The 250,273-nt window shown below is 34.6% G+C and overlaps 5 protein-coding genes across 15 annotated transcripts; 4 read left to right on the top strand and 1 right to left on the bottom strand.

The window, feature by feature from the left end:
• The first annotated feature begins 8,563 nt into the window (after positions 1–8,563).
• LOC143256190 (uncharacterized) lies at positions 8,564–9,631 on the top strand. The gene is made up of 3 exons (XM_076513100.1): positions 8,564–8,610; positions 8,821–8,861; positions 9,132–9,631. The coding sequence occupies exons 1-3, from the start codon at positions 8,589–8,591 to the stop codon at positions 9,465–9,467; spliced, it is 399 nt and encodes a 132-aa protein (XP_076369215.1). The 5' UTR covers positions 8,564–8,588; the 3' UTR covers positions 9,468–9,631.
• A 9,218-nt stretch (positions 9,632–18,849) lies between these two features.
• Positions 18,850–73,390, top strand: LOC143228881 (uncharacterized). 6 transcript variants are annotated; one of them, XM_076460318.1, is made up of 14 exons: positions 18,850–18,963; positions 37,339–37,518; positions 38,742–39,000; positions 39,462–39,701; positions 45,848–45,922; positions 50,009–50,207; positions 55,625–55,758; positions 56,975–57,138; positions 58,117–58,238; positions 59,793–61,979; positions 63,285–63,478; positions 64,026–64,072; positions 64,676–64,799; positions 65,219–73,390. In XM_076460318.1, exons 2-14 carry the CDS (start codon positions 37,399–37,401, stop codon positions 66,241–66,243), a joined length of 4,890 nt encoding a protein of 1,629 aa, XP_076316433.1. In that variant the 5' UTR covers positions 18,850–18,963; positions 37,339–37,398; the 3' UTR covers positions 66,244–73,390. The 6 variants fall into 6 exon arrangements, with proteins under 6 accessions (XP_076316433.1, XP_076316441.1, XP_076316424.1 ...); XM_076460326.1 differs by lacking the exon at positions 18,850–18,963 and adding an exon at positions 19,107–19,670 and having other exon boundaries at positions 63,288–63,478; XM_076460309.1 differs by lacking the exon at positions 18,850–18,963 and adding an exon at positions 19,107–19,670.
• Positions 73,391–73,949: 559 nt separating this feature from the next.
• On the bottom strand, positions 73,950–87,203 carry LOC143228912 (barrier-to-autointegration factor-like). Of its 5 annotated transcripts, none has more exons than XM_076460363.1 (4): positions 87,068–87,203; positions 86,218–86,288; positions 82,578–82,760; positions 73,950–74,944 (listed from the first exon to the last, which is right to left on the bottom strand). In XM_076460363.1, the coding sequence occupies exons 1-4, from the start codon at positions 87,186–87,188 to the stop codon at positions 74,798–74,800; spliced, it is 522 nt and encodes a 173-aa protein (XP_076316478.1). In that variant the 5' UTR covers positions 87,189–87,203; the 3' UTR covers positions 73,950–74,797. The 5 variants fall into 5 exon arrangements, with proteins under 5 accessions (XP_076316478.1, XP_076316487.1, XP_076316496.1 ...); XM_076460372.1 differs by having other exon boundaries at positions 82,578–82,785; positions 86,249–86,288; XM_076460381.1 differs by having other exon boundaries at positions 82,578–82,771; positions 86,250–86,288.
• A 3,560-nt stretch (positions 87,204–90,763) lies between these two features.
• Brms1 (breast cancer metastasis-suppressor 1-like protein) lies at positions 90,764–115,145 on the top strand. Its single transcript, XM_076460298.1, has 10 exons — positions 90,764–91,027; positions 95,848–95,938; positions 97,123–97,250; positions 104,302–104,381; positions 105,469–105,565; positions 105,987–106,079; positions 107,371–107,435; positions 108,435–108,465; positions 111,786–111,912; positions 112,955–115,145. The coding sequence occupies exons 1-10, from the start codon at positions 90,892–90,894 to the stop codon at positions 113,076–113,078; spliced, it is 972 nt and encodes a 323-aa protein (XP_076316413.1). The 5' UTR covers positions 90,764–90,891; the 3' UTR covers positions 113,079–115,145.
• Positions 115,146–126,587: 11,442 nt separating this feature from the next.
• Positions 126,588–221,311, top strand: LOC143228866 (uncharacterized). 2 transcript variants are annotated; one of them, XM_076460284.1, is made up of 12 exons: positions 126,588–126,951; positions 157,248–157,348; positions 198,754–198,799; positions 202,014–202,114; positions 202,394–202,513; positions 203,664–203,814; positions 203,986–204,131; positions 204,631–204,762; positions 205,409–205,550; positions 206,050–206,216; positions 208,194–209,463; positions 209,768–221,311. In XM_076460284.1, exons 1-12 carry the CDS (start codon positions 126,744–126,746, stop codon positions 209,797–209,799), a joined length of 2,616 nt encoding a protein of 871 aa, XP_076316399.1. In that variant the 5' UTR covers positions 126,588–126,743; the 3' UTR covers positions 209,800–221,311. The 2 variants fall into 2 exon arrangements, with proteins under 2 accessions (XP_076316399.1, XP_076316389.1); XM_076460274.1 differs by having other exon boundaries at positions 126,588–126,963.
• Positions 221,312–250,273: the final 28,962 nt, after the last annotated feature.

Raw genomic sequence — 250,273 nt, 5'->3', positions numbered from 1 at the left:
ACAGTGTAATACTAGAGGGAAGGCAGCTAGTCATCACCACCCACCGCCAGCTCTTTCGGCTGCTATTTTATTAACGAATAATGGGATTGATCGTGACATATAACTCCCCACGGCTAAAAGGGCGAGCATGTTTGGTGTGACAGAGATTCGAACCCGTGACCCTCAGATTACGAGTCGAACGACTTAACCCACTTGGCCATGCCGGGCCCCACTGCATAGTTTAATTGAGAGATAAAACGTTTTTTTTTGTGTGTGTTTCAGTTATTTCCAGCTATGTGTGAAGTTGAAAGGTTGTGGTTTGCATCCTGTTGGTGCCAAAACTTTTCCCACACCGTGAGGTCGTATATATATATAGTGTAGAAGTGACTGTCGTATCCCACTACTTGATCATAAAATATTAGGTCTAAGCTTTGGCGGTGGGTCCTTTTCATAAACAGCCTTCACTCTGATATATTTGTTGCAACGTTCCGAATTGTAACTCTTTGCATACGAAAAATCAGCAACAGACAAACATATCTGGATAAAATTATTTGTCCCTGGCTGGTTTTGAAACAAGGAAGAAGTTTAAACAAAGAGATTTTTTTGTTTGTTTTGAAATTTGCAAAAAAGCTACTCAAGAATTATCTGTGCAAGCCGTCCCTAATTTAGCAGTATAAAACTAGAGGGAAGGCAGCTAATCATCACCCTCCACCGCCAACTGTTGAGCTACTCTTTTACTAACGAATAGTGGGATTGATCGCACACTATAATTTCCTTACGGCTGAAAGGGCGAACGTGTCTGCTGCAACGGGGATTCGAACCCGCACCCGTCAAATTACGAGTCGAGCGCCTTAACATACTTGGCCATGCCGAGCCTTAAACAAAGAGAAAAGTAACCTCTGCTAAATACTCAAATTCGATTAACAGTAAACGAATGCATCTAGCGATTTAACAGCAATTTTGGGGAGGTAGAAAAAGATAAAAAATATTGTTTCTTTTAGAATTCTATAAAACTGTCATTATTGTCTCAGAGAGAGCTACGACAATGTTTGCTATTGCGAAAGTGAAATCCGAAAACACGTAACCTAAACATGTCACCTGACTCACGAATGGAAAATATCTCTGTGTAATTTTATATAGCTATTCTGCTATTAAGCAGTCTTTCCCACGATAAGTCCAATGCACGTGACATCTAAGAATGAACCAGACCAACATGTAATTAGATATAACCTATTGTTTAAACCACCCACGCAGCAGTAAACATATGAAAATCAAACTTTCATCTCACTAAACTGAAAAGAGTAGGAACTACTCAGTATACTTTACATATCGCAAGCTGTTTATAATGTCCGGGAGCCGAGATCCAGTTACAGATAGAAAGACATCATAAGCCTGCAAAGAAGTAATTTGATGATATAATGAAAAATGAACTTTAATGTTCGTGATTTATTCAAACAAAGTCTACTGTATTCCTTTTGTTCACTTTCTTAAGCAACTCTGAGAAGTCGTGATTACTGGATTTTATATTTAACTTAATTTAAGCATTAACCGAAGATTATAAAGTGACCATTTTTTTGGTCCATTGTCACGCTTTCAGAGTAACCTTTTCAGAACGTAGCTTGTGACTAATATGAAAATTCCTGTATGTATTGCATGGAATTGTAACAACACACCAAGAGTTGGAGCATTATCGTTTAACTTAATGTTATTTTTATCCCTTAGTTAATAATTAATATAAACCGATCACATTGTTGGATAGAAAATACTTAAGCCTAACGTCTAGAACGTTATTCAGTCAAACATTGACTGTTGAGCACTTTTAAGTTGAAGTTTGTTGACATTAAGTTATTGTCGATTCAACTCATTCCACGTATTTTCAAACTCTCCCATCTATCCATTGAGACAACGCAAACTGTGAAACATTGAATCTTTAGACATGTACTAAACAATGAAAGCTGAACATTTAGAAAAACAACGATTTTACAGAACAAGTTCAAAACGTTCTTTTGAGATGCAATACTTTATCCGTTGTATTTTGAATTTTGAACTCCTACAAAAGTTACATTTTAATTATTTTAGTTTGTTTTGTTATTAACCACAAAGCTTCACAAAAGTCTATTCATGTCAGGCACACCACGAATACTGAAATTCAGTTTTTGCGTTGTAAGCCTTCAGGCGCACCGCTGAGTCACTGATCGGTTTACGAGTATGAATTATAAATATTTTGTTTTAATGATTTAAACTGATTTTAGTGAATTGAAAAATAGGTTGAGTTTATATATTTGAGAAACCTCTCTTAATGTTCAGCTGCTTAGATTTTTAACTTGTTATTATACAAAGTGTTGAAATCTGTCTCTATGGGTAGTTTAGTATAAGAAAACTTGCTCGCAAATAAAAACTAAAAGATGTTACACATAGGCCTACAGTATTTTCTAGAAACTAGTCAATAAAATATTGATAGTATATTGCAAATATCTACGCATAATAAGTTATTGTGTATTTGTCTGAGAATGTAATATTTCTATGGAATCAGTAAGAATATACTTACGAATTTACGAAGCAGTTATGATACCATTTAATATTTTAAAGAATATTCATTTCTGTGTGTAAGCCTAAACAATTGTGTTCTTTGCTACACCTGTCAAGAATCTCTCTAGGGGAAAACGTCAGACAGTAAATAATATCTATATTTTTTAATAAGATATGAATACTACAATTGCTAACCAATTATTATACATTTATGAATATTTCATTGTTACTTTTAATTATGTCTGTTTAACGTTCTTTTTTAATCAACTTTCATAACCCATTTTTACTTCACTTCATCAAGATTGAACTTAGTCTCTCTTGACTTTTAATCTTTTTTATAAAACAATACATCTCTCTAATTTCGATGACGTCAATAAAAATTCACTTTATCTTACGCTGTGCTTTCTTTAGTCATAGCTAGTTTGTCCTTGAAAAAGAAAGTCCATCTTTCGAAAGCACCGGTTATAAGGAATCATATTCTTGTTATTTGGACTTCCTAACTGAAGCTGTTACATCATCTCGGAGGTTTCGACAAAGTATTTTGCCAAGAATTAATTAAGTGTTTAAGAATACAATAGGTGGTTATTTGAATAAAGCCATATTGGTTTGTACTTTGACATGATGTTGATGTTGTGGGAAGAAGCCGAATAGCTGAACATCAAGGAAAGATTCTATTTGAGAAAATTCACTATTGTGCACTCTTAAAATGTTTGTAGTTTGATTAACATATATGTTCATGCTTTATTTCAAGCTATATAAATTATTTTCACTCTATGTTCATTTATGCTACCGATCTATACAAATAAACTACATAATTTATGTTACTATTATTTCTAATAAAGTATAATTTCTGTTTACAATATATACTCTAATTTTTAATTGCAACTCTAGAGTAAAAATAAATTTTGATAACGAATAGTTATTTTTCTTTCTATTTAGAAGAAAGATAATTACTTGATTAATGACATGACTGTTAAAATGAGTTGAACTCATTGAAATAAGTACCAAAATACTTTTCTAATTACAAATAGCCATCATGTATCCAACGAATATGAAAGAAATGTTCAATAATTTACTTCAGTTTTAAAATATTAAACTCATTAAATAGTGTTCTATATTCTTCTATATAAATACTTCACAGTTAAAACGCCACATATTATATACAACCGATTGATGGCTCTTAAGAAAAATAGAAAGGATATGTAGAAAGCTGTTAATCGCGGTTTAACCAATTAAAGAATCCTTTTCAGTGAAGACACGTGTAAATTTTCATTTCTATTCTGATAAAGCTTCATAGCATCTGCTCATTTACACAATTAATGAAAACTATAAACAAAAATCTATATTGAATAAACATATTAATTTTATGAATGGGCTATGAACGAGGAGGATAATTCCATTAAAGCCAAAGAGTTTACCATGTTAAACGTGTATAAGATACCCTTGAAATTATTTCCAAAACCATTAGAAATAAAGATTAAACAAATTAATATTATATAGAAAACTAAATATTAGTGAGAAAATATCTCAAATTTATATTTAACCTTTAAAATTATGCTGATGACACCTTTTAATTATTTTCCCAGTTCTTTTTGTTTTATTTTCACTATAAATTGTTATTTCTTGTTTCCACTTCCAATTTCTGTTGTTTCACGACAAAATTAGCATTCACTATTAAACGCTGTTTTGTTATGTAAAAGGTGTTTAATTTTACTCTCAAGTGTCACTTATTTATCATTAAAGGTTTATATTTTCACTATCAGTTGCTATTTATGGAAAAAAAGGTTTTGCCATTCTTATCAATATTTATTCCTTATGAGAAACGTATTTTATTTGCCAGCAGAATTGCTGTTTATTTATGTAAAAAAAAAAAATCTATTTTCAATGCAAGCCACTATTTATAAAGAAAATTGTTTTTGTTATCACAAACAATGGCAGTTTCTTTATAAGAAAAGTATTCTACTTTTAATTGTCAGTTCCTATTTTTTTTATGAAAAACGTTTGTTTTCAACGGAAAGCGACTATGGTTGGTCATTCGGTTTTGGAAAAGGCAGAAAGACAGTCTCAGAACTCTTCCACAAAACAAAAATAAACAAAATAATATTTATCTTGTGAAGAACATCGTATATTTGCGTGAATTGTTTGTTGTGGTCGTAAAATGAGAATTTCAGTGTTTTAATTTTCGATGCATAACCAACTGGACAAAATATCTAGATATAGATATGTCTTTTTCATTATCTATAAATAATGCACCTCTATTCCATTAAAAATGATAACATTTCTTAAATTGACTATAAAAATTGTTTCATTTGTTTGTAAAGCTTCAAACGTTATATATCCTCTGAAATTAGAATGAATTTCAACATCTACAATATCTCTGTTACCTGTTTACTGTGCAGTTTTACAACGTCGTTTGTAACTCGTTTTTGTGCGTTTGTGCGACCTCTTTATTTTCATAATTCTTTTTTTCCTTATGAACACTTCTAAAATTAATAACTATGTACATTCTTCTTTCTCACGTACACTTCTCAATTAATAACTACGTACATTCCTCTTTCTTACGTACAATTCTCAATTAATAACTACGTACAATTCTCTTTCTTAAGTACACTTGTCAATTAATAACTATGTACATTTCTCTTTCTTAAGTGCACTTCTCAATTAATAACTACGTACATTCCTCTTTCTTAAGTACACTTCTCAATGAATAACTATGAACATTCCTCTTTCTTATGTACACTTCTCAATTAATAACTATGTACATTCCTCTTTCTTATGTACACTTCTCAATTAATAACTACGTACATACCTCTTTCTTAAGTACACTTCTCAATTAATAACTATGTACATTCCTCTTTCTTATGTACACTTCTCAATGAATAACTACGTACATTTCTCTTTTTTAAGTACACTTCTCAATTAATAACTACGTGCATTCCTTTTTCTTACGTACACTTCTTAATTAATAACTACGTATATTCCTCTTAATTATGTACACTTCTCAATTAATAACTGAGTACATTGCTCTTTCTTATGAGCACTTATCAATGAATAACTATGTACATTCCTCTTTCTAATGAACACTTCTCAGTTAATAACTATGTACATTCCTCTTTCTAATGTACACTTCTCAATTAATAACTGTGTACATTCTTCTTTCTAATGTACACTTCTCAATGAATAACTGTGTACATTCCTCTTTCTAATGAACACTTCTCAGTTAATAACTACGTACATTCCTCTTTCTTATGTACACTTCTCAATTAATAACTACGTACATTCCTCTTTCTTAAGTACACTTCTCAATTAATAACTACGTACATTCCTCTTTCTTAAGTACACTTCTCAAATAAAAACTATGTACATTCCTCTTTCTTATGTACACTTCTCAATGAATAACTACGTACATTTCTCTTTCTTAAGTACACTTCTCAATTAATAACTACGCACATTTCTCTTTCTTACGTACACTTCTTAATTAATAACTACGTATATTCCTCTTTCTTATGTTCACTTCTTAATTAATAAATACGTATATTCCTCTTAATTATGTACACTTCTCAGTTAATAAGTATGCACATTCCTCTTTCTTACGTTCGCTTCTCAATTAATAACTGAGTACATTGCTCTTTCTTATGAACACTTCTCAATGAATAACTAGGTACATTCCTCTTTCTAATGAACACTTCTCAGTTAATAACTATGTACATTCCTCTTTCTAATGTACACTTCTCAATTAATAACTGTGTACATTCTTCTTTCTTATGTACACTTCTCAATTAATAACTATGTACATTCTTCTTTCTAATGTACACTTCTCAATTAATAACTGTGTACATTCTTCTTTCTAATGTACACTTCTCAATTAATAACTATGTACATTCTTCTTTCTAATGTACTCTTCTCAATTAATAACTATGTACATTCTTCTTTCTAATGAACACTTCTCAGTTAATAACTATGTACATTCCTCTTTCTAATGTACACTTCTCAATTAATAACTGTGTACATTCTTCTTTCTAATGTACACTTCTCAATTAATAACTATGTACATTCCTCTATCTTACGTACACTTCTCAATTAATAACTACGTACATTCCTCTTTCTTAAATACACTTCTCAATTAATAACTATGTACATTTCTCTTTCCTAAGTGCACTTCTCAATTAATAACTTCGTACATTTCTCTTTTTTAAGTACACTTCTCAATTAATAACTAGGTACATTCCTCTTTCTTATGAACACTTCTCAATTAATAACTATATACATTCCTCTTTCTTAAGTACACTTCTCAATTAATAACTAAGTACATTTCTCTTTCTTACGTACACTTCTCAATTAATAACTACGTTCATTCCTTTTTCTTGAGTACACTACTCAATTAATAACTATGTACATTCCTGGTCTTTTATAATTTTGGATATTTTTTTCTATTTGTAACTCTGCACACTTTTAACTTTTATAACTTTTTTTACCTTTCATATTTATTAAGCATCGTTATGGCCAGATGATTAAGTCACTTCACTTGTAATTCGAAATTGGCGGATTCAAATATTCTTTACACGAAACTTCTTCGCCCTTTCAGCTGTGGGAGCGTTATAATGTTTCAGTCAATCCCACTGTTCGTTGGTAAAACAGTATCCCAAGTGTTGGCGGTGGGTAGTGATGATTAGTTGTCTTACACTACTAAATTATGGACGGCTAACTTAGATGTCCTTTGAATAGCTTTGCGTAAAATTTAAAAAACGAAATCATTTCTATACGATATTATATAAAATTGCATAGATGTATATTTTTAATATATCACAAAATTTAATTTTTGTGCTATTCTAATCTCTGTGGTAAGATTTTATTATATCAAGCTACACAAAGGAAAGAGCCCGGTACGACCAAGTGTGTTAAGGCGTTCGATTCGTAATCCGAGGGTCGCGGGTTCGAATCCCGGACGCACCAAAGATGCTCGCTTTTTCAGCCGTGGGGGTGATATAACGAAAAGGTCAATCCCACTATTTACTAGTAAAAGAGTAGCCCAAGAGTTGGCGGTACAGTGGTAAATTAGAGACGGCTAGCGCAGATAGCCCTCGAGCAGCTTTGCACTTAATTCAAAAGAAACACACAGAGGAAAGAGGAACAAGTAAAACTTTCAGATTTCACTTTAAATCTGTATAAACTACCAACGTTTTAAAAATATTGTAATTAATGTTTAAAATTATAATTACTTAGTGTTATTGATATGTTATCATGTTTCGAATATTAAATGTTTTCTGCAGAACTAAAACACACGATATTATTCGTACAGTGTTAATACGTATTTTCGTAAAGGTACTGTGGAGTAATATACGTAACATTTTCTACTTGTGCCTAAACGTAGTTTCTATTATTCTAATTAACAGTTCTATATTACTAATTGCATATCTTTTTCGTACGGTGTATATTTCACTAATATGACCCACTTTATTCATTGAAGACAGTCTTAACAAACCATCCAATGAGAAGAGGCTATTCTGATACAAAGAACAATAATGAAACATGAATAATATTTAATTACATACTGCCCCTAGCATGCTATGAAGGTCAAGGAATCTCGCGTCGAAACACTATAAAAGTTGAGCACCTTGCATCAGTTATTCAATATCTACAAAGTGTGATTCGAGTTTAGAGACTTGTCATTGAAGGTAGGAACATTTTCCTAAGTTCTGTCTTCTATGAACTAAGTTTGTTGAATTGAAATGTGAGTGCTTGAGAAAAACTTACAGTTTGATTAGAAACATTTAGTGCAACATTTTAATTGTACATTTATTCATTTTAACATAAACATTAATAATCATCTACATAAATTAAAAACCTTTAGAAATATTATATATCCCGCTGTACTTTGTTGTTAAAATGACTAATTCAAAAACTGACTTATGTACAAGTTATTACTAAAGCTACGTTTGTTAATACTGTTGTATGTTTTATGCCTTTATCTAAAACAGTTTGAGGGGATGGCCTGATCATTTAGCCTTTCATTTATAAGACGAAGACAACTCGTCAGATTAGCTTACACTTTTCCTGGTTCAAAGAAATTTTCAGCCACTATGAAGTTTCTTATTTTTAACGGTAGGTGACAATTTATAATTTGAATGTTGTGCTTATTTGTTTCTTCACTTGTATTTGCTGTATGAGTATAGTTATAAGACGGAGATACTAAACTTTTCACCAAACTACTCTACGTATTCCTTCTTCTTGATGATAGAACATTTTTATTTTCTATTATTACTTAGATATATTCTAATTTTGTGCAGGTTAAAACTTTTATTTCTTTTCCAGCTATCTTCTGCGTTGCTGCTGCTTTATACGACTTACGTAAGGTATGTTGATATTCTGAGATTTATGAGTAAATAGACGGTATTAAGTTTACCATTTCCTTTAGGTATTACAAAATAACTTCAATACACATTTCACTATAACCTTAACTTTTTCAATGCGTTTAGCTCATAATATTTGCTTAAATTTTTATTTCCTTTAGCTGTGAAAGAAATATTCGTCCATTACGTATAACATGTAAGTTCCACAGTGGCATTTATCTAAAGTATTCTGCTTTATAGTAATAAATACAAAAATATCGTTTTTTTCAACAGAATACACTATCGGGTTTTAGGATTCCTGATGGAGCTGTGTTTATTGACGGAGACGCTGGATCCTCTGACCTTTGTGATAAGTTTCACTCAGGCTGTTACGTTGATTACAGATACAATTGTAAAGTTTTCCACATTTGCCAGACGGATTTTCTCGACGATGGATCCGTGGATGTCAGAGGCTGGAGTTTCTTGTGTGGTAATCAGAATGTTTTCAGTCAGGACCTCTTAAAATGCGTTCCTGAAGACGAAGCCACACCATGTGTTAACTCTGTCTTAAGTCGGAGCATCACAAGAGTGGTACCTCATGAAATTACGGAACCTACCTTACTTACTTGACGAGGTCTACGCTAAGATGTTGATGGAAGCATAACCAAAATATTAGAAGGATGACGCTTCAAAAAAATAACGACTATTAATCATTCAGTTAGATACATAGTATATATAAGGATTTCTTTACTGTACTTTTCATTTAATTACTGTTGAACAATAAAGTAATTTTACTAAGCAGAATTTCCCTTTCATTTAACTTTTGGTGTTCAGTCTATCTAATGATGTTCGTATCCAGTTTAATATCTCATTGAACAAATTGAGGCATGAAGAATTGTTCACATCTAATAAAACAATTTTAATACTTGGTTCTGATATATTCCATCTGCTCACAAAAAATATATTTTTTATTTTTACAAACTGCCAGAACGAGCAGATAATTTCTTGGAACGTTTCAATCACTTTGTAGTGTTCCATACTACTCGTCATACAAAAACGTGTCTTGTTTGTTTGTTTGTTTCAAAATTTCGCGCAAAGCTACACGAGGACTATTTGCGCTAGCCGTCTCTAATTTAGCAGTGTGAGACTAGAGGGAAGGAAGCTAGTCATTCTCACCCACTGCCAACTCTTGGGCTACTCTTTTACCAACGGCTGAAAGAATGAGCATGTTTGGTGCGACCGGGATTCGAACTCGCGACCCTCCAGTTACGAGTCGAACACCTTAACCCAGCTGGCCATGCCGGGCCCAAACATGTCTTGGTCTGTTTACTGAGGTGGATGAGGAACGGTTGTCCATTAATCCTTCTATTTAAATTAACGGACGTGTACAAGGGTAGACAAAAAAATGATTCTGTTCCCATTGAAAATGTTAATTTGTTTAGTAGATAACATAATATATGTAAAACCATGTGTCTTTAGAACGCACTGGAATAGGTCTGTTCGAATAGAAACCTAATATTAAAATTGTCTTTTGTTAATACCTGAACTAGTCATGAATTTAGTTCGATTTTCTCGTAATAAAAGGCCCGGCATGGCCAGCTGGTTAAGACACTCGACTCGTAATCTGAGGGTCGCGGGTTCGAATCTTCGTCACAACAAACATGCTTGCCCTTTCAGCTGTGGGGCCTTATAATGTTACGGTCAATCCCACTATTCGTTGGTAAAAGAGTAGCACAAGAGTTGGCGGTGGGTGGTGATGAATAGCTGCCTTCCCTCTAGACTTACACTGCTAAATTATGGACGGCTAGCACAGATAGCTCTCATGTAGTTTTGTGCGAAATTCAAAAACAAACAAACAAACCAATCTTTTTCCTTCACATTTAGCTGCTATTCTAAAGTGGTATTAAAGCATCATGGGAAACCAGAGTTGGCACAAGAAACATTATATGTATTATAACAAATGACAAGAAAAGGAAAAGACAGAATTAGTAAAATGTTTGTTATTTAATGCTCCATTAAGTGGCCACAAGAAAACATGTATAGTGGGATTGAATGATATGTGTTGGTGCAGATAGGTAAGACTGCCACAAGACCAGTTTCGCAAGCGATACATCAGTGTTTATAGCTGTTATTGTGAATACAACTGGAAGACGCGTCTTGAATAATTATCTTTTAGTAACTTGACAGGACAAGAACTGGTAAACATTGTGAAAATACGTGCGCAGCAAGTGTCAGATGCTCATATTACAAGAGAGTCACTCAACCGTCATGGTCTAGGCTGCAAAATTTATGCTATATTTAATATATTCTATAAGTTAAAGTCCATTCGAAATATTTTTACTCCTGTGAAAATTATAGAAGCATGAAAGCTTACACGTAGAAAATAAATTACGACCAATTCGTATTTAATGACGTAATTTAAAGAAATTTAAAAATAATACGTATAGATATTGTAATGTACCTTAACGTACATTGGTATTACACATAGTTTATTAGTCTACTTGTATAGGTATATTATATTGTAGTCAGAATACTATTGTCATGGTGTATTGCTGAACAATCAGCTCCAACACTCAATGGTTTTGTTTCGTTTGTTTATTAATACTTGTATTGTGCTTATACTGTTTGTTTAATTTTGAATTTCGCGCAAAGCTACGTGAGGGCTATCTGCGCTAGCCGTCCTTAATTTAGCAGTGTCAGACTAGAGGGAAGGCAGCATGTCATCACCACCCACCGCCAACTCTTGGGCTATATTTTTACTAACGAATAATGGGATTGACCGTCACATTATATTCCCCCACGGCTGAAAGGGCGAGCATGTTTGATGTGACGTGAATTCGAACCCGCGAACCTGTTTATAGTGTACTTTCTATCATGGTGTATTGCTAAACAATCAACTGCAACACTTAATAGTTTGTTCCGTTTTATTATTAATACTTGTATTGTGTTTATATCATAGTTTATATTTTACCATACATTTGTTTATAAGCTTCTATCAAACTTTGCCACTTTCTTCCTAAAAATATAATAAAATCAATCCAGACCAACACAATAGCACCAGTTATTTCTTTACTTTATTGTAAGAATGTAAATTTCAATTTTGCAATTTATTTTCCATGTTTATTTTTTATAAGAACCAAAAACGTTAATACATAAATTCGCTGTTAAATCATCACATGGATGTACTTAACATTAGCGTGATTAACACTCGCCATTAAGGGACCAAAAGTATAGCTACCATTTGAAGACAAACGTAAGTACAGTAAAACTATTGCAGACCAATTCAATATAGAAATAAGTGATTGTGACTTGGGGAAACTATTGTCTGTGTGTATATATATATATAAACCTACACCTATCTACACAATAGAGACGGCTGATATGGGTATTAAAAACTTTAATTTAAAACACAAAAAAGTAATACCGTTTCGACCTGAAGATGATCTAAAGAGGTTGAAACGTTGTCATTTGTTTTGTGTTTGAAACAAAAGTTTTTAATACCCATATCAGCCGTCTCTAATATATATGTTTACTTCGAAATGGGTCTTCGTCGTCAAGAAGTTATAGTTTACTATAAAAGAAGTCGCGAATGAAATGAAAGTACCCACTTTATGGGAAAAGAATGCGTTTGTAATTGTAATATATTGTCATTGAAAAGTTTGATAATGCTAACTTAGACTTGACTTGAAAAAGGTCAGATGAAATTGTTTTTTTAAGATACTTGTACAAGCATATTAGTTTCTAGTGTTGAAAGCCCGCAGCTACCAGCTATAAATAAATTAAAATGAAGTGGAAAGAAATATCGCTAATGTTGAAAGCACCGAAACTAAAACGTTAAACCCTCACATGGGTGTACTTAACATTAAGGCCCCGGCAAGGCCAGGTGGGTTAAGGCGTGCGACTCGTAATCTGAGGGTCGCGGGTTCGCATCCTCGTCGTACCAAACATGCTCGCCCTTTCAGCCGTGGGTGCGTTATAACGTTTCGGTCAGTTCCACTATTTCTTGGTAAAAGAACAGCCCAAGAGTTGTGGCAGTAGGTGGCGATGACTAGCTGCCGTCTCTCCAGTCTCACACTGCTTAATTAGGGACAACTAACGCAGGTAACCCTCGCGTAGCTTTGCGTAAAAATTTAAAAACAAACACAAACAAAGAAATCTCTATCTTCATTACTTGCTTGAAAAAATTGTGTGCTGTCATGTTTTCCATAAGTACTTAAAGAAATTTAAGTAAAAAACCTTTACTTTTTTCAAATAATTATTTTTAAAGATTTTTAGAGAAATATTGCTTACGGTATTGAAATACTCTGCTTACATATATTTAAAAGCGCCATCTTGTATCATAAAATGTGGTTAATAAAGTATTTGTTTGTTTGTTTTGGACTTTCGCACAAAGCTACTCGAGGGCTATCTGTGCTAGCCGTCCCTAATTTAGCAGTGTAAGACTAGAGGGAAGGCAGCTAGTCATCACCACCCACCGCCAACTCTTGGGCTACTCTTTTACCAACGAACAGTGGGATTGACCATCACATTATAACGCCCCACGACTGGGAGGGCGAGCATGTTTGGCGCGACTGTTTTATCACATAGTGGCAGTCCTTGTTATATAAGATAAATGACGTGAAATAAATGTTACATTTAAGAACTCGTCTAAGCTAGTGAAACTAAACAGGAAATTGTTTATGGATTAGCATCACAACAGAGAATTCTGAAGCAAAAAAATAATAATAAAAAGATATAGTGACGTCGATTTCAGATAACGACATTCATGTTGTTGTTAATCTCATAAATACAGTTTTAAATACTACATTTTTCTGTCAACATTTAAGCGTTTTCATTCTGTTCATGGTGCTTTAGTTTTAAATTTTCGTTAACGATCTTTAGAAAGAAGATGAAAAAATGTTAGTATTAATTTTGAATACTAGATGGCAATAAATTACCTACTTTTCAACGTGCAAACTGAAGTACATTATCAGACATAAATTTCACAAGAGAAACAACTTTGAACTTTATAGAGATGAAAATTGTTTTTATTTTTGTCATTAAGTATTTCCAAGATTTTATTTACCTCTTATTGGTCTTGATTTATTTTATGGAGAAAATTTATATCTTTTTCTTTTGCATGCTGTGTGTTTTGAATTTCGCGCAAAGCTACACGAGGGCTATCTGCGCTAGCCGTCCCTAATTTAGCAGTGTAAAACTAGAGGGAAAGCAGCTAGTCATCACCACCCACCGCCAACTCTTGGGCTACTCTTTTACCAACGAATAGTGGGATTGACCGTCACATTATAAGGTCCTTATGGCTAAAAGAGCGAGCGTGTTTGATATGACGGGAATTCGAACCCGAGACCCTCAGTGCCTTAACCACCTGGCCATGCCGGGATCTTTTTGTTCTTTTAATTTACTCAATGGATGAATTTAAAGGAAAATTCGCATTACGGTTTTGATGGGGTGTTAACATCCTAACGATAACAACCGTAGACTGAAAACAACTAGATAGTAACTCTTTCAAAAAATAGAAATTGGTATAGAAACAGAGGAAAGAATATGTAAATTATTTTTATATATCTCATTTTTGTTTTCTCCCAAGTTATTATAAATAGAATTTAACGTCATAAACCTGAAACGACATTTCTTACCTAACGTACAATTCTAAAAGTGTTGTTTGTGAAGTTTAATTATTGTCTTTTTCACTCGCTACTTTATAATGTCTTATGTTGTAATTTAGAAATTTAAATTCACAAAATTAGCACGTGAATTTAAGTTTGGAATTTTTTTTGAAATTTTAGAACAGTTTGAGCCAGATTTTAATCTAATTGTTTATAAAACTATCACTCGACCACAACCACCTTATTAATCTCATTGTATATAAAACCCTCTATCGTCCACAACCAACGTATTAATCTGATTTGCTATATAATCATCTTGATCAGAACTCTATGCTCACACAAGTGTATATACTGGTACATACGCGTGCAAGTCCGTATAATCGAACAGTACTATACAAAAGTATTACGAGAAGACAAAATCAAATTTCAGGATATTTTCAAAGAACAATGGAAGGTAAATCACAAGTGAAACATCGATATGTTATTGACCTTAATATTCAGTACAACAGAAATTCAGTGGAAATTCTTGAGTTCAGCAAACAGTTAATATTTTGCTGTAATAACTACAGACAGTCTTTCGTGTATTATCGCTAAATATTTAATCAAAATACCCTTTGGGATTTTACTCCAAGTGTTTCTAATACACTCCCATAAAGTTTGTTTGGCAGTAACGTTTGGATTTGTCAGGCATTTTATCTATCAGTTCCTAAATCTGCTCAATTGGGTTGAGAGTTGGTCTCTGTAGAAGCTCTTAGCATCACTTCAATGACTCCAGCAGCTTCTTTCTTCCCTAAGTACTTTCTGCTTAGGTTAGATGAGTGTTTGTGGTAATTATCTTCTTGCTAGTAGAATTCTTTACCAATACTACGTAAACCATTGGCTATACCATCATTGATCAATATTTAATGGTACTTGTGATGGTCCATTTTTCCATCTATTTGGCAAATATTTTCTGAAATGCCAGCAGTTAAACACCCCCAAACCATCATACTGTCTCTTCCATACTTCATGATAGGTATGCATTGAGGTAAGTATCTTTCATCTTGGAACCAATTATTTCTTACTCGGACTCATCGATTAATAACACCATTTAAAATCATCAGCAGTCATGGTTTTAACTTTTTAGCAAATTTCAATCTTTTAACAATATTTGAAGATCAAAGTAAAGATTTTTTAAAAACTGATACGCGATCAGATATTCAATTTTCTTGATACTGTAGATCTGGACACTTTACTGTCAGTTGGTACATGGTCGTTTATGCCCTGCCTGAGATCAGTAGCAGTCTTCCTTCTGTCCAGAAGGCTGTATAAACAAAGATACTTAACATCAGTGTAAGTAAGTTTAGGTGTTCTGTCTCTTCCTTTCCTAGTTTCAAATTTACCTGTCTTTATCTCAACATGTAGGATGTACCTGACAGTGTTTCGTGAGCATTTCAAGTCTGCATCAGTTTATCGGACAGTACAGCCAGCATCATGTAAAGCTTTTATACGAACTCTCTGTACTAATGACAATTCTCTAAGCTTTTTTAGCAGGACAACAAAACTTAATGTTTAGTGTTAAACACTGTTGTTATCAGGGATTATGTGTGGCTTTCTATTAACTTGATTTTTTTAGCATATACTAATACCATATACAAGCACCTTGCTAACTTCTTCCTTTAAAACATAGACACTGCATGAGGTACCACAACAAGTATTTCAGACCCTCAGACTGATCATTATGTTCATTCAAGCAGATCCCTTATGACATGCCCTTGGTACAAGTACGTGAGAAGTTTGCAGAATGACAAGTATTCTCATCCTGGTTCATTCACTCATCAACAAAGATCAGTAAAACATTACCATAGTGCTGAAATTTACATTCTGTAATGGCATGGAAGAATTAGCCACATACAACAGAAAGAATGACAAAATGTTCTATTGTCCTAACATTCTTGCCCCCCGCTAGTACAGCGGTATGTCTCCGGATTTACAAAGCTAAAATCAGGGGTTCGATTCCACTCGGTAGGCTCAGCAGATAGTCCGATGTAGCTTTCCTATAAGAAAACACAAACACGCCTAACATTCTTACGCAGTATAATACATGCACGAGCACGTGTACGTATTTATACATACGCACGCAGGTGCGGATATAATGGTACATGCGCACACAGGAGCGTTTATCAGTGGATGCATGCACATGTGTGTACATTGGTACACGTGCCAGCAGGTGCGAATAATGGTACATGCGCGCATAAACTACGAATTTGGGTTCATTTACGCTCACTTGCGTTTATTGGTATATGTACAAGCAGGTGCCTATAACGATACATGCGCGTTCAGGTGCGTATATATATATATATATATATATATGTATATGTATAATAATAAAACGTCAAAAGCAAATGTTTCTACATGTGATCCTAAATTTGGAAACTTTGATCAGTATTATTATCCTTATAAGACTGTCTTTTGTTGGGCTGGATAATCGTTTGGATTATTCATTGTGTGTGTGTATGTTTTTCTTTCAGCAAAGCCACATCCAGCTATCTGCTGAGTCCACCGAGGGGAATCGAGATTTTTCAGTGAAGAAAAGATTGACGCAAAAGTCAGTCCATTTAATTAAAATATGGTTTATATCTTTGACTACTAGTTCAGTACTAGTTTCGAAGTTTCACGTAACTAATAACGTGTACTAATTTACAGATAAACATTTACTGGATAATCGTCCCTCTTTTGTAATTCGTTGAAAATACAGTCTCAAAATATTAACTGAGTGAAAGCAAAAATTACACAGCCTAGATCATATACTGTTTGTATCTTTTTGCAATTCGCGCAAAGCTACACGAAGGCTATCTGCGCCAGCCAGTGCTTAGTTTATTAGCGAAACATTACAGGGAAGGCAGCTAGTTATCGACCACCATCACCAGTTTTCGGCTGCTCTTTTCCCAGCTAATAGTGGGATTGATTGTGACAATATTATTCCCCTACGGCAGAAAAGGCGAGCATATTTGGTGGGGCGTGTGTTCAAACCCCCGACCTTCAGATTGCCCTAAACCCCTTGGCCAGGCCGGGCCTTCATGTACCGATTCCTCTTTAATTGCCCAAAGAAACATTTGCTAACTTTAGCCTAACTTGCCCTTAATAAAATTCTTGTGGTAAAGCTGGGAAAGGTTGTTTTATTTTCAGTAATGTTCATAAAGTGGTTGTAGTCGAGCACGCCTTAATGCGCTTGGCTATGCCGGGACATTAATGGTACATCCTCATGCACGTGAATGTATTGGTACATGCACTGGCACCTGCGTATATTGGCACATGCGTGCTCGACTACAACCACATTCCCGTCGCGCCAAACATGCTCGCCCTTTCAGCCGTGGGGGCGTTATAATGTGACGGTCAATCCCACTATTCGTTGGTAAAAGAGTAGCCCAAGAGTTGGTGGTGGGTGGTGATGACTAGCTGCCTTCCCTCTAGTCTTACACTGCTAAATTAAGGACGGCTAGTACAGATAGCCCTCGAGTAGCTTTGTGCGAAATTCAAAAACAAACAAACAAAAACAAATGTACCATTAAAAGCGCCTTCGTAATCACGAACCAATATACACAACTGTGCTAGTACGTGCAAATGCATGCACTTGCGTGCGTATGTACCAAGATATGCACTTGTGTGAGCACATGGCTCTAGTCAAATGATTATATAGCTAATCAGATTAACAAGGTATTCATCACTTGTCTCGTGACACTGGTACAAACTACAAAGAAATAAAAGGACTGTTCTGGAAAAACTGAGACGTCTAATCACCCATACATGGCTGAATTATGAATCCAAGGATCCATAGCTCGCGACCTATTTCCGTAAAACGGCATTCAGATTTTGACTCAAGAGTGTTTGTTTGTTTGTTTGTACAAAACGGATGGCATTAAACCCACCCTCTTTTGATGGTGGAAGTATAGAGATATTCCACTGTGCTGTTGGGCGAGTCAATAAAAGTTACAGTTAAATCGTACTAACCCGTCAAAAGTTTAACATGAAATATTGTTCATGTTGCTGTTGCTTTCTTGTTGTATATATATATACAATACAATTATACAATATTTACGAGTTTTAGAAGAAATCAATCGTTAACTTTCTGTTACGTAAATGAAGCTATGGCCCAAATCGCAATACACCGTTCCATCTTGACTTTACCACATCTGTCGAATGTCAACACCAATATTTGTGATAGCATTTTAGGATTTTTACTGCCATTCTTTTACAATCTATCATCTAAAACTTACACAACAAAACTTAAGAAGACAATGATACGTCTCTTAAAAGTATTAAAATTATCTTCCATAATCTCGACGCTAGTAAACAGACGGATTTGTGGTCGTTATGGTAACCACACAACACTTAGCAGCGTAACGCTGCGCCTCTGGAAAAAAGTACCTAATAGAACCATACGGGCAAGTGTGTTGAAACATGTTTTGAGGGGGGGGTAAAGACCAGTTTATGTCACAGAAATTTTGTTGACAGCTCGTAATCTTCACTTTTCTGACAAGGTAAAGTGCCGTTTTCTTTTAAATCAAAATTACGTTATGCTAAATGTGTAGTACTATCACCGGCGTAGCACAAACTGTCGTAAAAAAATTCATACGATTCATGTTAGGTGATGTTTAACGTGCGTCGCTCAGCACGTGCGTTAAATGGCGATTCTGTTTCTGATACTGTGTAATTCTGTGCTTGAGGGAACTTGGTCCTGTAACTCACATTTCTATGTTCTCGACGTCTATAAAATATCATTCGTGGTTAAGTTATAACTTACAACATCGCGTGAACGGTCGTATCATTTTGACAACTTATTTATCGTTTGGTACTTTATTTTATTACAATTTTAATGGTAAAGTGGGCGTAAAAAATAGTGCAACCTATTTATAGATATATACGCACCATTATATTATGTTTGTATAAATTTCAGAAATTTGTATCTTTTGATGTTCGCAGACTTCTGCTATGAAACTTTTTGTTAAAAGCACCTTTGTTATATATATATATGTGAATGCTAAAGGTTTCTTTTATTTTTCATTGGAAGTGAAATTGAGAAGGGAAAATGTAACGTAGTGGTTCAATGTATTGGTTGACTGACTGTACTATTTACTGTGGACTCTTCCCAAATTAATTTAGAATACTTATACTGAAGACCCTATAGATAAAAAAGGCTTTGTCTCTCTCTAAGAATATAATGTCAGTTCGTCAGTGGGGAACGAAGGTAAGTGAAGGTTATTGATATTTCAAAGTTAACTAAGTCGACACTTTGAGTTAAAATACTTTCAGTGTATATTGTATCAATATCGTGTTTTGTGTAATATCTGCTGAATCAGTCGTCTTGTCGTGATAACTGATAAATCATTAGTGTCTTGTGTAATGCCTGCTAAATCAGTCGTCTTGTGTGATAACTGTTAAACCACTAGTGTGTTGTAATGACTGCTTATCCAGTCGTCTTATGTAATGACTGTTAAACCAGTTAATATATTCTATACATTTTTTCCATCGATAATTTATAAAATGTTTTAACTCTAAGATTTTTTAACTTAATATCCTTAACCAATAGTTAATCAAATATGATGACATTTTTTAAAGTATCATTGGCTTTGTTATCTCAGTCGTAAAAACGTTAGTTTTATTGGAAGACTGATTCTCGAGCAGATTTCTAAGCAAGTTTGCCAAAAGAACCAAATAATAGGGATAAACGCCCTGATTTTTGGACGTGTTTACTCATCACAACACAGTTAAGTTAAGCCACATGTCACTCTTTCAAGTGTTTAAATTCTTACCAACGCAGTACACATGTTGATGTCCTGCAGGTAAGTTAAGCAGTTCTGGAATGTGTTTGGGCAACTTCTTAACAGCATAACAATGTTTTGCTTGTAAACAATGCGATTCCACAATCGCAGGACAACACAATAAGTCCTACCAGTGAACAATGATTCTTAGATCTGTGTTGTACAGCATTTTAAAAGCACGATGTTACTTGCACAGCATTTGAACAACAAAATAGTTTCGAAAAAAAATATGGCAGGGTCTAAATGCTGTGCGTGTTTATTATATTCCGCTTTTTAAGAAAAAATACTGTACGTTTACCATCAGAGACGATACTTTAATACTGACCATGTGGATGTTGTTTTCAATGTATCGTTTCTCCAGCTGTTTGCTTGCTTTAAAGGTGTGTTAGGACTACCACACATAGAAAGTTACTGATTCTAGTTCCTTCTTGAAATCGCAAGAGCTCTTTCGTTTAATTCACAGGAATGAACAGTTGTTAACATAGTACCCTTATATTCATCGTTCACTTCCCAGTCGGCATGACTCGTCAAATGGTTAATTCACAGGAATGAACAGTTGTTAACTTAGTACTTTATTACTTTCTCGAACATGGCGTGTGAAACCGGCAAATATTCCTTCACAAGATCGATTAATTGCTGATTATTTGTTTTTCAGGAGCAAAACCTAAACAGAAACCTACATTTGATGAAACAGGCTGTTCATTTCATTTCATTTACTATATATATTAGGACTAGAAAATATTGTTCTCTTATAAATTAACAACCTGGCATGTGACTTGCTGGGTAGTGTTTGTAATGTAGTTTTTCTTAAGTGTATGGATTTACATCACGTGTCCAGTTAAGAACTTCATTTGAACACAATAACTAAAACTTAAAAGTGTCAGAAAGACAAGATAACTTTTTCAAGATGTCAAAGCGAACCACAGCAAGCAGTAATACAACTTTTCTTTTAGGCACTTGCAGCATTACCGTGTTTGTAAAACGAACTTCTGACCAAATCAATTAAAGAGAGAGTTTCATACTTTAATCATGAAAAATTAAAGTGTTTTCAGTTCCTCTATTAGTATCATGAAATGTTAGTGGCTTGCTCCAGTTCTTCTATTAGTATCATGAAATGTTAGTGGCTTGCTTCAGTTCTTCTATTAGTATCATGAAATGTTAGTGGCTTGCTCCAGTTCTTCTATTAGTATCATGAAATGTTAGTGGCTTGCTCCAGTTCTTCTATTAGTATCATGAAATGTTAGTGGCTTGCTCCAGTTCTTCTATTAGTATCATGAAATGTTAGTGGCTTGCTCCAGTTCTTCTATTAGTATCATGAAATGTTAGTGGTTTTGCTCCAGTTCTTCTATTAGTATCATGAAATGTTAGTGGTTTGCTCCAGTTCTTCTATTAGTATCATGAAATGTTAGTGGTTGTTGCTTCAGTTCTTCTATTAGTATCATGAAATGTTAGTGGCTTTGTTCCAGTTCTTCTATTAGTATCATGAAATGTTAGTGGTTGTTGCTTCCAGTTCTTCTATTAGTATCATGAAATGTTAGTGGCTTGCTCCAGTTCTTCTATTAGTATCATGAAATGTTAGTGGCTTGCTCCAGTTTTTCTATCAGTGTCATCAAATGTCAGACAGTTGTTGGATTCCCGTTTTTCTATCGGTGTCATCAAATGTCAGACAGTTGTTGGATTCCCGTTTTTCTATCGGTGTCATCAAATGTCAGACAGTTGTTGGATTCCCGTTTTTCTATCGGTGTCATCAAATGTCAGACAGTTGTTGGGTTCCCGTTTTTGCTCTCTCCTTCGCTGTAACCCAGCAATAAGTCTTGGGACTTATAACCCTATAAATCTTATCTAGATTCTCAGGGCGGGCACAGAACAGATAACTTATCTTTGTGCGTAATAGTGAACAAACAAAAATTATAACTTTTGTTTTGGTGTCATGAGATATTAGATAGGTATCGCATTACGTAGGCAATATGGATCAGTGAGTTTGTAATTTGAACTCGTTAATTTCGCGTTCAAATTAGGTTCGCGTTGTGCTTATCTGTCCTTACGTAACACGCTTGTTATTTCAGTCTATTCAGGTGTATGATGGGTACCAGCATTTTACTGGAGTTAATTGGAGATGGACCGGCACCTTTTTAAGTAGAACACAAAGCCCTCATGAGCTGAGTTTAATAACAGATGTCATGTTGCCATGTCAACATGGGAAACCTTTATTAACGGCTTTTCAGATTTGTTATTAGGCATCACAGTGGAGATTTTTACTGACGTCATGGCATCTCGAACAGCTATAGCATTATAACCTTTCTATGGATATCATGACATATCTAATAGTTGCTGCAAGATATTTTTTTACAGTTGGTACCATGAGATGTAGAAGAGTTGTCATATTTTATTTTGATCTTACGATATATACAATTTAGACAGAAAGTGTTCGTACCACTGCGTCCCGAGTGGTTTTTTGCTCATAAATTAAAAATTATCACGAGTAGTCGTGTTTTCTTATAGCAAAGCCACATCGGCTGTCTGCTGAGCCCACCGAGGGGAATCGAACCCCTGATCTTAGCATTGTAAATCCGAAGACATACCGCTGCACAAGTAGGAGGCGCGAGTAGTCAAATAGAAGTAAACTATATTATAAATATTGTACTAACACATCTAAATAAATTTTTATGTAAATTAAACGACCAATAAACTGTTTATAAACATATAACCAAATATAGGAGCAGAAAGTGTTCGTACATTTCAGAACGTGTGAAAAAAACTGATATTCCTGTAAAATTTTGTTTAGTTTGGTGAATAAACTACATTATACCATTCCAGAACGAGACACTGGGTTCATAATTATTGGTATTTAGCCAGCAAAAAATGTACTTCCGGCAATTTAGCGCCGTTTATTTTATTATATGCTTGGTCATCATGGCGAACAGGAAACAACTGTCCATTGATTTAAAAACCCGAATTATTGTAAAATACAAGTCTCGTGTGTCTCTTTCCGGTATTGCAACACAACTTAATGTGCCGATATCTACTGTTCAAAGCATAATTGCCAAGTTTAAGCTTAGAGAATAAACTGCTAACCTCCCTCGTTCCGGACGCCCTACCAAAATTCCAGAGAGAACCAAGAGGAAGGTTCTCGGAGAAGTTAGTAGGAACCCTCGTTTAACACGTAATGACGTACAGAAACTAGTAAGGGAAACTGGGGTTGAAGTAAGCACCTTTACATTTTTGAACATGTTACGCTTTTTTGGGTTCAAAGCATTCTGTTCTCGTATAACTCCATATTTAAAGCCTGTTCATTTAGAAGCACGATTGAGGTATGCAAGAAAGCATGTAGATAAACCCTTTACCTGTTGGAAGAGTATTCTTTGGTCAGACGAGAATAAAATCGAACTTTTCGGCCACAATGATGTTTGCTATATTTTCCATAAGAAGGGGAACAAAATCTTCCAAAGAACATCGTCCTTACAGTTAAACACGGAGGTGGTTCGATCATGCTTTGTGGTTCCTTCAGCTCTTCTGGTGTAGGCAGCCTTCACCGCATCAACGGAATCATGAAAAAAGTAGAGTGTGTTGATATAATAGGCACTTATATCAAGAATGATGCTCAGAACTTGTGGCTTGGGCGTCGTTGGATTTACCAACACGACAGTGACCCTAAGCACACATCGAAATATGTGCAATCCTGGTTGCAGATGAACCATATAAGCGTTTTGGAGTGGCCATTGCAGTCACCCGATCTTAACCCAATTGAAAACGTTTGGCATGAGTTGAAGACCAGGGTTCATCAGCGTCATCTGAAAAACTTGCAAGAGTTGGAGGCCTTCTGTAAAGAAGAATGGAAGAAAATACCAGTCTAGTACTGTCAAACGATCATGGAGGGCTATGAGGAGAGATTGCGCCAAGTAATTCACCTGAAAGGCTAGCTACACAACTGACCATTAAAGTAGACGCACGAACACTTTCTGCCCCTCTTATGTTTGGTTATTTGTTTAGAAACAGTTTATTTGTCGTTCGATTTACATAAAACTGTATATAGATGTGTGTTAGTATAATATTTATAATATACTGTACTTTCAATATTCTAATCGTGATACTTTTTAAGTTATGAGGAAGAAACTACTCACGACGCAGGAGTACGAACACTTTCTGTCGTAACTGTAAAATAGTTACTGCATTACACCTTGTTCATGCCATGACATATTTAATGGCTGATATATTCGTTACAGCTTTTACAGTAAGACAGATTATCTTTTTAGAAGAGATAAGACGCTTCGATCACTGAAGCAATCATTCTTAAGCATTGTTCAGACTTGTGTACTTGGGAATGATCGCATTTGTGATCGAAACGTTGTACCGGTTTTACCAACGAATAGTGAGATTGGCCGACACTTTAAGAGCGAGCATGTTTGGTGTGACGCGGATTCGAATCTACGACCCTCAGATTACGAGCCGAGTGCCTTAACCACGTGGCCATACCGGACCCATCTAAACTGTAGCCACACGTATGGAACAGACAAATGAATTGAAACTTTGTATTTGTTTACGACAAATTAATGTTTTTATTTGAACTATAATTAGTATTACGTATACGCTAATAAATAACAGAACTTTGTTGTTTAAACGTTATTATTACATAATATTATTAATCCTACTTTAAAATATATGATGAAAGCTAAAGACAGGAGGAGTCTATAGACATATTACGAAACCTAAATTAGATTTAACAAGTAAATATATTTTACAGCATACGTGCATATATATATAACCATAACCGTACACGTGGACTCGATCTCTGGGAACATAGTGTGAATGACCTACACGTACATTCGCTACGTAAAAATAACATTAAAGTACGCAGACGAAAGCTAACAAACTTCAGGTTTCAGACCCCAGAACTTCTTAATAGGCACGTAATAAATTACCGTGGAAACAGAATATAAACAAAGTTTCCCGCGTTGAAAGTTGTAACATATATATATACACACACGTATGTGATGAAACAAAATGGCTGTAAACTGTGAACATTTTTGGTATAACAACATTCAAAAATCAATACAAAAAAGACAATATTGTTTAATACCTAAAATGTGTATTTTATGCCAATGTTAGTTATTATCATAAACGTTGTTGATAGCATTGAGGAACAAAGCTATTAACAATTGAAGCGTTTTCCAGATATATGCTTCACGCCATATTGGTACGGTAGCGGTAAATTTCCAACTATCAAAGATTTGTTTGTTTTTTAGTTTCGCGCAAAGCTCCACATGCCCGGCATGGCCAGGTGGGTTAGGTGTTCGACTCGTAATCCGAGAGTCGCGGGTTCGAATCCCTGTCGCACCAAACATACTCGCACTTTTAGCAGTGAGGGCGTTATAATGTGACGGTCAATCCCACTATTCGTTGGCAAAACAGTAGCCCAAGAGTTCGCGGTGGGTGGTGATGACTAGCTGCCTTCCCTCTAGTGTTACACTGCTAAATTAGGGATGGCTAGCGCAGATAGCCCTCGTGTAGCTATGCGCGAAATTGAAAACCAAACTAAGATGAAATGCCAAACTAGTAGATTTTATTCATATAATAAAATTTAATCGCCAAGAAACGCTTATAGCTTTTACAATATTAATTTCCCGTGAATGGCTATCACGTTAAATAATATATAAATAATAATAATATCCAAAGATTGTTATCTATAACGGTATGCCATTATAAATATTAAACCAGTTTACCGTGTTATTGAAAGTTAGCCTATTCTCTCTAATCTCGAAGTTTCTAGTTCTTGGGTATTGTTTTTTAACCAAAATTAATTTTGAAATGTCACGCTTTAAAAGACGCGTTGTTCCAGCAAAGTGTACTTTCACTACGGTATTTTGTTGTTAAACTCATTTCCAGTAGATTGTAATGGGGGAATCTGCAGGATAACCAAATATCGATCCAATGAACTGAAGGCCCGGCATGGCCAGATGGTTAAGCGCTGGACACGTAATCTGAGGATCGTAGGTTCGAATCCTTTTCGCACCAAACATTCTCGCCCTTTCAGCCGTGGGGGCGTTATAATGTTACCGTCAATCCCACTGTTAGTTGGTAAAAGAGTAGCCCAAGAGTTGACGGTAGGTGATGTGATGACTAGCTGCCTTTCCTCTAGTTTTACAGTACTAAATTAGGGACTGCTAGCGCAGATAGCCCTCGTATAGCTTCGCGTGAAATTCAAAAACAAGCCAATGAACTGAGTCCGTATTGAATAATAAATATTATCTATAATTCTAAACAGAAGGCGGCAAGCTTTTAGTATAATGTTTTATTCTGTTCTACAAAAACACTTACAGATGGTTAAAAGTATTTACACCCAAAAGAAGTTTGTGAGCTGTTGACGTCAGTCTGATTCAGACTCTGTCAAGTCAGAATACAAGGTGATCTTCCTGTGAATAATATAAATACATTTGTCCATCTTATATATAATCTGCATATTATGTTTGTATAACTAATAGAACTTCGACTTCCAAAATACACTCTTAAGAGTTTATTTCAGTATCCTTGTATATTGTATCTGGTATTTACTGTATTTTCTTTCCTCTAACATAAACTGTTGCTAAATCAACAACGTATGGGAAAAATGAATAGCTGAAACCTCTTACATCAAATGCGTAACACCGTATTGAATGGCACCCTGTAGAAAGTTGTGACCTTTGCTCACGTGACCTTCATCCATGCATATGGAGTTACAGAAAAGTAGACAGAATTTACAGCACTCACTCAGAGTCAAAAAGAGGTTCGATTCCCTCTCACCTTAATCCCAGTAATATATAATTCAGTACAGCCATTGTTTACAGGTGGTTCATTTAAAACACTCAGCCAGAGTCAACGATGGTTCTCTTGGTGCTGTCTGCTTTAGCTTGCAACAAATACACCCTTTTATCAAGTTACAACAAAGGTGTTGCTTTATACTGCAGTTTATCCACCTCTCTATTATAGACAGTCGAAGCACCAGTCCAGTCAACATCCATTTCTTAGCAGTGTTATTTTTGCGCTGGCATCTGCTCTAGCATGAGGGGGTTAACACCTCAGATGATTTTTAAGGTTCTCCAGTATATTTTCAAATTTCGAAACATTATCATACTTGAAATGTCAGTTTTTCACAGATTGCTTTAGCAAAAGGAAAAGTTTCATGTGTAAAACGTTTCTGCGTTGTTAGGACCTGGCTAGATCTGATGGTTAGGGAACTCAATCCGTAACCTGTGTATTACGAATTCGAATCCTGTTACCAAACATTCTCACCATTTCCACCAGTAGAGGGCGCTATATCATGACAGTCAATCCAACTTTTCGTTGGTAAAAAAAGTAGCTCAAGAGTTGGTGATGGGCGGTGTTGACAAGCTGCCATCCGTGTTGTCTGTTCCTCCTAATTTAGAGACAACTAGAGTATATAGCTTAAGAGTAGATTTGTGTGAAATTCAAAAACAAAGAAACAATCTCTTAGGTAGTTCTTATTTTCATTTTTTATCTCATAGTATAATTATTGCAGTGCAATGATATTTGGATAATGTAGCGAGTTAAAACTATCAACATATAAGTATATTTTTGTACAATTTGAGCACACACATAGTCACAAACAATAATTAATTGCAACTAAACTTGTCAGTTCTTTTTTCGATATCAGAATACCCTATTAAAGAAGCTATAAAAGAAGGGAATAGTATTTTGTAATTACTTTAATACCGTCATACGTTTAGGATTGTATGATAGCGAAAAATGTCTTTAATTACCTTTATTTCTCCTCAGATTAGGCCCGGCACGGCCAGGTGGGTTGAGGCGTGCGACTCCTAATCTGAGGGTCGCGGGTTTGCATCCCCGTCGCGCTAAACATGCTTGCCTTTTCAGCCGTAGGGGCGTTATAATATGACGGTCAATCCTACTATTCGTTGGTAAAAGAGTAGCCCAATAGTTGGCGGTGGGTGGTGATGACTAGCTGCCTTGTCTCTAGTCTTACACTGCAAAATTATGGACGGCTAGCGCAGATAGCCCTCGAGTAGCTTTGCGCGAATTTCCAAAAAAAAAAAATTCTCCTCAGAATTTGACTAAGTTGTTATGTTACTGTTTGGTCCTCTCAGTTTTCACACAAGTCCAAATATCTTTAATACTCTTTATGTCGAGACTTTGCAAGGTCCAGACCATGGTTCCAGCTATTTCATGTCTCGTTTTACTTCCATGGCATTCCCTGCAAACTTGAAATTGACATATTGCTGGGAGACGAAATCCCTCCCAACAGATTTTGTGCTTGAGGGAATGGTAGGATAGATACAAATTTACAGGCTGTTGTAAGCAGTCAAGACGTCATCAGTTTTGTGTAGATTTCCAAAACTACTGGCTGAGATGTATCCTTACACTTGTACTGGACCTCCAACATCCTTTCATTGTAGATGTTGGACAATGTCTGTGGTACTGGTTTCTTTACTGCCATCAAAATCTATCACTGATTAATTCCAATGCCCATTTTAGACTTTCGGGTTGATTATCTTTCCTAATAATTCATATCAATGTGCGTCTTATTGTTTTGAAGGTGACATTTACACTTGTTCTTACAACTACGTCAACTACGACCCTTATTGGATTGTTCTGTAACATATTAAGAGCAATCCCAAAATTGTTTTTGAAGAGTTTTCTGCCTCGACCACTTCCATTATCAACAGTTCAAGCTCCATGCATCCGCTTCAGAGCTTCCACACATCAGTAACTGAAACACTTCAGACAATCGTATGGACTATCTTTCAACAGCCGAAACTTTGACTCAGACATTTTTATTCTACTACTAGTCATTAGTGCATTACAACACTACTACTGGGAATAGTATGACGGAATTTACTTTTATAGTCATTATGGTAATGTAGTATTATCTGATAAATAATTAACAATAAGTTATATGTATATGGTGCAGTGGGCTAACAACCTACTCACTTAAATACTTGTTGAAGAATCCGCAAGCGATTGCGGATCTATGTTCCTAGATGGAATCCAATGGTGATAACTAAACTAACTAACTATATGTATATGACTGCACTCTATTGTAGTTTATTGTCATACAATAGTAGCGGAGCATTTCCATCCATAATATTTGCATTTTATATCCATTTCATTCGCTGTTAAAAATAAATATTTACCGGACTGTTTACATAATGTTAATGTGACATGTGTTAGTACATAAACGTTAAATACAAGAAAATACATGATATTACGTATGATTATGAAATTCGCTTTGGAATTTCTATTACCTCATTATATGATAATTATTACTTTAGATTGTGCACGTGCATAAGTTTAAATATATGTATACACGCACACGTATTCTCTCGTACATGTATTTTATTTCTTTCGAAACACCTTGCGTATAAAAACATATTTAAATCAACTAAATTCGTCGCATGGCTAAATAACTGACTGATGTAATTTCATTGGAGTTCGTATTTTAAAAACGCGCCTCTTACTTTCGTGTACTTCTTACATATGTAATTTACTCGGGGACCTCGAACAAGCAACCATAAACAGTTATCATAATAATTATTTGACCAAAAGCGTTTAAAATAATTTCCTGATATTTTTCTAAACTATAGTTCGCTGAATTTAATAAAAGAGGAAACTGAACAAGACTAAACTTGTACAAGTTAATAGATAGTAAATCAATAGGTCTATTTGCCTAAACACGCCCCCACGTGGCAGAGCAGTATATCTGCGGACTTACAACGCTAGAAATCGAGTAGGGATTCTATATGATAGATGTAATATCCTCATCGTATTTGTGAGTTATTAACGTAAGTATTATCCGATACGACTTTATGATGACAACAAGGACTGATAATGGATTATTACTAAAATCTCCTTAATAGTTATTTTATATTAAGTTTATTATTGTTTAATAATGCTGATTTTAAATACATATTAAAAGTTATTAATTAATAGTGTTGAAGCTGTTTACTTTATTATAATTAATCGTGAAATTAATCCTCAACGATGTTTATTATGTTTGTCTCTAAAAATCATTTGATTGTTTATTATAAGTTAATTTTTAAGCAAGAAAAGCAAAGCAAAAAATGATTAGGGATACTAACATATGACGTTGAAATCCAAATCTCAGAGTACAATAGAGACAAAATAATTACGTTATACAACCACGTATCAGATAGTTGAGTTTAATAGAATTGAATATTTGTATAATTCACATAAACTACACGGTATGTTCTAATAATTATTCCCATAATTTCAAATGTTTAATGTAAAATTTTCAAATCGGTTTGACAAAAATATTAAATGTCCAAAGATTCTGTGTTCGTCTAAGGAAGGTATCCATGAGTGATCATACTAAGAACCTGTCGGTCAGTTCTTCTAACCCACATATACAAAACAACATATATAAATAAGTATTACTTACAATGAAAGATGTCTTTTGGCCATTATCAGCAACCTCAAAATGTCAGATGGGAAGTTTCAAACGCTTTTGTTGAAACAAACTATTATTTTATAATATTCATTTAAGACATCAATTGTCCATTTATGTATACAATAAGTAATATAATAATTAAATATATATATGTATCACACAGGAAAAACTTTAAAAAATTATAAATGCGGAATTTTAACAAAATTTTGAATCCTAACAACCGTCGACGTTCTTGAATATATGATCATTTATTTTGTTTTTAAAAGTTCGAATTTAGCATTTTATCTACACTACATATATTCTAATATAATCTGGGATTTCAGTCTATAAATGAAGTTACATATCATTGTCTCTTTGTTTCAAGCTGTATGATATGATATGTTTTCTTATTTTTTGCATCGTTTACCAATAACTGTTTATGAAACTTTTGTCTAAGATAAAAGTGAAATTACATATCTCAATTAATTTGAAATTATCTTTCTCAGACGAGAATAAGTGCGAATACTCAGATTTACTATTATATGACAGTTGTAACCTATTATTATATTGTTATATGGACACAATTTATTTTCAAACACACTTGTTCGCTTTAACCATGACAGGGAAAATAGAGCATCACACATAAGTTACTAACTGTATACGATCCATGTTTTTCCCGGTCAGACTTCTGCATGCTATTTTTTTATACGATTTTTGATAACTTATGATATTAGTCACTAAAAACGATATCTTGTCTTATTTCTATGAAAATACTGTATGTCATCCTCTTTCGTTACTGGCTCTGCCCACCACGGTTATCGAAACACACATTTTAGTGTTGTAAGTCCACAGATATACCGCGGAGCCACTGGGGGACGATTCCAGCGAATTAATGTTATATTTAAATTGTGTAGTGAGTACAGTCACTAGTTGTCTCAAATGCTTTCCATTTTTTCTGTTTTTTAAGTTTGGTGGCAAGGTTAACTTAATATTATTTCTTTGCTTGTCTACGATTCTAATGCTCTTATCACGTTGTTTATGAGCAATGACAAATAACAAAGCATATTTCGTGTATTAAGTAAAAAGGCCCGGCATGGCCAGGTGGGTTAAGGCGTTTGACTCGAAATATGAGGGTCACGGGTTCGGATCCCCGTCACACCAAACATGCTCGCCCTTTCAGCCATGGGAGCGTTATAATTTAACGGTCAATTCCATTATTCGTTGGTAAAAGAGTAGCCCAAGAGTTTGGTGGTGGGTGTGATGACTAGCTGCCTTTCCTCTAGTCTTACACTGCTAAATTAGGAACGGCTATCGCACATAGCCCTCGAGTAGCTTTGTGCGAAATTCCAAAAAAAAAACAATCAAGAAAGAATATCATTTAGTCTTTGGTGCAAAAACCGGATTCGAATTCCATTTGCACCAAACATGCTTGCCCTTTCAGATGTCAGGGCGTTATAATTCGACGAGCAATCCCATTATTCGTTGGTAAAAGAGTAGCCTAAGAGATTGCGGTGGGTAGTGATGACCACCTTACTTCCATCTAGTCTTTAAATAAAATAAAAAGGTAATCTTACACTGAAAATAGAGTAAAATAAAATGGATTATCTTAAACTAAAATACAGCAAAATGAAATGGAAAGGGAATATAACATTTAAAACTGATTTCTGATCATATTTGTTCAAGCCGAAAGCTTTATGACAGACCATTTGAACCGTGCCCAACACAAGGATCAAACAACGAACATTGGCGTTATAAGCCCTCGAAGTTACCGCTGAGCCATCGGATTGCCTCTAGAGCAGTTAATGCTGAGGTCAGATTAATATAATAAAGTAGATGATGTGTGCTTTAAAATCAAATAATAATTTTATTTCAGATTCGACATTACTTTCCTGACATCAGATGTAAAGCATGTATTTGAAATTAGAAATTATTGTGTTTTATGGTCTGTAAGAATGCATTAGGCAAGAATCAACGAACCGAGCTTAAGTAATTTGTTTTTAAAATCTATAGGAAACATATTGTTTAAAAATACCCAAAACTGAGTTTTGGTCTATGAAAATTCGATCAGTAAGTTGTGCAAACTAAAGCCTCTAAATTACTAATTTATATAGAGTTTTTCAGATGGTTTATACGCTCGCATACTTACTTCGCTGCGTAAGTTTTTATGTTCAGTGAAGATCGTACAATAACGTAAAAGCTGCGTACAACTCGTTAAAAACGTATTTTTTTATTGACAAAATATCTAATCGTATTTATTTCAAAACTTACCACTTTATGTTAGAATTATTTTTATTGTTAATACTTCTGTAAAATAGTCTCAAATATGCTTTCATGACGCTACAGTGTTCGTTAAGTCTTTCTTCCTATTACATTACGGTTACTAAACTAGAACCCCCATGTGGATTTTGCGTTCGCTCTAAATCAATACCAGCAATACGAAGCACACATAATGACTACTATAGATCACCAAATTTATAGCTGTGTTACCATTGATAACTACCTATGTCATTTCATCCTTATACGTGGTTGACATGGTAACGTACTTACTGCAATTATTTAGTCCATTACCTTTGACATTTTTGCAAGATTTATAACCGGCCTTTTATGGCTATTTCTCATCCAGACTTTCTTATTCTGTAACTGTGAACACAGAGCTGTTTCGCAATCAGAAACTACGTTCGCTTCACGTGTAATACATTGTCATCATTTATATCTAGCACTTAGAAAACTGTCTGTTACGTGACACAATCTGTCAAATTAAACTATGATCAATACATAAAGCAGCATGTTGTGTAGCCAATAAATAAATAAAGAAATTGTAGAACACATTGTGTGTTGTTAACAGAGGTGAATAATTTAGCGTTTTTCCACTTTCTGTAGCTTGGACTGTGAGAATGCAAACTAATATATATTTTCAATGCATGTGCTCCACTCGACCCTTATCTCACACACCAAACTTCAAGGCAATCCATCAAGAAATATTTTATCCATAATCTCTAATTTTGATTGAGTTTCTTCCTATATTTTACCCTCGCGCCAAAAGTACAAAAACTTCATTTGATAGAAAAACAAATACACTTTTTGGATTTTGTTTCCAAAGTTGGTCCACTAATAGATCTTTGTAACCTGGAATCAGGAGTCTAATTTCGTATAAGCCACATGAGCAAAGTCATTCAACATAAACATCTCAAACTGTGACTCAAGCTTGTGCGCACGCATGCGCAAAAAAGTAATGCACCTTCACCCAAGTGTAAAAGTGGACCCTTATAGATTTTATTGTTGTTATTCGGATTAAAGACTATTGATTTAGTGCAGCAAAATCGAAAGTTGAAAGGACGTGCAAATACATAAGTATTGGCCAGGTCAAGCCAACTAAATTAGAAGTATCTAGCTTAAGTTTTCAAAAGAAATCATAAGAGTTGACGGTTATTATTCATTATTTTTTGCCAAATTTTAAATCGAAATTTACTAAATTTTATGAAATGATCATAATTAAAGAGTTGAGCATCACATGTTATCAACTTAAGCAAGTAACATAAATAATAATACTTGATAAGGCTTGGGTAATGACAAGAAACTGTTAGTCTACATTCCATGGCGTTACTATAAAGGAATCTATTAACATTGGTTTAAAAAGGAAACTTCCACAATATAGTTTAAAGGATTTGATTTGTTCCGAATAATAGGGTTGCAATCCTAAATATGTGTTTACTACAGTGTAACACTTTCTTATTTGCTCTGATTTGTTGGTATGTAGTGACAAAACGTCGTGATAGCTAATCACAAATAACCTTATTGTGAAAAAAAATTGCGGTCATAAAAGATTCAAAGTAAATATTAAAGGAATGAAATCAAAGTTAGCGAACAAACTTGTAGCTACACTTATAACATTGATAATATTTTTACAGCAAAATATTTATTCATTAATTACTTTGACCACGTTATCTATTCAGCTTTGGGCATGATGGTGGGAAGAAACAATAATAAATAAGGTTCCAGCTGAGAAGGCAACAGTAGAAAAGACATTGTGTTTTTTTTCCTTCAAACTCTCTAAATTTTAAGATAAAATCACGCAAGCAATAATGTTTTGTCTTTTTACGATTCTGTTAATTTGTCTGTTTCTGACTCACAATCACAGGAATATGAAACTAGCATTTCAGTAATTTTGATGTTTCTCAGTTGGCCCGGCATAGCCAAGCGTGTTAAGGCGTGCGACTCGTAATCTGAGGGTCGCGGGTTCGCATCCCGGTCGCGCCAAACATGCTCGTCCTCCCAGCCGTGGGAGCGTTATAATGTGACGGTTAATCCCACTATTCGTTGGTAAAAGAGTAGCCCAAGAGTTGGCGGTGTGTGGTGATGACTAGCTGCCTTCGCTCTAGTCTTACACTGCTAAATTAGGGACGGCTAGCACAGATAGCTCTCGAGTAGCTTTGTGCGAAATTCCAAAACAAACAAACAAAAACAGTTTCTCAGTTACAGCTTTGAGAATTTTTTTTTTTTTTAGTTTATGGCTTTGTTTCATTTGAAATGTTTCTACCTGTGTATTTAAGATAAATTAAATAATTGTTACATCAGAGACTTTTTGTCTAATACGAGAAGGGTCCACTGAGGGGTCATTCAGTCCCATATTAACATAAAACTATATACCTAATACCTTTTCACAGTTCTGTTATTATCTTAACTTGAGTTCGATATTAATAATATAAGAAGATAACAGCCACTTAAAAGTTTGACGATATTTAACTATCAGTTAACTTTAGATCAGTTCCACCAATAAGAAATAAGCAGCATTTTTAGTAAATTATAGTAATGTTCAACAGCACGTTGTACATGAAATAATCTAAAATATGAGAGAAATTGGCACTGACTTGGAGAACAATTAGATTTGTTTTTTTTACAACAGAAAATAATTCGACTGATATTATTAACTCACTCAAAGTGATCAGACAGATCTTACTAAATAGTAAAGCGTTAATTATCCAATTTATAACTGACTTCCCATTTGATTTTATATAAGCACTTCGTGTTCCATTAGTATCATAGAAACACGTATTATGAAGAAAATGATAATTTGGGTTGTCACAAGAGTGGTTGAGAAAACTATCACAATATTCTTAAAACGTCATTTGCAACTCAACGAGCTATTACCTTTTGTTTTCTTAAGTTTTGAATATTCTTATTTTACAAGCTTTATTTAGGTTCGTGTAAATTACTTAAATTATCCGTGTAGAAATAAAGGTTTCGTTTGTTTTCAATTTCGCGCAAAGCTACACGAGGGCTGTCTGCGCTAGCCGTCCCTAATTTAACAGTGTAAGACTAGAGGGAAGGCAGCTAGTCATCACCACCCACCGTCAACTCTTGGGCTACTCTTTTACCGACGAATAGTGGGATTGACCGTCACATTATAACGCTCTCACGGCTGAAAGGTCAAGTATGTTTGGTGTGACGGGGATTCGAACCAGTGACCCTCAGTTTACGAGTCGACTGCCTTAACCACCTGGCCATGCGGGGTCATAAGTAAAGGTCGTCACATTTTTTTGGATTCCCCATCCTTCCGTGTTGTTGGGTGCCCCACTAATATAGTGTATTGACGAGATGTTTTTGGTTAGGGAGAATCCAGTAATTTTTATGTTGAATAATCATTATCATTTAATATAACTTTGGAATATCTAGTTTATACCGTTTTATGTAAAGGAACTTGACTGTTGTTGACGTTATAATGGTTGACGTTTATATACAGTGGTCCTTTTTGAAGATCACGTGTCAATATCACTAAAGTAGCTGTTATTAATGTTCCTTTTTTTATGCAGACGTTCGAACGCAAAATAAACATATCTCTGTATTCTAAACACATTTAGATTTCACATTGTCTCTCAAAAAACATTTAACAAAACGAGTAACATTTCATTCATTTGTTTCTGTTTAAGCGAAAAAACAAAGGAGCTATTACATATAGAGCTTTCGGACTACAACTGGACATAGCTCGTACTATATTGTGTCGATTGCAAGACATATTTACTTGATATCTTCTTGTTTTCAAAAAGTATATATCTGATATATTTGTGGGTCCTTTTTTTCTACCACCTTTATTTACAAAGGAATTTTTAAACTATTTTAATTTCGTGTTCTTACATAGAATTTTAGCACGAGCACGTGGCCCATAAAATGACTGAAACTGTATCGTTCTAGTTGCCTTTATGTCTTTATTGTTCTTGATAGTAGATAGTATCTATTCTGCCCGTAGGGATGTTGCAGCAAATTGAAAGAAAAAAAAACAAAACTTCCTGCATTATCATGAAGCTTCAGAACTTTCGAAGTTCGCAATCATCGTGACTGGTTCTACAAAGATCCATCTCGATAAAGGAAAAGCTGATGATCCACTTAAAGATCCAGTAGAGGCAATTATCTAAGTGTCTACGTGGATTTACACATTTTGGCATGACTTATGTTTATTTACAGTTTTTCCACTATATGATATATGATTACATGTTGTTCTCAACCCGAGATACCACGAACGCTTACATGATACACACAGTTGTTATTGTTCGAAACGAGAACTCCTTGCTATCTATTGCTGTCTATTAAGTTTCGGTTTTGTTAACTTTTGCTATTGATCATTTTTCAGTGTTATAATCTAAGATCTATTAATAATTATTTCTCATTAACAAGTTTCTCTTTCTCTGAACTAATATTAGAACAGAAACTCTTACAATAAGATCGGAGGCAAAGTCTGAATCTGGACAAGTGTCGTTGTCATGGAGACCACAAGTCAGGAGCGTCAAGGCAAACAGTCAAATAAATCTGGCCTTTCAGCTCTGATGGCTGCCTGTCAACTGGGTGACGAGGCTGCAGTTAAACTAATTTTACAGAAAAAGGTGCGTTGTAGGCTTGTTATGTTATGAACTTCAGGGTTCTGTTCTATTTCTATAAGCAGTAATTAAACTGTATTATTTCTGTAACTTTCTTTGTCGATCAAACTGGAAATGGAGGATTTTATTCGGACTGTTTAACAGGACTGTCATCAGATTTCGTATTCGTTTCTCATAATATCAGTTCATTATTCATGAAATAATAAGACATTTTCGTCAAAAATGAAAGTCGTCACTCATAAATAATCGGAGTCAATTTACAGAAAAGCGTAATTTAATTTACGTTTTACAAATGGGAAAACTACCATTGAAAAAATGTTAGAAAATAATGATGCGTTACAATTATTAGGTATCAAGCGTGTTTAACCTGAATGACCCCCAAACTAAACGGCGAGGTCAGAGACTTACCAAACTTGGCTGTAGCTGTTCCAAATTCAAAACCGTTAACTAAATAGATGGTTAGCTATTAGTAGCACTTGCCACCTACACGGTTATTATTAACTGAATAGCAGGATTCTGTGAGTGTTATAAAACGTTTAGAGGCGAAATGTGAACCATTGCCATTTCTAACCTTGCATCTCCATCTGCAGCGCCCTCCAGTATTCTTACCTCGTTGATTAGAGCGACTTCACTGTCACTCTCATTGGCACAGCAGTATGTCTGCGGCCTTAAAACGCTAAAATCGGGGTTTCGATACTTGTAGTTGGCAGAGTACAGATAGTCCATTGGGTAACTTTGTGCTTTACTTCAAACACATCATCCGCAGCTTGGCACGTTATCTGCTAGATCAAACCCTGCCTTTCAGTTATCTGTGCTATATAGTTATATATTGATTTGTGAAGAATCATTTTTATGTAAAGGTAAAAGATTTATTTTATTGAGTTAAATTCCAAGTAATGCCAAAACTGTTTTATACTTTACTATAAATTATTTCTACTCTGATTGAATACCAAACTTGTATTAAATGAAATTATATGAAAATGTTTATTTAAAACAAAAGTTTAAAAAAGAGCCATCATCCACAAAGTTGAAGTTGACCAGATATATCTTAGTATTCTCGCTTTCTAACATTTTATGGCACGCGGCATGTCTAAGGACTTACAACGGGTTTCGAAGCCCGTGGTAGGTAGAGCACAGATAGCTCATTGTGTAGCTTTATCCTTAATTCTAAATAAACAAACAATCTAATATTTTAAATAACAGTCAATCCTCAACTTTTATTTTGGTAGCGACATCTGGTGAAAACTCGAGATAAAAGTGGAAAAACAGCTCTTCATTATTGCGCAGGAAACAAAAACATAACTTGCGCTGATTTCATCTTAAAGACAGAACAGAGTCTGATAAATGAACATGACGATGAAGGCTACACAGCTCTTCACCTAGCGGTGATTAGTGGTAATATACTGATGACAAAGTATCTCATTGACAAAGGTGCTGACGTCAATAGTGTAGACAACGAACTGCACTCATGCATTCATTGGGCAACAGGTAGGCTCATACTATAATTTGTAATTTGCTATTTCCAAACGACTAAAGCAGTATAAAAAATAAAAATGTGTTAATAAACCCTTCAAGAAAAATTATTTTAAGAAGTTTTATTCAGATACTGCTACTACGTTAAACTATCAAATGCCCTGCACTCCATCTCTGAAATTTGGGAGCGATATATTTTTTCACACATGTTACATTTTAAAATCACATTCGTGGTAAATTATAGACTTATTTTTGTTTTTATAAGTTTCGCTGATTCTCCAGTTTCTAATATTTAACTATCTATGCTCTAGCACTAAATATTTTAATGTAAATAAATAGTTCATAGTCTGTTAGATCATTTCTTTAATCTGCAATGTTGTAAAAATATTTAAAAGCAGCTATTTTGTATTTCTTGTTTGTTATATGAAATATTTCTCATTCTTTTAGTCACCTCTGTTTTCTCCCTTTTCAATTAGTATGTGGTGAGCTCGATTGTTTAGACATCTTAATAGATGCAGGAGGTAACGCTAATACACCCGACGTCCACGGAGCTTATCCGATCCACTACGCTTCCCAAATGTGTGGGCCTGACAGTGACATGGGTACTAATGCGACACTAGGCCTTTCTGCCCTGCACAAGCTTTTGGACAGAGGTGTGACCGTTGATGTGCGAGACAAAGATGGCCGTCAGCCATTATTGTGGGCAGCAAGTGCAGGTTGAAGATAAAAAAAAGTAGAAACAATAAGAAAATGAAAAAAAAGTTTTTCTTCTAATCTAATAAATAACACAATTTAAAAATACTGTCAATCCAGTCTTAAGTTAACTTTATTGTTAACTTTGTAGTTAGAAACTGAAAAATTCTTGAAAGAAAATAGATTTGTCTTTTCAGTAGTACTTAATAAGTTGTAATTAATACAAAAAATGTGTTTTTTAAACATAATTTAATTATTTACTTTTAAATGCGGATAACCATCATGCTCAATAATGGCTCAGCGCTGTGAGAACTTTAACACTAAAATTAGGTGGCCCCGCATGGCCAGGTTGTTAAGTCGCTCGACTCCTAATCTGAGAGTCGCGGGTTCGAATCCCTGTCGCACCAAACATGATCGCCCTTAGAACCATGGAGGGGAGGGTTATAATGTTACGACCAATTCTACTATTCGTTGGTAAAAGAGTATCCCAGGAGTTGGTGGTGGGTTGTTGATGACTAGCTGTTTTCCCTCTGGTCTTACACTTCTAAATTAGGGACGGCTAGTGCAAATAGCCCTCTTGTAGTTTTGAGTGAAATTCAAAACAAACTAAATAAAATGAATACTGTAACAAAGAGCATATTTTACCTCATACTCTGGCTTTTAAATATTTCTCGACAACAAAATTCAAAACCTTTGCTGCAAGGGTATAATTGGGTAATGTCGGCATGGATCAAAGTTTTTTTAGTCTTACTGGAATTATCAACATGACTGACTCACGCGGTTTATAGAACCCGCGATAACACAAGGACAGCATTAAATATTTCTGTTTTATTGGTATCATTGCAACTTTTTAAAATATTAAGTTCAATGTTATTTTATCAGGTTGATTGCTTCCCAAACGCCATTAGGTAAACCTATATTTTCTAATTTCGTGCGAAACTTTACAGGGGCTATTTGCTCTCATTCGCCCCTTAGTTTGAAATAATAAGCTGGACAAAAGGCAGCTAGTCAGTGCATCTACCGCCATCTCTTGAGCCACTTTTGTCTGGCCTAGTAGTTGGATAGAACGTTCACTCTTTTGGCCTTTCCACAAAACCAAATAATAGAGAATGTTTTACTAGCAATGGATCCACAGACCTGGCGCTCTAATTACCTGGTCACTCCCGATCCAAGGAAATGGCTTAAATGCAGTTTTATGTTCCTACTTAAGAATTTTATTTCACCTAAATCAACATTTTGAAAAATAGTCAAGCATCGTTAAAAGGAAATAAGGAAAAATTGGTTTGAATTTTGCCCAAAGCTACAGGAGGGCTATTTGCGCTAATCGTCCCTAGTTTAGCAGTATAATACAAGAGAGAAGGCAGCTAGTCATTACCACCCACTACCAACACTTAGGCTACTCTTTCATCAACGATTAGTGGGATTGACCGTAACTTTGTAACGCCACCACGGCTGAAAGAGCGAATATGTTTGGTCTGACGGGGATTTGAACCTGCGAACCCCGGATTACGAGTCGAACGCCTTAACCACCTTAAGAAGTAAAACAACACAAGTTAATACTTACTTCTGATCGGGCCTGGCATGGCCAAGCGCGTAAGGCGTGCGACTCGTAATCCGCGGGTTCGCGCCCGCGTCGCGCTAAACATGCTCGCCCTCCCAGCCGTGGGGGTGTATAATGTGACGGTCAATCCCACTATTCGTTGGTATAAGAGTAGCCCAAGAGTTGGCGGTGGGTGGTGATAACTAGCTGCCTTCCCTCTAGTCTTACACTGCTAAATTAGGGACGGCTAGCACAGATAGCTCTCGAGTAGCTTTGTGCGAAATTCCAAAACAAACAAACAAACTTCTGATCTATGTATAGCAAGCTTACTTTTAATGAGGATTAATTAATAACCGTATCAGATTTTTATTTACCTCTTATGTTGTATTCAGAATATCAATGCGAAAATATCCAATCATTATTATGAAAATATTACTACCAATACACTCAAATCAATAGATCTACTAGAATACTCTATTATGGAAGCAAACAACGTTTGTTTTAACAAAAAAGGTGTACAATAGGTCACTTGAACTATATTCGTCACGGGGAAAAACCGTTATAAGTTCGTATGTTTTTTGAATTTCGCGCAAAGCTACTCGAGGGCTATCTTCGCTAGCCGTCCCTAATTTTGCAGTGTAAGATTAGAGGGAAAGCAGTTAGTCATTACCACCCACCGCCAAGTCTTGGGCTACACTTTTACCAACGAATAGTGGGATTGACCGTCACATTATAACGCCTCCACGGCATGCTTGGCGCGACGGGGATGCGAACCCGCGACCCTCGGATTACCACTCGAGTGCCTTAAACTACCTAGCCATGCCGGGCCAACTATAGTTTAGATAATAAAATAAATATTTCCCTGACATTGTACTTTTCTGTTAGAGTTATACGTACATTACTGACCTTGTAAAGCACTACTACTACTATCTAGTTTTAAGACCCGCTATTATATGGTCTCAATTACAATTGCATTTGTTTCTTGTCAAGGTGTACTTCTGTTGAGCTACTAGGGAACTCCATGCATGCTAAAGAATCAAATTACGTTGCATGCTTGCGCTGTCCCTAGAGTTAGTACAACTGCTTGCGCTGTCCCTAGAGTTAGTACAACTGCTTGCGCTGTCCCTAGAGTTAGTACAACTGCTTGCGCTGTCCCTAGAGTTAATACAGCTACTTGCGCTGTCCCTAGAGTTAATACAGCTACTTGCGCTGTCCCTAGAGTTTTTGCAAGCCTGTTATAAACTTTAATAATTTAGCTACAAAAATGTTTTTGATAATAACACTACGTAACAAAATGTTTAATTTTTCTTGTCCCTGGGCAGAAAGTGTTATTTCCCAATTGCTTATGCCTAAAGTAAATGGAAAAGACCTATATTTCTCTTCAAACTTTGCTTTTGTAGCCAGCATAATGAAATTTTCAAATTTACCCATTATCCAGAATATTCCAGGTAGATTCCGTGATGAGTAGCTGATAGAGGATTTTCTCGAACTTGCAAGAAATTTCTAGAATGTTGTAGAACTTACGAGAATTTTCAATAACCTTCTAGAATTTTCTGGAACTTTCCATAGTAATATATATATATATAGGTGCTCACCACTTCAGTTTAGTTCTAGCCGCTTAAGTGAACACGTAGACCTATCTTATTTTATCAGAAATGCCATCAAGAAGCTGCAAGCATTCTCCAGGCGCATTTTGGTATGTATGTGGCCAATTTATCAAAACAAGAGTGAAAACGGACTCTGTGACAGCATCTGCTAAAATGTGTGAAGCCTACAAGGCATATTTCGGCACGCCTTTCGCGGATCTAGACAAACCCTGGGCACCTCGTTTTACCTGCGAGCATTGCAAATAAAACCTCTAAAAGATATGAAGGACAATTTTTGCTTGCTTGAATTGTAAGATTTTATATTATACATATTTTAGACCTTTTAAAATTTAAATATCTTTCAATAACCTCAAAAAGAAATACAACAGCGTCAAGACCTTGCTAGAACCTTTGAAGTATGATGATTACGGCTGGGAGATTATCGGAGACTTCAAAATGGTGACATTCCTGATGGGTCTCCAAGGAGGCTTTACCAACTTTCTTTATTATCTTTGCCTTTGGAACAACGTAGTCACCGCAGTGCACTACAACAGGAAGCACTGGCCACAACGTACCGAGTTCTCTGTGGGGAGGCACAATGTCAAGTGTGAGCCACTAGTGGATTTCCAGAAAGTGTTTTTCCCACTACTGCACATAAAACTGGGTCTTATGAAACAATTTGTCGCAGCTTTTGATAAGTGTCTGCAATCTTCAAGTACCTTCGAGACTTCTTTCCTACGATGTCTGAGGCAAAGATCAAAGTTGGTTTCTTCGTCAGACCACAAATAAAGAAGATCCTGGAGTGCACAGAATTCTCCAAGAAGCTTAGAAGGAAGGAAAAAAAGTTTGGGGTAGCTTTGTCGCAGTGGCTCGGGGCTTCTTGGTCAATCACAAGGCTGAAAATTTTGTGGAACTGGTTGAGGCTCTGGTGAAGAACTACGGCAAAATGGGCTGCAGGATGTCCCTGAAAGTCCATATCCTTGACGCTCATCTTGATAAATTCAAGGAGAACATGGGAGCATACTCAGAGGAGCAAGGCGAGTGCTTCCACCAAGATATACTGGACTTTGAACGCTGTTACCAAGGAGCGTATGATGGAAAACATGATGGGTTGATACGTGAAAGTGATTTACATAACAGTCGCAAATCTCGAAAAACTACTAACTTCTAAACATTTGTATACCTTTAGCACAAATACATGTAAATCTTGATTCATATGCTGTTTTATTCAGACCTTATGTAAATGAAAATGTGCAAATTTGCCCAATTTTATATAGAAAATAGGTTAATTTATTAATTTTATTATCCAGGTCACAAAAGCAAAGTTTGAAGGGATTAATGGCCATTTTCTGTACTTTTACAACATAAGCAATTAAAAATAACACATACTATCCAGGAACAAAATTTGTATTACATAGTGTAATTTAACATTCCGTTCACGATGTGCTTTAAAAGAGTGTTTTAATTATGCTAACGTTTTAATAAATACCGAGCGTTTGTCTGCTCTCTCTCGGTATTTGGACTCGTAATCCGAGGGTCGCGGGTTCGAATCCCGGTCGCACCAAACATGCTCGCCCTCCCAGTCATGGGAACGTTATAATGTGACGGTCAATCCCACTATTCGTTGGTAAAAGAGTAGCCCAAGAGTTGGCGGTGAGTGGTGATGACTAGCTGCCCTCCCTCTAGTCGTATACTGCTAAATTAGGGACGGCTATCGCACATAGCCCTCGAGTAGCTTTGCGCGAAATTACAAAAAAAAACAATCAATTAATCTTTTAAGAATATTTGTTTGTTTGTTTGTTTAGAATTAAGCAAAAACTACACAATGGCTATCTGCGCTTCGACGAGTATCCATTTGCACCGCAGACATACCTCCCTTTGGAGATGTCGGGGCGTTATAAATCGACGATCAATCCCATTATTCGTTGGTAAATAGAAAAGCCACATAGCTCTCTGAGCCCACCGAGGTGAATCGCGGTGATTTTAGCGTTGTAAATCCGTACCACCTGTACTTCCATCTAATCTAAATGATACAGTACACACTTTCTGGGTTTGTCATAAAGTCAAGAAGTCGTGTTACACAGCGGTATTTGGCGATATAGCTTCTTTGAAATCGTACACAAATCACAGAAGTAACAGATTTTACGAGATAGATTAGGTTTTATCTTCAGTACAAGATCGCTGAATACGAACGTTTCGGTGGCAGGTTGAGGCCTAACTGGCATTCCAAAAGGCGGGTTTATTGGTTGATTATATACAGATGCTAAGTTGTGACGACATAAACCCTTATGCACTAGTGCAGTTCATAGATCTGACCATTGTAGAAAAATGTTTGGATAGCGTACTGTTATAAGTCAAAATAAAACATAGAAGCTAGTGACTTAACTATTCGGAAGACAGTCCTAATGAAGTCTTCATTGAATTATAAGTAATTAATGAGTACAACTTTACACATATATTCCCTAAATTAATTTCCTCCTTGTTTGTTTGTTTCTTGAATTTCGCGCAAAGCTACACCAGGGCTATCTGCTCTAGCAATCCCTAATTTAACAGTATCAGACTAGAGGGAAGGCAGCTGGTCTTTACCGGTTGCCGCCTCTTAGGTTGCTATTTTACCAGCAAATTTTACCGTCACATTATAATACCCTCACGGATGAAATGGTGAGCATGTTTGGAGGGACGGAGAATCGAACCCGCGACCTTCAAATTGCGAGTCGAGCGCCCTAACCACCTGGCCATTACAAGTGCACTATTTTATTAGAATCGGAATGATTGATTATAATATTCGTAGTTGTTTGTGTATGTCAGGCTGGACTGCAACTAAAGACATATTTTCAATCAAACTGATTCATGAACCATAGTCGTTAACGTTCTGTTCTTGCTTCCATGGTTAAACATTAAACATTCTCTAATCTTTCTTCCAGGAATGGAATGAATGTGTCACTGGCAAGATTACGTTCTTGACTGTTAAATATTGTCGTTGTTGTTGGGTTTTTTTAAATAAAAAATAGACAGAACCTAATAAAAACGAATTTTTCCTCAGGAAGCAGTGACGCCATTGTTGCCTTAGTGAATGCTGAAGCTTCCGTTATGGCTGAGGACAAAGACGGCTTGACAGGTAATAAACGGAAAGATAGTATTTTAATTTATTTAAAGAGAGTAAAATATGCCAAAACACTTTAATTTATGAATAAGACCTTTTGAGTAAAAGCAAAGTATGGTGTGTATTAATTTATCAACCACACCGCATTTGCTCTGTCCGGTGCCGAAAAGTCATTTCGCTCGGTACAAAAGCCCTCAGCTTGGCATGACCAGGTGATTAAAGCACTCGACTCGTCATCTGAAGGTCGCAGATTCGAATCCCCGTTACTTCAAACATGTCCGCCCTTTCAGCCGTGGAAGCGTTATAATGCGGAAGTCAATTCCACGATTCGTTGATAAAAGAGTAGACCAAGAGTTGGCGGTGGATGGTGATGACTAGCTGGTATCCCCTCTAGTATTACACTGTTAAATTATGGACGGCCAGTGCAGATAGCCCTCGTGTAGCTTTGCGCGAAATTCAAAACCAAAACCAAACAAAAGCCCTCTAGTCCGGATGTAATATAACTGATATAATAGTAGTTGTGAACCTATTTATATTAGTAAATCGCTTGACAACTAACAACTCTCGTGGTGTTAACTCAGTGAAGTGTAATTCTTAATCTGTTTTATAATAGACAATAATCAAAGTAAGAATTTACAAACACTATATTATTTATTTATGTTCATAACACTTGATATTAATTATTTATTCATTCACCATTAGATTCCATCAAGGAACATAGGGTCGCAATCGCTTGCGGATTCTTCAACAGGTATTTAAGTGAGTAGGTTGTTAGCCCACTGCACCGAGCCGTCCCTAATTTAGCAGTGTAAGACTAGAGGGAAGACGGCTAGTCATCACCACCCACCGCCAACTCTTGGGCTACTCTTTTACCAACGAATAGTGGGATTGACCGTCACACGGCTGGGAGGGCGAGCGTGTTTTGGCGCGACGCGGGCGCGAACCTCGGATTACGAGTCGCACGCCTTACGCGCTTGGCCATGCCGGCCCGATATTAAATATTTTCTCGTTATTCAAAAGAGCCTTGAATGTAGAAAATATATTATTGCATAATTGGTTATTTAAAACTGCAGATTCCAGCTGTCAAATTATCAATTTTGTTGTTACTTAACGTGTTTTCATTATTTTGTTTTCATATTACAATTCACTCAAATGGTTAGGAGTTAGGGTAAAAATAGTTAATACTTTTCTCTATGGGGGAAGATAAAACAATATATTAGAGTGTATAAGAACTTGTACATACATGAATTACGCAAATCGTTTGCCCTACCAATACATTCTAAATTTTTGTTTGACATCCTTTATCACTGACCAATCTGAAATTGTTCTCAGTGCAGACACATATTTTCTTACTACAAATCACAATACCGAAAATTAATAAAACCACTTTGCTAAGCTTTAATAATGAAAGGTTTGTTTGTTGTTGTTGTTTTTTAAATTTCGCGCAAAGCTACACGAGAGCGTTCTGCGCTAGCCGTCCCTAATTTTGCAGTGTAAGACTAGAGGGAAGGCAGCTAGTCATCACCACCCACCGCCAACTCTTGGGCTATTTTTACCAATGAATAGTTGAACTGACTGTCACATTTATAAAGCCCTCACGCCTGAAAGGGCGAGCATGTTTGGTGTGACGTGGATTCGAACCCGCGGCCGTCAGATTACGAGTCAAGCGCCCTAATCGTATGGCCATGCTGGGTCAGTAATAAATGGTCGTGAAGCTGGTATGCACACACAAGACCATGCTAAGGACTTAGGAACTCGAGGAAAGTTTTGTTCGGAACTGAATTTGTTAAATAAATAAAATACAGTTCAACACCACTCTTAGTTCACTTGTTCTTTAAGAAAATGAAACAGAATCTAGTAAAAACAAATTATTTCTCAGGAAGCAATGACGCCATTGTTGCCATGTTGAACACTGAAGCTTCCGTGTAAGGTGGCACGTGAAATTTCAAAATCGGTTTTCATTTAAAATTGTCACTGTTCCGACAGTACGGATTTAAACTTTAAACTCTGATATGTATTATAAATACAATCTAACGACAACAAAGTTTTATAATAAATTTAATGTAGTGCCACGTGGATCTTTTTATTTTTGTTTTTTATTGAATGGTAGAATAAATATTTCTGAGACAACAAACTGTAAGAATTTCTTAATAAAAAAATTACAAAGTAGTAGGTTCATATGAAACGACTAAAATCACGGTTTTCATGGTTACACAGTTGCCAACGTATTTTTTGCATTTAGACAACCGATTTGTTTTAACAATGTTTGTTTCTCTCTTATCACGCAGTAGATTAATGGTCAGTCTGAAGGGTTAAGATGCTAAAAAATCAGATTTCGACACCAGTGGCAAGCACAGAAAAATAGCTCATTTGCGTAGCTTTGTGGGTAACAAAAATAATTTTTTCTCTTATGTACAAGGCCTTATCCATCAGGCAGGCCTAAGAAAATCGCATTTTTTAACCTACCTACCCCCCCCCCCACAATTCCAGATCTGTGAAATATACCTTATATTAGAAGATAAAAGAAACAGAGTATCCTGTTATTTTTACATTGTTTTGTTGTTATGCGAAAAAGAAAGCTTAACAGGGAGTAATTATGTTCATTAATTTCTGAATAAACCCAAAGTATGATTAATATCCTTCACTATATTACATTCTGTGTAAACGCTTTACTTTTTTGTGACCTAATTAACCCGTGCATGTTCTTGTAATAACGTTCACTTGAAGAACGAAAACCAAACTGCATAGAAGCATTCATTAAAGCAAGAGATTATAATATGAAATTTTGACATTCATAGGCACACGTATATAATATATAATATATACACATGTATGTTTGTGTGTCGTAGAGAATTGTGAACGAGATACTCACAAAATTAGTGCGTGTTCCATCAACTCTCGTAAGCAGATTAAGTACTTTGTGGTGAATAAATATTTTATAAACATAACACATTGTCAGTAATATAAATTGATCGGTTGAAACTGCTGTTGTGTTTTTTTATTTTATGCATGTGATATGGTGTGTTGTTTTTTTTTCCTTCACATAGAAGTACTGAACGTTGCTCTTCGGTATAGCTGGATAAAGTGAACGTGTCTATTTGTTTTTGTTTTTGAATTTCGCGCAAAACTCCATGAGGGCTATCTGCGTTAACCGTCTCTACTTTTCAGCAGTGTAAGACTAGATGGAAGGTAACTAGTCATCACCACCTATTGCCAACTCTTGTGTTACTCGTTTATTAACGAATAGTGAGATTGACTGTCACATTATAACGCCCTCACGGCTGAAAGGGCGAGCATGTTTGGTGTGACGGGTATTCGAACCCGGGACCCTCAGATTACGAGTCTAGGTATAGAAAGCGTTATGTGATTTAGGCTAATTCTTAATAAAAACATTGGAACCTACTCCACCTAGGAAGCAGAAACTTTAAGCGTAATTCATATAGCAGTATCTGTTATATTCACTAAGTATATGAAATAGTTCTGTTTCAGTTAGTCACTCAAGCTTTAACACTCCTACGAAAAGTGGGGCCTAATAGGCCCCAGAGCAACTTGAAAGGTTATTAATATTAGGCTAATAATTTTGTATTTAAATGAAATTGCCATTTAAATTCATTAATGAATGGATTAACGAGATTCCCACTGTCCCTATCTACTATCTAGCGAAACCACAGCCAGGGGAACGGGCTTGAAGAAATCAGGACTAGAAACGTCTTTTCGTAGGAGTGTTAAACATTTGTGGTTTCACCAAATGAAATAGTTAATCGTTTGAAAAGGAAAATCTATATGAGCATACATAAAACCATGTAAAAAAGCCTAACGTATGTTTATTTTTATTTTTACACGGTTTAATGTATGCTCATATAGACTTTCCTTTTTAAACGATTAACTATTTCATTTGCTGAAACAAGAAAAAAAAACATTGTATTAAAACATGCACCATTTTCTGGCGTTTGGAAAAATACTTAATATTTTCTGTAGGCTGACATCAACTTTCCAAATTAAAAAATAGCAGACACACGTAAGTGTATAACTTGAGTTATAAAACAAGATACAAAAATGAGATAACTTAAAAAAACTTAACTCTCTTTCCCCACCCACCAGCTCTACACTGTGCAGCCAGCCGGGGTCACGTGGATTGTGTGGAAACCTTGATTAACTTTTGTGGTGCCAAGGTCGACACCATAGACAATAATGGGTGTACAGCTCTGTTCTACTCCGTCACGTTAGGTCATGCCGACTGTACACAGTTATTGTTACAATACGGCGCAGAACCTAATTTACAAGACCGAAAAGGAAGAACGTAAGTAATTCCACTGAATATTGTGGTCCGTTTTTGATACCACCTTGTTCAAACTTCCTATGCTTGCTTTTCGCTATCACTTCAGTAAAATTAAGGTTATACTCATTTCAATCAAGAATTGACTGGTGTGAATTTAAATATACGCTGTTGTTTTTTATTATAATCAATAAATACATACTTTTGAAACTGTGTTTTGGTTTTACTAGCAGCAGTTATTTCGTCCTTCGCCTCTCTCTCGGTTTATTATTTCGTCCTTCGCCTCTCTCTCGGTTTATTCCCTCTCTCACACACGCACACTCCCAGTTCCTTCCTCTACGTTACATTTCAAAAACAACGCCGAACACGATCTCTCTGACCTTTTAAACCCGTTTTGATTACAACGTTTCATAATCATAGGGAACTCTGTTGTCTCCATATCGCTGAAGAAGAAAAATGGCTACTTCCTCCAATCATTTCATAACGATAGAGGGTGCTGTAATCCCATAATTCCTTAGGGATTATTAAAAAAAAAATGGGTCTCTTTCTCACGTCTTTCAACTCCAAACAATGTGCCCTATATCCAATTTCATAACGTCTCTCTCCCCCTCCACTTTCCTACCCCCCCTGCTAGTACAGAGGTAAGTATACGGATTTACAACGCTAAAATCAGGGGTTCGATTCCCCTCGGTGGGCTCAGCAGATGGCCCAATGTGGTTTTGCTATAAGAAAACACACAAACACACACTTTTCCTAAATGCATTCAATAACAGTGATTGTAATCAGACTCGACTGAATTTCTGTCTACCCTCGACGTTAGCTCAAGATTCAAAGTTTTTGTTTAATCACTCATAAACATACCTATAAAACTGATAATTTCGCCATCTTTACATAAATCACATTACAGTTCACAATTTTAATCAGGAAACAACCTTTGTCTCCTCCATTCTACTTTAGTGTTCGAAGTTTGAACCAGGAAGTTCACAAATTCATATTTTTTATTCATTGATATAACCAGGTATTCACATCCACCACCATTTTTATTCCCAGCTGGATGGATATTAAGTCTTGTATCTATATATAATATATTAGGCTTAATCAGAGTGAAGTCACACGTTGATCTCAATAGCTCAAGTGGGAAACGCCATCTGCATTTCAATGACCACTTGTTAATCTATAACGTACTGTAAAATTAAAGTATTCTTGTAACATACTTCATTGAAACAGCTTTGTGTGATTTCATTATTCATTCTGTAAAAGTAGATTATATGGTTGTGGTTCGTTTCCATAAATATATATATCCATCCGATTAAATATAGGGAAAGGAACTATCCATCTTGCCGCAAATTTGTTAGTGGATAGTGGGTTTAATATCTCAAATAGGTGATTCGCCTTATGTTCCCGCTCTCTAGCATAGTTATCCTAGTGAAACTTGTGTTTATTTTTACTCTTCTGAGTAGCTTTAGCCACCAACATTTGCCCTTCTTCTAACCTTTACCTTAATCTGTTCACGTATGCTAGTACGTTTCCTGACTCGACTTTGTCCGTGTTCTATCTTATTTTCAATAGGTCTAATGAACTCTTAGCATCTCTTCCGTTAATTAACCTCAAAGGGTAAATGTTATGTTGTAGCTCCGAAGACTTTTTGATATGCACGAAGTATGAACGGTAATATTATAACCCATTCAATAGATTGTCGTGTACCCTTAGCATAGCGTCAACTGCCCCATTTGTTCTCTCACACACCCCACTTGTTTGGGAGTCTATACAAATTCGTGTGTTCTATTTTTACTCCTGTCACCTTCAATAATTCTTGCAATATTTTTTATTGAGAATTACTACGTAAATTTCATAAAAAATTCTTTATAAAACCAGACCTATGAGCATACCACTACCAGCTCTTTATTCTGCTTCTGTAGATCTAGCGTTACTGCCACTACATATGTAATGGAAGAACCAACCATTATCAGAATATATTAATTCCCTTACTTTATTACTGGAAGTAGTTCGATAATATAGGCACTAACAAAACTAAATGGTTCACTAATGGTTAACTTACAAATTAACCATTAGATTTCTTATTTTCATGTCCTTCTTAACAGCTAGTTGAAACGATGAACTTAACTCACTATATTTCCAAAAATGCCCGACCGGCCATGCTAACGCCTTTCCATGCAATGCAGGAAGTAACCTCGTCACCACATCATGTGGCTACCGATCTTCTACTCTCATTGGTTGTTTTTTTTTCAAATGCACAAAACACATTTAAATCGCTTTCGTACAATTAAGCCAACTACAAAGAGGCGCTACTTTCATACAAGCTATTCCTGTCACCAAAATCACCCTGCCTTCCACTCAACACCACATCATATCATTTCTGCTTATTTTCCTCAGCTTCTATTTCCAATCGTTCATTCTTAGTTTCCAAGCATTTATTTTCTAGCTGCATCTTAACAAGTCATAACTCGTTACAATGGTAACTTTCATGAACTCCACTCGCAACTTTCTTATTTTAACGAAACTTAACGTTAGAAAAAATCATCTACCATGACGCCTGTCTCAGGTGAAACCTCATGCATTTCATCTTGTTTCTTTCAGTTACTACCGTATGCTATACCCAGTTCTCTTACTCTATTTAACAACTGATTCTTCGCCAGTGGTTTCCAGTTTCCATCCATGCTAGTGTAAATTCTCTACTCTAAAACAAAGAAATACACATCTTATAACCAGTAATAATTAACTGAACCACCATCAAAAACAAAATAGGCAAGATATAATCAAGAAACAAACTGATTATTTTTCTTCTTTCACATCTTTCTCAGTTTATTCAGTCTCTCTCGCATCTCCTGATCCTTTCATCTCTCCCTCTTCTGTTAAAATATTGTACTTTTTCTCCTCAAAAGCCACGTCAAACACAGTCTCTTTCTTTCTGACCTTGCACACCTGTTTTGATTACAATGTTTCATCACTACAAGAGGTCCTGTTGTCGTCATACTTAGATCTTTCTTTCTGACCTTGCACACCTGTTTTGATTACAATGTTTCATCACTACAAGAGGTCCTGTTGTCGTCATACTTAGATCTTTCTTTCTGACCTTGCACACCTGTTTTGATTACAATGTTTCATCACTACAAGAGGTCTTGTTGTCGTCATACTTAGATCTTTCTTTCTAACCTTGCACACCTGTTTTGATTACAACGTTTCATCACTACAAGAGGTCCTGTTGTCGTCATACTTAGATCTTTCTTTCTGACCTTGCACACCTGTTTTGATTACAACGTTTCATCACTACAACAGGTCCTGTTGTCGTCATACTTAGATCTTTCTTTCTGACCTTGCACACCTGTTTTGATTACAACGTTTCATCACTACAAGAGTTCCTGTTGTCGTCATACTTAGCTCTTTACAATCTCCTAATATCTTCGGGGCTCACAAAAAACAGGTCACCTTCTCACTTCTCTCAACCACAACCGATGTTCCCTACACCCAACTTCACAACACTGAGTCAAGCTAGTGATTCATTTTCCGAAGTGCTAGCGTCCAAATAGTTTTACTCCAGTGATTTTTGTCCTATTACAAAATACATGCATACACATTTACACTAATTGAATAACAATCATCTCGGTAACACGGACTTGTTATTTTGCACTGCTGCTTTGCATGATGGTTTACGCCTAAACTATTGCTCTGATCTGGTAAGGCGTAAATGATATTGAATTTGAAAATACCTTTAATTGTATGAGCACTTAGGCGTGATGAGCTCACGCAAGCTGTGTAAATCACAAACTCTCTGTGTTGACTGTCAGAAATTACCACTTTAGCTTACTAGATTTTTAATTTTGTTAATGACATGAAAACCGAATTAAAAACTCCTTTAAGTTACAGTGTTATAGAAATAATTTCCAAAGCGATATTTTTAAGTTCTAATTTTTTATCGATGAAATTCCATGAAAACAATTTTGATTTTTATGGATAATTCACTACTTGAACCGAAGTAACTTTGTAAACAAAGAGAGACAAAACCGTGGCATTGGGAAGCTTTTTTGTAAATTAGTTTAAAAGAATAGAAAAGATCAGGACAGTAAAACGTGCTGAAACCTAATGGAAGTCTGTTTACTTACGTGATAATGACAGAATGAAATAGACAGAGATTTGAGTTTCCACGAGGTTTTAGTAAACTTTCAAAGAGACGATTCCAGAAGAACACGTCTGACAGGAACTAGGAGTGAAGAATAGAACGGGAACAGATATTTGATAGAAGACTTTCGAAACGTCGTCCTCCACAATTGTGTCTCCACAACAGACAGTTGCCGTCCATTCTACAAAGTTTCAGCGGAATCAAAAGTAGCTCAGAAAATTCAATCATGAACTGATCATTTTGAAAGTCCTTAATTTAGGTAACAAAGAACTTTCTGATTCAGAAACCATACTTCTAACAAGACTTCCAAAATACTAACAATTTTGAATTTCCGAAACCCTTAAACGGGTTTGCGAGAATATTGAAATTATGACTTTAAAGGGAATAATGGAATTGGGTCTGACTGTTACCCAGAGCTGAAAGCGGAAAGCATGTTCATCACATCTCGACCTCTAGACTTTGTGACATGCTCACATATAAGCAAACAAACTGAGAAGTGATGATGTTTAAAAATTTATTAAGAAAGTGAGAAAAATTATATATTATTTATATTATACGCCTTATTTTTATACTAAAGAATCGAATTTTTAGAAAATAATAAATATGTTTGTTTGCTTCTTTTGAATTTCGCGCAAAGCTACACGACGGCTAATTTGCGCTAGCCGTCCCTAAATTACCAATGTACGACTAAAGGGAAGGCAACTAGTCATCACCACCAACCGCCAACTCTTGAACTACACTTTTACCAATGAATAATGGGATTAACTGTCATATTATAACGTCCCCACGGCTGAAAGAGCAAGCATGTTTAGTGTGACGTGGATTTGAACCCGTAACCCTCAGATTACGGGTCGAGTGCCTTAACCACCTGGCCATGCCGGGCCCCATAGATACGTGGGTTATTTCTATCTAAACTACATGAGAGTAAAGATACATTTTGAACAAACATCTCACCTCACAATCGTGATTCAAGAAATCCCTGATTTTTTATTCACCACAAAGCCACACAATGGGTCATCTGTGTTCAGCCCATCACGGGTATCGAAACTGGCATTTTAGTGTAGTGAAGATGGAGACATACCGCGATATTAGTGGGGACAAATTGTAGGAGATTCTGGTAATATTATTGAACCTTTAAGTAAGGCTTTAGATATTTTAAATTTACTTAAAATTATGTTTCGGTATTGTTTAAAATAGATTACTGGCATTTTTATTTATAAAGGCAAATTAATGATCGAATTGTGTCATAAACCATTACTTGTAAAACGTTGAAGAATAATAAGAAATAATTTCCTGTCCTAAGAGCTGCTCACTGTGGAGCTGCGAAGGGACAGTTGGAAACTTTAAAGATCCTGGGAGCCAAAGGTGGAAACCTATGGATGACCAACGTGCGTGGGGATATACCGCTACATGAAGCTGTCCAGTCAGGCAGGAAAGGTCGGCCGCACTCATTTATTGAGCGTTTATACTATGAACAAAATTTTAATAGCTAAACTTAATTAGGAATACATTTAGTTTTAATTCGTTAGAGTCCTCATCCTGGCGGCAACTATATGTACTTACGTGAGTATTATGTACATATCTTATCTCTAAATATATATATATATATATATATTCATTAGTATGAAGAGTCCACAAAGTGTTTTACCTGATATCGACATTCTGTAATAGTGTCTGCAAGAGTTGGTAGAAAAATACACAGACATGCGTGTGCGTGTAGAAAAGATAAAAAATGGATATCTAGAGATGAAGGATAATTATTTGTATCATGAACAAAAGGCGTAGGTTTGGTTTGTTTTGAATTTCGAGCAAAGCTACACGAGGGCTATCTGTGCTAGTCGTTCCTAATTTAGTAGTGTAAGACTAGAGGGAAGGCAGTTGGTCATCACCACCCACCGCCAACTTTTGGACTACTCTTTTACCAACGAATAGTGGGATTGACCATCACATTATAACGCCCAAACGACTGAAAAACGAGCATGTTTGGTGTGACGGGGATTCGACTCTGCGACCCTTGGATTACGACGAGTCGAGTGCCTTAACCATCTGGCTAGCGCAGATAGCCTTTGAGTAGCTTTGCGCGAAATTCAAAAATCAAACAATCATCTAATAGTATATTTATTTAAAATCAGATAATGGTTTATTTTTTAACGTTCATCTAATAGTATATTTATTTAAAATCATCTAATGATTTATTTATTAAGAATCATGTAATGAATTATTTATTTAAAATCTTCTACTGATTTATTTATTAAGAATCATGTAATGAATTATTTATTTAAAATCTTCTACTGATTTATTTATTAAGAATCATGTAATGAATTATTTATTTAAAATCTTCTACTGATTTATTTATTAAGAATCATGTAATGAATTATTTATTTAAAATCTTCTACTGATTTATTTATTAAGAATCATGTAATGGTTTATTTATTTAAAATCACCTAATGATTTATTTGTTAAGAATCATGTAATGGATTATTTATTTAAAATCTTCTTCTGACTTATTTATTAAAAATCATCTAATGGTTTATTCGTGAAAAATAATGTAGCGGTTTATTCGTTTAGAACCATGAAGTGATTTATTTATTAAAAATAACCTAGTGTTTTTTTTAAATTTAAGAATAACCTCGTGGTGTATTTCTACTGACAGATCTTGTACTGTGGTTGCTTTCCTTGAAACCCCGCTCCGTCAACGCTCAAAACCATAATGGCCGAACAGCTCTTCATATAGCGGTCATCGGTGACAACATAGAAATCTGCAACATTCTTTTGGACTACAAAGCCAACATCAACGCCGTCTTGCGGACAAACAATGTAATATTATTTGCTTGAATATCATTTGATGCATATAGACATTTTTTAGTTTTATTGGTCTAACCTAATTATACTAAGAAATTACTAAAATAAATTCAGATGAATCACTAAACCTGATAACCTTGACCGATTGATTTTTTTTTTAAATGCTTGTATTATAAAGTTCCTTGGTTTTGGAACTGACATTAGGATTCTGTGCCGTTCAACTGAGAAACAAAACTGAGGAAATAAACTTACTAAAAGATGCTCAAGTGAGACGTAGTTGGCGTTCGATTTTGTGAAACAAACGTAAAACACCAAATTTTAATAAAATTAAATCGGTGTATTAATGTTGCACATATAGATAGATATTGGTCATCAATTTCTGTTATAGAAATATTTAACCTTATATTTGCAAGATAATAGTAAATTACTCAAATAGTATTAAAAGAAACTTAAATTAAAAAACTTCTTTATAGAAAAGGTAGTTTATTCTCATATCGTTTAAATAAAGAATTACGCTGAAAAAAATGAAATTTAAACGTCAACTTAAACTTCCAATTTTAGAAGGTTTAAATTTAAAAAAACGTCTTATCAAGAGAGCAAAATTAAACTTACATTAGTTGAAACTAAGATACAATAATTCCTCGAATCTTTTAGAGTCTTGGTTTGGTTTGAATTTCGCGCAAAGCTACACGAGGGCTATCTGCACTAGCCGTCCCTAATTTAGCAGTGAAAGACTAAAGGGAAGGCAGCTAGTCATCAATACCCACCGCCAACTCTTGGGCTACTCTTTTACCAACGAATAGTGGGATTAACTGTCACATTATAACATCCCCACGACTGAAAGGGCGAGCATGTTTGGTGGAACGGGGATTCGAACCCGCGACCCATAGAGTGCCAGTCCCTCACTTTAGAGTCTTTAACAGTTAAGAATAATATGGATTATGTTTGTTTGTTTTTCTTTAGTTATATTAACTAGTACATTCGCCATTATAGGGTCAGCTGATGACTCCGCTAGACGCAGCCTTGCGAAGAGGTAATAAAAGTTGTGCAAAATATCTCCAACTAAATGGAGCATTACCAGCTAGACGACTGCTAGAGAACAAGGATGTTACTAGGTAAACTTCAATATATATATATATATATACATATGCTTGAGATTTCTAAACTACTATTAAGTGAGGTAAAATTTATTCATAAAACCGAACTCAAGTCAAAATACTTGACTTGGGCATCTTTAGCTAAAAGCATACTAGTCTCCTAGAAAGTTTGTAGGTAAAGTAGGGCATCTCTAGCTGGTAAGATACTGCTGTCTTGGAATATTTGAAGGTAATTTAGGATATCTTTAGCTGGTAAGATACTGCTGTCTTGGAATATTTGAAGGTAATTTAGGATATCTCTAGCTGGTAAGATACTGCTGTCTTGGAATATTTGAAGATAATTTAGGATAACTCTAGTTGGTAAGATACTATATTCATATAAATGTTATACACAATCTGAAGCATCTACATCTGAAAATATACTACCTTTCTAAAGCAGTTAGAACATCTCCAGATAGTAAACTACAATTCTGATAACAACTTCTGCAGTTAAATTAGAACATTTCTAGTTTGTTATACAGTACTTTCCTTAAAACTTTGTAGATGAGATGAAACCCTCTAGTACCGTGGATGTACTGTTCTAAATCTTTTATAGGTAAGTTAGAAAATCTCGAGTTAGTTTTTTTTTTTTTTAATTTCACGCAAAGCTACACGAAGGCTATCTGCACTGGCCGTCCCAAATTTAGCAGTGAAAGACTAGAGGGAAGACAGATAGTCATCACCACCTACCGCCATCTCTTGGGCTACTCTTTTACCAATGAATAATGTGATTGACCGTAACGTTATAACGTCCCCACGGCTGAAAGGACGATCACATTGGTGTGACGAGGATTCGAACCCACGATCCTCAAATTATGAGTGGAGCGCCCTAGCCACCTTGCTATGATGGGCTGTCAAGGTTGTAAGAAACCATTTTGATAGAAACCTTTGCAGACATTTTTCACCACTTATAGTTATTAAAGTGCTTCCTTTCGCAAAACTTTTTAAATTCAAAACAGTCCCAACTAACAAAATATGACATGTGAGTTACTACTGAGCTGGAACATAGAGTTCCAGAAGGAGACTCCTACTGAATTAAATCTAGGTAGATAGATATAGACTAGACCATCTCTAACTAGCGGGCTAATGTTGAACTAACACTAAGTGGTAAGTTAGAACAGTTCATACTTATAGATTGCCAGGAGAGTAAGAGGTTTTAAACAAGTGAAACGGTTCTAACTAGTACGTTGCGAGGAAACTTTGAAGTAGTAGCTAATTTAGAAAGTCTGATTGGTTTTGATTCAAACAAGAATATTATCATTGTTTTATGACACATACAGCTTACGTTTCATTACTGAAGGAAAACTTATAATGTGACGTAGAACATCTTAAGCTAAGAGGTGAGTTTAAAATGTACAAAATATTTTATAATTATAAGAGTGATGTGTATTATCGATTGTTTGAATCTGTAAACTATGTATAGTCTTTGATATGTGAAAACTAAACTAGTTGGGAATTTTACCCGATTTACAATCATCACACTCCAATCGTAACCTTATCTGTAATTTTCACATTTGTTGATTTTTTAGTCAGGTCGATCATTGACCGCTCAGAAGAAGCTCCGAATCATCGTCTTACAACAGTTAAAGGAAACTTGTCATCAGTTGCTGACAAGAACCACATCAGCACGGAATCGAGTGTTGATGCGAGAAGGACACGATCAGAGTTCGTACAGACTGACATGAGGAAAGATGCAAATGTTCAAGTCCAAATACCCACACCGGAACTCCAAACAGAAGTGAGTGTAGCTACTATGAAAGAAAGAGAACAACAGTATTATCTTAAAGAGACTGTGGAGAGCACTTCCACCAACATTATGAACAACAACGATGGAGTAGATCAGAAAAGAATGAGACCAGCTATTATCACCAATGTGTACGTCACTGCTTCTGGTGATAACAAAAAGAAAAAAAAAGGGAAACAGAAAGATGACAATGGAAAGGCAGAGACTTCAGATGAAGATAGTGTAGACAGTTTTAACACAAGAATAACAGAAAGTCGAAGGCCCAGGATAAAGGCGTCATACAGAGACGAAAGTGGTTCTATCGTTTTAAAAGATCAAGAGAACAATGAAAGTACTGTTCGGGATACATTGAAAAATTCAATAATAACAAAAAGAACGTACAATAAAATAAATGAATACAAAAATAAGGGAGATAGAGAACAAAACGATAAACATTTGGGTAGCAGTGCAGCAAGACAAAATGATGAGAATTTTCAACAAGAAATTAAAGACAGAAAGGATGGCGATGTAGAAAGTGGAACAGAAGAAAGATACAGTAAAAGAGAAAGAAGATGTCATAAGGAACTACTTGAAGGGTATCACGAAAGAAAAGCTTCTATTGAGAAAGATTCCTATGATGAAGAAAAACAAAGAAAATCAGATGGCATAGAAGTAAACAAGTATGAAAGCAACAACAAAATAATTAGAAAATCACAAAGTAAAAATAAAACGCCATCAGCTCTTAGCGAACCTGTAAACGTTGGTTCTGAAAACGATAAGGAAGAAGATGATTGTAAGAGGGAACAGGAAGCTCATATTGTTAAGGAAAATAGCATGCGAGCCAATCACCAAAACAAGATAGCTAGTAACGTGGAAGAAAATAGTGGGCGATTTGAAGACAATACCAAAGACTCGCTAAAACAAAGTAGTCAAGATAAAAACAAATTAGATGAAACTGGTACCAATGAAAATAGTTTAGATGAAATAAAAGAGACTAAAATTCCAAAAAATAGTAAACCTATTCCAAATAAAATACTAGATGGAGAGGAAGTTCCCAATTTGCAGATGAAACCACAAGAGAGCGGCAAGGATAAGAAAAACAATCTAAAAGAAATTATGACAGTTAAAGAAACAGAAGTATCGTCGAGAATTACCAAAACGTATAAGCAGGAGAGAAATGACAGTAAACAGGGGCTAGAAAAGATTCAACTGTTTACAAAAGGAATTATTTCACCAACAACTCCTACTGCAATAGAATGTGAAAGTTGTGGTATTTCAACAACCCAAAAATCCAACAAACGTGATGAACACCAACAATCCTCTGAGCACACGTTTATCACAGACAATGAGAGTGATAAAGTGAAATTAATAGCCGAGAAATCGAAGAAGTTTACACAGCACACAGAAGAAATTGTTGACGATGATGAATCACTGGAAGACAAAGAAGATTCAGTTGGTGCAGAAAAAAATCGAATATCAAAACAGATAATAAGCACTTTGAAATCACAAAAGAGAAACAGTTTGTCGCTTACCGATGAGGCGCTTGAACTTGCTCAGTCTTTCAGGGACCAATCTTCTGAAGAAAAAATGAACGAACTTCGACAATCAACAGCATTCAGTAATTGTGATCTACCTTCTTTAAAACAAAATGTTTACTCGACTGATAAGGAGAGCGAAGGAGAAAAACTTGGGAAAATGAATCACAAGTGTCAAGTGAAGAAAACACTAGTTAGTTTTATAGCTCCAGGAATTGGAAAATTGGACGGCAAAACGCCTTCTCTTAGCACATATAAAATAGACAAAGCTCAACTGTTTGAAAGGTTTAATGATCGGAAATCGAATGTTACCGATGTCAGATCGAAACTAAACATCGGGGCAGTGCCTAGTCTTCCTTTTATAGAGCTATCGAAACCACAAGCTGGCAAACGACCTGGTATGCATAATAATACTCTAAAAGACAATGTTGCTGAAGAAATCTTGCTGAAAAGCTTGAAAAAGTAAGTCATATATATTCTTTTATTGAGTTTACACCAGTTGAAACTAAAGCTCAAGTAATAATACAATAAAAGCCATAAAGTGAATAATTAAGTTTTTTAAAGAGAATTTTAAATGGTTGTTTATTTCTTTAAACTAAGCAAGTAATAAAATTTCTTTTGACAAGAACCTTAGAAATTCTATTAATATATATTCAGTAAAACATGATTAGATAAAATAAACATATTTTCTTAATTATGTCTCGAATTATTTTGGAAACATTTATATCAAATTTTAATTGTATTTATTGATTGCATAGTTTTCCAAAATTCTATGTCCATTCAATAATTGTAAAATGTTTATTTAGTTAAACAGTGACTGCAGTTAAACAAGCTAGTCTGCTAATATGACTTTTATAAACATTGCTCGTTGAAGTTAAAATAAACATTAATATGACATGTATATAATTTCAAGTGTAAACTTTTCCTTATCAGGGACTTTTTTCCAGTTCCGTCACATCGGTGAAACGTCACACCTAGAGTTACAGAAAGAATGAGCGTATTATTATTAGTGTAGAGAAATTAAGCGAATAAGTAACGACGACATTATTACAGTTCGACTTTATACGTGAACTTTATTGGAGGAATGTTTGCTTTCTAAAGTTACAGTTTTCCTCTGCATGTGGTTACATGAACAGATATTTTTGAAAGTAGCATGCAGCAAGCCTAGTCCAAGTTGAATTTGTTTCATTACTTCATCTTTGTAATCAGGATTGCAGTTGGTTTTTTTATAAATTTCCTTCTTGAATGCCTTAAACCGGTCTGATCCTCTTAAAATTGGTTAAAACGTTTTTCAAAAACATACAGTTTCATTTTACAGGTAGAAATAGATCGCTTTCATTCCACGTTCAGGTGATATTAGTTGCTACTGTGACTATTATTTCTCCAGGAACTAGTCTCTCATGCGATTAGACAATGTACACAAGTATTTTCAAAATGCCATAAATGTCCATCTCCTAAATCCGCATCAAGTTGCAGGCGTTGAAGAAGTCGACGCTATAATGGCTCTTGTAGGCAGACGAATACAGAGATAGAAAATTTCTCAGAATAAAATGCCAGAAACTAGGTGTTATTCATTTGAAATCATACCAAGAAATGTCTAATCTTTATTTTATAGACATCATGAGAAGACATAACAAAGGTGTCACATAAACCTTCATCTAAAGGCTTCCACTACTCCTTTTTTTTTCTCTTTTTTTTACCAAAAGAAATATTTTATTCTTGGTTATATTTATTTGTGATTAAATAATTTAACGGATCATTTCTCAGTAGAAGCGACTTACAGAGAAGACTGTTAGAAGATCTGGATGAATTGAGGAATGAACAACGGCGAAGTGGACAAAAAAGCGAAACTGGCTTTGTCCGAAAATTAGCCAACAAATTACAAAGGGACATGAGAGGGGCAGTTGTCCAGCAATTTCAGGGACCTTACAGCTACAAAACATACGAAAAATATGTATCAGGTAAATGTTTTGTTTTAATTGAAATTAGTATAATCTTACTTTTATATATCTGAATAAAAATGTGAAGACAATTACAAAGAAATAGAACCTTTAAAGTAAAGATGAGTCTTCATTGCAACCATAAAATGGATGTTTGATATATTCGAGAAAAGTGCAGGACGACAACGAATAGTTAGGGGTTTGATTAAGGTTTCATTAACCTTGCAGGGTTTTTAATTAACAGTTTCCACTTCTGAGAAGAAGACTCGATGAATGGTCATGCTGTCGATTATTTTCACCACATTAATCAATTATTATCATTTATATAATTTATTTAATGCATATTGGAGTACAAAATACATATTAACTCTAGTAATAAATGACCACATAACACTAAATTCTGTTATCATTAATTTTTAATAATAGGCATCCTACTTTTCACTTCACTATTTCATCAGGATTTTCCACTAAAACACACACAAAAATAACGATAATTTGATGTTATAATGTCATTTACTTCTAGAATTAATAATAATTCTAATTTCATTGTTTTGTGTTTTAACCACAGATCACGTAAAACTATTGTCTAATCAAGAAAAGACATCAAAAATTGAGGTAAGTTAAATACGATTTTTTGTTCATGTAAATTCAGGAAATGTATTGCGGGAAATCCGAACTCTGCCCAATTATCATAAACTAATACGAATCATTAAAAATCTATTATTTTGAACGTTGAATATTTCTACTTAAAAGAGTGACAACAAATTCCAGTTCTTCTTGTGTGTATCGAGAAACATACATAAACAAGGTTAAGTTAAAGTATTTTACCCAGGTTAGGAAGTTTGTAACAACAAAAAAAAATGAACCTGAGAGTGCTCTTAAACATATACATAAAAGATGAATATGCAAACGTTGTTTGATATCAAATAAAATCTGTATTAAGTAGTTCTACCACCAACTTGGAACACAGAAGCACTGCTAATCTGTTGCGTGATTTGGCGAAGATTTTGTGTTATTGTGTCCCACATAACATGACGTTTGTACCCCATTAATTTCAACCCACATCAGATATCTGAGCTACGCCCTTCTAAGTCAAGTGCAAGACTTTATGACCATTCCTTGAATTATACGTTAGGAATTTCAACATATTTTGATAAGTAAATGATAAATTCTTCGATATATATATTTTTAAAATATACATGTACTTTGTACAATCAGAAAAACAGGGAAACGTCATTGACAGAGAGACCAGTATTTGAAACGGAACATGTAAGCCCAGCCGCGTGTACGTGTAGTACGTACAGTTGTAATCATGCAAGGGAAACCTATGGACTTCGATCAGGTTTGTTGAAGTTTTTAGATGTATGAACTATGTGACATGTCAAAGAAACACATAAAAAAAAAGTTTTTAACATAATTCTTGTAACCAAGGTTTAACTGTGTATAAAAATATGCTTAAGAGTGTTATTTAACTTACGCAAAAATCCTTCACTACGTATTTACCTGTTTACTTGTGAAATAAAATGAGGACTATAACTATAAATTACTTGATTTTATGTGTACTAATATATATTTCCTCACTAATATTTTACAAAATTATATAGGGTTTTATACAGTTATCATTTATTTTGATACTAAACGTTTTAAGCAGGATCCTGCACTTTAAAATAAGTCAATTTAAACTTACGCAGTATCTTGTTTTAATGTTGTAAGTTATTTAAAATAAGCAAAATCGTTCAGTGGAATTTTTTGACATTTCAGTAAAACCGCCATTTCCTAAAGCCAGCGTTCCTGTTCTGAAAGCCGTTTCTCGAACACCTAGCAGTAACACGCCCTCCAGGAGGTCCAAACTCAACGTTAAATTATCCTCTAAAAACTGTACCGGTAACAAATATAATTCTTTAACGAAAACCAGTACAACTTCAAAAAAGCTCCAGAAGGTAAGGTCTACAAAGATATTCCCTACTTTAACGGCGATTTCTGGGATTAAGAGACGAGAAAAGACGAGAAATACTGATGCAGATTCTAAACCAAATATCAAAGGCCTAACGAATAAGATTACTTGTAATACTAAAATTCTCAGTAAACCAGTCCTCAAGAAAGACAATTCTAACAATTTTCAAAATTCTAAGAGTCCAAATAAAAAAGGAATTTCTATCAAAACTCAAAGAACAACTATTATCCATAATGAGAAACCAGAAGGCAACAATAAAAATAATAATTATCAAAATACAGTTAGTTTAAGCCACATCGAAGAAATGGAAAATAGATATAAAGTAAAAACAGGTTTAGTTTCAGACTGCAAAAAGCAAGGAAGAAGTGAAAATAAGACTAATGCTATAAGTGAAGGATTTCAGCACCCCAACAATAATGACAGAAAACAAAAAAATATTGTATTAAATAAAAAAGAAATTATCGGTAATACAAAAACGATAGGTGACTCTGTGCACCAAGCAATTAGCGCTAGCCTCCACAACGGCGCTCGTCCTTCTGATACTGTTCTAGTAGAAGTTAAATCCGAAGATTTCAGTAGAAAATGTATTCACACGACCACAGTGGAAGATCTTCTTCGAGCATCTGCTCATACGAAAGACCACTCGGAAGAAAAACAACCTCTGAAATTATGGAATATACTTGATCTGGACTACAATGGACCACTAACGTTTGAAATCAGCCATGGTCGAGAGAAAGATGTTTTTAAGCTTCCAGCAGACAAGATAAAAGATAACAAGAAATGGCAGGTGACGTTTACAATCGGCAAAGAAGACATAAGCCATGGAAACTAAAGTTATGTTGTAAATATCAATTAGCCCCCAGTGGCACAGTGGTATGTCTGCGGACTTACACACTAAAAACCGGATTTCGATACCCGTGGTGGGCAAAGCACAGATAGCCCATTGTGTAGCTTTGTGCTTAATTGTAAAACAATCAAACAACTATCAAGTAAACTTCCTTGAATTGTCTACTGCTTAACTTTCCGTGATTAACGATTTAGAAAAAAAAAACAGTTCCAGTGCAATATTAAAAAAAATAATTTATTTTACAGTTTTATTTTTTTTATAAAACTCTAAACAAAAGTGGATATGATGTCCAAACACCAAAGGATAACGGGCTTTTTTCCGTACTAACGTAAAAAAAAAAAAGACATCAAAAATGTCTCGCTACCGCAAGACAACCCTGTAGACACCATCCTTCCATGTATTTTTATCAATTAGTCTCATGAGTGGCTTGGTGTGGGTGAATCTTTAAGTAAAAGATGGCATTATCTTTTGCATTTCCAGTTAAGTCACCAGACAATAACATGTAGGTAAAGGTATTTTCTACTATTGAATTCCTACCTAGAAAAGCTGTATAAGAATTAACTTAAAAGTAGGTTTATGAAGCAAGGCAAAGAATGTTATGCGTGACATGACAGTGAGACTCATCTACTAGTGAGATATGACAAAATATGGAAGAAGACACGGTACAATAACCCCCAGTGGTACAGTGACATGTCTACAGACTTACAACGCTAGAAACCGGGTTTCTTTAGCCCTGGTGGGCAGAGCACAGAAGCCCATTGTGTAGCTTTATGCTTAACTTCAAACCAAATAAACAAGTATAGTGCAAAAATTCAAATTATCGAACGATGCGATACAGCATACATACTCCAGTTATCATAAGATGCGATATAGTTTGTATACTTAGGTTATGAAAAGATATGACAGATACAGGGATTACAAGGATCACAGAATGAGACAATAGAAATTGAATACACCATGTTACGTCACAAGATTAAGTAAGTAAAGTGACGGTAAAACCTTAGACGTTTAGAAATGATTGTAATACGTAACATGGTGACCATAGGACGTGGCAGCTTTCAGGAATTCAAGTGGTCATATTCTGAAATTAGGCCTTTGGAGAAAGGTCAGACTCACGAGAATTCGAACAACAGTGGACACTTTACAAGATACTTAGCTGGTGTTTTATAACCGATCCATCATATAATATGATTGCTTCTTTGTTCTCCATGCATGTACACCAGTGGTACACAAACTTTTTGAGTCAGGGGCTACTAACAGACTTCTCGTAACTGTTGGGGGCCACACAAAAGTGAAGATTAAAATCGTCCCACAGTTGTTTCACACAAGATGGACATCACATTTAAAAACACACAAATAACGATTACATCAAAGAGTTTGCACATTATTCTAAGAAATGTTATGATACGTCAACTGTCACAAAGTCAGTGCGATGGATGGTGCTCCATGTCATCTACGAGCTTAGAAGTATCCAGCTTGATGTTTGACGTTGAAAGACGCAAGACTGCTTCCAGATGATCATCAGTCAGCTGATTGCGAGTATTGTTTTTGTTCAGTTTCATATGCGAGAAAGCCTGTTCGCAGCAGTACGTGCTACCAAACATGCTGGTGTGGAAAAGTGCGTTCTCTTTCAGATTAGCAAATGTATCAGGCAACGTTTTGTAGAAGTCAAGCAAACTGTTTTCTCGGTAAATAGCATGCAGTTCATCAGATACCTGGAGATCAGTAAGTTCGAGTTGATATTCTGCTGACAAGTCATCCACTGACACACTAAACGGGTCAGCAAAAAGTTTCATCAACAATCTGCATTGGTCAAAGTCATGAAACCGTGAGTTGAAGGATTGAATCAAGGTATCCAGCTTCCCAACATAAACTTGTGTGTCAATATCCTGATTCTTCTGTAGCTGTGACTGAAAAGTGGGAAAGTGCACGAAGTTGTCTGATGCTGCTTGCTGCCAGAACAACTGCAACTTTGTCCTGAAAGCTGAGACGTGATTTGCAAGCTGACAGACAAGCTGATTTTTGCCTTGCAACTTCCAATTCAGATCATTCAAGTGTTGTGTCATGTCGACCAGAAAGGTCAAATCAACTTGCCATGCTGGATCAGTCATGAAAATCACTTCTATGTCTTTGTTCTTGCTTCTGAGGAATTCTATCACCTCATCAATTAACTCCCAGAATCTTCTGAGCATCTTCCCTCGACTCAGCCAGCGTACTTCACAGTGATACCGAAGGTCACCATAGTCTGAATCAATTTCTTCAAGAAGACTTCGAAACTGACGGTGATTGAGCCCTCGTGATTTGATGAAATTAATGGTTTTCGTCACTAATGTCATCAGTGCCTGAAAACCAAGTTCTTTACTGCACAGGTTCTGTTGGTGAATAATACAGTGCAACTTCACCAACTGTCTGTTCTGCTTTCCTGGATGCTTCATCAACAGTGCTACCAGCCCGCTACTTTCTCCGGTCACGGCTGATGCCCCATCAGTTGTCACACTTACCAGTTTTGTGAAATCCAATGAAACACTACTACACAGTCGTACTGTCTCCTCGAATAGAGCAGACCCAGTTGTCTGACCCTTCATGGAACCCATGCCGATTTGTTTCTCTGTGATATCAAACGATGACGACACACCACGAACAAAAACTAGTAGCTGTGTTGTTGAACTCATGTCAGTCGACTCCTCTGCTGCCAAAGAGAAGTAGACAAAGTTTGCTGGTTTATTTGTAAGCTGCCTTGTCACGTCTGCTGAGAGGTGTGAAATTCTTCATTGAACTGTGATACGATTCAAAGCCACCGTCTGTAGCTTGCGAACTGCTTCCCGACACAACTTTTCTGATGCAGTAATCATACATTGCTTGACAAAATCACTATCAGTGAACGGTCGGCCAGATTTCGCTATCATCAACGAAATATCGTAAATGACCACACATGCTGACTGCTTTGAGAAAACGTTCTGCTGTTGATTCAGCGATCGCCGCAGAGATTCAATTTGAACTGTACGTTCATCACCGACAACGTTGTGGAAATCTTTATACTTCGACTCATAATGACGCTTTATATTGGATACCTTCGCCACTGCTACTGTCGAATGACACAGCAGACAAATCACGTTCTTCTGTTGTTGAACAAAACAGTATTGCGCAGTCCAATCTCATGAAACTGCCGGTTTTCGTTGTTAACTTTTCTTTTGCGATTAGCTGCCATTTTTGTTACGAAATAATATCAAAATAGGGCTCGTAAATAAATCTCGAAGAACAATTGGAACGCGTGAAATTTCGTAATTACAGAAATATTACGTCATTGCGCCAATGATTAAATGCCTATGCATTAACAAGATTTGCTTATTAAATTTTCTTTATTGCTCAACACAAATATGGAACCATCCAGTATCTAATCTAATGCATATTCTTCTATAGCACTTAATCTTCGCGCAGACGTGAACTCTCTATGTTTGACTTTCCCGCTGGACATCGCGGGTCGGACATTGTGCACCACTGATGGACACCATTTTTGCGAGTGTTCTACGAGTACACTGTTATTCTAAAGTCCAGTTTTCTTTATTGATGCGAATTTCAAACTGTTATGATAATTTTATCATATCTTCACAAGTAAAGTACTTTCAATTAACATTACATGTTTCATTTAGAGTACGAAATATCTGTCGAAAGCTATGTCTTGTCTCAACAATATTAACAAAAGTATCATTTTTTCGACCAAAGAATAAGTTATTTTAGTAAAATCTGAACATTTAAGAAGTGATACATTCTTTTTCTGTCTGTTCAAATATCAAGTAATAACGACCTAAGAAAATAGTAGTTTAACTGGAAGGCACTTCCCTACATTTTCATTGATTACAAGTTAAACTTTAGCTATAAACTCGTGTTTTTGTTATTTACAGTGAGTTATAGCAACTTTTCCTCAGATGTGAAACTGAAATATTGATAAACGTGACTGAAATGGTAAGAAATATTGTTGTTTGAAATTTCCCCCTGATCTGCATATAGCTACTTACTGGTAAGCTAGAGAAAGAAATTAGTTAGTCAACAACACCTGCCGCCAACTCTTATTTTACCGAAGAGTAAGGTTTGGCTGTCACTCTAACAAGGTACCTCAGATCTCAGAGTTCAAGGCAAGTTTTTGCTACAAGAGGACACGCTCCACAAATCTTTGAATTCACAGTTTTGTTACAGTTAAAACGCGCTCTGCACTCTACGAGGCCCGGCATGGCCAAGTGTGTTAAGGCGTTCGACTCGTAATCTGAGGGTCGCGGCTTCGAATCCCGGTCGCACCAAACATGCTCGCCCTTTCAGCCGTGGGAGCGTTATAATGGTACGGTCAATCGTTGGTAAAAGAGTAACCCAGGAGTTGGCGGTGGGTGGGTGGTGATGACTAGCTGTCTTCCCTCTTGTCTTACTGATAAATTAGGAACGGCTAGCGCAGATAGCCCTCGAGTAGTTTTGCGCGAAATTCAAAATACCTAAATAACTGCTCTCTACGACAGTAGGCATGCTAAATTAGTGGTGGTCAAATCACACTTAGATCAGACACGAGTTTTCTAAAGGTAGTCCTTGTATAGCTGTGCACAATTCTAATCTGGGATGGGAAACGCTGGTTCTGACAATAAATGTGTAAAATCGCTTAATAGTATAGATTCGTCTTCCACGTTTTTATAGTGCTCCCAAATTTAATTTAATTTAATATGTTACTTTGTATATTCAGTAAAGGACCAGCTTCGTTTAATGAAAACAACAGCTTGTTTAGAGTGGGAAAATATTTTATTACAAGTCAAGTTTGACTTGTAATAAAATATTTTAAAACTCTAAAGAAGATGGAAATATCTTCGTTCATTTACCTCAAGATGAAATAAAAAAAATATTTATTTACTTGCAATAGCGTATAAATTCATTAGAACATTTTAACATAGAGTAATTTTACATTTATTCAGAAAGATGCTCATTGGTTTGCTATAGACATTAACATGTAATTATTGGAAAAATATTACACAAATAACGTCTTCGGATTCCTCTGATGCTAACATTTAGAGTTAACTCTGTATTTTCAGTCTCTGACGTAAGTTGATTACAATTTTCTTAAATCTATATCCAAGGGAATTATTTACTGTAGTTATTAACTTAGCCAAGCATGAAGTTGAAGCAATTCTCTGATGTTTTTATGGAGTTATGGTCTAGACTCTGTGTCGGCCATTCCTAAACTCTGTTTGTTTGCCACAGGCTTAACATTTATTGGAAATGTGTTTCGGGTCATTAACTTATTTTCAAACGGTATAACTGGAGGATCCAGTATTCTGCAGAGAGCAATACTTAAATATATATGTACATTTTTTTTTTTTCGTAACGGGACACGAACACTTTTCCAAAACCTTACAGACTATCCACAGTGTCATGCTCATCTTTATCAAGAGAGAATTGTTAGTATAAATATAAATGTCAAAAATGTTTTCAAGCTTCAATAATTAGCACAAACTCAATACTGTCCCTAGCCTGTTTTTAAGTAATTAGATGTTCGACAGGGAATTTACCTAAAAGAAAACAAAGATTCGAATGTACTGATTTTTTTTTTCTGGGTAACGTACTTTCGTTATAATGACATTTTCTCATTTGTGCCCAAACATTCGAGTACTGAGAAATGGAACACTGTTCAGTGCATAATTATACGTTCGTATCTGTAGAAAACTTTTGTAAGTTCAAAGCCGTCTCTACCCAGCGTCGTATCATAAAATAATATTTTTTTTTAATATAACAATGACTACGTGATAACTAAATAGTTACAACTGTGGAAAAATATTTACCTTTTAATGATTTTTTTACCCTTTTATCGGCAGAATCAGTAGCGGATTTAAGGTTGTGTGGTCCCAACATCCCACGGAATTTTTACATAGAATAAAATTATTAATGGGTCCCCATTAAGGCAATTGGCTCTTGGGCTGAGCCCGATCTAGCCCCTACCTAAATACACCACTGGGCAGAATCGAGTTTGGGGTTTAAACCCCTTTTCAGAATATTGTATTTTATGAGCAACAGTTAGAACTGTAAGAGATTTGTTTTAGAATTTTCACACAAAAATAGACATCCCCGTTTTGAACTAGTAGGCTAAATGTAAGTCAGCTTATTATCAACTATTATTTAATCTAAAAGTAAAATTTCATAGCTATTTTTAGTGTTACTCATGTATCAAAGTGCAGAGTGAGTTTGTACAACAAAGACGCGTGATTACAAGTCCTCAAAAAACATGCCCAGCTCTTTGGGACCATGGGTGCACTATAACCCAATATTACGGCAGACAGAAGTGGTCAAACAGTTAATGTCAATTGCTGTTCCTTGTATGCCTTCCCTTTTGTCCACTTAGTTTGAACTTAGTGGTAGCTATATGAAGATTGCCTCTGTTTAGCTTGACATAAAAATACCACAAATTAAAACAAACTCTCAGACCAGAAACATCGGTTTTGACATTAAATGCGTAAAATCGATTTTGCAACTGTCTTCCATATTTTCGAATTCTCTAATTTGTTTATTTATATATATGGTGCTATTTTGTATGGCTTATGAAATCAAAGTAATTTGTATGGAACAGCTTCACTTTAATTTAAGAAGTTTGTAAATTAACAATAGCAGTTTGTGGTAGAGAAAACACTATAAGACAGTTCTGTCTCCAGTGGAGGATATTTCTCATTATAAATATAACTTATAATCAGTGTTTCATTTCAAAATACAAGATAAAATGCACCATAATACAGAAATTAATTTATTTGAATATTTTTTTCTTCAAATATATTTATTGTTCTTGGCGAGTTTAAAAACCTTTATATTTATGCAAATTCAGAAAATTAACAGAACTGCAAAGTTTCCATTTCATTATTCAAGAGTCCCTGAACCACAACGGTCCCATAAGAATTGCTGAGGTTTTACCAAATATAATTATATATAAACATTCTCTAGTTTATTTCAAGGTGCAATGTAGGAATAAATAACACATAAGGCAGTTCAGTCCTGTTAATATTAAGAAAGATAATCTGAACATTATGGTGGTACTGAGATGAAAGCTTTTATCATTAAGCCTAACCTGTATAATTATGTAAGTAATTTATTACTCATTTATTTTTTATTTAATTCTACATAGTATTTTACCCCTTGTCTGAGATTATTCATTACCTAAATGTAATATTTGTCTGAGGTTATTCATTACCAAAATGTAATATCAGTTGAAATGCAAAATTTTCCAATGCATCTGGCCAAAATTTTATTAAAAAACAATTCTCCGAATATTGTTGGTTTCCTGGTTTCTCATTTGCCATGTTTGTTACTTCTGTCATGACATGAAGAATTTGTTTCCTATGTAATGGAATTACTGTATTCATAAACACAAGTTTGACAGAACAGTATAAAAATCAATTGGCAAAAGCTGTTATCCAGAAACAATCTTTTCAATTTACATTTTCAGTACCATGGCTTATCAAAATATCCTGTTTTAATTCTACACATTAGTACTGTATTTTGTTGTGAAAGTTGACATAGTAGTACACATCAGCAGCATATAATAGAATATATTACAGTAGCCTATTTATAACCCCACAATTCCAATTTATCACTTGGTTCTTTAAACAACCCTGTACATATGATAAGGCTTATGATGTACAAAACACTTGAATACATGACATCATGAGCTGTTGTAACTATGAATTTTGTATCCTTTTATTAATAAATTCATATCTTTATACAAGAATTATTTTATAAGAAGTGTAACTTATACATACATATAGTTTAATAAACTCGTGAGAAACTTATAAAATTCAGATTTGTATAAATTACAAGGTTTGGTAAGGTACCCAAATGTCTATTACTTTATTGGAAGGTTTCACAAACATAAAACTGAGACTTTATAAAAGAATATTTTTCTTGGTTGTATACACCTATTTTGTTTGATGAATAATTACATCTATAACAGGCTTTTGCATAAATACAAAGATCCCCTTTTCTGAAAACTGACTACAAACATACAAAACTTGAATCTGGTCTACAGCCAAGTGCCTAAAGCATAATCAGTATTCTAATTTGTAATTAACCATAAATAATTTTACTCAAGCTAACACAGTTGTGTACAAATCACCATAACAAACACTTATAAGGTACTCTACACTACAGTTTTTTAATTTGTTTATTAGTAAGTTATTCTGATGTTATAACTGTTCAAGTACTCACACATTATGTATAGTAAGTAACTCAAAATGTTAAAAACAAACTCAGTGTCTGCCAGCAAGCAAATAATTAAAGTTGTGTCAAATTACCTGTTCATTAACATTGAATACACACATAAACAAAGTACAAAAAGAAAAAAAACTTCAGATGAGATAATAATATAACGTGTTGAAACAGAATGGTAGATTTCTCACAGCTAATTAATAAAACAGTATGTACAATTCAACTCAGGTTAAGCTGAAATTTCAGTAGTGTAGTCACCACAAATAAGTTAATTTACAGGAGACAACCAGTTACCACTGGTGAAATTTGGTCTATTGGTTTACAAAAACTCCTCACACCAGTCACGTAGACACTGGTAACAGTCTGATGCTTGTTTGCTATTTGCACCTGCTGCATCTTTCAACCAATCAATAAAAAGTTCTTTATTTTTCTTCAATACAAGAAACTGTCCAAGTACCACGTACGCCTGCATTAGAAAACAGTAAAATACACCTGTGTATTACAGAATAAATGAATAACTATTTTGATATTTTTTCTCAAGAGATCCTGAAAAACAAAACATATCTAGTTTTAGTTTTATTTCACTTAGGTATCAAAGTGCTTAACACTGCACATTTATTAAAAGACTTAAGTATACAACTGTAAATCCCTTTCTATAGTTCTCTGACCACATTTTAAAATCTTTTAATCATTTTGAAATGTACTTGAAAATGTAGGTAGATAAATGTAATCATTATAGAAACTTCAAATGAAAGCAACAATATACATAAGATCTATATGAGGATTCTTTGTTCATTTGAAATGTTTATCTACTCTAGTCTTCAATTTTCATAACTGATGTCTCATTTCCTGAAGGTAAAGGAACAGAAAAAAAAATATGTAAGAACTTTCACTAAAAAAACTTTCATTTACAGGAGCAAACCCGATACAGAATCAATTCAAAATTAGTAAAAGTGTTTAACAACTATGGGTAAATGATAAAAAAAAGATTAACTTTCACACTCAAATATGTAATAAACATCAGTGGCTAGATGATATTTATAGCTGTCAATTCTCAGACTATGAGCACTAATAAATCTACAACTTTGGTTGCATAGGTTTAGGGAGAAAAAAGCTACATAGTTCTGAGTATGCTCTAGATTCTGTGATGCAAACACAGAATGCTTTGTTGTCAAAATAGTTTTAAAAAAAAAGGATATCTGATAACAAATGTATTGTTTTTTTTACATACAACTTAATTCTTTCAGCATGTTTTTCTACACAAACCTACAATAGTTGTTTATTATGGTGCAACAAAATGATTTTTAATCATTTAGTAATACCAAACCAAAACTTATTCACTGGAAAATTAGTTGAAGGTGGTCAAAGGAGACCACTCAGTCCAAAACATAATTGTTTTACAAACTTTATGAAAAACACTGTGTATGTTTATAGAGATATAAAAACAAAATAAAATTGAAGCTTACATGTAACATCATACAACTGTAGCAGTATTGAACAGGCCTATTTCTGCCACATGCATAAAGTCCATATATTTACATTCATTCATTTGCTTATTAATACAACTTTCAAGACACCTCCATCACATAAGTTAATCATAAGTAGAGATATGCAGTAGGCTTACGAAGATGTTACTCTGCAGTTCATATCACTTGAAAGAAATTTTTATAACTAAAAAAAAATTAAACTTTTTCATGTGGCTCTGTTGTTTCTCTTAACATTATTTGTGATTCGTGGTTATTACAGTTTAGTTTACATAATTATAACACAAATATGAAATTTCATAACATGATTTTGGAAGTTTAAGTGACTTAAAGCATCCATCAAATCACAGATGTGTGTGTATACATATATAATGAAACAACTGTTTTGTTACTGCCTATGCAGTACTTTACATACATGCAAAATTATTTAGAAGTGTTTACAAGTTGCAGTTTAAACATTATAGCTAATTTACTCATTAAGTGCACAAAAAAAGACATGGACTCCCAGGATGGGTGAAATATGGGAGTGAGATCCCACTCTAACACACCTCTGTCACAATCTAACAGTATGACAGTTACAAGCAGTCCCCATGCATGTAGACTGTATTGGAGGGACGAGGTTGGTGATATCAGATGTTAAAGGCCCCAGTATTACTATCTGGGGAGGGAGGCTATAAAGTTACAAGCCAGGTTTGGTGACAACTGATCCAGCATTTCACACTTTATAAGTGGATAAACACAGGTTTTTCTTAACTAATGGTTTAGGTTTAACTAATCGTTTAGGTTATGCCTTTTTTGAATGAATTTATTGATAAAAACCTTTTTATCCTGTCACCCTTTTTTGCCAATAAAAAGTTTTCACATGTCTGCACATGCACCTAATGTCAGGTGCCCAATTGGTGCTACTTGAAATGCTGCTCTTATGCAGGTACATTGGACATGGAGGTAACAGAATGGATGGGGAAATATTGATTCAAAGGTAATGATTTGTATCCTCTTTTTAGTTTAAAATAATGGATTTAAAACTAATATTACACTACTGAACAAGCAGCACTTGTAATACCATCATTGAAGAGGATAAAATTTCTGAGCTGAGAAGGCATTATCATTCTGAATAACAAAAAGGATGGTCAAAAAGTATGTACAGATATTTGCAACACTCATATTTTGGACTTGCATTACAAAAAAAAAAAAAAGTATCTTGAATTATTTCATAGTCTACTGAGTGGGGAGAAGACAGGTAAAATGGAATCCATAAAAGACACACAATAAACTTCTGAATACCTTTTAGATATGAAGGACCAAAGCACACACTAAAGCCAACTGAAGAAAGAGATAGAATAATGAACAGTAGGGTGTATCTACAAATTTATCAATAACTTCTGACTGATAAAGAATTTAATAATGCGTGGCAAATAACAAATTATATCAGTAAAATTACTTATTTTATGAAATTTACTTAACACAATTTTTGACTTGCATTTAAGCAAAATATTTCTTCTTGTATAATATAATTTGACTGAAGTAAGACATTCTTTTTTAAATTTGTGATAGTAAGATTTTGACTGAACAATATGTGTTAAATTTCAATATTATAAAAAAAAAATAATTCTTTATAAAATCCATAAATTCTGTATTGTAATACATTACAAGATTTTTTTGGATTAATGGAAAAAATATGTTATGAGACTGCAAATTATTTCAGAACTGTAAAGTTAATACATTTGTAACATGTTTTCAATTATATAAAAAAGTCCTTAATTATTAAAAATAATTTTGAAAATTTGGTTCTATATCTGCTTCTCTCCCCTACCTTCCTTCAGTCTGTCTCTATCTCTCCAACTTAACTCACTTTGTAAGATTTCACATAAAAATGCTGTCCAGTGAAAGAAAAATGTTTATGGAATTTTTAAGGAAATTGTCAAAAAGGTGCATGACAAAAGTTTTAAAGCCTACTTCTATGCTGTTCCTTTTCAATTATCTGCTATTGTATCTTGTGAAGTTTATGCAGCTTCAAATGATCCAGATTGCATTGACTAAAAGCTGTTTTACAATTGGTTGGTATGTCAATGAGCCAGTTATTGATTTTGGTTTAAAGTTAAGATCAAAGCAGACAAGACAATTTCAGATCAAGCCTACTAGTACCCATTAGTATACTGTCTCCAGCCTTGGCACCCCAAAAAAAACAACAACAACAAACAAACAAAACTGAACAAATAGTAGCCAATTCTCATCACCGTTAGATATTACACAAGAAGTTTTTCCACCAAATTGTATTTGTCAGAATAAGGCCAATTCAAAACTGGTAAACATATAACATAAGAGATGAAGTAACATATATACTTATTCTCATTCCATGAATTCAAAATAAAGTCCAAAAAAACTACAATACAAACTCAGAAGGCATTCGAAACTCAAAAACAAAATGGAAGTCAAGAGAGAAGGTGGACATCCTCACATCTCTCTCTTTACCATATCCTTCAATGGCTACTAAGCAATAGGATTTAGAAACCTAACTAGATGACACACAAGAAAGGGCCAAAGAAATCACATCTGAAACACTGACTGACAATATTGGGAAAATATTAAAAATAATATTAAGCTAAAACATGTGGCTTCAAGAAAATATTTTACTTCTATTAGGATCATGACAAAAAACACCCTCAGAAATGGTCAGTAAATCTTTTAATATCAAGAAAATACTAAAGGTATCTCATTTATTCACCACTTGTCACAGAGTTACACAAGTTTCAGATATTCTATCTCTTATCAAAGTCTCAGTACAAGAGTAAGTCAAATAAACAAGACTAGACTTCTAATGTTAGAAGACTGTTTATTAAGTGCTTTCAGTTGTCTTCTACTCACAACAGTGAATGTATGTTTATATAGGATTTAAAAAACATTGATGGTACTAATTCATTTTTATACATTACTCAAAGGACAAATCATTTAAAATATTAGAAATCAATAATGAAGGCAAACCAATCATTTGCGTCACTGCTTGACACGACGTTACACCAGTATCACAACATAACCCAACAACAAATAGCAAACTGAATGATAAATTGAACTTTATTTTATAAACCTTAAACAGCTTATCTGTGGAATGACAGTGAACAATAATAGCTACATATTTTCAAATATCCAATATAAATACAGGTTCATTGTGTTGAGTGAAAAATACCTAAAACACAGGGTTTAAAATTTTCTATTTAAAGCCGGGCATGTCTGTTAAAAAATCAAGTTTGACCGGCACTTTCCCATCTATCACCGGTCATTGTGACCAGTGGTCATATTCCTAACATATCGGACACAAATACATCATCCCCTCAAAAAAAAATAAGTGAGGTAAAAGCTGTGTATGCACAACCCAAAGATTTTGTTTAAAAGTATATTCTATAATGAGTGGAAAATAATTTGCAAAATTTAAGATTTAATTTAAGACAAAAAAAAAAGAAGCAAATTTTAAAAAACGGTCATGAACTCACACAAAATGCACTTTTAAGGGCGCCTTATCCATGCTGTCCCGGATAGTCATGTGACCGCCAAACATTCACGACGATCTAACCATGGCATCTGATAGTAAAATAACGGGAAAGTCTCATGATCTATTTCAGTTTGGCTTCACGAGCAAGACTAATGAATCAAAAGATAATACTTTGGAACCCCGAGTGAAAAAACCCAAGCATGTTGACCCAAGCCCAAGTGTTAAAGCAAAAACTGTCACTGCCAGTACTGGCGCTAAGCCTACTCGTTGTTTCCAGGATGAATGGAATAGAAGCCGACCATGGCTGGAGTATAATAACGCTACCGGACTGATGTTTTGCTCAATTTGTCAGGAATATGACCAAAGTAGCGGAAGGAAGAAGAACACTTTCATAACAGGATCTTCCAACCTGAGAGCAAGTTCTGTTAAGGAGCATGAAAACAGTCACACCCACAGTCTAAGTTGTCAAGCTAATACAGCAAAAGAAGCACCTGATTTAACTCCCATGATGAAAGAATTGAGCAAACTTAACCAGACTGAGAAAGATCGTTTGCTTGTGCTGTTCAGGACTGCCCTTTATATGGCTTTGAATACCAAACCAATCAGCAATTTTCAAGAGCTTCTGTTGCTGCAGGAGCACAACTTTGGTATGAACTTAACAGAACATTATGCCAATGACAAACAAGCAGTTATCTTTACAAAGTATATTGCAGAAACAATTAGAATTAATGTCAGATCTCATCTGCACACCTCATTATTCTTTGGCATTATGACTGACGGCACAAAAGACACTGCCAACATTGAGCAGGAGATAGTCTATGTAAGATACTTGGACAGTGACTGTTACCCAGTTACCCACTTCCTGTGTCTGCAGTCAGTTGAGAAGGCTGATTCTGAACACTTGCTACAGGCACTTAGTTCAGGTAAAGGTTTATTAATTACCTGGGATGAGAATTTTTTGGATTTATCCTGAATTCCTAATTAAGAAAAATTAAAATGGACAATATTTCATGTACATTTGTGTTTTAATTCAGGTTTACATAGTCATTCCATTATTAATATACATCAGTATACATTTATCAAGTAAAGCTGCATAACAAAGGGGAACGTGGACAGAAAGCTGCAGGATTATACAGTACTTTGACAAGCCTTAAATTCATCCTGTACATGGACATACTCTTGGCAGTTCTACCTGTTTTAACACCTCTTAGTCTCAAAATGCAAGACAATTCTGCTACTGTGAACATTGTTTCTGACAAACTCAGTTTGCAAAGAGAAGCTTGGCAATCTGAATCATGTTGAGAGATCCCAGAAAATTGTTAAAGAGCTCACAACATGTGAACAAACTGGTAAGTGGTTACATAGAGGAAAGGTGATTGCTATTAGTGGTCAGACAAGGGCTAGAGGCTCAAAAAGTGCCACAAAAGAGACAGTTGCTCAATCCGTAGCTGAAGAAACTGCCATCTTTATAGGTAAAATTGTCACATATCTGAATAAGAGATTTGAAGAATTCAACAAGGATTTTATTGGTGTCTTTCAAATTTTTAACCAAGCAACTGGCCTAAAAGCAAGGAAGCATTGTCATCTCATGGCCATAATGAACTCCAGACACTACTGGACCACTTTGGTGCTCTGCTAGAAGCTAAGGGTTTCAACATTGCAGCTGATATTTGTCAAGCTGACTTACATGACACACTGCTCAAAGCCACAAGATTTGCCAAATCAGATGAGTCCTGGCTAGTAGTGCAAGTAGATTGTGGGCCCACATGTTAAGTCAAATTACTGTTGATGACGGTAAACCTTTCCCTGGATCAACAGTGTTGGCCTTTGTAAGCCTCATGCAGGTAATTTCCATGTCATCTGCTGAACCAAAATGTGGATTTTCCCAGATGGTAGTTATTAAGGATGACTGGCAGTCCAAACTAATAAATGATTCTCTTAATGACTTGATGATGATAAAATTAGGTAAGAATAAGACTTGTGATCTTGCAAGCACAGAATTACTGTGCAAGTCTGTAGAACCCTGGTGGAAGGACAGTAAACAAAAACAGACAACTTGCGAGTCCACATGGAACTCACACATGTAGAGACAATAGAGATACTGAGTCGACATCAGCTGATGTCTTAGTGCTGGATGACTAAATTTAATTGATGTGTCTGTCATTTTTAATGGATACAAGGCTTGTTGCCATTTGCTTTGAAATAATGTTTCAGTGCCATAAATAAAATGATTCTGTTTTATATAATTGTCTCTACTTGATTTCTTGTTTTTGGTAATGTCAGGTCACAATTTTGAGCTGTCCTGCTAAAATTTCAAATGTCCAGTAGGACATGTGCCCTGCTGAAAATTTAGAATATTTCTACCCCTGAAACATACCATGCATATAACAAAAAGAACAAACAACATACACAAAAATAGAGACAACCTGGGTCAAAGCAGCAATAAAATACCATATCTGACAGAAAAAAAGTTACTTTTCTCTGACACTTACACTCCCATGGCATCCATGTATGACTGATGTGGTTTTACGGTAATAGACCATATCTCTCACAAATAAGCAATGCACAATATGTTCTTAAATCCATGTCATCCAAATGTGATTCACAGTACATTAAATTTGTAAAGGGCTATACAAGTCAGGTGCATAAGGCTTTTGTCATGATTTTAAGATTATGTTTAGACAGAAAAATACTTCTATGCACATGTATTATATCACCATAGAAAATATGAATATATATTACAAAACAAACATTTGAATTGTAAATCATTATTGAAAATGCTTTGTTTTTTTATTTCTCAGGTTATTAATTACCAAAATAAAGCATACCTCTTGTTCGAACAAAAATGATGAGTGACATAGTCCTGGAAGTAAACGGACTTCAACAGAGGTCTGTGTTACTCACTTCTTGAAATTATAAAACCACATTTATACCTAATAACCATAAATCTGGCAAAAAATTACCATTTGGTATAAAAAATTAAGTTTTGCCAAAGCAAAATTCCACAAACATGGAATTCAAAACAAGTGTGTTAAATATAACAACTTTATGTTTAATTAGTTGTATAAATAAATTTTAAAATGACTACAACATTATTTATAGATGAAAATAAAAGTACACAAAATTACTTTATCATAGCCTTTGCTTCCAAGCCTCTTCCCTAATACTTCTCCAATTCCTGCCAAATCTGTTACTGCCTTATCTCCCATAGGCTCAGAAACAAAGTTTGTGTGTTTCTGAGATGTTGATGACATCTTTGATTTAGGAACTTCTTTAAACAGCAAAAGATGGTTTTGGTTGAACTTTTTCTCCTCCAATGACCAAGAAAAAAAAAAACTACTTGCAACTTAAACACAGATCAAAGAGTCAACACAAATACTGTGACTTTGTTTTTTTTAACAATCCAAGCACATGAGGAAAAAACACAAACAATATATTGCATACTCAAACATACAAGTCCATTTACTTCAATAGGTCTAAAAGCAATTTCTCAGCAAACATCACATACTGGATAAGTACATGTGAGGATATAATATATAATGGAAAAATTTCCGTACTCTACATTATAGCTGGATGTACAATACATTTAGCTTAAAAGTCTCACATCTTAAATTTGCACTCATCTGATACATTATTATAATTAAAATGATTTCAAAATGCTTATAATAACTGTCTTTGGTTTACTCAGTTTTCCATGCAAATCTAATTTTTATTATACATAGTGTACAATATAACAGACTCTGTTCTCTGTTACTTTTTAGCAGTATCTAATAAATTTATATTTTAATTAAAACTAATTTCTCTATTTTTCCTTTACCAACTCTTGAAAACCTAATTTCTGTTTTCATATTTTTTTCAGTCATGCATATTAGTAATTACATTACTGGTACCAAACTCAGCATTGAAAATTACCTCATCAAACTCACAACTGTTTAGGATCAATTTTAATAAAAATCTTACAAGAAAATATTCTCTTGAAATAAATTTTCTTGTGTACAATACATTATTAAAAAAACAAAAATAGATATACCATATAAATAAACTTCAAATAACACTTTCAAAATTTACTAATCTGAACAACATTCAATGATGCTAAGTTCATGACAATCTAGAAAACTAAAACCTTTTTTCTTAACGTACATAAAATTGCTTAATCTTACCTTTTATTATAATAATGTGAAAATAAATAATATCTTTTATCATGTTTTTTAAATTAATATTTAGAAAGTTAGGTAAATTTTAAGGAAAAATAACAAAAGAATCAATGTGAAAAGTTTAAGTTACCTATTGTTAGCAGTTTGTTTTGAAGAATGTTTTCTAATATTATTTAAATGACAATCTACTTTTGGTTAATATAAAGAGTAAAAATATGGTATATGACTACCCCAAACAAAGAGGTAAGCTTGTTCTAGTCTTTGCTTATTAACAAAAAGTTAAAGAACAAAACCCATTAAGATTTCCTAAATAACAGAGAAAGAGGAACAATTATATTATTTCACATTTATCTCTTTTTATCTTAACTCCAACTTTGTCAACTGGCATCACCCCATTTTTCACATATTAGTTATGGTTTGAATTCTGAAATGACACGTTCCGGTATTGAATGGAATGCATGTTGGGGCAGAGTGGCCTTTGGAATACAAAATATGCAAGACACTGTTCTGTACACCTCATATGTGAAATCAAAAATTTGTAAATTAAGGTAGGTGCAACAGAAACAACTGAAATACAGATGACATTTAATCGTGTGTGTGTGTGTGTGTGTGTGTGTGTATTTTTTTACCAACACTTCCTGTAAGTACAAGAAATGCAGGTTTAATATATTTGTAATCAACATTTAAGGAAAGAAAAAAAAAAGACAAATTTTTTAAACTAATAATGTGTGTGTTAATAAATGTTTATTTGATCTTGTAAGCTATCAAACACTGTTAAAGGAATTCTTGAAAGTGTGAAATCTACAGGGTTGCCCGTAAGTCCCTACCCATCCATATGTTATTATAAACAACGTTATAATGCTAATGATGAGTTGAAGGCAGCTGTTACCGCGACATTTGGAACAATAACCCCTGCTATGTTGAGGAAAATGTCTCACAGAATGTGGTGTCGCATAATATTATGCAGTGAGAATGAGGGACAGCACACAGATACACTGGATACACAAGATATATGGATGGGTAGGGACTTATGGGCCACCCTGTATAATGCTACTGAGAGAAGATTCTATGAAAGAAAGGGGTGAATCCAGAAGAATACAACTATGCATACCTCATCTACTGGAAGCAAAAATTATGTACAACAATAACAGTACAAAAAACATCATGCAGAGAATATTACTAAATGTTATACAAGTATAAAAGCACACACATAATATTGTCATAACATCTAGTTATGCAAATGTTGAATACAAATTACAATCATAATCTTGTTAAACAAGTGGTAAACTTCAGCCTGGTTCTCAATACTGGTTGTACTTCTGACCCTCTTACAAAAAACAGATGGGATATAGAGAGGTCAGCAACATTTCATGAAGTGAGTGTTTTCAGTTGACCTAACAATACAACTAAACAAAAAACATGTAATGACATTGTTTTTTAATAAACAGATACACATCACAGATCAACCTTACATTAGGATGGGGATTAGGGTAAGAGTAGATATCACCCTAGCAAACAACCCTTAATATCAATCATGTCAAATAAACTAAGTTTTGAATATATTGAAATAACTGTGTACTGTCGATTATCTAAGCATCAGTTTGGTAGGTAAATGGCTCTATAAAGCATGCATATATTCTTTGTATGTTCAGGTAATTAGTAAAATATATATTTAATATAAAAATTTACATGCAGGAAAGTTTGTTTGTTTTAATTTCACACAAAGCCACACGAGGGATATCTGTGCTAGCCGTCCTTAATTTAGCATGTAAGACAAGAGAGAAGACAGCTAGTCATCACTACCCACCACCAACTCTTGGGATACTCTTTTGCCAATGAATAGTAGGATTGACAGTCACATTATCATGCCCCCACGGTTGAAAGGGGAAGCATAAGAACATCCTTTAAATTTAGGAAGTAATTAAGAAATAAAGCAAGGCCACTAAAAAAAACAATTATTGATTTTTGAAATCAATCAAATAATTAATGGTAATACATTGGTATTTATAGGATTTATTTTTACACTCAAGATCAAATTAAAGGTTTGAAATGTAAATTTTCAAAACCCATTCATAAAAACAGTAACAATGTTATTAAATATACAGTAAACTGTCCCAATTAGAAATTAAGTTATTCTGTAACATTATATATTTACTAATTTAATTATTTTATTCTTTTTTGCTGTAAAACTATGACTTATGCAGTTATATATAATTACATAAAATTTTCATTGATTTAATTTCAAACTCAAAAGAAATTAATTTTCAAGTTCCTTATTTTAAATATCATACAACTGTGTTGGTGAGATCAGAATGAAAGGGTGGGTTGACTGACTAAGGGTGAGGCACCCTGTTTGGAAAATAAATATTTGTAGATTTCATTAATGTACTGTTTCAAATTCAAAAATAAATGTTTGTTTTAATATTCTAGGAAGTTCTTAATACATTTTAACTGAACTTTTGAAAGTCTTTCACACAGATTAATTCAACAAAAATCAGCCTTCAGTTATGCATATCTATCACTTACACATGTGACTGTATTTAGAATAGTTTGAGGTAAAAAAAAAAAAAAAGACACGTTGCGTGGAAAATTAGTAAAACTTGATACCACATACAAATTTTTCCCTATTTATGTTACTTTGATACCTTGTTAACTTCTTTACTGTCTTCACGCCTCGCAAAAAATCTGAAATAATAATTTCCATAACATTATAAACATTGCTAGCCTGAATATTATTAATACTAACACTTAATTCTGCACTTTACTATTACTAACATTATACGACTACAGGTATATATATATATATGTCTACTCTTAAAACTAAACTTTAAAGTTTTATATTATTCTTGTGGTTGTAAAGTAACAAAAACTATAGTTTATATTGAAAAGTTAGTTAATACATACTTTATAATACCTAAAAAAATTAAATTGGCTTATCTCTTTGTATTAACCACTAATTCTTTACAACGATACACAGAATTATATAAGCTAGAACACAGATACTATCGTCACGATGAGGTTAGGCCTATTTTAGTATTTATAAGAAAAATAAGTCAGAGAAAATGTCAAAACATAATATTGATTGTAAATCTTTATAGGTGAGATCATTAAAAGTTTGAAATAAAATACAACTAACCTGAAAATTTACAATTTGTTTCATTTATATTATTTTATAAACTATTTGAACTTTGTTATGTTGTTTCACTATCAACCACATATCTTTCAACCATTTCTGTGACAAACGAACTCAAGTTGTTCATTTACCTCATTGATGAACTGTTAGTGCTAAGAAGTGTGAATATACATTTTAAAATCATAAAAAAACACCACTACATCAAATTGTTATAAAAAGGAGGTTGACTCCTTTCCAGACAATATTTTGGTAAATATTAAACACTTCCCCACAATTATTCTTAGATATGCTAATAATGAAGACTAATTAGCGGAAAAATATCATAACTTACGTATTTCATTATTATATTTATCATGTACTTGTGACAGTTTAAGTGCTTCGTACCCTAAAAATGACGTTATAACCTTACTTGTTGTTTTCTTTACAAATGAAACTGAAATAAATGTATACATTTTATTGAACGTGTCGGTTGTTTGAATTTTGCATTAAGATACATGAGTACTAATTGCGCTAGCCGTCCCTAATTTCTTAGGGTAAGACTAAAAGGAAGGTAGTTCGTTATCACCACCCAAGGCTTAGACTACTCTTTTACAAACAAACAGTGGGATTTAACGGAACATTACAACATCCTCACAGCTGAAATGGCAAACATATTTGGTGCAACGTGGATTCGAACCTACGACCCTCAGATTGATTCGCATATTCAAAATCGATTTAGTATAATTTGCTAAGCCTTTCGTAGAAAAAATGTTTCAAAACGTATAGATATGTTTATCAACAGAAACTTATAATAACAACGTTTTCGTTATTCACCAAATTCCGACGTCTCATAACTTTTGCATATATTGTCACTTTTGCTTCAAAGTATTTTTTCCTTCTTCTTAAAGTGTTTTTTTTTTGCTTTGTTTATTCTTATAATATTTTAATTTTTTATTTGATTTTAAATAATTGCCTAAAATGAATCACATATAATCTAAATAATTCTAGTCGGACAATAACTTGTAGGCCCGACATGGCCAGGTGGGTTAAGGCACTCGACTCGTAATCTGAGGGTCTAATTCTCGTCACACCAAATATGCTCGCCCTTTCAAGCCGTGGGGGTGTTATAATGTAACGGTCAATCCCACTATTCGTTGGTAAAAGAGTACCCCAAGAGTTGTCAGTGGGTGGTGATGACTAGCTGCCTTCCCTCTAGTGTTACACTGCTAAATTAGGGATGGCTAGCGCAGATAGCCCTTGAGTAGCTTTGCGCGAAATTTACAAAACAAAACAAACAAAAACAAAACCAGTGACTTATATTATATTAATAATAAATAGTACCCTCATTCCCGTTGTGTCAGCAGCAACTTTACGAAATTACAACGCTTAAATCCAATGTTCAGTTCTTCACGGTAGACACACCACATAACTTATCGTATCGCACTGCCTTAAAATAACAAGACAAATGCAGAAAAATAAAAAAATTAAATATGTTTTACAGAAAGATATCTAGACTTTGCCCACAATGAGTATTTAATTAATTCTACTATCATAATATCTCACACTTATGTGTGAGCAACCGGAATCTATTTGTTTTGTATCTATGACAAAGCTATTAAAGGTATCTGCCAATACCGTAATTTTGAACTCCTGACCAAGGAAAGGTAACCAGTCAGTAGTGTCCTACCTCCCATTATACATGCCAAGGGATTGACTGTCACTCTTATAACTCTTCCACAACTTAAAGCAGGCAAAACATTTTGTGATATTGCATGAAATTAAATTTGGCTCATTAACCCCAAAATCCGAAACTCTACTACAGAGACAACCCATGCCAAATTTATATATATATTGGTTAATAACTTTCAACAAACAACCTTTTTAATATAGTGTAGCATTACTAAGTTTTATATTTCTATTATACGAGTTGCTCAACGGCTAACCAGAAGGCTTAAACGCAAAAAATTGGGGGTCGATCCCTCTTGTTGAAACATAGCAGGTAATCCATTGTTTAGTTTTACTTTTAAAACAAAAAATAACGTATACATTACTAGACTTAATAAAGTTTCATTGATCACTTACACTCAGAAATTTCTTATGTATTGAAAAGTGTCACTTGTATTTGTGCGTGGTTGTTTCTTAAGTTTCTGTACATAAATAACCTGTTTTTAAATTTTTGATTTTAAGATCAGTTCATACGTACAATCTATACTTCCTTTGCCAGTTTAGTTTTTGTTGACAGACTTCAACTACAATTTTAATAAAGAACTAGAAAACATGATAGAATTTGGTACAGATGGGAAGGAGGTAAAGTATCTGAGGCAATTCGTGTTATTGACTTTTTCTGCCTTGTAAAGTTTTTTCTTCTTCGAAGATTATTTCGGGATCTATGTTAGGTGTATTGACAAAAACAAATTTGAACTACAGAATAGTTATAGCAATGAGTGCAAAATGTTGTGTTTTAGATATGTATATAAGATATGTATATACAAATCGAATTGAGGCACGGCATGGCCAAGCGTGTTAAGGCGTGCGACTTATAATCTAAGGGTCGCGGATTCGCATCCCCGTCGCGCCAAACATGCTCGCCCTCTCAGCCGTGGGGGCGTTATAATGTTACGATCAATACCACTATTCGTTGGTAAAAGAGTAGCCCAAGAGTTGGCGGTGGGTGGTGATGACTAGTTGCCTTCTCTCTAGTCTTACACTACTAAATTAGGGACGGCTAGCACAGATAGCTTTGTGCGAAATTCTAAAACAAACAAATCGAATTACAACAACTTGTTTAAACAAATATTAGAAATATTAGGATGGTTCAGAAATATAGATAAGACAGTATAAAAATCATTGTTTGTCATACAACTAAAACTGTGTTATAAAATTGATAAATGAAGGACTATTTGTAAAGTTTTGCACAATATGCGTATCCCAAATTTTAGTTGTTGTTTAGTATGTTTAATTTACGGTCGCAGTAATCAGATAGCTAGGGCCAAATGTGATCTAGCGTTGCTGTTATTATACAGCAAGACGTTTCACTCCAGTTGCTTTTGTGTACCCAACTGAACAAATGGCACCAGTAGGTAGTTTAGGGTTTCCTCTGCGATAGAGTGACATCTCGTTCGGATAAATATGTTACTATCCTCACTGGGTTGTGCTAATGAGTTGTGGTTCAGCACCACTCCTATGTGCCATCTGGGCATCGTATTTGTTTTACTTAAACAAGATGACTACCTCCAAACTTTATCTATTTTTTGTTTCAGTTGTTGTACAAAGCATTTATATTTACCAATAACATGTGGAAATTTATATATTATTTACTATTTAAATAAATCTTCTAAACAAACAACAGAAGAAAACCTTATACTGCACACTGTAGCGTCATTTAGTTAAATAAATTATATTTGTTCGGAATTTCGTTTCACTCTTGTGTGTGTGTTTTCTTACAGCAAAGTCACATTGGGCTATCTACAGAGTCCACTGAGGGGAAATAAAACCCTGATTTTATGTTTCACTCTTGCAAACTGTAGTATAATAATATGTATCTCTCTTTTTCCCCACGGTGGACTCAGCAGATAACTCGACGTGGATTTGCACTAAGAAACAACACACACACACACACACACTATATATAAATATATATAATTTAATGTAATGTAATGTATCTTTTCAGAAATGTCATTTAAAATTAATTTTACTTAAATCTTAAAACAGATGGAATTACAAATTATTATTGTATGTCCTTTTTACTTAAATCTTCCTGCAGCTATTTTAATGTTTTGAGCATTTTATTTGATTTAGAAAAGGAAGGATAAATATTTGTGCTTATTACAATATGTTCTTATTAAATCTATAATAAAGAAACAATACTATAAAGTATTGTGTTAATATATAATAACACTGGATCTGTGTCGTTATAGAGCAACTTCCTAAATCATAAAAAAAAAAAAAATTGCCTTAATTTGATAAGGATATTTTACTGCAAACGTTGTGTTGTTTTTGAAATTAGTGAAACTTTAACAGTAATATATATAAACCAGTAATTTTCAATAGATGGCGGTAATTGTAGTGTAAAATTGAAGTTTCACTTGGCGGTTATAAAGTGAAGCTAAACACAAACTATTAATATTGTTTTGTTTTTTTTTTTAAAGTGAAGATTTTAATAAGTTATTAATTATTATGGCTTCAACTAAAGATGATCCCAACGAAAGCGAAGAGATGGATCAAGACAGTGCAGAAAGTGACAACAACAGCAATGCAAACGAAGAATCTGATTCCAGCTCGGGTTCAGGCTCTGAAGATGAGGGAAGTTCAGGTTAGGCTTTTTTTTTTTTGTCAGTTTAAAGCTTGGATTCACAAGTTAAGAGTAATAGTGTTTTACCTTCATTTTTGTAATATGAAACTTTTTGAGTTACATGCAAGTTAAATTTTGCTTTCCCTTAACTACGAAAAAATTGGCCTAATTTCATTTCATTATTAGAGAAAAACAGTAGCCCATTTAACACGTCTATATTGTCCAATTTTAGTTTTCTGTCACTCTCTGTTTGCTTCATTTATGCAGTGTTGATTATTAAAATGCTTATCCATACTCTTTTGATAAGGAAAAATGACATCTTCCAGATAGATATAAAATATTTTTATTTAAACCAGTGTTTCACCTTTGTGGTTAATTCAGGGCTAATATATTGTAACAGTAATGCATATTAAACAACTAAGAGTGGAAAACACTTGAATTTTTAGTCATGTAATAATTGTCAACTGAAACTATCCCATCTTTTTTTTTTTTTTTTAAAGGCCCAACTCTCATTCTGATATTCATTTCTCTCTAATATACTCAATATTTTCTCCCAAGTATTTGTAATATGCCATTTATCATTTCCTAATATCTTTTTAAACAACTTTTAAACTTTTTATAGGCATTTAAATGAATCTTGCATTTTGACACTATGATTCAACTTTCTAAATTTGTAATGCTTTATCTTAATTTACCACTTGACTTTCTTTGTAAGCCATTTAGGCTTCATTCTAGCATTTGTCCTTTGTTTCAACTTGATCCTACTTGTTTTTATTTGTAATAATTTGTCACTAAAGTTTTGCTGTATCAGACAAACCTTTCTAGCCAACTTATCCAAAATTATGTAATAGTTAAACTTAAATGTATGATAATTTTATGACCTAAATTTACTATTGTTATAAAGTATTTAAATTTATTGTTTTTCTGGGCTAGGCCCAATAGTTGAACTGTGAAAGCTTTATGACAACATGTGGAAAGATGTTTGAACTATACATGAACTTGGTTTAATAAATTGCTTGAAACTTGTTCTTCTGTAGCTTTACTGACTCTGTGCAAGAGTATATGACATGTTCTTTCCCACTTGTATGTGTAATAATAAATGTATTACTAATGAACTATTTAAATGGAATGAAGCCTGAAACATGTAGGAATGATGGTGAGAAAATGTACAATTGATCAATGAATATAGTGATAATCAGTGAGATAAACATGCTCTGTTTAAAGGTGTAATAGTTATTGAAACAATATGACAATATTATAGTAAGAGAATATGACACAGTAAGAGAATATGGTTTACATTCATACATTGTGAACAGAATAGTTAGATGTTAGATTTTAAGTAGGGTATCAGACTTGAAAATGCATTCTTAAAAGTTCAAGGTAAGGTTTCGCAGTCTAATTGTTAGAGAAATGTAGATTAATTGTATCATAAAAATGAACAAGATGATAGCATGCTCTTTACCTCATTCATGTAAACTCTTATCTGTTATACATTAAGTTAATATAACTTATATTTATCCAACACGACTTTAAAATGCATACACTCACTATAATTAAAGATGCAATATGTACGTGCGTGTTTAAATCCACGTCGTATCAGGTATGCCATTAAGTCTACTTATATGATAGTCTATTAGTCTGACTAAGAAGCCTTATCTCTATTATTCACACAGTTTCTTCTATCTTGGACTAAATATTCCCTTACAGTTACCAAGTTGACAAGAACTGTTTGATTTAGCTGTTTTAGGTCTTGTCTCCACCCACGTTCATAAAATCATCTCTTATGTTTTGTGATTTATTTTTGGTGGTACATTTTTTTTTTCTCAAAGTATTTCCCTCATAGTAGCAGTCCTTGTGATATTGAAATTTAGTGTTAAAGATGTTACTTGTTTATAAGTGTTTTTATCACAGAGAAAATTAAAAACCAAAAGTTAAAAATTAGAAAGAATTAGTTCTGTATTTTATCACTTTTTATTAAAATTGGAAACATTCTAACATGTATTAGAAATGTTTTATAATTAGATGAGTTTTTAGTTAGTCACGAAACTTCAAAACTATTAACTTTTGCTTATATGTAGAATAAATAAATGAATTGAATATTACTGAATAAATTATATAAATAAGTTTAAGATAAAACAATAGTATTGAAATAATAAATGCATTCTACATTTCCTTAAGTTTCACTGGTCAAATTAGGATAATAATAAAAATAATAATAATACATTTAAAATACTACAGTTTTAAATGTAAAACCTTTAAAATAAAATACTCAAAATAATTATAAATTTTGTAGAAGAATGATAATGAAAACAAAATACACAAAGTGTACGTGTGTGTTCTTATAGTAAAGACACATCAGGCTATCTATTGTGTTCACTGAGGGGAATTGAACTCTTGATTTTAGTATTGTAAATCTGAAGGCTAACCTCTGTTCCACTGGGAGAGCACAAAGTATAAAGAATGGAATTTCTTTTGGGGTAACTTACAAATTATGCACCTGTGAAGCTGGTAACATATTCTGCATCATTATTTATGAAAATGAAAAGGTTAAATGGTTGTCCAACAAAACAAAACAAAAGTACTTGTTGCTCCAATATCATATATTTTTAGCATTTAACAGTTTATTCTTTTTAATATCATATACTCTTTGTTTTCTCTGTGTTAAAAATGAATCAAAGTTATTACCAAATAAATTAATTTAGAAAATTCCCAAGTTTTTTGCTTCCAAGTCAAAGTGCAATAACATTAGTGATGTTTGTTCAGATATAACACTATTGGATTATCTGTAACTGATATAAAAATGCTTTGTTATTGAATTCTTGGTAAGGCTAATTCATTTTGACAATAGTTTTTTGATTATTTGTTCTGCAGCATCATTGTTGCTGCCTCTGAGTTCACCTCAATCAGCTAATGAAATTATTTTTAACTCACTTATAGCTTAGTTAGAAAGCCAGTTAAAGTATAATAGTTTAAGGACATTGTATTTTTCTCTGTGTTAATATTTTGTGTTCTCGGTTGCATGTTTCAAATTAATAAACAATTACGTAGTCTACCAAAAGTAGGGTTAGCTTTAGTTAAAAATTTGAGAATGATAACTTAAAGTACAAGACCAATATGTAAATAGGTACTTTTATTTTTATTTTTTATTCTTACATAAAATAACAAATGTAAAAGTTAGTAAGTTATTAGGTTAGCTATTAAAAATTCCTTTTAATAGCATTTGCATATCAAAAGGGGGATTGTGCAAGTCATGTCTGTATTGACTTTATGTTCTGATAACTAACCCTTTGTTTACACAAAAAGCTGTCCCATTGTGCTAAGTTCCCTTCCTTACTTTTAAGTGCAGCCATAAAGCAATAAATCTAAATATTCCAATATTTGAGAAGTACAAGTTTTGACTGTACGAATAACTGGTGTGTAATTGTCTATTACAATATACACTCATATGTGAAAGGGAAAAGATAAATTTAGATTTATATCTTTTCTTTTTAAAACTTTTCATTTTACCACATAATGCTGATTTCACTGTAATTAGTATCAAGGTAGTGTAATGTAAGTTTTAACTTTAGAAAACACAACAACCTGATATTCATTTAGGAGGTTCCAGAGTTATGCAAATGAAATATAAAATTGTAAAATGAAAAAAAGTATTGCTTTATCTTAACATGAAAATCACCTTGCTCTTAAATTAGTTGGAGACAGACACAGTGGATTCAGACAAGTCTTTAACAGAAATAGTTCATTAAAAGTTCTCAATTTTTTGTGTACAAGATACTTGTAGTATTTAGTAAAAAAAACTTTAATGTTGCTAACTAATACTTAATTCAGAAATGTAGTGAGCATTAATTCTTTAGTTTGGGTATAGTACCATGAACCAACCTTGTGTATTCAGAGCTAGTGTTGTGCAAACAGGTGCAGAACATAAGAAGAGGGATATCTAGAGGTTCTGGATCCCTCATTTTTTTTCCAGGAATATGTTTTTGTTTTTTTTGTTTTTTGAATTTTGCACAAAGCTACTTCCAGGAATAAATAACTGTTCTTTGTTGTGTATATAGGCATGGACCTAGGGGGAAGGTTCCAAATGGACAAACCTTTTTAACTACTTTTTCAGAAAATGATAACTATAGGGTTGAATTCCACTTAATTTTTTTTTCAAAAGTAATGAAAAACCAGACAGACTTCTTTACATTTTCATTACTATATGGTATTAAAAACAACAAAAAACATTTGATGTCAGATTGTTATTTGGTTTAAGTATTAACTACCATAAATGTTTTTGAGATTTAAAATTCATCATATCTGGGGACTACAGCAATCGTGGTATGGATTCTGATCCTTCTAAGCTAATATACAAATGTGAACATCAAATGAGTGTTACCATCATGCATCCTATCTACCAATTCTATTATTAATTTTCTAAATATGATTACAAATAACTATAACTATTTAATTTTGAAATATGTAATGTTCATTTTTAACTTTTCATTTGCATATCAAGCACCTTTCTAGGAATAAAGATGCAAGATTTGAAATTACTGGCTAATGGCCTCTAACTTTGTTTTAAAATTCTAATGATAATTTCAGGTTCCTAGTAAAATAAGTACTAATTTAAATAGTTTGAATTTAGCTGTTTAATTGATTTGTTAATTAAAATTATAAAGAAAAAAGAGAGATAAATAGAAACTAGCTTAATTTATTCAGTCAGAATATAGTTTTGTTAAAACTGTGTGAGGTATTAACCTTTAAATCTATGATCATGTAAGTTAGTGGTAGTAGTACATCTCAAGTTTAATACACATACATATATACATATATGTATAATAATTTTTACAATGTTTTAGAGATGGATGAAGAGGACTGTGAAAGAAGACGAACAGAATGTTTATTTGATATGGCTGATCTGGAAAGACAGTTTATGGATCTTAAAAAACAGTAAGTTTTCTTTAAGTAATAACATCTACTGATTAGTTTTGTACCATGACAAAAATGTCCAAATTAGCATGTTTTTTGTACTAATTATCATTATATATGCTTTGCAGAGGAAAAACAATGATATTCTGATCTGCATATTTCACTGTTCTAAGTGCAGTATTAAGATAGATGTATAAAAATTCCTCTTTTTATGGCATTTAACTACTGAATATTTAGTTTCATGTCTACTGGTTATATTATATCTTTTGCTTTCCTTAAGTTTCCTTTTTATTTGTAATTGATTTAAATGTAACTGAAAATATTTTATGTTTTGTAACATCACATTTAATTAAGCAATACTTATAAATGTTAAATTTTTAGTTTTTTTATTGCCAAGGGTTGATGCATATTTGACATAATGGTTATAACATTTTTGGTTTACTAGTTATTTTGTTAAAATATTTTAATTTTCACATATGAATTTACTATTCAAGAACTGAAATTTTTAACAAGTTTTTATATTACTGAATATTTGATCAGTAATTTGCAAAATTATGTCAAGTTAATTAAACCTGATTTTAAACATTTTTATTTTTTTGGAAATGTTCTGTATCAGTTATTTGAATACAAGGTTTATGTATTTTAGTGTATCATGTAAAGGGTTATGTGAATATACTTGCACATTAATGCCAAAAGCTGGCAAGCTATTACAAATGAGTAGGCTAAAAATCACTTATAAAAATCATGTTAACTGCAGCTGTTTATTTTTCCACATTTCTCTTATGTTTGTTATGTCTATTATGGCTCAAAACTAAGTGTGTAAAAATAGCATTTTCAGATCTATTTTTTGTCTCTAACAAGTCACAATTTAAGAAGCTTTTTTGTTCAATATTAAAACTCACGAAGAGAGACAAAGTAATATGAAACGTTATACACACACAGACAGACAGAGTAAAAAACATTAAAAATTATGGTTTAAATGCCAAAAACTGACAAACTTTTGCAAACCAATAAACTATAAAATTATTATAAAAATAGAATCAACTGCAAATGTTTTTTTCTTAATTTTTTTTCCTTGCAGCTCAGTATCAGAGGTTTGTAAAAATAACATTTCAGGTCTATCTATCTGTCGATTATTTGAATGTAATATAAGTTTTATGTATTTAAAGTGTCATCTAAAAATTAAATTATTTGATAAATTACAGGTTATATAAAGAGCGTTCGAAGCAGATTACTACCAAGCTAGAAAAGGTCAAACTAGGTTGTGCTCCAGAATATCTTCATCCACTTGAGGAACTCCAGGAAAGTATGAGAATTAGAACAGAAGTTGCAGGTAAACTTGGGTTTTGTTTCTGATTTGGTACGGTTTTTAATGCCATGCTTTACTTTTTGATACAAACTTTATAAGCAGTATTGTAGAAGTTGCAGTTTATTATTTGTTTTGATTAACCCTTTCACGACGGGTCAGGGTTGACATGCATTCATAATTTTGTCAGTGAGTGTGGAATCAAATTGTAAATTGTAACTTAAACTTTAATATTATATGTGAATTAATTTCTTATTTAAGAGTAAATATCAAAACACGTTTAAATATAGATTTTAGTTAGTTGTGGTATGTTGAATGCAGCATTGTTTAAAATTAAATGTGAAAATACTAAGTCTATAATTTTTTACAAACTAGAAACTTGGATGACTATTTTTGACAAATTAAATAACAAATAAGAACCTCATATCTTTTTATTTTGCTGAGATATGGCTTATGTACTGATTCAAACATGGTAGCTCCATTCAAATTTTCCCCTTTTTTTTTATTAAACGACCCCTTCTATTACTACAGTATATGACATGTGAATAGCCAATTGAGAGCTTAGAATGTTTCCTGAGTGTTTTTTTCCATACTGTTTTTATCTTTGAAAAGGTTTCTACATTCTTTTGATACAAGTTTTCAAAGAAGTAGGTTGTGTATTTAGTCTACTCAGTTTTATTTTTATAAAATCTGAAAAAAACCTCAGTTACAAAGCTTAATAAATTACAGTGCAATCCTATGGTATCACTATACTAATATTTGTGATTTTTTGGTTAGTCAACTCTATATGTGTATACATACTTTTAATAAAATTTTGTTTGATATCCTCCACATACAAAATCCCACTTATGGTGGATTTCTATATGTAGTGAGGGGACCTCTCAGAGTAGGTTCTGTAATTTCAGTTTATCTCCTGGGATCTGAATATCCACCCAAGTGCTTTCCATGCATGGTGATCTGTGAAGGGGAGGAGAGAATCCTGGTGATTGAGGGGTCCAACCCTAACATGCCATTTTGGCCTGATGCTGGTGTTTGGGTATAGTGCTCATGAAATCCTGAGATTGCTACAGTTCTCTTGTTTGGCATTGCAGTGCATCCCTTCATATGGCTCCATGGTTGGTTTGGAAGTGGGCACTGAAATGCTCTTATTTTATTATGGGTACCTTCATTCATGAACAGAAAAAAATAAAAATAAAAACACAGAAGGAAAACGGATTATTGGAAAATGATCATGTATAGATGTCTGTATAAAACAGTTACCATCAAAGATAGACTCAAGACTGTTTTCTCATTCAGTATTCATTGTTTGAGAAATCTTTAGGGTAGATGTCTCCCTTTTTCATTCAAAAAAGATTAGAGGGGCTTGCTGGCTCCCTTAAGTCAGTAAGGAAGCTCTGCTCAAAAGACATCTTAGCAGAAACATTTTCATCACAACACATCAGATTTCTCTTGAATTCGAAGAGCATTGGGAATATGCCCATTGAGGTTACTCTCCATGCTACCCTGAATTCCTCAAGAGGAGGTATTGTTGAGAGGGTCTTGAAGAACATTCCTGAATCGTAGATTATTACATTTCCCAGCCAAGGCATTTCTATAGTGTGCCGAATCTCCACTCACAAAGATGGAATTATGATGCCTACTAATGTTTTGATTTTGACATTTACATCACCATGTCCACCTACAACAGTAAAAGCAAGTTATCTGAACCATAAGGTATGGCCATACATTTACAACCCTCTCAGGTGTCTCCAGTGTCAGCAGTTCAGTCACTCAAAGACATTATGCTGTGGTTCATTGACACGTGCTCATTGTGGTGGCAAAACCATGATGCCTATGAGTGCAAACTGGAACAACAGTGTTAACTATAGTGGTTTCCACCCCTCTTACTCTAGTTCTTGCCCTAAGTGGATGGAGGAGAAAGAGGTGCAATGCTTGAAGACTGTGAACAATATTTGCAACCCAGAGGCTTCGAAGTTTTTATCTCCCACTCCATCTCAGATGTATGCTGATACACTTCATTCCACTGCTACAGTAGGAGTGGAGACAGACTTTTCTGTGCCTCCAGCACAGTTGTTTGCAAAACATTGAAGAGTCTTTTGCCTTCCATGGTTAAAAGAGTTGAAAAATGTATCTTATCTGTCTCTACCACTCCTGGTGACTGCCCGAGTCCACTTCCTTTGGCTTTGGGATTCAGGTGTTACCTCAGGTCCACTTTCTTGAACCCCAAGAGGCAAAACAATTATTCATTCAGTCCCTCAGTGACTGGAAGTTTTGTCCACAGACCCAGGGCAGGATCCATGGAGGTTGATAGACCTCCATCTAATAAAGATAAAAAAATGTGGGCAAAAACATAGGGGCTCTTCATCCCACTTTCCTCCTCATAACTAAAATGGCCACTTTGATATGGTGGAACTGTCAGAATTTTTGTTTGAATACATTAAAGAGTTGATTGACTGTTGTCATTCTGTGTTTCTCTCCTTACAGGAAACATTTCTGAAATCTGCTGAAGTAGTCATCCTTTGTCAGTTTTCTTTGTACATAAATGACAGGTCATCATATGATGAGTGAGTGTATGGAGAGGTGGTACTGCTGGTTGATTAGCAAGTGCTTGCCATGTCTTTGCCACTTGATGCACACTTGGAGGCCGTATCCATCTGTGTTTTCTTGGGCCGTACCATCACTGTTTGTTCTCTCTGCCTGTCTCCTGAAGAGACCTGTGATCAGTCATACCTTGATGCTCTCATTGAACAGTTACTGTTTCCCTTTTTAATCTTTGGGAACTTTAATGGACATAATTCCCTCTGGAGTGGTGGTGCTAATATTGATTAGAGGGGTTGTTCCATAGACCATATGCTCTAAGAACACAACCTTTCTTTGTTAAATACAGGTTATTATACTTATTTTTATGCGCGCCTGGTCAGTCTTTTACTGTTGTTAATCTCTCTGTCTGCTCCTCTTCACTTTTTGGAGGGGTGACAGTAACCCACAGGGCAGTGATCATTTTCCTGTCATTTTGAGAGAGACTGGCCATGGTCAGTGCCACCTGATCTGTATGTCTTGATGGAAGTTGAATCAGGCCAACTGGACCTCTTTCACTGCTCTCTTGGAACTTGATCCTGCTGTCGTCTGTAAGCCATCAATAGACAATTGTGTGGTGGCAGTGACTGATGTATTGTTCTGACAACTGCTTGGTGTATTCATAAAATCTTGACATGTGTCTTCATGGTATCCTTATCTGTGGTGTAGTTCTGTCTGCCACATAATATGGAAGGCTCAAAAACAGGCCTGGGATATCTTTCATAGGCATTTCACACTCTCAAACTGCATCGCTTTCCAACAGGCCTGTGTACATGCTTGGTGGGTAAGATGTCAAAGCCAGAAGGAATCTTGGATTAAGTATGCAACTAGCATCTCTTCTACCACCATTTCCAGTTATGTCAGACAAGATTCATAAATTCAGTGGGCTGTATACTTCATCCCCTTTTTAGTTTTGCTCTCTGAATGGCCAGGAAGTTTCTGATGCCCAGAGCATCCTTGATACTCTTGTCAAAAACTTTTCTCATACATCTAACACTTGCTTCATCCCTCACCTTCTTAGCCGTCAAGACTCAGGCTGAGTACTCACTTCTTTCCTTTCAAGCTGATCCTCTGTAGCCATAATTGTCCTTTAACACTGATGGAACTCAAGCTTGCTTTTCATCAGTTTGGCAGATTTGATGATATTCACTCTGAGATCCTGTGCTATCTCTCTCCTGTTTCTCTTACTACTCTTCTGGTTGTTTTTAACCAGATCTGGCAGGAGAATGCTTTTCCTGATGCTAGGCACTGGGCTATTGTGTTCCGTTTTTCCAAGCTTTGGAAGGATCCCAAGATCCCTTCAAACTACCATCCAATTGCTTTGAGCTATCTCTGTAAGATCTTAGAGAGGATGATTAATGCTTGTTTTGTTTGGCTCCTAGAATCAAACAATCTCCTCTCACCCACCCAGTGTAGGTTTTGACAACAGCTTTCCACCATGGACCACTTGATTCGACTTAACACCAGCCAGGAAAGCCTTTCTCAACTTATACTACATGGAGGTATGGCATTTTGCAAGACTTCCACTCATATAAGTTGAATGGCCATTTGCCTATTTTTATCAAAAATTGTGTAATGGATTGTGTAGGTTCAACAATTTCCCATTCTTTCCCACAGGAGCTTGGAGTCTTTTATAGCTGTGTCTTTTCATTTTAAACATTAACATGATTACTGGACAACTTCTCCCTACAGTTGTAAACAGACTCTATGTCAATGACTTCCACATCTCATCAGACCACAACAATGAGTTTACCTTTTCTCTCCTTCTGCATACACTTTTTTTCCATGAACAGGGTATTCACCCCAATCCCTAACTTCTTTTTTTATGAAGTTGTGTTTCATGTGATCCCCAAGGCAAAGTCCTTGGAGTTTATATTTGACTGTAACCTGACTTTCATTCCACACTTCAAGTGTACAAGGGCACCGAATATCCTCCAAGTCCTCTTTTTTACCTCTTAAGGAGTGGATCGATGTTCTATACACAAGATCTATAGTGCCCTCATTGAATCTAAACTGGATTATTGGTCTCTAAAATTGTTGGACATCCCTCACCATTTAGGGCTTTAGCTCTGCATGGGGGCTTTCTGCACTTCTTCAGCATAGAATGTGTTGACTGAGTCTCATGAACATCCTTTAAACTCCCATAATTTGCAACTGTCTTAACTGTATGCTTCAAAACTTTTTTTTTATCCTTACCACAGTGCTCCACCTGGGATTTTGTTTTCCTCCCTCAGTGGGCCATGCTTTTTCAGAATAGACTGTGTGCCATTGTTCCTTTTAGCTCTCGTATGCGGGTGCATTTAGCCGAATTGGGTCTGTCCGTGGAAGACATTGCCATCTCCCTAAGTCATCCCATCCTACTAGGGCTTATCATCATCTTCAGATGTGACCTTTCTTTGAATCATCTGAAGAAAGTGAATATTCCCAATGTGAAGTACCTTCTTTTATTTGCCAAACATCTTTTGACCATTCTTCCATTTCCATTTATACGGATGATTTGAAATAAGGTGACTCTCTGGGCTCTGTCATGGTTAGTTGTAATTCACTAGTTGAACACAGGATCCCCTTTTACAGTTTCTGGGCTCACTGCTGAAATGTATGCCATTACTCTTGCCCTGGATCACACAGAAGCTATGCAGTACATGGACTGTACTATTTATATCGACATGCTTAGCTCTCCACTGGCTCTGAAATCAAATTAGTTCTCACCCTATTCTTGTCGATATTAAAAATTGACTGACCCATTTCTCTTTATCATCTACTTCTATCCGATTTTTCTGGATACGAGGCCACATTGGTAGCTCTTGGAAACGAGCTCACTGACATTGCAGCTAAGTCTGTCTCCTCTGGTGCTACGTATTCCATACATGGATTATGGCCCTGTATTCTGAGCTTAGCTCTGTGCCAGTTAGCAGTCGACTTGGAGCGAGTGATGCAATAACAAACGTTTCCAGAAAAAACTTCTCTTTGACTTTGGCCATTTTATTTCCTTAAGGATTGGAAGGAGGAAATTATCCTAACCAGGTTACACATTGATTACAATTTGTAAACTCATTGTTTTCTTTTTTATGTGGGACTGTACACTAATGTGTGACTCTCAAGTCACAATAGCCCACATTTTACTGTCATGTCATTATTACAACTGTGAGCAACGGCACCATTTTAGACATATTTTTACCACAAGTTTTCCCCATTGACACGTTGGACTGTTGGCATTTTTAATTCTGTTTCAGTTTTTATCCTACATGGGGCCACTGTTTTTGTTTTAACTTAATTTCCCTTTACACTTTATAATACTTTCACTGTTATTTTTTTCACTGATTGTTTGGCATAGATAGCCTAGTTGGTTTGTTTCATAAAATGCCAAATAGAAACAACATCAAGGCAAGTTAAATTTTAAAAGGCTTGGCAATCTATGTCCAGCAACAATTGAGTACAAAGGTCGTCACGAGAAGAGCTAATTGTTTGCTTTACTTCTTAATTTGTTTTGCATTTTAAGAAAAAGCAAGTTTAATATTTTATTTCTAAATATAAATAAATTATGTACATATATATAATGTATAATAATTGAACTCTGACCATATATTACAAAATACTAGTCCACTAAAACACAGCCAAAACAGGGAAAACCAAAGGTCAATTTAATGTTACTCAATATGTGACCTGAGTGCAGGCTATGTAATGTTAGTTAGGCATGACTGGAAGGTCAATATAATAAATCTATATTTTTATATATAGAGTTATGAGACTTAAGCTACTTAGAATAAATATTTGTATTTTCATGTTATAATATGTAGTCATACTAGCATGAAAAATGCATAATTTAAATTTCCTGATTTTTTATGTTGGTTATGAGTGACAAACCCCTCATAATTAGAGTATAGAAATTAACATAAAATATCATTTTACTAAAACCAAACATTTGAAATGTATTTAGAAGGATTTATTGATTACAAAAATAATATTTGAGATTTTTGGGATGAAGTATAGTTTCTTTAATCATAACATGAAATGACCTTGCACCCAGACTAGTAATGAAACAGTTTTTATTTTACAAACAAAACTTAAGTAAAAAATATTTCATTGAAAATCAAATTTTGTGAAGATGCACATGCTGTATCAAAAGTTATAGTGCAAATATTTAATGTGCAGTTGTGCAGATAAACTCCTGTATATTATACCAAGCCCATTGCAAAAGTGTTAATGTGACTCCTAGAGATTTATTATAATTTTAATATATCTAAAGTTCTTTGTGAGGATAATTCTCAAAGGGTTTGAACTGAAAATATGTTTTTGTGTTAATAAAGATTTGTGAATCTGCAATACAAATGAAAGAGTTAGGTTTAATGTTTTTGTATTTGTAAAAACAAACAATCAGTTGTCTTTATGTAAAGATAAATTATTTGTGGAGTTCTCAGATTTGATGAAAATTTAAGAGATTTTAATGTATGTGTACTTATACTAAGAGGAGTGATTTTCTTCCTTTTTCTTTTCCTGTCAGGAATTCTCAGGGAGTTAAAACTAGCTAACATAAAAAATAAATATGAAGCAGATAAGTTGGCTGCACTTCAGAACTTTGAGGTGAGTTAAAAAAGAAAGATTCATTTGATAGTAACTGATTAGAAACATCTATAGTTCCACAGCTGTCAAACAACAAAAAAAAATGAAATGTGCTCAGTTTTTATTTGTATTGTTTCAATTTTTAAAAGTAAGCAATTTTAAATTGCTGGTTTTTGAATAGTTTTCTTCAGAGAAATCTAAGCTAAAGCAATCATACCCATTGTCTGGTTTCCTGACATAACAAGAGGAACTCGGATATTTCCTCCAAAATATTAAATATTTCCTATTTAAGATTAAATTTAAATGAATAAGCCAAACAAGTAATTCATAATATTTCACTATCCTTATAAAGTTAAAGTAATGCTATATTAGGTAGGAGTACATTTGTTAATATAAAAATGATTCATAAGAGTAGAGTTTTCCATAAGTATTATTATTGTCTTAAAGTTAAGCAATTAAAAACAAACCTGAAAATGGGGGAAAAAAAAAAAAAAAAACTTGTTGAAACAAAATATTATTTGGAGTCTCATCTCTTAGACTTTAAACTTTATTGTAAAATGAATAAATTTGTTTTATTTTTAAAACTTTTAAATCACTTGAAGCAAGAAGTTACTTTCCATAATATTGAGTATAATTTGAGCTTGTAATATTAAATGTACAGGATAATGAAGTTATAATAATTAAATTTGGTATTATAGTACTGGTTGTATGTCTGTCTGTCTAACTGTGCATTTCAGTCTGTTAATTTTCAGTATTTCTATGTGTTTCTCTTTATGTACATGTACACCCATATTTATAGAAATAATTAAGGAAATGCACAGATGATACAAGTAGAGGAATCACAATTAATGATTAATTATAAGAAAATGATCAGTGTCATTTAATGTAATGTTTGCATGGGTGTCTTTGTTGATTGCTCTAAGCAGACATTGATGAATGTTACACTTGCAATCAGTCATACTGTCTCCCTGAAGCCAGTGAAATAAATGCTGCATGAGGTACACTTGGGAGTATATATATTTCACATTTTATTTTAGTTTTGTGCTATTCTTTGTTTTTATTTTTATTTAATACACAAGAATAATAAATATATCTGGTGTTATAACAGAGTGAAAAAGCATTATTATGGGATTCCATCAAAAATGATCTGCAAGAAAAAATCCGAAGGCTTGAGGAAGACAGAAACAATATCGATATTACTTCAGGTGAGTGAGATGTGCTCTAATATTAATGATTTTGATTACTTGTAGTTAAAAAATATTCACAAATAATTATGGATAGAAATTGTTTCAAGTAAACAGATGAATCAAGTATCTTGATGTACTCAAAGGTTTTGTTGTGCTGGAACAAACCTGAACTTTAATTTTTATCTTAATGAGCTGTGGTGGTGTCTATACACTATGCTGCCATACAACTGTACTACAAGATTTTCTTATTGTACCCATTAGGAAAACAAAACTTTTAATGTGAATATGTTTGAAACTTATTTTTTGTTTTGAAGAAGTTCACATGTCATGATATTTGTTATATTTTCTATGCTGCGAACTATATTAAAAACAGGTTGTAGTATTGTTTTTCAGAATAACTGCAAACTTGTTTGTATGTGTTGTGTTTTTTTTGTTACAGATCTATGGCATGAACAGGTAAATCATAAAAAGAATAAGAAAAAAACAGACCCGTTGAATCCTGATAGGAGAAGAAAGCCAGTTACTGTGTCAGATATCCTTTCATTGTTATGTTGATTCGTATTAGTGCTTCTAAATTTCTTTTATAGTCCTGAGAAACCTTTGTTTTGTAAAACTGATTAGTAAAATATGCCTGTTAATGTGATTGTTAATAAGCAGATATAAGCAGTAGTGTGTAGATTGTATGGAAGGAAGGGCCTTGTGTGTAGATGAGGTCCAGAAGCATGTTTCTCAGAACATTTGTCTCTCATTGGTTCAGCAGTAAGTTAGCAGGCTTATGATGTTAAAAATTAGATTTTGATGACAGTGATGGACAAAGCACAAGTACCCCATTGTGTGGCTGTGTGCTTAATCACAAATATATTGGGCATTTTAGCTATTTCTTACATTTTCTGTAATAAATATTTATACCTATTTCCCAGATATGTCTTGCATTTTTTTGTTCAAAATGAATAAATAAATGTTTTTAGTATTGTGCTGTAGAATGAAGGCCAATTTTGCAGAGAAATGTTGAAAGGAATGTGAAATACTTAATATAAGAATATAAGTCATTTCTTTAGACAGAAATGCTATTTCCCTTGTGCATCTGCTTACAAGACTTGCATGCTGCTACACTTGAGCTAACCCCCATCTAAATTAATGTGTTTAATGTGGACAGTGCTGGTACCTAACGAAATCATAATGTGACAATAGCCCTCTACCACACAAATCTAATGCACAGTAATGTTTCTTATGCACTTGCAATAATTTCATTTTTTTCCTTCAGCATTACATTGAACAGATGTGTTTAAATTTCTTGTCTAAGCTGAATGGTTTGCATGTGTAAGTGATACATTGATTTTTCTTTCTAAAGCATTTATTATTATCTTTACTTCTCAAGTAACAGTGACGTACCTAGTCCTGTGTGAGAGATTGTGTGATAGGTGTGAAAACGACGCATCATTTTTCAGTTGTACGCAGCATGTGTTATAAATACAGGTGTCATTGCTAATTCATTTCAAAGTAATATGTTTCAGAAAAATAGTAACGAAAAGGTTTCATGTTTTTATCAATAAACTGATACATATTTTAATGATGTATTTGTAATTCTTGAATTTTGAATGGAATCAAGAAATACTTAAAGTACTTTGAGACCAAATACACACATTATTTAATATATATATTAAATATAACGTTTTAATATGTATATTAAATAATGTGTGTATTGAAATATCTCCTAAAACATGTAAAAGATTGACCCAATGATTCATTTGAAGAAAGTTTGTTAAAGAAATTAGAAATAATAAAATAATTTGTATTTATCTGAAATTCCTTAACAGTGTAACGCCCATATATTATATACATGTTGCACGAGAATGAAATTTTAGAAGATTGGACAACAATAAGAAAGGTATATTTTGGTATTTGTTTTAACCATTATTTTGTAGTAGTAGTAAATAAGTTTTATTATATTTGATCGACAGATGAATTTTTAAAGTGCTACATAAGACCATTCAGAACACCAATGTTACTTACCTACTTATCATTTAGATATCTACTTAACAGAATTTTAAGAGCATGAAAAATCTAGAGTAAGTCTGTGTCTGGACTTCCCATGTTTAAACCTTTTTTTTTTGATATTCAATATCTTGTTTTCTACCATTCAATTTTACCACTCGGATAAACCTCCAAACTTACCAAACTCCTAACTCTCTTAAACATCTGATTATTTTCAATTACTTGCTCCAAAGAAGAGTTTCTTAAACCAAGCATCATTCTAGCATCTCATCCTTACATTACTTCAAGTGTAGTTCTGTTCTTGTAATATTCCAAACAAAGCCCCATTATGTCTTTACAAGAAATCCTTATCTATTTGTATAATAATAATAGTTCTTTTTTTACCCCACAAAAATAGAGTATGTAATTTTTTTCAGAGTGCATAAGATAGAACATGTCCAAGCTTGTTGATTTGAATATTAATACCTTTTCTATGATTTGTTTTTGTTGTCATCTGTGTTTCTGATAGTGATTTTATTTGAAGTTTAGACCTTAGGTCATCTCTAGGTCGATTGTCTGTTATGATGATCGTTAATCTCAAATCTCTTAACTTTTATATTTATGGCTAGTTATTGTACATAGCAAGTGCTTAATTTAAAACAATAATGACCTATTTAGTATCCAGCATTCTAAGGACTTGCGAGGGTTATGTATTTGTTGAATATTTTATAAACAAATGATTTGGAAGAGTATAAAATTGATTTTTGACACTTCATATAAAAACAAGAATGTTAAAAATGATTATTCTGTACTTAAGTATATTAGTAAAGGAATTAGCTCTTAAAGTAAAAGGTATATGATTAAAATTATTGCTTATTAGATACTTATCAAATGTATATAAACTTGTTTTTAGGCATTGAAAACAGCAAAACAGAAAAGTGAACGTGAGTACAGTATATTAAGTTGTGCTTATTTAACTTTCAAAGGATTAATAATGTATCTGTAATATATGTATGAATTTTTCTGTGATCTGTTAAATGAGGATTTTAGAGAATTATCCCAATGTTTCAGTATTACAAAGTATGTTTTATATATTCTGTTAATCAATAAATGAGTATGTTAATTATTTATGCTATGGTAGTCTTGTTCAAAATTGTTTCATGTGTCAATAATAAATTACCTAATTACTATTTGTAGCTACCAGTGTTTATCATCCTATGTGAAAAAAAATGTTTGTTTGTTATCACTGCGTGATAAGCACTGCTATTGTCTTGTAAATGAATATTCATAAGTTTCTCAGAGTCATAGATTATTAACATCAGGGTCCTGTTTTGTGTTAAGGATTAATAGATATGGCAAAGTCATACACTTTCACATTCATACATGTCCATTTGAACCAATAGTCCACCTGGTGGTCCTGATGATATTTATCTAGGATAGCCAGAAGGACATTAGAAGCCCTTTTCCATTTCATAATAGGCTATGATGCTTATCGAACCAGTTTAGAATGAGTGCACAAGACTTATTTTCTAAGAGTTGGAAAGACTGATGACCTAGTTTTTACTGACTTCAAGTGGCACAAGTATGTCATATAGCTTCAGCTATTCATCAGCATTGTGTTCTTCCATGCAGGGCTAAAACTCTTTCTGTGAAAGTCAGAGAAGACCTTCATAAATGATCTTGTGGAAAATTCTGCAATCACCCCAGCTTCTGCTGCAAGATCAGAGAAACCTTCATCCCTGAATTGCTTCATGATGATAGAAAGAAGATTGCAAACTGTGTGGAAGACATCAAACACACAAATTATTTCTGGAAGTTCTAGACCATTTATGAGTTACTTTGTTTGGTACAGTGTTTGATGAACAGTTGACAACTGAATTGCTGAAGCACTGATAGTAGACAGAAAAATGACTGTCTTTTAGGGCTGACTCTTAATCATTAGTTTGTTAAAGCTGGTCCATGAGCTGACTTTCTGGTTAGCTGTGTTGCATTTATGTATCAAAGACCAGGCAATGTTTTTATGTTTAACACTAGTTGCTTTTTATTTCTGTGCTTTAGCAGATTGAAATGGTATAATGACACGAGAACTTCTGCTATCGCCACACTTGTAGTGTGGCAGTACAAAGGACATGGGAGGAAGAGATTCTCTCTTGTTCTTTTGCATCCTTGCTCAGTGTGAAGGTAATTGAGCCACAGGAAAAAAACATATATGGTTGTAAAATGATACTGTTCACTTGAAATGATGTTTTCAATACACAGAGCTTCTACCTTTCATATGGTAACATGGTTGGAGCTCCATAATATGATGTTTTGAGGGCTGCACAACAGTATTTGCAGAAATAAAACTGTGTCTGTTTCCTCCAGTTTATAATATCTCATGCCCTAAACAGTTCTGTATGTTGGTGATGTCAGCATTTCCAGTTATTATCTGTACTACCCAAAGCTCTAAACTATACTTCAATGTCTTTATCTTGCTGTTACTCTTTATTTGAGGTCTTGGACAAGTGACCACATTATGTTCTGTACACAAGTGATAGCTTTGTTTTTGTCAGTCAGTATAGTTTCTAGACGTGCTCTGAGGAGTTTAGTGTGTCCATCTATTTTACATCTGGTTCACTTGAACAAGGTACTGAAGACTCCTTAAGGCGTGCTTCCTGCATTTTATTCTGCAAGTGTAATGTTGCTTTTAAAAACAATTGTTTTATTTTCATATCATTTCTGATATACCCACCTAGCTTTTCCATTTTCATATAATTGTCTTCTGTTTTCTCTTTGGACAGATTGTTGGACATTATTAGAAGCCTAACTTTTGCTACTGAAGGGTATTTGAAGGCTTGAGCCAAACTTAGCCTCTAACAAATGACATGTACTTCCTTTTGTGTGACTTGATTTTAGTTAAACTTAGAACATGTGTATCAGATGCCAATTTTACAGAGCTTGTCATCATTACAACATGTGGTCTTCCTGTGAGGTTTCTGACGTTTTTGTAGGCTGATTACTCTGATACTTTATATGCTTTTCCTCAGTACATTAGTCATGTCCTCTGCATAATATAATCCCTATTGCATGATCTATGGTAGTACACTTCAGCAGCCACTGTATCATTTCAAGTTAGTTTCAAAATATTTTTTTTATCCATCTATGTCTCCTCCTTGGTCTATTCATTTGTTATCATTCTCAGTGCTGCATCTTAAACAGTATTGTGTATGTAAATTCACATAATTGCTGCACCTGTTGCAAAATATACATGTGGTTGAATAAACGGTTAACTTGATACTGTCATCTTGCCTTTGCATGAATCAGGAATTTTGCACTGGAGACAGAAGGTTCTGCACAAACACTTTATATCTTGCAGTCTTTCTAAGAACTTCTTGTCCATGAAGCCATTTAAGCTCGTACAATATATCGGGTGTCTCCACAGTAATCAATCCACGTTGAAGAATTGGAACAAAATCTCATGTTTTCGCAGCTTCCAAGAGCATATGCTGTGGCATTCCTGGGCTTTGGCAGATGGCTTGTTGCCACTTGGTGACTGTATATGATACTTATTTCAGGATCAGTTTTTGGTCTTTAGGGTGGTTTTGATGGCTTGGATTTATAATCACTATTCCCTGATTCCATGGTTGACTGAAGTTGCTCAGTCACAAGCCTGGAACATGAAAAGATAAAATTATGCACACACATTTGGACCCTCAAATTGTAATACATATACAAGAAAACATAAAACACTTTTAAATTGATAAAGCTACTTATTTAGAATATGTGGATGCATTTGAAGCATTGGTTTACTGTCTGTGTTCACTAGTATGAAGGTCATTTGATGCCACTTACCACAGTGTTAGAGGCTATAAACAAACCTTTGTTAACTCACCTTTCATTAATTGTAATAATCTAGATCTTACTTTAACATATTTGATAATTGAAGGAAATATTAATTGACTGGCTTCATTCTAACACTCAAATTGCTACAAATTTATTTTTATTAAAATTATTTATGTATTAAAAATGAGTTATAATACGTATATCTCGGTGATAGTTTATAGATTGAATATAGCTGATTGCATGCAGTTTGGTAAAACAAATGCATCATTTTCACATATGATTTCCAGATGAATTTTGAAGAGCACTTGTAATTAACAGTGTGGTAAGAGAAATACACCATTATTCCATGTTATTCCCAGAACAGCAATTCTAATTAACAAGGTAACTTTGATTATTGAACAGTGTGATAATAGAAATACACCACTTTCCATATGATTTCCAGATGAATTTGCTCCTGTGGAGCAGCAGTTCCATGCCCGTTTTGCAGATGGGAAATTACAGTATCAGGATGAGTTGTTCCGAAAAGGAGATAGAGTAATATATGAAAATAAAACAGATTCTCCTTTATTGTAAGTGTAAACAGCAGCTAAATTGTGTTGTGTATTGAAGTTTTAATGTACTGCAGTTTTGCAGGTAAAAGGTGGTTGGTCAATTAATAATTATAACATGAGCTTATGACTTGTACATATATAACTGATTGCTAATAATGTGAGCTATTACAAATAATCTTTTGGTGTGTTAGAGTTTATCACTTGTTTTTGGTTGATATCTTTTGTTATTCATTTGCTGTCAGTTTAATTCATTTGTAACTAATAAGTGTCTTATTTAACCTATAACATTTCTAAAGTACACAAAAAGGCTACTGACCGTTTAATGAGCAGAAAACTGATTCACTAGAAGAATCTTAAACACATAGAAAAAATTACTTGCATTGAATAACTTGGTAATTATGGACTATTTTAGTTATATATAATTATCAAAGTTTTTCTTTCTATTGAATGTTCATGTATACAGGATGTTTGCTTTTTCTTGCATAAGTGTGGAGAAAAGAAGTTTTATTTATTGAAACTTGTGAGTTTTGTGACATTTTGAGTAAGTACCCTGTACCTACACATGTGGTAATATAAGCAAATAAATAATCACCTTAAAGCAACTATTATTACTTGAAATAATTTTCCTTTACAGTTAGAATGCAATGAAATGTTTAAAAAGGTAAAACTTGAATATCAAAAATAATGCGTTTAAGTTTGTACATGAATGTTTTCAAAATTTACCTGTTCAGCTTATGTCTCCATGTAATGTAAATCTTATTTTTTTTTAATCTATTCGTTTAACTTTAAGAAAAACTGACCATGTGATGGTGTGTGTGCACGTGTGTTTTCTGTGCTGTGTATTTTAATGTTTAGCAGTTGCATCTATACTAACGTTTGTGATTTGCTGTTTACTCTTGCTTTTACACATTTGGTGTTAAATATTACATGTACCTTGGGGTTTATTTTTTATGTGCCCATATTTCCAAGTGAAAAAGCTTTTCAAAAATAAATTTCATTTTAATTAAGAATGCTGAAATGTTTCTCATAAAGCCTTTTCTTATTCAAATCTCCTTTTCAGAGCAAACATTATCGCCGTAAACACGAGTGAGATTCTTCTTCGGCGGAGGGATGGAAATCGATTGAAACTTTATATTAGTGACCTACAAGTCGGCAAATTTACAATCAAACATTCTCCTGTGTGACTTTTATAAGACAAAATGCTCAGAGATAATTTCTAGCTTATTTTTAAAAGTCACATGGGTGCCACAAACCAAGTTCCTTGGAGGAAGTAGCTCAATCTTTTATTACTAGAGGTCACTACCAAACATTGTATTTCTTCAGACTAGTGAAGCTGCCTTGAAGAACTATTCCAGTGTATATGGGATTGAAATATACAGACAAACAGTGGGCTGCTACAAGAGGAACATGTACAGTGCTCGTATTTTAATTCTTGTAACCACACTCGTGGTTTCTGTGAGGTTGGTAAAAATTAAAACAGCCTTGCATATATTTATGCCAAAATCATTGTATATAGGTAGCATGTCTACAAAAACACAAAATGATGTTTTTGGAGTATATCTTAACACAAGAAATTTTCCTTAAGGTATTATTTTTTCAAATAAAATACATTACTTGAATTTGGTTTTACTTGTTAGTCATTTGATATGGTGGATCTACGTCTGTAAGATTTCAAAACTGTGAACCTGTGTCTCTTGTACATATTTGTTGTGAAATAAAACATGTTGTGTAAGTTTGTTTTTGTCAATGTTAAATTTCAGATTTCGAACACCAAATCGATAAAACGCCTATATGTGTTTATATATACAGTTATTGTAATTTTCTTTTGGGGTTTACAAGGTTCATGGCATTTTAATGCAAAGGTTAAGTATTTGTGTTGTGTGAATCACGTTTTCTCTTAACTTGATTTTTTATGAATTGTAAATGTTTCATCTTTGCTGTTTTAAGGTTAAAGACATTTTATAGAGTGTATTTGACCTTATGTTAATGACTTAAGTTTTAGTTTTTAAATGATCAATATCTTTGTGCTGTTACTTAAAACTTCTGAGTTTTGTTCTTCAAAAGCTGTACAATTGTATATAAATGTAGCTACATCTAACATTTCATTGTATTTTTACAGTTAATATCAAAAATGCTACTTTTCTAGTTGAAAATATAATAATTTATCCTTAGAATGTGGAAAGTCAGTGTATTTGTGATCATAACTATATAGTAATATTTTAATAATGGAACATAATTGTTTTCATGAAATATTTGCTTCGTTCCTTTAAAAACAATGTTTTAATATTTTATACCAAACCGTACACAATCTGAATAAAATATGCTGCCATTTTTAACAATTTGTGCAAAATGCCTTGTATTAGTTAAAATGTTAGGATCTGGTGGATAATTACAATTGTAAATACATTTGATAACATGATATTAAAGTTCATATTTAATGAAATAAATTTAAAAATGTTAAAAAAAACTACTTGTAATTTTTAAGAATAATAAAATCTATGAAACTTTCCACACTGTGAAAATATTTATTCAGGAAAGGTTTGTTTTTCCAGATTGTTTGCATTTTCAGTTAGAAAACTTGAAATAATATTTTTCTCGGGATATCTGTATGTTTTCTTTTAGATTAAAATGAACAGAAATAGAATTTGCTTGTTATAAAGGTAGTATCAATTGTATGTGATGATTGATTTATGTAACATAGCTGTTGAAAGATTTTTAAATTTGTAATTGTTTCTTTGAATATTGAACTGAAACACAAATTATCATTTATTCAGTATAATTTTTAATTTTCTGTTAATAAGGTATCAATTGCATTTTTAAGAGGTTATTTAGAATTTCATGTTTGTGTGTTGTATATAATTTTTTTTTTTTTGAGAATGTAAAGACCTTGTGAAAATATTTCTGTGCTAATAGATAATTGCATGTATATTATTACTACTTATGAAATTTGCAAAAAATTGATCTTGTATTAATTTCTAAGTGTGTGAAACTCAACTGCATAAAATATGTTAGTTGAAAACAATCCTTCCAATTGCTTCACTTAATTTGAGTGGTGTTGAAGATGAGATACCTAATGCAATCAAATCTAAAGTTACTGTATTAGACATAGGTAAATATTACTTGAATTTTTTTTTATTCCTATGTTTTGCATCTCAAATAATTCAATGTTATTTCATGAGAGTTCAAGACAATCAATAGATGGAATTTTATGATGGCAATAACGAGATACTGAGATAAAAAATAACTTGTCATTGGTTTGTTTGTTTTTTTTGCAAACCTACATCAGTGCTAGTCATCCATAATTTAATAGTGTAAGACTAAAGGGAAGGCAGCTAGTCATCATTACCCACTGCTATTTATTGGGATACTCCTTTTACCAATGAATAGTGGGATTGACCATCACATCATACTGTTTCCATGGCTGAAAGGACATGCATGTTTGGTGTGACGGGGCTTCGAACCTGCACCCCTCAAATTACTAATTGAGCATCTTTAACCACTTGGCCATGCCTGGCCAAAAAATAAAAAGATAGTCATAATGGTGAAGAATTCGATTTTGAAGAGTGAAGTTCGAGTGAAAATCACGTTTACAGGCAGGGTGCTAAAAATACATCTCCGTAAAGTGGAATTTCTACAGGCTTTATATGTTTTCATATCCTATACCATTCATATAAGATGTATCCTAGTATCTGTGAATTTTTTTTATTTTCTCATACTTCGTTGGATCTTTGTTGGCTGTAGCTGTGCTGCCTTTTCTGATTTCTTTCAGGCAACAGCCAACATGGCAGCTACATTATCTTCTCTATCATCTGACTATCACTAGGCTGGAACCTGGGTCTAGTTTCAAAGAAAGTAGGTTGAAGCTGTAGATCTGGTTTCCACACACATGAGCTGACTCAGGTAAGGCAATATCAACTTTTCCCTTAACTACCATCTTCCACTAGTTCTTCCACTATATGACCTTGACTGCTTTTTCTCCGTTACCTTCATCCGACCGGACACCTCCATCCACACCCGTCTGCAACAGTTACAACCTTAAATATCAATAAAGTAACACAAAAACAAGCCAGTCTGAAAATCAAATCCATATTCTCGATAATCACAATAAAATTCTAACACGAGCGGGGCTAAGGGGAATATCAGTATCCCTGAACACCCCAGTTGGGAAAGTTTACCTTCTTATGAAATTAAATAATTGCCACGGAATTTTTTTTTTCTTCCACTATACGTTAAATATTTGATGTGAAACTTGAATGATTATTCGACACATGCCCCCCTCGGTGTGGATTCCTGTACGTGGTGAGGGGACCTCCCAGGGAAGGTTCCGTTCTATCTGGTTACCTTCTCTGGGATCTAAACATCCACCCAGGTGTTTGCCGTGCGTGGCGACCCGTGAAGGGGAGGAGAGGATCCTGGTGGTTGAGGGGTCCAACCCTAACACACCACTTTGGCCTCGAATTACTGTAGACGGGCGGCCTTTGGGTGGCCCCCCTTGGGTCAATCGGCTGGTCCACTTGGGCTAGAGTCAACCAAGTACCAGTGTTGGAAGTTCTCAACGGGTGTTGTGGACATTGTGCCTGATGCTGGTGTTTGGGTATAGTGCTCACGAAACCCTGGCGTTGCTGCATTGTCCTTGCGTGACTTTGTAGTGCGTCCCCTTGTAGGGCTCCATGGTGGGTGGGGTCAGTGGGTACCGAAATTTTTCTTTTTCCTATGAATCCCCTAAAAAAAATTAAATAAAATTGCAAAAAAGCAGTCAATGAGTAAGCGACCACGTCTTGAATACTCAGAACAGCAATCTTCAACATCAGTAACACACGTACCTCATTTTCTTATATTACATTCTCTTTCGGAAAAACCTTTAGGGCAAATGTCCCCTTTTTTTATTCAAAAGGGACTAGAGGGACTTGCTGGCTCTCCAAAATCAGTAAAGAAACTTCGATCTGGTGACATGTTGGTTGAAACATCCACATCCCAACACAGTGAACTCCTCTTGAATTCAAAGGCAATTGGGGATATACCTATTGAGGTTACACCCCATGCTACCTTGAATTCTTCACGAGGAGTTATTGTTAAAAGGGATTTGAAGGACGTTTCCGAGTCAGAGATTCTCGCTGGTCTCTCCACTCAAGGAGTTTCTGCAGTGAGGCGCATCTCCACTCGCAAAGATGGAGTTACACTGCCAACAAATACCCTCGTTTTAACATTTACTTCACCACGTGCACCTGCCACCATCAAGGCAGGTTATCTCATTTGCAGGGTCGGCCATACATACCAAACCCTCTTCGATGTTTCCAATGTCAGAGATTCGGCCACTCAAAGACATCTTGTCGTGGTTCCCTGACATGTGCTCGTTGTGGAGGCAAGGACCACGATGCCTATGACTGTGACATGAACCCACATTGTGTAAACTGCAATGGTTCCCACCCCTCTTACTTTCATTCTTGCCCAAAATGGTTGGAGGAAAAAGAGGTGCAGCATTTGAAAACGACACGTAACATTAGTTATCCTGAGGCTCGGAAATTGCTGTCCACAACTCCATCTCGGACATATGCTACTGCACTTCATTCCACAACTACAGTGGGAGTGCAGACAGATCTCTCTGTGCCTCCAAGAGAATCGTTTTCAAAACAGATGAAAAGCCTTTTGACCTCCGTGGTTAAAAAGGTTGATGAATCGACTTTCACACCCATCTCTGTTCCTCCCATACCTTCCAACAAACCTCAAGATCCACGTCCTTCAGTTTCAAATACAGGCATTTCTTCTGATACATCTTTTTCTCCCACCACAAGAGACAAAACATTTATTCGTTCGCATCCTCAGTCACTGGATTCCCCTTCCAATAACAAAAACCTGCCCACCCGACCCAGAGCAGGATCCATGGAGGTTGATATACCTCCTCCAACTAAAGACAGTAAAGAAAAAAGACGTGGTCGTAAACCGAAGGGTTCTCCAGCCACTTCACCTACCCGTTCTTAAAAATGGCCACCTTAATACAATGGAACTGTTGAGGTTTACGTTCTAATCTGGATGATATCAAAACACTGATTACTTCCTACCACCCTGTTTGTCTTTCTTTACAAGAAACATTTCTCAAAACTGCTGATACTGTCTCCATTCGGCAGTTTTCTCTGTACAGAAATGACAGGTTGTGTGATGGTCGAGTACATGGAGGGGTGGCACTGTTGGTTGATCAACACGTGCCCACCCTGTCTTTGTCACTCAACACACCCTTGGAAGCTGTAGCCATCCGTGTATCCTTGGGTCATACCATCACTGTTTGTTCTCTGTACCTGTCCCCTGGAGAGACATATGATCAATCAGATCTTGATGCTCTCTTTGAACAATTGCCATCTCCATTTCTAATCCGAGGGGGATTTTAATGGACATCATCCACTTTGGGGAAGTGCTATTATTGATGGGAGGGGCCGATCTGTAGAGCGGATGCTCTCTGATCACAATCTTTCTCTTTTCAATACTGGTTCTTCCACTTACTTTCATGCACCTAATCAGTCCTTTACCGCTATTGATCTCTCAGTTTGCTCCCCTTCATTATTCTCCCATTTTTCATGGAGGGTTGACAGTAATCCACTAGGCAGTGATCATTTTCCGATCCTTTTGAGAGAGACTGGCCGTGGTCGATGCCACCCTACCCACGTGCCCCAGTGGAAGCTGGATCAGGCAGACTGGTCCACTTTCACTGCTCTCGCAGAACTTGATCCTGCCATCGTAAATCAGCCATCAATAGACGACTGTGTAGCAGCGGTAACTGACTGTATTACACATGCAGCTGCTCAGTGTATTCTTAAAACCTCGACACGTTTTCCACGATATCCTCGTCTGTCGTGAAATCCTGCTTGACACTTAGCACGGAAGGCTCAAAAGCGGGTCTGGGATACTTTTTGTAGATATACCACACTTTCAAACCGGGTTGCTTTCCAACGGGCCCGTGCACATACTAGGTGGGTAAGACGTCAAAGCCAGAAGGAATCTTGGATTAAGTTCACAACCAGCATATCTTTTACCACCAGTTCCAAGATCATATGGGACAGGATTCGAAAGGTTAATGGACACTACAATTCTATCCCCCTCTCGATCTTACTCTCTGATGGTCGGGAGGTGACTGATGTTCGGAACATCGCTATCACTCTAGGTGAAAGCTTTTGCCGGGTATCTAGCACTTCTGCTTGTTCCTCCACCTTCCTGGCCATCAAGACTCAGGCAGAGCGATCACCTCTTTCCTTTCGAACTGACTGTTTCTTTGACTATAATTGTCCCTTTACTCTGGTGGAACTAAAAATGGTTCTTCATCGGTTTGCCAGTACGTCTGTTGGACCTGATGATATTCATTATGACATGCTGCATCATCTATCTCCTGCTTCTCTTGATGTCCTTCTGATTGTTTTCAACCGGATCTGGCAGGAGAATGTTTTTCCTGATGCCTGGCGCCAGGCTATTATTTTACCTTTCTCTAAGCCAGGGAAAGATCCCAAGATTCCTTCAAACTACCGTCCAATTGCTTTGACGAGCTGTCTCTGTAAGACATTAGAAAGAATGGTTAATGCTCGTCTTGTTTGGTTCCTTGAATCAAACAACCTCCTCTCGCCCACCCAGTGTGGGTTCCGTCGACAGCACTCCACCATAGACCACCTAATTCGTCATGAAACATCTATCAGAGAAGCCTTTCTCAACCGCCAACATCTTGTATCAATATTCTTTAACATAGAGAAGGCTTACGACACAACATGGAGGTGTGGCGTTTTGCGAGACCTCCATACATATGAGTTACGTGGCCATCTACCCATGATTATTAAAAAAGTTTTAATGGACAGGAGATTCCAAGTTTGTGTGGGTTCGACACTTTCCCGTTCTTTTGTACAGGAACTTGGAGTCCCTCAAGGCTGTGTATTGAGTGTTACACTCTTCAGTATAAAGATAAATGCCATCACTGAACAACTCCCTCTCACTGTTGCGAATGGGCTGTATGTCGACGACTTTCACATCTCATGTCAGTCGTCAAACATGAGATATATTGAGCGGCAACTACAAACCGCCCTCAATTGTGTACGGAAGTGGACTCTGGCGAACGGCTTTAATTTCTCTCTCTCCAAAACTGTATGCATGCACTTTTGCCGTCGACGGGGTAATCACCCTGATCCTGAACTTCATATCGGTGAAGTTTTGCTGCCAGTGGTCCCGGAGACCAAGTTCTTGGGGCTTATCTTTGATCGTAAACTGACCTTTATACCACACTTAAAGCAGCTTCGGGTCAAATGCACAAGAGCACTGAACATCCTCCGTGTTCTCTCTTCTACCAGTTGGGGGCAGATCGCTGTTCAATGTTAAAGGTATATCGTGCTCTTATTAGATCGAAACTCGATTATGGATCAATGGTCTATGGCTCTGCCAGACCCTCAGCCTTAAAGATGCTGGACCCCATTCATCACCAAGGACTTCGACTCGCACTGGGGCTTTCCGTACCTCTCCAGTTCAAAATATATACATTAAATCTCATGAACCTTCTCTACACCTTCGCCGTTTGCAACTGTCTTTACAATATACTTCGAAACTTCGTTCCTTACCAAAACATCCCACCTGGAAATGTGTTTTCCTTCCTCGGTGGGCAGTACTTTTTTCAGAACAGACGATCTGTCATTGCTCCGTTTGGCCTTCGCATCCAGGCGCAATTGGATGAATTGGGTCTGTCCTTGGATAACATTGCAGATTCCACAGGTTGGCCCAGCCCACCATGGCTTATTACAGCCCCCAAATGTGACCTTTCTTTCAGTCACCTAAAAAAAAGGCAGATACTCCAGATTGGAAGTACCGTCTTTTATTCAATGAATATCTTTCAAACAATCATTCAGTTTCCATTTATACAGATGGTTCCAAATCAGGTAATTCAGTGGGCTCTGCTATGGGTCAGTAGTTGCGCGCAGAATCCCTTCTACAGCTTCTGTGTTCACTGCTGAACTGTATGCCATATCTCTTGCCCTGGATCATATTGCAGCTGAGCAGTACTCCAACTGCACTATTTATACTGATTCGCTTAGTTCTATACTTGCCTTGGAATCGCTACACGTTAGCTCACATCCTATTCTCGCTGACATTTGAAACCGACTGGCCCATTTCTCATTAGCAGCTACTTCAATCCAGTTTTTCTGGATACCAGGCCATGTTGGTATTCGCGGAAACGAGCTTGCAGACATGGCAGCTAAATATGTCTGCTTCAGCACCATCACTCATATGCCTATTCCGTACATGGATTATGGTGTTGTCTTCAAGGCTCGGCTCCGTGCCAGCTGGCAGTCCACTTGGAGTGAGCAACGTGACAACAAACTTTTTTCAAATCAAACCCAAAATTGGACTTTGGCCATCTAGCTTCCGTAAAGTTCGGAAGGAGGAAGTTGTTCTCACTAGGCTACGCATTGGTCACAGTTTTTTAACTCATCATTTTCTTTTATCTGGAACTGATGCACCAATGTGTAGTTTGTGTAACACTCAAATCACTATCAGCCACGTTTTACTTTCTTGCCATCGTTACAATTCTCAACGACGGCAATATTTTAAACATATTTTTTCCCAGGGTCAGTCTGTAACATTGGACAGAGTTATTGGTGATGGTGACTCTGTCCACCTTGATAATGTTTTTAATTTTTTAATGGCCATTAATCTTTTTAATCTCATTTAAGTGTTGCATATTTATTCATTACACCTTTTTAATTGTGGTTCCTTTTTTACAGTTTTAATCTCTCTCCTTCAATTTGACATTGGACAATGGCCAGAACATTAAATAACTCGACACCAGGACTGGAAAGGCCAACTTCAGGTGACTAACGCTACTGTTTGAACTATCCGTTTGAACTACTCGTTAGTCGTCCTGGCGAGTTGTTATTATGCTTTTGCTGCATATCATTTCACACTTTTACTACTTAACTTTTTAGTACTGGCCATATTGACTCATAACCCGGAACCAGGACTGGAAAAACCAACTTCAGGTGACTGACGGTGGTTTTTATACTTACCTGTTAGTCTTCCTGGCGGGTTATGATCATTACCATTCTGCTACAGGTAGTTCTTTACAACTTTGTTGACTGGATGTCAACATTGGTTTTTACGCCATTTTCTGTTTTAATTGCCGTTTTGCTTTTATCTTCAATTACTTTTACAAATTTTACTCCATTTACTTGACTTTTATCTTTTTACTGGATATTTGGCTACTCATTATAACGATTTTGCGGAGTGTCTTTTAAAACTTTTATTCTTTTACATTTTGATAATAGCTGCTATGACACATAACCCGGAACCAGGACTGGAAAGGCCAACTTCAGGTGATTGACGGTGGTTCTTGAACTTACCTGTTAGTCTTCCTGGCGGGTTATGATCATTACCATTTTGCTAGAGTAAATATTTTACAACTTCTTATACTCTGCCTTCTATCTTAACATTGTAGACTAGGTGTCAACATTGGTTTTATACTTTTTTGTTTTACCTTCATTTCCATTTATGTTTATTACTACATTTATTTATTTATTTATTTTTTACATTTTTACCGAATGTCTGGCGCAGATAGCCTCGCTGCTTTGTGCCATAAAACACTAAATCAATCAATCAATCAATCGACACATGTCGTGTGTAAGATCATACACATTTATGTATCATTACAGGTTTACACACTTTACTAATTTATAGCAGATTGCTTACAGTTCTTATACAAACCATTTTGGCATCCGTCTTGGGTGACTTTCCAAACTCACGACCCATTAGCTGTGGTCCCCTGATATGTTAATATCTTTGAAACATTAATCGCGTAATTTGTTTTTTTTACAGACGTAAAAAATAACTGAGTGAGTTTATCCAAATTAAGACTTTTCAATTAAATTCTCTTAAATCAAAATCAATACTCGTGGTACTACAGTAAATAAATATACACTAAGATGAAATATAACTTTCTCTTGGCATATATAAGTGGCGTACATTAATCAGGTTTATGAGGGGATAGTCTGGCAAATTCCAGGTGGCATGTATACAATTCTCGTTTTCAACAGAATAAGGTTGACGTTTCTCTCAAAATGCTGGGCAAGGTTTCATTTCAAAATTTTACTCAGAAGGAGCTGAGTCTCCAGGCAGCCCAGTCATAGATGCTATCACTAATATTGATGTCCATTAAACTGAAGTTAACCTTACCATCGAAAAACATGATCTGCTCCTGAAGTTTTCCCTTTGTGGATATAGTGTTATAACGCACCTCTTGTGGGAATATTGCATTCATATACCCAAGAAACTTTTCCTGGGCCCTCTTAAGAATTGACAAGACTGGAATGGTAAGTGTCCCTGTTTCATGTTTTCCACCTTCCAAATTTTGACTACCAGGCCCTTTACTGCCATAGCAATCAATGATAGCTAGCTCTTACCAAGCCACCAACACAATGAAAACGAGTTCACCATCAAAGAGTGGTCACGATGCTGACTTTACCTTGACAATGATCACCAATAGTGAAGTGGTCCTGAGAACACTTTCAGAGTCTGCCAAGAGTTAAGCTCCCAACTGAACCATCTAAAATGTCTTACGCTAGAGCGTATTTTCGTGGCATTCGCAGGAGATAGCCACTGAATGTAGCAAGCCCTGTTTGATAACTGGGACGTGGACAACTGTAACAAAGAGCTATGTTTCTGGTACTGCTTACATAGCCAAGTTAGATAGATGAGGCTTAAATGGAACTGATTAAAATCTGATATACATTACAGGTCACCACAGTAGCCTACTGAAAGACCACATTTGAAGAACTGCAGGTAGGGTTAAGGTAAGAAAAGCAAAGACTTGTGCCAGCATTAGGTTAGTGACGCAAATTTTGTATTTCAATTTAAGTATGTATTTTGTAATTTTTACGTGTATTTCTGCATTTCTTTTTTGGGGGTGAGCTAGTGGTTGGATGTTTATTTACAAATGATTTGTGGTGCATTGTCTATCTTAAGTAGTTTGGTTTTTTATAGAGTAGTATCCTGTTTCACATTTTGTTTATTGTGATATTCTGTTAATGACTTCTTTTATTCTTCTTCTGTGAATGCAGTAGTAAACTTACTGAAAAAGGCTATTGTATTTTTTTACCAATTATTATTATTACTGTATTTTTAAAGTGTATTAAATGGTTCATATTTCTTGACAGTGTTTTTCTTTCTGTTTTCGTTTAACGCCAAATGGTGTTTATAAGTTTGATTTCATACTGTAATCACGAATATAAGTGTTGTCATTTCTACATTTAATTTATGAAAGTTAACGTTGAGAAAGAAGGTTTTGATGTATATTAATTGATAGTGCTTGTTTATTGAATTTCGCGCAAAGCTACACGAGGGCTACCTACGCTAGCCGTCCCTAAATTAGAAGGAAGGCAGCTAGTCATCACCACCCTCCGTCAACTCTTAGGCTATTCTTTTACCAACGAATAGTGGGATTAACCATAACATTATAACGCCCCCACGGCTGAAAGTGCGAGGATATTTGGTGTGAAGGGGATTCGAACCTGCGATTCTCAGATTACGTGTTCAGCGCCTAACTATCTGGCCATGCCGGGCTTATTGGTAGTGCACCGTGTGTGTTCTGAATATTAATTTATTCATTATTATTATAAAAAAATTTGTATTATAATTCACTTTTGTATTAATAAGTTTTAGGTACTTCGTGATTAGAAAATAAATGTATGTTCTTAGTTAATGTTAGACCCGGCATGACTAGGGGGTTAAGGCATTCGACTTGTAATCCGACGTTCGCGGGTTCGCATCACCGTCGCACAAAACATGCTCGCCTTTTCAGCCTTTGGGGCATTATAATGTTACAATCAATCCCACTATTCGTTGGTAAAAGAGTAGCCCAAGAGTTGGCGGTGGATGGTAATGACTAGCTGCCTTCCCTCTAGTCTTACACTGCAAAATTATGGAAGGCTAGCGCATATATCCCTCGAGTAGATTTGCGCGAAATTTAAAAAAACCCATAAACAATTAAAGCTTTTTTTGTTTATTGTTTTATGCAGTACGTTTCTCAGTTATACTTTCTTTTTAGTTATGCTTATGGTTCTCAGTTTAATTTCAAGTATAGTTATTACATTTAACTGTATATCATTTTAGTTATTGTTATAATTAACCGAGTGGTGATGACCTTGATATTTGTTGAGGTAAAAATAACTCGGGGCTCTGCACTAATTAATTAACTCCTCCATAAAACGCTAGCCAGCCACGGAAACTGAATGATGAGAAGTCTTTAGCAAACATACTTTAGGCTTAGCAACATGACTTTGCATTTTTTACACTGGGACTTCAGTCAGACCACTTGGTCCCTAATGAACGTGGATGTAGGAATGTCAGATAACTAATATTTTTCGTTGTTACTGTGTTATCGTTTTATATGTTTATACTTATATTAACTGTTATGATTTATATTCGTTAATAGAGATTTTCGTTGTAGTTAATTGAAAAAAGCAACAACACTGGTTTTATGTCCATTCGATTGTTGATTTCAGTTTGAAGAGCAACACGTGTATATCAATCATTATCACTACGTGAATTTGATTCCATATCGTCTTCTTGTGTGTGTGTTTAAATGATTATTCTTACCAGTAACCTGTGTGAAAAGGCTTATTTTAGTACTTTTTAAAACTTATCCTTTATTGTAATCCTTGTCAAGTAATTCAATTGTGTTATTGAATTTAATATGTGCTCTAATATATCACTGTTCAAGGTTTTTTTTATAACGAATATTATCTGTGTTAAAGCCCGGCATGGCCAGATGGTTAAGGCACTAAAATCGTAATCTGAGGGTCGCGGGTTCGAGTCCCCGTGGAGGCATCATAATGGTACGGTCAATCCCACTATTCGTTGGTAAAAGAGTATTCCTAGAGTTGGCGGTTGGTGGTGACAACTAGCTGCATTTCCTCTTGTCTTACAATGCTAAAGTAGGGACGCCCAGCGCAGGTAGCCCTCGAGTAGCTTTGCGCGAAATTGAAACCAAATCTCTGTTAAGGGTTTCATTTTTTCTGGTACGTGTAATGAGTTACGGGAATAAGAGAAGATGATATTACTACTTTACTAGTGCGCGCTTGCAAAATTAATTTGTTTTGAAGTTAATATTAACATGGGCTTGATGTCAAGCCCATTAATGTATATATTATGCAAATCAAAGAAAGAACTGTTGTTTACTTCAATGGCTCTGTTTAAACAGAACAGAAAGATAATACAATTTTTTCTGAAAAATTAACGTATTCATCTGGGAGGCATATTACAATTGTACATGCATAAAATATAACTGTTTTTGTTGTCTTATGTGTAAAGGCTGTTTTTACTTTTCTAGTTGAGTGTGATTTATCTTAAAACTGTACATATACCCCTGATCTACTATTTTGATAGTTTACCTGTGAATATCATATATTTAGCTTCTGAAGGAAAACGAAAATATGAAATATATGTGCAATCAACAAATGTTTATAGTCGTATATTATGAAATGAAACATTGCAATTTCTAAAAACATTTCACTTTTATTTTTGGAACAGTTGAAATTCTATTTATATGCTTTAGGCTTTCAAGAAAATATGTTGTCGTTATGTGTTATTACCTCTTCATATTATGCAATGTTATAAATATTTTGTTGTCGTGATCTATGCGACCTCTAGGGACTATAAAGTGAAACCGAAGTGCGATAACGTACTGTTTGGTCAATTGATGAAACGTTTAGTTTAAAACTGGTTCTTAGTATGTGAAGGTGAATGTGGAGCGTGTATAGCACAGAACTGTTGATTTTATGGTTATGTAGCATGTGAATCGGAAATATAAAAATAAAAAAAAAATCTTTATTTTTACTATGGCAAATTTGGAAATAAGTGGTTTTAATAACATTCCGGTGTACGAGAAGGCCGCCTCGGAACCTTCTACACCGACCGAAGTCGCCAAAGTTGTGCACGGATGTAGGTTGAAACGTACAAAACCTGGCAAAGAACAACGAGTGAGTTTTCCATCTGATGATACGATAGTTACAAGCTATTTTGATGCGCCAGTTCCTTGGGACTGTCGTAAGTATCAAGGTAGTATATCCTTATTAAGTTAGAGTAATAAAACTTCGTGAAAAGTTATCTCATTTTAAACTTTTATAGAGGATTATACCTTTAAATATAGGCCCATAATTTTTGATTAAAAATAACTGAATTTAACACTGAATGATTAGTTTGATGCTAACGTTAGGACTTTCATTAACTAAGTTACAAACAACACAGTTGTAGTGCCTTTGTTCTGATGATTTAACGTCGAATTAAAATATAATGTTAATTTCGTTGTGTAATACTAATAGTAATAAATCATATGTAAATACATCTGTGATGTCAGGTAGAAAATGAAATTTAAAAATAAAATAACTTTCATTGTATTATTATATTTGCAGTTTAAACTTTCTAACAATTGGGAAGTTTTGTTATTTACTATGTTTGTGTTGTCTAAACGAAATCGTTATTTGAAGTTTGTTCTGAATTTCGCGCAAAGTTACACGAGGGATATCTACGCTAGCCGTCCCTAATTTAGCAGTGTAAGACAAGAGGGAAGGCAGCTAGTCACCATCACCCACCGCCATCTCTTAGGCTACTCTTTCACCAACGAATAGTCACATTATAACTCCCCTCCACGGCTGGTGTGATGGGGATTCGGACTCGCGACCCTCAGGTTACGAGTCGAGTTCGTTAACCAGCTGACAATGCTGGGCCTCGCTATTTAGTAATTGTTATTAGTTTTTAAGTTATGATTTAATATCAATATTAAATCATTATGTGGTAATTGTTATTAATTCATAAGGTATAATTAAATTTTACCATGTAAAAATGAAAGTAAATGCCCTAAATCTAGCTTTATGTATTATTTATTGTGTGTGTGTATGTAAATCTTCAGTAAACTTTTATAAAGCTCACAAAAAAGAACGCAAAATCCTAGAGAAAATGTGGTGAGAAATGTAGTTTAGCAGTGCCAATATATGTGCATTAGGATATTTGTAAGAAATTCCTAATATATTTTAGCATTAGAAAAAACAAGTCTGCTAATGTAATGTACTTTTGTTCTGCCAGACGGATATGAAAGTATATGTAGAAACTTTTGGCCTTATAAGTTCTTTATTAATCAGTCTTTCAACACCACGTAAGAATTTTCTTGACTGTTGAGAATCAACCTTGATGGCCAGTTTAAAACAAGGTGAGAGGTTACATGTAAACGTGAAGCACATATATTATCAATTTAAGCTCTTATCTAATGGGTAAGAATAAACACGAAATGGCTGAGTTGGCATTCTGATTCACCATGTGTTTTTGAGAAGTAAGATTTTCAACAACATCTTATGTTTTTTTTATTTTAAATGAGATATCACCACCCTTCCCCAACAAAAAAAACAACAAAAACCTGTACATGTTGTTTGGTATAGTAAAATAATCATTTCACATTGGCAAAATATTAAAGATGAAATATAGAATAACGTATGTTTTAAAATTAAAGTACAGAAGTCAACCCTTATTTTCCTTGGTTTTTTAACAGTTAGCAAATTTTGTATAAATATATTTATACATAATGTGATGATGGATTTGACTTAATTATGTTTTATTTAAAGTATAAGTTTTTAGTGGCCAGTAGTTAAGGGAGAGGACTTGATCTCCTAATATTGTAGATACTGAACACAAACCTTTTTAGGTACAACTTCTGATTAGTCATTGTGTGATGAATTGCATACTCTCAACATTCTAGTACATACTTTCATAAACTTCAGAGCACCAGCTGATGAGATGGAACAGTAACTGTTACTGTTTTTAAATTTTAAGTTCTATAGAGTATCAGTTTGAGTAACTGGGCTCTTTTGTTTGCACTGTGAAATCTAATACTTGTATGTATAAAGACTTTATAGAGTCATTCATTCCCTTAGTTTTGATAAATTAAGAGAATAACTATGACTTTTAAGAGTGATAAGTTAGTGTACAAAGTGCTTTTATTATGAAATTCAACATTACCTGGACTTAAATAACATTATGTTAGATTTTTTTACAGCATTTTGTAAATTGCTTTCTGACTCTAAGGAAACACACACATGCTTTCTGACTTATAGGAAGTTCACTGTCTTGTAATTTGCATTGTGAAGCCTAATTCTATGTGATGGTTTTCTGACAATACTAAAAATATACTTTAGACCCAAACCCAGATAACTATTAGATACATTGCTATTCATTTACTGTTTATGTGTTTATTTTAAAGTGTATAATATTATATGTTTGAAAAATTTCTATGTTCAGCTATATTAATTTGCTTTTTAATGGTATTGTGTAATTAATAATTTAGAGCTTTTAAACATGATGTTTACTTAATTAAGGAAATTAATCTTATAGAAGGTACATGTATCACACAGAATGTTATACTTTGGTTTTATTACTAGTCTGTTGCTAAATGTTATTTCATAAATTAGTACAGTTGGAAGTAAACAGAGTTCAATATTTTTTTTCTTTTTGAGCACTCTGTGAATATGGGCAAATAATTATCATTAAGTTAATGTTGAATAACTGTATTAAATATACACGAAGCATATGTAGGCAGTTAATAGAAATTTTTAATGAATCAATGATCTGGTTCGTTAATTGATTATTCTCATGTAATGGCTAAGAAGTTGAAAATTCATAAAATCAGGTATAGCCCATTGTTAGCACTGTGCTTAATAACAGACATATTGTAATTTTGATAATTAATTAATTTACAGGACAGTAATTATTGCAACTAGTGCTCATAAATAAATGATTGTATTAAATAGTTAGTTGGCCAGACCTAATGTATAATGTCTACAGCTATGTTATAATAAGAAATAATGAAAGATATGTAGAGCAGGAGTCCTGTAACAGTAAAGAAATAACTTCTAAACAGAATTAGTGATATATGTTAAGTAGGGGTTTAATAGTAAATATCAGAAGAGAACTAACTGTTCTAATTAGAACTAATGAAAGATAAGTGAAGAAGGACATAACAGTAAATCACAATAGAAAATTGTCCTAATCAGAACTAGTAAATGTTTTACTGTTTGCATTTCTTAAAAGAAGAATAGTGTGAAGGGCTTTTCAATTGGATGAGACCCAATATGTTTTGTACTGTGTTTTAAAGCCCATAAATTAATTCATTTTATTATTATTGGGGTTAGAGTAGTATATTGTATTAAATTAGAAATTCTGCTGATTGCTTAGTCACTGAGAACATAGATAATGCATGTTTATGTGCATATATACATCATAAGTAAGAGTGAAGAAGTCTTTAAACAATACTTTTATGCCTTATTTAAGAAGCCACAGAAATGTTCCAGACTGTATAAAGTTACAGTCTGTTGATGGTTACATACTTAGTTTACCCAGAGAAGTATACTGGTATAGCTAATGTTAACTTCTGATCAAAGCCGACTATTTACGTGGATCTGAATGAAGAAAATGATGCACTGATTAATATAACTAAGTTAATATGTTGGTCTTGCTTGTAGTGATTAGAAAATGTTGTTTTATCAGTTGAGTGTTCTTGCTTTGTTTACATGCAATGACATGTTAGTAACTTGAAATTATACAATTGGAATATTTCATCTTGTAAGTGTAGTGAAAGGTTGGAATAATGGTTTGGTTTAATTATTATTTGTGAAACATGAAATAGTTAAACATGCTTTTCAGTGTGCATCAGAAGGATGTACCCATGTCTGTGAATTGGTCATTACTGATTCAAACAAAATATATAAATGATAATAGATAGTTTAATGTTAAATAAATAATATAGTGACGATTAAAGAAAAAAACCTTTACAATATTTATCCTAATTATGATGTGTATTGGCATGAAAAAAATTAATTTGAAAATTACACTTCACCAACTTAGTCCAGTTTACATCTCTGTTGGTACTGGATGTAGGATGGCTTGGATGACATTCTACTTTCACTCTTAAGTTCGTATTAATAATGGCTTGAAACAGAGCATCATAGTTTGATTTTGAGAAGTACAGTTATTTTAGGAGCTACATTTTTAATAAGAGTTGTTGGGTTAAAACTTAACTATCTTTTTTATTGTGAAGTTTTTCTAACAAAGTTTTTAGTGTTGTTGGCTTAATGTTACTTTAAAAAACAACAACAAACAAACAAAAAACAAAGGATAGAAAGGCTAATCAAACAAATGTAGTTACAGGATGTTCTGCTTAAGCTTAATTGGAAAGAAGGCAATTACTTAGAAGTGTTTTTGTGTATGTTAAAAGTGTAGATGTGTAGAGAAAAACATTACCAATTTCTTATGTTTTAGCCACATAACCCTTTCTCTTGAATTAAGACACATTAGGATTGGTTATACAACTGCCCTAAAACATTGAAAATAGACTTAAAAAACAAATCACATTTAATATTAATCTAAAATTTTGTACAATATATAGAAAGATGTAGTATTTTGCTACACATGTTTGCTGAGCATGGAACTGTGGATTGTATGTATCCTTGTCGCATGTTTCAAGTTACACTGGATGTGTATGTGATGTAACAACAGCTATTAATATAAACTGCATATTTTGTTATCTATGCGTGTTAGTATTAATGATAAAAGTAACTGGTTTGTAAAGTTAAATGCTATTACATGAACAAATTAGTTTGTTTCACAACATGTTTGTGGTATTTGTTTATAAGCTTTTTGTGTGTGAGCTAAATGGAGAAAATGTGAAATGGTAAAAATATAAAATATCTAAATATTGAACTATTTTAATTTATCCTTGAATTTCAAGTAAATGAAATAATGAGTGTACAACTATCTTTATTTTCCTATTAAAGCTTTTGTTTGTTTGAAGTGGAGCACAAAGCTACACAATCTGTGCTCTGCTTGCTGCAGGTATCAAAACCCAGTTTCTAGTGTTGTAAGTCTGCAGACATACTGCTTGTGCCACTGGGGTCAGATCAAAGTCGTTAAGTAAAATATACGAATAGACATGACTGTCCTCAAAAAAAAAAAAAAAGCTTCCTACCATGGAACTGTACTGTAATAGTGACTGTCAAACGCCTTTGTGACAGATGCTGTTGAGTGGCTGTCATTCATATAATCTTTCAATTTAAGACTAACGTGCACATAACTTTTATGTGGTTTTGTGTGAAAACTTTAACACTTCTCTCAGGAGCCAATGGTTGTCTTTTACAATTTGGTGAATATTAAATGTACAATCCAGAAACGCCCAAAGATGATGGTTTTGGATGTATCTTTTTGAGACAAGTTTTTGTTTGTTAAGTGAAATACAGTATTCTCAAGTCTCCATACTAGCCAGTACTAAGATCTACTTGCTGGGAGTAACTTCAATCTATATATCAGTAAAACCACATTCTCAGCATCGTTAATTAAGCAACTTTTATGCTTCTGTTATCACCCTTTTATGTTTATCTTTCAATGGAGGTACAAACAGGTAAATCAGTAGGGAAGGTCGAAGTATCACTGTTGTCAGCAGTAGGATTAGCAGACAGGAATCCTTTAAAGCAGCTGCAGGCATAATACTGTACTCGGCTTGGTGCACCGTTTGGAAACTTTTGTGCTTGGTCGTTAAGCTCGTGATGCGCTGACAGATTTTAGTACCTTACCAATTCAAATCACTTTTCGTAGCCCTATTGCAAAAAGAGTGCGGAAAATGCCTTATTTTTAGCCAATAAAAATTTTCAGTTCAAATTAAGAAAAACCGGATTGGGTAGTATTGTTCTTCATTGGCTTTGAGGGACCTGTTAAAATAAACGAACATACAAAATATATTCATGTTATACAAATATATTCAAAATATATTCATTGGTGGTTAGTATTTACTTATCCTGACAATTACAATCTATATATAGCCCGCCTGCTATTACGTTAATCATCGACATATACTTATTCTTACATTAGCGATAGACATCCACCATACTGACAATCAATATTTACTTATTGTATGAAATATCGATATCTGCCCGTTGTTACATCGGCCATCGATATTTTCGTGTTTCCTACATAAATCAAAATTTGTATATGTTTATAGTTTTATGTAGAATATCGATACAAACGTTTGTTTTATGTTATCGATTTTTACGTTGTCTTTTGGTATAACTGTTTTTTTTTTTTTACATTTATGACCATGTGTAGATAATTTATATCCGTAATTTTTAAGATAATTAATTTATTATTTTTTAATACGATAATTACAAATTGCAAATTTATATCTTATATACACATTTTCTTTTCCAATTGAAACATACTTACATTTTTAACGTTTTTCATATTAAAAACAATTTACAAACTAAATTTGACCATTAATAAATAGCGTGTCAAATCTAAGTATAATTAAAGTCTTTAAGTTTTTAATTTAACACCAACATTAAAATATTTTTACGTTAATGATAAACTTACTGTAGTACAATAAATCAAATGTCCCAATTATATACATAAATGTATTTATTAAATGATTCACGTACTTTGTCCTGAATAATTCTAAAGTGTCTTTGGAATTATCTGTGTTAAGGCTAATCGATTTGATTGGTGTTTGGTCATGTTTGTGCGACCTGGTAGGGTCAGATACCATGAAGACCTCTTTTTTTTTGGTTCGTATGTTTGTTTGTTTTTGAATTTCGCACCAAGCTACTGGAGGGCTATCTACGCTAGCCTCCCTAATTTAGCAGCGTTAAATTCGAGGGAAGGCAGCTAGTCATCACTACCCAACGCCAACTCTTGGGCATCTCTTTTACTAACAAATAGAGGGATTGACCGAATATTATAACGCCCCCACGGCTGAAAGGGGGAGCATTTTTAGTGCGACTGGGATTCGAACTATCAACCCTCAGATTATGAGTCGAACGCCTTAACCTTCATGGCCATGCCGGTCCTTTAAATAATATTTAAAACAATGAGTGACCTAAATTATTTTATTCGTTGTCAACGTCGTATTCATGTGCATCAGTCATCACATGCTATGACCATTTTAAGCAAAATCATGAACCATTTAGTATCTCTATTCATTTTAGATCTGAGAAAAACTAACAGGAACATAGAGAAAAAAATAATAATATACACTCCTATACTGCATTTAATGTTGTTTGTCCCAGAAACATTTAAAAATGATGATTGGCATATATCCCAGTCTATCTCGATCACAGTAAAAATAATCAGGTGGAAGATAATTATTTAATGAGAAACAGTTGACTATTTCATATGTGGTGATTGTGTATGTGATATTCATTACATTATAATGTTGCTGTTACACTTGTGTTTCTCTCTCCCTCTTTTGTGAATTTTATGTAAGAAGTGATAAAAAAAATAACTTGGACTAAAAACGTTGTTAATTATTTTTTCAAGTGTTTATGACGAAGACGGAATTAGGAACATCCTAAAACGTCTATATGTTTTATCTTACCAATACTTTTATGTAGCTTTGCGCGAAATTCAAAAACAAACAAACAGTCATCCAACTAATCAGACAGTGTTACATCAGTCAGATGACAATGCGGACTCTCATAGCATTAGCGTTGATTGATTCACGATCTTCAGGAGAGAAACGGCACATGAGAAAGATAGTTTTGGATGGTGAAAGCTACAGTTTCATGCCACATATAGAAACGAAACCTCATGCTTTAGGAAACTTTGAAGGGCGCCCTTGAAACTAGATTTGTTGATAACAGTAATGGTCGATGTAAAAAACTCGTATTCTTCAAAAGTGACGTTAACTAACTTGTGCATGTTTCTTACGTGGTACTCGACGATCCAGTAAAAGTAGTGCTTAAAAACCTAGTTATTAGTACATGTGTAAAGTTTATCTATAAAACATAAAGTTTAGAATTGATATGAAGTCACCTTAATGGGTGTTTAGATGTTCCACAAGTGTTGTTTGGAAGAGAGAACCAAACCAAAAGGCTGAAATGATGGAAGTATTTACAAATAAATCGAAACTTCCATTGTCTATCAACAATAAGTGTTAGTTTGTTCGACGACAAAGATAAGATGTTTCCGTTGAACGTACATCTACAGTGAAGCACCAATACACGGTGTGGACTACACTTCGGCCAGTAGTTTTGGAAACCTCATCAAAATTAATGGCACCCTGACTGTCGATAGGCACGACAGATTTTCATTTATCGTATTATTCCCTCAGAAACAAGACTTGATGGACTGGAAGATGGTAACCCCAAGCATATATCAAATGTTCTGAAATGATACTTGGAAGGTTAAAAGAGAAAAATAAGAGTTCAATGGAATACTTTTAACCTTGGCTTAACCTGAATTAAGTCCCGATATTAATTTAAAGAAGATCAAACGGCAACCAAACAACTTATTTGAATTGTGGGAAACAATATTTAAATTGCACAATGATAAACTTATCATAACGTAGAACAAAATGTAATATTTAGTTTAAAGGAAGTTATAATTACTATTGCATTGACCAATGTATTCATTCTTATGTTTTTTGCAAAAAATATATTGTACAACTAGTAAAACTGATAATTTAGTTGGAATCACTCATTGCTTGCAAGTCCTTTATATGTATCACTTATGAGTTTTCATAATTATTATCAGTACCGTAAGCATATTAATATCTATCGAGGTTTTGTATTAGTGATATATATTTATATAACTTTTGTATGTATACGTGTTTTATTAGGTAATGCTCTTGTAAGGATATATAGGTACGCATATAACTGTGTTACTTGTGTCTGGTTTGAGTCGTAGGCCTAGAGACGTAAAGTAGAATAAATTCCAGAGTTCACACAAATCATGAAAATCTTAGAGTATCTTCAAGCTTTATAAACAACTTTTACGGAGCTGGAGATAATGGAAAATCGATAGTTTTTATTTGGAAGTTTCGTCTCTCACACATCCCACGTGTTTTTTTGTTGTTTTGGTGCCAGGCTGTGCTTTTGTGTTTATATTAGTTTCCGAAAAATGATTTCCAGAAAATGCTACTTATAAAACTACATTGCCTGGGCAACTCTGATCAGTAGCATACTTTGAATAATAAACTTCGTTTCCAAGCGAGCAGATGTCATATTAAAATATTTCTGATGTAGAATCCGATATGAACAAGTTAAGAATATTGTGAGGGAAAATAAAAGTATACATACAGTCTACGTGAGATCTTTCATGTAACTATTGTTGTAATCACGTTGTTAGCGTAAAATAAGCTCAGGTTGCATTTGGTTGAAATTTAAAACCATAAAAGTATTGGTAAGATAAAACATATAGACGGTTTAGGATGTTCCTAATTCCGTCTTCGGCATAAACACTTGAAAAAATAATTAACAACGTTTTTAGTCCAAGTTATTTTATATCACTTACATAAAATTCACAAACGAAAAGAGAAAGAGAGAAACACAAGTGTAACAGCAACATTATAATGTAATGGATATCACATACACAATCACCACATATGAAATAGTCAACTGTTTCTCATTAAATATTTCCCATTATATATACATATAAGATACATATAAGCATATAAGATATATACAAGTATATTGTGTATATGGTGTTTTTTCTACCGTCTTTATTGATGTCGAAATTTTAATATTTTCTCATATTTTGTTATCATGCAGTTTTGGCATGAAGAAAAACCGGTGTAGGTTTTCAGTTCTAGATTTGTCTTGTTCTTCTCTCTTTCTCTCTCAAATACGTACAACACTCTATTTACTCGCGAAACTGTTGCAGCGGCGTTTTATTGGCCGTATGGGTAAAGTCTGCAAGTTCGAGTTTATGAATGTAGTGTTACAATCGCAAGACAATCAATTAAAAGCTTTAGTTTCGAAGAATCGTAGTTGGTTTTCATTGTGATTGGTCTGACAATCGTGGTTTTCTCTTGAGAGAAAAAAGCTAAAAGTTTAGTCACTGATCCAATAAAGGGGATCATCCATTTGTTTACTCACACTTTTTATGTCTGCAATAAATATTATTTTCAAAGTATATCAGAAGTGTCCAAATTCAATCAAATTTTGAGAGTCGGTTTATTTTGCAAATTTCCTGATCGATCACCCAGTTATAAAGCTGAGCTTATCTGTCATTTCCATGGAAATCAGTTATCTGTCATCGAGAAGTATTGGTTTCGTGACCAGAATATCAGTCTAAACAAAAGTTTTTTTCTAATTTATTTTATGCGAATTTCAAACAGATGTTCTTCGGCAAGCAGAATATACTGTTTCGATGGAATTAGGTTTTGTGATTTTGCTCTAAAACAAACATACATGTTTATAAATTACGTAGATGAATGAAGTCCACATTGTTGTGAAATTTATGTAGTTATCAGGTTACCCCTTAAGTAATGTCCTATTTTAGGTTCAGAAAAAGAGAGAGGATTTGAAACGCGTTTAATGTTATTTAATCAATAATGTATGTTCCATTATTATTAATTACTTCCTGTCAACGATTCACAAGCTTCTAAATGTCACTTCTATACATTTTTTGGGGGGTTTGGGAGAAAAGAATGTAGAAAGGGTAGTTTTGTATTCTTCATGTGTTTCAAGCTCTATTTCAGCAAGATAGTTCTGCAAACTTTAGAATAGATGATAATCAGATGGGACAAGGTCTGGAGAATAAAGAGGATGAGGAAGTTTTTCCCAGTCTAGCTCTTCAATCTTTGCAGATGTGATCCTTGCTGTATGGGGCCGTGCATTATTCTGGTGTAACACAATATTTTTACGATTAATCAAAGCAGGCCTCTTTTCTTTCAGTGCAACACAACAAGCGTTCTAACTGTTGACAATAGAAGTCTGATGTAATAATTACATTGAGTGGCAGCAACTCAAAGTGGATCACACCAACAATATCCCACCAAACGCTTAAGATTTTCTTAGCGTAGAGATCCGTTTTGGGCTGTGCTTTAGCCAGTTTACCTGCACTGAGCCATTGTTTGCGGCGCTTGACATTTTTATAAAATATCCATTTTTCATCTTCAGTCACTAACCTGTCCAAAAAAAGTGAGTTACATTCACGAGAGAGCAGAGAAGTGCAAATGTCCACTCTTGCTCTAAGGTTGGCTTCTATCGCATCATGGGGGACCCATTTTCCAAGTTTTAACACTTTTCAAGCTGCTGGAGGTGACTGTGAACTGTTGATTGTGTCGAATTAAGCTTCTGTGCTAGTTCTTCAACTGTTGCAGCACAATCTTCATCAAGTGCAGCCAGTAGCAAGTCATCATTAAACTCAACAGGACGACCTGAACGTGGTGTATCACTTAAACTGTAGCTACCTGATCTGAACTTCTGAAACCCCCTCGACAACTTATTTCATTGAGAGACTCCGCATCATAAACGCCTTGAATGTTTCGTGCAGTTTCCGCTGCACTATTGCTTTCTTTAAACTCGTAAGGCATTATATGCCTAAAGTGCTCCTCAAACATCCATTTCCATAAGGGTTTATTTGTTTAATAATCTGAGAAAGTAAACTTGAGTTAATTTCTTTTATTTGTCTGAACATTTTTATACACGTCGTACAACATATTTTAGTCATTAAAGCCTTATACAAAGACAGAAATGATGATGCACTTTCTGCATTAAGTTTTCGGACATTACTTATGTGATGACCTAAACACGTAGATATCAATAATATTCACAAGAAATACTTAGGAATCAGCCATAGGTTGTATTGTATTTTTAGTGTGGGTGTGTGAAGAAAAATGCAAATATTGTTTGTTTTGAATTTTGATCAAAACTACATAAAGGCTGTCTGCGCTAGTCGTCTCTAATTTAGCAGTCTAAGACTAGAGGGAAGGCAGCTAGTCATCACAACCCATCGTCAACTCTTGGGCTACTCTTTTACCAACTAATAGTGAGATTGACATTATAAAACACATCGGCTAAAAGAGCTAGCATGTTTAGTGTGACCTGGATTCGAACCCGCGATCCTCAGATTACAAATCGAGCGCCCAAACCACCTAGTCATACTGTGCCCTCGCTGTCGGTATGAATGAGTGGATTTCACGTACTAGTGTATAGATGATTTGTAGGATTTTGATTTTCGTACTTTTCTTGAAAGAGTGCTATATTTCATTCTTTCATGATTAGAAAAGAATACGTCATTTTTAAAGGTATATTCAGGAGAATTGCCCACAATTTTCTGTGTACATATGAATTGTCGTTCATTTGTACCAATTTCATATGTCTTAGACAAAGATTATAAAGAGGATGAATACGTTATATGAAAACGATTTTGACTATGCAAATCAGTCACGTGAATACTACGTTTATATGGAGCTTCGGAGAAGCGGCGTGTATCAGTACTACGCACAGGCCTGTCATGGTCAGATAGGTTAAGGCGTTCCATCGTTATCTGAGGGTCGCGGGTTCGAATTCTCGTCGCAATAAACATATTCGCACTTTCAATCGTGGGGGCGTTATAATGTGATGGGCAATCCCACTATTCATTGGTAAAAGAGTAGCCCAAGAGTTGGCGGTGGGTGGTAGTGACTAGTTGTCTTCTCTCTAGTCATACACTGCTAAATTAGGGACAGCTATTGCAAATAGCTTTCATGTAGCTTTTCGCGAATTTCAAAAAACAAAGTTTCTGTGCACTAGTCGCGCAAAAAGATAAAAGATAATGAGGTTTTCATATGTTTTTGTTTTCAAAATTTGAAGAAAGGAAAAATACAGAGAGTTATGGGTTTGTTACAAATACCAAGTAAACAGTACCAAGAAAGTTGAAAACTCTATTTACAAGTAAATAAAAAGAAAGCAAAATTTAAGAAAATTGCCAATACGTCGCTCCACAAGCACCAAAGAAAAAAATACATCTTAAGATGAACAGAATGAGTACTTAGTAGCTGTTACGCTCTCTGTTGTTTCTGACTTTCTTTTCCACCTGTTCCCCAGACTGGTGATGGTATTTTGGATGACTCACTGGGACAGAACAGTCCACTTTTGGACGAGACAGCTCTGAGCTCATGGAATATTACAGAAACAGGTTGTTTGTCCCTAACTGAATTCCCTAGGATGTCGTGCATACTCAAGCTTAGTCGGATTTAGGTCTTGTGACCTTGCAGGCCAGTCCAGTATCTCTGTTTCTTCTTCGTGGAAAAAACAAAACATTGCTATGTAATCTTGGATGTGTGAGGACAGGCGCCATCTTGCTGGTACACTAGTTCATCCCTGACAGCACGAATAAACAATATATAACAGAATTTTCTCCATGTAACATCTTGCCATAAGGGATCCTCCATCCACCACATGTCTGTACGCTCCTGCATATAGATGCCAGTCCAGACTATAGTTGAGCCACCTCTGAAAGTATCATGTAGACAGTATTACAGGCCGAATATAACTCTCCTTAACATCTCTAGATCCTTACACGTAGATCACTTAAATATAGACAGAACTTGATCTCACTACTTAAAGGCACAGACGACATTTTCGGGCAAACGCCAGCCGATCTGTTTGATGTCATGGCTTTAGTACGGGAGCTCTAACTGATATCCTGGAGCCGTGCTTGTAACTAACCGTTGAGCACTCCAGTGGCTTGCTGAAGCTTGTTCCTGAGGCTCCTAACACTGTTAGTGCAGTTTCTAAGGGCTAAGTTTCACAAATATCGGTTCTCTACTGCACAATTGTAACCCTTCTGCGCCTCTGACCTGGTTTTATGGTGTGTTCTTCTGTAGCGTGTTATCTGTGCCACAACCTATCGATCACAGATTGTGTTACATCACCATGGCCTCTACCACTTTAGTTCGCACACACTTTGCTGAAGTCTGTCAGATACACAAGACTACTTAGTGTAGGAGTTATTATTTAGTTCATTTAATTCATTTCCAATGATTATTTAGTGTGTTTTTTAAAAAGCTTTAATTAGTTTAAAAGTGATAGGTACGATAAATTTCGTTATGTAAGTCGGTGAGTCCTACGTTGTGTATGCAGCTGTACTAGGCTTCAACAATATTGTTGATCTAATGATTTTAAGTAACTATGTAAAAAAGTTGTAGTGTTAGGAAGCTTATCCGACCCGTTAAGGAACTAAGACAGAAGTTATATAACTTTTAAAAAAACATTGTCCTCATTGCTACTACAGTGAATAATTATTTTCCGGACTGAAAAAGGTATCTTGAAGAAGTAAAATGACATATTCACATGAAAACTAGAAAAGGCCAAGTGTTAAATAAAACAAAAAACAGCTGTAGGCCTAGCTATACATCAAAGCCAAATAGTATTAGTGAATAGAAAGTGAACACGAAATAGCCAGTGTGAGTGTGTCTTGTACGTCTAACAGAAAACATATTGAAAATACTAACTTGTCAGGTTCGTACAATGGCTCATCATCGCCCTGCTTTGTCAGAAACACTTCTTTCAAGTTACAGTTTCGTAGGTTTATTTACTCTTATGACAAGTCGTGCTTGGGAAATGCTAGCAACAGCTATATATACATACGCCAGAGGTACGTCACTGAACATAAGCTAAAATCTATATGTGTCAGTACACATTTCCAGCTCTAAAATTTTCAACTGTGGTTTCGTTTGGTTTGTTTTGATTTTCGCGCAAAGCTACACGAGGACTGTCTGCGCTAGCCGTCCCTAATTTTGCAGTGTAAGACTAGAGGGAAGGCAACCAGTCATCACTACCCACCGCCAACTCTTGGGGTACTCTTTTTACCAACGAAAAGTGTGATTGGTCGTCACAATATAACGTTCCCACGGCTCAAAGGACGAGCATGTTTGGTGTGACAGGGATTCGAACCCGCGACCCTCAGATTGCGAGTCGAGTGCTTTATCCACTGTGATAATTAGAAGTCATTCTGTTTAACATGATTCACTACAAAAGCAAGGAAGGTCTCTGAACCAAATCGGTTGTGTGGAAATATTTTGAAGGTGAGAGTAGAAATTTGAAAAGATTGACTGCTCTAGTGGGAAACATTATAACCCTTCATTGCATACGGTTTGGGTACTTTAAAGAAGGTTAATATTGTAATACATAAGCACACAATCTAAAGACTGGAGGACAAGCGTATAAACAGGTATACTCAACTTTGATTGATTAATTGAAAGTGAATACGTAACTTCTGAAGAGTCAGCCAATCTCCTGGTGATATAGCCATACTTACAGAAGAGCGAGGTGTTGATTTATAATGGGTTCAAATCGAGAACAGCAGTGAAGAACCATGTAGTGAACCAATAACAATTAAATTACAGTTTAATTAACGTTTATACTACAAAAAAAAAAGTGAAGTGAAATAGTTAGAAACGATTATTTTCTAAAATGATAACTAATTGTTATTATTGTCCGGAGTGTATGCCAAGCAAACATCTTATTATTAAAGATTTTGATAAAAAATTTAGAAAAAAAATTTTTTATGCTCGAGACGTATATAAAATATTTTTAATTTCATTTTAAACAACGTTTCGCCTTTGCGTCTTGATCGGGGTTTAATATCACACAGTTGTGTATATAGAATATTAGATAAATTATGAAAAAAGTGTAACTTATTAAAACATGAAGTGCACTGTTATTAATCAAACCAGTGACGAATGTTTAATAACTAATAATGAAAACGTAATGCGCGACTACCAGTAACCATTTTTTTTTCTATATTTCAAATACGCTTTAAAATATCTAATAAATTCGACATTTTAACATTTAGGCAGGCCGGACAAGGCTAGTGTTTAACTTTCACAGACTCTGAATCCAATAATTTACTGTTTGCGACTCATGTGTGCACCATGAAAGTGACTGTGAAATCCAGCTATTCGTTAAGACAAGTACAAGTGATCAGTTGTATTCGCCTGTTAGTTCAACATAAGGGACAGCTATGCAAAGATATGTTATGTAGCACTTATCAAGAGAGAAAATTTTGATTACTATTTGTCCATTACGATTTTAGTAATTAGAGTGTGATGAAACCTTATAAGTGTATTGAGTGTTGGTATAATAAGCCTGAAGTAATGACGTAGTGTAGGATCACCTAGCTCAGAACCAACTACACAAAATTCATCGTAAAAGTAAAAATATCGATTCAGTTTTAGTCTTAAATCGTTTGTGAATTAGTTATTTTCTCTTAAATTACCAACATTTTTAATAAAACAAACTTCTTTAATCAACAGAGACTCCTAATTAAGAAATAAATGTTTCCATTTTTGTTGTCTGTGCATTTCATCTTATAGTTTTAGTATATAGATAGACTAACAACAATCGTAGGTTATATGCTGTTGCTAAGTTGTTAATTTAACTCACTGGTTCTCATACTTTTCTGACTTGCAGCACACTACAACAATCTGAAAACTTTCGCGGCACACCTGGAAAGCCTAAACGATTTTTTTTAAGGTACACGTTATACGGCAAGCGTAAAAAGCCTTAGAACGAAGATCACGGCCAAAGCAAGCCATATTAATGTCATTGTGCATCATGTTTAGGTACACGTAACACAGAAGAGTTAACTTAAAAAGCCTTAGAACGAAGATCACGGCCAAAGCAAGCCATATTAATGTCATTGTGCATCATGTTTAGGTACACGTAACACAGAAGAGTTAACTTAAAAAGCCTTAGAACGAAGATTACGGCCAAAGCAAGCCATATTAATGTCATTGTGCATCATGTTTAGGTACACGTAACACAGAAGAGTTAACTTAAAAAGCCTTAGAACGAAGATTACGGCCAAAGCAAGCCATATTAATGTCATTGTGCATCATGTTTAGGTACACGTAACACAGAAGAGTTAACTTAAAAAGCCTTAGAACGAAGATTACGGCCAAAGCAAGCCATATTAATGTCATTGTGCATCATGTTTAGGTACACGTAACACAGAAGAGTTAACTTAAAAAGCCTTAGAACGAAGATCACGGCCAAAGCAAGCCATATTAATGTCATTGTGCATCATGTTTAGGTACACGTAACACAGAAGAGTTAACTTAAAAAGCCTTACAACGAAAATCACGGCCAAAGCAAGCCATATTAATGTCATTGTGCATCATGTTTAGGTACACGTAACACAGAAGAGTTAACTTAAAAAGCCTTAGAACGAAGATCACGGCCAAAGCAAGCCATATTAATGTCATTTGCACATTGACAATACTATCGCTTGCTTTGGCCGTGAGTGTCGTTCTAAGGCTTTTTAACGATTTTGTGGTATAGCAGAAAAATAAAACTTTTATTTTTACATATGTTTTCAATGTGACTGTTGTGCCTGCTTTCGAGAGCAAATCAAATTGAAGCGAGGCTCTAACGTAGACAAACAAGTTCGCATTTCATCATCGACTGTAAGAAGCCTCTCTCTCTTTCTGGCTTTAATTTCAGTGAATGCTGAAAATCCAATTTCGCAAAACCACGAAGATGCAAATGAAAGCAAAACTTCAACTGCTTTTGAAGTGATTACAGGATATGGTTTTTTAATGGAGATCCAACGCTCATCCAAGTTCTCTTCCGGAAACAATTACTGACAAAATTTATTGTTTCGCAAGTCAATGAGCTGTTCTTCCTCCGCAGTTGTAAAATTTGTTGTCTCGTTGATTCCGAATGGATAGGTCACCCAGTTATATTCGTCGACAGCAAGTGACGGGAAGTAATGTTTCAGTGTGGACTGTAGGTCGCTTAATGTGTTCAAAATATGTGGGAAAATTTTCTTCTTTGACGGACATTCGTTAACAGAAGGAAAACAACATAGGACTCCTTTCGAGATCTTATTCTTCCACAGTGTCACCTTTTCATCGAAGGCCTTCAGTTTGGACTGCAGTAATAATGTTTTCAGATGGTCCTTGGAGACTTAAGTTCAAAGAATTTAATTTGTCAAATAAGTTGGAGAGAAATTGAATCTTCAGCCACCAGATCTCACCATGAAAAGAAAATTCAAAACCTGCTTTCTCAACCTCCAAGAAAGAAATTACTTTAGTTTTTAGTTGGATAAGATGCTTTAACACCTTTCCTTTCGAAAGCTATCGAATTTCAGTGTGATACAGTAGCTTTTTGTAGTCTGAATCCATCGCTTCACAGAGAAAAGATGAGATTGAAGTGGCCGAGACTTGATGAAATTCACCACTTGGCTGACTTGATTCATAACAGACTGCAAATCTTTCGGCAGAGATTTGGAGGCGAGCGTCTTTCTGTGAATCATGCAGTGAACAATCTTAATGTTTGGATTCTGTTGGCGCACCAGAGTGACGAATCCCTTCTTTTTTCCTTGCTGCATTGAAGGGCAGCCATCGGTGCAAACTCTGACACAGTTATTCCAATGTAATTTGAAGAGCAAAATCTTTTCATTCACAAACTCGAAAATGTCCTGGCCTTTCATTGTACTTTTTTAAATCTTGGCAAAATAAGTATTCGTTTACGATTTTTCCGTCTTTTATGAATCGAGCAAAAGCCAGAACTTGAGCTTTTCCACTAACGTCAGTAGATTCATCAACTTGAAGAGACCATAGCAGAAACAATTCATCTTCAGGCGCTTCGAAGTGTTGGTAAACTTGATCCTTCAAATCCGACGACAAGTCTACAATTCTGCGCGAAATTGTGTCATTGTACAGTGGAACTTGCTTAACCTTTTTGGCGGCATCCGTTCCAACAACCATAGTTTCAACGATGATTGCTAACACTGGCGCAATGACTGATTCAGCCTCAGTATGCGCTTTCTTGCGTTTTGCCAACAATTGAGCAACTTTACAACTTGCAGTCAATTCTTTTTCGGGCAGCTTCATGTAGTTCACAAGCTTCATTGATTGTTCATGTTGTTGAGCCGCGAGATTCTCGAAATATTCTTTTGGTTTATCCTTCACAGCTGAATGTTTTGTTTCCAAGTGTCTCTTCAGTTTGCTAGGAACAAGCGCCTCGTTCGATAAAGCTGCATTGCAGAGAAAGCAGAATGGTAATTGAGAATGTTCCGATTTCAAAGTGATAAAACTGTATTCGATGTATTCGTTTTTGTACTTTCGTTTGATTCCTTGCTTTTGATTCAACACATTCTCCTTTGCAGCACCAGACTTACTTAAATATTTTTCCATGGATAAATGATAAAGCTAATTTATACACGATAAGCACGAAGTTCTGCAGTTGATATAAAATTCCTATCTAGAGCGTAGTAGCTGTAACTTACCGCAGAATGAGAACGTGTTCCAGAAAGCAGTTTGATTGTTTGATGAATCATCTATGACGTACGAAGAGCTTGTTGCGCCACAATTAAACTAGCAGTCGAGAATAAATTTAAGTATGAACTTCTCTGTGCTCGAGTTCAATGAAAACCATCGAATGTTTTGGAAGGTTTCAGACTGTTTCTATAGTTGTTTTTAGTAACTGATGTGTTCGACTTGCTAGTAAACTCCCAAGGAAGTTGAATGTGTTTCAAAAACACCGCGGCATAGAGGTTGAGAATCACTAATTTAAATGATTTTTACCAATGTGCGTGTGTGTGTGTTTCTTATAGCAAAGCCACAGCGGGCCATCTGCTGATCCCACCGAGGGGAATCGAACCCCTGATTTTAGCGTTATAAATCCGTATACTTACCGCTGTACTAGTGGGGACTTTTACCAATGATTATTCTATGAATACGTCACGAATTAATTTCATGAATGATCTTGATCCTGATTAACTGACAAATGAAATTATTTCAGATAATAACTCACTCTTTGTCACTTTCTATACCTGTATGGACCACAACTGATAAACTTTCATAGAATAGCTCACTCTTTGTCACTTTCTATATCTGTATGGACCACAACTGGTAAACTTTCATAGAATAGCTCACTCTTTGTCACTTTCTATATCTGTATAGTCCACAACTGGTAAACTTTCATAGAATAGCTCACTCTTTGTCACTTTCTATATCTGTATAGTCCACAACTGGTAAACTTTCATAGAATAGCTCACTCTTTGTCACTTTCTATATCTGTATGGACCACAACTGGTAAACTTTCATAGAATAGCTCACTCTTTGTCACTTTCTATATCTGTATAGTCCACAACTGGTAAACATTCATAGAATAGCTCACTCTTTGTCACTTTCTATATCTGTATGGACCACAACTGGTAAACTTTCATAGAATAGCTCACTCTTTGTCACTTTCTATATCTGTATGGTCCACTACTGGTAAACTTTCATAGAATAGCTCACTCTTTGTCACTTTCTATATCTGTATAGTCCACAACTGGTAAACTTTCATAGAATAGCTCACTCTTTGTCACTTTCTATATCTGTATGGACCACAACTGGTAAACTTTCATAGAATAGCTCACTCTTTGTCACTTTCTATATCTGTATAGTCCACAACTGGTAAACTTTCATAGAATAGCTCACTCTTTGTCACTTTCTATATCTGTATGGTCCACAACTGGTAAACTTTCATAGAATAGCTCACTCTTTGTCACTTTCTATATCTGTATGGACCACAACTGGTAAACTTTCATAGAATAGCTCACTCTTTGTCACTTTCTATATCTGTATAGTCCACAACTGGTAAACTTTCATAGAATAGCTCACTCTTTGTCACTTTCTATATCTGTATAGTCCACAACTGGTAAACTTTCATAGAATAGCTCACTCTTTGTCACTTTCTATATCTGTATAGTCCACAACTGGTAAACTTTCATAGAATAGCTCACTCTTTGTCACTTTCTATATCTGTATAGTCCACAACTGGTAAACTTTCATAGAATAGCTCACTCTTTGTCACTTTCTATATCTGTATAGTCCACAACTGGTAAACTTTCATAGAATAGCTCACTCTTTGTCACTTTCTATATCTGTATAGTCCACAACTGGTAAACTTTCATAGAATAGCTCACTCTTTGTCACTTTCTATATCTGTATGGACCACAACTGGTAAACTTTCATAGAATAGCTCACTCTTTGTCACTTTCTATATCTGTATAGTCCACAACTGGTAAACTTTCATAGAATAGCTCACTCTTTGTCACTTTCAATATCTGTATAGTCCACAACTGGTAAACTTTCAGAGAATAGCTCACTCTTTGTCACTTTCTATATCTGTATGGACCACAACTGGTAAACTTTCAGAGAATAGCTCACTCTTTGTCACTTTCTATATCTGTATAGTCCACAACTGGTAAACTTTCAGAGAATAGCTCACTCTTTGTCACTTTCTATATCTGTATGGACCACAACTGGTAAACTTTCATAGAATAGCTCACTCTTTGTCACTTTCTATATCTGTATAGTCCACAACTGGTAAACTTTCAGAGAATAGCTCACTCTTTGTCACTTTCTATATCTGTATAGTCCACAACTGGTAAACTTTCATAGAATAGCTCACTCTTTGTCACTTTCTATATCTGTATGGACCACTACTGGTAAACTTTCATAGAATAGCTCACTCTTTGTCACTTTCTATATCTGTATAGTCCACAACTGGTAAACTTTCAGAGAATAGCTCACTCTTTGTCACTTTCTATATCTGTATGGACCACAACTGGTAAACTTTCAGAGAATAGCTCACTCTTTGTCACTTTCTATATCTGTATAGTCCACAACTGGTAAACTTTCAGAGAATAGCTCACTCTTTGTCACTTTCTATATCTGTATGGACCACAACTGGTAAACTTTCAGAGAATAGCTCACTCTTTGTCACTTTCTATATCTGTATGGACCACAACTGGTAAACTTTCAGAGAATAGCTCACTCTTTGTCACTTTCTATATCTGTATAGTCCACAACTGGTAAACTTTCAGAGAATAGCTCACTCTTTGTCACTTTCTATATCTGTATGGACCACAACTGGTAAACTTTCAGAGAATAGCTCACTCTTTGTCACTTTCTATATCTGTATGGACCACTACTGGTAAACTTTCAGAGAATAGCTCACTCTTTGTCACTTTCTATATCTGTATGGACCACTACTGGTAAACTTTCAGAGAATAGCTCACTCTTTGTCACTTTCTATATCTGTATAGTCCACAACTGGTAAACTTTCAGAGAATAGCTCACTCTTTGTCACTTTCTATATCTGTATGGACCACTACTGGTAAACTTTCAGAGAATAGCTCACTCTTTGTCACTTTCTATATCTGTATGGACCACTACTGGTAAACTTTCATAGAATAGCTCACTCTTTGTCACTTTCTATATCTGTATAGTCCACAACTGGTAAACTTTCATAGAATAGCTCACTCTTTGTCACTTTCTATATCTGTATAGTCCACAACTGGTAAACTTTCATAGAATAGCTCACTCTTTGTCACTTTCTATATCTGTATGGACCACTACTGGTAAACTTTCATAGAATAGCTCACTCTTTGTCACTTTCTATATCTGTATGGACCACAACTGATAAACTTTCAGAGATAAACTCATTATTTTCTAATTTCTTCTCTGTGTTTAAATGACTTACAATTGGAGATTAGTTTTATCGGTCTCTTTGTTTGTACAAGGCCTGGCATGGCCTAGCGCGTTAAGGCGTGCGCTTCGTAATCTGAGGGTCGCGGGTTCGCGCCCGAGTCGCGCTAAACATGCTCGCCCTCCCAGCCGTGGGGGCGTTATAATGTGACGGTCAATCCCACTTTTCGTTGGTAAAAGAGTAGCCCAAGAGTTGGCGGTGGGTGGTGTTGACTAGCTGCCTTCCCTCTAGTCTTACACTGCTAAATTAGGGACGGCTAGCACAGATAGCCCATGAGTAGCTTTGTGCGAAATTCCAAAACAAACAAACTTGTTTGTACAAAAAGCGATTCGTGAATCAGTAAGTAATTTATCTTTCTTCAACTGTAGGATTAAGATTCACGACTGGACAGAGTGTCACTTGTTCTTTTCATGACATGAATAATTGCCACAACTATTGAATTTCGAAACAATGCCTACTGTAATTGGTTTCTTGAACACTGTGGGTTGTTCGTGGCTCAGAGGTTGGCGTGCCGAACTGTTGACCTGCAGGTTTAATGTTTGCGTCCCGTTACCGCATAAAATAAATATTGCGCTCCGCATATTAAGAACAAAGGTACGTTATAAGGGCGATTAGTTACCTTTCCTCTAGTCTTTCATTTTAGTGTTCTGAAACTAACGGATCAAAATATCTTTTGAAAGATTTCTTTTCAAATCCAAGATATTTAGTTTTGGACAAAATCAACAAAATTGCAAATCGTCTACTATAAAGTTTTAAAATTAAAACTCAGTTGTGTTTGATTCACAAAACTGTAGTTCAAGTAGATGATTAAATATTCGTTAAATGTAACTTTGTTTTCGGATGGTGTAAGTTTCATCTGATATTTAATCAGTTGTAAAAGAGAAATGTGTGTGCGTGTAGTTGAGTCTTATAAAAGGTGTACCTTCGTGATGAATTTCATTTTACTAGGAAATCTACATAAAATTACATGCTGGAAATATAGGTGTGTCCGTTAATGTTTGTCTCCCAGTGGTATGTTTGCAGATGTACAATGCTAGAAACCAGGTTTTGATACCTGTGATGGTCAGAGTACAGATAGCCCTTTGTGTATAGCTTTGTGCTTAATTACAAAACAAACCAAACATTAATTCTTTATAAGTGATTTTCTCACCGTAAAGCTCAAGCTCTCCAAGTCCAGAAAGACCCGAAATGAGCGAACGAGAATTTTCAGGTTCACTTTTATTTAAATTCTTAACATAGAAGTACAGTGTGCGTGTGTTTTCTTATAGTAAAGCCACATCAGGCTATTTGCTGAGCCCACCGAGGGAAATCGAACCCCTGATTTTAGCGTTGTAAATTCGTAGATTTACCGCTGTACTAGCGGGGGTCAGAAGTACTTGCATACAGCCACAGAAGGACACGAGTCCTCCAAAATTTTACCTCAGTAATTACTGAAGAAAGAGTATTTTATTTAATATTCTCCGCCCCTACACATACACCAATAAAAAAAAAAAAAAGTCATTGCTACAACATGACTATTTAATCATATTGTGAGTATTCTGCATATTTCCTTTCGCTGGGATGTAGTTTACAGTGATAAATTATTAATTAATAAATTAGCGATACAAGTTTGCACGGGAGAGGAAGAAGGTAGTTGGTATACAATATATTCAGTTTAGGATGCGGACAATTAGACAAAAATGTAGTATACTATACGCTGACAATTGTAATTAGTCTGTCTATTACAATCACTAATTGTTTACTTCGTTTGATCATTATTTCTGATACTTGTTTCATTATGCAAAATTCAAGGTGGACCTTTAACATTCTGTATTTCTTAAAAATGCTTTAAGTGGTAAAGTATGAAACCCTTTTGTTTGGTATAAAGTTTAAACAATAAAAGTAACTTTTCACGATATTTGACTCACTTCCATCTTTCCAGTAACTATGTGGTAAGTCTGAAAGCTTATAACCAAAAAATTAGGTTTCGATACCCGAGGTGGATGGAACACAGATAATCCATTGTGTAGTTTTATGCTAAAAACAAACAAGTGCACACTGATGGTTACAGGAGTAATGAAAACAAGTACACACTGATGGTTACAGGAATAATGAAAACAAGTACACTGATGGTTACAGGAATAATGAAAACAAGTACACACTGATGGTTGCAGAAATAATGAAAACAAGTACACACTGATGGTTGCAGGAATAATGAAAACAAGTACACACTGATGGTTGCAGAAATAATGAAAACAAGTACATACTGATGGTTACAGGAATAATGAAAACAAGTACACACTGATGGTTGCAGGAATAATGAAAACAAGTACACACTGATGGTTACAGGAATAATGAAAACAAGTACACACTGATGGTTGCAGAAATAATGAAAACAAGTACACACTGATGGTTACAGGAATAATGAAAACAAGTACACACTGATGGTTACAGGAATAATGAAAACAAGTACACACTGATGGTTGCAGAAATAATGAAAACAAGTACACACTGATGGTTACAGGAATAATGAAAACAAGTACACACTGATGGTTGCAGAAATAATGAAAACAAGTACACACTGATGGTTGCAGAAATAATGAAAACAAGTACACACTGATGGTTGCAGAAATAATGAAAACAAGTACACACTGATGGTTGCAGGAATAATGAAAACAAGTACACACTGATGGTTGCAGAAATAATGAAAACAAGTACACACTGATGGTTACAGGAGTAATGAAAACAAGTATACTGATGGTTACAGGAATAATGAAAACAAGTACACACTGATGGTTGCAGGAATAATGAAAACAAGTACACACTGATGGTTGCAGAAATAATGAAAACAAGTACACACTGATGGTTACAGGAGTAATGAAAACAAGTACACACTGATGGTTACAGGAGTAATGAAAACAAGTATACTGATGGTTACAGGAATAATGAAAACAAGTACACACTGATGGTTGCAGGAATAATGAAAACAAGTACACACTGATGGTTGCAGAAATAATGAAAACAAGTACACACTGATGGTTACAGGAGTAATGAAAACAAGTATACTGATGGTTACAGCAGTAATGAAAACAAGTACACACTGATGGTTGCAGGAATAATGAAAACAAGTACACACTGATGGTTACAGGAATAATGATGCGAAAAGTATTTTCGTTTTTGACTGTATATTGAAAACTAATTCCACTGAACACGAACTGTTACAAACTACTTGAGTAGACAGTATGGTACTAATACTCCTCGTGTTTTAGATTGCAACATATTGATAAAGATACACAAAATGTCTCGATTCACAGATTGCAACATATTGATAAAGATACACAAAATGTCTCGATTCACAGACTGATTTAATCGATAGTCTGACACGAAAACGTTTTCCGAGATTGTATTACAAATATTACAAATTGTTATAGTAGGTAGTTACAAAAAATTCTTCTTACGTATTGGAACAGTTGTCAAAATGACACAAAATACTACAGGGTGGCCCGTAAGTCCCTACCCATCCATATGTTATTATGTTATATTCAATCGCGCATGTATTATAAATTTGTTGTTTTTTTTTCAGAGAAATATGGCCGATGTAAGCTCATTTACACTCGCATTTACATTCACAGAACATGACGTCGCATAATATTATGCAGCGAGAATGATGGACAGCATACAGATACACTGGATACATGAGATATATGGATGGGTAGGGACTTACGGGCCACCCTGTAGCAGAATGAAAGGCAGAAAGTACCTTTGTTGTTCATAACATGCAGCTGTCAGAATGACACAGCAGACACGGGCTTAACGAGTACTTTGGTAATGACACAGTATCCGTATTTGCTGAATGATTTAGTGAATAGTTAATATTGTAAGAGTAAATGTCAACTTTTGTACTCGTCAGATTTCTAGATGGTCATTACTATATACACACCGCGCCAATTTATCTTTCAGTACAAGCTGAAGTGATAAAGGTTAAGGCACTCGACTCGTAACCTGAGGGTCGCGGCTTCGAATCCCCGTCACACCCAACATGTTCGCCCTTTCAGTCGTTGGGGTTTTATAATGTGATGGTCAATTCCACTATTCACTGGTAAAAGATAAGCCCAAGAGTTGGCGGTGGGTGGTGATGACTTGCTGCCTTCCCTCTAGTCTTACACTGCTGAATAAGGGACACTAGGGATAGCCCTGGTGTAGCTTTGTGCGAAATCAAGAAACAAACTAACTAACTAAAGTAGAGATGGCTAAGTCTGAACCTTAGGAGATTTCTAACCTGGCATTTATCCCACGTGCTCTATTGATACTTGTTAACTACTCATGTAGAGCAAAGAGCAAGTTTTTGAAGATAATCATTAGAACAGGAACTATTGCAGACTGTAGAGTATTGTTAAAAATACGAATAAGAGTTAAATTAGCATGGTTTGCTAGAAACAAGACGTACTGTTCAAAGTCCATTCCAACGGAAGGGGAGCGGTGCTTGCTATTTTCTTTTACAACAAACGTGAGTGTCATCCTAACAACATCCATAAATATATGATTACAAACTAATAATATTAGCCACTTTTTCAAAGGGCTCGTTCCTTTGATTTTAGAGTATTTTTTATTATATTTATTTTTTTATTACGGCGGTTTTTGAAGAAATTGTACAGAGACTTAAAGCGCTTATTTCCTTAGCAAAATGTTTGTTTGTTTTTTTGAATTTCGCACAAAGCTACTCGAGGGCTATCTGTGCTAGCCGTCCCTAATTTAGCAGTGTAAGACTAGAGGGAAGGCAGCTAGTCATCACCACCCACCGCCAACTCTTGGGCTACTCTTTTACCAACGAATAGTGGGATTGACCGTCACATTATAACGTCCTCACGGCTGAAAGGGCGAGCATGTTCGGCGCGACGGGGATGCGAACCCGCGACCCTCAGATTACGTGTCGCACGCCTTAATACGCTTGGCCATGCCGGGCCCCCTTAGCAAAATATAAATTACAGTTGGTCCTTGCTTGTAAAGTCAAAAACGTTTACCTAGTGTTATTCGTATTTGAATAAAAAAATCCATAATATTACAATTTTACCTCGGAAATTTTTAGGTAAAATTGTAGCATTTAATATAAGATGCATTACGTGTTATGGCTGATTGCTTTCTTACAGCTAGTAATCTATACCCACCACCAATTTTTGGGATAGTATTTTTCCAACACATATTGAGATTAACTGTCACATTATAACATCTCCATGGCTGAAAGGGCGAGCACGTTTGCTGGGATGGGGATTCGAACCCGTAACCTGCAAATTACAAGTCGAGCGCCCTAACCACCAGGCCGTTATGTAATTGTAACTCAGCTTTTATAATAACCCAAGGGAGACGTATTCAGGCAATAGTAATTTTTACGTTTTCTTTCACGTAGTAACGGTGTAACAATTAAATTGCAAATAATACATTACGATTACTAGTAAAATTGACTTCAAAGTCATAAAATCGGAAGTCGTTTCTGTTCAAAAGTAGAAAGAATAATTTTCTTGTGATACTAAAGTTTATCCCTGAACACACAAACAAACCTTTAAATTATTAATATCCAATTGTATTAAGTAACTACGGCAATTCCCGTGTGCCACGTTACTTAGTCAGGTGCGAGTTTACAGGCTTGGTTTTTGACAATAGTCACTTAACATGATGAATTCATCCTCTAAATTAAGGACAAAACTGTATGGGAATATAATATTGTTTTAGTAAAGAGTATACAAAATTTCAAAACGTATAAACAACATAGTGAATATAGAGTACTCATGCTTTCTGATATTGGAGTAAACATGGTAGGTAATTATCCGATTCGATTTTTATGACAACGATTAAGCGTTGCAGTCGTACTTGATACAACGCTATCAGTTATCGATTCTATTTTATGACAACGATTAAGCGTCGCAGTCGTATTTCATACAACGCTATTAGTTATCGATTCTATTTTATGACAATGATTAAGCGTTGCAGTCGTACTTCATACAACGCTATCAATTATCGATTCTATTTTATGACAACGATTAAAGCGTTGTGGCCTTACTTCATATAACAGTATCAAGTGGAAACGCGCGTTTTTATTGCTTCTTGATTTCGAATAACATAACTTTAGTTTGAACCATTACAACACAAAGGGAATGGAAAGATGACTGCACCGTAGTAGTTAAGGAGCTTAATTATAATACGACAGTCAGTTGTACTATTTGTTGGTAAAGAGTGGCCCACGAGTTGGTGGTAGTTGCTTTCGGCAAGTTGTCTTTCCTGTGTTTGGAAATTCAGAATTAGAGTAATCTGTACAAAGCGTGGCCCAGCATGGCCAGGTGGGTTAAGGCGTTCAACTCGTAATCTGAGGGTCGCGGATTCGAATCTTCCTCACACCAAACATACTCGCCTTTCACTTGTGGGGGCGTTATAATGTGACGGTCAATCCCACTACTCGTTGGTAAAAGAGTAGCCCAAGAGTTGGCGGTGGGTTGTGATGACTAACTGCCTTCCTCCTAGTCTTACACTGCTAAATTAGGGACCGCGAAATTCCAAAACAAACAAACTGCTTAGAGCTTCAGTAACTTTTCTGATGACGAGAAACCCACTTGAAATAAAGACTGCTGGTATGAGTATTAACACTTTTACTGATAAAGCAGAGAACCAAGATCGAAGATGATTATAGTGAACTGTCTACAGACTGTTCTCGTTGTATTTAGAGTGTACATCATTTTTAATGCGGTTTTTATAACTGGCTTTTGCAATATTTTCCATGAGAACTACATCAAAGAACTATATTGTTTGTTGATTAGACAGGAAAAAAGAAAAAAAACAGTTTTAGAAAACCATATAAAGTTGCTACTTTCATGTTGAGGTTTTGTTTCACTAGCATGTTTTAATTCACGTCCAAACTGAAATAATAAAATCTTCGGTCATTCCGCCATATTTGTATGGTAGAATTTATTTTTGTGTTGTTTTTCAGTAGGCCCTTAATTTAGTTCTAATCTAAATATTTCTAATTTTCCTTTCTCCTGAGTTTCTTGTGGACTAGTGTATTTTGTGTGAATACTTAATTGAGTTTTTATCCGCTCCCCCCATATATTTTATTAGACTTTATTGGTGGAAAATAGATTATAACAATATTAAAGACGTAACAAAATTATAAACACAAATACAAAAAGTACATAAGTTTATCGTACAAGTTAAAAGAAATACTAGAAACAGTTACGGAATGCCCCCCGATGGGATAGTGGTAAGCCTCCGAACTTGCAACGCAGAAATCCAGGGTTCGATGCCCTGCGATGTACATTTGGTTGTCACTGATTTCATGTTAGTACGAGTTTACGTGTAAAGCGTAAAATCATTGTACACAGATACTAATATTTTTCCGAATGTTGATCTCATGTTTGTTTGAGAATACTGCTCAAAATCTAGTAATACACAGGTACTAATATTTTTCCGAATGTTGATCTCATGTTTGAGAATACTGCTCAAAATCTAGTAATACACAGGTACTAATATTTGATCTTATGTCTGATAATACTGCTTAAAGTCTAATAATACGAGTTTGTAGTATTGTATTCAAGTTGAAATATTTTGGGTGTCCGTAAAGTCCGGAACCATAGGTCATGGAACGGAAGTCAAATCTTTGTTGAATGGCTTCTTACCAGGACAATAGGTCGGTAGACCTGGCCCTCCAAAATGGGGTCCAAGCTTTCACTCTACTCCCATCGATTTTTTATTTTTTTCCTTCTGAGGATTGCTCAAGACGTGTGTACAAAGAACGATGAATTCGCGAGGCCTGTTGGACAACTGACAATAACACGAATATTCCTTGTTGTGTTCAAATAGATGAAGATGCAGTCTACAAATTTGTTTCTAATTGCAAGGACAGCATGTAGAACACATTCTGTAAATTTGATGAAGTGGTCTTGACTCCTCGGACACCAATATAGGTACCGTGTATGTTGAAATAGTTCTACTTTTTAAAGCTTATATTCATTTCAGTTTAGGTATAGACACGTCATTCTACTTTGCCAACAGTGCCGTTTACTGAGTTATAACTTGATTATTTTTTTTCCACAGCGTTAGAGTCATTCTCCACGGACGAACTCGTTAGAGCTTACCGTAAAGCCTGTGACGAACAAGGCGTGAAGCCGCTCTGTCGTCTTTTGGAACAACTACAAGTAAGCTAAATTATTTTACGTCTCATTTATAAGATTTTACGAAGCAAAATATAAAGATACAGATACACGTTTTCCTTTCGTTATTTTATGTTTGGTGATTACAAGATTACTGGGCCCAGCATGGCCAGGTGGGTTAAGGCGTTCGACTCGGAATCTGAGGGTCGTGAGTACGAATCACCGTCGCACCAAAGATGCTCGTCCTTTCAGAGATGGGGGCGTTATAATGTGTCGGTCAATCCCACTATTCGTTGGTAAAAGAGTAGCACAAGAGTTGGCGGTGGATGGTGATGACTAGCTGCCTTCCCTCTAGTCTTACACTAATAAATTAGGGACGGCTAGCGCAGATAGCTCTCGAGTAGCTTTGCGCGAAATTAAAAAAAACAAAACAAACAGACGAAGGCGATCATCTGATAGAAATGTACATCTTCACACCAAATCTTCATCCGACCTGTTATTTTTCAGTTGAACCTTTCATAATGATCTACTGCTTTATTGTGGGGGTCGTTAGATAATTAGTTAGTGACCTTGGGACAAACGATGTGTATAAAAACAAACGATAGTAAACAAAGAAAAATGGTTGATAATTAACAAACTACCAACTGTATTAATTACTTGCTCTATCGTCTCTATACACATATATATTTCAAAGTCTGAATGTTTAATGTTTCCTCAAATATCTCTGTTTAGGCAAGCAGTTTGTTCCGTGTAATTTTTCCCTGTATTTTTTTTTAAAACCTCGGATTGTATTTTTGTATTTTGTGGATATTAAATATGATGAATGTTTATTTTTTCTGTTTACTTCAATTGGAAGTGATAGTGTTGTATCCAAGTATCTTATCTCAATTATTCTAACGCGTATCGTTTACTAAATCATACCTATTATTGACAGCCCTTGTTTCATGACGATATATTAAATTAATATATGTGTATGTGTATTCCTTCCCTTATTGATTTTGGCTCCTTTTGAGTTTTTATATTTTTAGCTGTTGTAATGATTGTCAAAATTTCGTGTCCCTTATCTCAAAGTTTTTTTGTTTTTTTTAAAGAAAATATTTTGGTTAAACGACTTTAAGAACCTTAAACGACCTTAAAGAAATACACCTAAATTGTTCATGTAACCGCCTCGGTGACTCTACGGTAAGTCTGTGGGCGTATAACGCTAAAAAATCGGGTTTCGATACCTACGGCGAACGGCGCGCAAATAACTCATTGTGCAACTTTGTGCTTAAATAAGGAACAAACGAGACATACAGACTAATGATTGCTAAATACCGTTGTTTTAGTAAATAAAGCTCGTGCCGTACCTCTAAGCAACGACAATTTATCTCAGAACAGCTGGTATGGGTACTAACACTTTCTATTATTAAAGCAGAGAGCAACGTTTCTACCTTCCTAGGTCACATGGGTTTCTTGCCATCAAGAATGAACAGCGACAGCTGACTTATTTAATCTCAGCTACTAACTTAAGAGCAAATCACTTAACAGTGAACCCCTAAATGTGATTTTGATTGAATTACGGTGTTATATCTTTTTGAATTTATCTTGTTGTGATAATGTCTGAGGTTGTAGTACACTTAGGGCAGTAATATTTATTATGAAATCTTTTCTCGCCTCACCTTAAATCTGGTTACGTTAGCTAACCCTTCTTCTTCTATCTTGTTACCATCGAAGAGAATGTGTTTATCGTGTATTACTTTTGTAAAGTGTCACGTTAGGTACATATAATATGTAGGTTTTGTTTGTTTTTCTGTTGAAAGTTTTTCTTGCAAATTAATATTAGGATTTGTTGTGTGATATAATTGAAAAGGAATAGCAGTTTAAATATTGACAATTAGTTTGTTACATGGATCGTAATACTGGATAGTTAATTAATGGCCCATGGTAATGCCCAATAAAATTCGCTAAAGGCGATGACTTATTGTTTGTTTGTTTTTGAATTTCGCGCAAAGCTACTCGATGGTAATCTGCGCTAGCCGTCCCTAATTTAGCAGTGTAAGACTAGAGGGAAGGCAGCTAGTCATCACCACCCACCGCCAACTCTTGGGCTACTCTTTTACTAACGAATAGTGGGATTGACCGTCACATTATAACGCTCCCACGGGTGGGAGGGCGAGCATGTTTGGTGCGACCGGGATTCGAACGCGCGACCCTCGGATTGCGAGTCGAACGCCTCAACACGCTAAAAAACAAACAAGTAATAGTGCCTGGTTGTAAATTAGCGCGGTCGTTTTGGTAAACGTATCTGGAAGCGTTGTGTGATGTCATCAGTTATTTTGTTAATAACATGTGTATGTGTGTGTGTATACACGTATAATAAAACTGTTTTTTTACCGGCATGCTTTCAACGAAGCAACATTCTCTAAAAGGGTCCTCGCAAACAATATTCCTATAGCTATACATTTTTTATGTCAAAAGCCTTTTTAAGCCAGTATCGTATAATCAACCAGAACATAATTTGTATTTCGTTTAGTGTGTGGAACAGCTAGACTTTGTTGTAGTTGGCCATGTCCTACTGTCTAATATTTTGAAAGTGTCATCAGTATGTGTGTTTGTATGCTGCCTGCTATATGATCTCGGTCACTGTATATACGGTTGTGGTTAGAATACGCCAAAAATAAATTTGATTATGAAATCAATGTTTCATTTTAAAAATATATAAAATACCATATAAGTATGGGGAATATGTAAAAGTTAAGGGGAGTATGTTATGCAGTAACCAATCCAGTAACTAATAATTGTGAAGTAATTATATAGGTAAAGTGATCGACCCGTCGACAAACAACATTTTAAGCTGATGTTTTGTGATACAGTTGCATAAAATGGGATCCACATGTCGACATGAATCGATATTTGCGCTGTAGTATGGTTCACACATTTGCAATGTAGCCTGGAAGATAGGGCTCTTTACTCGATATTTGTGAGTTCTGGGATCGAAACCTGTTGTCAAAGATGCTTGCTCTTTCAGCTGTGGGTTTTGGTTTGTTTTAAATTTCGCGCAAAGCTACACGAGGGCTATTTGAGCTAGTCGTTCCTAATTTAGCAGTGTAAGGCTAGAGGGAAGGCAGCTAGTCATCACCACCCAACTCCAACTCTTGGGCTACTCTTTTACTAACAAATAGTGGGATTGACCATAACATTATAACGTTCCCACGGCTGAAAGGGCGAGAATGTTTGGTGCAACGGGGATTCGAACCCGCGATCCTCGGATTACGAGTCGAGTGCCTTAACCACCTGGCCATGCCAGGCTTCTGCTGTGGGGCCACACAATGGGGCGTTGGTAAAGAGTAGCCCTGCAGTCGACAGTGTAGTCTGTACTTCCCTGTAGTCTTCTGCTTATAACTTACGGACGACTAATGTATATAATAACTTTCCCCTAGCTTTCACGACGTTCAATAAATAAAACATTTTCAGGAACCACGTTTTGAACTAATATTTGTATTTTGTTGTAGTTTACAAAATATGATACACACGCCAGGAGAAACCACACTTGAAACCGAAATATGTAATTGTTCATCGCAACTTGATTCGTTCTTCATGCAGGGGTCACGTTTTAAATAGGCATTTGACATTGTTGCTATCAGCATGAATATTATCTTTAAATATTTTCCGTGATAAGTATTTTAAAACACGCAATCATTGCTCAGTTTTTGAAATGCATATAGCTTCATACGTCAGGCCTAACAGTTAAAGTTAAGAAAAATACGCTAAATTTATTGTTCCCATAGGCATGTTTGTTTCTTTTCTTTTTTGTGCTTTATGTTCACCCTATGCAGGCACTCCGGTGGAACAGCAGCAAGTGTACGAATTTACAACGCGAAAATTAGGTGTTCGATTCTCTTCGCTTGACATAGCTGTAACCAAACATACGCGCACTCCTTGCTGGCCCGTAATGGAAAACAAAATGCACTAAACATTGATACTTTTCTCTAGTTTTTTATTAACTACAATTAGCGTCTAATATACTTTTGGATTCGGAAAGTTTAATATCTACATCTAAAAATTCATTGTGCTTATTTTTACCTTCCGTGGCACCAGGTGGAACTCAATACTGAAGAACAAACAACTTTAAAATCACGTGTCTATATCGCATTGCAAAAAACAACAACAAAAACACAATAATAAACAATACAAGGTTTCATTTGGATACTGGAATATAAAGCCCATTAAATATGAGATTCTGGGCAGAATATTGGACTATGTTACATCCTCAACCGCGTTTTCTACATAGGAAGGATTTGTTTTTGTTTGTTTTTTTTGGAATTTCGCACAAAGCTACTCGAGGGCTATCTGTGCTAGCCGTCCCTAATTTAGCAGTGTAAGACTAGAGGGAAGGCAGCTAGTCATCACCACCCGCCGCCAACTCTTGGGCTACTCTTTTACCAACGAATAGTGGGATTGACCGTCACATTATACACCCCCACGGCTGGGAGGGCGCGAACCCGCGACCCTCGGATTACGAGTCGCACGTCTTACGCGCTTGGCCATGCCAGGCCCATAGCAAGGAAGTTTGAGTTTTGTGCTTGTATAGTCAGTATGATACAAGTGTGATCACTTACAAGAAGGTATCCGAGATTGGATTTAGTGTCACCAGACTGGGCTATATGCTAGCTCACTACACTATAACTAATGCTTGGAAGAACTGACACAGTGTTAATATTTCTAGATCATCTGTCATGCAAATTATTAAAGCCTGCCTGTGTGAAAATAGAGGATACCTTTGGTCAAGATTGTCGCGTCTCGTGTTTTACAGTTCTTTCCACGTGACCTTCGTTTTACAGTTTTAAACTTCGCCTATGTTGCAAACATTTCTAACGAGAATTGTACTTTTTCTTAAAATACAACATTTATCGTATTGCACGGAACTTTACCGTACAGAACTGTGTATGTTTAGGTATGTGTATATATGTTGGTGTACAAGAAGGACGTTTTATCGCATCTTGTCCAGCTGTAGATAACTTGTCCAAATTAATTTCATTTCGTGTTGATTGTAAGTAGACATTAGCGATGTGATTACTACACTTACGCCAGGTGGTTAAGACAGTTGACTTGTAATCTGAGGGTTACGGGTTCGAATCCCCATCACACCAAACATGCTTGCCCTTTCAGCCGTGGGGACGTTATAATGTTATAGTTGATGCTACTATTTGTTAGTAAGAGTTGCCCAAGTGTTGGCGGTGGGTGGTAATGACTGGCTGCCTTCCCTCTAGCCTTAAACTGCTAAATTAGGAACGGCTAGCGCAGATAGCCCTCGTGTAGCTTTGTGCGAAATTCAAAATAAACCAAATCAAATACTACACTTGCGCTTTACTTTTTAGAACAGTGGAACTTTGCGGTTTTTAAGCCTTTTTCCCCTTCTTATAAAACCTCCTGTATCCATACCCCCTGCCCTGTTATGAGATAGATTAGATATTCCAAAAACGCAAAAGTTTAAGAAAGAAGAACGCATAATATGATTGGCCCTAAGGCATCGGTTAGACCAATGATGTCGTCTACTTTGTTTTTTAACCACTTACTTAATGAATGCGAAAATTCTAGGTCCCACCTAGTACATTACACTTTCTATTTTGTTATTCATTCCTCTCTCGTAAAATATTTATGAGAATTATTGGTTTAATGTTACTATAAAACCACCCATGAGAATAAAGTGAAGGACTTTGATGAGTTCTTTACACTTGGAAATAAATATTTCCATACTATAGTCACAAACTTTGGCACTAAAAAGTTACAACCTAACGTAGGAAATTTCGCCACCCCCAATTTTACATTTTGAAGGCATGAGTGTTAGAAATGCATTGCGTAACTTCGTCTTTTCAAACTTAAAAGGATTATAACACGTGAAGTAGTTAAATAAATTTCACTATCCTCTACTTTAACGTAATGTTTAAAGTATCTAAAGTACAGTTTTGTGATGAAGAAATTTACATTATATTGATACATGAGTGGAAATTGTTTACGTGAGGATGAACAGATTTGTGTACGTGTAGTAGAAATCTATGCTGACTAACATTTACTATACGAAGGTGCGTCAGGATATGCCCAAGCATCAGGTGTAACTTTAACGAGGATTATTATGTTTTTTTTGCCATGATGATACGTATCGAATGATTAAAAAAATGAAATTTTAAAGAAAAACAAAATGCTTTACCGGTTTTACACTTTAGGAAGTTAGAAACATCAGTATTTGATGTTGAAATTCGCCTTATCACTACATCAAGATTTATGGATAACAAATACAACTATGTGCTTTTCTTTTTGTCTTCTTTGAGATTTATGGTTGTACTCTTCCTCAGAGTTAGGTATGGCCATGAGTTTCACGCAGATGTGATTGAAGACTGTTCTTACAAGATGATCGATTGGTGCTGATCCCATAAGGTTTTTGGAATAAAACCAAACGAAAGGCTCCAATTGGCTAGGTGGGTAAGGCACTGGATTCGTAATTTGATGGTGGCGGGTTCGAATCCCTGTCACACCAAACATGTTCGCCCTTTCAGTCGTGGGGACGTTATAATACGACTGTCAGTCCCATTATTGGTTGGTAAAAGATTAGCCCAAGAGTTGGCGGTTGGTTGTGATGACTGCTGCCTTCCCTCTAGCCTTACACTACTAAATTAGGGGTGGCTAGCGAAGACAACCCTCGTGTAGTTTTGCGCGAAATTTTAAAACAATCAAACGAAAGATGAATACTGACGTTCGTAATATCTGGGCAGAATCTAACTCTACATATATATACATGTTTTTTTAGTAAGAGATTTATTTGTGAAATATACCACAATGTTACGGAAGTAGCTCCTTATGTTTTAAACAAACTACAAAACTATGTAGCAATTTCAAATGGCTAAAATCTGTCTCTCTGGGTTAATACCTCATATAAATTGACGTGTTTCTTTAAAGTTAAGCACAAACCCACACAATATGCTATTTGTGCTCTGCTCACCACGGGTTTCGAAACTCTGTTTGTGATGTTATAAGCCCGCAGATATGCTGCTGTGCCACTGGAAGGGGGAGCTGTATAAATTGTAACAGTCACATATAAAAAATAGTTTCTCATACTCGTTATGTCCAAACAAAATTGGCCCAGCATGGCCAGACGGTTAAGGCACTCGACTCGCAATCCGACGGTCGTGGGTTCGAATCCCCGTCACACCAAACATGCTCGCCCTTTCAGCTGTGGGAGCGTTATAATATGACGGTCAATCTCACTATTCGTTGGTAAAAGAGTAGCTCAAGAGTTGGCGGTGGGTGGTGATGGCTAGCTGCCTTCCCTCTAGTCTTACCCTGCAAAATTAAGGACGGCTAGCGCATATAGCCCTCGTTTAGCTTTGTGCGAAATTCAAACAAAACCAAATTGTAAATATTTCAAACCCATAGTCCTAGAAATATTTCTCGTTTCATGTATACATAAAGAATAATGATTTAATATATATGTATATGTTTACATTTGTTATGTTTTGAATATATTTAACAGGAGCGTTACTTTATTAATTGTGTGAACTTTTCTGTTTATATACAACCGCATGTGCACGCTCGCGCGTGATAAAGAACGTCTGTTCAACACGTGTACATTATAGGCGTAGGTTTTTTAATAATTCGTTTTATGCTTTTATGGCTCGGCATGGCCAAGTGGGTTAAGGTATTCGACTCGTAATCTGAAGGTCGCTGTTTCGAATCCCGGTCGCACCGAACATGCTTTCCCTTTCAGCCGTGGGGGCGTTCTAATGTAACGGTCAATCCCACTATTCTTTTGTAAAAGAGTAGTCCAAGATTTGGCGGTGGGGGGTTATGACTAGCTGCCTTTCCTCTAGTTTTATCCCGCAAAATTAGGGACAGCTAGCGCAGATAACCCTCATGTAGCTTTGCGCGAAATTGCAAAAAACAAACATTATCCTTTAATGTGTATTTCACACCCGTCTGTATTTGTTAGAGTTTTGACACAAATCTTGTGTGAGTTTTATATGAGTGTTTAGTTTTATTTAATTTATTCTTATGCAGTAGTAGCCAGTAACGTTACGAAACTGTACAAATTCTATATGAACATAAAAATCACAAAGTATGTGTTTTTCTTGTAGCAAAGCCACATCGAGCTATCTGCTGAGCCCACCGAGGGAATCGAACCCCTTATTTTCACGTTGTAAATCCGGAGACATACCGCTGTACACGAAGTCAAAAATGTGTATCATTGTTTGCTTGACAACAGTATTTAGCTGTGTTGCGATATTACGTGTTGTATCCGAAGTTGCGAGATGCTCTTGTTTTTTATAAATAATTTATTCTTGTCTCTAAACTTGTCAATTCAAGTGGAGGCTTTCAAAATATCACTGAAGATTTATTTACGTTTAATAATATATATTATCTCACAGAAGTTAGAATTGATAAAATCCGTGCTCGCGCAAGAACCAAGTCACATGTTCAATTGAATGAAACGATTGATTCGTATGTCATTAATTAACAATTTAGCAATTTTTTTAAGCTTCCGTGTTTAAGAGAAATAATTAAAAATCGTTAAGAGAAAAATTAATTCATCTTTAAAGGACGATTGAAATATGAGCGAAGTTATGAACGTGATGATTATTATGTGTGTGGTTTCCGCACGATCATAATAGGACGAAAACCGATTTTACATATATGGTAAGTAAAACACGATGCAGATTAAAGCATACTTGATATAGAATTAAATATTTAACATACGTTTCTGAAAATGCCCTCATCAGATGAACTCTGGTATTAAGCATGCGGTTACTCATGCTCTCTCGGAAGAGAGAAAACTGAAAAAAAATAAATTCATTAAAGGTGGATATTACCTTATTTATGGGAGGGGGGGGGGGTCGGAATGCCGAAAACCATTATTAGATAATTACAGAAGGTGAATTAATGCTAAGTATGGACCAGCTAGTTGTTTTACTTCAATTAGTAGCAGTGGCACAGGGCTCAAGAAGTGCTTCTGAGTGTTTTTTAAGTACAAACTTTTAACATATAATTCTGTCCCTATCTTGACTGATTTGAGATATAGTTACAGTTTTGGATTCAAGAGGTCAAACCCTTTCGATTTATGTATTTGACCCTGCTAAAGGACTCGCAGATTAATCCTCCTTAAAATAATTTCAATTTGGGGATAGGCTGGTATAGATCCTAATGACATCTAATTTACTAAATTAATTTCAAGTGGCGAGGCTGTCGAGGGTTTCCTTTGATGTTTGTTTGTTGAGCTGGTGAAGTTTGCAGGGGCAGTAATGTATAATTTCTGTAGAGTTTCCAATAATAGGTTAAAACGTAACTCACAGTTTATATTTCTAGGAGTTGAAAGTAATTATAGAAATAACTTGAAGACCAAATTATGACGTGACTTTGGGGTGTTTTTGAGTAAACTTAAAAACTGACGTTAGATTTGTTGGTTTTATCTATCTATCAGATAATATTGATGTTCTAAGCAAAAAGTGTATCCTTGTAAAGATAATCGATCGACTTAAAAATCGATCGATGGATTTGTTAGGAGGGGCGATAGTTTTGTTGAAGACTCTTCTAAAATAATACACGACTTACTACGTATACACTGACCAAAACTAAAAAAAAACTAACAAGAAAACGTTGTGTCTTTAGGCCTAAACTTTTTGGCCAGTAGATTTAAACGGGACTTTTTTTTTACACCTTTTGAATTTTTTTATTACTACTAATCTATCACAGATTACTCGATAGCACAACCACTGATATTTCAGGTTTGTCCTTGAATTATTATTATTTCCAGTGTATGTAACTCAATATATAATTTTTCTTCTGGGGAATATGCAGCTGTGAAGCACTTATGTTCTCTTCTCTCGAGTGCTTGGTTGTCTTCAAACTTGATAAAGGCAACGGTAACGTAATTCTAGACAAAACTTCATGTGCAGATAAACGTCAATCACATATTGTCAAACACTACAATATTTAGAGAACTTTGATCCTATCCTGAAAAGAAAGATAAATTACAAAGATAAACTAGAAAAGAGTGGAGTAATATTTGAAGTACCTTATCACAGCTTCAGAATCATAGACTTAGATTGTGTAACACTTTATGAATTACATAAAATTCACAAAACTAACTGTCCTGTTGCGTCTGATATAAGCACGTGTAATCATGAACTAAAAAAAAAAAAAGGTGGATCTTATGGAAGCATTTACCACTAACGAACATTTCGTTGAAGAATAGTTTTGATATGTCTGAATACCTCAAGAATTTGATGTGATTGGTCTGTGCGTTAACTTGTGACGTAAATTGTCCAACAAAAAAAAACAAACGTTTCTTAATATACTTAATTTCGCAATAATGAATCACATTTTAGGCTTAAAGGAAAATTTTATGACTAAATCCATACCGTAGCATGAGATTTAAATTAGATCCTCTTTAACTAATGTTCTTCTATATTGCAGAGAAAAATTTTGAACCTGTTTTTTGTAAAGGGTAGTTAGATGATACTATTGTTCTCTTCACACACAAATTTCACTTAACCCTTGTAATTGTACTTGTTAGAATTATTGTTGTTTATTTAGATACGCATTGCAATTTGGTGCAGGTCCTTATAGAGTAATAAAATTCGATATTCAGTTTCTAGTGCTTAGTCTGGAGCAACACGCTCCAGGTAGGTGCTACACATCAAGAGGTTTGACTGTATAGTCACGTGGTAATCCAGAATTGTGTAGTGAGCAACTTTACATTTTTTTGAATAACTTTCAACACAGGAACGAAGTTTTGGCCACTTGACGAGTTTGGAAGGATATTGTCACAGGAGCGACTGATCGTGTATTGATATTGTCATAAGAGCTGTTGGTAACATAGAGATGTTGTGACAAGAGCTGTACATAACATAGAGATTTTGTGACAAGAGCTGTTGATCATATATTGATATTGTCATAAGAGGTGTTGGTAACATATAGATGTTGTGACAAGAGCTGTTGATCGTATATTGATAGTGTTGCAGGGTAGACTGATCATATATTGATAGTGTTGCAGGGTAGATTGATCATATATTGACAGTGTTATGTGGAATAAAGAAGAGTACTACGGCAGAACATATAAAAATGTTATTTTTGGTTGTTTCAAACTTTATGAATTCAGCATCATCAGATATGTGCAATAAATCTTCAAGAACATCCGTTATACAAAAACAGTAGAGTGGCTTGATAAAACTTGGATAAGTAAATAAATTATGTAGTAATACGACAGTAAGAGGACTTAGATATACTAGTATTTGTAGAAATGAACAGAACTAGTGAAATTGTTACAAAGAAGTCGAGTTACTTAAAGTCTCGATCTCATTTGAAATCAATTACGATCACAAGTTTCTGGCTCGGCATGGCTAAGGCATTCGATTCGTAATCCGAGGGTTGCAGGTCCGAATCCCCGTCGCACCAAACATGCTCACCCTCTTAGTCGTAGGGGCTTTATAAAGTGATAGTCAATACCACTATTCGTTGGTGAAAGAGTAGCCCAATAGTTGGCGGTGGGTGGTAATGAATATCACCACCCTTCCCTCTAGTCTTCTACTGCTAAATTAGGGACGGCTAGCACAGATAGCCCTCGAGTAGCTTTGCGCGAAATTCAAAACAAACCAAACCACAAGTTCATGGTTTAAAGATCCAGAGATTAGAATTTGGTCAAATTATCAGTAAGTAGTTGCTGTTTTCATGGTGTTAAATAATAGGCAGTTCAGATGATCTTGAACAGTTGTGCTCGAAACATTTGATTTCACCAGAGGCGCTTATTTTTAATTGGCATATAATGTTTGCTATTATACATAAAGTGAGTGCATTAGGTTGAAACAGTTGTGCAGCCTCCACCCATTGTCATAGTCCTTGTCACCACTATCTGACGATTGTGCATGTTGACAAAAATGCATAGACTTAGATAAATGACCGATATATCATTGTATGGAATAGCATGGATGTCCGTTTTTTCATTCTTCGTGATTTATGAGACCATTACACTTGTATGCTGTGGAAACAATTTGTGCGCACATGGCTTGTGTCGCTTTTCCAGACAGAACTTTCTTGATCACGTTGAATATTGTTGCCGGGGGCACATTGATGACTTTTGCCACTGTCTTTCGTGTTATGAACTTCCATCTGTAACAAAACCTCTTGGGTAAGACTTGTTGAGGATCTGTTTTTGGGTGGTCCTTATAATCCAAACTGATCCACATTCTTTTGTTTTTAACAATAGCATTAAGTACAAGGGATATTGCCATCTCAGAAACTCTAAATCTTCGATCTAAATACAAATTTTATGATCTGAATGGATGAATATATTGCTTCGGAAATGACTGTACATGCTCTTCCCGAAAACAATCAATCTACATTAACATCACACTACCGACGAAATGTCAAAGAACGTTAAATGTCTAATCCGAAACATGATGTTCCACCGTGACATAATATCGGCTGTGGTTGTCACATGACTTACTGATTTGCATACTCAAAATCATTTTAATATAACATACTCAGTCCTGTGTTACTTTATATTTAAAATGATTTTATCCGGCGTGTTTTGCGGCTAGAAACGGTATCCGTGGTGGGCAGATCACAGATAGCCCAATGTGTAGCTCTGTGTTTACTTCGAAACAAGCAATCAATCAACCGACGTGTTTTAAAAAGTAATTTCGGTGCCCCTGAGAAATAGTGTGACTCTTTTCATTACCTTGGTTCGTATATGGGACACGCTATGCAACCTTGCTTTAATTTAGCCTGGGATAGTGTGATATTAATCACTTGCGAATTTTGAATTTCGTATCACCATGAAGAGAGCATACTTTTATAATTTGCCCAAAAGTTACCACTCTCAATTTCGAGATGAATAATAAAATATCGCTCCCCAGCAGCATGTGTGCGAATTCAAACCGTTAAAAACCGGGTTTCGATACCCGTGGTGAGCAAATCATAGATAGCCCATTGTGTAGCTTTGTGCTCAATTTTAAACAAACTTAAATACTAAACTAATAAAATATCAAAGTGTGTGCATTTGAATTTATACTGTTTATCTATAAACACTTGGTATGGGGATAGATTTTGTTTTCAGAAATGCGGCAGTGAAAACGTTAAGATGGATTGATTGTACTAATCATCGATTGTAGACAATCCAAGAAAACAAGTGCTGTGTAATACATCCAGATGTATTCATTGCACAGTTACTTCTTTTTTTCATTTTTTAACATCAATTCGTCTACCAGAATGGTAGCTTGGAGAACTTTATATATTGCATTGGTTCCAAAATGTCTTGAGAAATCTTCACATGCACTGTATGTAGCACACTGTTGGGTTATTTTGTGTAATATGTGTATTCTTGAAGTATGTTATTCCACACCTGTGGTGATGGAGTATGTAGGGTCCGAAACGTAATTTTGTTATAAAGCTTTTTCGTTTCCTGTTCATCTCACTTCAACTTGCTTTCCGCATGATGAATTTGTTCTTATGAAGTTATAAACGTTTTCCAGCAATGATGTACGCAAGCGTGAATACTCTCAAATGTCTTAAGCAGAGGTAAGGATGTAAAAAAAAGGTTATTTTATTTAACTAGATAAGAGGTACCATTTGATCGTTTGCAGATGAACGTTTGTTTGTTTTTAATTTCACGCAAGTCTAGAAGAGAGCTGACTGCGATTGCCATCTTTAATTTAGTAGCGAAAGACTAGAGGGAAGACAGCTAGTCATCACCATCTACCGCCAACTCTTGGGCAAATATTTCACTAATGGACATTGGAAGTGACCCTCACATTGTAACGTTTCCACTTCTGAAAGGGCAAACATGTTTAGTGGGAAAGAGATTCGAACCCACGAATATCAGACCGAGTCAAGCACCCTAACCGCCTGGCCGTTACAAGTACACTATACTATTAGAATCAGAAGGATTTATTCTAATTTTCTTAGTATTTTGTGTGTGTTAGGCCGAAGATTGAGTCGCGATGCTACTAGACACGGTCACTACTTTCGGTTGTGGGACGTTATAGAAATGGCAGTCGATCTCGTTATTTGGCTAAGGAACCTGACGAAAAACGTTTGTGATAGTGGAGGCTTCTCGTTAGCTACATTTTATCTGGCTAATAGTTTAAAATTAGGGGTGGCGATACCTGCATTTGTCTTTGACCTGACCATTAAGTCAACGTGCGCAGGTTGAAAATTCCAATTCCTTTGTTTATTTGATAACAGCTAATCTGACCAAGTGGCTCTCTTGTCGGTCTACATGACTTGTGGTCAGTCGTCAGGGCTCTAATATTGATGATAATTACGTCAAACAAAACAGTGTATAAACGTATTTGGGATGATAGATAGTTTGCGATACAACCCTTTAGAAAGTAACCAATTTATGGAGAACACACTGCACAGACCTCATAGATGGCGCCTCTGTTCACATGTTGTCTAATTGTATATCTCTTGTGTTGTCTGTTGTGTAGCTCTGTATGTGACCCGTCATGGCCAGTCGATTAAGGCACTCGACTCATAATCTGAGGGTTGCGGGTTTGAATCCCCATCACTCCAAACATGCTCGCCCTTTCAGCCGTGAGGGCGTTATAATGTTACGATCAGTCAAATTATTCGACTTGGTAAAAGAGTAGCTCAAGAGTTGGCGGTGGGTGGTGATGACTAGCTGCCTTTTCTCTAGTCTTACACTACTAAATTAGGGACGGCTAGCACAGATAGCCCTCGTGTAGTTTTGCGCGAAAATTCAAAACACAAACAAACGTTTAGCTCATATGCCACGAAAGATGCCGTTTCATTTAGAATAATATCAGATATTAATACATAAATAAAGACTTAATAATACAAATCACGTATAACATTCAAGCAGGCATCAGGTAAATCTTGATAGGTTACAATTTTTATTTCATTTTAATGTAAGAATACAAAAAATAGTTTCATTCCAAACTAACATCCACCTATTTGTAATTATTAGTTATGCACTATTTTTTATTATTTCCTAGATGCTATAGATGTGTGAAAAAAAAAACGTATTCAGTCGCCACAACCATGCACTCCGAAATTGTAATATTCCATTTCTGTTCAGCTATAATTTCGAAAGCCTTTCCACTGGCATAAAAGGATAAAAACGAAACAAACCTCAAATCTGTTAGATCCCGACTTTACTAATCATATGATCAGTTATTGAAACCAATCAACAATGCTAAGCAGTCCCTACAACCAGAAAAATATGGGTGTGTCTCGTTAAAGCTTTGGGTGTATAGTCAGTGAAATAGCAAAGTTTAGTTCTTTCCAACTGTTTATATATATACTTGGAGCACCATTATTGTGGTTTATGTACATGGAACTGTCAGTTACAAACAGCTTAATGCCTTACTGAAGAAGGAAACCAATAAGGCGTGTTTATGTTCTCTTAAACGAAAGAAATCTATATTTATAATCAGTATGACTAGTGTTATACATGTCTTATATGAGTATATATAGACTTTATTGCACGCTGTATATTGCCTTTTTGCGTGTGTGTGTGTACACATATATATTCAGAATTTAATGTGCTGATTAGTCGTTACTTTTATATCGGACCTCTGGTAGTCCTTTTAGTAATCATATTTGTTTGGAACAACAAAGTTCGCGTATCTATAGCAGTTAGCCGGTAGGACGCCAGTTGATAACGTTAACGTAGAAATCCTGCTCAAAGCAATTTACGACGGAATGTGAGCCTTACGGATGACAGTTAATGAGTTAATGGTATTAAATAATGTCAGTAGCATTTCTGAGTTCACTTCCATGCACGTTTCTGGTGACCAGTCACGTGATCTGAGATACAAATATATAATTTAGTTTGCGTTCAGAAATGCTTATATGATGATACCGTTTTTTTGCAACTCAGAATGTTAATAAAACGTTTTTAAATAATCCGTATGGGCATCGAAGCAAGTCGTAGGCCCGTGATGACGAGAAACCCACTTGAAGTTAAAAATGTATTCTCTAGACGGCTGGTATGGGTATTAACACTTGTTTTTCTTAACCTGAAGATGACTTAAGAAGATCGAAACGTTGGTCTGTACTTTATATTAATTAAAGTGCTAATACCCATACCAGCCGTCTTGAGAATACAAGTCGTAGGTTGATGTCGTATGGTTAAAATGAGTGAGTCATTGAGTCATATGTGCGTTCCGTCAGAGTTTCGCGCACTTCTTCGACACTGTGGGAAAAACACGTCTACTGAAGTCCATCTTTCTATGAGCATCCTCTGTATATTTAGTTGGTTTCAAAAACCGGTGAGGTACTGAACAACCTATTAGCTCGGAACACCTTGGCCGATTCCGTTATCCTACGTCAACTTCTGTTGTATGACGTAGCATCATACATTGAGCTACTTTCTAATATGAGTAAGACAGACATCTAATTTAAGACACAACGGTACTTTGGAGAATGTTTACTCACCGTATCCTAGTGACGTAAGAGACTAATTATAAAACCAAAACTTTATGCCATAAAAAAAATTTGAGACGTTACCACAGTAAATCAAGAAATTGATGGGAAAACATTATATAGTTTAATTTTACAGCGTATACTGATTATGAGGGGTAATTTTGGCCCAAAAAATATAAGGATTTTCTCTATATTAGGCTACTTCATAGATCCGAATTTTGATGTATAGAGTAGAGGAAAACTGTTAACCAGTTGTGTATAGTGTGTTATTAAACAGTCGGAAACTCCAGTTTCACACACATACAAACGTATGTCTGAAGTGATGGGTGTATGAAACTTGTTTAACTATTACTTTTCGCATAATTTTCATACTCAGATGTCTTTGTTCGGTTCCAAAAAATATTTCACTGTCGACATCTCATTTTTCTGTCTATTTTTTAAAACTATTTTACTGTTGTTCAGCGTGATAAATGTTTCCTGTTACCTTTATAGACACTGAAAAGTTCATGATATATTATCTGACACTTGTTTAACATAACTAAGTTCGTGTATTGTGCTCTGGCACAGCTAATATACAGAGAACTCCATTTATTCTGTAATTATAAAAAATTACGAGTGAATTACAAGGAGGAAGTATTAGAGTATATAAACAACACTTTACATACTACAACAGTGCTGGTTTAGGCACTGTTGTCACTAGCAGTATATTCAGTTGCGTATTTAGGTGGGGGCTCAGCCCCAGGGACCGTTGATAATTTTATTCTGTGTAAAATTATATGGGCTGTAGAACCCAACAAAAATCATTAACTCTTGGGCTTACGTAGCCTTAAATTCTCCACTGAGTGTATTTTTACATTACAAGGTAAAGTATGGAGATTTTCACCTTATGTTCATCCGGTCGTTTTTAATGTGAAACCGAAACGTTTCCCTGTATAGTTATAATTATTTTTTTTTATGTTTCAAAAGCAATATGTAGCACTTTATTTTATTTTATGACACTTAGTGTTCTATATAATTATTGTTCATAGTGCTGACTCCACTTAATATAACTTAACGTAAGAAAGAATATCTGCATCGCATACTAAGTGGACTCGCGAAATCTACGTAGTGTCTGAAACGTGCGTGTTTCGTGAAGCCTCGTTTTGACATTTTTATCGACTTATTTTTAAAGCTGCTTTTATGAAATGGAACGACAAATTTTTGGTTAAATATTTAAATACTCTAAATATACTTCTATATACAATTCTACCAGCATTATACTGAATTATTTTCACTTATATTTACCTTACACTTAGTACTTTTAACGACAAGAACAAAAGAAACGGAAACGCGGATTTGGTAGAGAAATCAATTGAAATTGACGAATGAAAACAAGCTTTATATATTTGCACTCTAGTGTTTCGAACTGAACAGTTTAAGTGTTCTGAAGCTTAGCCATTTAGTGTCATTCAAAGTAATGACTACTTTTTACTGGTCGAAAGTGAGTCATTAATACCAGTATTTGAATTTATTATTTCTTGAAGGCCTACTATAAACTTTCCCATGCAGACATGAGAATTAGGAATAAGGTTTCTAACACGACACATCTTGGTGTCATGGTTACTCGCCTTTTACGATAAATTAAGTTTGACTATTAATTAATTAGTATTTTTGTATTAATATCTAGAAATTATTAATCTATAAAACGATTGATATTTAATTACACAACACTTTCGTTTCGAAAATGATTTTTTTAATTTCAGTTCAGGTGCAATTTATAAAATTTCTCCCACAAGCCCAACATGGCCAAGTGGTTAAGGTGTTCGACTCGTAATCTGAGGGCCGCGGGTTCGAATCCCCGACTCGCCAAATATGCTCACCCTTTCAGCCATGAGGGCGTTATAATGTTGTGGTCAATCCCACTATTCGTTGGTAAAAGAGGAGCTGACTTTCCTGTAGTCTTACATTGTTAAATTAGGGACGTGCTAACGCAGATAGCCTTTGTGTAACTTTGCGCGAAATTCACAAACAAACAAAAAAACAAATTCTTCTGTAGATAAGCATAAAATTAAAATTTTATGAAAGGTGATTAGTGTTAAGTGGAAAAAATAAGTGGTGTGTGGGAAAAATCACTGAAGAGGTTGATGGTGAAATAAAAACATTTGGGCTATTTCAAAATGTTTGATTGTCAAACTTGACTTCATGTAAGTTGTTATTCTTGTATTAGGCTGTAATTAGTTGGTTTCATTTCAATGAGGAAGAACAATTGAAATGTAAGCCTCTCTCTGGTGACTGTCAGGCGTTGTCATGCCACGTTGTCACGTTAGAGAAGAGTGGAGAAAGGGAAAGAAGCATTCCTGGGGCAAGCAGTTGATGCTTGAAACGAGTACTGTGAGACGTTGTTTAAATTTATTTTTAGAATAAGTGAATAACGAAGTAAAAAATTTAGTTGAAGCTATATGTTTTTTATAAACAAAAAAAGCGGGCCGAACATCATAAATATCCATTCCAAACATTCAGGAATGTTCAGAAAAAACAAACGAAAAAAAAACAACTTCCTGATAAAGTGGCATCATGGAAATTAAATGTATTCGTTACGCCATAACGTCGCAAATCGCTCCCTTTCCAACACTAGAGACGATACCATATGTGGCATATGGGGTTTCAGTACACAGAGACTCATTGGGTACAGTACTGAATTCGCGATCTGCGGGTCGCGGGACCGAAACCTGTCGCTGAACATTACTCTACCTCTCAGCCGCGGAGCGTTGTTGTATTACGGTCAATCCCACTATTTCTTAGTGGAGTAAGGGTCAGTAACCCAACAATTAGCGGTAGATAGTGTTGCTTAGCAGCTTTCTCTCTAGTCTCTCACAAGAATAGCTTCACGTGAAATTCAAGAAATAAAAATAATCAGACAAAGCTTTTATCACTCGGTGGAAAAGCTCTAAGTCTACGGATTTGCAACAGTAAAGTTCCTGGAGTGGACTTAGTAAATATCTCAATGTAGCTTTGCTGTAAAATGAACAAACAAGCCTATTCGGAAGGCATTATTTGCTATTTTGTGTGTGTGTGTGTGTGTGTGCTTATAAAATAGGATGAGTTAATATAAGTCTAATGCATGAATACTATAATTAACATTTGACAGATTTTAAATATGGACGAAGAGGTCCAGAGAACACATGATCCTTTCAATTCGCCCAACGACTAAACATCGATTCGGACAACAACATAGGTTTTATCTGTCCGTCTGTTTACAATGAATGTCTTATGTAGTAATGCTACTCTAAAACGAAAATTAAGAAGCAGATATTTATATAGTTCCTTGCCGTTGTACTGTATTTACGAATCGATTTTTGTTCTTTTTTATTGGTAAAATGAAGTAAAAACTGAGACTTATCAAAGATGTGTTAGTTGAGCTGTATATTGCTCCTTAACCTGTTGACTGCTAAGTATTTCAGCTGCTATAATACAACTTTAATACTTCTTCATTTTGTAACTTTTTCTTGACGCTATGTTGGATCGAAAGTGAAACAATTTGTAAGTAGGTCAAATGCATGTATTGTGCTGATATCTAGCGTTGAAGTTAGTTATTATTGAGAACGAATTAACTCGTCCGTGGTACTGTGTTACCGATCGGCTTGGACGAGTTATGTCGTCTACATCACTGAACAGGTTAAGGAAGACGTAAAGCATTAGATAGTGGATACACGAGAACTATTAAAGAAAGGGAGTAACTGTTTACAAAATAAGTTGCATTTAAATTTAAAACATAAAACTGACATATTTTATTTTGGTACGTGTAGTTTCGTTATAGTGTCAATGGATCTGAAACTCGTTTTCCAACTTCCCAACGTTTGATTACCATCAAACTTTCAGGGGTTCTTGGGTGAGCCACAGAGTGATTCTGAAAGCCCTAACTTTATTTATTCCTCATTTGTTTTAGAAGTTGGGTAGACATTTTAACGCTTCCAGCCTTTGTCTTAGTGCCAACTTCGTCTGAAAGTGATGAAACATTCAGAGGTTCTTGGGTGTGGCCCTGGATTCCTTGTCAGAAGTGTTATAGACGTAATGGAACTAGTCTAAATGTCACAAAATGCTGTCTGGTTAAAACTAGTAACACTAACGATCTAAAATATTCATACGCATGTTTGCTTCTTTAGTAACGCATTCTGTATTTGCGTTTTTGTAGACTTTGTTAAAATTTTGTAAGGTGAGTCATACAGTTAAAAAAGTGATGTTTAAAAGATGCTCGTGTTTTCAGTTTTCTCTCGAATAAATACAATACAACATTAAACCGTGTAATATATAATAAACACGAACATAGAAAGTTAAACTGTGTAATATGTAATAAACACAGAAGAGATAACATTAAAGTATATTATATAAATAATGAACACAAACAATAATATTAAAGTATATAACATTACGAAATATGGAGCAAACATAACATAAGAAAGATATAATACATTTATTTGCCGTAGAGGTCGCTATTGTCACATGTTTGTTCTAGGATGACGCTTCTCAGACATTCTGTCTCTCGAAATCTTGGCCCGGCATGGCCAGGTGGGTTAAGGCGTTCGACTCGTAATCTGAGGGTTAGGGGTTCGAATCCCCGTCGCACCAAACATGCTCGCCCTCTCAGCCGTGGAGGCGTTATAAAGTGACCCTCAATCCCACTATTCGTTAGTTAAAAAGTTGACGGTGGGTGGTGATGACCAACGGCCTTCCTTCTTAGTCTTTCACTGCTAAATTAGGGACGAGTAGCTTTGCGCGAAATTCAAAACAAACCAAACCAGAAAATGTGCTGAATAAATAAATATAAAAAACGATACTTTTTTATTAAAATCTGTAAAAGAAAAAACATGAGGACAATGATTAGTTTTAAAGAGAAGGGTCGACGACCAGAAATTTGGACTTTAACGTGTTTTAGAAGAAACCAGTGTTTATTTGTTCACGTGCTTCTCAGCGTATTTGCTTTCTTTCGGTCTATAAGTTACTGTCACGTAGAGTAATGAACCGTATTAATTCAGCGGTATAATAAAACTTCGCCTGCAGACCATTTCCAGTAAGACACTTCTAGTTGACTGCCTTAATATCGTTCACAGATATGAAAAAACCGCATGTTCCATAGATGTGAGTGATGCCTAATACTAGGATTGAATTTAAATGACGCGATAAACTACGATCGATCGATTATCTGCCAGATTGTTAGTACATCGTCACACAAAAGTGCGGTAAAAACAGTAGAGCTTCTGTACATTAAAAATACGCATGCCCAATTATTTGACTCTTTTTGATGCTGTAGTTTCGGTGTAGTGAAACTGATTGGTCAAGTTATTATTTCGGGTCACTATTTCTTACTTCGTGATATGTTCAGATAAACTGAACGCATATTTTACAAAATAACGACGTTAAAAGCGAGTTAATTAACAAGACATTTTAATTTTTACGGTATTTTACATAATTACGGAAACTGAATAAAACTGGTATAAAGTGCAAATATTAAGGGACTGCCTCACTTGTATTGATAGTTTAAACTGTGATTAGCTGTCATTCAACCAGTGAGACACTGAAACACCATATACCAGAATAATTACTATAAAAGTTGAGGCAGTCTTTTGATTCCGAAGAGTATGCTGGTGGTTACGCTTATTACTTGAAGGACAAAAATAGCTCATGAGAAACGTAAAAAAATCAAAGTTTTTTTGTTACTCTGTGCGAGAGATTCAGGCGAAATACAGGGTGTTCGGAAAGTCACTGTGCACTTATATATTTATTAAGACATGTTTCAATATAGAACACAGGAGGTAAATATGAATGACAATTGTAAACAATGTTTAAAGTGATCCCCGTTGGCATCAATACAGGCCTGGATCCTTCTTTTGTTTCTAACACCGCTATCAGTTGCTGGCTTGAAATAGACAGAATGAATGCTGTTATACAAAACTGCACAGTGACTTTCCGAACACCCTGTATTATTTTTCAATAGAAGATGAATGAAAACTCTTGACTAAAATATATGAAACTAGTAATGTTGGCAGAAAAAGTGTTGGAGGTAAAATATACAAACTCTTTAAAGGTAATGTTAGGTAACTTAGTGTGTGTTCTTTACATTAAATACAACAATACAATAGATATTTTGTAAGTACGGCTGTGAGTCTAATTTATTGAACACTGTAACACGAGCTGGTTTTATTTGATGTGTAGTTGCTCAAAAGCCACTGCTTAGGAGAGGGAACCTAACTAAAAACAAGTGTTAAAATACAAGCAATGCAATTTGCAAAGCTGGAGGACTGAATAGCTAAGCTTCAAACAAATGTATGAGCAAAGCTGGAGGACTGAAGGGTTAATCTTCAAACATTGGGATGAGAAAAGCTCGAGGACTGAAGTGTTAAACTTCAAACATTGGGATGACAAAAGCTCGAGGACTGAAGTGTTAAACTTTAAACATTGGGATGAGAAAAGCTCGAGGACTGAAGTGTTAAACTTCAAACATTGGGATGAGAAAAGCTCGAGGACTGAAGTGTTAAACTTCAAACATTGGGATGAGAAAAGCTCGAGGACTGAGAGGTTAAACTTAAAACAATGGAACGACTACCAAAATCGAAATTGTTTGGCAATGATTTAATATAGTTTGTTTAATAACAGAGAGGGGAATGTTTGCTGCAGTCCAAACAGCTACGATGAAGCGTGTCAGAGGAAGAACACGAGTGTGAACTGCACTTTAAACAGCAGCGTTGGAATTCTATACCAGTAGTTTCCAAACTCTCTTGTTTGCACTGCATCACTTGATATTTTTATCTAGCGAACCAAGATGGCACATGCGCACTTGTGCTACTTCTTCCTTTTCGTAATCATGCAATATTTTTGTGAGCCACCTGAAGAGAGTTCGTGAACCACATAACCACTGATCAGTATAAAACTGATGGCAGTCTGACTACCGACAGGTACAACACATTCCTAACCATCTGGTCATTTCTTCAAGAAGACGACTTGTTTGCAGAGATTCATCTTCCATCAAGTAAGAGATTCAGAGCATACAAATAATGTGAGAAATGGTATCTGGAGAGAAAGTTAAGGTTACGGAGCGCTCACAACCTTTGGTGTGGCCTGAGCAGAGTCCCATTATGAATTTCATAAGGTTGTATGGGCTTATACGGAAACTGTAAAGGACACGCGACAACCAAACAACTTGGCTGAATTATGGAGAATAATACAGAGTATTTGGAACAATAATGATATACTTCTGGTTGCATAAAAACATAGAGCACTGTTCTCTTTACAGGAAATATGGCCCGGCATAGCCATGTGGGTTAAGGCGTTCGACTCGTAATCTGATGGGCGCCGGTTTGAATCCCGGTCGCACCAAACATGCTTGCCATTTTAGCCGTGGGGGCGTTATGGTTTGACGGTCAATCCCACCGTTCGTTGGTAAAAGAGTAGCACAAGAGTTGGCGGTGAGTGATGACGACTAGCTACCTTTCCTCTAGTCAATCCCACTATTCGTTGGTAAAAGAGTAGCCCAAGAGTTAGCGGTGGGTGGTGATGACTAGCTGCCTTCCCTCTAGTCTTACACTGCTAAATTAGAGACGGCTAGCGCAGATAGCCCTCGTGTAGCTTTGCGCGTAATTCAAACACAAAACAAACCAAGTTTTTTCTCCAGAAACTTTCATTATTTAAATATTTTCAACATATTTCCTTTCAACACAAACCCATTGAGATTACATATAAAAGCCATAAATGGCCAGATTTGAAATACACCTGTGTCGCATGTTTAGTTTTGGTACTTTATATAGTAAATGAAAATAATTAATATACAACAAACGTCATCAACCTCGTTTATTCTTAGAACAAGACACGTTGTTATATTAGTATTTTGGTTCTTCGGGAAAACAGAAAAACACAAACAGCAAAGTTCGATCTTTCGAGAATTAGTGCTTCTCGCGAGTGTTATATTTTTCTTAAAGAACGTTTTGCTTTTTTACCAATCAGAAAATAAAACGATCATATACGAAGAAGAAACCACACAAACACACACACAAGCGTGTAAGAAGTTAATAACATCGATGTTCTGGATGGTGTATATAAAAGTAATATGAAATAGCTTAGGTTTGGATGTTCACATTTTCTAAGGGTAAATGTTTAGAGTTCTGTAAGAGGGTGCTTATAAACTGTGGTTCTTCAACAGATATCCAGCGGTTCTGTGGAATCCAAGACTTCCACATATTTTTGTAAGTAAATACGTACTATTTATATAATTGTTATTCAAGTATATCATACATCTTTATTAATATAACAAGTTTCATAATGACACAAAATAACAGCAAGTCACTGCAATGTTTTAAATTAGCGAGCAATACCAGGTACAAACAGGTGCTTGAGTCGTGTAAACTTTCATTATTTAAGAGAGCTCGCCTCTCGTTATGTGCACTCGAAAATTTTTTCGTGCTTTCAATACATATGTGTGTGGGTATGTAGCTACATTACGCATGCGTACTCTATTTTGGAATTGTTGATATGGTATTGCAGTTTTGTTTTGTTTTTATAATGAACACTGTGAAGGGATCCGTGGGTTCAAAAAGGTATAGAACCACTGTTGTGTGAAACTAGTGCATTTTAAATTACAAATGTAGTAATTAAATTCAGTTGAATTCGAAATGACTCTTTCAACCGATACCTTATACAGAAGTATCATTCAAAAATTAATATTAGTTTGATAGTCTAAGTAAAAATTTCGTTTTTCTCATCACTATCTTATAGTATGTAGGGATGACCTAAGAAAATATGGCCGTCATATATCATGTATCATCCATCATAACCTTAAATTGCTCTTACAGGGTTTCGAGGTTTTCAAAAGCTATTAAGACCTTCGGTTCAGCCAATAAACATTGCTGGTTATTCTGAGTATTATTTACTCACCAAAATGTTGTATTTCAACTTGGAGAGTGTAGGAGCAGTGTAACGTTTCATTACCTTGAAGACAACCAATCATGCTGGACTTCTACCTTTCATTAATCGAAAACAGGGGAAAAAAGTAATTAAAAAAACAAAAAACAAGGATGATGTATAGATGACAATATGAAAACGTATAGAAGCAAGATGAATACACAAAACCATACAAAAGTCCCTACATACGTCACCACTGATTCAGTGTGAGAAGCTTGTGGGAATTAGCCATTGTAAGGCTTTGTACCACTATTCAGTTTAAATGATTTTATTCGAACCAGAATTCATGCAACTGAAAGAAATTGAACGTTTAGATGTAGATGAAATGTTATTCTTGGCAAGAACTAGCTGCTTATGTAATAATTTTTGTATGGTTTTGTGTATTCATCTCCACCTTGTTTCTGTACTTTTTAGCATTGCATGGTACATTTTTCAAACTTTTTGTATTACTTGTTGTAATTCCACGTAAGGGTAATTCAAGGTTTCAGCTTTATTTTGATTTGATACGAATAAACAACCTCTCTGTTTATATTACATTTATAACGAGTGTAGCGGAGAGTTTATTTTTAATGACCTCTGTATCTTCATTCATTGTTTCTTTGAGAATTCTTTTATTGGTACCCCGAGTCGCTCGTGTAATGACATAATTCTACTGTACGTATTAGAGTACTTTGCAAGATTGCAAGATGAAAATTTTATGCAGAGGATTTTTTTTTTTGGGGGGGGAGGCAAAGGCTTACTTGTGCGGTATTCTCAGGTGTATTGATTTACCTTTCTAATTGTAGTAGAAAAGAGTAGACTTCTTTCCCGGGTCAATGAATCATGGCTGAATGGAACCTGTTGCTGGTGGGAACACTTGGTAAGCCACAATATTAAATAGGATGCTTACCAATATTCTGTTTCGCATATTTGAAGCCATGACATGGTGGTTAGAAAGCTTGATTCTCATTATGTGGGTTTCCAGATAGAAACCCAGCACCAAATATGCTTGCTCTTTCCACTATGAGAGCGTCATGATGTACGGTCATTCCCACAGTTTGTTGGTAAACACTAGCTCAAGAGTTGTTGATGGATTTTGTTGACTTGCTAGCTGCGTTTCATGTGGCTTATCGCATCAAAACTAGGCATGGCTAGCACGGATTTCGTGCGAATTTCAACAAGCACATACCGAAAATACACTTCTGCACGACTAGGAAAACACTAAATCTTCAGTTTTAGCTATGGCTGGCTGCAGTATATCCATAAATAATTAATAGTCCTGCAACGGGTCAGCGGTAAGTCTGCGGACTTATAATGCTAGAAATCCAGTTTCGCTACCCACAGTGGCTTGTTTGTTTAGAATTTCACGCCAAGCTACTCCAGGGCTATCTGCGCTAGCCGTGCCTAATTTACCAGTGTAAGACTAGAGGAAGGCAGCTAGTCATCACCACCCACAGCTAACTTTTGGGCTACTCTTTTACCAACGAATAGTGGGATTGACCGTAATATTATAACGCCCCCTCGGCTGAAAGGGCAAGCATGTTTGATGCGACGGTGATACCCATGGTGGACACAGCAAAGATAACCCATTGTTTTGTTTTGTGCTTAACTGTGAATAAACAAAATAGCTAATAAACGAGTTTGATGGAAATTAGATGTAAGACACTCATTAGAAGAACAGAACAAATAGTAAATAAATGTAAATTAGATGTAAGACAGTCATTAGAAGAACAGAACAAACAGTAAATAAATGTAAATTAGATGTAAGACACTCATTAGAAGAACAGAACAAACAGTAAATAAATGTAAATTAGATATAAGACACTCATTAGAAGAACAGAACAAACAGTAAATAAATGTAAATTAGATGTAAGACAGTCATTAGAAGAACAGAACAAACAGTACATAAATGTAAATTAGATGTAAGACAGTCATTAGAAGAACGGAACAAACAGTAAATAAATGTAAATTAGATGTAAGACACTCATTAGAAGAACGGAACAAACAGTAAATAAATGTAAATTAGATGTAAGACACTCATTAGAAGAACGGAACAAAGAGTAAATAAATGTAAATTAGATGTAAGACACTCATTAGAAGAACGGAACAAAGAGTAAATAAATGTAAATTAGATGTAAGACACTCATTAGAAGAACGGAACAAAGAGTAAATAAATGTAAATTAGATGTAAGACACTCATTAGAAGAACGGAACAAACAGTAAATAAATGTAAAGAATAACTTTGTAGTAGATAGAAAGTGACGAATGTTCTGGAAACAATAACAAAAAGAAAAACGAAGGACATAAACAACTCATTATTCTGTGTTTCAAGTACAAGGTTTTAATTAATTTTTTCGACGAAAATTACACATTATCTTACTTCATGCTATTATTATTTTAGAAGCTTGAGCTATGCTGGAACAACTTAAGATAATTGGGATGTATATTTAAACGATCGTATTTTTATTTAAAGTAGGACTTTTTCATTAGATTTAAATTGACGGGACTGGAACTTTAACTAGCGACACAGTTACATACGAAGTTGAAAACGAAAGTTGAAGATCACCGAGAGGATTTTGGTAGGAGTGTATAATAGTAATGAACTAGTCCTGCCAGACAGCAAACACTTTGAACCTCTTTACTGAAGATTTCAGTCTGTACACTAAGCCTTCTTTTGTTCAACTGTAATTGGTCACTCACTACTTGAGTTCTTCTATATCGATTTAGTTGCTTATGTTGCCATGGTTACATCATGACTTGATCTACCTATAGGATACAATCGACTAATTGACATTTACTAGATGTTTCATGTACTTATGTTACGAAACGTTGAAAATACGAATCAGTTATCGCACTACTGGTGTTCTTATGCTGTAGAGCTTAACAGAGAATAGAGAATGTGTGAAAATAACCTGCAAGCATTTTTATACATAGTGGTGGCGCTTTTTAAGTTCAAAAAGTAAATTAGAATAACCAGTAGGAAATAATGTAATTTTGACGGAAAGCAAGATAGTTCTTTAAACTGAATAAATTTAGAATTCGTGTATGGTAAGGTGTATGTTAAACATTACTTCGAGTATAAGTCTTTTAATTGTATTAATAAAAGTCTTGTTGAGGTCATTAACAAGCATTTAGTAACTCTTGAGACCATAATTTGAGCGTATAATCAAAATTGTCATTTTTTATGCCAAAAAAGGGATTTATTAGCTTTGATTCAGGAACTATAATGGTGATATACCTCTTTGTAAAGTTAAAATTCCTCTGGAGAGCTGAAACTTGAAATCAGCTGATTAGTAGAATTTTGGGTTCGAATCTAGATCAGTCTAAATTTTTAGTTTATTATTTGTTGAGAAAAATGTAGTCTTTGTTACGCTGTATTTCTATTAAAGTTTAAAAACAAAACAAGATAAAACTGATATATATGTATAGATGTATGTAATCGAGATAGCTCATGGGTTTTACTAAGTTTCTTTTAATAACCACTAAAGTGAGAAACCTATGAGTTGCGTCAGTTGAATTGTGCTAGCTTTGTTGGCGCTTTGTCTTGTTAAAAGAGTCTATGAACTCAAATTCTGTTTTATCTTAATTTCACGTCTTGAAAAAAATCTGCCCTTAGAAGCGACGTAGCCAAGTGATGTAGCTCGAAGTTGTTGGTCGAAATATTCGAGGTTCACTTCGTGATCCGTTCTGGTGTGAATGTCTGTTATGAGAGGTGTTCCCTTACTTAGCTCGTAACTGAACCAAGGGTGGACTCAGCAGGTAGCCCTATGTGGCTTTCCCACATACACACACACGCTCGCACGCCTTCTGAACATTAGTTGAAATTTAGAAAAGGTTATATCTGATCAGTTATCGTTCATGTTAAAATATTAAACATTATATTAAACAAACTACCTGGAGATGTTCTAACTTACCTATAAAAGATTTAGAACAGTTTCAACTCAGCTACAAAGTTTTAAGGAAAGTACTGTATAACAAACTAGAAATGTTCTAATTTAACTGCAGAAGTTGTTATCAGAATTGTATTTTACTATCTGGAGATGTTCTAACTGCTTTAGAAAAGTAGTATCCTTTTCAGATGTAGATGCTTTAGATTGTTTATAACATTTATATGAATATAGTATCTTACCAACTAGAGATATCCTAAATTACCTTCAGATGTTTCAGGATAGTAGCATCTGACAGGTTATGCAAAGGGTAGCGAACCTATGTATGGCATGTAAGGATACTTTCTCTAACTAGCAGTCTTGCCGTAAACATTCGGAGAAGTTTGTTTTTTGAATATCGCAGGAAGCTACACGAAGGCTATCTGCGCTAGTCATTTTAATTTAGCAGTGTAAGACTAGAGGGAAGACAGCTAGTCATCACCATCCACCACCAACTCTTGGGCTACTCTTTTATCAACGAATAGTGGGATTGACCGTCACATTATAACGTCCCCACGGTTGAAAGGGGCGAACATGTTTGATGTGACGGGGATTCGAACCAGCGACCCTCGGATTACGAGTCGAGTGCCTTAACTACCTGGCTATGCTGGGCCACATATTCAATTTCAGACCGAATAGAAAATTTAATATTGTCTGTAGGTTTGTAAAACTTGTGTATATGAATCATTATTTGTAATAATCATAAACCGTATTGTTTGTACATTAAAGTATGCTTGTGTTAAGAAAGAAAACTGTGTGCATTAAACTTCTTCGCAAATATCGTAAATTTAACACATATCAACATTCGATAAAATTCTAAATTAAAATTAACATTCCGGATATTTGAAATCGTAATACGTAACATTAAATCGGAGACTCGTCCGAGATAAATTACGATGCGTAAAATATGGAACTTGGGTTGCTGTTTGCAGTATGTACGTCACTGGTGTTGTTGTTTGCAGTGTGTACGTCACTGGAGTTGCTTCTTCCCTCTAGTCTTACACTGCTAAATTAGGGACGGCTAGCGCATATAGCTCTCTTGTACCTTTGTGCGAAATTAAAAACCAATTCTATGTTGATATCGGTACAGTTCACTTAACGGGTAAACTACCTCTCGCTGCTCACATGTGAGTTTTTCACAGACGAAGATACCGATTGTCCTCGTAGAAATATTAACGTGAGAAGTTAATTCACTGAATTTAAATGGTTTGTGATGTTCCAAATCTGTAGACAAATATCTACATTTCCGAGCGTTAAATCACAACTATAGCTTCCTACAATATTAAACTGTTTCTCAGTGATCGGTGATGACGAGAAAACCCACTTGTAAAGAAAAATATATACGTAAAAACGGCTCAACTCAAACTAGCCGTTTTACGTATATAGACTGCCTCTCAGCGTTGCGTTGGACACCTTTTATAAGCTTTAAGACGAGGTTCTCGAAAGTTCAGTTAGGAATAATAATAGTGTTTCACATAGACACGTCGTATATTGTCGATTCTTGCGCTTGAGAATCTACAAATTTAGATAACAGGCGAGACTTTTCAATACACATTTAACAATACAAGTTGCATGCATTTATGAATATATATTTAAGTAAAACAAACGTCAGTATTAAAGTTAATATACATTAGTGTATAGTGTATCCGTTACACTTCCCTCCTTAGAGTTATTGTTTTTAAATTAACTACAATGCTTTGCCCACCACGGGTATCGAAACCCGGTTTTTAGCATTGTAATTCCGCAGACATACCGCTGTGCCTCTGGGGTCTCTTCTTAGGGAATTAAAAATTGGTATTAAACAATTTTTAACTAATATACACACTCACACACACATACATTGCAAACAATACATTAAATATAATACATTGCCAAATAATTATACAACTTCGTTGATCATAACAGTACATAACACATTCAATACTAATAACCTTTTGTCCATAAACTTGCATAGGATGTGAAAGTGCTTAAACACAAATGTTATATTTTGGGTTAACACAATCAATAATCACACAACTGAGGTATTCTTCGAAAGTTGGGACAGATTTTTTTTAAAAAAAAGCGAACAGAATTTTTTGGCACTGTTTTCCAACCAATTGACGTGTATGACAAGTTTTACAAAACTGAGAAACGTCTTGCCTAATTTTTGGTGCCAAAAAAAAGTTATAATTTTGTCACGTGTCTTGTTGACACCCAAATGACCTTTCATGGGGCAGTTCTTGAGCAACATTCAATATTTCATAATGATGTGCTTTTAGAACAACTGTTTGGTACACTATAGCCAAATCCTCTGAAGCAGGCATATATGGAGATCTCCATTTCCTTATAAGCACACCATTAATAAAACAAACAAAATGGAGCTTTCTCTAGCTCATCTTTAGGTAGTGCATATTTAATAGTGAAGAGATCTGCGGATTCTTTTCTTGTTCAGCAATCAGTTTATTTCTAGCAAATGGAACTTTACCAGTTGAACTATATACCTCACGTCCATCTTTGTCACTCATTAAAGAATTGTCAATAGAACAATTATTCACAAGATCCTTGTCAGATAAAAAAAAATGTCTGAAACAAATCCATAATATCGTCCTCAGAACAAGTGTTTATCATTTGTTTTTGCCTTACTTTCTTAACCTAAGTCTCCAGTCACAGCACACGAGGGAAACACGTCGGGATTCTCCTCAGCAACAACGTTATCCTTAGATGAAACAGTAATCGGTTCGCTAACCATTTTGGGTTCGTAAACAACTTTTCTTCTAACCAAATCATTTCCCAGCAATAATGATACACCCGGTACACCAACCACAAGTGGTCCCGAAATTAGGTGTGATGCTAAATAAATGTTATGGAAAGGAATATTAACAAAGCCACCCTCAATATCGTGAGCAATAATAGACTCACCAGTGGCAGAACTCGAATATAAGGGCAATATACCCTCTAACAACAATGATGAGTCACCCCTGTATCACGTATGGTATTAGATTAGCAGTGCCATTTGTCAAATACGTGGAACCAGCAGACACAAAAAGCCTAAATTCTTTCCTAACTGCATCAGCCCTTTTATTAGTGGCCAAATCAATAAAATCAGGTGATTTGGTGAAACTACGTCCATATGTGGACATGAACACACTGGGTGTTGCCTCTGTTTTTTCTCAAACACCAATAATCGGACGTAATATGATCAGGTTTTTTTACAGAAGTGGCAGACAAGCATTGATGGTTTTGATTGAGTTTTATTTTGACTGTTTGAAGACTTCGAACTTGAGGAGCTGGATATCTCAGAAGAATCCTAAACTTTAGTGGTTTTTTTAAGATAACAGGAGTAAACGTGGTTTTATGTGTTCAAGTGTAATTATTAGAAATTGCAGCTCTTCCGGTACTATTTCAACTTTCTTTTCTTCCAAGTAAGTTTTGAGATCATCATTTGTACAACATTTAAATTCATTATTTAGACATAATTGTCTTAGTTTCTTGAGATTATTGCCAATATACATAAAATTACACCGTGGATCAAAATAAACCCCTCTCTTTCGTGAGCGAATTCCATGTAAGTTTGATTATCTTGCTTGCGATAATCTCAACACTTTGGCGATAAGCTTCCGGTACTAACTCGTAAGCTTTATTTATTTATGATAATTTATCATCCATGCAGTCTTCTGGAGAGAGAGAGAGAGCAGCATATACTTCTTGTGTCTTACCAGTCAAAACACTCAATAATTATAATTATATATTTATTAACGGCGGGTATGGGTAGAGAAATCACCAGTTTTTAAATATATAATTCTCTATAAATGGGTTTTTCTCGTCTTCACGGAATGATAATAATTTTTTGGTTATGGTTATGGTTAGGGCAACTTTCTCAAAATGTTGGAAATGTTTATCAGCTTTATTATATGTTGTTACTTTAATATATTGATTGGGTTCAAAGTTGTTTTGCCTTGGTCGATAGGAATTGTGTGTAATTTCTTTCTCATCTTCGATACGGGCTTGCTCTTTCTCTTTTTCGGCTTCGATATGGGCTCGTTCAAGTTCGATTTGTTTGAGTTTTAACTGTATCTCTGACTTATCTTTATTACTCAACTCTGATTGGCTAGTGGAATCACTCAACTCTGATTGGCTAGTGGAGACACTAGAGTATTCCCTTATTCTTCCTCAGAAAACAAATCATCATCGACTAGTATATCCACAATATATTTAGTTAGTTTTCATCTTATTGTAAAACTTTGGTACTTTCAAACAATTCAATTTTGTTATATCTTTCTAACAGGTCATCCCTTGAGTAATGTCCAATTTTGGATTCAGAAGAACAGAAAGGATTTCAAACACTTATTGTTATTTAATGAATAATCTATGCTCCATTATTGTGAATTACTTCCTGATTCACAAGCTTCTGAATGTCACATCTATACAATTCTTGGGGTTTGGAGGAAAAGAATGTAGAGAGGGTAGTTTTGACATCTTCATGTGTTCCAAGTTCTTTTACATCAAGATAGCTCTGTAAACTTCGGAGTAGATGATAATCAGATAGGACAAGGTCTGGAGAATAAGGAGGATATAGAAGTTTTTCCCAGTCTAGCTCTTCAATCTTAGCAGATGTGATCCTTCCTGTACGGAGCTGTGCATTATCCTGGTGTAACACAACACCTTCACGACTGATCAAAGCAGGCTTATTTTCTTTCAGTGCAACACTCAAGCTCTCTAACTGTTGACAATAGAAGTGTGATGTTATCGTTACTTTGAGTGGCTGCAACTCAAAGTGGATCACACCAACAGTATCCCACCAAACGCTTAACAAGGTTTTCCTAGCGTGGAGATCCATTTTGGGCTGTGCTTTAGCCAGTTTACCTGTACTTAACATTCTTATAAAATATTCATTTTTCATCTACAGTCACGAGAGTGCATAGAAGTGCAAATGCCCACTCTTGCTCTAAGGTTGGTTTCTGTCAAATCATGGGGGACCCATTCTCCAAGTTTTGACACCTTTTCGGTGAACTGTTGAATGGGTTGATTTAAGCTTCTGTGCTAGTTCTTTAATTGTTACAGCACAATCTTCATTAAGTGCAACCAGCAGCAAGTCATCATTAAACTCATTGAACATGGCGCATCACTTAAGCTGTAGTCACCTTATCTGAACTTCTGAAGCCAACTTGGACATTTCCTTTCATTAAGGGATTCTGCACCATAAACACCTTGAACGTTTCGTGTAGTTTCCGCTGCACTATTGCCTTTTTTTTAAACTCGCAAAGCATTACATGCATAATGTGTTTCTTAGACACATCCATCTCCATAAGGGTTGATTTGATTAATGATCTGAAAAAGTGGAGTTGGGTTAGTTTCTTTTATTTGTCTGAACATTTTTATACACGTCCTACTACATATTTTAGTCATTAAAGCTTTATGCAAAGATACAAATGATGATGCACTTTCTGTATTAAGTTTTCGGACATTACTTATGGGATGACCTGATAATTGATCGAAAGAGGGTGATTGCAGAAAACCATGATAATCAGACAAGATCAAATCTTGTTGGCACTGATAAATATAAATTGAATTAAGATTTTAATTTTAATTTAGGCCTGGCATGGCCTAGCGCGTAAGGCGTGCGACTCGTAATCCGAGGGTCACGGGTTCGCGCCCGCGTCGCGCCAAACATGCTCGCCCTCCCAGCCGTGGGGGCGTTATAATGTGACGGTCAATCCCACTATTCGTTGGTAAAAGAGTAGCCCAAGAGTTGGCGGTGGGTGGTGATGACTAGCTGCCTTCCCTCTAGTCTTACACTACTAAATTAGGGACGGCTAGCACAGATAGCCCTCGTGTAGTTTTGCGCGAAAATTCAAAAAACAAACAAACGTTTAGCTCATATGCCACGAAAGATGCCGTTTCATTTAGAATAATACTATCCAAAACAAAACAAATAAAAAACATATAGTTGTATGCCAACTGTAGTAAACCAGCAATATTAAACTGTGTCTCCATGTTGTGTTGGTTACCTTTAAGGTTCGCTTTAAGGCGAGGTTCTCGAAAGTTCAGCTGGCAATAATATTGGCAACCACTAGCGTTTTACATACACACATCGTATATTGCCGATTCTTGCACTCAAGTGTCTTCTACAAATTTTGAGAACAGGTAGGCCTTTCGTGGTACACATTTAACGTTGTAAGTTACATGCATTTCTAAATATATATTTAACTAAAACAAACATTGATATTAAAATAAATATACATTATTAAATTCCTTATACATAAAAAATCATCCTGTTAGAAAAATAAAATAACCTGCTTTTTACAAATTGCAAACTTTTATCCTCACATATTGTTGTATTCAGAATACAACACGAAGACATCCAAAACCTTCACTCTCTTGATCTTCCGAATAACCTTGTAAACTTCAGCACGACCCTCTGTTTCCATTCATTTCTCAGGAGAAGATAGGTTGAGAAATCTCCACCTATCTCCATAAGGTAACTTCTATTCTCAGAAAGCCCAGTAACTCACCTCTTGTCCCGGTATGACCAGGTGATTAAGGCACTCAACTCGTAATTCGAGGGTCGTGGGTTCGAATCCCCGTCACACCAAACATGCCCGCACTTTCAGCCGTAGGAGCGTTATAATGTGACGGTCAATCCCATTATTCGTTGGTAAAAGAGTAGCCGAAGAGCTGCCGGTTGGTGGTGATGACTAGCTGTTTTCCCTCTAGTCTTACATTGCTAAATTAGGAACCGTTAGCACAGATAGCCCTCCTGTAGCTTTGCGCGAAATTCATAACAAATCAAACTAATCTTAAAAGTGTTTATAAGACCAATTTGATAGGAATAAAAGAGAGTGTGTTTGTTTCTTATGGGTCTTAACACTGTGTCTACCAAAAGGGCAATCTACTGTCTTCATAGTCTCCCATAAACTCTCTTTCCACCATATGTCAGACTCACCTTATAATGCTTAGAAAGTACCATCTTTTGTCAATGAAGCTTGGCATTTTTAATGCTTTCTGTATGTTCCCCCGCTAGTACAGCGGTAAGTCTACGGACTTACAACGTTAAAGTCATGGGTTCGATTCCTTTCGGTGAGCTCAGCAGATAGCTGGATATAGTTTTGCTATAAGAAAAAACATATTCGTTTTCTGTGTGTTACTGCTGGCGTCACACTCTGACGTTACTCAAGTACTATGGTACGTTATTTGAAACTATTTTTCAGGAAGACTTTCTTCGGTAAAATCACCCACATACACTATAACAGATTGAAATAGGTTGTACCCTGAATTTTTTAAATGTTGTAGTAAAATTGATTTGTTTTATGTGTTACGTTGACAATTTCAACACTTTTCGTACACAAAGCCTCCAATAAGAATATTTTGAAAATTTATTTCATAAATTAACATGATAGCTTCGAATTATGCACAATTTTCTTTAACCTTGTATTACATAATCTAACGGAAACCAAAGCATTCCACCCTTTAACCTGTTCAGTGCCGTGGACGAGATAACTCGTCCAAGCCGATCGGTAACACAGTGCCACGGACGAGTTAATTCGTTCTCAATAATACCTAACTTCAACGCTAGATGTCAGCACCATACATGCATTTTACCTACTTACATATTGTTTCACTTTCGATCCAAAATGGCGTCACGAAAAAGGTTACAAAATAAAGAAGCATTAGAGTTGTATTTTGAACTTCGTTCGGAGTTGTCGTAGCAGCTGAATTACTTGGCAGTCAACAGGTTAATAATATTTTATTCACCTCTAACAAAAGTTATACTTAGCCAGTTTTTTGGTTTTTTTTCACTGGGTGTGGTCTTTGAATTAATATAAGTGATATAATTTTCATGGTCATTACAAAATATAAACATCTTTTTTACATGTATAAATATATATACTCCAGCAAAAGCCTAATCATTCAACCTTTCACACTTATGTTATTGGATTAGCCGCGACTCACATAATATTAATGGTAGTTTTCATGCCCTTCGCTTTTATTTTTATTATTCTATCATTTTCACACTCGTCATTTAAGTTATGCTTTCCTGCAAGCATTATGTGTTAGATCGATAAATCCTGGTCTATTTGAAAAAGAAACAAAAAAACCCAACAAAAACGTAGTCAGACAAACAAACTACATGCACTTAACTTGTTCAATAAAACTATACCTAAAGTAAACAGCCAAGTAAAGTAATTATATTTATAATAGTTTACAGAATATGAAATAATTATGAGTGTTTAATGTATGACACGGTTTTACAAGTTCAAATAAAAGAAACTCACAAAAATGAAGAATAAAACTGTAGTAGAAAAACAAAGTGGCTAAAAGATGTTTTACTAGTCTGTGAAGCGAAACGAAGTTGAATTATTGCACTACATTAAATATAAATTTGTAATGAAGGTAAACATAACTGAATATGCAGATACGTCTGAATGCATGTTCATAAAGTGACGAACGTATGATTTTTGTAACGAACTACGTATATGTATTTTAGACTTAAATGAGTCGAGAAAGTCTAGAGGAATTTGTATACTGTTCATTTTTTAAAGGAAATTACACGCTTGTTAAGTGTCGTTTGTGGGAAATATTTTCCAAATGTAAAAGTAAATTGGGGGCTCGGCATGGCCGGATGGTTAAGACACTCGACTCGTAATTCGAGGGTCGCAGGTTTGAATCCACGTCACGCCAAACATGCTCCCCCATTCAGCTGTGGGGGCATTATAATGTTACAGTCGTTGGTAAAAGAGTAGTCCAAGAGTTGGCGGTGAGTAGTCTTACACTGCTAAATTAGGAACGACTAGCGCAGATATCCCTCATGTAGCTTTGCGCGAAAATTCAAAACAAACAAAGTTGGAATGAAGCCTGTCCTCATGTGATGAAAACGACATGGTGCCATCGTGTACTATATTAGTTGCATTTAAAAGTTTGACAAAGCAAAAAAAAAGTAAGGTTATTGTGTATTGAAAAGTCAATATACAATCTGGTCTCTTCAGGCAAAGTCATTTCTAATAATATGCGAATTGTAGTGTTTGATCGAAAGATAAGGAAAATCATTCCCGACAGACAAACTCAAACGTAGTACCTATATAGATAACACTAAAAGCTATGCTGGGTCAATTGTTTACGCTGTAGGATATAAATAACCTTTTTTTTTTTATTATTCTGACCTCACATACTTCAATTCTATTCCAAGCTTTTATCGCAAAGATTTAAAACTATATCTGTTGTGTCTGAATTTATCCAAATTCTTTATTAGCCTCCCTCCTCACCCTCTCATAGCAACCGTCAGACATTGTGATCTGTTGAGTCAGATTGAACTAGAGAAGGGAACAAGCAATCATGTATGTGTTCACATAGGTGGTACTATTGTTTTGTGGACATCTAGCTGGAACACGTCGCATACCAAATGAAAGAGCAGTTTGTATGTGTTTTTATTATTCATAGTAATTTAGAGTAATAGGTTTAAATAATTTAATGTGTATTTTCATTATTTATATTATTAGCTAAATTTAATGTATAATATTAAATTTATTAGGTACTTGTTCGGTACAAAGGTACACAATGATATGTTTGTGCTGTGTTCACTGTGGGTATCTAAACTCAATTTTTATTGTCATAAGTCCTCCACTAGAAGGGCAAGTTAAACCTCAATAAGTGCATTACAAAATGCGATAGAAGCTTTACATGTGATAGTTATACTTTGGCGCTCGGTAATTTCGTTGAGCGTTTCTACTTCGCTGGGTATTATGGGGTTAACGGTCGAAAACACAGCTAACTGCGAATGTATCCTACTAAAGACCTGGAGCAGAGTGGTTATACGATAACTCTTGTAATTTGCTTATTACCTGTAATTAAGACTATTTGTTATTAATTTTAATTACTGTTACAGACATTTAATAGCTCTTTTGATAGAAGCCATGAAACCTTTGATAGCGGAGTGATTGTATCCTTACAATTTTAGTATTATGGTCCATTATACTGCAGTAGCGAGAAAAAGTGTTTAAAATTGCTGGGACACTACCAGGACGTGTTCACATGGCAGATAACAATTTGATTGGTTCGTTTGTGTATATGTATGCAGAACATGCCTAAGTCTCTCGCCAAAGTAAATATTTTGGTCTGGTATTGCATTGTATGTAATTACATCAACATAATTGGTTATGTTGCATGTCCTCTGTATAGGGAGAATTTTATTTTTACAAACTAATAGATGTTTATTTTTATTATTAACATGTTATTTTGTTATTTGTCCCACTCCTATCACAACAAGTGAGGTAGCTCAGCGGCACGTTTGAGGGTTTATAATGCCTACTGTGAGAAGAGCAGAGATGCCATTGGGCAGTTTGTTCTTTGTAATTAATAGTTTGTTTTTGCTTTACATTAAAATTATTGTCATTGTATTAAGGACGTGCTTGCTTACAGTCTGTGTAGTTTTCTTTACACGCGTAGCTTGTCAAACTGGTTAAGCCTTACTTTCGTTCCTATATCTACCAAAACCAATAAAAGTCCTAACTGATTTTCTTGTATTCCTTTAGGTTTACCATTTCCACAGCTTTCGTTTACGTGTTGTTAATTTTCAGAATTACGTTTTTTTTGTTAATTGTACCGTAGCAATGTTTGTGCTATATATAAATAAATGATTCTAAAATACGAAGTAAACGTTTCCTGAAGCTACAGTGCTCAGAGAAATTGTTTTGGATGTTTGCGTCTAATTACCATTTAACTCAGGTTTGATTATTTTGTTCAAGTTATGAAAATTTTAATTTAAAATTAACTTTTATATATTTTATCAGGCAATCCAAAGAGGCATGTGACAAAAAAAAAAAAAACAAAAATGAATTTTGACCAAATCGATCACTAGCATGCAATTATAGATATTTTAACATCGGGATTTTGCTTTTTAATACCTGCAATTCGTTTAATTTTAATTCCATAATTTTATATTATTACTTAGATAGTGAATTATGAAATTATATATTAAGTTCGTCATGAAATAGCTGTATCAGTGAAAAATAAAAAAACGTTCTACCTATTCTAGTGTGGTTGTATGATAGTAAATAATTATCTAAGAGCCAATCGTAAACTTTTCTGAAGTGAGTATAAAATGTTTATGACCATTAGAAAATAATAATAATTAGTTTTTAGTGAATGCCTGTGATCAGCTTTAAGATTTAAGAAAAGTTAAATAATAAAATCTTAAGTAGTGCAAATTTATCATTGCATGTTGTAGTGGTCGTACAGAAGGTTATGACCTGTATTCAGTTTGCTAAATCTATGAATGGTACTCATTAATTTCAATATTTGTAATTAAAATTGTTAGTTGATTGTAGGAAGACAGGATTACTGTGTTTAAAGTATTTGGGAATAAATAGAAAAGTGACTGATCATAACAACCCCCCTGTTCCTCTCACTTGGCCTGGCATGATGTGTGATCAGGTTATTAGAGTGTTCAACTCATAAGCTGAAGGTCATGGGTTCAAATCCCTGTTACGCCAAACATGTTGACTCTTTCAGCCATGGGACATTATAATGTGATGGTCAATCCCACTATTCTATGGTAAAAAGAGTAGCCCAAGAGTTAGTGTGTGGTAATGACTAGTTGCCTTCCCTCTAGTCTTAACACTACTAGGAACAGCTAGTGCAGATACCCGTCATGTAGCTTTGTGTGAAATTCATAAAAACGAACAAACCTCTCACTTATTACAATAATTAACACATTTATGTTTATTTAATTTAATTGAATCTGAATCTTTCTAATAAGAAACGTAAATGAAGATACACAACAGAGAGAAAGAATATCTCAATATTTATCTTGATAATTTCTGACATTGTTCTTTTAACTTAATTTATTTTCACTTCAAATCATCTAAGACGTGTTTTATATAAAATAATTTGGCTCTTCAACTTGGGTTTAACTGTTGAAAGCCAGTATAGAAGAGTAGAATGTCAAGCAGTGTATGCATATTACATTAAAAAATGTTTTGTGAGGATTCTGTTGAAATTTTATTTTTTTACTAGTCTTTCTGTTTATTGTCTGAAGTTATTAATGTTTGGAGTTCTCCAGTATAGTTATTTGTTTTCATACTTTCCAGTTCTTGAAACCTTTTGAATATGAAATGTATTTCTATTTTCAAAATGAAAGGAAAAAGAAAACTTTTAATTAATACTACATGTATTGTATTCAATATCTTAAAAAATAATTATATTCTACCATCTTTTACTTTGTAGAAAATCAAGTCATTGAATCGTAAAGACAATAATTTGAATTTGAAAGGTAAGATGACTGTATTACTATATATGCTTACAATGTCATGAATATTAATTGTAAAAAATACATCTTCTAACGCATATAAATCAATACAAATCTTTTTCTGTGCAATTTTTTCTTTATTAACAGAAAATGTACTCCCTTAGCTGAAGGTAAATTTTATAGACTTGTGGGTGTGATGTAAAATGAACTAAATGTTCAGAAGTAGGAGCATTTCTATTGTGGTGTTGTGTGTGTGGGGGGGAATCCCCATTGGGGAACTTTTGTCTCCCCTTTTCTGAGATATCAGGGTTTAGAAATTTAAGGTTTTTGAATTGTCCCATAGGCAAGAGAATGCTAATTTTGTTTTTGACAGGCGGGATAATAATACAGTGTAACTTGAACCAACTGAAGTGACTCCAATCAAATAAGACCAGGGGGCTAGGTTTAATGGTAGTTTGAATGGCATCAGACTGGAAAGAAAGCCTCAGGTAATTTTGGCTTTTTCTTGGTAGTTAAAAAGAAAGAATAGACATTTTTTAAAAGTGACCCCCTCCAAAATGATGCTCATTTGTTATATCTTTCATTATATAACAGGAAAATATATCAAACTATGTTCTTACTATACATCCAATGAGATCTCTTCAGATATCATCTAAAATTTTAATAACGTCTTCTATAAACACCTCATCTTTTTATGGTTTCAGTTACATATTCTGATGTAAAACTTTGTGCACCTGGTGTACTTTCTTAGATCTCCTTATTCCAGTTAGTCTACAAGATGATGAAACGTGTTTCTCTGCAATTGTGGAGTCGTTAAAAGATATCTTAAAAAGAAGGGAATTGATGTTAAGGAATGGTCAGGTCAGTCACCTGATATCAATCCAACAGAAAATTTATGGGCTGAGTTAAACAGATTAACAGAAGATTGCAAGCCGAACACGGAAGATGAACCTTTTGAAGTACTCAAAAAAGGGTGACAGTCAGCCACTCAGGAATACCTGCACAAATCATTGAAAGCATGTGAAGTAGCACTGAAATCCAAGAGAATGACAACTAAATAGTAACTCGTGAAACTGCTTTGTGTTATTTTTAGTTTCATTTTATGTTTGTTTATTGCAGAGAAACTTGTTTGATCATTTTTGAGGCTAATTGGAACAAGGTCTAAGAAACTATGGCAGGCACACAACACTTTTTATGATAATATGTAACTAAAATCATGAAAAGTTCAGATACTTATGAAAGCCAGTGCATTATAAAAAATATGTAATTTTACATATTTTTCTGTTATCTGATAAAATTCAAGAGGGGTTGCTTTTTGTGCATTCTCTGTATATATTAATTTTCCCATTACTACTGTTTATTTTCATCATTAAAACTCATAACAAATAATGTATGTGTCCATACTACTCATATCACTTAAATGTTTTGGGAATATTCCATCTATCAAATGAGATTTAAGTACTGATTTCAAACTAGCCAAAACCTAAGGAAAATCAGTAAAGGGTCAGAAGTTTAATGCCTTAGGTCATAACGTGTCAACTCCTATTGTTGTCTGCAACCAGTTGTGGAAAGGCAGTTACCTTATATATTTAGATACAACCTTAAAGTAGAAATAAGTCACCTTATATTCTACAACGTAAAATTCCAATCTCCAAAAGACAAAATTTCCAAAAAAATATTCTCAGAGTAGAAATAGACTGCCATGTTTTTCAACATGATTCTCAATCTCTGCTCTTTTATTTAGTAATGAAAAAATGATGGTTAACAGAACTAAAAACATTCTCTCAATAGTTCCTAATTCTTTATTATGTTGTTTATTTCTCTTTACAGTTTGTCCATGTATAAACAAAGTGAGCTGAGAGAAGCCCAGCTACTTAAGTTGGTCTTTCTGCTCTAGTATACTGAACAAAATACCTAAATATTTTAAAGTTAGTTACATGTAAGTCAAGGATGACCTGTAACTGATGACCCCTGTTATACACAAGGTGGTTTCCATAAATGAGAATTTACTTAGCATTTTATTTAAATAATTTATTAATTTATAAGCTTTAAGACAGAGGATTGATTATAGGCTATAAGAGAATTGAGTTTGTAGGTCTGTCTTATAACTTCTAAGTATATATATGTATTGTTCTTGTTCATTAAATATTTACGGCTGATAAAAAATGAACTTGTAATGCGTAAAGTTATGTACAAAAATTTACCTTGTTTATTGAATGCTTATGCCTGTAAATATATCCAGTTCAGTTTATTGTTTTCTGACTTTTTGTTTGAAGTTTCACATTTCTTTTTCTCTCAGACTTCAGTGATACAAAATCAGTGTAGTTGGTAAATACATTATTTTTCATATTCATTATAATCCTACCATTTTAACTAACAAGAAGCGAAGCTCAGGTACAGTTAGACATCTTAATGTAATGGAGTAAAGTTTTATTTGTTTTGTAAGATTCTGTCATAAATTTTTAGACTAAATAAAAATTGGTGTTTAAAAATGAAGTACGTTTGTGATGATAAATGTAGAAAACAGACAAAACCACCAAATAAAGCACACGTACATGTGTTTTGTATGTGTGTGTAGAATGAGGCAAAAGTAACTTGTATCAAGACTTGAATAATAATACTTACTTGTTGAGTGGTTATACATTGAATATTATATAATGAAAATTAAGGTAATTATGAAAGGATACATTAATCATCACCAGTAAAATAAGATCTACCTTTAATATTCTGATATTCTATTCTGAAACTTAGTAAAACTGTTGAAGGCAGGTTACTTTAGTCTCATCTGTATATATATAAACCTGTTCATATCCCCTTCTAGTAGTGTTAGTTGTTAACTAATTTATAAGCAACTTTGCTGAGAAATAGTTGCTTATTTCTCTGAAATACAATGATTAAGTTTAAGGCTAATGGTCTGTATGAAAGTACTTTTCGCAAACTTCTGATTTCTACCTGGATTTTCTAATTATTTAATTTATCAGCAGATGTAATACACAACTTAACAGCCTTTATTTTTTAAAGTTCATATGTATAGTAATTTTTAGTGTTGGAACTAATGAAAATGAATAACAATTCCAAAAATTAAATGAAAAAAATTGATTTCCTTTAGAAATATGCCAAACAGTGGTACACTGTAATTTGAACTTGCTCGTTATGAAGAGATAATATAGAGAAGTCTTTTAAGTTTAAACCAGAAGCATGAATTATATAGCAGTTTGATTTGTTTTTTATGTAACAGGTGAAAAACTGACCTCTAAACATTGTGAAACTTTGGAGGAAGTTTTCAAGAGAGTCCAGTTTCAAACAGTAGATCTAGAAGCTTGTGGTTTGGATGACGAGGTGGGTTTAATTCAGTCGTTTTTGTAATTTATCAAGTTCTATACATGTAATACTGTTCTTCCATAAAGATTGACCAACATGGAAAAATAGAATGTTTTCTGGGAAGTAACTTTTTAAAATGCTATAAAAAAGTCTCGGTTTAAGAATAAATGATAAGTTTTTGATGTATGAACATGGTTATAATTTGTTGGAGGCATGTATTTAAAAATATTACCTGTTAATGTGTGAGCAGTTTTGGTAACTGTGGTTCAGAGATATACATATTCTACTTTATAACAGGGCTCAGCTGCAGTTTTTGATATGATAGAGTATTACGAGTCAGCCTCTAATTTGAATATATCTTTTAACAAACACATTGGCTTAAGAGGGTGGCAGTCATGTTCTCGCATGTTAAAAAAAGTAAGTACCTTTTCTGATTATTTGAAATTCTAATTTACATGAACTCTGTTCTACCTCCTTATACAAAATCAGTGTTGGTGTTCATCAAAGTAGACTTTAGTTTAAACAGAAGCCTTTTTTTAATAGTTTCTCAACAAAGTCAATGATGTCAAAACATATTAATAAAACAAATGTATCGAAGATTAGGACAAATTATTATATAGAAGTATCAATAAATTAATCAGCTTTGGAAAACTCTCAAAATGTTCACTCTTGTCATCACTGTGGATCATTTTTATATTGGAATCATTACATCTTTAAGATTACTTGAGAACTTTAGTACCATATGCAAACTTATAATAACTACAAGTGTGTAAAAACATTCGAGAATAATGTTCTGAATTAGAAAGTGGAAGGACTCAAATAAGATGAAGTATGGTCTTGTATATTACTCACACAATACTTGTAATTCACTGATACACTGTATTTCATAATGCTCTATATATCTCAGAAGGTATAATTTCCTCATTTCTTGCTTCAAGATTTAGTATTCAAGACACATTTAAAGTTTATCATATTTCACAGCCTTTACTTACTTTAATATAGATACTTGATTGATATTTTAAATGTTTATTGCATTTGTAGAAATATTTTATTCTGTTTATAATATTGTTCTCTTTGTTTGCTGTACTGAAAAAACACTAGTTTATTTTAGCCTTTATTTAATGTATTGAAGAAAATGTGTTTTGTGTTGTAAGGCTTTGTTTATTCTAATAAAGACATGTCATGTTTATTATATTGTAAAATGTATTTATTGTGCTGAAATATCTTATTTATTGCACACTCTGTTGACTGTATTGACACATGTTATTGCTTTACAGATTTATTTTATTGTACACTTTATTTACTGTGATAAAGACATTTTTATTATTGTAGACTGTTTACTTTATTGATACCATGTTTACTACATAGTAATATTTGTTTACATTTGCTTACATATTTTTAATTCAGTTTGCAAAATTTTTTGTATTTAATAAACATATCTTCTTAATTCATTTTCCAGGTATTTCTTCTAAATATTATATTTCACTATTTTAGACTTTTGAATTCAGTGCATAATATAGACTTGTTATTTAGTAACTTCCAGAAGTATGTTTATTTTATATTTCAGACTCCTTGTATTCAGTATATAGATGCTCGTAACACTGGCTTAAATGACCAGAGTATGCTTATACTTGGCCGTGCCCTTAGGCTCGGCTCTGGCTTGTTTATTCTTCACCTTGAGAACTCTGGACTTAATGGAAGATCACTAGTTATTCTGAGTAAGTAAAGTTAACTGTCAAATGTAAGGTCTTTGTTACTGTGAACAAGTATAGTTGGCATTTTATAAGTAAGAAGTAATGCTAATAAAGTGCATGTGACAGTATTTAAATTGTAAGTATTTTTGACAGTGAGATATCTTAGTTCAAATTCTCTTTTGGTTATTCTCCTAGTGGCAGCACTGAAACTAAACAACGTTCTAAGAGAACTCTACCTTGGAGATAATAAAATTTCATCAGCTGATGGACTTCAGGTTGGAAATTTACTGAGGGCCAACAGTTGGCTGGAGTTGCTTGACCTCAGAAACAATAATTTGCAGGTATGTTAATGACACCTAGTAAAATAAATTGTGATTGTAAGTATTTTATTTTAGTTGGTGGATCACTATATGTAACATAGCAATTTAATTTATTTGTATATTATCAGTTATATGATTATTATTTTGTTATTTTTGGTGAAATTAAAGTAAGAACTGTATGTTAAAAACCGTTTTACACAATCTTTATATATAATAATAATAAACTGTTTATTCACACAAAGTAGTATTTTAGTACATCACTGTGCATTGTTTAATTTGGCATTGTATTCATGATGTTATTTAGTGTATTTTATGCCAACAGGTTGACTTATTTAATCGTTAAAGTCTCCATCAACTTTAATTAATTTGAACACTGCAGTTGATAACTTCTTATTCATTTTAATACTCTTTCATTTTTTTATATTAACAGTCATAGTTATGTATCCTAACTCTATTAGTTAGTGAAGTAACTAACTGAACAATACCTTTATGGCTAAAAAAACGTGTTTTATGTAAACAGGACCTAGGAATGTCTCATGTACTAGATGGATTAAGTCATCAGCCTATTTTGGGGGGATCTGGGCTACAAACACTGGTACTGTGGAACAACCATATTTCAAGTAATGGCATGAAACATTTAGTTCATTCACTTGTAAGTATTAATGCTGCTGTTGTGTGATATAAAGAATTGTTTTAAAACAGTGAGTTTTTAAAGGGAAAGTTGTATATTTACAAACTAAAGATAAGTATTTTATCAGTTTTTTATGCATTTCTTTTCCTTAATATAAATTCTTAAATCCATATTTTTGTAGTATCTAGTAAAATTCAATAATCTATTTACTTTATTAAATATTGTCAAAAATGGAAGTAAAACCTAGTGTTTTAAAGTTAAAACAGTAATCTAAATATGAGTTTATTACTTTGAACAGCATTAAAATATTGTTTTGACATTTTCTTATAACTGTGAGGCCTAAAAACTTGAAGATGGAGCCTATAAATTATAAACATAAATATTATAATAATTTTATAAAATATAAAACCTGTGTCTGTATTGGTATATGATTTGATTATTAAGTAATAATATCATAAGTAATGTTTGACAAGCAGAATTTCTGAAAGTCAAAGCACATGTTTCTGAAATGCTGGTAAATCATGAATAATTTTGTAATTTCATCTGTCACTTCATGTAAAATGAAGTGTGCTGACTGAAATAAAAACATGTTTCCAGATTAGATAGATAACTTAGAACATGTCAGTACTCATGCTACTGATAAATAACACTGAATGAATATCACCAGCCACACGTAGGAAACTTGAAAACTCTCAACCTAGGACACAACAACATTGGGAACAGTGGCTTGCAGCAGTTGAAACAAGGGTTGATGTGCAACAAAACGGTGATACATTTAGGCCTTCAGAACACAAACATAACCTGTGAGGGTGAGAAACTTTTGACTGCTTTTAAATAAATGCCGTAGAGTCAGGCATTTATGTCAGATTTTTTAGGCTTACAAAGATGTAATTTTCTCAGCTGTAGAATGTTTATAGATAAATTCAGTAAAATGAGCAAGAATGTTTTTTTCTTATATTGTAATTTAATTTAATTAATTGGTTAAAGGATTCTGAATGTCCAGGATTTGGTAAGTTAACATTTCTCATATTGTTCAGTAAGAATAAAACATTGGTTAATTAGTTTTTGTTTAATAACTTCAAGGGTGAACTGAATATTTCCATTATAGTTGGAGGGCACAGAAACCTTTAAACTGTTGAGCTTACAAAATACACAAGTTATGTGATGATGTGGGATGTTTTGTTAAAAAATTATAATTATTACAGATTTATGGAAGTAAAATGTATTTGAATGTTAGGATTCTGTTATTATTTACTTGTTCAGAGGAAATTGCTCAGTAATATTTATGATTTTGTTTGTGTTCTGTAGGTGCAGTAGCTATAGCAGAATACATAGCTGAAAGCAAACAAATCATGAGAGTTGACTTACGTGACAATAAGATTCAAGTAGCGGGCCTCATGGCCCTTTCACTGTCTTTAAAACACAATGAAAGTGTCACCCGTGTGGATCTGGACCATAGAGCTAAACAGAATCAAGTAAGAAAGATCTGTTTATTTTACTATTATACTTCGTTGATGTTTCTTCTTTTGCTTTATTATTTAGAAAATATTTCTGCAGAGTGTATTTCAATTGCACTTAAAGAAGTTTCATTTTATCTGAACTCAAAAGCTAATATTAACTCGTATTACAGTGCAGGTTCAATTATAATAACACATATATTTTGTATTTTGCTTGATGTCATATTTGAATTAATTGAATATTGGATTATGTTAACCTGAATGAATTATCGTAGAAGTTTTGAGTATTTTGTCACCTTGCAGTCTTAGGATATATGTTTGTAAAAGTCAGATTTTAGTGTATTTGTTTAAGTTGTGTAGTTATACAGAATTCAAAGTAGTAGAAATGAATAGGAGATTCTGTAAAATTATGCAAATCCTTGTTGTAAAAACTGAAAGTGTAAGAGATTTTTCTATCAAGAATGGAAATAAAGTTTCAAAGTATGAGACAATGGGAAGTTTGTGAAACCCACAAAAGACACAATGTAACTTGATTAGGATGAATAAATGAAATGTTTCTTAGAATTGATAATGAATATTTCTCAAATTACTTAAATATTTATTTTCTGCAAAAGATGAAGAAGCTTTCAAGAATATAGAAACCATGTGAAAACAGGAAATAATAAAAATGAATGGTAGACTTTTTTCTGTTTAGCCTACCAGAAGGTAAATGATGCCATACTCGCAGCCAGGGATTGATTCTGACCTCACCTGATATAACAATAAAAAGTTGACAAAGAAAATGTGGACAAGATAGTACTTTGGGAGATTGTTTGTCTAAATTATCTAGTAAAAATGTCATCAGATATTCACTGCTCTTAAAAGAGTCATACCTCGACACGTGGGTGAACCTACTTAGAATTTGTGCTACTATAATTAGAAGATGGAAAAGTGATTGCACTCGTAAATAAATTGATTGACTTGTGAAAGAAAATGTTGCACAACTTGTAAGGAACTGTTAGGGAATATCTTAAATTAAAAGAAAACTTTGTAGAGGAAATGTTGGAGAATGTTCTCAAACATGCAACCTACGTTTGAAAGACGGGGAACTTAGAAGAAACAATTTAATGCTGGAGCACTACTTAAAAAAGTAGCTGTTAGTTCTATACCAATTTTAAATTATCACAATAAATACACCATGGTAGTAATGGACTATTTTTCCAAGTGGCTAGAAGGATATGTTGTGAAAAACAAAACAAAAAAGACATAGTCAAAATACCAGGAAGTGGACAAAGGTTTTTTTGTTTTCTTTTTCAGAAACACTCAGCATGTGAAAGTTGTTTATGGGTGAGGCTGTTAAGTCTGGGCAAGGGATAGTTTTGGCAAAAGTTCATCATAGGATAAGAAAATGTACTCAAGTACACAATAAAACTGGTCTTCCAAAAATCAGCAGTGAGAAGACACTGTATTATGCTACTGATAATAAATCAATCATGGAAAGCTGCTTCACCCCATAATTATAAATTACAGATAAAAAAACGAATAAAGCTGTTAACAGATTTGGTTCTTACAATAAATAAACTAAGAAATTTAAAATTTAATCATTGTTGAGGTTAATTTAAAGATAATTAAAAATTGGAGAATTACTTAAAAGAATAATTGATAAAGTTATGCAGTTGAAATACAATGTTGTTCTTGTTTCTGCGTTCATTAGGTTTAAGATTGTTTTCTACCTTTGTATTCCTGTTAAGTTACACGTTTAGAATAAGACTGAAAATAGGTTCATTTGTAAAATACAAGCAGAATAATAAGACGTGAAACAAGTTAAAGAAAAAATGAATATGTAGCATAAATGTTACAGAATATTGAAAAAAAATAAAGACACCCCCACAAAAAAAAAGAGTTTTATTGCTGGTGGTAAAATATGAAAAGAAAATTAACTTTTCCATCCAGGTTTTTTAGACCTATATCAAAATTTACCTACAATTAACTATGTTTTTATAAATGTCTTTGCAGTATGATGATATTCATGACCACAACAAACTTTTAAAGGACATATCTCAGTTTTGTAAGAGAAACAAAGAGCAAAAAGAACTTGAAGCATGGAATGCTATCAAGCCTAAGCCTAACTTACCAGAAAGTCTACTAATTAAGACTTCTCATCTGACCTCGAGTCTGTGTCCAGCAAATGTTTTTGATGATAATGGTGATGTTCAGTGTCCTTCCATGACTTCCATCCAGCAGTGTGACAATGCTAAGGAAGTGACTAAAGAAGCTAATAGTGTTAAGGAAACTACTGGCAATGAGCTGCATTTGTTGAGAGAAGGGTTTTTGCAAAATTGTCCCATTCCTGTATCTGGTAAAAGCAGATTTCGAGTCAGTCAAGTATTTCTTGAGAAAGAGGGGGAAAAGGCACCACTGACTAAATCAGGTTTTTCATCTCCTGTTGTAGACTCTCCATTAGTGGTGCAAACAGTCATTACAGATCCTGGCATATCCAACATGGAGAACTTACAATCAGTTGATGGTCTTTCTCCACCCTTACTATCATCCTTTGTAGAGGATTCTAAGGATCATCATACATCAAAACAGGCTGCCTCTCCAGCTGAAAGAAATATTGCTCAAAGTCTTACCAGGTTAGATCAAAAGTCTTCTGAACAATTGGCTTGTTTCCAAAGCTCTGGAAGAGTGTTTATTTCAAGTTCTGAAGAAAAAGAAATTTGTGAAACTGATGTTTCCAAGTGTTTTTCAGTGCAGTCTTGTCAAGTTTCCAGTTCAAATTTATCACACTTACCAGACTCTTCATCAGTACAAAGTGCTTCAGGAAATGCTCAGTTATCAATGACTACCAAGACTATAGAAACTACTGCTCCTTCAGCAACATTTTACAAAGCTGTGGTAGTAGATGGTGCAAAAATGTCTTCCAGTGGGAACACTTTAGCTGTGCTTCCAAATCAGGTGGACTTCTCAGATAATAAAAGAAATGTGAAAATATTCCAAGAATATAGTTCATCTGTTCTGAAAGGTCTTAATAATGAGAGAAATAATTTTATAGAAGTAGATGTAATGGGTCAAAAAACAAAGAATCAGAACTTTCCCGATTTGGCAAATAATCAACAATACTTACGGATGATAAACCGCAGAGTCAGTACTCCTGTAGTTTCATTAACTCCACCATCCACACCTAAGCCTATAGCCTTGAACCTAAGTGTCTGTAAACATCTGGAAGGCCTGGATCTACGTAGCTCAGTTCCTCTGTCTCCAACGCGACTTATGGAAGGAATAGGTAAGTGTATTCATTACTCTGTGTCTGTTTTTAGTTAAAACAAACTTTGTTTTGTGACAAGGAAATTGGAAAATACACTTTTGTGTCTGATTAATATTTGTTAATTCTTATATGAAATTTTTATATGTGCTTTTTACAGTCTGGTATTAAGAAAAACCAAATTACATGTTTTTCACTCTTTTATTCTATTTATTTATTGTTATTTTGATTAAGTTACATTTTAGGAGCTAATGCAAAAGTCTTCCTTGTACAGTGTCTTTGGTCTTACTTTACTGTGATGACAGCTTTCTTTTCAATATTATAGCATTCCCAGATCCACCACTGACAATGAAATAGAAGACTTAATTAATTGTGTCAGAAGATCAAGGACTTTAAGCTGGTTATATATATATATAAATATATAATGCACCTCAAGAGTTCACAAATCCATTTTTGACCTATTAAACCTCTTTCCTACAAATAATAGTTGTTCGAGATATTGTACAGTATTAATGTTGTTGTGAGATGTTAATTGTTGAAATATTATACAATGGAAGTTTTGATTATATGGTTATATAAGTTGTGTTTGAAAATGGTTGCTTAAAAACTGGTGGTTTGATTTGGTAATATATTGAAATCTAAAAACAAAATGTACAGTGGTCTTCTGATCAAGAATAATTTTCTCGCACAATTTCCACATAGATTGTACAAAAGTGTTTAGGTGAAGTGTTAAAACATCTTTATGAATATATATATTTGTGTGTGTTTGAACTTACCAAAAGAGTTGTAATTTCTCCCTTTGTAAAAGTTGTCAGCATAAAAATTAATTTTTATTTCACTGAAAGAGATTTTAACAAAATATAGTAGTTGCTATTTTCAAACTTTTGTATTTTTTGTTTTAATTACAAAATTCAGGCTCAGTACAAAAGATTGTAAATTGAAATAGTTTAAAAAATGGATTGGAAACTAATCATTTTAGGTGAACAAGTTGTTTCTGTTTCATATTCATATTTCCAGACTTTCATGCTAAAAATTACTGAGTTATGAATTTAATATAATAAAAGGAAAAAAACAACATTATGGACATATAATGTACAAGTATAAAAGAAATCTGGTAGCAGGTTTTTCTATATGTATTCTAGGATAGTGCAGAGATAGTTGTTGCTTACAATGACTGTTGTGTGTGAAGTATACGAATAATATTACTTAGGATAAATAGTTGAATCTTTATATTTTATTTTAATACTTAGTCTAGAAATAAAAATCATAGTACCTACAAGCTTTAGTATAAATACCAAATGAGATGATATAGTTTTGTGCTGTAAATTTGTAAAAATATATATATATATATATAAACTTTTAATGGATTTAAAATAAAACATGCTTTATGAAAAGCCTGTATGAATTATACAGTTGGAAAAGAAATTTCTTAGTGAGTGAGATGATTATTGCACTTGATTTCTCTTGCTAACTGGCCACCTGTTGTTTTTTTAAGAAACAAAAGTGTTTTTTTAATTACCTTACATTTGATGTTGTGTTCATGAATAAGAATAGCAAATTAAAACAAGTTAATGAAAAGTTAAAATCATTTGATTGATATGGAAAAATTTTATGATGTTATGACAAATACATTATTAGTTTATATGAGAATAAAAATTAAGTATCTGTGATATAATAATGATTTATATATATAGAAACACAGTTACGTGTACCTGTAATATTCTTAGTCAGCAGTCTTTAAACGTAAGCATAATTTAAACCTTTAAAATTTGATTTTATAATCTAACATGTAGAATGTTTCTATTTTTCATTTCCTGTTACCTATGTCAACCTATTATGGTTTTTAACTTTCTGTTTGATGATATATGCTTCAAAGCAACCACAGTTTTTTAGTTGCTTATCAGTCATGTGGCTTGAGATTTTCTGCGAGTCTTCTGTTGCTCACAGAAATTCTTGATACTCTCACCATGTAAACAGTTTCACATTTCAGTCAGTTGTTATTATTGATTTTGCCTTTTATTCAACTGTAATGACATGAATTTGTAGACTGTTATAATTGTTTTTTGTAAAGCTAAAGGAAACATCAGTGTTCCAATTGCTTGTTATTAATTTTCTTAAACAGCACAAGCTCACAATATATTTTTTAAAAATTAATGTGTACTTTTATATAAATATGTTTATTATGTTTGTACTTTATATTCAGTTGTGAAAAGAAAGTTTTTTTATAATTTTTTGTTACAAATTGTTTATATAAAAATGGATATTTTATTTTGAATTTATTAGTTTATTAAAACTTCATATACCTGAATGAAATTCTTTTTCTTTAAATACTAATGAAAATATAATTCTACAACAACTACATGAAATAACGTTGATGACCTATTGTGTGCATTTACCTTTTACAGCAAATAATTTAATTTCTAGACACATCAGTTAATAAATATGATTTGTGTTTTAAACTTAGGTAACAGTATTTTCTCAAGTTTTTATTAATAGCTATCCATTAATCAAAGATGAAATTCGTTCTCAGTGCCAAAGGAACTCTAAATTTTCTGTTATTAAGCAAGCTTTAGAATGTCTATATATATTCTATATATTAAAAAGTAATTATTTACTTTGCTGTGTGAAAATAAACAAATATGTTTTTATTTGTCACATTAAACACAATGTTACTTTGTATTACAGTTTTTAGTTGTGCATTTTGTGACAATTCTCAAGTTTAAAATACAAGTATTTACTGGAAGATGCAAGCTGTTGACACATTCCTATAAGACACTTAAAAATAGTATTGAACAGTTGAAAATATTTAATGAAAAATTGGATTACCATATATGTTAGCTCATCAGATTTTGGCAATAAAACACAACCCTTTCTTAAGACCATTTTCTTTAAAATAATGTTAAGTGTATTTACATTAATAAAATGAATAAATTCTAGTAATTTTTCTGTTTTTTCTAAACTATTATAGTTAGATTTTTTTTTTGCATAGTAGCTTTTAAAATTTGTATGGTTATAATAAAATTTAACTTTGATTCCTCTACATTACACATTTTTGTTATGAGCTTTTTTTGCTGTGATTTTCCAAAAATATGAAAAATTGAAAGTAAATTTTTATTCAAAAATTATTTGTGTATGCTATTTCCTGACTCATTGTTTTTATTACTAATTATTAAAACAAAAAATTACCCATGTATAACACCATGAAATAATACCGCATGTGTTTTAGTTTCATAGGCATAAGAATTTGTAGTCTGATTATTTGGTTACTTCAGTTGTTTTGGTTTTTTTTCTGATATATGTATCTGTATATATTTCTAATCCACAATTTTCATTTTAGAACAAAATATTAAACTGTTTGCTTTTTCTTTAAGGCAGTATGTTTTACAAAATGAGGTTAAAACTTTAATAAAGGTTTTAAAATCTCTTAAACAAAATAAATCCTTATTAATGTAATTTACCAGTCATTGTCACAACACTTTACAAACGTAGTTGAGTTGGAGTAGGATGGTCAGTAGCATTTATCACCTAGGGATTTTGGTGTTAAAATATGAGTTAGAAAAACAGTTGGTATATGGTGGTTATGAAAGGTTGTACTGGTATTATCTTTTATATATTCTTGAAAGATAATTTTGAACTCTGAAAGACTTATATTCTGGTCATGAGAATTACTTTTAAATTTAAGTTTAGGGAGAAGTATTTCTTGGAAATGTAATATCAAGTCATGATTATTGCTTGAAATTGTAAAACATTTATTGTTTTTCATTTGCTACATTGGCTTATCTGAATTTTTTTATTTTTTTTGTCCTAGAACATAAAGACATGAAACATTTGTATAAAGAGAATGCTCCAATCTGTGTTGGTATATGGTATAGTATTTAGAAACATATCATGTAAACTGCCTGTAATATTGAAAAGTAATATATTTTAATTAATTTAGTAACCACAGTTTACATATACCAAAAACTTATTAAACTTAATGCTTTTAAGATGCACATCTTGCTAATGGATTCTTATCTTATATACTACATATAAGTGAATTTGATACAGCATATGGGCACATTTATTCCTACTCAGTGGTAACACTGTATTATAAGGGCAATTAATATTCCATTAAGATATTTTTTGTACAATGCAAATAATATGTATAGATAACAGGAATTTACACCACCATCAGTTTGAACAATTTCTATACATATTAGATCTTTGTATAATTGGATTAAGACAGTTTAATCTTTGAAAGTGAAGATCATAATTATCTTTTGAAATATCTTAGAATTTCTGTGCATACTGCTATGTATTTTATGCTTTATCGACTGATACTGATTGCTTTTATTATTACAATACTACTGTGTAAACTCTTCACTTAAAAGATGTAATTAATTAACCAGCATGTAATTTATGGTGAGAGTAATATTGAAATGATCCTTGGTTTCATTTGTAAACATTATAGATGCTGTTATATGTGAATCCAAGTATAATTTTAGATAGTGTATTATAATTAACTGAGGCCCTTGCCAGACAAAAGAAAAAAAAAGTTAATAGCAGCTGTAAGGCATTCTAGTTATTTTAACATTGGCATAGTTTTTTAATTTAGATCAAGTTTGTTGGCCTTAACATTTGGCTTGTGTAAAAAACTGTTCAAGTAGTCTTAATGTAACATTATTAAATCTTATTCTATAGATTTTATTGTAAGATACACGGATTTCATTCATGAGCTACCCAGTTTCTCAGCTGTTTTAGTGTTTAGTATTACCATCTTGAGAGATAATGGGCTTGTTAAGATGTGGATTCTGCAGTACTTGGGTGTCTGATGACTAACTATCTGTAAGAGAAGATATGGTAATTTATCTTAATATTTTACTCTTGTCCAAGATCTTATCTTCTGACACCCTACTTCCTTGAAAACGTAAAGCAGAATATTATCTTTATATTCCTAATTTCATCTGTAACACCACTGACTTGTCCGAACCCTTGCAGAGAACTTAATTAAAGGATCTTAATAGCAGTTTGATATTTCTGGTCAGTTCCAATGAGATATATCTTTAAGATAATAAAACCTTTGTTCTTCCCTACCACTGAAGATACTTCAACAATAGACAGAAAAACTAAGCAAATAGCAAGGTGAAAATTAGTGTTTTCATGTTTTTACATTCAGTTCTTGATTATATATTAAAATGTTAAGTCCTGAAAAGAAATGGAGGACAGTGTTCACATTTTATTTTGTCTTTCTCTTTGATTGGCCACAAAATTCTATCAACAGTAGTTTGTTATAACACACAGTTGGTTAAAAAAAATTGGTAAATTAATTTTCCAAGAATCAGACAATGACAAATATGAAGCTAGCTTCTGAGTCATAAAATTTATTTTTTTTCTTATAAAAGAAAGAAGTTGATAGAGAAATCTAATAAAATCTGACTTAATTCCACATGTGCTGTAAACTGAGTGTAAGTAATGTTAAAGCAGATTTGACCTTAATGGTAAACAGCTACATTCATTACTTAAGATAAGGTGACAAATGGATTTGTAATACGTAATGTAATTTAGCCTAGCATAACTCGCACTAGATAAGGTGTGATTGGTGTTAAATGTTTTAATTAGATGTGAAGCAAAAAGACTGAAAACCATTGCTGGCTTATATGACATCACATAGTTCTTCTTAGGACATACCAGAAGGTAGCAGAGGATTCATAGCCCAAACTTAAGATATGAACTAATTAGTAATTAATATTAAAAAATATAAACTAGTAACTAATTATCAGTTAGATGATGTCTGTTCTTTATTGTCAATAAACAGTTATATTATTCAGGGACAGATAACAATATGTTGTCTGTATATATTACTTAAGTATTCCTTTTTTTTTTTTTTTACATTACTCAGTTAGTTAGAAAAATGTGCTTGAACAGAAATATAGATTCAGGAAATAACAAGGAGTTTCTGCCCATAAAATAGATTTATTTATTTATCATTGAAATACACAGCCACAAAAAATGTTAATGCTATTAGAAGAAGCAACAAAAGTGTATTTGATCAGTTTTAGTATATAAATGTGTCAAACACAGCTGGTTGAAAGACACAAATGAAAAGTGTAGCGAAAACTGATAAGAACCGAGTTATTTTGTAAATTATTACTAACAAACTAATGTTCTCTTTCTTTACTCTTAGAAGTTGAAATGGAGTGTCTTTAACAGAATGTTACTAGATGAACTTTGAGAGAAGTAAAATTATTTTATCTACATATTTCTGGTGATTTATGTTGAGCTATTTTCTATATTCACAGCCTTACTTAACTTTCTGTTGTGAAGCAATTGTGTTTGGCTATACTGGCTGCAATGCAAGGATTATATTGTTATCACATAAGATACTAACATGTTAGTTGTTTCCTCTGTGTGTGGGGGTAATCAGATTGGTTACTTAAGAAGTGTGGTATTACCCTTACACAACCTCAGTGCCTCACATGATTGTAGTTGATAGTGTGTATAAAAACTACTTATGTAAGAAGTGCAGACTTCAGTTGTGGAAGTAAGATGGTCTTGGTATGGTATATTCTTATAATAATCTCAGTGCCCATACAGTGTACCAGCAAATTATTGTGTCGAGGTCACTGGATGTTCTAACATATCATGGCAGTTTTCTCTGATATCGTTGTGTGTCATGTTACATCGTTTACTACCAGTCAGTCTGAAATACGTATGCATTTTAGGTAATATACCTTATGTATTAGCTGCTGTTATTAAAATGTGTACATTCAAACATTGAAGGTTTGGTCTCTCACCTCTGTCTTTAGATTGGTTATCACATCTGGAACTTATATTCTCATTAACAGACATTGTAATTTATTGTGTGTATTTAGTTATAAAGAGTGTAGACCTGCTACAACCTATATCTTCTAGAAGTTATATACTGTTGATATACTGTCTGTATAAGAATAATGTTGATTGGAACTTAGTATTAAAACATACTAGCTACACATACATATTTTTGAACCTAGAATTTATAATCATTAGGCAAATAACCTTTTAAATAAATTTTGAACCACTTATATAATATGTGAAGATAGTAACTGACATACAAAGCTGTTTTTATGTATTCTCAGGAACTTGTAACAATTAGTTATGACAATTTTATATTGTAATTAATTAGTAAAGTATTTTCTTAGACTAGTTTCAGAGGTGGTAAAAATAAACATTTATTTAACAAGAGTTTATGGAATTATACATGTCTGTGAGTCTCATGCTCATAACTTTTGTTCAATATTGTGTTTTTGTGAAAAAATGTAGGTCTAATCTTTGTTCTACAAACAGATTTTTACAGTACATTTATACTTTTTATTAAGTCTTTGGGCTTATAACATCAAAAACTGTGTCCTATACTCATGGAAGCTACAGCACAGATAGCCCATTGTGTAGCTTTGTGAAACAAAGAAACAAACAAATATTTGGTAGGAGGGACTACAGCTAATCATACGTGTAAAATCTATCACGTAGTTTAAAGATACACAGCATTGTGTATTTTCTATTGCAGTAAGGAAACATTTTAAATTTTACCATATTAAGAGCCCTTCACTCTCAACATTAATGTTTCCACATGACTCCACACATCAGATTGAACATTTTCTCAAATATTACTTACAGCCATCATTTAAATATTTTGGCTGAATAAAGTAGATTGTGATGACATCTGATTCGTGTTGTGAGCGACGTGTGGGATACAAAGATTAAGTTAACCTGCAAGGACACATAATTGATCTAATTTGACAGTGGAAGAAAAAGAGTTTTGTTCACACTGTTTAAAAATATAACTTTATAATTAATTACAAAAGCTAACGTAAGCTAGAAAGTGTTGCTGAAGTTATGTTAGTGTTTCCAGGGTAGCAGTTTTGTTGTTTATATGTAAATATTGTTCATTCTTAAAATATTTGTAAATAACCACCAACAAGTGACAACTTATACAAATAACTATGACTTGAACAATGTGGTAAATGTATGGTAATACATAATACACATTATGCAAATCATAACTATTTGGAGAGTCTGTGCACTTGTACATAATTAATTTTTTATTTGAAAGTTATTGTGTGAATATATATACGTGCATGTGTGTGTGCACTTTGTTGTTGGATTTCTGTGGTAATTTTGCTATGTCTATTTAAGTAGGCAGATAGTCAGTAAGGTATACCATTATGTGCGACTTACCTGGAGTGTTAAAAAGTTTTGAAGTGTTGGTGAGTTGTTTTTATTTGTTGTAATTATGTTGTTCTGCCCTAAAGAAAATAAGTTAAAATAACTATTTCATGTATAGATTAAACATGATGTGAAACAAAAAGAGGTGTTTATAATCAGATTGTGAGTTTAGTACAAGGCCATTTGAATGAACTTAAAATAACAATGAAGTCCAACCTGTGATGTGATTCACCACTCTTCATCAAGTTTGGTTTGGAGGAAATTTCACCCTACATCTGAAACTCTGGACAAACAAAAATGAAAGAAACTAGACGAGGCTTCCGTTAGTTCTGAACTGTATACATGATCATATACAGATATGAAGAATAATATAACATTGATGTTACAAGTTTATTCACTTCAGTTATTTAGCAGACAAGCTGTTTAAATGAATTGCAAAGTTTCTGTTTTTATCTGAAATTGTAATGTTACTTGCTTATCACCACAAAGTTGGAGCAAAAATCTGTAATGTTTAATAATAATAGTTTCAATTGCATTTGAAGTTTTAGTTGACTAGAGACTCATAGAATGGTATTTCATGTGTACTACAGATGTTCAGAAGGAAAGCACAGCACCAGAGATCATCCTAACACAATATGATGCTCAACCTCTGTCGACGAGGTATTATTGTTGTTAAGTATGTGTGCTTGTGGTGTTTTTGTTTTGAACTACATTTTGTGTATACAAGTATTATTTTACTGTTCTTGTTGTAAAAGTTAATCAGTTGCTACTCTATTACTCAACTAGAACAGTAATAGAAACTATCAGATGCCAAACGATTATTTGATTCATCAAAATCATAAGTTAACCACTGATCCACTTGGATGATGAAATATTATGGAAATCTAGAGGAAACTAATTGTTAGTAGTATTTTGTATATATGCATATGTATAAATTCCATATAGTCCCAATCTAGTCTCTCAGGTATTACTATGATTAATTTGTAACATTTTAAGACAAACAGTACTGTGTATGTATGTGTATATATATACACACTTCATAAACTTGTGAGACTGTAGTTGAGTTCAGTTACTGTACAACAGATTTTTGTAAACTGAACACTAGATAGAAGTACACTACTCTTTTTTAGCAAAACTAAACGGAGTGTTTGGGTGGTGTGGATGTTCAGTCAAATCAAAACTAAGAAATACCAGGTGGTAGAGATTTTAGGTGCTAGTTTTGTTATTGCCTTGTGCCACCCAATTAGCAAGATTTGAGAAGTTATCCAGATTTAAGACTGTTTCTTAGTCGTATATCAGCAGCAGAAACGTTTAACATTACTTACTTTTGAAAGCGTAAAATATTATTATTAACTGGTATCCAGAAGGCAATAAAAACATTAGGTAGTAAACAAATCAGATTTACTTACGTATCCTATACGACTGATTATTAGAACGACCAAGAATATTTCTGATCGTCTTGCAAGTTTGCTTCTTACTACGTAGAGCCTCGCGCACAAATCTGCTGAACTAATAGAACGACGAAGGAACGGGTAAAGATCTGAATTTCGAAAGTGATCAAATAGGTTTAAATCTACTCAATATTAGAAAATAGTTCCGTGAATATTCAGCTGCGGGTGCATTGTAAGAATTAATCTCTTAGCCTGAGGGTTGAGCAATGGCGTACTATTAATGTAAAGTGGTCACTTTTCGTCAAGCCTAGTATGGCCAGGTAGTTACGGAGCTCAACTTAAAATATGCAGATCGTGGGTCCGAAGTCCTACACCGAACATGCTCGCCCTTTCAGACGTGGGAGCTTTATAAGTGATGGTCAAACCCACTTTCCTTTGAAAAAGAGAAGCCCAAGAGAGTTGATGGTGAGTAATGCTGCCTAACTGCCTTTCTTCTTGTCTATCACTTCTAAATTAGGGACGGCTAGTACAAATAACCCTCGTGTAGCTTTAAGAAAATTCAGTAAAATTAAGCCTTTCATGAGATCGGTAGTTCTAAATTAATAACGAAGACAGATAACCCTAGTAACTTTACTATAAGTACAAATAAATCTAACAATGAGAAACTTTCAACAACTTCCCCTCTCCAACATTTACTGCTCTCACACAGAACAATCAATGACATAGAATACACGAAACTGCATAAGAGCATACCAAAACATTTCCCATGATGCCTCAGCCTTCTGCTTGTCCATTTAATTCAGTGGTTCTTAACCTTTTTCAGTGTTTGCACCCCTTTCAAATCAGTAATCATTTCTCGCACCCCCTGGAGAAATATAAAGCATACTCTTATGTAAAAATATAGATTTGCTTTAATTATTCATGGGCATCCTCGCACCCCTTGGGAATCATCTTCGCACCCCCTAGGGGTGCGGGCACCCCTGGTTAAGAACCCCTGATTTAATTAGTGTTCAGAGTAATGTTTTCTTAGTGGTATTTGGAACGAAATTTTTAAATGGTTTTGGGCTGATACTCTAGAAATATCTTATTTTTTTTTAAAGTAAATCACGGAAAATATTTTTAACTTCAATGACAACACGCTTATTTGTTATTGAATTATCATACAAAGCGACAGTCAACACCTATTGTTTGTGTTTTATTTACTATTCCGCAACTGACAAAACTTAGGCGTGTGCATGTCTTCTTTTGTTTTTATTAGTTCGATAAAACCAGGAACATCACCATTAAAACGACAGGTTGTTTTCAGCGAAAGGTAACTGATTATGTGAAGCCCGTTCTAAATATAGAATGATCAATGAAATCCGTTCTGAAATATGACGTCTTACGAAGTGCGCAGTTTTTTAAATCAAGTCGAAAAAAATAAGATATACGTTTCCCTAGTTAAAACGAATGGTGTTTTACTCATTATATAAAAAATGCTGTGTGTATCATTATATCGTATAAAGGAATATTTTTCGGAATGTGCAGCGTGGTTTACAAGACATTTTGATTTACGGTAACTATATATAACATCTTTTTTGATAACATTACAAAGCAATGTTAGATGTATTAGTTGAAACTTGAGCATATATTTACGTTGTATGTACTGTATTGGCGCTGTTGTGGCTCCGGGTTAAATACTGAAATATTTGGAAACAATACGTCAGCAAATCAGCATTAAAAATAATTCGAAAGCAAACTAATCAAAATAGCGCGGTTTTTAAGCTTAGTAACAAGGTTTATTTATTTGATTTGACTAATGAGTGTTGCGTAATGTTAATTCTAATCTAAAACGTGAATCTTTTAAAGAACTTCACAAAAAGTATGAATTTATGTCATCAGTAGTTTATTATAAGTTTACAATATTTCGCTTCGAAAACTTGATTCAATATTCTAAAATATTTCATTTGTATTCGATTTACTGAAATACGTACGGTTATTGGTTGTTGGGATATGTAATTTGCAAATGTAAAGAAACAATGTATATACGTTTGTTCATAAAGTTCCTCAGTTTAAAACTGTCATACATTCATGCGCAATGTTTAATGTATCGTAAACCTGATGTTGTCAAAATATATATGATGATTTTAATGGTGATATGTACTGTTTGTTAGCATTCTTTTAAAATAATCCAGTCATTTATCACATGTTTCCTGGAGTAGAATTGTCTGTTAATTTGCATTAAAGGATGTGTTCTTATGCTAATTGTTGTATTTTCGACATGTAGATCTTGTTAATAAATTTATCGTAAAGCTAAATACTCTTTTAGTTGTTGTTTTCACATAAAGTTATAACCTTAATAGACGTTTGAACCTTAAGGCCACAAGGGAATGTGTTCCGTTTGTTCATGGTTAGTGTACGACTAAAGTCACGACGTCTTATAAGCTACAATATAAATCAACTTTAAAATAATTTTCTTGTCAACAGATATTGTATGATGGGATTTAGCATTTTTTTCCCGCTTTCTTGTACACAAACACATTGTAGTGGATGCAGTGATTAACCTGTTCTGATAGTGAATTCAAGGATTTATGGATCGAAACACATTGCTGCGAAATCTTGCTACCCATTCAGGGGCCGAAGGTACGCTCTATAAGTGATAGTTGTAACCTACTATTCGATAAGACAAGAGGTGGCCTTGTTGATTAGCTGATTGGTTTGGTTTATCTGCACGAGAGTTATCTGCACTAGCCGTCCCTAATTTAGCAGTGTAAGACTAGAGGGAAGGCAGCTAGTCATCACCACCCACCGCCAACTCTTGGGCTACTCTTTTTCAAACGAATAGTGGGATTGACTGTTACATTATAGCGCCCTACGGCTGAAAGTATAAGAATGTTTGGTGTGACGGGGATTCGAACCTGCGACCCTCGGATTACGAGTCGAGTGCCTTAACCACCTGGCCATGCCGGGGCCTGATTAGCTTCTTTCTATCCAGTCCAAATAGCCCCTTGTATGAATTTGCGCAAATTTTTGAAACCAACAATTTCTCGTTTGTTTGTTTTTGTTGTTTTTTTCATTTTTATTCATCTTATTTCCAGCTAGTATGTACTCACGAATGAACAGTGCTTTTACCTTCGGCCAGTCCAACAAATTAAATATATAGTTTAAATAACTTGGAACGTTTCAATGATTTATAACTTGCATGGGAAAGATGGATAATGAAATTACATTTTATCACCCAGTTCGCCTGGGGGCCTGGCATGGCCAAGCGCGTAAGGCGTGTGACTCGTAATCCGAGGGTCGCGGGTTCGCGCCCGAGTCGCGCTAAACATGCTCGCCCTCTCAGCCGTAGGGGTGTATAATGTGACGGTCAATCCCACTATTCGTTGGTAAAAGAGTAGCCCAAGAGTTGGCGGTGGGTGGTGATGACTAGCTGCCTTCCCTCTAGTCTTACACTGCTAAATTAGGGACGGCTAGCACAGATTGCCCTCGAGTAGCTTTGTGCGAAATTCCAAAACAAACAAACAAAAACAGTTCGCCTGGTATATTGTCAAATACTTATGTAGAGCCAGAAGGAAGGCAAAGTAAATGAAAGCCAGCGTTATGGAACTGATTATCCAGATAGACACGAAAAAAGCACTCGAAAATAATTTTTTTTAATGAAACCATATGTGTGTGTTTCATTTTCTATCAGCATGCCGTTTTTAAATGGAGATAAGCAACGAAAGCCGAGCTGTTTTCATTGCTTGAAGTAAATGTGAATGTTCCTCTTTCACGAGTCCCGTTCTTGTTCAGGTTTCAAGTTTATGTGGTTAGGGAATCTCGAAGTCGTTTTAATTAACAAAAACAAAAACATCGACAGTGAAATGAAGAGTTCAACTATGGACAGCAAGAAATCGATTTATTTGATTGATTGATTGACAGATTGATTAATAAAGATTCTTTAAAAATATAAACATGCTTTATAATAGCATTAATAGATTAAAGAGCATTATTAAATTTATTATTAAAATAATTATTAAATAGCATTAAAGAGTGACACGTCTTTATGATATATTATTAACCACTGTATTCACAGAATCATATGAGATATTCTAAGCCTAATTCTGTTTACATTTCCGTCTCATTACAGTTACAAAAATATTCTGTTGGTGTTAAACACACAAGCAGAGTAGGAACATGTAGTTTATTATATGTAAAGAGTCTAAAATAAATAAATGTTCGTTGGATAATTCTTGCGATTAATTGTGTTTAAAGACTAGGATGTGAATAACGGTTAATGTGAGAGTTTGAAAATAATTGTAAGAATAGCAACACTTAAATATTATTTATCTGTACTACGAGTTAGCCATTAGAAAACCTCACCATTGATCAGGTAACGGCGTATAGTAGGTTGATAGTGCATGAATGATTTATTAATAGTCGCTACTTAATAACTATATTAATAAAACATTAGTAAGGTACAGGAGTTAACTCATTTATTAAGACCCTTGACTCGTAATCTGAGGATTGCGAATTCGAATCCCTGTTACACCAAACATGCTCGTCCTTTCAGCCGTGAGGGTGCTATGATGCAACGGTCAATCCCACTATTCGTTGGTAAAAGATTAGCCCAACAGTTGGCGGCGGGGGGTTATGACTAGCTGCCCTCTAGTCTTATACTGCTAAATTAGGGACGGCTAGTGCAGATAGCCCTCATACAGCTTTGCGCGAAATTCAAAAACAAACAAACAAAAGAAAAAACATTTGTCTCGTTATTCTCACACGGGGTCACTTTAATCACAGCAGTTGCCTACCTTTGTTACAGCTCACCATAAAGATGAAAAGCATATATTACCCAAATCACATTCTTGGTTAAGTGCAAAACTACACACCTGGCTGTTTGACCTGTATCCACCGTGGATATCGAACCTCGGACTTTAACATTATAAGCGCTTAATCTTACCACCGAGCCATTAGGGGACACCTAAATTGCCGTAGAGGGTAACTATGACGTAAGAATATTTTCCACATACTCGAGGTTTGACGCATTAATTTAGTTGAAGCATGTGTTGTATACGTCAGAGTACATGACAGATATTTAGCAGTTAGGCAGTAGATCGAAGACTGTGTAGCATATAAAATTACCTAACTATACACACCCTCAAATTAAAATTAAATAATTGATGAAAATGTTCTTTAAAAACATAAACATGCTTTATAATAGCATTAATAGATGGCGCTACTTGCCGGTTTTCCTAAAACGATGTTCTAGTATGTTTTACATTCATATGTTTGTTTTATAAGACAAGAATCACACATTCTTAGAAAAAAAAAGGTTATTTCAACTGCTTTGCTCAATCGTCTGAACATCGATCTCGATTCTCCTTGACATTTTGAGAGGGTTAGCTTTAAAAATCTTGTACGATATATTAATACAGGATGATTCTTATTATCCTCCTATACAAATAATGTTTAAGGAGGTATATTAACAGAAAAAGTCGAAGAGTGGTGACGTAATCATCTTAAACGAAACGCTTCTTGGAATTACATTTTAGTTATCTTTTTATTTTTACAATTTCTTCTCTCGTCCAGTAACACATTATAGTTACAAGGTCAGTCTACCGGTATCGACTCACTCTTTCTTTTTAAATGAGATAATAAAAAGTGTTTTGCTAACTTCATCTACTGAACAGCCACCTACTTTCACACAAGCTTTACTGAACCCCAATATATTACCATCCACTTAGTATATACCTATTATTACCTTTCAACACATTACTTTCAGAAGTTTTATTCAGTCCGTAGATGTCACCACTGACTTAGCAGTCACTTATAAAACACTACAGAACAGAATGTAGATAATATTTATTAACAGAGTAGCAGCACAATTTTCTTGATACATTGGTAACAACTGCCAACTAGTTACTGGAGCTGTTTAATTAGAAACCTAAAAATACTCCATATGTATGCATTTTAACCTCGGACTTAAAGATCAACTCTGTATCTCACACATATCAATATAAATTGCAGTAAATGCAGAAGTGTAGCGGGTCCAGTGAGGCTAAGTCGTGTCTTATGACATGTCGTTAATCATGACCTTAAAGAAGGGAACTTTCTACATCTTGCATACGTCTTTACCAATTATTACGCTCTGTTAATTAGATTAAGTCATTTCTTATATGATATATCATTAACCATAATAATGAAGTGGAAAAGCTTCCACACCTTAATTACTACTTCAATGAACGTTACATTCTGTTATTGAGCCTATACTATGTCTTATGATATATCAGTAACCTCTGCATTGAAGTTGCCACATAGTAGGATTATTTTTACACTGATCATTTCGTTCTGTTAGGGAGACCCGGCATGCCCAAGCGTGTTAAGGCGTTCGACTCGTAATCCGAGGGTCGCGGGTTTGAATCCTGGTCACGCTTTCTGCCGTGGGGACGTTATAATGTTACGGTCAATCCCACTATTCGTTGGTAAAAGAGTAGCCCACGAGTTGGCGGTTGGAGGTGATGACTACCTGCCTTCCCTCTAGTCTTACATTGCTAAATTAGGGACGGCTAGCGCAGATAGCCCTCGTCGAGTAACTTTGCGCGAAATTCAGTATAAAAATATGACGTTCTGTCATGTCTTATGATGACATATCGGTAACCACTACATTCAAGTAGGCAGGTTCTCACGCTCTTGGGTACTTCGTCACTAATTATTACATGATGGTACGCCTTTATCCTCTACATTCAAAGAATCATATGACGTAATGCCTAAAAAACTCTCCTTACACTGTGTCATGTTTTAGAATAATTATTATTATCACTATACTTCGCCAGCTAGATGGCACTGTTTTACTTATCACATTGTTTCTCCATTAATGTTGTCTGGTTACACAGTCGGTAGAAATGTATATAACTTTGCTAAAATTAGATTATTTGTTTCAAAATATTTTCGGCATGAAAACAATAGTGATAATTTTACAGTACATAGATGACGCCACTAACAAAAGTAATCCTTGGAAGATGTAAGAGAAATTAAGAAAAACAAACTTGTGAAAAATTATAAACCATCATGTCACATTCGCCTTCGCTAGTGTCAAATGTCAGTGGTATTTCATGAAAAAAAAAAAAATTAAAATTTATGTTTTTTCGTTTTTTAAAGAAAACTAGATAACGTGTTTCTAATGAATGTTTCGTCATGAATTAGGCCTTTAAACACGTGCAAATATACGCACGTTTAAAACAGAAAAATTCATTATAAATTTATGGCTAAGAAACATCAAATTGAAAGTAGCATACAGGTTGCAAAATACAAACAAATAAACATGGAATAAGTGTAAAGTTGGTACTTTCCTAAACAATGAAACTTTCGAGAAACTAAGTCCCGATTTTACCGAAACTAAACGTGTAAACGTTTCTCGTGAGAAAAAACTTCTACAGAACCAACTTTGTAAACATCTCAAGCTATGACGTTAATAGCGGAAACTTTATAATGTTTCAAACATACACACCCACCCACAAAATCCTTGATGTCAGCTGGTAATTGGTGTGATATCGCACCTCAATAACACCAACAATAAGTTGGATCACATTCCTCTCTTACTGCCCCAAGATGGGTTTAACAAATTAGAATGATGTATTATATTACTTCAATAGTAAATCTCATGTGTTGCAGATATAGGTTAATCTTTTTGACCCATTAAAAATATGTGATTAAAACTTCCAGTCTCATTACAATAACAAAACATTAATAACTTTGGTGAACCTTGAACACCCTTTTCAATCATTCATGAACTTGTTTCGTTCTAAGCCTCCTGAACATCTTTCTTCAATCATTGATGAATCTAATTCATCTCCAAGACCTCCGAACATCCTTTGCAATCACTGATGAACCGAATTCGTTTCTAACAACCATTAAGTTCCTTCTACGGTTACTGAGGAACCCACTTCAGTGCTAAGGTTCCCATGAGCACTTTACTCGGATTGAATCCATCTTAGTTTTAAAACACCCCTTCTTCGGTAATGCGTCTATTGTGATGTAATGTCTCACCTATCGCTATCTAATGGATAATGCTTCATTAGCTAACATGAAAAGGATTTACTCTGTAAGGTTGGCAATGTTTGAAAAGTGTTAGCTTGTATTATATTTTGCTGTATGATACCATGGAATATATTATTGTCACTATTACTGGGTGATGCGTACTTGGGACCAGGATAGACATCCCTAGGTTTCAAGTATCTTCATTTACACACTCGGCCAGAGGAAAGAAAGCAACCTAACAACAGTCACTGTTACCAAGGCTCTTTGAACTGGACAACCGGTGTGACTTACACTTTTATAAAGTGCCAACGGCCACAAGCGAAGAGTGCGTTTAGCACACAACAAAAGTACACTTTAACGTTTTGAATGATAAATTTTACAACAACTTGTACGTATTTCACAAAAAACATTCGATAAACACAGCAAGATACCGTTAGATATCTGGAGGAAGCCAAGATACCGACATTATTTCGAATAACAGTACTGGACAGCAGAACTAATAGTATTTGGAATAACAGTACTGGACTGCAGTACTAATAGTATTTGAAATACCAGCATTGTACTGTAGGCCCACAGTATTTGGAATAACAGTTCTGGACAGCAGAACTAATAGTATTTGGAATAACAGTACTGGACTGCAGTACTAAGAGTATTTGAAATAACAGTACTGGACAGCAGAACCAACAGTATTTGGAATAACAGTACTGGACAGCAGAACTAATAGTATTTGGAATAACAGTACTGGACTGCAGTACTAAGAGTATTTGAAATAACAGTACTGGACAGCAGAACCAACAGCATTTGGAATAACAGTTCTGTACTAAAAATGGAAGTAGAGAGTTTTAACAGAGAAATATCTGAATAAAGACTACATCATTACCCTGAGAATGGAAATATAGTGTTTTAACAGAAGAATGTGTGAATAAAGACTACATCATTACCATGTGAATGGAAGTACAGTGTTTTAAAAGAGAAATATATGAATAAAGACTACATCATTATGCTGTAAATGGAAGTACAGTGTTTTAACACAGAAATATCCGAATAAAGACTACATCATTACCTCGTAAATGGAAGTACAGTGTTTAAACACAGAAATATCCGAATAAAGACTACATCATTACCTCGTAAATGGAAGTACAGTGTTTTAACACAGAAATATCCGAATAAAGACTACATCATTACCTCGTAAATGGAAGTACAGTGTTTCAACACAGAAATATCCGAATAAAGACTACATCATTACCTCGTAAATGGAAGTACAGTGTTTTAACAGAGGAATGTATGAATAAAGACTACATCATTACCATGCAAATGGAGGTACAGTGTTTTAACAGAGGAATGTATGAATAAAAACTACATCATTACCCTGTGAATGGAAGTACAGTGTTTTAACAGAGGAATGTATGACTAAAGACTACATCATTACCCTGTGAATGGAAGTACAGTGTTTTAACAGAGGAATGTATGACTAAAGACTACATCATTACCATGCAAATGGAGGTACAGTGTTTTAACAGAGGAATGTATGAATAAAAACTACATCATTACCCTGTGAATGGAAGTACAGTGTTTTAACAGAGGAATGTATGACTAAAGACTACATCATTACCTTGTGAATGGAAGTACAGTGTTTTAACAGAGGAATGTATGACTAAAGACTACATCATTACCCTGTGAATGGAAGTACAGTGTTTTAACAGAGGAATGTATGACTAAAGACTACATCATTACCTTGTGAATGGAAGTACAGTGTTTTAACAGAGTAATGTATGACTAAAGACTACATCATTATCCTGTGAATGGAAATACAGTGTTTTAACAGAGGAATGTATGACTAAAGACTACATCATTACCCTGTGAATGGAAGTACAGTGTTTTAACAGAGGAATGTATGACTAAAGACTACATCATTACCTTGTGAATGGAAGTACAGTGTTTTAACAGAGTAATGTATGACTAAAGACTACATCATTATCCTGTGAATGGAAATACAGTGTTTTAACAGAGGAATGTATGACTAAAGACTACATCATTACCCTGTGAATGGAAGTACAGTGTTTTAACAGAGGAATGTATGACTAAAGACTACATCATTACCTTGTGAATGGAAGTACAGTGTTTTAACAGAGGAATGTATGACTAAAGACTACATCATTACCCTGTGAATGGAAGTACAGTGTTTTAACAGAGGAATGTATGACTAAAGACTACATCATTACCTTGTGAATGGAAGTACAGTGTTTTAACAGAGGAATGTATGACTAAAGACTACATCATTACCTTGTGAATGGAAGTACAGTGTTTTAACAGAGGAATGTATGACTAAAGACTACATCATTACCCTGTGAATGGAAGTACAGTGTTTTAACAGAGGAATGTATGACTAAAGACTACATCATTACCTTGTGAATGGAAGTACAGTGTTTTAACAGAGTAATGTATGACTAAAGACTACATCATTATCCTGTGAATGGAAATACAGTGTTTTAACAGAGGAATGTATGACTAAAGACTACATCATTACCCTGTGAATGGAAGTACAGTGTTTTAACAGAGGAATGTATGACTAAAGACTACATCATTACCTTGTGAATGGAAGTACAGTGTTTTAACAGAGTAATGTATGACTAAAGACTACATCATTATCCTGTGAATGGAAATACAGTGTTTTAACAGAGGAATGTATGACTAAAGACTACATCATTACCCTGTGAATGGAAGTACAGTGTTTTAACAGAGGAATGTATGACTAAAGACTACATCATTACCTTGTGAATGGAAGTACAGTGTTTTAACAGAGGAATGTATGACTAAAGACTACATCATTACCCTGTGAATGGAAGTACAGTGTTTTAACAGAGGAATGTATGACTAAAGACTACATCATTACCTTGTGAATGGAAGTACAGTGTTTTAACAGAGTAATGTATGACTAAAGACTACATCATTATCCTGTGAATGGAAATACAGTGTTTTAACAGAGGAATGTATGACTAAAGACTACATCATTACCTTGTGAATGGAAGTACAGTGTTTTAACAGAGGAATTTATGACTAAAGACTACATCATTACCTTGTGAATGGAAGTACAGTGTTTTAACAGAGGAATGTATGACTAAAGACTACATCATCTCCCTGTGAATGGAAGTACAGTGTTTTAACAGAGGAATGTATGACTAAAGACTACATCATTACCCTGTGAATGGAAGTACAGTGTTTTAACAGAGGAATGTATGACTAAAGACTACATCATTACCCTGTGAATGGAAGTACACTGTTTTAACAGAGGAATATCTGAATAAAGACGAATAGAGTTCACCATTATATAAAAAGGACAATATTTTTATGTCTTGCACAGCACTTGAAATGTCAGAGATGACCATTTGGTACGTGAAAATCAGGAGGACACAGCCCCCAGATATCCTTGAACTTCAGTTCAAGTGACATCATTACAGAAACTACACTAATACGTTGGTGTACAATAACGTTTCCTGTGGGAGAGCTATATAAAAAAAAAAACAATCTATGACTATGTATAACTAGGACTCTAACATTCCAGTTACTCCAATGTAAAAGCCAGTTTGGCGGTACACTTTTAAATGTAAGACGTATACAAATTTTGAATTAACGTAACATTATTATTAGTCTAAAAAAATAGAAAAGGGGCTGAAATTCCTGGAATATTCTGGGTCTCCATTGATTCGCAATAGATGAGATTATATTGATAGTGCCTCCTAGTGGCACAGCGGTATGTATGCGGATTCGTAACGCTAGAAACCGCGTTTCGATACCAGTGGTGAGCAGAGCACAGGTAATCTATTGTGTAGCTTTGTGCTTAATTCCAAGCGAAACATTGGTAAACCCTTGTGCAAATTAATTGAAACAAATGGTCATTTTACAACATTTTCAGCATGGCGGTCGGTGTAGGCTCGCTGTACCCGTTGATTTCGTTTAATAGTCATTTTTTCACACAGACTGCGTCATTAGCTGTGTTTTGCAGTACGGTCGATCTATTTTGGGGATATATGACGAAATTTTGAGAAATATTACGTCATTCGAAATTGCGTTAGAAGGACAAGGAGACCAGTCAAAAAATAACTTCTTACCAACTCAATGAAGAAGAAACGGTATCAATGGGGTCTGAAATACAAAGACTGGACGCAAGAACAATGGAGGAAGGTGTTATTCAGTGACGAGACTCATTTCTTTGTACAGGGTCAAAGAAGTCTGCATGTTTGCAGATCTCCAGGTGAGAAACTTCTAGAATCTTACATCAATCAGTTCGTAAAACATCCCTTGAAGAAGATGTTTTGGGGCTTTTTCAGCTACTATGGCATCGGAGGCTTACATATCGTAGAAGGTATGACGCGAGGACCACAGTACATCGAAGTTTTACAGAGAAAAGTCGTTCCAGAATTGAAAAAGAGATTTCCAGATGGATCTGGTATTTTTCAGCAAGATCTGGCTCCGTGCCACACATCGAAACTTGTGAAGAATTTTATTACTACAACGCGAATAAAGGTGCTGGACTGGCCTGGAAACTCTTCGGACTTAAATCCTATTTTAAAGTTTTGGGCGATTTGTGAAGAAAGACTTCGGGGAAAAGACTGTACTACGAAAGATAAGGTAATTGAGGCCACAATTGAGGTGTGGTACCGCGATCCAAAAATTAGTAAAGATTGAAGTCAACTCGTGGACTCGATGCCAAAGCGGATTAATGATCTTCTGAAAAATAAAGGCGGTCATATCATGTATTAATCTGTGAGTAATTTTTGGATTCTTAGAAATAAAATCCAAAAAAATGAAAAAAATTCGTAATTTTCCGTCTTGTTTCAATTAATTTGCACAAGGGTGTAGCTTTAGTTCTTATTTGAACCGAACACAGCACAGTAGGTTGTGTGCCAAGCTAGTGGTCGAAAGGTTCAAGGTTTGAACCTGTGGTATGTTGTTTAAGTAATACAGACGAGAGGATTCAATAAATGTATATATGTAAATGTTCTTGTCCATCGTGTACGTAGCATGTTAATATAATGTTCGTGACTACAACAACAAGTGCATTGAACCTAATACATATAAGTTGTCAACGTTTATGGCTAAAAAGGGTAAGAATACGAACAACCTTCCCATACTTTTATCAAATTAAAAGAAAGTTTTCGTTTTTATTCTTACCTGCAGCTCTGACCACAAAGTAAAGGGGCAGGTTTGCCCCCGCGAAGGAATGATCAATGTTATAGTCGATAATTACACCTTTCACCTGATAAAACCGCCAGTTTCTTCCAGATCCGTGAACACGAACCGCCCCATTTCGACGGGTCTCCATAGTATATACCGTCAAAAAAGAAAAACATATATACAAAGTAAAGATTTTAAAAGATAAGATAGAATGTTTTATTTGAAGGTTTATCGACTGTATGAAGTCAGATTTTTGTTTGTTTTATTTGAAGGTTTGTCGACTGTATGAAGTCAGCTTCTTGTTTGTTTTATTTGAAGGTTTGTTGACTGTATGAAGTCAGATTCTTGTTTGTTTTATTTGAAGGTTTGTCGACTTATGAAGTCAGATTCTTGTTTGTTTTATTTGAAGGTTTGTTGACTGTATGAAGTCAGACTCTTGTTTGTTTTATTTGAAGGTTTGTCGACTTATGAAGTCAGACTCTTGTTTGTTTTATTTGAAGGTTTGTTGACTGTATGAAGTCAGATACTTGTTTGTTTTATTTGAAGGTTTGTCGACTTATGAAGTCAGATTCTTGTTTGTTTTATTTGAAGGTTTGTTGACTGTATGAAGTCAGATACTTGTTTGTTTGAGATGTAAAATTTGAAGTTTTGACGTGTAATTTTTATCACTTTTTCGTGTAGGAGAAAAAATTACTACCTAAATTCAATTTGTTTAGTAACATTTTTACATTATTATTCGATTATTGGTTAGAACAACTACGTTACTCAAGTAAAAATGGTGTTACAACTACGTTATTCAAGTAAAAATGGTGTTACAACTACGTTACTCAAGTAAAAACGGTGTTACAACTACGTTACTCAAGTAACAATGGTGTTACAACTACGTTATTTAAGTGAAAATGGTGTTACAACTACGTTACTCAAGTAACAATGGTGTTACAACAACGTTATTCAAGTAACAATGGTGTTGCAACTATGTTATTCAAGTAACAATGGTGTTACAACTACGTTATTCAAGTAACAATGGTGTTGCAACTATGTTATTCAAGTAACAATGGTGTTACAATTACTAGAGGTGAAATCTCAGTAGGGGAGCAATCATCATGCTTGCAAAACTGCATCCTACAGTCATGGTGCAGAAAAGTACTTAAAAATAGACAGTAGTGCTTCAGTTACATGACTTAAAAACAAGACCATTACATGAGAAACGAAGATCGCTACAACACGATGATTTAACAAATAACCAAAAATGTTTGAAGAGAAGCATGGATCAGGTAGATTGTGTAATTCAGTTAACAAAGTACACTATTATTTTTAATAAATAATAAATTGTCAGATAATCCTAATTATCCCTTTAACTACTTTCCATACACTGTTGACAGATGGCGCTAGCGTTCCGTTCTTCTCACCGTGATTTCAAGATACTAGGGTTTGTGTATGAGTTTGCTTTTCTGCGTAAATGTGAAAAGTAGAATGTTTTGGATTATTCCACCAGCAATAAGCTGAAAGTATTGGTCTAATTTAACTTGCTGAATATTTGCAAATTAATCTTTTCATTGCGCACGTACGGAGATGTATCACGTTATGGAAAGCTTGTCTTCCGTAGTAATTTCAACAGCCTCACAAAATCTGTAACTTCTTTCATTCTTACTTTTATGGGTGTCGGATTTCCTTAAGTACGATGAACACATACTTGGTTTGAAGTGACTTTCCTATCGTTCGACACTGCAATTCCGCCATGGAAAATCCTGTGGGTGGATGAAAGGGTCATAACTCTTTCCGAGGAAGGTCAGTCGTACAGCTTAACATCAGTGAGGCGAAATAACTGAGAAACACCAATTTCAAAGACTAGTGTCTATGTAGCACGGTAGATGAAAACGGTTAAAAAAATATTACCCTAGTCCTATAAAATATAATCCATATATGACCCAATCGCACGTACACTTTCGCAACCATTGCTCAATTCCTCAGACTATCTGTTGCACAACTGATACTTGAAGCTATTTTGCAAAAAAAAAAACAACGTAATATAAGTCAAACGGCACAAGGTGATCCATATTGAAGAGAAACTGTAATCTTGCTATTGTACAAAGCTATTACAGTCTGAGATATTTCCTGGACATCCTAGGGAGGGAAAGACAAAGTATCTCACACACGTTGGAGTTGGAAGTTTGTTACAGCCCTGGGTCAGTACTGGGTGTATCTATAATACTGTAGCAAAATAGTTCCATCACACGGATTCATCTAGAGTGGTCTTTCTACGAATCTTGAAGAGCAAACCGGTGTTCATGTTATTCATATACCCGACTTACCCACGAATCACCTGAGTTCATGTCTATTCATTTCTGTTAAATGATTGGTCAAAGTACATTACATATATAAAATAACATATCATTTTTCTATCACCTCAATGCAAAAATTATCGATTTTGTCTTTTAAAGCAATTCTACATCGTTTATATTATTTATTTACAATGACACAAAAAATGGGTCCTTCTAATGGGTCGGGTTTTCGTCACTGCTATTAATTTCTGTTACATAAATTACATCATAACAATGACCATCGTTTCGCCAATAATTGTTATTATATATCTGGTTAATTTTTTATTGATTTCAAATATAAAATTTAATAATTTTTATACTTACAATATTTTCTCACTTATTTCCAGACTATAAATTCTTTGTTTTGGTTTGTCTGGACAAAGACGACATTCACAAACCCACTGTTATTTACCATCTGTAATTGTGAAGTTTGTTTGTTTTCGGGTTGTTTTCCAGAGTTAGTCAGTGTCCTTCTGCGTCAACCATCTCTGATCTTCAGCTGATAGTTTTTTGGTTTGTTTTTGAATTTCGCTCAAAGCTACACGAAGGCTATGTGCGCTAGCCGTCCCTAATTTAGCAGTGTAAGACTAGAGGAAAGGTAGCTAGTTATCACCACCCACCGCCAACTCTTGGGCTACTCTTTCACCAACGAATAGTGGAATTGACCGTCACTTATAACGCTCTCACGGCTGAAAGGGCGAACATGTTTAGTATGACGGGGACTCGAACCCGCGACTCTCAGATTAAGAGCCAGGCCTTTAGCTAATTGACTAGGGCAAGTTTTCACAAATTGAGGTCATGAACCAAACGGGGGGCTCCAAGACTATTGTAGGAAGGTTACAAGATCATAAAAATATTTTAATAACGGATAGTTTAGAGTATGTGTAATGATTTATTATCACTTTGTATGGGGGGGGATGAAAGAAGGGCTGGGAATGTTTTTAAAGGTAGCTCAGTATAAAAAGTTTGGGGGCTCTTGGGCTAGAAGATAGGCAGTTGATTAACGGCACTCGCATCAAATCTTCGGTGTCTCGTTGTAAACGAATAGCGAGATTTGATTGTCACACTTTTAACGCACCAACAGCCACGAAGTGAGTAGCACCATTTGTTATTTTATTTTCTGCGGTAACGGGACGGAACACGAATGATGGCACCCCAGAACCATATTCCAAAACGCTAAACACGTTAGATTATATTACATTTTTCATAACTTCATTGTGCCACAAACACCTAATAACCGTTACATTATTTACGTAAAAAAGTACTTGAATTAATCAGAAAATGCTGTTAATTTAGCAAAAAATGCATTTATAGCTTCAAAGCTTTCAAGTTTTTCACTTCAGAAAAATAGTAAACGTGTTGTGGGCTTACGTCCTGAGATAAAAAAAAACAACTCCATCTGTCGATTTTTTAAATGTTTTTGTTTACCACGTAAGGATAATGAATGATGTGTGTTTAACACATTATCTTATATTTAGCATTTACTAGAAAAATTATCACATTTTATTCGTTTAATTTTAAGTTAACTTAAATCTTTCCCTGATTTGACTAGTCTTAGTGAATAAGTGACACTTTAAACTAGTTTGTTAATTGTATTTCAGGACGGCTGGTATGGGTATTAACACTTTTACTAATAAAGTGCTAATATCCATACCAGTAGTCCTGACATACACGTTTACATCAAGTGTGTGTACGTGTTTTCTTATAGCAAAGCAACTGTGGGTTATCGGCTGAGTCCATCGAGAGAGACCCGACATGGCCAGGTGGGTTAAGGCGTTCGACTTGTAATCTGAGGATCGTGGGCTCGAATCCCCGTCGCGCCAAACATGCTCGCACTTTCAGCCGTGTGGGCGTTATAATGCCAGGGTCAATCCCACTACTCGTTGGTAAAAGAGTAGCCCAAGAGTTGGCGGTGGGTTGTGATGACTAACTGCCTTCCCCCTAGTCTTACACTGCTAAATTAGGGACGGCTAGCGCAGATAGCCCTCGTGTAGCTTTGCGCGAAATTCAAACAAACAAACCATCGAGGGGAGTCGAACCCCTGATTTTAATCTTGTAAATCCAAAGACTCACCACTGTATCAGCAGGATACACATGAAGTGAGTTTCTCGTCATTACAAATTAATTTTTAAATTATTTTTATGTTGTGTTATTTACAGATTCATTTTTATTATGGAAGTGTATTTAAAAGAAAGAAGTCTTAGATAAATATGAATGTGACATCAGTTATTCACGATTTTTTTTTTATCCCACATTGAAATATTTAAGTGTCAGTAGTGAAGTTCGAAAACTTAAACCAGAAATTAAAGTCTGGTGTAACTCAGATAGACGAGAAATATCCAACAGTAACTATTCAATGAAAATAGAATACGTACTTGAAAAAAGCTATAGTTTGGTAATTAATAAATTAATGTAAAGATATACCATTTACCAAAAGTTTTGTCTTTAAATTCTTTCCATTCAACAGTTACTGTTGAAATAAGCGTAAATGAATTGTTTTATAACGGCCACGTCTATCAGCCAGTCAGTGTAGGAATGTGCTTATGTGGATGGCTGTTAGTTTATGTGTTCTGATTAAGGGTATCCAAATTTTACATTTGCGCAATTGAACTAACTAACGTACCAGGCGACTCTCGCATAAAACAGCCAGTATTTCACAGTATTGTTATGTGTATCAAGCAGATGCTTTTGTCTTTTTTTTTAAGTAAAGCGAAAGCCTCGCAGAAAACTGCAACTGACCTTTACGACCCCGCGAGCTTTTGAACGTGTTGACTGTATCTGGCAGCTGCGCGTGATTTGCTCAACTCACGACATAGTATGCCATAAAATACAGTGGCTCCGAGATGATATACTGTCCAGGTGTGATGGCTTGGTCATTACGCGATGCTATATTCTGATTAGAAATCTACATTTTAGCTGAGACTTTTAACAATACATTGTTTCAGTATTGAGATTCTTGACCTTTGACCTCAAAATCGAATATAATTAACTATGTTTACTACAGAGGATATAATGATATAAGAAAGCAAATAATATCGAAGTAACTTTGGTAAATGATACCTTTCACCCTTCAGCCCCTATTAAATTCTAACTCCTGAGCTGAAAAAAAACACTCCAAGTTGGATTACAAAATGGAGTTATTTTATGTGAGAAAAATTAACGAATACGTCTAACTGCTAAATGACTAAGTTAGCTCCATCACATCATAAAATCAACAACATCTGTATTTTGAACTGTGTTGTTAGATACATATATTTAACACTGCATGAAACGAATACTTCCAAGTTTAAGTGTAGCTCTTATTATTATTGGATAAGGACCAATATAAACATATTTTAGAATCATTTGATTTTTAACGTTTTTTATCAATGTTCTCACTCGGATGCGTTGAAATATTTGAGAGTAAGGATCATAGTAACGTAAGTCACTGAAGTGTGTATTTATCACCCTATTGAGGATAGCAGTGTTTTCCCCAAACTATCGCAAACTAGAGTGATATGATGAAGAAAAAAATGCACAAGAACTAAATGTAAGTTTGAAACCAGTTTGATGTCAATGTTTCTTCCTCCATCTGTTTGGGATGGACGAAAATTGAGAAACGAAAGATTACAAAGAGGGACAACGTTTTTGAAATGTCTAAGTGTTTATTTAAGATGCACATTTCGTGTTAGGTCCACAATTTTTAATTTCTATATAAAAAAAATATAATACACTCCGACGTTTGTACAATGAATTAGTTGATATAAATATGAAAAGTTGATTTTTTGTAAAATGAAACAAGAGGGAATTCTCATTAGCCACGACTGTAATTAGATCTCAAATCGTTGAAGAGATAGAAAAATATCCGAGCCATTCTATGAGCAGCCATTCTGTGACTGAAAATTAACTTGGGGATGTAGATGTTGTCTATCATAATGAAAATAAACAAAAAAATAAATCGTTTTCATAAAACACGTTTTTCTAACACCAAACAATTTCCAGGCGATTAACATTGATAAGAATCTCAATTTATTGTACCATTTTCTATAGTTTATAACAATAAAACTGCTTGTAATTTTAACAACTACTTGTTGCAAAGAACATAAAAATCAAATACACGTCTCAGGTCCGGTTTTGAAAGAATGTTGGATGATTTAACTTGAGATTACGAGCAAGGCTCAAAGAACCCAGAACTACGGAAGTCTTGAGAAAATCGCTTATTTCTGTGAAACAAAAATACTTATTTCTTACTAAAATTCAACGTTATAAGGGCAACCACAAGCATGACACGATAAACTGTAGAGATTACAAATTATAGCGACAAAAACAAACAATATAATATTTGAAATAGGGAATTCAAACGACGCTTTCAGCGATATTGTTTCTTTGCTCCGTTAACATTTTAGTGTCGCTATGCTTATGACTATCATGTATGTCTATAACCGCTAACAGGAAACGATGGTAAAAGATTAGTAACCCATTATTTTAAGCATGAGTTATGGATATTATAAAATTAGTCGTACACACTTATGCTGGCTAAACAAAATGCTACATTAAAAACGACATAACTAAAAACTTAAATGCCATGTAAACTAACACAGGCAAAGTTTACAGATGTACCAACACCGATCAAAGTGTCTGTTCTACCAACAAGCTGGTTGTATTGACACTGGCCAAAGTGCCGGATGTACCAACATTGGCCAGAATACTGGATGTATTAACACTGAGCAAGGTGTCAGAGGTACTATCAGTGGCCAAAATGATTGATGCACGAACACCGACCTTTGACCTCCAGTAGTAAGGCGCTTATTTGGACAAGTTCAACCGCAGGAGATGCGATAGTTACGTTGCCTTACGACCGAAAACAAAACTAACTACCTAACTTACTAGAGTCGACAACACAGGATGACATAGCAAAACAAACTGTTTTAACTGCAGAATTCATGAACATTGACTCATGAAGAACAGTATTGAAGCATATAATCTGTACAGCTGTGAGCATTGTTTCGGACTACTGTTTTTGAAAATAGTACCAAGAACAAGAGGCAATAACGTATGTCTGGTGTGTGTACCGTAACACTAACCCTGAAACCTGTAAATAAAGTATACCATGTGTGGATTATTCATTCTTTATCTTTGATCAGAATGGAGAAGTGCTACCTAAAATAGACTTTGTATTATCACAAACAGTTAGCTTGAAGGAGGGAATTTTCTTTTCTTGGGATGATTTTTTTATCCTAGTCACTGAAAGCCGTCAGAGATGGGGGAAGGCGTCAGTCAGTGCAGGAAACCCGGATCTTGCGGAACAAGAAGAGTGGGCGTGGCTTGAAGTCTCGAAAAGTATATTAATTCATGCATCAAGGAAGACGGTAAATGTTGGTCACGCAAAGTAGCAATAGAGGCAGGAGGTGGAGTCCAGGCACAAGTGGCTGTGTTTATTAATCAAACAAGTCGGGCTTATAAATATTTCAAGAGCTTCGTTTTATAATTAAAATTTTCGTTTTTCTCTTGTTAGATTTTACTTCAAGTTCACAGGTGACACTGTGATCGACATTTCTTGAAGTTTCAATAATACACGTTTCTAATAATCTTCTCTTATTAAATAGGTCTGGCACAGCCAGGGGTTAAGACACTCGTATTGCGATGGTCGTGGGTTCGAATCCTCGTCACACCAAACATGCTCGTCCTTTCAGCCGTGGGGGCGTTATAACGTTACGGTCAATCCCATTATTCGTTGATAAACGAGTAGCCCAAAAGTTGGCGGTGGGTGGTGATGACTAGCTGCCTTCCCTCTAATCTTGCACTGCTGAATTAGGGACGACTAGCGCAGATAGCCTTCGTGTAGCTGTGCGCGAAATTCAAAACAAACCAAACCATTGTCCGTAACGCACTTATAGCAGCCACATCGGGAGGAATGCGCATTTATGGCCACGAATCGCGAACTCTGAACTTCGGATACCCAGACCACAGTTCTTTGTACTTGACCACGCCCAGTCCAATAGTGCTGTAATCAAGCTATTATTTTCACTGGAGAGATTGTTCAAAGAGTCGAAGGATAATGCATGACTGTTTGTTTGTTTGTTTTTATTCGGAAAAAAACCCTCAACGAAACGCATATTTAACCTTTTTATAGATTATTATATCGAATAGTTATTCATCACCATGCACAAACCTTTGACATGTTTGGTTATTTTACAGCCCTAACCCTTTAATTTGGATTCATTTTGTAAGTTTGCAAGGTCAAACCTTTGTCTTAGGACAGAATATCTACCTGTAATGAAAATATCCACCACGCCTTACAAAAGATTAGAAGGAGCTGCCATACACGATTTAGTACTAACAGTGCATTTTCATACATGATTGGTTACTGAAAGCTTTTCGTCCATGTACAATATTTGTGAAAAGTTGTATAACATGCGACAACTAACTACTAAGGTGCACGTGGCTAATTCAAGTTACATCACTGACATCAGACTCTCTCTCTCTGCTTCTCCTGTTTTGTTTTTTATTATCATATAATTCAGAGTTCCAGGTTTGTTTAATTTTTGTCCTTTGAAAACGCATGACAGTTTCAGGAATCAATTACAGATTCCATTCTTAGGATATAAAGAGCGGTTAGTCTACGGATTTACAATGCTAAAATCAAAGATTCGATTCATCTCGGTGGACACAGCAGATAGCCCGATGTGGCTTTGCTGTAAGAGAAATTCACAAAATACAAATATATGGATATAAAGAACTAATAACACATTCTTCATACATTTTGTCTGAATCGTCTAATCTTTTATAGCATATTTAAATGTTGTCAGCAGCTTGAAACCTCAAAATAATACCATTTATATGAGACCGTGTATTTTTGAATGGCATTGTTCACAAACAGTAGACATTCAAACGCTCGAGTTTTAGACATAAAACAGAATTAGCAATTGAGGTATAACTGGTAATCGAAATGAAACATTTTTATTTTATTTTAAATATACGGATATTATCTAGCGGGTTGAAAGGTTCAAAGGTCAAAGTTCGAGCTTGTGATATGAACACGTTCCACATATCTCATTTGGTCGCGATATAAAGATAACACAGTTAATTCTATTATTCGGTTAAGAGATGCCGTGCAGGAGGCGGATAGTACTCTATTACGTCTCAGTAATTCAAAATAAATTCTTTTAACCCATGGCTATATGCCGCACAGAGTGCCTATCTGCGTGAAAATACTAAATATGTATATATATATGACATGCTTTTATAGAATTCATATTTCAAAAGTACCTCACGAAGACTATAGTATTCCCAATAAAACATGAAAAATTATATATAACCACTGTATCATTCAGGTTTGAGTCGTACAATATGTCTGTACCAAACGTGTACTAGTTGAGCATTATTCACGTTTCTTATATACGTTTGGTCTGAAACTACAATATTTTTAGATACATAAATAACTTAACCTCAAAACTGTCTTGCTTTTATACAGCTTTTGTCTACGTGATGAAGTTATAAACCGTGCGAATAGAGAAACGTCTACTATAATATTATTGCGAAAGGGTTACATCGTTAATGAGTAGAAACTTTTGAATGGATAAAATATACACGATTTCAAGTTATTTTTTATTGCTCAATATATACATCTCGTTCAGCCCTGTTAAAAAAACGATACAGAGAATTTTCGAAGTAAATATAGTATTTAAACCTGTTGTTAGTCTTTGTTGCTACACGTCATGTCGTCCAGAGTAATTTCTGTCAATTCGATGTTCGATTAAACGTCTACGCATATAGTACCAAGTTTCAAGTTGTCACGGATGAACTGAAATTGTGAGAATGATTTGTGAAACTAACCTTTGTATATAAGCCAAATTCAAAATTACTTGTCAGCTAGATAATTACTTGATATGAATTTTTCAAGCATACGCCATTAGAGTTTGTTTGTTTGTTTTTGAATTTCGCGCAAAGCTACACGAGGGCTATCTGCGCTAGCCGTCCCTAATTTACCAATGTAAGACTAGAGAGAAAACAGCTAGTCATCACTACCCACTGCTAACTCTTGGGATACTCTTTTACCAACGAATAGTGGGATTGACACTCACATTATAACTCCCCCACGGCTGAAAGGACGAGCATGTTTAATATGACGGCGATTCGAACCCGCGACCCTTGGATTACGAGTCGAGTGCCTTAACCACCTGGCCATAGTTAGAACATAGACAGCTTCATTTTCTGTTAAGTTTAATTTAGGTGTCATAGTTAGGTCACGGACAGAACTTCATCTCCTGTTAAGTTTATTTTAAACTGGTTAAATGGTATCATAGTTAGGTCACGGGCAGAGCTTCATCTCCTGTTAAGTTTATGTTAAACTGGTTAAATGGTATCATAGTTAGGTCACGGACAGAACTTCATCTCCTGTTAAGTTTATTTTAAACTGATTAAATGGTATCATAGTTAGGTCACGGACAGAACTTCATCTCCTGTTAAGTTTATTTTAAACTGGTTAAATGGTATCATAGTTAGGTCACGGACAGAGCTTTATCTCCTGTTAAGTTTATTTTAAACTGGTTAAATGGTATCATAGTTAGGTCACGGGCAGAGCTTCATCTCCTGTTAAGTTTATTTTAAACTGGTTAAATGGTATCATAGTTAGGTCACGGGCAGAGCTTTATCTCCTGTTAAGTTTATTTTAAACTGGTTAAATGGTATCATACTTAGGTCACGGACAGAACTTCATCTCCTGTTAAGTTTATTTTAAACTGGTTAAATGGTATCATAGTTAGGTCACGGACAGAGCTTCATCTCCTGTTAAGTTTATTTTAAACTGATTAAAAGGTATCATAGTTAGGTCACGGACAGAGCTTCATCTCCTGTTAAGTTTATTTTAAACTGGTTAAATGGTATCATAGTTAGGTCACGGACAGAACTTCATCTCCTGTTAAGTTTATTTTAAACTGATTAAAAGGTATCATAGTTAGGTCACGGACAGAACTTCATCTCCTGTTAAGTTTATTTTAAACTGGTTAAATGGTATCATAGTTAGGTCACGGACAGAGCTTCATCTCCTGTTAAGTTTATTTTAAACTGGTTAAATGGTATCATACTTAGGTCACGGACAGAGCTTCATCTCCTGTTAAGTTTATTTTAAACTGATTAAATGGTATCATAGTTAGGTCACGGACAGAACTTCATCTCCTGTTAAGTTTATTTTAAACTGGTTAAATGGTATCATAGTTAGGTCACGGACAGAGCTTCATCTCCTGTTAAGTTTATTTTAAACTGGTTAAATGGTATCACAGTTAGGTCATAGACAGTTTCATCTACCCTTTAGTTTATTCTATACTAGTTTTTAATTTAGATGTTTTTATTGTTGTTTAGCCAAAAGACGTTTAACATAACGTGGAACAAACGTGGCTGGAATGCCGAGAGTTTACATTACATGTTTAGAACTGTTAGAGCAGTATAAAACGTAAAGCAGGCAAATTAGATGTTAGAAAAAAATACTGTTTTTCAAAATTCACCCAAGTTTTTATTGATTGTACGTGGTAAAACTTTTGATGTTTGTTTTATTACAACCTTTCACCAGGTTTACGTGGTATCTTCAGAACTGGAGCTAATGAAATTTAATCAGAAAAAAGAAACAAACCTGAAACAATAGTAATCTAGAAGCATACGACTGAGTAAGTGTGAACTATAACATGATTTATCAATGAACTGTAAATTTTCAATTATTATCTAGAGTCTTAGTTTTGAACCATGTTCTGTGTACAAAAGAGTAAGAAATTGAAAGTAAATGAACATCTTTGTATTTGTTAAGAATAGGGTTATGTTTTTTATTAACAGAGCTTATTGTGTCTTTTGTCTATTAATATTGTCTTTTCTTCTGAGGTTTGTAACATAACAAGAATCAAAAATGAATTTTTCCTAGATTTGTGTTCAAAAACTTGAGATGAACATTTTAAATGTTTTCACAAACGAGTACAAAGTTATCTGTTTGTCTTACTAATATAACAACTTTTGTAGTTTGTACATTCAGTTTCCTGAAATATGATTATCCACAATTCTTTATTGTTTAACAGTTGATCTAACTTCTTTCCAGGCGAAAACATAAATTGTACTTTATTGTGTAATTTATACTCTCTAATTGTTTTTGGCACGGCATAGCCAGTTGTATCAAGGAGTTGGACTCGTAATATGAGGTTTGCAGGTTCGAATCCCCGTCGCACCAAACATGCTCGTCCTTTCAGCCGTGGGGACGTTATGATGTTACGGTCAATCCCACTATTCGTTGGTAAAATAGTAGCCCAAGAGTTGGCGGTGGATGGTCTTGCACTACTAAATTAGGGATGGCTATAGCAGATAGCCCTCGAGTAGCTTTGGGCGAAATTCCAAAACAAAAAAACTAATTGTTTTTTTACTAGATTTTTTATTGCGTAGGATAAGTTTGGGATGAACAATAAAACAGAAGTGACAGAAACATATACGGATATATAATCTTTTGCATCTTTTGAAAATAAACTTAAAATTACCAATTACTTTATTAACAACAGTGAGAGGGAAATTGTTTAATACACAAAACCGAATTCTAAGGTGTGTTTTTTTTAATGTGTGATGTTGGAACTTATGATTTTCTTTGTAGAAATAGCATTTTTTTTAATATACTAGCTTTTGACATAGGTCATAAAGAGAATTCCAAGAAATAAAAAGACCTATGCGAACGTTCTTATGAAATACATATGAAGCTTTTGTTTGTCTTTTTATCAAGACATTTAGAAATGACAATTTGCCATCAGTTTTTTTTCCATCATGAATTTTATGTTTGGTTGTATCTGATGTAGATGAAAAACTCATGAAATAGCCCAATGTGGCTTTGTTATAAGAAAACACACACACTTATCATAAATATATCAGCAGGTGGTACTGGAACTATACGATATAGGATTTCCTATACTTAGGCCTCGATTTTGAATATAATTCACACCCTCAAAGTGGAATATTTAACAGTAAGGAAAAACAGTTTTGTTATATTGTTGATGTTCAGGCAAAAAGAAAATTGTTATCATGTTAACATTCTTGAATACCATTCGTTGCTGCAAGGACAGGAAACGATGAACAAAATGTTTATATAAAATGTGACTAATTGAACAAAGTGGCAAATTATCGAATATTTTATTACAAATTTCAGAATTTTTTTTTATGAAGCAGGAGGCACGAGAAATATATTATTCAACATCCAAGCGAGAAAGTTTCTGTGGCTGTAAATGTAAGCTTTGTATGCCGAAACAATAGGACATAAGTTTATTATGTACAGCCGATAAAAACTGACTTAATTAGTTACTTCAGTGCTGTTAAGTGTGAGTTTGTTATTTTTTACAACGAAATACGAGAGGCAGAACATTCGTAATCAAGTGCAATTTATCCTTATATCTTAAATTATGTCTGTCATTAGTTAAGTAAAACTGTGGAACTTTTGTTATCATTAATTGCGCTGGTGTGTGTGTTTTGAATTTCGCACAAAGCTGCTCGAGGGCTATCTGTTCTAACCGTCCCTAATTTAGCAGTGTAAGACTAGAGGGAAGTCAGCTTACTCATCACTACCCACCTCCAACTCTTGGGCTACTCTTTTACCAACGAATAGTGGGATTGATCGTCACATTATAGCGCTCCCACGGCTGAAAGGACGAGCATATTTGGTGAGACCGGGAGTCGAACCCGCGACCCTCAGATTACGAGTCGAACGCCTTAACCCACCTGGCCATGCCGGGCCTAATTGCGCCAGTGTTACATTTTCTCATTAAGGTGTAATACGAAAGGCGTTGCTTAACAACAGAGAAAGGACAAACACAGCAAAACTAAACTGTTGTTATCTTAATGTACATACTTTATATCAGTGCGGAATGCAGTTTGACTTAACAATCATATAACGCATGTATAAGAATGTTTCAAGCATTCATTGGTATTGCAAGGCAAGTCTTACATGTTTAGAAAGAATCTGCGGAAATGTTAGCAGAAAAGAGGAGAGGAACTTCATCACACCATACTGTCGTTTTGTTAGCGGAGTCAGGGACATCAAATTAAACAAAATAACACGTTTGCTAATAAAAGGAAATGGATTTAAAAAAAACTCAGAGTAATAAAAAATAATCTAATCTACATGTGTAGGTGCAGTTTTATTGTATAATATTATGATAATCCGTCAGTTTGTTTACATGTGTTGGTGCAGTTTTATTGTATAATATTATGATAATCCTTCAGTTTGTTTACATGTGTTGGTGCAGTTTTATTGTATAATATTATGATAACCCTTCAGTTTGTTTACATGTGTTGGTGCAGTTTTATTGTATAACATTATGATAACCCTTTTGTTTGTCTACATGTGTTGGTGCAGTTTTATTGTGTAACATTATGATTACCCTTCAGTTTGTCTACATGTGTTGGTGCAGTTTTATTGTATAGTATTATGATAACCCTTCAGTTTGTCTACATGTGTTGGTGCAGATTTATTGCATAACATTATGATAACCCTTCAGTTTGTCTACATGTGTTGCTGCAGTTTTATTGCATAATATTATGATAATCCTACAGTTTGTCTACATGTGTTGGTGCAGTTTTATTGTATAACATTATGATAACCCTTCAGTTTGTCTACATGTGTTGGTGCAGTTTTATTGTATAATATTATGATAACCCTTCAGTTTGTCTACATGTGTTGGTGCAGTTTTATTGTATAATATTATGATAACCCTTCAGTTTGTCTACATGTGTTGGTGCAGTTTTATTGTATAATATTATGATAACCCTTCAGTTTGTCTACATGTGTTGGTGCAGTTTTATTGTATAATATTATGATAACCCTTCAGTTGTATACGCGAGTCGATACACTTCTTGTGGCCAATATAAACTTTGCTGTTGTAACGTTAATAACACGACGTGTGTAATATCAGAGAGAGATGGCTCCTGAAGTGAATCAGCAACCTGGGTTTCAGCTAGGTTTGTATGAGAAAAATTTAGGCAGATTTTACACTCTTCTTATTTAATGTATAATAAAACGATCGTGTTTATACATTACTTAATAGTATATGCACAAATACGACCCACTACTTAACCCTCACGAACTGGATACAGCGTTGTTACTTGTACAGAGCTCCTAAGAACATTTTCTCAAAGTGGCTGAATGAATAAGGTTTTTTAATGACCTTACAGCTATGTTATAAAAATATACATATGTATATACTTTTTACTATTAAAATCCATTATATAACTTACGACAAAAGGAATTAGCGTAACGCACAGGAATATCAAATAATAAGTTATGTTTGTTTCTGAATTTTGTGCAAAGCTACACGAGGGCTATCTGCGCTAGTCGTCCCTAATTTAGCAGTGTAAGACTAGAGGGAAGGCAGTTAGTCATCACCACCCACAGCCGACTCTTGGGCTACTCTTTTATCAACGAATAAAGGGATTGACCATCACATTACAACGCCCCCACGGCTGAAAGGGCGAGCATGTTTGGTGTGACGTGGATTTGAACCTGCGACCCTCGGAATACGAGTCGAGTGCTTTAACCACCTGGTCATGCCGGACCCTCCGCACAAAAAGGATCTTATGTGGCACATAATAATAAGAATCAAGAAACTTTATACAATTCGTTTTCCGAGTAATTTTCAGTATATCTGTTACAACAAGGGTGTAAAAAACTGTTATTTTCTGCTTTACAAGTTATTTTTACATACATTGATTACAAGTTTATACGAAACTCCCCCCGCTAGTACAGCAGTAAGTTCTACGGATTTATAACGCTAAAATCAGGGGTTCGATTCTTCTCTGCGGGTTCAGCAGATAGCTCGTTGTGGCTTTGCTATAAGATAAAACACACATACATATACGAAACATTTATTTAAGTTTAAATTATTAGCTATTATCATCGATACGTTAAGGGCACTAAATTAGGGACGGCTAATTTATTTGATGAAATGCCTTCTTTAGTATTTTAAAATATTTTTTTTTCTTTCTAAACTTTCTCAAAACTTACAGATATATGTGTATTGTTTTAGTGAAGTTTTGCGATCTCAGCTGACATGTTTTAGTACTTACGAAACAGACAAGGTTTAAAACATTAGGCGGAATTATTCTGTGACTGTGTGTGTATATATATAATGTTAAGTACGTCATATTGAAATCATTTTGGAACCTTACCACTTCTTTACAGTCTATGCTGCTACAGTCATGTGAAAAAGTTAGGACACCCTATGAAAGCCTGTGTATTTATGTAACATTTTTGGATATATAGATATTTAATCTCAATTTTAACAATACTGAGAGATTATAGGAATATAACTAAACAATTAAAACTGAAGAAAAGACTTTTCAAGATTTTTTGTAAATGTAATTCTACAAAAATGTATATTCTATATCCCCTCATATTCTGTCCGATGACCATGTTCTGCAACGTAGTTCCCATTACCTAGGTCTTTCTTTTAAGGCTGTCACGTTCAAAGCGTTCTACTCCTCCCATTGATTTTCTTTTACGAGGACACACAAAAATCCATAGGAAGCTAAATCTGTAAGCTAAATCGAAATTTCTTTATGTAGTGTGGACAACTGTTTCATTGTCCAGTTGCTTGACGTATGTGACAGTTGAACGGTGGGGTGGTTTGGGGAGGAGTATGTCTGGAAGCCTCATTTGTTGAACCCCTACCTCGTTTCCTCAGTTTACCTTGGACACGTGGACGGCTTTTACAACTGAGTTTTGTGTCCATTGACTCTCACCTGTTAAAATAACGCCACACTTTGCTCGTTACGGTTGGGGTACAACCTTGGATCTCTTGATGGACGGTCCTCATACATAAGTTAGTCAATATTACATTGTTTTTTAGTTCCATTAAGAACAAGTGATATCCCTGTTTTAGAAAATATAAGTCTCCGATCTGGACACATCTGTGTGATCTGATTGTATGAATATTTTGCATATGAAAGACCAAAAGCGACCAAACTTCGGAAGTATCATTCGGTTTTAGATGAAACGGGCACTCTTCAGTTTAACAAGTTTTAACATTTAACAAAATAAAAATGAATGATAATCGTTTTCATTAGACGAAACTTGTATTGTTTTATACGTTGTTAAAACAAGGTTAAGGGGTTAATTAACAACACTTATCTTTATAATTAAGAGTAACGAGTGTGCGTGCGTGCGTGGGAAGCTTTTTAAACGTCATTAAACTGTGCAAAAATGAAATTAGGATAGGAAAGTACAAACAACGTCACCAAATGCTTCAGGGAAGGGTGTGCTTGTATTTTGCATTGCAAAGAGAAGAGATTTGGCGATTGTGACTGCTATTACTCGGATCTCCATTTTACCCAAAAGCATTTTTGTATTAAGATTTTGTGCGTGAGTTTCTTTATCTGTTTTTATACACGTAGAGTTCTGGTAGTGTCACTCTGTATTAATACTTTCTTCCAATACCGAGGTTTTGAAAGTGTTGCTAGATCTGGTGTCTCTTACTGGATACACCAATCGGTTTATCATGCTGGATTAGACCATTAAAGTGTCTTTATCACTAGAGTTTGGTGTGTATCACTGGTCGTGGATCAGGCTTAGCCCACTTAGGCTTAACCTAACAGTCACGGCCACCAGGTTCGTTCAGAATTCCACTTACCTCACCTCATATACAAGTAGTCTGAGAAGATCTGTTGACTATTTTAATTACTTTAAATACACAAGGTTGCCTTTACATTTTATAAACTCTGGCCATTCAAGTATAAAGTACCACCACAATAACAAAAAATGTTTTGTACACGAAG

This window comes from Tachypleus tridentatus, chromosome 1 (assembly GCF_004210375.1).
Source record: "Tachypleus tridentatus isolate NWPU-2018 chromosome 1, ASM421037v1, whole genome shotgun sequence".
NCBI classification, from domain to species: domain Eukaryota; kingdom Metazoa; phylum Arthropoda; class Merostomata; order Xiphosura; family Limulidae; genus Tachypleus; species Tachypleus tridentatus.
This window is presented reverse-complemented; position numbering and strand designations above follow the sequence as displayed.

Coding starts and splice junctions, on each gene's coding strand:
- LOC143256190 (XM_076513100.1), top strand. CDS start 8,589: ATGAAGTTTCTTATTTTTAACG. Junction 8,611..8,820: donor GAAGTTTCTTATTTTTAACG/GTAGGTGACAAT, acceptor TTTCTTTTCCAG/CTATCTTCTGCGTTGCTGCT. Junction 8,862..9,131: donor CTTTATACGACTTACGTAAG/GTATGTTGATAT, acceptor TTTTTTCAACAG/AATACACTATCGGGTTTTAG.
- LOC143228881 (XM_076460318.1), top strand. CDS start 37,399: ATGGAGACCACAAGTCAGGAGCGTCAAGGCAAACAGTCAAATAAATCT. Junction 45,923..50,008: donor GGACAAAGACGGCTTGACAG/GTAATAAACGGA, acceptor CCCACCCACCAG/CTCTACACTGTGCAGCCAGC. Junction 55,759..56,974: donor TGTCCAGTCAGGCAGGAAAG/GTCGGCCGCACT, acceptor TTCTACTGACAG/ATCTTGTACTGTGGTTGCTT.
- LOC143228912 (XM_076460363.1), bottom strand. CDS start 87,188: ATGTATACATTTATTTCAGTTTCATTTGTAAAGAAAACAACAAGTAAG. Junction 86,289..87,067: donor TAAATATAATAATGAAATAC/GTAAGTTATGAT, acceptor TTATTATTTCAG/ATTTTTTGCGAGGCGTGAAG. Junction 82,761..86,217: donor ACATAAATAGGGAAAAATTT/GTATGTGGTATC, acceptor TGGTCATTGGAG/GAGAAAAAGTTCAACCAAAA.
- Brms1 (XM_076460298.1), top strand. CDS start 90,892: ATGGCTTCAACTAAAGATGATCCCAACGAAAGCGAAGAGATGGATCAA. Junction 95,939..97,122: donor TTTATGGATCTTAAAAAACA/GTAAGTTTTCTT, acceptor GATAAATTACAG/GTTATATAAAGAGCGTTCGA. Junction 107,436..108,434: donor ATTGGACAACAATAAGAAAG/GTATATTTTGGT, acceptor ACTTGTTTTTAG/GCATTGAAAACAGCAAAACA.
- LOC143228866 (XM_076460274.1), top strand. CDS start 126,744: ATGGCAAATTTGGAAATAAGTGGTTTTAATAACATTCCGGTGTACGAG. Junction 198,800..202,013: donor CAATAATTTGAATTTGAAAG/GTAAGATGACTG, acceptor TTTATGTAACAG/GTGAAAAACTGACCTCTAAA. Junction 203,815..203,985: donor AAGATCACTAGTTATTCTGA/GTAAGTAAAGTT, acceptor TTATTCTCCTAG/TGGCAGCACTGAAACTAAAC.